Source organism: Dermacentor albipictus, chromosome 6 (genome assembly GCF_038994185.2).
Source record: "Dermacentor albipictus isolate Rhodes 1998 colony chromosome 6, USDA_Dalb.pri_finalv2, whole genome shotgun sequence".
NCBI classification, from domain to species: Eukaryota; Metazoa; Arthropoda; class Arachnida; order Ixodida; family Ixodidae; genus Dermacentor; species Dermacentor albipictus.
Window position 1 is genome coordinate 22,343,677 of NC_091826.1, and position 255,985 is coordinate 22,599,661.

The following is a 255,985-nucleotide window of genomic DNA, read 5'->3' on the forward strand; positions in this document are numbered from 1 at the left end:
CTGCGATTTTATTTGCGTCGCGGTGTGTTCGCTGCTTGACTGTTGTGTCCTTGCCTAAATTTTTTGGCTCTTTGTTTCCACAGGAAGCTTGTAACACGATGGCCGACAACGATACTGCTGTTGAGAAGAAGCGCGGACGTCCGAAGAAGGAAGCCGGCGAGAAGAGACCAAAAGAGGCACGCCGCTTGTATTTTATTTTTATTCTTACACGCTCGCTTTGCTCGTGTAACACGATCGCGTTTCTGCCGTGTTCCCGTTTTCTCGCGTAGTCTGGGGCGCGGTGATTTGCGCGCGCGAGCTGTCAGGGCGGCGCGACTTGCTTGTTTTGCGGCACTTACCGTTTTTATTGCCCTCTCGCCATGTTAGATTTTTTGGCGGCAAAACGAAATCAATACGCGCAACGCTCATTGGCTGCCCTACCGATTGCCGTTTTTGTGGCGTTTTTTGACCCCGTAGTGCGCGCCCCCTTTGTCTATTTAATTAGCCGTAAATCTTGTTAATCGAACCTCCGTTCTCTGTACGGCTACGTTAATCTTCAGTCGCGAGCCCGGGGAACTTCGTTGAGCGCATTAGATGTCTAGAATAATGCCAGCGGGCCCAGCGACTGGCGCCTTTTACTTCGCTTTCTTTTGTGAGCTAAGGCTCCCTCGCGCTTGGAATTGATAAATATATCGATCGCGATAAATGATGTAGGTGCACTACCTGCAATGATTTTGCGCGCTTTTTTGCGCCTTGCGTAACTTCACAGCCATGCAACGTTTCAGGCGCACCTCGCTTGCTAGGTGGCGTGTCAAACATGGCGGCGCTTTTTTGTGGCGCGAAGATCAATTGTGTGAGGCCTAACGGCGAGCTCGCCTCCTTGAGCCTGTTAGGTGCGTGTTTTGTACTTGCGTTCGTTGGCCGAGAACCGCGCCGCTACTGAATTGCTAAAGAGGCCTCTTACGTCACGAGGTGGTTGCGTTGTCTGAATATATTTTTGCGCTGTGACCGGCCTTGCGCGATCAACCATTGTCCCCGTTTTTTTTCTTCTGTTGCACAGGACGCGTCTGCCGATGCGCCGAAGGCAAAGCGTGGCAGGGGCCGCCCTAAGGGTAGCAGCAAAAAGGGCAAGAAGGTATGTATACTTTATATTGCCTCATTCTATTTATTATTTTGAGTTTCAGATCTAGTCACTCATTCGATTGACAGCGTGACCCTTCACGATCGTAATTAAGCCGCATCATTTTGCATCTATTTGACAAGCACACATTTACCGTTTTATTTTTTCATCCGTTATCGTATGTTTTGCAGTGAGCTAGATGTTGTGTAACACGAGGTCGTGCTGTTGAGCAGTGCTTGAAGTAAACACGGCTGTGAAGAAATTCCTAGAATGCGACTGTCGCCCCGATTCGAAACCTTTTCATAACTAAAACGTTATGGACTTATGCGTTATGCGTTTACCTACTTCCCGCCTAGTTTTATGCGAGTACTTTTTTCAGGACACATTTAATGTGTTGCCGGCTATAGTCACAAGTTGCCCCGAGGTACAACTCCAGTAGCACGTGGCGCTTCCCATCACAGTGGATGGAGCCCGATTTCACGATCGCCATGGACTCCCTTTCTCAGCGCGTTCATAAAGAGATGGTCGCGATCGCGAAATTCGATTAGACACCTATCGGGCTGGATGAAAAGTGCCCCGTTTTGACGACTGTTATCCGCCCACCAGACTGCCACCAAGGCGGCCGCTGGCGCCAAGAAGGGCACCGGACGCGGTCGGCCCCGGAAGGCGGCGGCAGCAGAGGCCGACAAGGACACTGGCAGCGATGATGCTGGCGAGGGGTCCGACTGAGCGTCGTCTGCATTCATCTGTCATGATTTCGTAGGTATGTGGCTTTGCTTAACTCGTATCCGTGCATCCGCTGGATAGCTACTTTTTGCCCCCCTACGCTTCCTTCGTCGCTCCCGCCAAAAAAAAAAAGTGCCCTATATATCGGTCGCGCCGTGTAATCTGATGGGGATGTAGTTTGAGAATACCAGACGCCATTTTTTTGGAAGCGCCGGAACGCTGGTGTCGTCTGTTCCTAGAGCTGTTCAAATACGGGGTTTAAAATAGCAAACGGAACTGTTGCTATATTTGCTATTGTTTCAGATGTGCAGAAGGTTCCTGTGCAGACTGCCTAGGGGACCTTCTTTTGTACATTGTAAATAAGGGAATTGTTGAGGCAGTTTACCAAGCAAATATACAGTGGGAACCGTAATGGGTGCACCATTATTTGCATACAGAGGTGCTCCTTTAATGTTTCGAAACGAGTCTTGCGAATATGCTGGCACTGTCGTGTACCGGCTCAACGTTGGCGTCTAGCCGTACTAGCCAAGTCGAGAATAATTGAGCCACAGAAAGTATTGATTGAACTGTATTGCTTCAAGCTAACTAAGTACTGCTATTGTCCAGCCACACGAAGGATTTGTTCAGTTGTGTGAAGAAGCATTTGTATACCCGTGAACATTTTTTCTGTGGCATCTGGTAGTTGCCAGAAACAGCAACTCCGGAAAGCAGTTTCATAAGTTTCGTAGACAAGAACCACTAGTCCAGGAACTGAATTGTTTGCGCTTAAACTAGTTGTTCTTCAAGCATCATGCTATCTGAAGAAAGTTTGCTTGCTTGATACGGATGCAGTTATCTATTGCCAATTATTTGCTGGTGATCGAGAGCTTGCCTGATGCCACGCAACTTTCTTCTTTTGCAGGTCACTCATTAAGGGCAGTGGGGTACTACGACAAGCAAGTTGCATCGTATGAAGACTCCATCTCGCATTTTCCAGGGTGTTTTCCCCCCCATTTCTTTTTAAAAACTTTGTGTAGATTTTTTTTATCCCCGCCATTTTGTGTGCCCAGTGCTGCACTGAAACACGCTCGCCCATTCATACCCAAGAAAACCACGTGCCCCCCTCCCCCAGTGTCATGTTCTCATCGTTTTTATGAATAAATTTCAGTTGAATAAAAGCACACATCTTTTCATGTACATTGCCTCTTGTTTTTGTTGTATGTTTGGCATCAAAAATTTGTTGTCCATGGAGTCTGAAAAATCAACTTTCGAAGTGGTTTGTGAGCAGCCAGTAAACTACTCTGATGTTCACTGGCAAGATGATCAGGTGGAAAAACTATGTTGCTTTTTTTTCTCGTATCTTGATGAATTATATTCCGGTTGCACACAGTGCCTCCTAATGTATTGGGTAATTCATTCACTCTGTTGGGGAAATCCCTCTTGGAGTACATACCAGCTATGCAGCCCTGAAACCCTTGATATCTTTGTCTTAGATCTTTCTAATATAGAAGTATGGGTGTTATTATTTATACATACTGTCAATCCCAGTAGGGTAATGAACGGAATTTCAGTACAATGCAAAGAAAAAAAAAACCAAGTGTTGCACAATTGATGGGTGTAAGCCATACATTGTAATTTACAAAAGTAAATTGCATACATTGGCTCTTTGCTTACAAGGACAAAGGCAGAAACACTAATACTGCACTTGGAATTCTCAATTGTGCCTTTCTCGGCCATCTATACTAGGTTTCTGGTATGCTCAAGTGTTAGCCCCATAGTGGCACTCCTTTAAAGTTCAATCCCTGGGATCAGGATGAATTTTTCTGAGAAGCCTGCATAGGTTTTTTTCATTTATGGCTTTGTGCTATCGTTGGGTAAAGTGAAAGTACATGCAATTAATGCAGGCACGTAGCCAGGGGGCTCCCCCACTGGCACTACCACTCGCACACATTCCTAAAGCGCTGCCAAATCATTGGGACTTGACAGCTATTCAGCAGTCAACATTTTGCTGCCTTTTTCACTCCTTTTGGATGGTGGTAGTTATTGGCATCTCCTGGGGTGTGAAGACCAGTTTTCTCATCGGTTTGGTGCCCATGCAATTAACTCTAGATGCATTCAGTTGCCACCATCTATTGAAATGGTCACGCGCATCTCTGTTGCTTCGTTAGTTCAACCTTCTTTGTTTAGACTGATCATGGGACAAGGAAAGTGATTCAGTTCGTAGCCAGCTGGCCTGTATGCTCATGATACGAGTTGCGGCAGGAGACAACGCCAGTTGCGCGTAACTTTTCCTTTTGCTTCATTATTTCCTTGAGTGACAGCTCGCCGCGACACTGGCAGATCCTCGGAACTGTATACCCATGATACGGGTTAGATAAATGTAAAATAAAATGACGCGAAACAGCGTCCATGATCAAACCCTGCAATAACCGTTAAATCCATAAGTAATATGAATTTCACCCGTTACCTCGTCTAATTGTACAGCACTTTTCATGCAAAATTTGCAACAGGAAACGAGAGCCGCAAGGAGATGAGAAATTAAGCGATCTACTAAGGGAGAGAGCTGAGGCAACAGCCAAACAGGAAGGAAAACCGAAAATGTAACAAATTTAACTGTTGCTTGTTCAACTATTTATGGATCAACATCTTTTTATTTGGAAAGGAAGTAGAGAAAACGCTGCCGGAAGTGGAGAAGGATTCTGTGTGTTTTGAATGACACCTTTAGCGTTGTCACTCTAACCACCGGACGTAGCCATTTCCCTGCTATGCTTATGTGGTTGTTTTTCTAACCTTCCACGGTGGGCACAGTACGTCTAGAACAGCAGCGTCCTGCGCTCTACATGGTTGTACGGGACTGGCAGCCATGCATTGTTATGCAACTTCGCAAATAACAATACGAGTAGATTTTGGCACTTGGTAGAGTAGTAAAGGAGGGATACAAAAGAACTGTGATTGTTCCACAAGTATGTATTTCTCTATTTCTTCCAGAGCTAATTCAAAGATATGCTACTAGAAATCGTTATTTTACACTTTCGCTTGTTTACTTGCTCTTGGCAGTGTTCTTCCTGCGCTTCGTTGCTGCTTCAGTCAATTTGATGTTGTTCCTTGTTTGTCAAGCAAATGATAGGTCTATCTCACGGACGTATATCAGAGATACACCTTATTTAATTTCTCTTTATTGAGTTTAAGCGTTTTTATGGCGAATGGTGCGCATTACTCGCATTCACACTAGTAAAGGTGCCCCCCCCCCCCCCCCCTCCCCTTGAAAGAAAGTCCTGGGTACGTGCCTGTTTATTATTGCACAATATTGTGAGTACTGCAAAAACAGGACTCACCGTTTTGCAACAATTTTAAATTTTGCCCAATTATCGCACAGCCACAAGCGAGGTGCTGCAATTGTGAGAACGACACACAAACATGCTGAACATTTTGCACACCAACAAGTTTCGTAAAATTTTTTCTGCTGGAATTCCATATGACCGATCCGTCACTGCTGGATACAGGGGTACGTCCGTCACCGGGCTTGCAAAACTTATGAATGTTACAAAAGAATGCAAACGGGTGTTCTGGGTGCACTATTTCTAAATCTCCCTCTGTGCCACTTGCATTACAGTAGATTAAAATGTCCCTGGTTCGTTCTCAGGTTTTGGCACCATACAATGTGGAGAAACAAGGGACGCGACAAATCTGCACTATGATCTCTCGGTGCAAGTGTACATTAAAACACGTGCACATGTGGGTGTTCAGTAGCACCACGTCGTTGGCTTCACTTTGCTCTTTCTGTTGGCATCCTAGCACGCTGGAGTTTCTTAATTGGCTGCCAACAAGTAAAGACGTGTAACACTGGCATTGTGCCCACCACAACACCAAATCATCAGTAGCATGGTGGAACATTGCACTAAGTAGCATTGTAGAGGGTGCAGATAGACGACACTCCTAAACAGCTTTTGGGATGCCACGTGCAACCTATTCATTGCTTGTCTGTCTCGCATGTGAAGTAACAAGTTTTGCCATCTTTTCTCATTCTTTCTCCTAATTGCCAAGGATGCCCTTCAAGTTCATTTTGTGTAGCTAACCGTGCAGCCCTTCGTGTGAACTAGCAACTCCATTCATAAAACTGAATTAACATTTACATAAGCAGTGTTCAAGGTTGGTCGTCACACACACATCACTGGGCACACTTGTCGTTTTAAATGCACCTGCATGCAGGCGACTTCCGTGGCTTCAAGCGTGACGCTACAAGCAGCCATAGGTCGGCATGCTCATTCACAAGTACAGGGACCCACACACTTCACAGGCACGAAATACAGCGTTAGTGACTGACGAAGGAGGCGAGTGGACATGAGTGAGTTCCGGTCAGTTTGAGTAGATACGAGTATGAATGAAAGGCAAGTGGTTTTGAGTGGAGATGGAGTACCAACATGCGACTGTCGACGTGTAGTGAATGGAATGGTACGGGTGCCAGTGAGCCGAAGCGGACATGCATGCGAGTGTTGGTCAGTATGAGTGGGTGCAAGTAGAAACATGAATGATTGTAGACGAGTGTGAGTGAGTATTATCTTGTCCTGCAGACCAGCTGTCATGTTACAGGGATATCCTGAGAAGCTAGCTCACGAGTGCTTAGCGCAGGAAAATTGCAAGCACAGAATCGCGCACCCTTTCGCAACGTGGCAGCAGACACAAAGTCACACACACCTATCTAGTTCATAACGTGCTTTTATTCACAGCTGCTTTGACTGGGTCGAATGACCGCCCCTCCCTCCCCGAAGTTACACAAGCACCAGGCTCATAATCTTGTTCACAACCTTCTACTACGTTAAACGAGTGTTCACAGTGAAGTTCGGTCAATAGTTAGTACACATGAGTATTTAGAGCTTGCATCAGATCTTTTGTTCTTAAGGAGCGTCGGTTACGGTAGCTATACAGTCGAACCTTACTGTAAGTAAGTTTCACCCGACACAAAACTGTTATAAGCACGTATTTGCTGCACACAAATATTTGTGAGAAACATTTCATATTTGGTTTGTTATATCCGGTAATTTGCTATATCGAGATTCGACTGTACATAGTACTATCACTTGATGGCAAAAAAAGTGCCTCTAGTAACGGACAAAAAGGAAACTATTGAGAGGTACAGAACCGGCACAAAAACAAATTAGACTAGATTGTAAACTATGCTTACAACAAGAGCTCAGCAATAAGCTTGGCTATTAATAAATAGTGGGAATGGATCATGAATGTACGACGACACTGGCGATAGGCACACATGGACGACGGGGTGTTAATGTACAAGCGGTAAGCATTGCCTTTTTTCTTTCCTTTTCCCTTCCTTATCAGGTTGCTACACAACTTCTTTTTGGGACCTTTGGGCAAAAAGAGCAAAATTTTTACAGGACCGACCGGAATGCCAGCTTTGGCGGTTCGTGGAACTCCGGATTCTGTGGGGGCAGAGAGAAAAGGGAGACGGCAAATTACATGACAATAATCACTCCATTAAACATAGAGGCAAAAGGACTTTGAGTCATGGGAACAACTGTAGCAAAATTTAAGCACAGAAGAGCTTGCACAGAATACAGCCTAAAATGACACAAATAAATGAAAGAACAAACTAACATGACTGTGCCCTACTCCGTTTAACGCATAGCAGGCAATGCTATGAAGGTTATACAAGTAGTGCGATCACAAAAATGTATGTTTCTTCGTGAACTGGCCTTTTATCTACAACATCTTCTACGCAATGTCTTTAACGTATGTATTAGAACCATAACATATGGAGTTAACTTTATGTCAAGTTGTGTATTTTTGTATGCCTTGAGCTTCCCGTATGCATTGCACCATGTTTCAGTTGCACACGCAAGCAGTGCGCTAAGGAAGCTATGCAGTCTTAGCAACATGTCACTCCGCTTGTTGTCCCGTGGTTAATAGCTTCAGAAAGGCGGTGTATTCTGTGACAATTGTTTCCTATACTGTGACTACGTGTGAAACGAACGTTCTGCCACATTCTCTAGCACAATGAGCGTTCTTAAGTCATGCAGAACACACTACTTTTGGTTACGGATGCAGAAAGTGCAAAAAGTTGCTCCAGCCTATTGCCTGCTACGTATGAGTAGGTGACCATGACATTCGTTATTAGCCTAGGTGTTGGTGATGTTTGTTATTGGAGGAGATGGGAGGAATTGAAATGTTGCACTGTCACGCTACCAGGAGGCAAGCTTCACTGCCGACATGAACACTCTCTCTCTCTCTTTGCCTTAACTAGCGTTCGCAAGCAACATGCCTTCCTTGCGGTCTCCCATAACACGGCCAAAGGATGCTGTCGCCTTTGCATCACGAGGCCGCCCCCCCCCCTTTTCTTTCTTTTTTCTATTTTGCTCTGCAGTATACTTCCAGTGGTGGTTCTGTACGTTCCGCATTGGATGGTTCGCCGAAGGCATGTACCATAATTGGTGATGTTACAGCCATTCAGTGTGATGCTTACTTGCCTTTTGTGTAACTCTCTCTGCGACACTCGCCTGAAGCACTGAAAGCGCTCAAGTGGCTTGTTACAAGAAAAAAAGAAGCTATACACGATGCCACTAGCATTGATTATTGCCGTCATCTAGTGTCGAAAACTGCAACTAAAAGCAAGCTGGTGGATGCAGACGCATTCGATATGAGCTACAACATGGTCTCTGTGCTCGAAGGGGCTCCAAGACTGCACAGTGGTACCTCCACATTGAAACGTGGAAGACTAAATGCCGTTCCAATTAACGGTACTTACTAGACCAATTTTTCGTATGTCGGCGCCACTGTGCTGGCTTGAAGCCTATTCGACCACAAGGACTGTGTTGCAGCTCATACTGAAAGCGAATGTGCTTATCATCAGTTCATCATCATCAGCCTATTTTATGTCCACTGCAGGACGAAAGCCTCTCCCTGTGATCTCCAATTACCCCTGTCCTGCGCCAACTAATTCCAGCTAGCGCCTGCGAATTTCTTAATTTCATCATCCCAACTAATCTTCTGCCGTCCTCAACTTTGCTTCTCTTCTCTTAGCATGGATTCTGTAACCCTAATGGTCCAGCGTTTGTCTAATCGGCGCATTACATGACCTGCCCAGCTCTATTTTTTCTCTTGATGTCAATTATAATATCGTCTGTACCCGTTTGCTCTCTGATCCAAACTGCTATTTTTCTGCCTCTTAACGTTATGCCTGGCATTCTTCGTTCCATTGCTATTTGCGCGGTCCTTAACTTGTTTTCAAGCTTCTTTGTCAGTCTCCCAAGTTTCTGCCCCACATGTTAGCACCGGTAAAATGCACTGATTGTACACCTTTCTTTTCAATGATAAGCTTCCAGTCAGGATCTGACAATGTCTGCCTATGTGCTCCAAACAATTTTTATCTTTCTGTAAATTTGCTTCTCATGATCAGGGTCCCCTGTGAGTAATTGACCTAGGTAAACGTACTCCTCCACAGACTATAGAGGCTGACTGGCGATCCTGCACTCTTCTTCCCTTGCCCGGCTATTGATCATTATCTTTGTCCTCTGCCTATTAATTTTCAACCCTGCACCTGTACTTTCTCTGTTAAGGTCCTCAATCATTTGTTCGAACTCGTCCCCATTGTTGCTGAACAGGACAATGTCATCTGCAAATCGAAGGTTGCCGAGTTATTCTCCGTTGATCTTTACTCATAAGCCTTCCCAGTTTAATAGCTTTTATTCACTTTTATTCTTTGTATTTTATTTATTAGGTCCTTTGTTACTTGGGAGAGCTTACCTACTGGTTGCCTTGCTGCATTACCTCCCACTTCAATTACTGCTTCTGAAGCCAGCCTAGTTATGGTTTCATTCACTGCCTCTATGTCATCATCTCTCTATTCTAAGGCTGCACATTTGTTTGCAAGTGCAAACCTGAATTGGTCTGCTTTTACCCTTACTACATCTAGGTTGGCCCGTTTCTTTTTGACCAACTTTACCCTTTCTCTCTTCAAATTGAGGTGAATCCTAGCCCTCATTAACCTATGATAACTGCACCTTTACCCTACCTAACACTTCTACATCCTGCACTATGCTGGGATCGGCAGAAAGTGTGAAATCAATTTCATTTCTTGTTTCATCATTAGGGCTTTTCCAGGTGCCCTTTTTGTTCCAACGCTTCCTGAAGAAGGTGTTCATTGTTCACACCTTATCCCTTTCCGCAAATTCTACCATCTCTGCTCGAGTGTTCCTAGAATCCACACTGTAGGTGCCAATTGCTTGTTCACCACCCTGCTTTTCCCCCACTTTTGCACTGAAGTCGCCCACGACTACATAATATTGATTTTGCACTTTTCGCAGCGCTAATTCAACATCTACAGGCCACTGTTCTGTTTCTTCACCATCGTGACTGGAGGGTGGAGCGCAGGTTTGTACTACCTTTATTCATACCTCCTATACAGCTTTATTATGTATTACATGTGTGTACATTATGTGTATACACATTACATTATGTGTATTACAATACATGAAGCTATACAGCTTCATGTATTGTATTACCCACTCCTGCTATAGCCCCAGCAGGGGCTGCAGTATGTATAAATAAATAAATAAATAAATAAATAAATAAATAAATAAATAAATAAATAAATAAATTATGACTACTGCTACCCTCTCATTAATGCTCTAGAGTTTGTCAATGTTGCTCGCTATATCATTTCTCATATCTATATCTATATATATATATCCATATAGATATATATATCTATATATATCATATCTATATCGTTTCTCATGCGACGCACCGAGTCTCCACACTGTGAGGTGTGCAATGTGGCTGAGACTATAGGTCATGTGCTTTGTGACTGCCCTAAGTTTGTGGAAGAGCGTGATAGGTTGGTCAAGGACCTTACGCGTCTCGACAGCGCACCGTTGTCGGAGGATGTTATTTTAGGCTCTTGGCCAGACGCTCAGTCGAGTTTTAAGGCCATCAAGGCATTACTGAACTTTTTAAAAATTACGGGCCTGGACTGCAGACTTTGAGCATGCCCAATTGCTTGCCATATTTTCTACATCTTCCTTCTATCGTCATCGTCACCCATCATGCACCTCTTTCTTCCCTCTTTCTTTCCCACTTCCCCTTCCCCCAATGCCGAGTAGCTGGCTAGAGGAATACACCTCAGGCCGACCTCTCGGCATTTCGTGTCATTAAACTTCTTTCTCTCTCTCTCGCTCTATCCTTATGGATTAGGAACCCTACCCCAAACTGCTTCTTATCTGGCAGTCCTCTGTAGCAGAGGACGTGGCCATTTGTCAGCACTGTATAAGACTCACCAATTTTTTCTAACCTCACTAAGGCCAATGATATCCCAAACAATGCCTGATAGTTCCTCAAAGAGTGCTGCTAGGCTAGCTCCACTTGAGAGGGTGCGTGTTCAATGTTGCAAGGGTCAGTTTCCACTGGTTCACATGGCGCTATATTTGTCCTTGTGACTACAGTAGTCATCGTCTGCGACTTTTATGCCATGCCGAATTCCTGTGATGAACATACTCGTTGGCAGAACAGAAAGGATTTGAACGATCAATGCTACTGGCGAGCACACACACCTTATTGGCAGGGTTGGGCCTATGCGTGAGGCCCTCTTCAAGTAGCTCCGCTTCCCAGTCTTCGCCCTCGTCCTGAGGGTCGAAGCTGTAGAATGGCATCAGATGGTGCCGCAATCTGTCAAGCCTAAGAGGAAGGGGGTGAGGAGAAAGCAGTGAACAGTGCATACCTGCCAACCTGTGAATATCAAATTTCATACAAATCGCATGGGCACGGCATCAAGGAGGGGGCAGGGAAGGGAGGGGTTATGCACTGTATTTAAAGTCACTCTTGAGCATGGGTGCCTTCCGTTGGACATGCATGCACTTTATTAACAGTAATTTTTAACTTTAGGCACGCACACAAGCTTGACACAGCTGCAGCTACTAACAAGCAACACATTTTTATATCACAGTGACCTTTTTCCGGGAACTTTGCTGCCACCAATTTCACCTGCTTCAGGAACTTGTCTGTACAAACTTGCTCGCAGCAAGCGTCCCCTCTTGCATCCTTTCGTCATCAGAAGACTTCCAAAGAAATGTTTGGAGGTCGACGAACGACACATTTTCGTGAACAGAATTTATTTTTCGTAAAATGTGAATTGGTAAAATCATAAAAGGCACCTAAACTGATCAACTCTACGGAAAATTTGCGACAGCTAGCAGGCATGGAACTTCCAGTCTAAAACTGCTTCACTTCTTGCGCTTAGACTTGAAATAGCATTTTCATTTCAACAGGTCTCTTAGGCCCAGTTCAGACTGCCAACATACTACATAAAAGAAAGCAAAATTTAATGCAACACCTGTGAGACGCACATCATAGTGACATGACAGTGGTGCCACAGCTGCGCAGGTAATGAAGGTGTGTACGTACCTGCTCTTTCTAACGAGAAATACCACCTGAAAAAAAGAAAAAATAGGCTTAACAGCTGTGCATGTCAGTCTTCTTTTCTCCCTCTCTCTCTCTCTCTCTCTCTCTCTCCCTCAACCTAAAAGCAACAAAAATAAATTCGCATGTCACGCACAGACAATGCATTTCAGGTGTCGTATTACGTTCTGAATGTATTAACCGTATGAAGCCAAGGAAAGCATGAGGAACCAAGAGCTTTCTGAAACCGATGAGTTTTGAAATAGAAATGCAAAAAGAATGATTATCCAGGGTTAGTTTCGCGATAAGGTTATAATAAGGCTGTGATTGTAGCAAGGTTACAGGACAAGCAAAGCCAAAGCATGGGAAGTAACAACAACACATTCAGGAATGCAATGCTTTTGCTATACGCTGCCAAGCCCTTTGAATTATGAATCAGTCAAGTTGGATCTGTTTACCTGCACTTGAAGTGAGTTGCGCTTAGAAACAATGTGAGAATGTGCATATTCTTCAGCACTGTTACTATATTACTTATTGCAGTACCTTTGCTATAATGTAAGCATCTGAATTTTTTTCTTTTTCCTGTCTTCATGCTGCTGTGAACCCATGTAATGGGAGACAGAAATAAAATGATTGCTGGCTTGACTGATAAGCTTCATATCTTTAAAGGAAAAGGAAAATCAAAGTGGTAGAAGAGACCAAGAAGAAGAAAGAAACTTTATTTCCCCGATGCTTTTCTTGGTTCCATTGTCTGTTAGCTTTAAATGATTAATAAATATCAAGCCTCCTCAGTTTCCCTGATACTTCCAGCTCATCGTGACCATATGTGTCAGAAAAAGTAACATGATGACCGATACAATGCGTGGATACAGCAGTACAAATGTTGTTACTGCGCGGCTTCTTGTAAACAACAAACACTGCGTTGCACGTGGAATGCCACATTCGACATGAGTTTCAGCTTGCTATGGCACATCGTGTTGGTGCGTCTTTGTTCCACCGAGGCAGCACTGGCCAGACTATAACGTCTCCGTCATCACTTTACGTGGCTGCGTGACAGCTGCAGACCACAGCAGGGGAGATGGGACAGCAGTGGTCGCTGTTTACACCACGAACGGCGACGCCCCTGTTTACGACCTCAAGGCTCTGAGAGTGCAGTCCATGGGACTGTAGTCTGCATTCTCTAAACATGACAAAACTCACTCACGAATTGAAAATACTGAAGTCATTCTCTACAGCTCTTTGCTTCTTAATGAGTCTGAAGGTGCAAGATTTGTCTGCAATTAAATTTTGAATGGACAGAAAATGTTGGCGTCTGAAAGGGTCACATGCGCCTGCACACTCACAAGCACTGCATGCTCTGGTGCGTGGCATTACATGTAAGTGAACCTCTTGCCATCAATTAAGTATAATTTAGAACTGTAAATTGGGAGAGTTGATGTTCATTCATTATTTCTAGAGCGCAAGGGGGCAAAGATTAAATGAGACAGGGAAGACGCAGACACAGTGTTTTATCCAGCTTTTGACCTTCGCGCCCTGCAAATAATGAAAATACTATTATTATAAAAGAACTTGTCTTTTCTATACGTCCTGTACATATCTGTACCTACTTTATGTGATGAAATCACACACTCTTCGTTTCATTTCACTCCTATAATCTTTATATAACATAGTCCCATAGTGAGCAAATGTGTATTAATGCGTTGCGCCAACTGTACCAGTACCAAAACCAACATGCTGTTCCGAGGCATAATAATCAACATTGATTAACTGGTTTATTATTCACTAACTTACGAGAGCTGTGGCAAGGCCTATGCAGATGACGAGGCTAAGTGGAACAAACACGTAGGCAAGGCTTGTTGAGTCCCAGCCTGACGATGCCTCTAGCACGGGAGCTTCCTCATTGGTGATGTTTGCGGGTGCCTCTGCAACTGGCAGCTCTGTGCCATTGCCTGCTGTGCTCGCTGAGAGCAGCATGGCTTGGCTTGCTTTAACTTCTAGAGATGCTGCCCTCCGATTTGCTCCATCTGAAAGCAGTGAAATTTACATTAGCTCACATCTCGCTGTCAGAGACATCTGCAGATGCACACTAAAGAGAAACATTAACGGGACCATAAATAAAAAAAAAAAACAATCAATTTAGACTTTCTAGGGTGTTCTTTCAAAACTCTATTTCTTTTTTTAATTTTGCACTAATAGGTTGATTAAGAGAAAAGAAAAATTAAGCTCAAATTTCATCTTCGAAGTGTGTGCTGAAGCAACAGCATCGGTATGTCAGTGTGATGTGGTGACCTACAAAGTATCTTCTCCTATTCGGGCTATCGAGGCTCAGATAAAGTTCCTGAAGATTGCTAAGTTCAATCTTTATGTTCTTTAGAATACAGCGTAGTCCTTCACGAATAAAAAGTTAACTAGGCCTGAGCAGACGCCATCAGAATCCAGGATATCTCAACGAGCTGGTATGGGAACTTCAAGGCACCATCAACAGTCGTCTTTTCTTTTTGCAGCTTTTCTGGCTTACCAAGCTTCTTCTCACAGTAAGAGTGGCTTGTCTAGCATTGTAAAGGGGTGATTTACTATTTAAACTGGAATTATTTATCTTTTAAGAGTTCCTTTCATGCTAACTCACATATAGACCAACAAGTAAGCCAAGAAAATGGAAAGGCACAATTGAAATCAACACAACGCGTTAAGATCTCTTTCCTTCAACTTAGTAACTCTCCAGTACTCTGCAGATTTTATATAACTGGTCAACCAAGTATAATTGCTTGTGCTTCCATAATAAATTAAAAAAAAATATGTATGTTCTCGCACAATAACAAAGAAAATGTACTGCCGAGGATGGAGAACTAGGCAAGCTGGGACTTGAGGCAGCGAGTGTGTGTTTGATACCTGCATACCCTGCAAGCACAGCCTTCCTCATTTGCCAGTGTGTTCATTCACTCGATTTGACCACAATTTCACAAGAATGATGGAGAGAGTGCAGGGTGTCCTGTGTGTTGCTTTTGTCGTTTAGCTGTGTTCAGTTGAAAGATCAAGGTCACTTAGCACTGCTTAGCCTTTCAGTCCCACCAATTTGCCCAAAATTCAGTCAGACTCATTGATTGACTGACTGAATGAGTGACATCCGAAAGCAACACATTTGATGTGAGAAATGCTGTACTGAAGAATTCTCTATTAGAATTTACTGCTACGAGCACCCAAGGCATGGCACCTAAGCATTCTTGCATTCCACCTCCATTGGAATGTGGTCGCCATGATTGGAAATCGAACCTGTAACTTTGTGCTTAGCTACAGAAGGCCACAGCCACAAAGCGGTGGCAATTCTACGACGTGAAATGCCAGCCACAATTCGTACTATCTTTTGTAAAGAAGCTGAGTCTTTGAGGCACGATTACATATTCACTTCCCAAATTGATCAGCATTCCAAAGCTGGCACTCACAAAAGTAAGCTTTTGTGGCAGCTTCTCTAACCTCACCACAAAGACAAAAAACACACAACACTCGTCGTTATCAGACATGGAGAATTCCATGTAAACAAATGCCAGAAGTGTTGCCTTGGCAATTTCCCACACTGACCTAAGCCCAATGTTTTAAGTTCTCTTTTAAAAGCACAGCGGGTTTTCAACTTATGCCTTCCATTTCTGCTACGCAACCTCACCAGACCCTTGTGGCTCTTCATGTGAACCCTCAACACCAATACACCTTTATTTTGCATGTTGCACAATACTTGCTGATGACGGCAGCAACTGCAGTTATAGCTTACCCGAAAACAAACATTTGTAGTGAATCTTGCTAAATCTAGCTTACGAGTTTGCGTACACATTACTCATGTCTTTATTTTAAAGCACAATGACCTGCTGTGTTTATATTTCATGACAGACAGACACTATTCCCATTTAACATTCTATCATAGAAAGACCTGCAGCGACCGGCTATACTGTGCGTGACCTGTACTGTGTGTTCTACTTCATTCTTTGACATTTGTCATCTTGCTCTTTCTTTCCTCTCCTCCTTGCTATCTTCCATTTATATGCTTCTGTCCCCTCCTTTCTGAAGACTAGCCAAGCGTAGTGCCCCTCCTGGTGGCCAGTTGCCAGGCTGCTCCTCATTTTCCCTCTCCTGTCAAATGTATACATGATCAAAACAAATGATAATAATAACAGGTTTGAGGTGCTTCAGTAATGCCCAGCTCGGCGAGGTGAAAGTGAGACATATGGAATTGTGGGTAACAATATCGTGGCTTCCAAAGTGGCTTGCAGAAGTACAGAGAGCTGGGCTAGTTGGACGGTTATTTTTTTTATTGAGAGAGAGAGGCCAGCATTTCATTCATCTTTGCTACGCTTGTGCAATCCAAACTGCCCTGCCTTCCTGACTGATTCTTGCAATGTAATGATTTCATTCGACATATTGTGTTTGGTGGCAGCACTACAAAGCTAGTGTTTGATTCCTCTAGAACCATAAATGATTCAGGGCATCTGATACATGGTCTGACGCGCACAGTTCGCGAGACAGCATATACTTATCTCACGAAATGGGACTCTTGCTTCAGGAGGAACGATAAAACCCACATGCGCAACATTAAAGTCTGAAGAAGCTATCACCGTCCCCTACACAAGAAAAAAATATGACACCCCATGACGGTCAACTACTTCGTGTTTTATTAAATGCTTTCTTTGCCCGCTTCGTCCAACTCGAATATGAATTAAAAGGCGTGTTCTACAATGAAGCTGCCGGAATATCGCAGTTACCCGTAGTACAGCAGTGACAATGGTGCGAATTAAACCATAACCAAGACAACTGCGTTCATGGCAATCCCAGGAGAACATCGCGATAAATGAGGAGCGAGCGCAGTGCTATTGCAATGGCATGACAAAAAACACACCGAGCAACAAGTGTACGTACGCGACCAGCAGAACCACGGAAGTACGTGGGCCAAAGCTTAAAACGGACACAGTGCGCGCACTCCCGATAATCCAAAGAAATAGTTTCAAGGGCATTTAAACGACGCAAAACCCTTATATGCACAATGGATGGTGACAACTGTCACGGCTTTTCACGATCCAAGCGGCGTTTGCTCACGTGCAAACTGCCCGCTTTGCCGCCTGACAACGGAAGCGTCGGGAGCATTCCTCGTCTGTTCGCATTCTCATATTGCAGACATTGGGTTCGAGTCGCGCAGAAGCCATGCGCGAGCCAGACGAACTTTCTCCGTGAGAAAGAAAAAAAAAATGCCGTCATAAGAGTGGTTTGACAAGTCACGAAGCAGCACCGCGCGGGCGACCAGTCGTACTTAAATGAAAGTAACTCCAGCACCAGCCAAGTGTTTTTAAAACACTTGGGCGACGGGGACGGAAAACGTCGGCGACCGGTAGCGAGCCTTCGAAACAAACGCCTACGGAGCGCTTACTTCTGCAAATGTGGCGGGGATGACTCATGCGCGCTTTGCTTTCTCTCGACGAGGAGCAACTGTCATGAGCGCGCGTGAGTGTTGAAAAAGATGAGAGTCGCGCGAAAAGATTACGCGAGAGAAGCCTTCGTACGGGTACGCGGCACTAACTAGGCGCTCTTACCGGGCCGAAGTTTGACCGGTGGCGGCCGATTTCCGCCGAAACGATGACTTGACAGCGGCTAAAAATAATATAGCAGACGACCGCCACAGGCCGCCGCCATTTTGCAAGAAAACAACAAAGGTCCGCATTTTCTCAAACCTGAGAAAATGTTATACAATTTGAAACCCATGAGTAATGTCAAGTTTGCTTTTTAAATATTACAATATGTGTTTTAAACAGCAATAAATTATAAATTACGAAGTTTACGCTTTTGTAATTGAGTGCGGTCCTCGACACGGCAAACATGGCTCTCCTGTTGAGGCGAAACCTGCTGCCCCGGCTGGCCAACATTCACAAAGTGAAGCGTTTAGCGAGCGCTTCCATATCAACTACACCGAAAAATAAGGAAGTTCCAACGGCTACGGTGCCGGACACAGTCGGCAAACCGCCCGTGACCGCGGCCGACTTTGCGGACACCAAACCGCGGGTACGTAAGGTCATCCGTGTCGCCTGTCCGATGTGCACCGGTCTCACGGTGTGCACATGGTTGCGCGGTAATTTTGCTGAGTTATGAATGTGTCGCAAGTCATTCTTCGTAACCTACAGTGTTACTGTTCGCCGCTGGCTTGGTTCCTCTATCTTGTACTGGATGCGATTCGGCATCTGTTAATAATGCGCGTGGTCGCCACCGAAGCCCAAGTCAAGTTGGGTTAAAGTTTGGACGTTGTGTTGTGGTGCGAATCGTCGTGCAAACAGCTGTATCCTGGGCGAAGAGCTCTCGGGGTCATCTTTATCTTGTTGGATTTTGTATATTCGTACAAATCCCCGGTAGACTTCTGCAACTGCGTGGCTCCTACTCCTCGTCAAAGCGTTTAGGCTAAAACAGTCATTTTATGCCGTTTCAACATTTTTGCGAGTCAAAGACAGCTCGTTAATACGTGACTGCGTTCTGGTCCGACATCAAGTGGTCGGTGTCGAAAGCTATGCTTGCGTGTAGAGATATTCGTTTTGTGTACACCGTCGGTATATGTACCCTTTCTGTCAAACTCTTGTCCTTCTACCGAATAAATCACGGATTGGCTCACTAACAAGTACCAGCGTCGCGGTATTTGAACACTCGCTTCGCGTATTACAGGCTTCGCGTTGTTGTATGCACGCTTTACGTGTGTGCGTGCGTGAGGTTTCCTCGAGTGTAAACGGGTGTGTATGGTGGCTGTCGTCTCAGGAGTTCTGTCGTTTGCGCACGCCAGGTAACTTTTTTTTTCCAGCGTGCGTTTATTATACTGTGTAACACTTCACAAGAGTGTGCTTTTTATTTTCTTCGTGTTTGTGTTCTTTCATTGATGATCCTGATGCATTGTACGTACTTTCAACATTTGGACTGTTCTGGTATTTACGAACTGCTGACGTTTTGTAACAGTAGTTATCTTCACATCTATGTTTGCCCCCTCCTTCTGTTCCATTGTGGTTTGCAGTATCAAATAAATACACAAATAAATTAAGTTTCGTACCACAATTAATGATGTTTCTTGTGGTTGTTTTCCAGTACTGGATCAGTTACGGCTACAGTACCGAAGACTACCATGAAGACAGCGATGCCCATCACACAATTATGTTCACGGGCCTCTCGTTGGTCGTGTGTGGCGCCGTGATTGCGTTCGCATACGCACCCGACTTCAAGTAAGTAGCAAATGACCGCGAAACTAAGTTTCTTGGGAACACGCATGCTAAAACATAAGTTTCACCTGCAACCGGTACATAGCACAAAAGAGCTTGTATGCTAATTATCATTCATCTTGTCCAGACACTAATTTGTGTGACATACCTAAAATAGCGTGCCTCATATTAAAGAAAGGCCCATAGATCAGCTGGATTCACGCGACCGACATGACCGACAAATCGATTGCATGACACTGCATGCATGCATGTGTTCACTTCCATTGAGCTAATGGCATGAGTTTTGAATTGTGTTCAATTCAGTGATCGACTCAGAGTGGAATGAAAATGATTAATGCCAGGCATTTCGCCATCAGTCTCTTGATAGTTCCTGCCGAAAGTACCAACGATGATTCGGCTTCCAGCCGTATTGTGAATCGCTTCATGGGGACAGAGTGAGCATCACGAAGACAGGTGACACATGATGCACTGATGCACAATTTGCAAGCTTGAATCACAATTTGCTCCGACATGTGAATACAGCTTTACCAGGCAACAGATTAAAACATGGGGTTACGTTTATGTGAGAATGATGTAGCATTCCCGTGACTGTTGTAAGAAAGTGCATCTTTATATGCATGATTTGCATGTTGTTTTTCTGGCACTTTCATATTTTGTGTAATGTGTGTTTTGTATCTTTGGCATTCCGAAATGTTAAGCCTGTTACTCTACTTTTTAATTATAGCTTTCCCTGCTTGGGTCTTCGGGCCTGCAGTATTCAATAAGTAAATCTCAGATTATCGCATATAACAAAGTAAATGTAAAAGTTTTTGTCACATATATTAGGATGTAGCAAATACAGGATACAACAGTTTTTAAATGGCTGATGCACCTTCGTTAATGAGGTTTCACATGCAAAGGTGTTGTTGCTGGTAAACAAAGTAACAGTTGCCACCTCTAGGAAGGCCACCTTTTGAAGCTAACAAACAAAAAAAAAAGGCTACGTGAATATCTGAAACTGGTTAAACCGTTCGTATACCAGTGGATCCTGCAGGTGCTAGCGCCAGAAATTTCTGGTGATCTTTGCATGGAACTGTTTTCTCCTATGCAGTGTCATGCTGTGAGACTCGGAGCTCTCCGATTACGCTTGTCACAAAACTTCATTTCAGCCAGATGTTTCAAAGTTCTGCATGCTGATTGGACCTAAATTACCAATTCGTACATCATCTCTGAATGCACAAACAGAGAGGCGTGCCGGTTCTCAGTGCAAGAGCTATATGTGGTTAGTCATTAGTGATGTTTTTTTTGTTGCCTAAATTGTTGTCCGGCTACAAGCAGGTTGAGAACACTCTCCCAAAACTATGAAGTCCTGCCTACGCATACTGCTAGTCATTTCTTGCTCAGAAATTATGTTCATTCATCTGATAGCTCTTGAGAAACTGCCTGATGGCCAAGTTCTTGGAGATCAAGTTCTTCAACCTATAGATCCATTACTGTCGACATACACGTCCCAAAAGAGTTCCAGTTTTACCCTCTGGAACAAGCTACTAAATTTAGTGAGTACAAAGAGAATACAAGTTGAAATAGCCTGCAGACATATGTAGGACCCTCCTGCTCATGCCAGTGTTGCTGCGGGGTTAAAACATTATATGTTGAAGAACTTTTACTGCCGAATAGACAAGAAGGTTACGTACACGAGCCCGACTTGTGAGGCGTGTTTCAAGCGTGTGAGGCCCGCACTGACCTCGATCACATTATCTGGCTATGCCCCAAAGCCTCACCCACCAACACCTACCGCACTAACACTGCACGCATCATCACTACAGCCAAGCAGTGGGAGATTTTGCTGCTCAGCTTGGACCCAGAGGAGCAGCTCTGGGCCGTCTGGATGGCCGAAGACGCCACCAGAAAGCAAGGACTGGCTGCCGTCTGAGGAAGGGGGGGACTGGGGGTAGGTCTCCCGACCCCCGCCACCCCTGAACCCCATCAAAAACATAATAAAGTTTTATCTCTCTGATATTTGAACACATCAAGAACATGCACCTATAGTCAACTACGGGACAGAATACTCAGTTTTTCCTTAGCAAACTTTGGTGACCAAAGCATGCCACTAAGTTTTCTGGGATCACAAACACCCAGCTGCGACAGCACAGATAGAATGGTCTATACTTAGTTTCAACAGTTCTGTGCAGTGTAGCAAAGGTTACGGCTTGTGCCAGCTATCCAATAATGAACCAGCTGCATGTTCCAGGCATAGATTGGCAAGAATAAGCACATACTTGCTCAAACTCATTCATCAATATTTTCTCAGGCTGTGTATTCACTGACTCTCATGCACATTTGCAATACTTGGCACTTACTCGCGTTCCTACTCACACTCGCCAGCTCTCACTTGCATTCATAGTTGCTTCCATTCATGCTTGCTGGCATCCACTCTAGCTCGTACTCGCATCCACTTCCACTTGCCAACGGCAGTCACTCATCATGCCTGCTCGTGTTCTCCTACACTCGCCGACAGTCGCTTGCGTTCGTACTCACCTCCACCTAGACTTGACTTCACCGTCTTTCGCTGACACATGTACTCACATTGACCAGCGCTCACTCTCCTTCGTTAACTCACCTCCACTCACACCCTTCTTCGCTCACCAACACTCCATCTCACGACTGTGGAATGAGTGTGGAGTGAGAATTAGTCAGTATACTCGTGAGCGAGTGTGCCAATCTATGTCTTCTGTAATGCTTCCATTCAGTCGGCATTGTGCAGAGGATTATCAGAGATGGACAGTGGGCAAGGCCCTTCTTGATCTCTTTCCTATTTGGATGATGCAGTCCATATTTTCACTGCATCGCATGCACTTGGTGAAATGAAGAAGTGCAGTATGGTTGAAGAAGCCTCGTAGGACTGGTGGATGACATCGTCCTACACCACATCTGTTAGGGAGACTTCCGCAACACTTTTCGTGCAGCGAAGGCTGCTGTGTGATGGCATAGTCATGTCAAATGTGAATACAATGCAACATGTTGGAGCCCCAAATTTATTTCGCCACATGATGATCAACGGTTGTAAAATAAAAGCTACCTTACGTATTATCTCATTTGAATGGAAAAGACGGGGAATGCGGCCGATGGAAATTCAAGACGATGAGCAAAACGTGAACAAGGTGAATGCAGGAGCCATTGTTTCGACAAGTGGACTTGTCTTCTTCAAGGCGACATATGTTTTCATCGCCACAGTATATATATATAGGTGGGATTCTTCAAAAGAGGAGAGGGTGTGAGGAGGGAGGATGCGGAAACGAGGGAAAATGTGTTAGCGTGTCGAATTGATAGTAAAGGAACCCTGTGTACAAGGTCAAAGCCAGGCCCCCCCCCCCCCCTCCACCTCGGTCTGTCAACGCACGCGCGATAGCCGGCGTGTCAAGGGCGTCTGACACGCCGGCTGGCAAAAAAGGGGGGGGGGGGGGGCACGCCGAGAAATCAAACTAAGTGTTGTTGCCTATAGCTTGAAGCCTAGCATAGCGAATAGATTCGAATTAGAATCTATTCACTATGCTAAACTTCAAGCTATAGGCAACAACACTGTTTGATTTCTTGGCGTCATCATCAGCCTGGTTACGCCCACTGCAGGGCAAAGGCCTCTCCCATATTTCTCCAACAACCCCAGTCATGTAATAATTGTGGCCATGCCGTGCCTGCAAACTTCTTAATCTCATCCGCCCACCTAACTTTCTGTCGCCCCCTGCTACGCTTCCCTTCCCTTGGGATCCAGTCCGTAACCCTTAATGACCATCGGTTATCGTCCCTCCTCATTACATGTCCTGCCCATGCCCATTTCTTTTTCTTGATTTCAGCTAAGATGTCATCAACTCGCGTTTGTTCCCTCACCCAATCTGCTCTTTTCTTATCCCTTAACGTTACACCTATCATTCTTCTTTCCATAGCTCATTGCGTTCTTGGCGTATCCCCCCCCTTTTTTTCTCCTTTCCTTTTTTTTTTTGTTAGCCGGCATGTCAGACGCCCTTGACACGCCGGCTAATGCGCGTGCGTTGATAGACCAGGGTAGGGGGGGGGTGTGCCCTGACTTTGACCTTGTACACAGGGTTCCTTTACTCTCAATTCGACATGCTAACACATTTTCCCTCGTTTCCGCATCCGCCTGCCTCACACCCACTCCCCTTTTTAGGAACCCCACCTATATATACTGTGGCGAGGAAAGCATACGTCGCCTTGAAGAGACAAGTCCACTTGTCGAAACGTTGGCTCCTGCATTCACCTTGTTCACGTTTTGCTCATCCTCATTTTAATAGACAGCTTATATGCACTTTATTTTTTAAACCAGCCGTAGATTTTGTCTTTCATATCATAGTATGCTGTCTCCACGTTGGAGGTCAGCTAGGAGTTTGTATGGCTGCGGCAGTGGAAGTTGATGCCATGTTGTGCTGCAGCTCATCCGGCGTGGGAGCCGTTGCTAAGAACAGCCAGCCACAACCGCATTGGAATGCAGCAGGAAGTGCTGCTGCATTCGAGCAAAGCTGTGAGTCAGCAAATGGACCCTTAGTGCTTTTGAAGGCTGTGAGAAGTTGTTTATACAGCTTCGCTGTCTTTGGTGTATCAGTTGTCGGATTGGCATACATCTGTGAAGGACTATTCTTTTTTTGGTCCAAAGTGTCGTTGGAGTGCTCATCTTTCTGCAACATTTTCCAGGAATGTGGACTGGATTGAGAGAGAAGCCTACCTTGAGTTGGAGAGACGCGAGAAGTTGGGGCTGCCGCTTGTGGACCCAAACCTCATTGACCCCAGCCGAATCGTTCTGCCGTCAGATGAGGAGCTCGGAGACTTTGAGATCGTACTCTAAGGTCTATTCTGTGTAGAGATCATTGAATTTGTTAGTGAATAAAGGAAAAGTAGCCTGTCTTTTGTTTGTGCCTTGCTCAGCTTCATGCTTTCTCGTGGCAGCAACTGCTACCCATCCTCTTCTGCACGACTGAAATGTCATATTTACTTGGCTCCAAGTGTTTTCGTTATATACTGCAACAGCATTTAAAAGCCTGAAACAGGGTTTACCGTGTCTGTATTTTCACATTTGCTTATTATGGTGAAGTAAATGACTGTCGTCATTACAATTGGACATTGGTATACAGAAGTTGCATTCAAAACGAAAATAGCTTTGTTATATCTGATATTCATTATAAACATACTGTTCATTACATGCTGACACCTACGAAAAAATTGTAAATTTGCTTCGTTTTTTTCCGATAATTTACACATATTTTTTTTTTTAAATATTGAGTTTAGGCAGTATTAGGCTAAGCCCTAAGGTTCACTCTTGCTGTAGAAAAAAAGAAAACTTTGACGGAATTCGAATTCGCATACTTGCGGCAAGGTACAGCTGGGAGCTTGACGAGCCAACCAATGCATAGTGCAGTACTCGTGCTTGGTAACTAGTGCGAGGTTCTGCACGTCATACACTCAGAGAGCAGAGGTGTACTTGTATGTAGTAATTTGGAGAGCACCAAAATAGGCAATACTGCAGCGGATGAAGACAATGCTGTGTGCATCTCAAAGAAGTTGTTCTTGAGACGGTTATGTCTGCTAGCTGTTAAAGCCTGCTGCTGCTGTCGCAGTAAATGTTCGGCACCGAAGTCAGCCAATTTCTTTCATAGAGAAGTTGGTAAGGGGAATGCCACGACAGTTTTCGTGTGGCAGCGGCATGGCCAGTACCAAATGTTGGCCAGGAAATGGCCAGTACCGCAGACCTGCGAGGCTGTGGAAATGTGCAGCCAGGAGCTGGCAACAGTAGAGCTGGTGCAGCGTATTATGCATTGGATATAATGTATATAATAAAAGTACTTAGGTAGGATACAGATAAGTGTTTTTAAAAGGGGGTCATGTACAATGGAGGATAATTGGCTGCGCCCATTTGATGACAACATTGTGAATTAGAGAGCGAACATCGGTAGGCTGTGATCTAGTTGACATTATGAGGGAAAAAACTGAGCTGGGCAGACCATGCAATGCACAGGACGAATAACCGGTGGTCTATCAGAATTGCAAAATGGGTGCCAAGGGAACGGAAATGCAGTCTGGGAAGGCAGAGAATTAGATGGTGTGATAAGATTAAGAAATTTGCGAGCACAATTTGAAATCAGCTGGCGCAAGAGGGGGGTAATTGAAGATTTCTGGGAGAGGACTTTGTTTGGCAGTTGACATAAATAGGCTGATGACGGTAGAGGCATTTGCAAAGTCTTGGGTAAATATTGGGCATTCGCAAGCCAGACCCTTATGACTTTGCGAAAACTTCCTTGTACAGCTTCGCTGTCTTTAATATTTACGTTGTTCAAACTGGCACACATGTGAAGGTTTCCTTTATAACCTCCTTATCAACCATCAATATGCTGTTCCATTTCTATGCTCCGTTCCTGTTCTTGACAGCCTTCTTTAGAGCAATAAAGCAAGTGACTGTCTTTGCTGCACTCGGTACTGATGCTGTCCCTTTTCCTAGCTGTCCAAGACAAGAGGGAGGTCCACAGGAAGATATGGAGGCTTGAAATGACTAACAGTGTTAGAAAAAGAAATGTCGCTGCAGCCAACATTCCGATGAAGGAACAATTCTCTTCCATCAGGGCAGCAGTTGCTTGCCAAAGAAGACAAGTCCCTTTGTCGAAACATTGGCATCAGTGACATTCCTTGTTCTACCAGTTTTATTATTTATTTATTTACAATACCTCAAACGCCCCAGTAAAAGGGTTTTACGTTAGGAGTGAGCTATATGCAGATGAGTTAAATGTTATGAAATTTTTGTACAGTTGTCTTGAAGTCGGTGCTACTTGAAAGTAGCACGTCAGCGGGAAGGCCATTCCAATCTTGTGATGCTTTGACAAAAAGTGAAGAAAGGTGCGAAGTGGTTCGAGCAGATGGCTGGTATACAGCTTTGACATGATGGGTATGATGTGAATGACGATGAGCTGGCTTGATAGCAAGAGCATGGCGTGGTGCATGATAAAACTTCAAGAATAGGCACAGACGTGCTATTCTGCGGTGTGATGAAAGACTTCCAAAGTTTGTATGAAATCTTAGTTTGGTGACACTAGAATGACGAGTGCATTCTGAAAAAAATTGATCTTGCTGCACGGTTCTGTACAGATTCTGGCATTTTATTAAGGTTACTTAGGTGAGGGTCTGAAACAGCACATGTGTATACAAGTTTCGGTCTGATTAATGTCCGATGGGCGAGAAGTTGAACAGAAGGAGGTGCTAGATAAAAGTTATGATGCAGACAACCAAGAGTATGGTTGGTTTCATCAGTAATTATGATGGTGGGGAGGGGGGGGGGTAGTCATTTCTAGCTGTCCGTATGTCACCTGTCCTGTCCTGGCTCATTGTGGTGCGTGAAGCACTCGTAAACCAGTAAAAAGTTGAAAGCAATTGAACTGTACTGGCAGCACAGTTGAACCTCTACGTAGTGAACAGCGACACATGTACTACGAATTATTGTTATGGCGAAGTATAAAATCTTTCATGTTAGCATGTAATGAAGATGTGGTTATACTGAATGTCAGATATACGGAAAGTATTTTCACGTCAGTTGCAACTTTGTCAAAACGAAGCTGTTTGTTTAGAAGTGATCAGCACTGTGAAAAAGGAAAACCTCAGCCTGGAGCCAACAATTCGACAAGAGGACCTGTCTTGTCGGTATAAGACAACTCCCCTTATGCATTGGAGTACCAATTGATTGACTCATGGACTTTAAAATGTTGACACAAGATTTTCGACTTCTCTTTTTCTGGCCTGTGTTTAATGAAGGTATAATAAGCAGTGTATACCCTAGAAAAGAATACTGGCAATTGTCAGGGCATCCCAATTTATTTACCATAACACTTGCAAACCAGTTTCTGTACCCAGGAGGTGGGTGGTTCATGACACCATGATACAATAACACGTCCTGTTCCTGTTAGTACTGCGGTTGCTACACACCAGCGCAGTCAAAAGAAATGTGCACAGCACCATTGTTTTTTTTATGGGCAGTCCCAAAGCAACACGAGCGGTACTGTGAGGAACACCACTGTCAAGGGCTTCGGAATTTTAATTACCCGTGGTTCCTTAACGTTCGCCTAAATGTAAGGACGTGAGCGTTTTTGCATTTCAGCCCCCCGTTAAAGTGCGACTATTGTGGCTCAGAATCACACTTGTGACCTTGTCCTTGGTAGAAGAATGCCATACCGCCTATGCATCACAGCAAATGAACGAATCCACAACTTGCAACAATTCAGAGCTTCCTTGAAATCTCCTTGGAGAGCAGGAAAGGCACCACAGTCGAACCTCATCATAACAAATAAGTCGTATCCGACATGAAAATACCTCTGTTATACCCGATATTCGTTATAAGCATACATGGTAATATTGGCAAAAAATAGCCAACTTTACGTTTAATTTGTTGTATCCGTGTTGTTGTATTCGTGTTCATTATATCGAGGTTATGCTGTACAAGATAGAAGGCAGTGAGAATGATCATTTAAGAATACTTTTATTGTGATCACAAGAGCATAAAACAAAACTCGCACCAAAACCTCCAAACACTGCAGTTCCTTACAAGCCATTCCAAAATGTGAAAATCAACAACTATTGCACACGAGATCTAGATAAAACACCGTGTGCCTGGGCAGTTCATGTACCTGCTAACTTTACACTACAATTCTTGCTGAAGTGCTTTGCATGTGCTGGCAGAAAATCTTAATTGCTGAAGTACTTTGCATGCACTGCCTGCATTTCCAGGCCAACGTGGGGGAAAATACTTTGGCAGCAATTGGTCTTGCAACATTGTTAGGTCACACAAAGTTTTAACCAACGGTAAGCATTCTGCACCCTACACATGGAAGGAGATTCTTCTCAAAATGTGTTCATCTCTGTCAAGTATTGCCAGGTTAGTATTTGTGATCCATTTCTTTTTTGGTCGCACCAAGCAAGGAACAAGAATGAAAAAAAAAAGGAATGAAAAAGCACATTCAGCATTTTCAGCCAACTTTATTCAATAAGTAATACGATCCTAAGCGGTGCGTAATTTACAGTCGAACCACGGTACAACGAACGTGGATATAGTGAATTATCAGATAGTATAGCCAAACCTTTTTATTATGAAGTAATGGATGCAACGAAGTGAAATTCCCCTTGAAATACCCATAGAGATTCACACTGCAATACACATATTTGATATAACAAAGTAATGGATACAACAAATTCTTGCTCCCCTTTCAACTTCGTTGTAACGAGGTTTTACTGTATAATGAGGTAAATCTAAATGTGTCTTATTGACATCAGCATGCAACAATCATACACTTATAACAAATACGAGATATAACAGATATTTAAGCATCAGATGCAACTTCACTATAAGGAGGTTCGACTATAACCCAAGCTCGACTAATGCGACAAACAAGAACACAAGCTGACACTTAAAGCTTTTGTGTATCGTGTTTGTTGTATTACCTTAAGTCTTAGTGATAGATCAAACACTGCTAACCATTCGAAACACACATTTTTTGCGATCTCATTCTTATCTCTTGCTTGGCACTGAATGAAAAACCAGGGAAGTATTTGTCTTGTAAATCTTATGTATGAAACAAACCTTTTTTTTAAGTGAAAACCAAGGCTTGCTTGGCTTCGTATTGTAGGCGCTAGCAATCAACCCTTTTGAGTTCCTTAGGTTAGTTGTTGGCTTCGTATGGCTGTATATGAAGCTACTCTTCTGAAAGTCTTGCTCCTGATCCCTTTGGCCAAGGAATAATCTAGTAACAATGAAAATGATTGATTTTATTTCAAGTAGCAGCAGAAGAGAAAAAGAAACTAAACAAAAAGAAATGTTGCTGTTTAGAATCTGCACCAGGTGCAACGAAATAATATATTGCAGTATCACATGAAGCTCCACAATCTATGATCAGAAAAGCGGTTCGTAAATGCACATGCTTGGCCAAGTCAGTGCTACCCAATACTCACTGTTTCTTTCTAGACTGGAATGACTGATCGATTAGTTCATTCATGCGATTCAACATGCCAACGCAATACTTGGGCTACGCCTGAAGCCAACTTCCGGATTTATTTTGACCATTTGGGATTCCTTAGCAATATAAGTACACACGTGTTCTCGCATTTCAGCCCCATCAAAATTCAACCGCCATGGCCAGTACTCGAAACCGTTACCTCGTGCTAAATGAGTAAAGGCATTAGATAAAGAGCAAGTGACGACTTCTGTTAACTTCTTTAAATAGCTGAGCCCAAAATTGGCACCCGGTAAGGTTTTCTTTTTCTTTCTCACAAATATGAACTCTTGCTGCATAAAAAAATCTCAGTTCTTTACAAACAGGAGGCCACAAATAAGCCCAGAAAAGCTGTACAAAAAAACAATGAACTGCAATCTTCGCGTGGTACTTGTATAGTGCCTGTCCACTGTGAAAGGAATTGCCCCCCTATGTGTGGATCTTAGTTCACTGGTGTTCATCCTGCAAGCGATGACTGACACTATGTCAATACACAGAACACAGGCGAGCAGAGAGGTGCCAGCGCCACCAGCCAGGATTCGTCTGCTGCAAAGCTGAGAAATTGCAGACTTGCCAGCAGCAAATTTTCACACATGTCCTACACTCATGTGTTCCCTTCAACGGTAGACCGCACTGTACGTAGATCTCTTTGCAAGTGAAGCAGTAGCCATCTTGGGAACATTCTTCACACAAGTAAAGAAGTAGAATGCAGAGGCACTGGTACAAGAACGTTTCAATGAAGCATTTTATGCTCAAACTGTGCATATGAGGATATACTGGGCGTTTCACTAAAGTGATTATGAAATGTAGAGCAATGATTAAGCAATGACGTTTTTTACAACAAACCATTCATAGCGGAAGACATTAGCATTTATTTGTTAAAATACTAATTGATTAACAAATAAACCAAATTTCATTCATTAACTTTAGAGTAACTGGATACAGGAATTGGATAAAGAACTGGATAACTTAGGATACATTGAAATGCAAAACTGACTGATATCCAACAATGCAAAAAAAAAAATATCAACTGAAATGCAAAACTGATATCCCAACATCCTCTGCCACAAATTAGGCACAGCAAAGAACATCACCTCTCAGTTTCCATTACCCTGCATTTGACCAGTCTTTGATGAACCACCTTGTAAGTTTTTGCAGTGATTATCATCACCATCATCAGCCTAATTATGTCCAGTGTAGGATGAAGACACTGGCAATGCACTGGCAATGCCATTGCTTCAATTTTGAGTGAAGGCATAAAGGTCACCTGAAGACGCTGCAATTTTGAACAACATTATGAACCAAGCAGTAGCTAAACTTGGATGACTGTTACGCAGTAAACAAGAAATCAGCAAAGAAGGTGCATACGCAATGGCAGAAGTGGACAGAATTAACCCAGGACTGGAAAAAGGCGTTGGACAAGCACATTTCTTTCACTGGTTTCCTGTTCATTTACAAGTATGTACCAATGCATCCAGCAACAAACTCCGCTGAACTGCTAAGCAATGCAATAGTGACATCATCACATGTTCAGGAAAATGTCAGTGCCAGTTTTACCAGAGTTGTTGCTGTAGTGCATGGTAAGCCCTTCTAATGCACACGGTGTTTCAGCAACGACTGTCTCCAAAGATATAAAAATGGGGTGTTAGAGACAAAGGTGATAGTTTTTGATGACCAAAATTCATAGCACAATAGACATCACGAAATGTGTGATAACAGCGCTTTAAGCAATGAAATCACATCCTACATGACGCTGCCTTCATTATATGTAATATTCCCAACTACTGATGTAGACGATAAACATTTTAGATTTTGTTTGTTATGTCCAATAATTTGTTAACTCTGTGTTCGTTATATAGAGGTTGTAAACTTTAGCATCCTGCTCGGTGCTCAAGGCACGTCCATTCAGTAGGAATCCTGAGACTAGCACACCAGTTCCAAGGTATCGGTCTCAAAAGTCACCAAATAAACACAGTGCTGTTTCATGTAGTTTTTGGCCTGCATTGCCTGAGGAAGGCTGCAGGAAAATTATATGAAAAACACCGAAGGATTCCTGCTAAGTGCACTCAAGTGCTTCGCACTAGCCACATCAAACTTTAAAATTACAACATGCGTGCTGAAACTGTTACTTAAAAGTGAATTAGTGAAAATTGGTAGGTGCGTCCAAGTAGTGAAACTGCCAGTCAATCGAACATGAATATTAGAGAAAAATGAACTTTTTAATATTTTCTTACTTCCAAACAAAGTGGAATGTAAGTATCGCATGCTGTTCATGTGATAACAGAAAGGCTTACTTAAATTTTTTAATATGGGAATGCCATTCACAACTTGGCATTTGGTCTAGTGTGATACCTGTAAATGAGAAACAACTGAATGATGGCCATATCTTGTGCACTATGACTATGACAGCAATGACACAAAAGAACAACTTGCCACCAGATAATGTAGGGTGTCTGTTTAAGGAACTAGATGTAATACCTCAGCACCACAGGATTGCTTTGAAGTAATGAAAACATGATGAGCCTGGCTAAGTGTTAAATTTCTTTGTCTAAATGCAGACGACAAATCTATAGGCTGCATAAAGGCAAGGCATTCTTAGTGAACAACTGGATCTTGCAGAGCAGATGGTGTCTATTCCTTTATTCCGTGCGTTTGTTCAGGAACTGGTGCCACTGCACAACCGTGGCCCACCTGCAGCGGAATCATTCGAAACAGACACCATTTGCACCTCGCTTTCTTCCTGAAGACTTCAGTAAGTTTCTTTATGCCTCGTATTCCAACAGAAACTAATATTGAACAAGTACAAAGCAAATATAGATCTTATACTAGCAGACAATCTGTTCCATGCATATTCAAAATTTTGAACATTCATAAACCCTCCAAAATTTTAAAACTAAATATTATATGGCCTATTATTACACCAAATAAAATACAAATATCATACTAGCAAACACCCTGCTCAATGCATATTCAAACTTTTGAATATTCATAAACCCCGAAAAATAAGTGAACTAAATCTTTTGCAGCATATTATTACACTATGTCTGATGTCTGCCACTGCTATGAATTATGACCAAATAAATATCAACTTGAAACTTCTATCTTTAACAAGTGAAGACGGTAATTGCCAAAAAATGTGGCATTTTTTCAGAATGTAGCAAGAATGGAACGCGAGACAAAGCTGCATAAAAAAAGCTGTTAGCATCACAAGGACTTTGTTTTGGTGATTTAGCAACATCACACATTATACCCGACATACTAGCACAATTGTACCATAACTGCAAAAAACAAACAGAAACAGTGAGTAACTTTCCGTACTGGTAGCAGTGTTATTCACTGCAAACTTGCACCAGACCCATAAAGTTTGCTGTGTGTGTGCCGCCATAATGGACTGCTAAAGGAAGGGACAGGCGAACATCAGTCTAGCTGGAGCCATAGATTATGCTCCTAAAAAAACTTTCTCAGCCTTTTCTGTGCACTAAGACAGAAAGTTGAGACTGGACACAGCGCATGTCTTCCTTCATTTAGATGACCTGTAAACAGAGAAACATGGATTTGCTACAGGGTCTGTCGTCTATGTAACGGAAATGCCTGTGCTCTATATACAATGTAAGATTTCATTCTCTTCTTTCTTTGGTGGGTCAGAGGGCTGGACATAGGGGGCACCACGCGCCTGCAAAATTGTACCGATGGAGCAGTATTGGGGGAGCAGGTACCTATAACTTAATGTGCAAAAAAATTGAATAAAAGTGGCCAGGCTGCACTCCTTTTTGCATTGAAGTGCTATGTAATCTGCTTTTATGTGGCAATCATTGAATAATCTTGGCCTGATATTGCTGGGATGATCAAAAAAGCCCGTGGGAGCTGGTTTCGCCTGTTCAAGTGTTTACTTAGTTTTTCGCTTACGAAAGCACTGCTCTCAAAGTGGCACAGTCGTAATTTTAGAAGCCTGACTTATCAATTTAACTAACAGAGAGACTACAGAGGAATACTGAGGTAAACTGGATTAGTAAATTACATTTCTAAAATACCAGAAGCATCAATCTTACGCTGGTGGAGTATTCGCAAGTTGCAGAACAGATTCAAAAGCAAAAGACAGGCGGTGATGCCACGTTGAGGTTCTTGCCACATTAGCTTCTAATGACATCATAACTTTTGACAGTGACTGCTCATGATTAGTTCACAGGTCGTAGACCAACGAGGATTGAACTGAATCCTGAACGAATCCAAAATTTTTTTTTCTCTGAACAAAAATAGCCCAAACTTGAGATAGTGCTTCAAAATTTGTGACGCAGCATTGACGTAGCGGCACTGTGATATGAGCATGAAATTCAGAAAGGGAAGCTGCCCTCCACATTCCCTGCTAATAAGGAGCCATTTTTCTACCAAATTAATGTAAATTGAGTCTGGGAAGAATACTTCACTAGGCTAAACAAATTCTCTGTTACTCGTTAGGGTCTTGTTAACCATTGCCCACAGCATTCCCTCCAAAAGCTTCATAACCACTCTGCCTGACTTGTAGCGTTTTGAACTCGAAAGCAGCGAAGTTGCATGGATACGTCCAGTGTCAGACAAATATCTAAGGTGATGTTCCATGGCATGCAAAGATGAGCAAGTGTTTACAACCCACATCTTATTTTTTTTTCTTGAGAATCGGCGAACATTGTTTCAAACCAAGATGGTCTGCAAGTAACAATAAGTTCTGTTTGACGAGTTGGTTCATCATGACCGCCGGTGAATAGCATAAATAGATGGCAAACAGAAATGACACGGCATCAGTTCTGCCTTGGTGTATCCTTCGGTGTCCCAACTACAGGGCATTTCATCCTGTAGCCGAAACAGGCAGTGACTTAGCACAGCACTTTGTGAAGGATGCAGCATACCTCATCGCCCCACTTCATCAGCACGTTTCACCAGCAGGTAACAGACAACACTAGATGCAACGTTTGATGCCAATTAAATTTTGTTTAGCATTTTTATTCATGCCTTTTTTTTATGGGTGACCACAGAACAATAATTTGATAACCAGAAACCTTTGTGTTAAACTTTTGTACTAGAATTAGCCCATTGCTAATGCCTCGAAAAGTGACATAAAAATTTTTCGGTGTGCTACACCTAAATTTGGTGCCGAAGTGAAGAGAGGCGTAATAATTTGCTCTTGCCAGGGACAGCAAAATACCTTGAAATGCGACTGCCCATCTATTTGTGCTCCTCATTGCCATTCGTATCTGCAAGCATCATGTCTGCCATGTCTTTTCCTACAGTGATTTGCATAAGCAGCATGCGGTGGCACATACTACACAATGCCATTCTTAAGTGGCCTGGCCAGAACCTACCAAGCCAGGAAAGTACTGAACCGGGCATACCACGTCGATGATGGGCTGGCAAAAAAATCAATACTCCGTCATATCGTAACTTGGCAGATGGGGGATTGCTATGAGGAGATTTTTCACCAAAGAGTAGGGAACATCATCCATGTTTTAATTAATTCCACAGATTCTTTTCCCTAAATTCCAGAATCTGCAAGTGAAGAATTTCTACCATATCAAGGACTCCTTAACTGAAAGCATTTCTCTAGCAAGAGAGCCCATAACCATTCTTTTCTTTGCCTTAAAGTGTTGAACCATTTATTCTACAATTTGATGATTACGAGGTGTAACTATGAGTGAGCTAAATACATTTCGTGTACTGGTTCAGTATTTCTTTCTACTCTTAAAACCTAAATCACCATTGTAAAGTACACCTGGAAGCTATTGACGAGAAATGGTGGTGCCCGGCTACATAAGATTTGATAATTGCTACTGCAATGCTCCGCAACAAACTAGCTGACAAGAATGTGGCCAACTTACACGAGAGGTCCCATGGTACACTTTCACTCATCACACCAGGCAGCAGCAGAAGGTGTCGTCTGCTCTTATCACATAACTGAGCAGAAGTAATCGTTAATTTACTTTTTTTTGGCTTGCTGAGCAGAAGGCATCACAGCAGTCAGTGCCTTCTGCTTCTGCTCGGTGTCACCTATAAAATGTGGCAGTGGGAAGAGTCTTGTGAGAGCTGGCCACAGCCTCATTGATTCACTTGCACTGATCCAAGGTGAACATTATGATAAAAAAATGTTGGACAAAGATGAAGCAACTAGTAGCTGTCAAGTGCAAGAGGATGCACAACAGGACAAAGATGCCAGTCAAGGCAACTGTCAGACAAAGGCAACTTGCAGTACATTCAGCTGGTCACTCTCAAATGTTCTCGTGGCGTGCTTTGCATTCGGCTGGCAGAATACACTTGCCTACAAGGATGCAGTGCGCCAGGTTAGAGCACTGAGAAGTGCTCTTACCTTTGTCTTGAGAGCGCGAATGAGATCTGGTGGAGTTCTGGCCAAGTAGCTACCACAACTTTTGTTAATGGTGCGACGTTTATTTTCTCTTTGTTCCTGCCCCCCCCCCCTTTTTTTTTCAGCAGAGGCAGGGCTGACTTGTTTCCACTTTTGATCTCAGACTCTTGTGGCAAGCAGCTGTACATTTAGCATTGAACTGGACTGAGGCCAATGCCATTGCAATCCATGAACCAGAAGAATGTACCATAACTGGCCACAATAAAAACAGAAAGCAGAGAATTTTCACAGACCTGTTACATCACCATGTCAACAACTTTTACATGCTGCCAAGCTGTGAAGAGACACACCACAAAGCAAAGACAGCATGTTATTTCACGTAAGCATTAGATTGATCTACTCCAATGTTTAAATACAACAGTCTTTACAACAAACAAGTTCTACTGTACAGCGCAATGCAAACGATGTTATATGATGCAATCGTATCAAATGACAAAAGCCACAACTGTGACGTGTCAGTCTAGAGGCTGGTAGTTTCACTGGGGGGGTATCGTCCTGCAAGGGTCGAGCTTTTCCACGACGGCTTTGCAGAAGAAACACTCCTTGCTGTTGGCAAGGTGAGTCAGGATGCAGACGCTGCAATGCAAGAAATGGAGCTTAACACAAAGAGCAATCATTAAAAAGCAAAACTCAAGTAAGCTTGAGTTTAACAAGCGGTTTTGGGGCTTTCCTATCAACAGCCGCCGCACACGTCTGTACCTGGTTGTGCCTGTCTACAAGTGTGCTAATGTTTCCCAGGTCGGTATGTTATGATCCTAAATGATTGTTTATTGCTTGCTATTATGAGCAATGAGCAAGAGGCTTTTTGAAACAATTGTGAAAGTAGTACATGTCAAACACGAGACTTCTGTTTAATGAAGCAAACAGAGAACTCAACAAACGTCTCTGAATTCTAAATAGCCGTTTATGCTCATCACTCAGAATAGAAGGTTTCTAAAATGACAAATCCATTTTCAGTCTTTTATCCTCAATGCTATCCCCAGAACATACAGTACTCTGCTAAGTATTTCAACATGCAGCAAGTGGTTGTTCATGCTATGTGTCCAGTTGAGTAGCTGTAAAGTACTTGTGCCCTCAATAGCAGGACCAATTTCCATCATCATAGTCATTATCCTGTATTAGGTGCACTGCAGAATGAAGATCTCCCCGAACAATTTCATATTATCTTTGACTAGCATGATCTGACTCCACTCTAAGCTTGCAAATTTCATTGCCCCACCTATTTCTCTGCTGTCTTTGGCTGCATTTCCTTACTCCAGTAAGTTATGTATAGTTACTCTGTTCAGTTATATATAGCTGTATATAGCTACACTAACCAGTTATATGCTCTCTCAACACATTAAGTAAATGTCCCAGCTCTATTTCTTCCTCTTAATGTCAATCACAATTTTGGTTACCCCCATTTGCTCTCTAATCCACACCTCTATCTTCTTGTCCCCTAATGTTACTCCTGTCATTTTTCATTGCATTGCTTCTAGGACAGTCCTTAGGTTCTCCTCAAGCTTCCTTGTTATTCTTAAAGTTCCTGCCTTATAGGTTAGTGCTGGCAGAATGCTTTGACAGCTTTTTTTTTTTCTTCTGAGATGGAGAGAAAAAAACACTTCCTCCTGCCGCTTTGAAACCTTGTACGGTTGAGTACGAATGAGTACGAGCACGTGACATCCCAGTAATTGTTTTGTCATACACCAGAGGGCGGTTCAGTCTCGCCCTTCGGTCTCACACTCACTGGCAGGACTGGTGCCCGCAAGGGACGAAGCGCACCGAGTTGCCCTGCGCGTAGCAGATGGTGCAGATGTGGTCCTCGTCGAAGGTGACGGGCGGCGGCTGCCGGCTCTGCACCAGCTGCACCAGCTGCCGCGCCTGCTCCACCTCTTCCTCCTTCACCTCAGAGTCTGCATGTACGCATGGTAGTGTACAGGACATATTTGGATTAGTTCAATGAGGTGTGCAGCCTCTGTGAACGTGTCATCTGTACTCATGTCATTGCTAATAGAATCATGGAATCACACTCAGAGAACAGCTGGTTTATCCCGAAATCTTGCGTGATTGTGTGCAGCAGAACACCACTCACGAGATTTGCAGAAAAGCTTAGAGTAAATGATGTCTCACTGATGTAGTCTACACACCTTTTTGCCCATGGCATTATGCACTGTAGAGACTTGCACTTGTATAGAGTTACTGATAGGCTTCCGTAGGGAACCTGTGTTGAGCGTCTGTGTTCCACGCCCCACCCTCGTGTGTCACCTGAAACTACAAAGTTCGGCGGAGAAGCCAACTCAACAGCTGCACGGCCCAAGCAGTGCTAGTTTCAGCATTGCTGAGACTCCTTGACGGCCTCAACACTTTAATTGCTGTTTGTCATACTCACTTAGGCTATAATGGTCTTGCATTGGAGTTCCCAGTAGTTAAGCAGTAATATTAACAACGAGGAATCATGACCAACAATAACACCGGCACAAAGGGTAGCCATGCCATCTGCTGCCAGGTGATGACATCAGTGCTGTAGAGACACTTATACGTGCAGCACATATCCACAATGGTCAAATACTGCCTTTAAAGAGGCACATTTCAGTCTCCATTTGTTATCTGAGCCTCATTAGAATAGTACCGATGGAGATAAAGTGCTGAAGGATCTTTTGCCACACGCTGGCTTGGCTCCTGCAAGCACGAGTGGTTTTCCCAGATAACAAAGTATCGCAAGACGATGCACTTTAGCATAACCCTGCTCCCTGCAAAGGAACATATAGGAACACTATGCTTGTACAACTTTGAGAGCCTCTAATGGATATATTTCCGCAGCTTAACGGTATTTTGTGGATGTAGATACGTGTTAGAGAAACTGGGCAATGTGTTTAATGAATGAGCAAGACAGCACAAAAATAATGTAGAAAAATGAGTATGGAAGCCATTCAGTCTCCAACGGAGTGATGGGGATAAAGACCTGCTCAATGGCTCATACTCAGCTCAAAGTGCCATGTCTCATCTCAGAACTGTACGCCATTCACATGACTATGCAACAATGTTGATATCAAAATTACAGTTGAGATTGTGTTCAGGTAAACTTGAGTTATCTCTCGGCTATGCTGACAGTAAGGAATCCCATGAACACTAATATCAATGTAGATGCATGGGAGGCATGAGGACATATGAAGACGATGTAGATTTGAACCTCAATATGCCAAATGCACAATCACCAAATGACAACAGTCGTAATACCAAAATGGCCCACAGTGATGTGTGACTGAATTGCTAATGACACTTTGCCTTGTAGAATGGTTCTCTGCACAGAGACAGTACTGACAAAATTCCTTAGCGGTTTCTTAGAGGTTTCTCAGATGTCCAATAGTTTATAGCACTTATCTAGTTCTTAATGAATAGCAGTTCCGAAAGATTGCATAGCATCTGTTTGCTTCTGCATTAGAAACAACCATAACAGGACATCTACAGTGATTTGATGGACACTTCAAATGCACTTTTAATCCAAATGGGACATCATTTGTGCCACTTTCCCTGCCCCACTGAGCTTAGGCTAATGGAAGTTGAGAGCATTACAAGGGTTCTCATTAACACTGCATACGAACGCTGCCATGTGAGCATATGGGCACAGGGCAACGACAGTCAGTCATTATCTGAAACATATGTAGCATGGGAGGAAAAAACAAAACAAAACAAAACAAAAAACAAAGCCCACTTTTGTGCTGCGTACATAGCGCATCGACCATGTCTGTAGACTGACTTACAGTTAGCAAGCGAGAAAACTGGTGAGTCATTGGCAGTGTCGGCTTCTTCCGAAGCACCCTCTTGCATCACCAGTGACGTGGGTCCACCACCCAGCAGGAACTCGAGGGACGACAGCTGGAAGCACGGTTCAGCTAGCAGACCCGACAAGGCCGTTTCACGGCTGGAAATGACAGATGTGAAAAAATAAGGCGCGAAGTGTGAAAGCAGCGAGGCTGGTGGTGTTGCAGTGCATCATGTGACTAGCTAAATTACCGATCTTTCTTTAAGTCCGAGATCTACAGCTGGGGCTATGAGGGATGCCATAATGGAGAAACCTTTAGCTTGGAGTCAACTTCGATTTCCCTATTCAAGTGTAGATGTAAAACATGGAAGTATTCTACTGCGACAACTCATGGACTGATTTGAATTAACTCTGTTGCATTTGAGAGAGGAAGTTAAATTCTAGTAACTGTAGGCAGAACATTGATTTAAGCACCCAGATTTTTTACAAGAACTGCCATTAATTGAAAAGCTTAAAAAAATAGATGCACACAGTTTAGAAATGCATAAATAGGCACCAAAAACAAGTATTGCAGTTCTGTAAACTGCATCTGTTAGAGCATCTAAAGCAGACAAATTTGATATATGAGTTAACAGCCTAAGTAAGCTTGTTACAATACTTACAACGGTTTTGCAAAAGTCCTATACTCACAAATTGGTGGTATACTTGAGAGTGATATATATTATAACATCTTGTCAGCTTTAGATTTCTCAATAAATGCAGATTACAAAATTCTGATATCCTCATTAATTGCCAAGTTAAAAGGTTGAAAATGCGTTACTTGAGTGTATTCAATTTTGTCTCCCTCCTACAGTCACTGGATTTTAGCTTCTTTTTTTTTAAAATTCAACAAACCTTATCAAGTTCAGTGCAGTGAGGGCTGAGCAAAACGATTTCATTACCAGGTATTTCGATAAAGCTCCCGAGGTGAAGCCTTTTAAGTGTCCTTTCTCTCTCACTACGTCTGTCAGGTAGTGCGCAAACATTGATACAAAACTATGCTTGCCTCTCCACGGATCCTTTGAGCAAAAGCGCGACTAGGATGCCCGTCACAGCAGCAACTATGGGAAAGTGGTCAATGGCCTCCAGACCCGCCACATCCATGCCGACCACCAAGTCGAAGCAGCCACACCGGGACGTCACCCGGTTCAGGATGTGGCTCAGTACCTGCACAGAACAACAATTGCAAGTGTTCCTTCTGTGTGATGGCTGACGACGGTTGGTCATCAGATCGATGTCTTAAACACGCAGCATGGAAATTACACAGAAACAAACAAACATTGCGATGAATTCTGACCTAGACAATGCCCAGATAATCCTGCATAGCAAAGATGTTTCCTGGCTTCGCATAATCTTCAGGCACACGAAATTTTCAATCTGGATCAAATACATGCAGCTGTCCGTGGATGCTGTCAGCATGAGCCCTTTATCCTAAGGTTATGCCTGGGTGATGTGATCAGCGAGTTTGTATAAGGTTAACAGTAAGGTATCTGCACTTCGATGGGAAACAGAAAAGGCTGATCTTGTCTCACTGTCAGTGAGTTCGCTGCCAACAACACTGCAGTGACAAAGCCATCACTGAAACATGATTTAACGGCCCCCATGCCACTCACTCCTTTCCTTCTCTCCACCAACATTCATCACCATACTTTCCCTGCTCTTCACTCTTCCCCAGTAGCAGGCTAGAGAGCACCAGCTGTAGCCAACTACCTGCCCCTTTCCCGTAAGTAAAGTCTCTATCTATCTATACGAGAACAAAAACAACCTAATTTGCAGTCAAGCATTGAAAACATATGGGGTTTGACACCTGAAAACAACACTGGGGCTACAAGAGACATCCTAGTAGGAAGCTCCGGAACTATTTACATCACCTATGATATTTCTTTAATGTGTACCTAAGCCTATAAGCACACAGAGGTCTTTGCATTCTGCCTCCATCAGAATCCAGCTGCCACATCTGGGATTCAAATCCACGACTTCGCAACACCAAAGCACCACAGCCACTGAAAACGGCAAGCAAAATGTAAAGAAATGAATTTATTGATTTGTTCCGTTATAACATGCTGATTTTTAAAAATCATCATTCTAAACCAAAGACCTATTCTAAAGCTTAGAATGAAATCCTATTACCAGATTCGACAATGTTGTGTACTGCTTTCATCACGCTTTACGTGGAGGATATGAGACATTGAGAGGATGCAAGGGCTAGTGCCAACGATGGATGTGTTTAACTCAAATGCGCAATCGCATGGGTCACACAGTCACCGATTCCACGGAGTGTTGGCTAGTGGGTCCCAGTTAGCATCACAGACTGGTATGCAGAACCTGGTGACAGCTAATACAATTAATCCTGTAATTGCAGCTACAGCTTTTGGACTCACTGTCGACAGATTCTGAGATGGTTCAGGGGGCTCTCTTCAACATGATGGCCAATGCTCTACGGTGCTGGCTGCTACGCAAACCGTGCATTCACACAGACATTTGAATTCACGGGGTGACAAGCGCTGTTGATTACTTAGCTGATTACATCGATTACTTGATCACATGCCAGTCGCACTTACTTGAAAAATGCGGGCCAGCAGAAGCTCAGAGTGAGGCCTTGTAGGATTGGTGACGAGGCTCGGTGCAACGTTCACGATCATCTCGAGGACACGGAGTAGGCCCAGCGACAGGTCAAAGCAGGTGGCACAGATCTTCAGCTGTTGCGAGTTGATGAACACCCGCTCGGGCCTGCTCTGAGCATTCTGGATCTGAAAGAGCATTCTGGATCTGACAAAAGTGCACACCAAAGTATTCCCTAGATGCACTTTCTGGCACAGCAAATATACAGACTTACTTTGCAAAACTTCTGCAATTCATTCATGCGGTTTAACATCCCGAAGCAACATAGTGGCTATGAGAGAGGTAATAGTAGAGAGTTGATTGACTGATCCGTCCGTCCGTTTGTCCGTTCGTCCATCCGTCCGTCCACCCACCCACCCACCCACTGATTCATCGGGTTTAACTTCCCAAAGCAACTCTCTGGGACTACGAGAGTTGTTGCAGTGGAGTGCCCTGAATAGATTTTGACGATCTGAGGTCCTTGAAGAAGCTGCTAAATGTATAAATACATGAGCATTTTTGCATTTCGCCTCAAATGAAATGTGTCCGGTGTGGCCGGGTATCATTAGCTGGTGAAATTTCCAAGCAGCTCTGTGCAATGTGTGCATGTATGTTTGAAAAGCAAGCAACGTACAGCACTGTGATCTGACTGCACAAATGAACGATTCAGTGGCTGTCCTTGGGTGCAGCCATCGTACCTACACAGCCCCGCATAGTGACACACCATGGTTTCAAACTTGCACCAACAGGTCACATGTGAACGTGGTTATAATACGGCCTGCTGCTCAGCTTACATTATGCACCACCTCTACCATCTGAGCGAGTCAGCACGCTTTTTCACCAAGGTATGCGTCACTGAACACCACCCTTTTGTGTCATCTTTCATCCACGTTTGGTAAGCTTCTCATTACGTATCTATGCACCTACATGCATCGCACATCTTGTTATGCTCTACCAAATACATAACCAAACTAATTGCATGCGTGTTTCATCATGCAGTAATGGAGCCAAATCAAAAAGCTCTGTTTAGCGAGGTTTAACGAATTTACATTTGGGCAAGTTGGTGCAATTTCTTCCTAAAGAACATAGCGCAAACAGAGACACGGACTACAAAGAAGTGACTGCACAGGTGCTGGGCTCCCAGGACACCAGTGCCTATCCCATTGCTTTCTTTCTAGCCAGTGTGTTTGTGCTGTGTTCCTTAAGATGAAATCTAGTTAGGTAAGACAAACGAGACATGTTTGCTTGTGTGCTTATTTAGGTGATTGATTGAATTATTGGTGCATTAGTAAGGTTTAACATCCCAAAGCAATATCAGCACCACTGGACAGGACTTAAACAAAAATAGGCACCAAGGACACTAGCCATTTCCTGTCCCACCCTCGGGGTTCCTTGTGCCCTGTCCTGGTCCAGTCACGCTTCTGAATATGCGTCACAGTCCTAGCAACCAACCTGGTTGTCTGTCAGCAACAGTTAAAATTCTCTCTAGCTAGCACGAATTCTGCAGAAGCTCACCTCCTGAAGCATGCTTATGAACTGGGAGAAGGACCAATTTAGCTGTGTCAGGACGCTGCCCAGGAAAGCCGATGCTGGTTCTGGGTGGTCCTCAAGCCAGCGGCCAATGTGGTTCTGGAAAAACACGCTCGGACAGGGCGCTGTATCCAGAAAGAATCAGAAAGTGAAAGACATCATCCTAGATTTTTGATAAGCTGTTGTCAGACAATGTTTCAACGAGGGGACAAGGGCACTAAATGTCGGCTCCAGCGACGTGCCTCGTTTCATCACTTGCAATCACTTCAAACCTCCATCTTCATGAGAACTATGCTAATGTGGATACATTTGCGATAGTGGTAAAACAGGACCACAGTCAGATACAATGCCAGTGTTAGTGCTTAATGACCTCAGTACCAGAAAGTTATGATGACAGGATGTAAAGAACAAGTGGGAACAGCCTAGGTGATGCTTTCACCTTGAATGTTTCTCGTGGAATTGTGTTTTAACGTTATGACAGGGTTAGAGTGTTCCCTTTAACAGAGGACTGCACTGTACAGAGAGTTAAAGGTGGGGATCCCAGTCAGCTATCAGGAGCTATAACTCACCTAGATGGAGTCCAAAGTGCCTCTGAACAAAGGCTCGCTAGTGTAAGAAAAATTCAACAAACCACTCTCATTTCATGGGATAAAGTATAATAATGATACCAGCGCCTTTACACATCTGTTAATTGATGCCTCACCAGGATGATTGGGTAAAGTTGATTCCACGGGTCTGGAAGCCATTCTCTCGACTAGATGTGGTGCCACTGTGTAACGAAAGGCATATCCACAGCCCTAGAAGCAGCAGAGGAGATGAACAAAACAAACAGGTTACACACACTTGCCTTATGCTATGTTTGGTTATGGATCTAACACAAGTTGACAGATTGTAGCCATTAATGTGATTTAAAAAAAAATAAACAATGCATGTAGACAGTCGTTTGATGAGCATGTAAGAAGATGCAGAAATGCACAGCAACTTTCATCTAATTTTCTGCTGTTTCTACAATTATTCGCAGGATTCCGCGCAAAGAAACAATGCCACAAAGGTAATGGCATACCTTCCACAGCCTCATGAGTATCCAGTTTGTCTGGGCCCACGGCCGGTTCTTGTAAGGCTGTAGCAAGGCTTGGATAAGTGCTAGAGAGCTGCAATGAGAAGGCAAGAACACACAATTCAGCAGCCACCCATTGTTCTAGTGGCACCAGCTCAAGCAGCCTTCATCAAAAGTTACTAAATGTAGACACGAAGGCGAATCGGGCTATACAGTCCAATCCACTTATATGGCAACTGGTTATAACAACATATCAAATATAATAATGAAAAGCCATGGCACCGTCAGCTTTAATATGTGTGTTTTATGGCAAAACAATCTGCTTAGTAGAATGTTCCCAAGCCATATTATCGTTTATAAGAATGGACACGGCCACTGCGAGCCAACTGCGAGAGTAAAAAGCGCCAATGACATGCACGACGACAAACTGACGATGAAGCCTGATGACGTACTGGCTGCAAGCCATACAGACAATTAAATCTCTAAGGAGCTTCGTTTTTGCAAGGACCTGTCACTAAATTATGTGGACACTTAGATGTTTTAAACAAAGCTGTCAGCAAGCTTTGTGTGAAGCAAGCAAAGCTAACAGGTGGTGGCTTTTCTCTAAAACAGTGAAAGCGACATGCTTTCTCTTGGAGTAAGAGGTCCAAATCTCTTCTTTGTCCATCTTCTAGCGTAGCCTGCTTATAAGAATGTAATGTCCTTTGCAGTAAAATATTCTTATAAGAGGGTTGAACTATAGTTTCATCACTCTTGAGACCTTTCAACAACCACATGGAGCCAACAGATGATGAAGCCAATGAAGCCCCGTCTAGATAAAGCCTACATACGAAACCATGAAAGTGGACGGTGCGGCAGCCGCGGCTACAGCTCAGTTGATGGAGCATCACACGTGTCATGCAGGAGCTGGGAGTTCAGCTCCCACAGAGTGCAAGTAGTTCCTTTTTCTTGTACATTCCAATTGGCAAATGGACAGTTAATTTCCCCTGTGCTTTCATTGGCTTCATTGTCAGTTGGATTCGTGTGGTTGTAAATAATAAAAAATTGAGTCCCCCCAGTTCCTATTATTCTTCTCACTGGTAGAAACCTTGTTGGCATTGGTCTGATAGAAAAGGACCACTTATCTAAAGAAGGCCATAATTTCTTTCCAGCATGTCTGCCAATCTGTTCATTCAATTTCTAGAAATGGTGCAAGGTTTCACAGTTTGTCATGCCTGGCTTGTTAAGGTCATTAACAATGGAACAGGGAGACGAGAAAGGTAGAACTGTTGAGCTGGAACAAGCTGCACACTGTACAGTATGGTACACTGGTGAAGAGAGTGTGCAATTAGTACTCTGCCGTCGATCACCGCTGTAATAGGGCACAACGGCCTATAGGCTGTACACAGATGTGCATATGTAGGGTTCAATTAACTTACTGAAGATCACTGATTGGAATTGATTATGTTGTTTTTAAAACTAAAGAAAGCGGAGCAAGGGCTTATGGTACAAAAGCATGGGGAGAGCTCTTGCACCCGACAACAATTTGCACTTGATTAAATCAGCCACTTATTTCTGATACAAATAAAGGTGTATTAGCACTGTCATATTGGCTATTTGGTGTATTATCGATTAGGTTAGGTTAGGTCACCAGCTGCGAAAGTGCTCGCACACCAAACCAAAAGATGTCCTTCCTAACATCCGACATCACTATCCTCAAATTGCTTGGAGCATCAAAATGGTAAAAGAAAAAAACAAAAAAAAATCTTGCCTTTTAGTCGGCATGCATTCCAGTGCCCTGACGGTGGACGGGGGACAGACATGTGCAGCCAAAGCTCGCAGCAGGGCATCCTTCACATCTGTGGAGGCCATAAAGTAGTTTCATCAGTTCAATTTGCATTTATTTCACTTTCAAAACAGGAATTTAGGGTGGCAAGAAAAAAAAACAGTATTGAAGGCAAACAGGCAACAAAATAACATCTTTCCTAATCAATCATAATATGCGTAATTATATAAACTAAAGGCCCCAAACAGCCTCCGACATTTCGTTACAAATTTTAAATAATCAGCTGCACTGCATACAGCATACCGTGATGATCACCTTTCGAGAACAAGGCAGCGCTACAAGCAGTGGTTGTCTACTTCGCACTTTGCGATGCCGGCAAGGCGCTGAGGATGACGTCACCAGGGTAAAAAGCTGTCAATTGGTCGGCCACCGAGGAACGACTTTGACAACATGAGGAGAGAATTCCTGTGTGTTTTGATAATGAAGGTGTGGTTTGCCTATCGTGTGCCAGTGAACTTTTTATGAAGCTTCCATTCAGTTGCCGTTCACTTCATGAAGTTGGCAAGAGTATGCGACGAGGAAAAGAGAGCGCCAGTGGGGAGGGTAGCAAAGGGCAAGCAAGAAATAGTGGCGGCCATGTAGTTGCTCATCAAGTGCCTGTAACGTTGCTACTGCAGCAGCATTTCAAAATATTCTTGTGGCTGTATGTCCATTGTAAGCTAATACACAGCTGCCATGATGTTAACAAATTTTGGGGCTCAGAGCTCAACTTGTCAACTTACCCGGGTTGACAACACGGCGATCAGCAAAGTGCTCTGCAAGGAACGTGCTATACCTCACTAAGACGTGGTAGTGGCCTGTTTGAGAGAGAGAGATAAAGGAAAAAAATAAAGAAAGAGCAACACAAGCAGAACTGAATGCAAACCAACATTTGTGACTAACACATACACTTCTGCTTCCTGAAACTAACTTTTGCTACAGATGCCAGGCAGGTAAGCTGTGAACCTGGGTGTCAAGGAAAGTACCTTTACACAGAGGGTTGCACCAAAGCTTTAAAGTAAGTCTTAGAAACAGTGCAGTCAACTTTAAAGGTTATTCTTATGGCAATGAACTATTCATGACAACATACTTCAGGAAATTCTGCAATAGACACAGATGAATTCACTCATTATCTAATACTAACTAAACAACTTTGGTTAACTGCTTTATAGAGCATGTCAAAATTGTAAAATTGAAGCTAGTGATCGAAACGCAAGTTTTTTGTCAAGTTAGCAGGTATCCCTATGCACACATTAAAGTTTGAAAGCCATACTCAAATATGTGCCAGAACGATTGGTCAGAATATAAAGAGATTTGAGATCGCTAGAAGCTCGAGAGCCACTGATCTTAAGAGCGAACATTACTGGGAAAATGATTCCAACGCTCAGTGAATAAACTGTACTTGAACCCGTTCACTGACTGATTGATTGATTGATTGATTGACTGATTGATTGACTGATTTATTTATTGATTGATTGATTGAATATTAGTGTCCCAAAGCAACACTGAGGTTATGAAAGATACTAGAGCGGGGGTTCTGGACGAATTTTGGTCACGTAGGGTTGTTCAATACGCATGTAAATATAAGTGCATGAGAGTTTTTGCATTTTGCCCCCATCGGAATGTGGGTGTGCTGATTGGGAATCAAACCTCCAACCTCGTTCTCAGCTGTAGAATGGCAGAGCCATAGAGCCACAATGGAAGGTACACTGACCTAAATGAACATGGCATTAGAAAGAAGATGGATAGTCAAATTAGTTCAACTTCTCTAACAAACATTTAGCAAATTCATAAACTGATCATGACTTCAACCTTACTCACAGAATGAGCAGTCCTTGACTTTATGACAAAGTGAATTTAATGAACAGCCAATTGCACGGATTCACAAATTTGCACAGCGCTAAAAACTAAAATGGTGCTTGTTTACCTGGGATATCGCTCAACTGGCATGTTGGCAGGAAGTGGACACTCAGAGTCGTTAACAACTTCATGCACGCTTCGACGTGATACTCTGGCACGAAGCAAAACTCCACGCCTGCGGAGGACGCTTCCTCAAGAGTTTTCAACACAATGTTCAGTAGCCAGTAAATGTCGTTCTGCTTCTCCTAAAACAAGAGACCAAAAGTGAAAGAACAAACATTGACATTGAAGATTTTATCTTATTCATGATGGTGAAAAAGCATATGCGCTACCAGGAATAATAAACAAAACGAATCTAAAGCTTTAGTGAGCAAACTTATACCTGTAAAGTAAGGCAACTTTAAGTGATGATAGTTGCGAGAAACAGTCAACGACTGTCGAATCCAAATTCATGGTTCAAGTCCATCTCTACAGGTGTCACTACAGATTCTAGAGAAGTCACCAGTTCTTACGAAGATTGTACAATGTTATTTAATCCTTTCCCTACTGCGAAAAAAGAAAATCTTACCTCATGTACTAGAAATATTTTTTGACTCATTTTCACTCAGGATAGATTTTTTTCCTGACTAAAACAGCACCATTATTTCAATTCAATGGGGTTCCTTTATTTCACAAACTGCATGGCCCTAGTGTCTTGCAAAAAAAGCATTTCGCAGGGCTCGATACACTATGAGAAAAGGGAATACAAAGAAAGAATAACCTAAATGGTGTAAAAACATGCGCATGAATAGTGGCTACTTTTCCACAGCTCCTAAAGCAGTTAGTGGGCTGTGTCCATATGGTAGACTCACGGGCAGCTGCAAGGTCCTCTGGTCCATCCACACAATCGACACCATGAGACTGAGAACACATCCCTTTCCGTTTCTGTGCAAAACTTTACAAAGCTGTTGTCTAATGAGGAGTCATCAAAATACTTTCTTTTACACATGCGTTCATTGCCTCATTTCGAGGAGGCAGCCAAGCTTTATGCGGGGGTGTCAGAGGCAGCAATATAATGAAAGGCAAGACACAAATGGCACAACATGGATAAGTGTGGTCATCTAGTGTCAGGAATCACAACTAGATGCAATAGGACAAGTATAGTCATCATAGGTTCACTGTGACAAATTTTTGTTTGTGACAACAATAGTCATCATTGGTACAAAATTTCACGACTACTATACTTGTCACTGGGAGGTAAAGGGTTAAAATGTATATGAAATACAATTAGTTGTGCCTCTCTCACTATCAAACTGTCAAAAATGTTCATAAAATTTCAGATGCAGTAAGCATGCCTTGCGCCGATTGATAACTTGATAACAGTGACAATCCGATGAAAGCGGTCACCAGCAAGAAAATGTAGCAATAAGTAAACCAATGTATGCAGGGTGATACAGCTAACCACTGTTGGCATTAACAATTATTGAAATCTTTAACCACCCAGTGGTTAAATTGTTAGTAACAGGCCATCTAGTCACCATGGTCAACTCAACTAACATTGCTGGCCCAAACAACCACAAAATCAATGGAGATCAACTAAATAAGCTTATCACATTGCACTGAAACATCACTTAAAGAGTGTTAAATTGTGGAGTTTACGTTCTAAAACCATGATCTGATTATGAGGCACGCCGTAGTTGGGGATTCCAGAATAATTTTGATGACCTGGGGTTCTTTACCATGCACATAAATTTAAGTACACGGGTTTTTCACATGTTGCCCCCATCGAAATTCGGCCGTCGTGGCCGGGATCCGATCCAACTACCTCGCGACACCATAGCCACTAAGCAACCATTGCAGGTCTCCACTTAAAGAGTGTGTGCTCTATTATTCTACAGTGCAGTCACAACAGAGCCGGAATTGTGAAGTGCTTAAAAAGTCTGGATGCAGCGAATTCAGTTCCTAGCTCACTTGTATTTAGAAAGAATGAACTATCAGTGCTATCAAGATGATCAATACAAATTAAGTATAGTAGTGCACTAAGTGTTGAAAGTGTTACAAAATTATTCCTTTCAACATTGTTCTCTTTTTAGGAAAATACTAAGGCAAGCTTAAACTGAGGAGAAATTATAACTCAAGAAAATATATATATGCATGCGCAGTGAGAATCAATGTAATGGAAAGCATTTTGCAAGTAGCTGGTTGTCCAGCCTTGTTTAGGTTTCTCTAAAGTGTTACCAGATGGTGCAATGTGTCCACGTAATGGCTAGCTGACCATTTCTCGCCGACCTGTTTCGAAGGGAATGCCAATAAAATATGCGAGCAATTGTGTGTGTAGCAACAGTTTCGTGGCGACAGCATAATGACGATGCCATGACAACGATGATGATACCACGACAACTGATTCATTATGCTTAAGCGATGAAACATTACAACTTGCCCCATTATGACATGGGCCGAACCTAAAGGCAGCGAATGGGATAATCGTGAAGCTGGCACAATGTCACATAAAATGCTATCTGTTGCAAGGAAAGGACATTAGAAATTGGCGTGCTCTTGCTTTCATAAGCACATTGGTGCTATGTGACATGACAGATGCAACATGACGAATGCAAGAATTGTCTCAAAGTGCCAACTGCGACAAGAAAATAGGAGTCGTAAGGTTGCCCTTCCCCCGTTCCATACTTTCACCTACTGTTGTTTCACCTACCTGTTCCACCTAACGGGCAGAACATCTGGCTATTACAATGGGTGACCCTGGTTCAAATCCTATCATTGGGTATGTTTCTATTATCACTGAAGAGTTTCCCAAACGAGGCGAGACAGGAACCTACTGCAAGGTTCCTGGTAACAGGCAAACAATAATTAACATTAAAATATGTTGTAGACACGATGTTTGCCCGCACCTTGGAGAATACCACCACTGACAGCCAGGCAACGTGACGGGCCTGTTCGCTGAGCGTTTCGCCAAAGACTTGCTCCACCTTGCTCAGAGCCTCGGCCACATCTCTCTCGCCCCAGGCGCTGTTCCTCCTGACCTCTTGCACAGCTCTGAGGTAGTCCCGCATGTTGTCCTTCACAGCACTCATCTGCGGGCACGAGAAGAGAGGCAGAGCATAAGCAGCTTGCGTTGTACGGCTAGCTCTACAATTTTTGCAAATGCATTTACTGTTTAGTTAATGCTACAATTATTGCTAAACCATTAAATGTGTAGTTGATGCTAGTATACCTACGCTACTGATATGTTATACAACAAAGGTAATCCCTGCTCGCAGATCAATCTAAATTTGTATACTGTGGAGTTCATTTGTAATAATAATGCAAGTTGTGAAGTCCCAACATTGTAACCGTACAGTGGTTATTCTACAATGTATTACCATGTTGTATTGGTAATAATGTGTTTGCTTATTTAATGTGTAATTAATGCTACATATTGCAGTTAATTCTGATGTGCCTACATCACTGACATGTTATGCAACAGATAATCACAGCCCATAGACTGACAAAATTTCACTGTGAAGTACATGTGTAATCAAAACGCCAAAGTTGCAAAATATGATCATTATAGCTATATATTAATTATGCACAAGCCTATTTTGTGCACCTACGTTTGTAGACAGTAACCAAAATAATCTCTGTTCCTAGTGAACTGCACTACACAGCTATTACCTTGATGCCACCATCACAGCATGTTGCACTGTAGACATGTGAAGAAACGTATCTTTAAAATGTTGCATAAGGTTTAAGGTTTCTTCCATAGCTCACATCACCTAAACAGTTGAACACCACTGTAAAGTATATAATGACATAACATGGATATAATGAATTATCAGATATAATGAAGTAAATCTAAATTTTGGTTGTTCATGCTTTATTTAAATGGAGTATTCTCCTGCTACAAGGAAGCTAGAAATTTGCAATCTGACCAGTGTCAATTATCACAAAGCAATTTCTTTTTTTTTTTGCACGTGACTCACAATGTATACTCTGGTAGCAAAAATGTCAGACAGTCACCGCCAATTTTTCACACTGGTGAGATTAATTGGACTCCCTGCAATGTCACCGCCTACAACTAGAATCAACGTAATGACAAGAGAAATTCCCTGTGCCACAGGGTGTGTCACAAAATGTTTTGGACGTGCTCCATTCATACAATATTGCAAACATGGCAGTTGTGAACATAGCTGATGCCACATTGACTCGGCAACAAATCGAAACACGATAGCAGACTATCGACAAAGTGGTGCTGGTTAGGCCTAGTGTCCTAGACACTACAGCTGTGACGAACATTTTCTAATGGTTGTTGGAGTGGCTGGGAACAGACCACTGTGTGAAACTCACTGTCACTGTTTGTGCCCTAAAACATCATCGGTGTATGAGCGTGAGGTCATATGCAAGGGCTGCATTTGCTGTAGCAATGTGCCAATTTTTGGCCTGTTAGCCGACATCAGAATGATTCCCAATATGCACAAGTAATAACTGCTATTACAATCCCAACACCATATTCCGTGTGAGCAGAACAAATGTGCTGCACTCCTTGTAAAGCCCTGTTCGCAAACAGTTAGCTGGGCAGTATAGGCCTTGGTGAACATCATAGCCAACGACATATTGAAGCGGCAAACATCCAATCCAACAGACACCGCAAATAGCACATTTCAACACTGATGAGTTTAGCTGAATTCACACTGACATGACACCTGACACCTCATATGGAAATGTAGCTCACTTAAGTGCCAAAACTTGCTCATATCTTGAACTTCAGTGGCCATGGCAATACTCCCGACATAACTGACACACCACAGCATACCAAGAAAAACCTAATTCTGTATGCTTAAGTTTTATATATTCAAAAATGTGTTCACTGATGCTTTCACCTGGACAATAAACATCAGACTGATTCCTGACAGTGTTCAAAGAGTCAAAAACAATTACTCTAACAGTAACAAACTACTCACTGACATGCACATCCATGAACATAATGAATGTGCGTGACCTGTTCTTACAAGCCACCTTAGAAACGATTCTTTCAATAGCACTTGCCTTGACAAACTGGGCATGGCCACAGAGGCAGTATAATCGCACGATTCCATCAAGAAGTTGCAGAATCTTGATGCTCTTGTCTTCCTCTTTGGCTTCGTAGGCTGTTGCTGACGTTTCATTTTCCACATGTACTGTGTTGCCACCTGAAAGTTGCAATAGTTGTCGTCGGTGTACTAATTTATGCCAGGCATACTGATGAACACTGGCCAATTCACAGAACATCCAAGTGGTGACGTCATACAGGTAACTAATGCACACCAGCGTGCCTTTACTTCAGTTAGGTTCACTTCATTCATCACCAGTGAATACACTGACTGGTCGCCTTGGCTAAAAGATACAAGAACTTGACAGGGCTCATGAAGGCCACTACAAAGCAACACGTAACAAATAATTCATTCAGAAATACTACAAGAATTGTGCACGGTAAAAATTAAAAAAAAAATATTCACATGAAAATAGCTATGGGCAATGCAACATTTACACAGAGTCAGCGTGTAGTTGACAGCAAGGTACGAAAATGTGATTTTTCATATATGCCCAGCAATGTACTGACACAAATTTACGAAGTTGTAAAAACTCTACCAACCACTCCTCTCTCATAAAAGTGCGAGCCTTGGCAAGCAAGAAGGTTGGGAAACACATTATAAGATATACTTTAATTTGATACTAAAGTTGTCTTGAAATGCTGCACCTGGCATCATCTGACGTTATCAGGACATCACGATAAAGAGTGAGATTTGCTGATGTCGTGTAGCAGTAAGGCTAGGCATGATGGTGTTACTGATTAAAAAATAAACAAGGCCGCTGCGTGCATTTTTTGTGATTACGCGTGGAAGTCTGAGTGGTCTGCGGAATGGAGCAAGCTAGTATGTCTACCTACTGGGTACTGAAACTGAAACTGTTTTGCAGAAACAAGTATTACAGTAAATTATTTATGGCATTCTGGCACTTAAAAGTATTTCTTCAATGGTTCAGAGGGTTTGGACCTTTGTTTAATGCAGAAGAACATGACAAGCCGAAAATTCCATGTCGGTACAACTTCAGGTATTCACACAGGTAGAACAGACAAGATAGAGATAAGACAACAGAGGAACTCGGCACAGAGCAATCATTAGGAAAGGAAGAAAATTTTGCTATCTGTTTTTTACAAAATATCTCCATTATTCATTTTACCTCAGATTAAAGAAACATAATTCCGGGGTTTTACGTGCCACAATCCCGAGCTGCTTATGAGGCATGCTACGGTGTGGTTTTATTAAGTTGCACTTAAATCTGGGCACACAAGCATTTCTGCACTTTGCCTTCGTTGAGATGTGGCTGCCTCAGCCGGAGTCAAACCCATGAGCACGAGATCTGCAGCACGACACCATAGCCACTTGGTTGCCAAGTTTTAACATTCGATCATTAAGGTGTTCATGTTTATCCAGAATAAATGAAAGAAAGGTTTGAAGTTTGTAACGTGTACAAACACGAGGCAGAAGCCTCCTTTCTTGGAAAGGGCAAAACAACTTCACAGAATATACGGGCACACGAAAAAATGAACAGCTGCAGGATGCCTACCAGCGCTCTGCTGCATCGGCCTCACTGTTCGGTTGGACGGTGGGATCGGTATTTCCGACGCCACTATCCTCTGATCAGGAGTGTCGCCGACGTGGGAAACTTCGGGGCCCGTTCCAATTGTAGTCATAAATAAGGCAGCCGGAATGTACAAATCTACAGAGGATAACCATTTCCATTAGGATCGCTTCAACAATGCAATACACTCAACAACAACAACAATACTCAACATACACATACTCAATACTCAACAAAAGCACATCATCTGCACAGCCTGATCCTGCCCTGCTAAAGCTGTAATATAATCAATCGAGTAAAGTCAACATCATAAGCCTTAGATTCTATGCTGAGTGTCATTAGTTGCCAAAAGCATCATGCCCTACAGGTTGCATTAATGTGAGCAGCGTTTTTTTTTATGCGAAGCATATTACGAGGGCTCAACCCAGCTCCTCAGGCGCGGCGGTGACCATGAAATCACGTGACACCGTGACGTCACGACAGAGGAGAAGTGGCTTTGGCTCAACTCTTGCAAGACGGGCTGGGTGGGAATCGAACCAGGGTCTCCGGAGTGTGGGACGGAGACGCTACCACTGAGCCACGAGTACAACGCTTCAAAGCGGTACAAAAGCGCCTCTAGTGAATGCGGTGTTGCCTTAGAAACGCGCTGTTTCTAAGGCGTGCGTCTCTTGCTCAGGCGCACATTTCGTTGCCGCGCCGAACGCTGCTTTGCTCGACGCTCACCGCGTCCAATGCGGGGCGCGTAGTCGCTGCCCTGTAGCCCATTGTCTTACACCCCTTGGCGGGTCGACGGGAACGCTGTCGCGTTCCACTCTTGAAGGCGAAGAAGTAATGCATGAGTTGTTTCTTCGTCTAGCCGAACCAAATATAGCCAAGCAACAGCAGTTCACCAGGCTAAACAGTGGTTCAACAACTAAAATAAAGGCTAGTATGCTTCGCATCCTGGGCTTAACCTTACCTAAGCCACAGCCATTTTTTTTTTTTCACCTGTCTTGCCCAGTCAAATGGGTTTCAACACAGAATATATAAAAAAAAAAAGTTTCGGGGGGGTTTTATGTGCGAAAACCACTTTCTGATTATGAGGCACGCTGTAGCGGAGGACTCTGGAAATTTCGACCACCTGGGGTTCTTTAACGTGCACCTAAATTTAAGTACATGGGTGTTTTCGCATTTCGCCCCCATCGCAATACGGCCACCGTGGCCAGGATTCAATCCCACGACCTCATGCTCAGAACACAGGATATGCTAGCCCAGTACCAAGGTTTATATGAGCATTAAATCACAATAATAGCGAAAGCAAAGTCTGCATATTATATTCAAGAACAATTTATAATGAAGATTCCAGCACGAATACGAAAAGAAAGAAAAAAGAAAGGAAAGAATGTAGGCTCTGTGACGTGGATGACACAATTCATTCCACAGGATTCTTCGACACTGAGCGAGTCAGCTTGTTCAACTAAATAGATATAATTGGAACTCCGGACGAATGCCGGATGACACAAGGGGTCCTACTGTGTTCTTGAAGCAGCTGACCGCTGCTAGTGTGGAAGACGGGAAGGCACCGACGGACCAGGGCCAGAAGTCGGTGGAAGAAAGCCAGGGCGACCGCGTTTGGACACAGGTCAAGGGTCAAGGTCTGGAAAGGAGGGTCGCACATGCGACAAGGACAGAATGAACAAAAGGTCAGTAAAAGTTGAAAATGACAAAATATGAAAAACGGGCACACTACACATTCCTGCGTGAAACTAATAAGTGGAACCCAACGATCTAAGTGGTTTCAAGTTAGCCCTGCTATTGGGTGCTTGCTGGAACCAACAGAAACCAACTGCTACCACTATCAAACTAGCCTAAATGGCAAATTATATGCAGCCAAGTTATTTATTACAGCTGACTTAATGTTTATTCCATGCCATCAGATATAAAGATTTGGTTTTCATTAAACAATGTTTCAGTTGTAAATAAAAGCGTTCAACATGCGTGGGTGCTTTCTGAAACTCGACTATAGCTGACTCAACCAGTTTTGAGTAAATAAAATGTGGCAGTGTAAGACAGAAACAACATATTGAGACCAAAGGACTATTTCAGCCAGTAATTATTTCGCAAATAAGGACTTGTTCCAGCGGAGGAAATAAAATTAAGCTAATGATGACAGTACTCGAAGAGAGGAATTCTCGCATGAATGCCCGACTATCATTCATGCACATTAGTTAATGTTAAGTCTTTTTGATGTCGACCACGAGAAAAATTTTTCTAGAAAGGCATGTTTGTAACAGCCTGTAGGAGGTTTAGCGGGAACGCAAGGATCTGCTACTGTTATGTATACCATGTTGATTACAGATGACTCTCAACATAACAAACACGAATGTAACAGATTATTGGATACAACAAAGTAAACCTAAAATCTCATTGGTTACGGCTAACTTCAATGTGCATTCCACAGCCTATAATGAAACCAAGATTACAAGATTGCAGACAACTTCAGTGACAGCAAAGAGAACATTCGTTCGCTCACAGCTCAAAATGTGTATTCTGGCAGCAAAAAATGTAGAATATACAGCAAGAACAACCTGAAACACCATTCTAAATGGAAATGGTGGCTACGGCCAGCAGCTTGACTTGGCTGGCTGCACAGCTGAAAAACCAACGTGCCAATCCCATTTGACCAGAACAAATGCATGGTTGCGTATTAATGACGGTGCAAAGAGCCTCTCTGCAATTTAGCATAGTTCAGGTAATGCTAAGGCATGCTGCCAACAGGTAATCGAATCGACCCTTTTCTGGTCTGCTGGAGGCATCATACTTGCGCTTTTCTCATGTAAGCAGGATCGTCTTTTTTTTCTGCTGATATCAGCATGTGTGCTTGGCAGTGTTTGACAGTTTGGCAGCGTTTGACAGTGCTTTCGGTTTCTTAAAAGGGATATGGAATAAGTGCAGCTTGAACATGCAATGCACTCGCATTTGAACAAACGTGGAAAGGGGAAAAAAAACAGAAAAACTTCAAATTTAGCATTCAGTGGTGGTATTTTGTCTTGCTTTGCTGTTGTAAATAAGATGTCAATGGGCTCTCTTCAACAGCTTGGACTAAAGTGAACGAGAATGTGGGAGTTATTACAGGCGCAGTCTTTACTTGTGTGTGCTTTGCCTCTGCAGCCTTCCTTTCGCTGCTACAGTCTATAAAAAACAGACTACAGTATACAGTCTACAAAAAAAAAACTGTCAGTAGAATGTTTTGCAGGCAACTGAAGAATGTGACAATAGTACCCACCCTGCTTCCTGGAGTATTTTCCTTGACAAAGGCCTCGAACTTTGCAAGAAACAGATCACGGCTGGTCTGACCCTAAGCAAGGAGAGAAAAAAGAAAATTGTGATTACCCATCGATGAGTGAGGCCCAATCAGAAGTGCTTTAAAATTCACCCGATGCGTTTAAAATATTACATTTCTTTCATCAGCGCTCCTGATTTTGAGGCATTTTCTATGCGTGTACAATTACACACACAGCACCTTGAAGGGGACATTGAGATCATGTAGATGGTCATGTCAGTCGTGGACCAACCCATTATATCTACACTCTCAAGAGAAGCGCTTTTATTGCGGTAAAACTGCTTTGTGCAATTGCACCCGGTCTTCGGTTTCACTGCGCTGTGTTGCACTTTTGCTGTTTCACAGACTAGTGACCGAGCCAACGGTAGATGGGTTTTCACGGAAAGCTCATTTGTCTGATGGCTGAGCTTGCCTTATGTACTGAATTCTGCCATTACAAGAGCGTGCTAAACAGCACGCAATCGAGCACACAATTTGCAGGTCAGATGGAAACAAACACAATAAATCACTTTCACTCCTACCGAGCCAGCAATACATTCAATACATTCAATTTTCTTCTAACTTTGTATTAGAAAAAATTTCAAATACTTCGTTCTTGAATAGAATACCAATATGAAGAATATAATAACGGACTGGTATTAAAAAATTTACGAATAATTGCACACCCTACAGTAATTAAAAAATTGGATCATACTTCACATTATTAGTTCCAATCTCTTCTGAGACATCGTTTCCTTTCCATACAAATATGAAAGAATTGCACGATTTAGAGAGAACTAGAAGTGTTAACTCTTTCCTTCGGGATTTCTCCTTGTTGAGAGGTTATATCTCTGGCACGATTACAACTACAGAGGTGCGCTTGTGAAGGCAATTTTATAGAGATAAATTCATGCCATATCAGCAAGGTTAATGCCAGTGAGAATATAGAAGCTTACATTTATTAATGCCGCGGTATCTAAGGTTGCTGCTGCAAATGCATTTTTTTTTTACATTGAACATTGCAATGATCATAACTGCCGCAATTGCAGTAAGTTTGTTTGCTAATCGTAATATCATCAAAAAAAAGTCAACAAGCAAAAGTTCCAAAAATGGCATGAAAGATATTAACAGGCATATTTTATGTACAGTTACTTCAGATTATTCCAAAATGTGTCTGTCATGTCATGACATGAATTCAATAGAACTCAAGTGGATTTTAGTGTAAACGGACACAGTTTCAGAGTAATTGAAACTCAACTGAGTTTTCATATAAAGCAACTACAGTCACAGAAACTTTTTTTTTTTAGAGCTGCTGACCAAGAAACAATGGAGGACTTAAAGCAAAAGCTTTGAGAACAGCAAAATGATCATACAGCAAAAGAATATGAGCGTGGCTACAAACTAAATACGAAATAACTGCTGACGCTGGGAGTGACATTGCATATTCGATGGCTGATTGAGTTGTGAAAATGCACAGCATTGCAATGACATTAAGCTTTAAGGCACTAAACAATGCCATTTTTGTCTTGTGCCCGTCTGGTACAGATATAAAATGCTAAATATCATACCTGCGGTGCATCAGTATCCACAGTGAGTTGCTCCAATATCCTCAGCTGGATGTTCTCAATGTCTGAATGTGACAAGAAAATTAGTTAGCAAACATTTCTGTGCGCACTGTAGAATAGCCAGACATAAAATTATAACTAAGTAAAACAAATATGTGCAAACAAAAATGCAGCAGAAGCCAGCTCAGAGCAAGTGAAAATTAATAGAATTCAAGTGGGTTTTGAGATAAACAGACAGTCCAGAGCAATCGAAACTCAATAGCATTCAACGTGTTTTGATATAAACAGACGGATCAGAGCAGTGAAAATTCAATAGAATTCAAGTGGATTTTAGTGTAAACAGACACAGTTTCAGAGTAATTGAAACTCAATTGAGTTTAACTGAGTTTTCATATAAAGCAACTAGAGTCACAGAAACTTTTTTTTTTTTTTGAACTGCTGACCAAGAAACAATGGAAGACTCAAAGCAAAAGCTTTGAGAACAGTAAAATGATTATACAGCAAAAGAATATGAGTGTAGCTACAAACTAAATAAGAAAAGCAGTCAGAATAGCACTTTTCACAGTCTCTTCTTCAATTCATGTGAACTTTTGTTTGAAATTCACTGGAAAGACAAATACTCGACACCCTGTTTGCGAGCTTTCCACTGCTAGCAAATCGTTGCTACAACAACGATGACAGTGAGAACAGTACAGCATCTTCGGATACAATTATTCACAGTGGTATTGCTGGATAAGCCATGACTACAAGCAAAAGGAAGTTTCGAACAACTCAATAGTATTTTGCCATGCTGTAGTGACTGTTAAAAAGTGGAAAAACACGTCCAAAAGTGTGTTTAAAGAATCTAAAACAATATTGCTCACACACATTCAAGAATGCACAACACCAATCCCATTGCACATGCAATCTGATTAAACAAGTATCTCTTGCTACAGAAGTGGCAACATAAAGATGTTTCGGATGCAGCAGACACACCTTCTGACCAGCAGCAACTGGACAACAGCAATAGTTCAGTGAAAGACAAATGCCGGCTAAAGATAAAAGGGCGCATGTCAATATACCGACCTCCCTGTGCGAGTCTTGAACAAAATAACCCTCTCAAACACAGAAAATATAGCAGAAGAGATCAACCTATTCTCAACTATGCTCACCTGCACTCATAACCTTCAGCCTTTGCTTGGCAGCTGCATACAAATTTTTTCTGTAGGTCTCCTCTGTAGGATGTACCTATAAGACAAATTACGAAGAAACAGATGTGGCAACTGCACCGAACATATGGCAAAGACAGGCCTATGAGACATAACACCACGAGCACAAGCAAAACTCTTAGAACCAAGTGAAATTTTCCTCTCCTAAGCGGCAAAACTTCCGAGGTCAAGTTTTTGGTTACTTTAGAATGCAATGCAGCCCGATCTTTGTTGATAACAGTTAACTCATTCTTTCTGAGTAGGCGTGTCAAAATCCAGGACATCGAGACAAGCTGGCGCGAAAACTTGAAGGCAGTGGTGCTACTTGTCTTTTGTTCTTGCGTCCAGCGAGCATCAGCGTAGCAGACGACCACGCGAGCAGAAGCGAGTGCCAAAACATCTCAATGTTCTGCATCCATGTGACCCACAGCTGTGTCACGATGTTGTGACACATACACCTCCTAGGGAACGAAACTAGAGTTGCTTGTGGAAGAAAAGTTGTTAAAGAAAATTATTTAGGGTGCTCTGAGGATTGCGGTACATTATCTAGGCTTTCAATTCCCACAACCTTCAAATTTAAAGCAAAGAGTGAAAAGTTGAAAATGTTGTGTCAGTACTGCTTTGAAAAGATGGTAAAAGAAGTATGAACTCACCTCCTCCATAAGCTCGAACCACACATCAGGTATAAGCGTAGCCAGGGTTTCGTTGTCCGGAGGTTTGACCTCCATGAACATGGCGAACTTGATCTTGTCGAATGTGCGAGCACGCAGTCAAGGATGCAGCAGTTGGAGGCCCAGGGAGGGAGGTCAATGACATGGCCGCATGCAAAAAAAGCTGCACCCTCATCATAAATTTTGTCTTATGTACCTCCACATTCTTCGATGTGCTGTGTCACACTAATGAGCTGGACATGCTGTTTCAGTCTCTTGTGCAATAACTGATCAAGCTGTTCAGCAACTATAACACGAGCACCCAGAACAGGGTGACCAGTTACGCTTACTACAAATAGCCTTGGAGTTGTTTTGTTTCGCTACGTTTCTTGTAAAACTCACTAAGTTGATTACAACATCCTTCCGTTGCTTGAGACAAGTTGTACTTATAACAGATTCTATGAATGAAGTATTCTACATGTTCTGGGCTATTTCTTTTTTCTAGATACCCTGTGCCACGTACATGTGCTTATTTTGAAAGAACTACCTGCTTGTTGACCTGGATTCATCCTATTATTTTTAAGCGATGGCGGTTTTGTTGTAATGCCATTTGTGCACTCTTGTTGCTCAGCATTATAGTACCTTCTATTACTGTATAATGGCATAATATGCATTACCATTACTTTATGCTACCATTCTTGTACTATTAGATGCTTCACTGAATTCTATAAATCGCTATTTCTGCAATTTTTATTTAATTGACTATTCCTGCGCTTCTTATGCACCCATGCACCCTGCTCTAGAGTTGCAAACCAGAATGATACGGTGTTGCAAACGGAAATATTAACGATGTTTATTTGTGAAATATTTATGTAATGGCAGCCGAAAGTTCAGCTGCCATTACACACTTGTGTTGTGGAGTGGGCGACTTGCACTTCGGGAAAGTCCAAATGATCTAACAGTTCCAATACATCAGGCTAAAAAAGTCCAGCTGGCGAATGTATTTTGCACTCTCTGGAAACCAGCTTTGCGCTAAACTGGATGCAAGTGAAGAATAGTCGAATTATTGGTGTGTCAATACAACAATCACAAACAATGTCTAAGTATCGGGCACTTTGAGAGAGAGAGAGAGATAAAGCAAGGACAGGAAAGGCAGGGAGGTCAACCAGAAGAGCACCCGGTTTGCTACCCTACACTGGGGGTGGGGGAAAGTGGAATAGAAAGAGGAAAGGGAGAGAGTAAGCACTGAATGCGTGTGGGAGGGACACTATACAGAGGGAAACTATAAACGGCCTCTTAAGCAGGTGCACTTCAAGTATTGCACTAGTGCACAAATCGCTTTTCGCGCCACTTTGAGATAAAACCATACAAGTTGGCAGGTGTGCAAAGGATATAAAATACTCTCTAGGAGGTAGCGACGCGATGAGTCGTGCTGCAAAACACTCAGCATGAGGCAAAGGTGCCGCTTCTGGTGAAGGAAGTCGGGAGTGCAAGGGGAGAAGCGGAATCCCGTCAGCAACGCCACGGCCACGTTCTCCAGGCACTTCTTAATCTCCGGAGGCTGCATCAACAGAAATGAAAGGAAATTTGCATTTATTTGCAACCATTTACATATTATTTGTCTGCATTTCGAAACTGGTTTGCAATTCAGATATCACATGCGATTCAAACTCTGCAGAGAATACAGTTATGCAAGTTATGTCATATACATGCAGATGCCAACTTAATGCATCTTATCAGTGATACATATTTTTTTCAGTAAAGTAGAAGTGGTTCAGATATACTGGCTTTATTGCCAACTAGGTGCTCACTCTCAGTGAACTGTACTGTACAGCTATATATCCATGTAATACACCCCATAACTAAATAATGGCTCCCCAATTCCACATAAAAGCATTTATGCTTGAGCGGGCTGACTAAACTGTAAAAGGAAGTGGAAAGAACTTGATGATGATAATGAAGATGATGATCATGATAATTTCAAAAGATATGAAAATGCTAAAACATTCGTGTAACTTAGTCACTAAGTGCATAGGCATATGAGCACACATACAAAGACCACAAAGTCAGCAAAGATGCCCGATGCTCAATAGGTATAATCGTTTTCTGCTTTAAAAAAAAACATTATTCAGAGCCATACAAACCTATTCATACCTGTTAAGACCAACTGTATTTTGTTACTCGAAACCAATTCAATAACCAGCAGCCAAAACTGCACTCGATTACTTTGCTGAAAAAGCTGTACAGTTGCTCGTCAGCTTCACAACCTTAGAAAGCGTCGTTTCCAAAACCTTTTGGCTAGCCCAAGGCTATTTTTGATAGGCTCTAGACAGAGAAAGCTAAATGTTACACACCGAATGTTGAAACACAGCCACATCATAGTATGAAAGAATTCATAGCTAGATGCTCCATTTTGACATAAAACTCTGAATGCCTGAAAAATTCATGAATGCATCTTGAATGGCTTAAGTAGGAAATAGATGTCTTTCGATATGTTCACTTCACATTACAAAGTTTTCCTTTTTTTTCTTCTTCTCTTTTTAAGCCTTACAAGATGTTTCAATCCAAGCACTGAGCAAACTGATTGAGATGAAGTGGACTAATTGAACATCTGAGTGTAAAAAAAGGGAAAAGCAGCCATAGTTCATGGCCTCCCCAACAAATGATATGGACAGGCATAGCATGACTGGGTAATGACATGCATTGTCATGACTGAAATATACAAAGACTGTAGAAGCAACAGCTTCTTTGTGTTTCTGGAGTTGCTTGTGCTTTGAGTTGGAACAACAGTGTGCTAGTTGACCTTGAAGCACTCAACCAAAAGCTTCAGTGGCAGAGACAAAAGGCCATATACAGGACTTTGCCAGCAATTGACTTGGCATTTTAGTTGTCAAAGCAATGTTGAGGTCAAACCACAAATGAAAACTGCCAACATCTTGAAGCGAACGGCCGTTTTGTGCCTGTAGTATTTGAGTTTATTTACAGAAAGGCACAACAGTTCGCATGAGCTCTGCTACTCTGCAAAGGGAACTAGGGAAAGGGGAACAGTCAAGAGATGGAGCATGATGATGACAAGAACATCAGTGCAGCGATGCTGACTGTAAACAAAACAGCATATTAAAACACTTGAGGTTTGTCCTGTGTGGTGGAAAAATTGTAGCGTGGTTCCTACTACCACTGCAGTTATATCTCAAGTGGGGCCAAGGACCCAAAATGAAGTCGTTTTGAGGCCTGGCGTCAATGTTTGCTGGAGAAGCGAGTAAGCCTGGATATGTTTCTCATCAGTACAGTTGGCCGCGTACCGTTCACCCAAGACGAGCAAGCTCACTCACTTCCAGCAGTGCCCAGAACAGCTCCAGTAGTGTCGAGATCCGTCGTCCGTCTGGGCTCTCTTCGAAGACTTGGAACAGGAACGGGAGGAATGAGACTTCTGTTACGTGACTAGATGCCTGCGCAGCAAAGAACAACGTCATTGGCCACCGAGTTCGTCGATGTTTGCCGACTACAGCCTCACCAGTAGCGGGCCAAGGCGCCGGAGCACAGGCGCAGCAATGAGAAGGGCCTGCGCTTTTGTGCCTTGCCGAAACACGTCCAGGCCATCAGTGAGGTAGGCTGGCTGGGATGCACCCTGCAAATGTTTGTCCCACAAAACAGTTGCAGGGATTTAGCTAAATGTTGTCAGACCGTTGGTTGATAGAACATGTCACAAACACAACTGAGCAGGACCTAAGGAGTAGAAGCAAACACCACAGATGCTGTGGGCGCTTCATTTGGATGAAATCGGTAACGTCGGCAACTACTGTGCCACTGGCTTCTCCACAAAAAATAAATTTTTCAGTTATCAGAGGACGGTAACGTGAGGTGACATGAAAAATGTTCTCGCTATACAGCACATTTCTAAAATGTGTGTAACAATCAGTGTAGAAAAAAAAAAAAACAGCAGCAAAATGGCACATCCTGCAGTTTCTGCGATTAAACACAGGTGAATAAATCAAGTCAGTTGAAAAATACAAAATCAGTTACGTGCACACATACCTGCATGTACATATAATATCACTTTCATTAAAGAAGGCTATAAACTCTTTCGTTACCACGTCTACAGAAATGAATCGATTTGATTGAGAGTCTTTTGACGTGTTGTTAAAAATTTCCATTGGAATTCTTCTAATGCACCTTCTGAAATGACAACTGAACTTTAACTTTTTGTCAGATTTTACAATTTTGGCAGATTGGGAAGTCTTAAAAGACAAAACTTTGACTGGAGGTATCGTCAAAATTAAGACTCCAGTGCTCCTAGAACTTATTTAATAAAATGATAAAAAAATGTCACTCATGTCTACTCCGCACATAACATTTACATGACAGCAGCAGTAAAGACACAGAAGCTTCTCTCTGACTGTCAAGTTTCCGATCCAACACATAGGCTGTTTTAACCATGTCTCAAACAAAGCTATATACTCATGAGCACATGTTATCTTGATAATTGAGTTCAACTAATATCAAGTGCTACTTCATCTGCTCCGCCATGGGTTGCTTTTATCAATCAGTGCTTTGGCAGCGTACATACAAATTATTACAAGTAATCCTTTCCGTCATGTGGGCTTTTCACTTTCACAAGAACACACAGTCGATTTCAGACCAACCTTAGACCGAAGCTTGACTAGCAGTTTAATGTCTTACATTTTTAATACGACCTTTGCAAGCGCCATTATTCATTACCGTACAATATTGTCCAACACTCTACATTACTGTGCAGCAGTGCACACGAACTGAACAAAGCGTGTGAAGGCTCCAGCACCAGTTGAACAAATGCTAGACCACCTTGATTATACAGAAAAGCTAACCAAGCACCATAATCAAGTGTTTCAAAATGTAGTCATACAGTCTCATTCTCTAGAGACAACAGAAATTTAATTTCGGAAGAAAGTACTACCACAGTTTATCCTGACGTTCTTGTCACTAATAAATGTCCTCAACGAACAAGCAGCCTTGACAAGTATCATCCCTTACTAGCAGAGGGAACGGACACAGCCCACAACAATGATGAAGAAATGAGAAAGCACTTAAGAGATGTTACATTCTGCTAACATTTACTGTCAAGGAAGAAAGTTTTTGACTGTTGACTGACTAACACAGCGAAGTGACAGCGTGCTACAGCTGTGAAAAGTGCACCAACTCCCCTTGTTACATGCCCTTCACAACATATATAACCAAAAAAAGAATTAAATATTGATGCTTGAAATGCTGCAATCCACTTGCATTGTTATCAGGATAAGTGCACTGTGCATAGTGAACACCTCGTACGCCCACTTCCGAACGCTTCACTAAAATGTGCACATAACGTTCTAGCTCAGGGTGATTTGCAAGACTCAATTGCTGGTAAGTGCCAAGAGAAAGATTTTCGTTCAGCGCATTGTATACTGAGACATCGAGTCAATCTGTTCTCCACTCTCTCTTACTTCCAGATTTTTATAGGTACTTGTAGGTGCCTCCTGAGGTTTGTAATGCTAGGTACTTCCAGGTTTTCATAGGTATGCTCGTCATGGCATAATACACTACAGGGCATAGTATGTCCTGAAATGCCCTTATGCGAATAAATTTCACACACTTTTTAAAAGTGCACAGTGCTCTCTTAACACATTACAAAAAGAACAGCACCACCCTACAAGAAAGTACAACAGGGAGCACATAGACATGTTTCTGTGTCTGTTCGTTCTTTCTTGTTTTGTCATGTCAGGTGGAACCGTCTTTTGGCAACTGCAAACCGACTAGCCCAACATTCAATCTTTACACTGCTGTGGTGTATGGTCGTCAAGCTGGCTACAAGACCATCCTCCTGACAGCCCAACAGAAGCAAGCAAACCTTGTGCACTTCTTCATACACTGGCAGTAGCCGCTTTGTCCAAAGCAGCAAGAGGCGGGCACGTTCAGCATCTCGAAGCGATGTCTTCTCGAGTGGCCTGTAACCCTCGACGGGATGGCGCAGTGGTGTGGCACCAAAGTTGGCCACCAGGTTCTCGCCAAACGCGAGGCTGACAGCGGGGAAGTAGGCCAGGCCCGGCCCCAATCGAACGTTGCTGAACGCTTCCCCCATGGACCGACCATTCCTGGAAGGGAAGAGTGGCTACAGAGAGGACATCATGTTTTGCCTAACATTTGCCCCACTGAAAGAAAATCTGGCGAAGTCCAGTCTTTATGCGTGGGATTCAGGTTGTAGTAAATTGCGCCATATTTGCTTTATTAAAAACACACACACACACACACACACACACACACACACACACACACAACTTTTTTACTTGAGGAGCCTGTCTTTAAGAAAGAAGATTCTTATTTTTGGAGCGATGGTACTACATTAGAGTAACAATTTTTATCGAAATACAGAGGGTGCTATGTTACATCAATGATCACTAAAAGAAAATCTCGCAATGTCAAATGGTTATGTGTGGGATTTACATGGCAGTCAGCTGTGCCATGTTGGACAGACTGCTTTACGCTTGCAAAAAAATTTCTCTTTTTACTGATGCTACACTAAAACTGCAGTTATTACAGAAATACCGAAGAAGCTGGCACACTACATTTCACACTTCATTTATACAGAAATCACAGCAGAAATTACAGTGATTAATTGAGCATTCGTAATGGTTACATTATCTAATATAATGGCTGCATTCATGTAGCAACTGCACCTCTCACACTGAAAGTTACGAAGGAATGTGCTTGAATATCATCCTTCTACTGAATGTTTTGCTGACTGTGAGAGGCATAGCACGTCTTTGTATTCGTTAGGTTGCGTTTATCTTACATGGAGGTTATACCAGACTGACATGCCTCCATTAGCTGACCATAATTCTATAATTCCATAGTTCTGACCAGAAAGCATCACTACCAGGTGCCTCCGAGTGAGGGAAGCAATCGTCAATGCACCCACCTGTAGAAGTGCACTGTGCCTTTGTCGAGATCAATACAACAGCCAATGACATCGCCAGCCACCCAGGCCTGGAAATAAAAGATGAAGTGCTTACTTGGCACATTTGTTACCATGCCAGTTGCAAGTTTACGAGAGTGCAGTCTTCATCAAAGTTGTCATAGCCACTCTATCAGTGACCAGATCTACAGGATTTTCGTTAATGAGCTCCCACAATACACCTAGCATTACAAAGGTTAGGAGAATTGTTAAGAATGCCGAGCTGCAATGCAAGATTGCCACCCAGTTACGACCGGGGAACAAGACACTCATCCCCCACTCTCCGTCGCTTCAGCTAGGATGCGTTCGATGAAGCGGGCTTTGTGCTGACACCGCCGCCATCCTCCAACCCCATCGCCGTTGTGACGGAACGAGTTCGGCGGGCGAACTATTGTGCCCGAGCTCCCCAGCGCGGACTTGATCTGCTACGCATGAGCGAGCTGCCGCGGGAAACCCGTTTTTTGCTGCTTCCCACGCGCCTTCCGGGACGCAGGACAACGAGCTACCCACCATAGCTCCGAGCTTCCCGGAACGGCGCCCCTCTGACGTCGGCGCCGTACATCGGAATGTGTGTGCCTATGTGTGCGTAAACTGTTCTGCGGGGCGGCGGCAAGTTGACAATGAGTAAACGAACGTTTGCGTCACCTTGTATTGCGGGAGGACCGAGTGTTTAAAAACTGCTGTGGTGCGAATGCTGGAGACACTTCTCTCGAGCAGTCATGTTGGACTGACACTCTTTTTCTCAAGCAGTCATGTTATACTGATTTAAATACTGTAAATAAACCCATATTCCTCGTTCTCTATGAGAAGCAGTTCTTCCCTTCATCAACGTCCTCAGCGTGGATAAGTTGGACGACGGCATGGGCCAGCTACCTTCGAATTCATGCCGGACTCCAAGCTTGACAAAGGATCACGAGCGATGGGATTGAGCCCCCAATCCGGACAGAATGAAGAATTTTCATCTTGGAGATTCTAGGACAATGAAAGCTTTGTAGATCCCACTCTAAACCTGACGTCGCCCAAAAACTTTTGACAATGACTGTATGCGTGTGTTAAGAAGCCAGAACTTAAAGCAGTTATAAGTTAAAGTTAAGTGTTGTCATGGACACAGCTCACGTACTTCACTTGCACTTGACAATGTTCCATTTGCACACTGAAACTGAAACTTCTAGACTTCCTTCTCTTACATGGCCCAAAAGATTTTGACAAAGACTGCCTTTATGTAATAAGTCAGTGCTCATAACAGTGATATGACAGCTCTAAGTGACGTCCCAAAAGTAGCTCGCATACCTCTCCATACGTGTATGTGGCAACATTCCATTTGCGCACCCTGTTCCCATCAAAGGCATAGGAGTCTATAGTGTCACCAACTCCTTTCTGTGAAAAGACATGGGACAAGTACAAATTAGAGTCAATGAAGTTTCCTATGAGACAAGACAAATAGTAAGTCATCTTGTTCGTAACAACAATTCGGGCATACATACCTCTTGAGAAAACTTGCAGTTGTTAGTGACCCAACCGACTTGCATAACCCCCTTGGAGCCAAGCATCAGCTCGTACTGCCACTTGCCTGGGTAACGTGATGAAAATTACAGGAAGGCTGATATTGTGAGCGCCAAGACAGCTAACAAGAAGTGTTGCAGGACACCGATATGATTCCCAAATCTTACGTAAAAAAAAAAGCATGTGCACTCCACAAATTTGTCTTTCCTGGCGTCACGAAGCAAAACTGTCTCAGCTACGTCAACTCCAGCGGACTGAAATTGCTGAGAGACACTAAAAAATTCAAAGTGAGAACAAGGTGAAAGCAGGAGCCAACGTTGCGACAAGTGGGCTTGTCTTGTTCAAGGCCCTGAGAAAGAGAAGTCCATGTGTCGAAATGTCAGCTCCTGCTTTCACCTTGTTCTCATTTTCCTCATCATCTTGAATTTCTATCTCCCGTCTTCCCCGTGTTCTCCCACAAATCCAAAAGCCTTTTGAAGGCACCGCTGTCCTATAGATGCTATGCTGCTACATATGGATAGGTGGTTCGCTACCAGTATGGGGTTGTGAATGACTGATCTGAAGACTGTAGTAAGCAAAATGTACAGGTGCTTCAGACTCGGCTACTATTTCTATAGAAAAATTTCACTAGCGCAAGACAATTTTCCAACTTGCCAGCGACTTACTAACACAGTTTCCAGCGCAGTGTCCTGAACCTAGTAGCTGTTTGGTATTGTTCCTTATTTGCTTCGCAGTGCAATACTTGGGCGTTGTGTGCATTTCAAAAAGCATGGCGAGCATTCTGGCTTTCACTCCTCGATGCAATAACACTCAGTTTGCTAATCACAAGAAAGTTATCTTGACAGAACATTGGCAGATCGTTGGCAGAACATTTGTGCAACACTGGTGGCAAACTATTGCAAAACAGGATTAGAACATGTTTAGCAGCCTGTTACTCCACAGCCCCACCGCTGCAAGTTCAAATCGTCCTTGCACAAGACGTGCTCTAGATTTTTATTTAGGGAAGTTACCACAAGCAAAACACGAGACTTGAAGAAAGCGAAAGTAAGTCTTGTGCTTTGCTTGCGGTAACTTCCCAAATTCCTGAATCACCAACTGGTCTACACCGACACTCTGCTAGGTGTTCTACTTTGTTTCTTCAGGGTCACATTTCATTCCTGCCTGCCTGCATGTTATTGATGTTACTTTGCATCTGATGATGCTTTTCCAGGGCATGTGCAGGAAGTGGAGCGTCAAAGGCCTCGCAACAAAAGCTCACCTTTAAAAACGCAGCAAGTGGCTCGTATCGTATTGAAGTTACTTTGACTTGACACCTGCACAGAAGTAAGAAAAATACCCCACATTATGCCACCACCATTTGTCTTTATTCCTGAGAAGAGACTGTTGATGTGTGCCTTTATTATTACCAATGACACCACTGAATTTCTCCGAAAGGATAAGTTAAGGAGCAGAGGGGTCAATCTTTGACCAAATATATTAAAAATCTGTACTCTTTCAGGTTCAGTGCTAAATACTTATAGATATGTGTAATTTTATGTGCTTACTTTGACTATGCAGTCCCTTACTGCTTATATCATTTAGTTCAAACTTAACGTGAACTTTTTTCTTACGATTCCAGAAAACTCTGCGAAAAATTGGTTCCCATGATTTCACTAAACAGGGCACCAATGGCTTTTGCATGATTGAAGAAATCCAACAAAACCAACCATATTGTTCTGTACCTTGGAACAAGAGTGGTGAGACTTCAAAGGCTTCCAGAAAAACATTCATCTGAGTGTCAACTTCATACTCCCAACAGCCCAAAGACTTTTAAAAAACACAGCCACTTTTCCTAACCACAAACTGAGGTTGCGTTTGACACTCCATGGGGGCCGACACTCGGGCAAGTCGGTACAGATGCGTGCTGGAAAACCGTACAACGTCACGTGGGCTTTCTTCACATTGCAACTTTCTTCATTTCTTGTACTGTTTTCTGCCATGTGTTCGACAGCACTATGATGCAAGTCAAGCTGGCAACATTTGTAAAAAATTTGTATGTGAATACCAATAAAACAAATACACAACGGGCCTCACCCCAAGCCTGTCCTGGTTGAAAATGAACGTCCCAACGTTTGAGCAGATGTCGAACATGACATGATTAGGACCAAGCCGGCCATAGTCACCTGAAAGGGGTCAAGCGGATATCAGTATGGCAGCTACACCATAAATTCCAAGGCTGACAGAGGCATTTGTGAAGCGCAGTAAAATACTTACTCTCGGCAACCTGTCCTTTAGACAAATTCTCAAGTTCAAAGTCAATGAAGTCATCCAGGTCCTCTAACTTTAGTGTGGCTCTGTAATGAGTGGGAAAGACATTGAACATCACAAGCATAAACATGCCATAAGGAGAGAAGGGGATACGTGATGATTGTTACAGCATGCCATTATGGCAGAAGTGAATCTGCTTTCACACATATCTCATGAACAACCAAGTATCATAGCTGTAATCTCCCACTGATTTACTAAGTGACACGGAACATGATGGCTCAAGCAGTTGTCATCTTTTTGCCAGAGGCTTCAGCACAAAGAGAAAAACACTAGAAAAAAATGTTTGCACAGCTCCCAGGAACATTGTGCAAGGAAGGCACCACAACAGCCATTATCTGCAGAGTTATGCACTAACATGCAATGTGCCGCACAGTAAGGCAAAGTTGAATGTCAGCAAGTTAAAGCATGTACACTGAGTACATGCTTCAACATGTGACCACACCAAACACACTCACAAAAAAGCTTTGTAGAGCAAGTCGCCATGTTGCTAAGTTTGCTTGCACTTTAAGCTCATATTAGTTTTCTGTGAGGCATCCATGCTCCAGCTGAAATGTCCTCTTTAGGTTTCAAGGAGTGCCGACTCTGAATTTACACTGGTACAATGATGGAGTCACACTTGTGTGATAATGAGACCACATTGTTGCAACACTGGTTGAAACACATGGTTACTCTGTACCAAATAGGCTACTTTTGGATGCTCTGCTTTTTGGCTGTGGGGACCAGGTGCTGGTGCGGTAACACACATATCTCAATATTGCATAATAGCACCCATATATAACAAACATAACTCAATTTTGCCTAATTTGCCATGCCCTTCACAATATGCGTAACATGTCTTTGACCCCACTATGCATTTTTGACTCTATTTTTTGCGTTAAAATTTACTTAGCCTGCTGCCGTCTTCCCCATCTACTCGTGCTTAGTGTGGGCATTTCATGGTGACAATCGTTCAATAGGATTTTGGCTAGTTCTTGACTATTTATAGAAATGTTGTGATTGCTTCTTGAGTTGGGTGCCTGGTGACTTCTGGTGCTGCTTGGCTACAGTGTCTTCACTACTAACTTATGCCTGCCTCATGCACTGCATCATGCAACTCAGGTGAATTGTAAGGCATCAGATACCCTTTGTTCATGGTAACCAATATTCTGACATACTGCAAAAGCCTTCTAATCAAGAGGTCCCGAGTTCAAAACCACCTGAGGTGGTCTCTTCTATTTAATAGTTTACTATACTAATGCACCCATTTATTTATAGTTGTGCTTAAATAACAATGGCATGAAATACAATGATGATTTCATGTTACACCGAAACCACTACAAAAGTCGTTAGGAGATCCCTGCAATGGCAGTGAGTGTAAAATGCACGAAGACCAGCGCTAACTTACGACTGACATCTTTAGCCTTGTACAAAAATACGCAAGGCAGAAGCAAATTCATGACAGGAAATGTGTACATCATGCAGGCATCTGGTATAACATCTCAAATACGACCTCCTACAATTGAGCCTTCGACACCTTTGTTCAAAAGATATAAATGCTACACATATGTGTCTATCTCTTTTCAATTCATTAAGACAAACCTGTGGAATGCCACTAGAGAGTTGCTGGTTGAAAATTGCCTAATTTCTCAACAATAAATTTGCATTCAATCAAGGCCTATGACTTCTGCAAATTTATGGCAAGAAGAGGCTAGAAGACCTTTTAATCTACCAGCACACATCCTGTAGTATTGTGAGAAAGGGCACTGTAATATAGGACCTTGCACTAGCACATGAAGATAGGCAGTTCAAAATATAGTTTGTGTGCTTCTGTGTTGCGACCCACTCCCCGCGTCTCGATTTCAAGTGTTTATGAAGGCGTAAACTATATTACAAGGGGCAAATGAAAAGCCACTTCAGAAAGAATAACAACAACAACAGCAACAAAAAGGTTACGACTGGTCTTTCACATACAGAGAGTCTCGTACAATGTTAATGTAGTGTCACCATGATGAAGACACTACTTAACCTTCCAGAACTTACAATTCGGCGTAAAATAGCCCGGCTCGCTCTTTTTAATAAAATTTACTATCACAACAATCATCTCCGCAATCAGTTCATTAAATCCCCTCCTTTCATTTTATCTAGAATTGACCACCTCCAAAAAGATGATGTTCCTCGTTGTAGAACTGTAACCTATTCACATGCATTTTTACCTAGAACCACCTCCGAATGGAATCAGCTGCTACGAGCAGCTACAGCTATCACGGATACAACGCGCTTTAAGAATTTCTTGAATAACATGCTTAATATTGGTTAATTATTTGTATTCAATTTGTCCTGTTTTTTGCGTATTGTTGTTTTAGTTTTAGATGTTCAAATTACTCTGCTTTATCTTGGATGCGACTGTTTCAGTTCATTTTTGTATTAAGCTGGTGATTGTTCATGCTTCTTATTGTGATTGTATCAACTGTTTTTCCAATTTTCGTCTGTAATATGCCCCTCCTCTCTGTAATGTGCAAACCCTGAGGGTAAAAATAAATAAATAAATAAAAATGTCAAGAATATGACAAACAAATGGAACGCAAATTTAGTCTCGTCTGCCCCTTGTGAATTATCATGTTACACTCAATTACAGGTGAGGAGTAATGCAGAAAGAACCATGCTACCTAGTCCGATAAATGAGAAGGAGACCTCATAGTTAAAAAAATACTGACAATATATGTACAAAAAATATACAGGCAGCACAGGAAAGTGTTTCAATAGATGGCAGGTGAACACATATGCCATCCGTCATAGTACCTTTGTTTCATCAGTGTAATGTACTAAACAAGCTTTTAAATGTGCATGTAAAAGAAACTCAAGTGTGTGAGATTCTACTGGCCTACTTTATCAACTTGTAAAACAGTTTCCTAAAGTATTAAAAAGTCCAGCAGTAAGTCAGTACCAGTCCTCCATATGCACATAAGTGGTCGTCTGTGCTAAAGCATTCCTTACATACTAGATTAACTGGTCTTCAAGGTCTTGTAAGTTTTTGGCACGATTTTACATTATATATACTAGGCCATAAGAACTAATTGATATCACATATCATTTTATATGTCCAGTAAAATCGTACGTACTTGTCTTGAGCATCTGATGACACGGGCCTCTTAAACACGTATTCCAGCATTGCCTCTGTTCAAACAAAGTAACCAACAGTTCAGAGTTGAGAACGGGCTATAAACCATAAAAACAGCCGCGCTTCTGTAAAATTCAGCTACACAGTGAAAATCGATTAACTACGCTTATCAATTAATTACTCCATCAGTTAGACTACAAACATTCGATATGTTAAACCAATACGCACAATCAATCCGCGATCAAAATGCACGTGATCAACGACAAATGTAACTCGTGCAATCCCCGTGCAAAGCAATCACATAAATGCACCTACCGAGCCAAGCGCTCCTACAACCTACTGCAGCAAAGTTCTGGGGCCACACATCCATCCTTCGGTGGCTTCAGCGAAAAGATGACCCCTGCACATCGAACCTGAAATCAGCGCAAAAACAACCGCTTCGTTACAGGAAGTACTGTCAAGGCGATGACGACTGGCACAAAGTACATTTTTCGCACTGCAAGGCAACTCCTAAGCACTTGACCGCACGGACTACGCCGGATTGTGTGCAAATCATCCGATATCGCGCCGAAAGCCACACAAACGCGGACACAATCTGCGTCGTACCCGTACTGCACGGACGTCGCTTGCGAAGTGAAAGCTGCAGCAGCTCAGTGACCGCTGAACTGCGTTCCCAGCTGAGATTTCACCAAGCGCGTCGTCCAAACGTGTTTCCGTCATGCAGATCAGTTCTTCGATCGCCACTTGCATACCTGCAAGGTTTCATTCATGTGTCGTCGCCGCTAGCCATCATGACTGCTCGCTGCTGTGCTTTCGCGTTGTTCTTTTGCCCCGATCGCAAAGGGCGAAGCGAAATCTCTGTAGCAGCGCAAACGGAAACAAGTCAGGCGCCACCGAGCCGACGCAAACGCTCGCCCCGCTCTCTCGGTTCGCCTATTTTGTCGTTTCTTCATGGGTGCTTCTACTCGCTATGAAAAACGCGGTACATTTGAAAACCTCTTCGGTGAGTAATGGAAGGAGGCCGAGGAAAATAACAGTTCGTGTGCAATACTGTCTCGACAGAGCACGTTGGAAAAGGATCTGCCAGAATAGATGCCCGAAGTGAACTATTACGTCTCTTAAAGCACTATTATTTTTGTAATCGCGCGAAAAAAAGAAGAAGAAGAAGAAAGGCGTACTAATTTACCGCGAGCGGGAGGCGAAACCGAAACCACAGGCGACAAAGAATGTTAATAAATGTCAATAGATATTTTCCGCGACTCAGTGCTTTTCTGTTACGGTGGATCACATTTTATTTACGGTACCGAACAACCGTGCGATTTTTATTAGTTGCGGTGTCGGCGTTTCACTAGAATTACATAAGACTGCACGCGCACCGAACCTATGGGCGACTTAGGCTTATCTAGCTGTTAAGATTTTTTTTTAATTCTTTCGCAGTGCTATGCGATATCAAAATTTCTGCGTAAGCAGGCTCTGAGAATTCAACATTGATTGGTATTTACTATATCGAAGCAATCCAGGCTCATCTATGGCGGCGTTTTTCCCCAGTGACCATATGCCCACCGCCGAGGTTCTTACCACCATCATGGGAGTCACTGTTACCGTAATGAATCTTTACAAGCTCGCCGTGTCCATCACTGGATTTGAAGGTAAGTGGCCCAGTTGACTGCATTCGTTTGGGCATCCCTCGTAGCCATGTGTGACATTTTATTTTCCTTTTTTTTTCTCCACTCTGTGCCCGCAGAAGTTGAAGATTGGCCTCTGTGGCACCACATATCTGGGCTTACGGAAGCGTTCAATTACATCGCCCTAGCCATTTGCATGGTGAGCGCTGATGGCCTCGTCACCTTTTTTTGCTCTATCGACTGCGTAATTTCAGCAGATGTGCACCACTAACGTTGCCTTGAACACAGTACGTAGACAGAATCCTTTTTAGTTTTTCTTCAGGGGGTGGGGAAACGCACTCATCCGGGTCCGGGGTTGGGTGGCTGGGCAGGCGGGTGTTGTCACACGCCGCATCATGCTACGTATCCTAGTACACAGAAATATCGGAGGGGGGAAGGGGAGGGCCACGTGTCCCGTTATTACATATGTTGGAGCTCCGTAAAGCCGCATTATGTCAAAAATAAAGTCTCATTCTAGTATTCGTGCTCAAATACGTCTCTCAATAGGGACACGATAAAGAGAAAAAAAATATGTTATCTGGATTAGTAAATTACACTTCTACAATACCAATAAGAAAGCAACCACTCTTGCCATGAGCAGAGGAATTGATAAGTCAGAAAAAAAAAATAAAGACGGGTGGCGACGCCGCCTTGAGATTCCCGCACTAAGCTCGCCATTACGTCATCGACTTAGATGGCGTCTGCTAGGGCCCAGTTACTTTTTTTTATCGGCAAAAAACGACCATATTGTGTTCTAAAAAGAAAGACACAGACTGAACTTGAACTAGCTTCAAGAACACTGATTCGCAACGGCCCAAATACGAAAAAAAAAAAGTGAATTCCAGAACAGTGTTTGCCTGAGCCCGTCGGTATAGCACAATTGGTTTCCAGCAGAAGGTTCTGACACAGGCAGGAGGAGACGTCTACGCACGCTGGACTAGCAACTGAATGTTTATTGCTGATTTGCAACATTTCTTTTTATAGCACAAAATAGCCAATGTCCTTTTTTTTTTGTCATGTCGATTATCCGACTCCTAAGGTTGAAATATCTTACTTATCTTACATTGAAATCCGTGACGTCACACTGGCGTACCAACGCCGTGGTTTCGGCAGGAAATAGAAAAAAAATTGAAATATGACCTTCATTTTCACTCCTAATCAGCCTATAACTGCTATAACTGCGAAATTCGCGCAAATATAGTTCTTTAGGAATGCGTTATCAGTCTAGTTTCTCTTTAGTGCCCCTTTATTTCCTGAATACACACCGCGAACTAATTTGCACCCCTAAACGTCCTTGATTGTGCAAATCAGTGTCCAACTCAAACCATTATGCCCGTTGAGGGTGTATGGGTGCGAGTTATCGACAGAAAGCACCCTTAAGGGTGCAGGTCGGCTTAAAATTTACACTATAAAACAAAAAATTACTCCCTTTGGGTTGTATCTTGCCACACAACAATAAACGTCATCTCTCTTGTCCTCACTTCCTTCCTTTAACGCTGTAAGCCCGGTACTCCCCAGTAACGAACGGCATGCGCGTTATCAGCATGACAGCATTCCCGACAGGAAAGTAGCAGACGCGGCGTTTTCAAGAAAGGAAACGCAAGCAAGGCGGATGACGATTATCGTTGTGTGGCAGATATACACCCCAAAGGGTGTACCTTTGTCTAAGAGTGTATATAGTCGCATCCACGTGTGACACTGTGTCGTCGCTGTAGAGCGCTTCTGTAATTTCTTTGTGTGAAATGGATGCAGCTACATGTAATGTTGATAAAATGAATGTGAAGTCGTGCAGAATGTTTAAGTGTCAACAAAGTTCGCGAATCAGGTGTTCACACACAAAAGAGGGAGAGGGTAAAGGTAGGGTAAAGAGAGGGTAAAACGGTAAGCTCGATGCGAAAAATTATCGACAACGTATTCGCCGAAAAAAAGAAGTGCATTTCCGGGTCAGAATAGGAGCCGAAAAGGTACGTCCGAATTTTTTGAAAAATGAAAATCGAGATCTCAGATCGTGAACTATAAAACGGCCTGTGCGTATACCCGCTGTCACTTGCAGGGGATGATGATCAACGAAGTCAACGACCACTCGGAGATCATCCTGGCCAACCTCGAGCAAGCGGTCTAGAGGCGAGGGTCCTAACCCGGACCGGAGCCTCAGGTTAGACCGTCATGGCGTTATTGGGACCCGTATCGTTGCAGTTCATCCTCATCAGTGTGAGCGGCATTGTGGACACTGCGCGCCTCTTCGCGGCCGAGTACGGCACTCCGGTCAGGTTGCCGTGCGATGAAAAGTGAGTAAATATCATCATCGTCGTCGTCGTCATCATCATCATCAACCTGGCTACGCCCACTGCAGGGCAAAAGCCCCTTCCATACTTCTCCAACTACCCCAGTCATGTGCTAATTGAGGCCATGTTGATCCTGCGAACTTCTTAATCTCATCCGCCCACCTAACTTTCTCTCTCTCTCTCTCTTATCTAGAGTAAATATACAGGGTTAATAAAGGAGAAAGTGAGACATCCACCCAAACAGAGCTAAGTGCCACAAAGGAAACCCATACGGGTTCCTCGAACGAAAAGCTTCGCAGTTGAAAGATTCGTCCTGGTCCGGCACTCGAACCCGGGACCACCGCCTTTCCGGGGCAGGCGCTGCACCGCGGTTGCCGCGGAAAGGCGGTGGTCTCGACCTCACATCGACCTCACACGACCTCTAATCGTGATTTTGGCGCTGAGCACTTGAGCGCAACATGAACGGAACAACTTGAGCTGTTCCAACAATGACAGTGATCACATGACCTCCTAGAACTGTTCCCGCGCCGCCAGATCGCGGAGGCCATGGGAACGCCATCAACATGCTGACCAAACTTGCCAACCGTGCCGGGAGAGCGCGAAAATTCGCGAGGAGGGCAACCATATATAGGAGTTCTGTGGGGTAACTCTGATTTTGCTTCTATTTTGAACTTTTGCTCTGACCGATAACTTGGGTTTGTGTGGGTCAATTTTCCTTTCGCTCTGTCTTCTGTGACATGCTGAGAATAGATGTAGAACAAGAAATGGTGACCCGAAAACAGCGTTGCAGGTCCCCTTGAAAGATCCCGTTCGGCATATTGCATAAGGTATCACAGGTGATTAAGGTAAAATTCACGTGCCAACACCCACCGCCGTAGCTATGGTGTTCCGCTTCTGAGCACGAGATGGCGGGTTGGAGCCCCGTCCCCTAAAACCCCTTAAACTTCGTAAAGTAGCGCCACTCTCCTCCTCCGCCTTCCCTCCTCCTCGTCTCTGCTCTCTTTCACGACCCCACCTCGACCGTGGCGCCGCCTACACTGCTCGAGCGTAGCAACGGCGCCAACATGCGCTCCTCGCCACTCCGCAGACGCTTCTCGAGCGAAAATGGCGCTGATGCACGGCGCGATGGCCCACGTGATGCTATGAGGCCAATCGCGACGCGGCGTCGGCCTCGACCAGAGCGCGCGAGGAGGAGGCGGCATTCTTCAAAGCGTGGGACTACTTTACGAAGTTTGAGGGGTTTCACCAGCCCCATCGGCCGCATTTCGGTGGGGGCGAAACGTGTAAACGCGCGTGTATACTTAGAGTTAGCCGCACGTTAAGGAACTCCAGGTGGTCAAAGTCAATTAGGAGTACCCTCACCACGGCGTGCCTCATAATAATATCGTGATTTTGGCACGTAAAACCCCAGAATCTAATTTCACTGTAATCGTGACGCATAGGATGAGAGGGTGAGCGACTTGGAACCGATGGCCTGCGTACTGCAGGGGATATGTATGGAGGAGGTGTGTTGTGAGGCAGTGATCGAGGGTGCTTGAAAAGCAGCAAAGCGGCGGCGAACGTCAACTGCTGTCAAACTGGATACTGATGATGGATACGATTAAATATGATGATGTCGTAAGAGTAATGTGTTAATGTAGTCGCACGATACTGATTGATGCGTGTTCCAGGTATAGACGTATTCTCATTATGTTGATGTCGGATATATATATATATATACTTTGCACCGTTGCTGCACTGAGTGACGTAATGCTCTTTCCTAGTTTACTTCCTACCTTCATGGTCGCCACTGATATATGTACTTCTGCTGTACACTCTTACAAAAAGTTAACACCCTTTGGGGCGTATCTTGTCCCGCAACAATGATCGCCACCTGTCTTGCCCGCATTTCTTTTGTCGAATGGTGCGAGCCCGGTACTTCCAAGTCACGAAAGGCATGCGCGTTATCAGCGTGGCACAGCATTCTCGACAGGAATGTAGCGAGCGCAGCATTTTCAAGAAAGGAAGCGCAGGCAAGGCAGGTTACTATTATTGTTGTGGGACAAATAAACACCCCAAAGGAGGGTGCAAGTGTTTTAAGAGTGTAAATGTAAATCGGTGGGGTGCCGCTCCAACGCACCTTGAAATCGGCTTTGTCTGCGACGTACAGCGTCGAGGCTCCCGACGAGGTCAGCGCTCTGTCGGCGTTTGACGCCGTCTGGACGGATCCCAGGGGCGTCACGCTTAATGGCGGCGGCGGCGGTGACGACGACCTGGGCTCCAGCGCCGCCGAGCTCCGTGGCGATCCGTGGGTGGACGCCTTCAGCGGAGACCTGTCGCTGGCCGCCGTGGACTTCGATGACGCCGGCGATTACTCGTGCAGCGGGCGCTACGCCGACGGCGATGCGCTCACGGAGCCGCGGGAGTCCAAGCACATCCTACAGGGTGTGTGCGCATGCGCAAATCCAGCCGCGATAGAAATATAGACAGAGACAGACGATACTTTAGAGCGAATTGTTAGTGATTACGGAGTCCACTCTTGACCGAAGTCATCTATGGACCGGGGAAGCTGGGTTTGTAGTGGTAATTAAGGGCCAACTCAGATAAGGGACGCATTCTCGGACGGTCACTTTTTAGAAGACCACTTTCAGTGCGCGCTTATTGGCTGATTGAGCACAGCCGCTCGAATCGTCCAACGCGTCGTGCATTATATGCACGTCACGCGAAAGTGATCGTCCGAGAATACGTCTCCAGATGGCGTCCTGGAGCCTTGCCTGGTCGCTATAAAGGCTGCAGGACGGTGTCCAGGACAACTTAATTGGCCTCGTTAAGAAAGAATGTTCAACTACACGCATTCATGAGAGCTTCACGTTTAAGTTTTTGCACCGCCAAACTGCAATGAAGCCCCCCGCCCCCTCCCGTTTTCTTTTTCTTTTTATCGGCAAATAGGCCCTAGCAGACGCTTGTCGAAATCTATAACGTCATCGGTACCTGGCGCGGGAACTTCAAGATTGGACTCGTCGAACCTCTTTTTTTTTTGTGCTTGCGTGTTTTTCTCCCTTCCCAAGCATTTGTTTTAGGTAATATTGACCCTACGCGCCGTGGTTGCTAAGTGGCTATGGTGTTGGGCTGCTGAGAACGAGGTCGCGGGATCGAATCCCGACCAATGCGGCCGCATTTCAATGGGGGCGAAATGCGAAAACACCCGTGCACTTAGATTTAGGTGCACGTTAAAGAACCCCAGGTGTTCAAAATTTCCGGAGTCCTCGGCGTGCCTCGTAATCAGAAAGTGGTTTTGGCACGTAAAACCCCGTAATTTAAATATCAACCCTGTAATCAGCACTTGAGCATTGTAACGTACCAATAGATATACGCTTTCTTATTGTCGAGGGCTCCTCTCTAGGCCTGCGTCACGCAAACGGCGGGCATGGCATGCAAGGGGCGTTCACCTTGGGTTGACTGTAGCGGATAAGGCATTTTGCGGTGTTTACAAACGGACAGCCTTGAAAGCTTCCGGTTCCTTGCCACCAGAAATAGCGCGCTCGTGGGAAAGACAATCGCGTGCTGGTGTAGTACGCCTGCAAAAGAGAAAATCTGCAGGAGATTCTCAACAGTTTTCCTTTCCTCGTGAAACATAGTTCCAGCGCACAACTGAACAAGGACGAGGAGAGAAAGACAACACGAACGCCGGTAATAGGCGTTCCAAAGTTGCCTGTCAGATTCACTGTTAACTACTTGAAGAGCAAAGATCTTAACCTATTAGTTGGGGACAAAGAGGGCGGCTTTGTTGTGATGCCAAAAGGCCTGTTTCTACAGAAGGCAAATGAGGCTATCGCAAAAAACTTTGTCCCAGTGAATGTGTCGTTAGCTAAAGTGAAGAAAAAGGCTATTGCTTTATGTGGAGAGCTCAACCTAGCAAAATTAAGAAAGAGCATCAACGCTGCTGACATTTTGTCTTTGAGTGTTTTCTTCACTGTAAAGACCCACAAGGAATCTGTTCCAACCGGCGTTCGTGTTGTCTTTCTCTCCTCGTCCTTGTTCAATTGTGCGCTGGAACTATGTTTCACAATGCTAATCATAACCAACTAGCCCAGCTGTCCATACTTAGCGATATTCCTTTCCTCGGCAGCTCACCACATACATATCATATTGACCGCCAATAAAGACAGGGACAGCAGAAGAGAACACGAAAACAACACGGGCGGTGTCCCCTTCCGCTGTCCCCGTCTTTATTTGCGGTCAATGTGATACGCAGTAAACACCGACTAGGCCAAACTGAAGTTCTTCTGAAGCTCACCACAATCTTACGAATCGCCTTTCTTGTAAGTCACAAAGCAAAAAAAAAGTACATAGTTGAATTTGAGGCATTTGCCACGTTACCTTTATTTGAAATGTAAAAAAAAAAAGCCTCCCGTTCGTAATGTGTCATTTCACTTACGTCGCGGCTATGCACAACTGGCAAAGATCGGAGCGGGATAAGCTCAACGCATTAATCAGGAAGGCAATCAAAAGAGCTCTCGGCCTCCCCATATACACTCACACGGAACGCTTACTTCAACTTGGCATGCATAACACGCTAGAGGAAATAGCGGAAGCACAGGAGAGGGCCCAGTTCGTCAGGTTATCTACCACACAAGCTGGAAGACTCATCTTACAGGAGCTGGGCGTTCCCCCCACAGTAATCAAAACAAAGTTCTGTAGCATCCCTCGAGAGCAGCGGGACCGCATCATTGTCGCCCCGATCCCACGAAACGTCCATCCAGAGCACAACGTGGGAAGACGTCGGGCGCGCGCGAAGGCTCTCCTGGAAAAGGCTCGTGAACGGGCTTCGGAGAACAGTTTCGTAGACGCAGCCCGCTACGCCGACGGACAGGCCTTCGCTGTAGTTAGCGTAGATCATGAAAGGCAAATAACAAACGCAATCTCGATTCGGACGACGTCCTCTGAGATCGCAGAGCAGGCTGCAATAGCGATGGCCTTATTGGACGACAAGAGGACAACAATCTACAGTGACTCCATATCAGCTGTTAGGGCATTTGCCAAAGGTACCATATCCGAGCTGGCCCTAAGGATACTAGGAAGCAAGGAGATCAAGCCACACACATTGATCTGGTTTCCAGCCCACATGGGACAGATCGAGGGTGCCCCGCCCAACCTCAACGAGTCGGCACACGGAGCTGCGCGAGGGATCATCAACCGCGTAGCTACCGGGCAGCCTGACGCTGGGGGTACTGACAATCGGGACTCTCCTTCATCCTACACCGAAATTACTAAGCACTTTTATTTGGCTCGGAGGATCTACCCCCTCCCACATTGCAAACTCAATAGACCTCAAGCTTTGACACTCAGGCTTCTACAGACGGGGGTTTACCCAAACCCCCTACTTCTTCACAAGGTGTACCCCGAAATTCAAACAACAAATGCATGTGCACTTTGCAATGATTTAGCGAGTTTACCTCACATGCTCTGGCGATGTCCCGCGTTACACAGCGATAAAAACAACACTTCTTCACGTTGGGATGCGGTCCTACACAGCCCCAACCTCGAAGAACAGTTATGGGCTGTCCAACGGGCCCGCGACGCGGCGGAGAGACTCGGCCTCTCTGTCCCGACGTGGGAGCGGCCCGCTGCGCGCTAGTGCGCGCCCTAAAGGACCCTAATAAAGTTTTTCATCCATCCATCCATCCCGTAGGTAACTGAACTAACTTGAAAACGCGTTTTCTGTTTTTATCTTTTTTTCCTGGCATAGACCGATGGGACGCATGTCCGAGAGTTTCTTGTGGCGCATGACTCAGTGCGGTTATATGTCGTTCGCAAAGCCGCTTGTATACAGGAGGTACACAGGAAGACGTTAGCTGATATCCTGTGGATCACTTAAGTTGCTATCTTTGAGCACGGTGGGCCATCGGAACGGAAAAACATGGCGTGTTTCCAGCGCACGGTCAAAACAGCAGCTAATATATAGACGAGGCCCAGACGGCGGTGCTGTACTAAAGTTTATTCCGAAGCTCGTGGCCTGTGCCAATTCCGTCCCGTTTACCTGCCCGTGGACCGCGAACTAAGCAGCAATGCTTACTAACTTGCCTAACAAGACGTGTTGATTGCTGGGCGAGTTAGTGAATGGTAAGCATGTGGCGTAGGCAGGAACATTTTTGCTCTTTGTGTGCGTGCTTGGAGGGGGGGAGGCATGTTCCCGGCGTGACCCTCCCCCCCCCCTCCTGTTCTCGCCCCTGACGGTAAAGAATAAATTAAAGAGGCCCAAAAAAAGAAAAAAAAACTAAAGGCATTGAGAAAACAGGGATATTGCACGAGTACTGCTGTTCCCTGTCCGTGTCTTTTACTGCTCTCCTTTAATAAATTCCTAACATACACTAACTATGCATGTCGTGTGAATTGACGGTCGCTCGTATAGCGTTAGTGTACATGCACCGTACCTTGCATCACATAGCGTTGACGAAGGAAGCTCCGAGCTGAGTAGACGTCCCCGAAGGATAACGCGAAACACGCTGCATAAGTGACACAGGCCACATAATTTCCTATACAACTGGAATAATGGATTATATTGGTATACACTGCATAGCTGCTGAAACTACGGTTAGCATACACGGATTGGTTTAATCGTTAGACTCTTTGGTGGCTTCAGAAGTTCTTCAGAAGAACAGCTCTTCAAGACGGGAAACAAAGGAGGAACCACACACACACCGCAGTGTGTTGTTGAAAATGTTAACTTTGCCAAATTACAAAGCCGTTCGAAACCAAGAGAAGGAAGTTTATGTAAAAACAAGCAGCGGCGTAGCCGGAATTCCTCCTCTTATTCTTTTTTTTTTCCTGGGGCGGTGGGAGGGGATGGATAAACGAACTTTGCCAGTGCGTTTATCTCGGTTGCTGCAGTGTACCAGTTTTTGATTATCTATACCGGTCGGCCTTCGATAGGGGCGAGAATCGAACCCGTAACAGTGGCCGGGACATTCGTGACTTGTTTCTTTTCCCTAGATAATCTCAACCCGATGTCTTTTCTCCCTAGTGTACGAAACGCCCGTGGCTGGACTGTGCGAGTGCGGCTGCGAGCTCATCGGGAACGTGTGCCGTGAGTTGCTGCAGCGGGGCATATGCATGGGGTAGTGGGGCGCTTAATAACAACTGAAGCTTACTGTGACGCACGCACACACACACACACACACACACACACACACACACACACACAAACACACACACACACACACACACACACACACACACACACACACACACACACACACACACACACACACACACACACGCACACACACAGTGTTGTCCTGGAGAAGGCACCTTTACTTAGGTTCGATCTGGTTTTATCTACTTGCTTATATTTCTTCTTTTTATTTGTTACAGCATGCCGACCTTATTGTTGAAGTACGATTGACGTTTGTTATATTTTTAAATTTTTCTGCAAATTGCAACGCTTCATCTTATTTTAAAGGTCATATTTTGTTTACTTAACAATAACTATCCTTTGCCTGCGTTGCAGTGCCCAGTAGCCACAAGAAATTCTTCTCCATTGAAACCCTTCTATGCATTAATATAATCTGAAGCATATATATATATATATATATATATATATATATATATATATATATATATATATATATATATAACGAGAAGAAAGGGGGTTAACCGAGGGACCCGATATTTATTAGTCATATAATGAGAAGCCAACAAACACTGACACCAAGTGCAACATAGGGGAAATTGCATGTGCTTAATAAATGAAATAAAGTAATGATAAATTAATGGAAATTAAAGTGGATGAAAAAACAACTTGCCGCAGGTGGGAACCGAACCCACAACCTTCGCATGTCGCGTGCGATGCTCTACTGGTGTCGCGTGCGATGCTCTACCAGTAGAGCATCGCACGCGACATGCGAAGGTTGTGGGTTCGGTTCCCACCTGCGGCAAGTTGTTTTTTCATCCACTTTAATTTCCATTAATTTATCATTACTTTATTTCATTTATTAAGCACATGCAATTTCCCCTATGTTGCACTTGGTGTCAGTGTTTGTTGGCTTCTCATTATATAGTCGCTTTATAAGAAGCCACATGGGAATGCCATCCGGCGTATGGCTTTGAATTTATGGCCAGAGGGGGCACACTTTTCTAAAACCTGCGGGCCTTCTTTCAGTGGGCACCCAAGGGGCTTTAGGCACACGTCGGCTGACCTGCCCCCTGGTGCCTGTTTCTGAACGCAGTGGCGTGCAGCCCGGGTCAGTACGGGAAGAGCGGCGTCTGCCACCTCTGCGCCGTGGGCAGTTTCAACGAGCGCCACGGCGCCGTCTGCTGCCAGCGCTGTCCCTTCCTCTACGTCACATGGGGCCGTGGCGCCACGTCACGGCAAGAGTGTTCCGGTGCGGCCGTCACAGCTTCTTTCATCTAAGCACATCAGCGAGGTGGCGCGTCAGTAGATGTGTAGGTTAGCAACCTCGATCCGAGGTGTTAAGGCGGGAAAAGAGGTGCGCAAAAGTTGCCTGCACTGCCGCCCCTACCTGCCCAACTCCTATAGTCTACAGAGTGTACAGTTTTTCTGTATACAGTTTGCCTATACACTAACTAGTAAAAAAAATGACCAACCCTTCCCCTACCGGTAAATGTGGGTAAACGAAGCTTGTCCTGCGTGCACCTGACTTTCGTCACGGGTCAGTAACCCACATGTAACGGTGCCGGATTGCTTCGGCTACCCGTGCCCTCAGATCAGTATCTTCTCGTTGCTATCGGATTGACTGGGCTTGGGTGGCTCTAACAGCTGGATCGGCGCGCCGACGGCGAGCCCTTTTACTGGCTTCTCGCCGCCACTCGTCAACAGCTGCCTATTCCTCGAGGGAACGCACAACGTCCCATACGTTTTCCGACACTAAATTGAACGAAACCGGCGGGCACTACGCGCGATACTCTTTTCTGCCCTTTCCTTCCCCGGCAGAAGCAAAACGGCTCTGATTGGTTGCACGCGTGGCGATGAGCGCGCGCCTATGCAGCTGGAATCCTTGTTAAGGACTCAGGCTCCGGCACTGGCGCAGCTGTCAACTTATCAAACCGCCCTTTCCCGCAACTGCTCTGCTCTGGGAGCAACTGGGTTTTTTGCGTGACCACGACAACGCCACCGAAACTTGTGAGCCAATACAAGCTCCGCTTGAAAAGTATACAAAAAATTATATAGTAAGCAGTGTGTTCAGTTGGGGCTGGTTGGTTCATCTTTAGAATAAAAATAGGAACAGCGCTCTGTCCTGTTTACTCGCTCGTCCTGTGCTGCGCTGTTCCTATTTTCATTATTGAGTAAGCGTTGTCATCTTACAGCGCCGGCGCTTTTCATTTTTTACTGCGATAACTGTTAAGGGCTGTCATCTACTTTTTTCACCCTGAACTCGCTATGTGTTGGTGGTGTTCCAATAATGTGTGCTGGTCGCAGCGCGCAGTTTCCCCGACCACAAAGCTCCCTTGAATGCGGTGTGATAACGCGTTCGACAGTCGAGTATTTTTATTGCAATGCCTGTCTAACAAATTTGTTCCAGGTGTCCTTCACGACTTCCTGATCGGCTTGGCGGTCCTGGCTTGCCTCTCCATAAATCTGTAATTACATACACATTTGGTTTTAAAGCGAACAGCTTTCTTTGGCTACTCGGGCAGTTTTCTGGATTAGTGGACGCCGGGTATCTTGCATGAAAGCAGAATCCTTCCATTTGATTATAGTGAGGAGAGAGAAGCACCAGAGCACGGGGAGGAGGGGGAGCGTTCCCTGATTGGTCTCCACCAGCGTCCGCGTCATGCATGACGTCATTTCCTGAAGAGCGGCCGCCGACGGGGCTGACTTTGTTACGGATTTGACGCCCGAAAAGCGTAGTGTCCTTTGAGTCTTTCTGGTTCTGCGGTGGGACTTGGGTCATTCACGTATAAGGGCAATTCAGCGGGATAAGAAATCTATTCGCGTACTTAGATGATCGTATTTGAGGGTTTCTGCATAAAAACTTTTTATTCTATGCACAGAAAAAATAATATGTATATAACATTTTGCCATTGCGGCTGCTTGCTGTTTCAGGTACGCGCTTTTCAAGTTTTCCGGACCCATTGTCCTCGACTCCCTGTGCGAGTACGTCTTCAAAGAAGCTAACGCCTCGAAGTTAGGGCCGGGCGCCGATGTCTCCGACGATGCGTCGGACGGCGGCATGCCAGAAGACGTCTTCGACGGCATCTCGAGGTTCATCACCCGCCTCAAGAAACGCAAGTTGCCGGAAGCCTTGGGTGAAGATATTCCTCTTCTGCCCGCTTCAGAGTCGGCCGGCGATCCAGAACGCTCGGACGATGACGACGAGCTCGTCGTCTGCTACAATCATGACGCGTCGCCCGAAGCAGCAGACGATGTTCCGGGGATCGTGCCAGAGCGTCCCCTTCGGCATCCGGAATTTCCTAGCGTGATTGGATCCGGAGCGGCATCCGGTGAGGACGTTTTCACCGGCCCCGAACGCTCCATCAGCGAACAGGACAGTACTTCGCCAGAAAGAGGGGCCTCCGGGAGCCTCTCAGATGTCGCGCTCGTCGGAAGTCCCGAGCAAGATTGGATCTCGTCTGGCAGACGACGGTGGATCGGCCGCTATGACGTCACAGTTGCGAGGACGCCGATTTGTGAGGGACGTCTCCATATGGCCACCGCGTTAGCGGACGGTCTTTCCGAGCGAAGCAGTGGGACCTCGTCGCTACCGGAACAGCGTGCGACGTACGACATCTTCGTCGGGCGTTGGTCGAGCACCGAGACAGCGGACGCCGCCAGCAACGTGTCGTTCTTGTCAGACGACTCTCGAAGTTGCCCTACGGGCGCGAATGCTTACGGTACCTCCCAACGCGAAAGTGGCAGCAGTAAACGGCTCGAAGACCCTCAATTTCACTGGGGACCGCCGCGCCCGCCACTCACTGCAACAACTTTAGCGGAAGCGAATTCTTCGTCGGATGGTGCCAGTAGCTCAGCGGCACCTTGGGAATTTCGTTCCGGGCATTGTGAAACGAAAAGCGCACAACAGTCAGCGAGCTACGTCGACGTTAAACCCACGTCTGAAAAAATTCCTAACCCGAGCTCGCGTGGAGACAAAAAATTGGCTTCTGGGAAAACACGTCACGAGGAAACAGGTGAACGTGGAAGAGCGGTTCCATCGAAGTTAACTCTCAGCCCCGATAGTTCAGCGCCCGTTGTGTGGATTGATGACGTATGTGAACGTGGAAGAGCGGTTCCATCGAAGTTAACTCTCAGCCCCGATAGTTCCGCGCCCGTTGTGTGGATTGATGACGTATCTTCAGAAAACGACCAATCCGAGGGGACGAGCGCACGGACACGTGACAGGGCTGTTTCGTCGACGGCGAACCGCGCGCGTGCGGTCCAAGGGTTACGTCACAGCGACGGAGAACAGACGTGCATCACAGAAACCGGCGAGAGCGGCTACTTGTTGTCCTCAGTGGCCGGCTCGTCTTCCGAGACGACTGGAATTACGGTTCGTGATGAGGTTGAATTCAGGGAACCGGGCAGCAGAAAGGCCAGAGCGACAAAAGAAGCGAACGCACTTTCGAGGCAGAAGTTGTTCCGGAACGATCCAGACGCTTGACTAACTTCGCCAAAGCTTTTGAAGGGCTCGTCTTACACTGTGCCGCATTCTCAAGCGTCTGTCTCCGTTTTTTGTCAAAGAGCTGTCGTCGAACCTGCCGAACCTAGCGCGATACTTGAATACTATAGTTGAATAAACGATGACTAAAATGCGAAAGCATATCCAGTTGACTCGCGTTAATTTGATCTCGGTTAATTCGACTTTTCGCTTAATTCGAACGCACTGAACTGTCGCGGCGACTAATAGCACGTTGCTATGGGAGAAAACATCGTTTAATTCGAACTCAAAAGCATGCCACTTTGGTTAATTCGACATGCAGTGGTTACGATAAGGTTGAAAATACAAGAAACTCAGCATATGATACTACTGTTTCTTTTATGCTTTAGTGACTGACGCTCCTTCCGCCCATGTGTAGCAATTCGTTGCCGCTTGTTTTGTGTCGTGTCACACTGAGGCAGCATTTAAACATGACGGTGCTCTTCGCCTTATAACGCCTTATGCTTGTTGAATCGCGCTTCAAAACAAGATGCAAAAAGACGTTACAGGCTACTTCAAGCAGTAAAAGAAATATTTGGATTCGTCCAGTTTGCTGCCGCTTAATTGGACTTTTCGCCTAACTCGACCAACCTTGTGGTCCCGCAAGGGTCTCATTAATGGGAGTCGATTGATCTGTGTAGTTAAAAGCACGCGATTCACGAATCAACGGCACGAAAACGTGCGGGCTTTTCGACAGTCACATTAAATATGGGGAAACTCCACATCCTAGTTTATTTTAATTTAACGAAAGACGATACTGAAATGTTGCATAGCGACGAAATTTCATTCCTAGAGGCGCCTAGCTTCAGCTTGCCGGTCTAACTCCAATTTACCTATTACGGAAGGAAGGAAGGAAATCAACTTTATTCGAGGTCCTGCAGGCCACGAGAGCTTTTGGCTCTCATGGAGTGGGCGTCTCCCACGACGGAACCGGGAGGTTGAGTTTCCTGGCGGCGTCGTGGACCTGCCGGACGGCCTAGAGTTGGGGAGCGAGTTCTTCGTTCCAGATTGCTTCTTCAAACTTGCGCTTGTCCTGTTCGCAGTTTATGTGAGCTTGCGAGCACGGCCAGAGTAAATGATAGACGTTAAAAACGAAAAACGCAGAACTGCTTTCGTCAGACAACTGCTGAACTAATGTGAATAACCGATAAGTGCTGGACCGATATGAGTGGAATATTGTTGCATTAAATCGAGAAGTCTTAATTGTAGCGCAGTAGGAAGGAAAATTTTTATACGGCTTCAAATTTCTTTTTTATTTTTGCAAAATAGCCGGAAATCGTAATATTTGTAGAACACGAATGGGCCCAAATATTAAATCTACTCCTTAAAATAGGTAGATGCTTTTTATATATCTGCTTTTAAATGTAACAAACCTAATCAGAACCGTTGCAGCGGATTTCGAGAAAAACTATTTCCCACGTATTTAGGTAGCAGAACCCGCGGTAAATCTTCTTATAAGCACGCGATACGTTTGCTTCTTGCGTTTCTCGAAGACGGCGGGTTATACCTCTCCAGTTGACTGCGAGACGTTTCTGTGGAGGCTAGTTTCTAAATGCTGAAAGTTAGTGCAGTGCGGGTGCTACCGCGACTAGGGCACGGTAAATGCAGGAAAACATTGCAACCCTACAAGGCGAACAGCCCATGAAAACGCCATATATGGAACACCAGGCAAGCATGACTCGCGCACCTCCTGTGTGGATGCACTACGTTCCCGGATGCACTACGTTCTCGGAGGCACTACGTTGTCGGAGGCACAAGGAACTACATTCTCGGAGGCCATGCATATCGCACGCCGCGTGCTGTGCACGCAGCTCCATCTCGAGGCCACGTGGTACAGAGTTTCGCAGTCGGTACGTGCCAGAGGTAATGTCCGCGGATCTCTTCTTACACTTCTTTACGGGGCTATAGACCAAATACCCGCAGCAGAACTCTTGAGCTGCTACCGAATGCGCGGGTTGCTGCATGGCAGACAGTGTTGAATCGTTCCTCTGACAACAGGGTTCCTCTCGCGCGCGGGAGGCAGCTCGTAAAGCTCTATGGCGTAGAGCTTTATAAGCTGCCTCCCGCGCGACTGCTGAAGTATGCTTCATTCAATCGTTGTTTGTAAGTTCTATCGTCTACTGTTCTTTATACAAGTCATTCACTCCTAAACCCTCTGTTGATAACAGTTAGGTATCAGCAACCAAAGTGAGACAATTACGGTGCGGCCAGCAGCAATTTTCATCTCTTCCTCTTTCTATTTTAAATCAAATAAACAACTAACTACTACTACTAGCAGTGGGCACGCCCTCTTTGTATGGATTCAGAATTTCAGATTCCGAACAGGTAGCCTTCTGAGTTACCGGAAAGAAAGATCAGCTTTGGCTACAAACGCTGAAATTGTACTCCTCTATCCCGCGGAAAGAGAAACACACTGGCACCAGGACTGTTTTTCGACTAGGTATTTTCCTGCCTTCGCCACGTACAAGGGCAGCATCAGCACATCGATCTCCTCCTGCATCAACTTCTCCTCTATGCTCTTTATTGTGACACCGTGCTGTGCACACCCTTGTGGAGGATAAGAGAAAGTGCGGACCAGAACTTTCTTCGGTGAAACAGTTAAGAAAAAAGCTTTTAAACGAACGATAAAAAGGTGTGTACGCGTGAAGAACTATCTGATGAGGATTGTAGTGTGGGCTTCTCCGCAATAACACAGTTGTGGTGGAAAAGCCGCACTCCTCGTCGGATCACGTTTAAGGTGTTGCCGTAGGAAATGCTGCGTTATGATAGAACTGCACATGCTGTTCGCATACTAGTTCTGTCAGGTTTTATACCGACAACTGTCCTTAAATGTTTTCGTTGCAATGTCGTTTATTTTGCAACAATAAATGTCTACGCAACGACGCGAAGGGACGGGACACAACTGACAGTGGCGCCACGCTACGCGAGCTTGCCAAACCTTCCAAAAGAGCACCCGCACACTCTAGCGGTCGCTTCTCGCAACACTCTCCCGACAGAAGCAGTCGATTTCATTCAACTAGCCTTGCGAGACGTGTGAACGGCTGTCAGGTGGTGGTGTAGGGCGGTGCAATCGCTTTCCCTAATTAACGTGATCCATTAACCCCGGGCGACACACATTCTAACCTGGCTACTGCGACCGCGGGACGCGATCGCAGCACGCACCGTCCAAGCTGGCGCGCGAGACGAAGTACGACATGAATGGCTTCCACAATGAAGAAGAAGCAGAGCGCCAAAGTATCGTAGCCGACGTTTCGTCGAAGCCTCCCAAAGTGCCCGTCACCCGCCTGCTGATATGCACCACGGTTCTCTCAGCCGTCGGGGGTTTCCTCTTCGGCTACGACACGGGCGTCGTGTCCGGTGCCATGATACAGCTTCGAAGCCACTTCCAGCTCAACTACCTGTGGCAGGAGCTCGTGGTTTCGGTCACCATCGCGGGCGCCTGGGCCTTCGCGATCGTCGCTGGCGTGGCGACGGACGCGTTCGGACGCAAGCCCGTCATAATCGTAGCCAGCTTCGTGTTCACCGTGGGAGCGGTTCTCATGGGAGTAGCCTTCAACAAGGGAATGCTCCTTGGCGGACGCCTCATCGTCGGCGCTGGCATAGGTGAGTTCTCGACAATCGGTTGCTTCGGCGCCGCGCGCGAGATCTCACGCCTTTTTGCGCGTGCCTCGCCAGCTGTGTCATCGGAAGTGCATGCGTTCCGTGCCTTCTGGCGCGGCGCAGTCCGGCGTATTAAGTGACTGTGACTCATAATCGCGTCCTGTGCGTGCTGTGCCAGATGTTTTGCACACTCGTGGTCGTTTGATTACGCACCGCCAAGACTCTCGGCTTGTCGAGCGATCGCGTGTGCGCGTACATGGCTAATCTAATTGAATAAGTTGTAGCTGCACACGAGAGCGCGCAGCTCTTCCCCGATTTCAAACTGTTTTAACCCACTTTTACCCACTTGGGTTTTCGAAACGTTGCACGCCGCAAGGCAACTTTTTAAGCGAATGTATCAACGTCGGCGTGAAACCCGCCCACCGTTGGGCGATCGCGGAAAACTACGCAGATCGCTTTCGGTGGCAGTGGAAAAACAGGTTACGGCGCGCGGAAAACAGTTGCACTGTAGCTGCGTGTTCGTCGAACGAGATATATCTCGGCATGTGTTGCTTGTCCGGGGTGCTTGTTTCCTGCGTGACAACTCTCGCGGCGCGCATTGCCACAGCTGCTGTTTGCTAGCGCGCATGGAATAACTTTACGACCGTGCACCGAACTCGCGCGCCCCGTGCCTGCAGCTGTGAGTTTCTGCATCTGGGTCGCTGACGATATGTGCCGCCTACCGATAACGCCGTTCTCGTCACGTCACTGATAACTCCTAGCTGCCGCGTGCGGCGATTACGATCTACCGGCGATAACTCCGCGGTCCCCATCGAGGCCTTCAAATGATAGCGACATGGTGTTTGAGCCCGTACCCATTGTTTCAACACTTCTTAGAATTCTTGGGGAAGACTGATGCTAGTGGAGATTGCGTTGAATGATTCTGCAATGGGAGAACTACAATAGTGCGCAGAAGCACCAATACCTGACTGAATGTGCAGGGCAGGTAGCATCCCCCCTGCTGGGTAATTTTCCGTCATTCATTGGAATGCCTCGCTCTTATAGGCATCCTACAAATTTGCTGTCTTGATATACCTAGTCAAGGCACTTCATTGTTTGACCAGTCTCGCTATATGCTTGCATCTTTTTGAAACAATGTGCGGTGCTTGTAGTATCGCACATATCACATGTCGCCAAGGAACACAACACCCACCTGGTGATGTGTAGTTTTGTTTTTTGGCCTAAAATCACCGAAATTTACACACACACGCACACCCACACACACACACACCTCAAGCCTCCCCCTCAAGCAAAGGGAGACTTTAAGCACTGGTTACTGTCATTGTTATGCTGAACCAAATAGCTGAAAGCAGTTGTTTATCATATAGAAGCTCGTCAGTTGATGGGACATTGAGTTCTGGGAGGCATTGCATGCAAGTATAATGTAATGTATACAAGCCTTTCTTTACCAAGCGTACTCTACACAGAGCTTACATATTTCACGTTCTTGAGAAAATGTACAGTATTCAATTTGATAGTCAAAAGTTCTTTGTTCAAATATTCATTTCTGTGAAGAACTTTCATTATTCAAGCACTCTTAAGAATAATGCTTTGAAACACTACTTGCATGCTTTTGTTATTTAATATACCGAGTCAATTCTGAGCCCATATTTACAAAGTTCTCAGACTAGAACCATTTGTGACAGAAGTTATTGGTCAATTCTGATGTTGGACAAGTTGGTGAAGGTAACTGGCCAATGGCAAACGGTGCTTACAAACGAGCATCTCTGTAATTTGGCCCCGAAATCAGAGCTTGCTATCTTAACGGACACTAAAGTGTAAGGTGGCATGATTTCAGACTGGATAACTATTCTTTCAAGAGTATATATGCTAAGCCCAAGGGCACAGGATCAAATCCTGGCTGCGGCAGCCGTACTTTGACGGGGTTGAAATGCAAGAAATGCCTGCGTACTTTGCATTGGGGGCTTGTTAATAACCTCAGGTGGTTGGAATTAATCTGGAGTCTCCCACTACCGTGTTTTAAATCACCGGAATTTAATTAAACATTTTGGGAGTGTATGTGCATTTATTTTACAGAAAAAGGGTGGGGGAAATGAAGGGTATTCTTTACCTTGTTGAATTTGATACCTAAAGTTTAATGTCACAGATTTAAGTCTTTTTGCTTATTTCGGCTGTTATAGCACAAAGTGAAATTTATGAACACTTGTCAGTTCGAATTTATGGTTTCTTTAGAGCACAATGTAGCCATTGCTTATAGGTAAAGCAATAAAAGAATCCTGCAGAGACATTTCAATGTGTCATTGATGCTCAACTTTTAGTTTCGCTCCTTTTTTTCCTTTACCACATCTCTGCTCATGGAAAGACAAAACCTTTTTGGTATTACAGAAGTGTAATGTACCTATATAGTCTTATTATTCTTTGCTTGGTGTCCCTATAGGCAGACATACTGCGATTACTGGAGAGAGATATCAAATTCATTTACTAATGGCTCTTTGTTAGAGCCATTGGCACTTGCCACATTGTCATGTGGGGATTGCACGAACCATATGGACCAATGCAGGAGGTGGCACTTGTACAGCCTGTTGTAAAAATATATGGGGCGCTCCGCTCCTTTGCCATATATGTAGTTCGGTTGTGTCGCGCTCCTGATGATTCATACAACTGGATGGGGAGTGCGAAAATTATTTTGATTTCCGAGAGCATTGTAACAACATTTGGCATACCAAAAGATACCCTCTTAAGTAAGCTACAATAACGTGACCTGTATACTTTTGACGAATACTGTACCTTTCGACTGCCTACTCTGCAGAGTGAAGATAACACTTTCTTTCGCTGCTGTAAGTAAGTGTAGAAAGCACGCAGCGCCATTCCTAACACTTTTGGGAATGTGCTCACACATTTGAAACAGTCCAGCAGGAAATTTTGGGAGCTCTTGCTGAAATCATTTAATACTTTCTATTTGATTACAGAGGCAGCAGCTGAACAAGTGGCCATGATTTTATAGCAATACCTTCCACTCGATTCTATGGCACTCCTATCACCCACCTTTAATGGCCAGCTAATCCCATTGATAATGCAATTGGAGCACTGCTTTGACTACTGGTGAAGCACGAAAAAGAATAGCATCTGAAAAGGCATCACTACAAAACCACAACCAAGCGTGAAGGACAGCTTCCTTTAATTTTATGGGTTGTACAATATTTGCATACTGTGATGTAAGAAGCCAAAACATGCGACTCGCCATCTGTCGTCTTTTTGTAAACCACATGCTGTCTCCTATGAAGTTTATTATGTAACTACTAGCCTGCTTACAGCAGTGTCTCTCGTTGCAGATGTGAAGCAACGCTGACCAGACTCTTTGAAAAGGCCTTTTCACACTTCCTGCACTCTGGTTTTTTTCGTTTCTATGTTTTCTTCAGGATGGATTGCACTCTTAAAGTCGCAGGCTCTGATTTAAATTGTCACACGATCACTGGAATGACTGACCAAGCAAATAGATTATTTACTAGATCAGTAACTGTGTTCACAACTCATACGTACTTCCAAAGCTTCTGAAGCACAGTAGTGCAAGTCAACTATACTTGCAAGGAGCAAGGTAAAACTGCAGAAATGGAAGAAAAAGAAATAATGGAAATAGTCGGAACACCTTAACTAATTTACTATAGCAGCTTTCCTACAACTAGTCTTTGTTTTGTTTCAGTGAAGGTGCGTATGTCGGTACATCGTGACTCGGAATGCGGTCAAGTCGGAGCAGACCGTTTTGACGTTCTGGCACTTGCTCTGGCCCGCATAGGTCATTTGCTATTCTGCTACATCAGGCCCTGCAATGTGTAGCAGCTTACTGGAAAATTGAGCAAGCTGTAGCAAGTACCTAAACATTGCAATGCAGATGGTTGCTAAACACTCAAAGAAGTTTCATTTAAACAGTTTCAACAGTCCGTGGATTATGCATAATTTTATTAATCTTGACTGGTTTAAATGAATATGTGTACCTGGCAGTTGGTTATGTACTGCTGATAACCAGCGTGCGTGGTCATCCCACAGGCCTGGCGTCCATGACTGTGCCAGTCTACATAGCTGAGGTGTCCCCAGCCGAACTTCGAGGATTGCTGGTCACGATCAACCAGGTTTTTATCACCGGGGGACAGTTCATAGCCAGCGTGACTGACGGCCTGTTCAGCGGTGACACTGAAAATGGCTGGCGGTGAGACACATTTCCTTGTTCTTTGCCAAGTGAGGCATCACATCCTGCACACCACACCTTTCGTTAACAATTCCTAATTGTAACATAGCGCATAATTGCATGCAACTAGAGAAGTGGAAGTCCTTTCAGAATCATTCTTTTCGCAGATACCTATGCAGAAACTGCGTCTTATTGTTAGGCATTGGTATGACTGCGTGCTGGTGAAGGGAGGCATTATCTAGTGGAAGTCAAGGAGAGGTCATCGCTGGCATCACATAGCAGATTGCATGGAACGCATGTGTATGACCAAGAAGGTTCCAAAATGAAATTTCAGGAGTGGGGATTACGTCCCAAAGGGTGGGCCGGACTGCTGCCATCTTACCATAGACATGAGAAAATCTAAGTGCAATGTGGATAATATAGGAAGTGCTCTTTTCTCGCTGCATGCAGGTTTAAGATTGCTAATTTTGCCTCTTGGATCCTGCTCAAGGTGCACCTTTGTGGTCTCTGGTTTTAGGTTGAGTCTTGAATGTGCTGGCAAATTTTATGGCAGATCATGATATCAATGCTTAATGAAAGATGATATTTTAGCGAGAAGCAGGCAGATATTATTTTCGGTTATCCTAGAGCTATCCTGCTCAAAATTCTGTGCACTTGAATTGTGGGCAGACTCCAGGTGACGCAGCTCTTTTTCAGCTGGCTTTGCCTCTGCTGGTGAGAAGTTGTGGGGCTGTCATGCCAGAAGTGTCTTTTTTCTTTTTAACCTCCTTGGTATTGTTACGCCGCAGTCGAGAGTGGCGTAGTTAGAAGACAATTTGGCGTGTAGAGCTGGAATTGCTCTTGACAGCCATCTTGTTTATGCATCGTTGTCACTCATGCAAATATTGTCAATACATCTTTGTATGTGACTTCTGCAGTGTAACAGTATCATACCAGAAGTGTCTTTTTTGTTTCTTTTTAACCTGCTTGAGTGTGACAAAGTTGTCTCCATCAAATTTGGAATTGAAACCAATTACAACCCGATTTATTAAGGCTTGTGTTGGGAATAGTTAGAATTGTGTTGACATTAAGCAGTGCGGCGTAACTATTTCTTGACAGTATGAGAGGGCAAAACAAGTGTACAGAGTACTTAGTTGTATTTTTTTTTTTTTTTACATCTTCTCCTCCTGTAATGATTGTGTAGCTGTAGCTGTACCCAAGCAAGGCCAGGCCAATGTTGGGGCTACAGTGTCCCATGTGGCCCAGTTTTGGGCCCACATTGGCCCTCTTTTCCATGCAGTTAAGTTTGATGTCGACCAAGATTGGAATTTTAGACCTCGGCTTAGACATTTCAGGCAAGAAATCTCCTCCTTACTTTTTCTTTGGAAGCCAGACTGCATTGGCTTTACGTAACTACCAGGAACATGAACGTAACTACCAGATGTAAGTATACTAGGAACATGAACAAGTCACAATTAAATAGAATGTGCATTCGCATTATTCACCTGTATGTATAATGGCACTATTAGGCCCTTAGTAGCAGCACATAGCAAAACGAGGACACAGAAAAGAAATAAACGGGACAAGCACTGCCCTGTTTATTTTTTTATTTCTTTCCCGTGTCCTTGTTTTGCCGCATGCTGCTACTGTGGATAAGTTCCAACTTGCCCGATTTGCCATCCTTGGGTTCTATTATGCTCTGTCATGTGCTCTTGGGACATAAGCATGTAAGGAATTCATGCGTAAGACATTTCCTGATACTTTTTTCCCGTATGTGCACTGTTTTAATTTCTACTCATGGCACATTATCTTCTCAAAAGGCTTAGACGAGTGCTGTTTCTGTATTGATCTTTTGCGTTGACCTGATTCCACTTACTGTGAAGGCAGCCTATTCTTTTCTTTGCTTATTGGAAACCAGAAACATGCATTACAACAAGGGCTAAAGATAAAATGAAAACAGCGAGGTAGATCGGAGGACACCTCCAGTTGGCTCCCCTGTTCTGGGGAAGTGTAAAGAGGGTGTGAAATATCTATCAGTTAATGGATGAATCAATCACTCAATCTTTCTTTCATATTTAAGAATGGAGGAGAGCGAGGAAAAAGCTGCAATGAGGCAGCTTGAGGTGAGGAACCCGCAAAACCCATGAATATACACATCAGCAAGGCAGGTCAGAAAACACACACTCAGAGAGAGAGAGAGGGGGGGGGGGGGAAACGAAGGAACAATATTCTACCTGTGTGTCATCTCAGGTCACAGGTTTGATTCCCAGCTGTGGTGGTCACGTTTGTATGGGGCAATATGAAACTACGCTCGACTACTTAGATATAGGTGCACGTTAAAGAACCTCGGGTGGTCAGAATTAACCTGAAGCCCTTTCCTACATTGTCTCTCTCACAAGCCCATTGTCGTTTTCGTATACTAAGCCCCGTGAATCAATTAATCATAACATAAAGTCTATGCTGGGTACTGATGGCCCTCTCATCTTGTTGTCGAAGGGACACCTGAAAAGCTGTGCTGATGGAATAAATAGAGAGCATGACGGGACCTTGTCGGGTTGGTACATGGTAAATGGAAGAGGACAAGCGCCTAATGAAATGGGCAACAGCCGATTTGTCGAAGAGAACTTGAAGTGAAGTGGGCCCTCAGTGCCCTTTGCAATGTTGTTATGCATGCTTCTAATTTAGGGTAAGGAAAAAAGAGAGAGTTTCTTTTATCAGTCGCATTGATGATACCATGCCACCTTCCCTTTCTGCACTGCTTGCAGCTACATGCTGGGCCTGGCAGGCGTGCCTTCGCTGATCCAGTTTGTGGGCTTCCTCAGCATGCCCGAGTCGCCCCGGTGGCTTGCTAGTAAGGGCGCTTACCAGGAAGCTATCGAGGTGCTGCGACGCTTCCGCGGCCCCACCGTCAACATCGAGCCTGAGTTCGAGGCCCTCAAGGCCAACTGCATTGACGCTGATCACGATGAGGAACACTGTGAGTTTTCGTCAGAACTCTGTTGTCTTCTGCGTCAAAGGTTCCTGCACCGTAGTCTGTGAGTTCATGTCCATACAACATGCACTGCTGCTGTGCCTATTTATTTTTTCTGACCAGTTGAATGCTACTAATCAGCCAGCCATCTTGCCTATAGGATTTCGATGAAATACTGGTAGTAAGCTTTCCACACTATTAAATTGCCCAAGACTAGATGGCCGACACTGCTCACACATGGCACCATTGAGTCTAGAGTAGGCTTGCAAACAGCAGGGATGTAGCTAAGAAGAGGTGGCGGCAAGGATAGCCGCTTTATTTGCACTTTTAGGGCGATGTCTGCACTCTTGTGTACATCAAACTAGATGTGCAGGGAAGCACACATTCAGAATTTTGCACATCTTCTGTGCAGTAGCATTTGTGGTGTTGAAATTTTGAATTGCCTAACTTGATTGATTGAGTGATAGGTTTAGGGATGCGTATGGGTCAGCTGATACCTCATTCATTCATTCATTGTAACTCCTGTGGAACTATTGGAGCTGTTGATTGATTGCAAAACTGCAAATGTGTACTTCAAATGTCCACATTTCTTGTGGCAGGAGCATCAGGTTTCCTTGGCACATTTTGAATGATGATGGTGTTCCCTAAGGCCAAAATATTTGGAAAATCGTATCCGCCATGTTGCAGGAAGTTAGATGGCGTGCTCTGTTCGAGACATCATGTCGACACAGTTTAGCACTATCTTAGTTTTGATGTTGGCTAGGAAGTGATTTAATTGTGTATTATGGCATCTGAAAAATAGAGAGGAAGAAATGATGCTTAATTGTGAGTAATGTAATTTTGTTCTATTTCTCCATGAAACTGTCACAGTATTGTTTGATTCTGGATGAGAACAACAGTCTGCTTTCTTTATCTCGATGAGGGCAGAAACATTGTGTAGCTTTTCTGCGTGCTTCTTTAACCCTTTCAGTGTCAAGCTTTTTTTCGTATGTGGCGTACTCCCAGTGCCGTTTTTTTTTTCTTGGATATTAAAGAGTGAACGCAATGGTTTATTGTTGGTTGTGCAGAAATTGAAGATTGATACAGATGATTGCAAATATTCTCTTGGTGTGGTCTTCACAATCCTATCTGACAAAAGGAATGTCAAAAAGAAATTCAGTGGGACGGAAACACAAAAACATACTGGTGCGTCAGTAGCACTGAAAGGGTTAACCTTTTATTGACGACACATATAAACATCAAGAAAAAATGCAAATTTTCTATCCAAATTTTCTATTTAAATGTAGAGAACACAGAAATTAAGCATTATCAACAAAAAGAAAACATGTAACTTTTTCAGTAATAAGGGCCATACACCAGGCACAAAACTTGAATTAAGCTTCTCCTCAAGCTACCCGTGGCTTCACTTGGAATTTGTACAGACAGCGGCTTGTCATATATGAACCATAGGTGTACATTTAATTTGCTTTATATGATGTGTGGGATACTACTGCAGCCGGAGATCTTGCATCAGTCTGTCTCCTCTCACCGTGCTTTCGAAACAAAGCAAGTTGCTCACGAAACTTTCTTCCTCGTCCTGTGTTCCTGCTCTAAACCAGCAAATGATGCTTGCTGCCTGTGATTCAGTGTTGGCTGAAGACATTAAGCCAGAAACCTTGTGCTCAATACCAGGCTCAGCAAGAAATTTTTATTTTTTTTTCTGGTGTACTGCCTCTAGGCAACACTCTTCAATAAAGGGTTAAGCATGGTCTTGTTAGGCGAGCGTTTAAAATCTTCAAGTAGATTTCATATTAGTATTCTACAAAGAAAGTTTTTTTTTTTACAGTTCTCTGCTTAGCATGTGTGTGTTTCATTTTGAACTATGTAACTTCTTATCAATCCATTGATCGATCAATCATTAAATTGCTGTGCTTTGTTGGTAGTGACGTTGCCGTGCCTTGTTCTGTTGTGCAGCCGGGCCCGTGCTGCTTCAGGTGTTGCGCAATGGCCCGCTGCGCCTGGCGCTAATCGTGGGATGTGCTCTGATGATGTTTCAGCAGATTGCAGGCATTAATACTGTCATGTAAGTGGCACCATTTTTCTACGCCCTGCCGTGTTGTTTGCCTGACACTTGACGGTGCACTGCGCAGCTTTGAAATTGCTTCGCACTTTGTTTTTTTCACCAGCAGTTTCAGGATGTATATTTATTCACTTTGATGATGAGCTTCTGCATGTAAAGTGGCATGCATTTTGGGACCACTGCCGTTTGTGGAAGATCTTGATCGAACTGACAGACAAAGGCATTTCCTTGCTTTTTTGGATGTGTTCTTAAGATGTTATTGCAGTGTCTTGTGTACTTAAGTCATTTTCCAGTCTTCATGCTGATTTTTGTCATGATAAGTCACCTGCTAGCCCTCATGTGCATTTTTTTTTTTTTCTGAAGTTCATGTCCCATATTCTCCCATATTTCCTATGTAAGCCTTGTGTTTGAAATACTAATTAATATATATTTCATTAGTATTTGGTACTCACTGATATGACATAGTGTTTCTTTGTGAATTCATTAGGTTTGCTTTCTATATATATTCAGTAAGCCCATCTTGTATCTGTTCGGTTTTGTTTTGTTTTCTATGTTTTTAATACAAAGTGTTAATTAGTTGCCAAGTGAAATTACTAAACAGTGATTGTGTAAACAGTTCATGTAAATAGAAAAATAAATTACGTTGCCTAGTTACCAGCTTAAGGCCACAGGTGGGGCAGTTAGTGTGGAACTGCGTTAAGCCTTCTTTTGGCCTGCAGGTATTATGGCGCTACAATCATACAAATGTCAGGAGTGCACGACGCGTCCAAGGCGATCTGGCTGGCTGCGGCAGCGTCCTTTGTCAACTTTGCCTGCTCCTTCATTGGCATGGCCCTGGTCGAGAGGATTGGCCGTCGGCTCCTCACCCTTCTCAGCCTTGCAGGTGAGAGGCCTCGTGGGCTTTCTGTCCAGGTGACTTATACCTGTCTCTGATGGCATGTAACCATTTCGAGAGCTGGTGACAAGCAAGGGTGACAAGTGGCAGGTTTTGCCATTGCGTAGCGTGATCTGTTGCTGTCCCTTGTTACGTCGCCGGTTTTTGGCCAGCCAAAAAATTTCGCTTGCCACTCGGAAGTCCACGTGGGGACCTCTGGGGACAGTGTGATTGTGCAACAACATGGAAGCAACCAGTCCGCCTGCTTCGATCTGAATTTGCTCTTGCAGCATACTCTCTTCCATGACCGAAAAAAAAAAAGACAAAATCAGACATTGCTTCGTCTCATTTCACACTGAGGACAATGTATTGGCAATGTCTTGTTGTTATTGAGATCGGTTGTTTGTTTGGACACTGTTAGGCCTGAGATGCCACAGAGCTGCAAAAGTGTTTTAAGTTCTGCTCACTGGATGGTGCCATGGCATTTCACTTTGGTGGCTTGGAATGGATTTCCACTGGCGACGACAGCTTGTTAAAACTAGATCTAATACACCAGGGTTAAACCATTGACCTCGTGGTACAGTTGAAATTTATTTAGAGACAACAATGTAAATTTGTCACTGCTCTTTTTCATGGTGTCGTGTCCACGTGGTTCTTCCACGCTGTGACGCGACAAAGCATGTCTATCACGTCGCTTTAAAGATGTGATAAACGAAAGCACTTCTAGCGTAACAAGGGCAGGCGAAACTCTGCTGGCACAGACTGCAGTAACACTGTATGACAAAACAAGCGTCACTGTGTTGGTATGTTTCCACATCGTAACACAAAAAAGTAATTGAGAATTTAAAAAGAACGAATGATTGATGTTTGCTGCAAGCTTGAACGCGAACTTCATCGTGTCAATGTTTGCAATTTGTGGCAAGGAAATGACTGTTTAGGGGACGAGTAATTGAAGATTTCATGTCGCTGTCCTAAAATTCATGTGTTAGTGCTTTGGTGCATTTCCAAGTTATAACCTGTAGCCTGGGATTGACGACAGCGCAGTGGCTGTTTAGAAGATGAACTATTGAAATGTTGAGTACTGTACTGAGAAAGCCATGAACAAATCTTTACGGTTTCATAATTACAAAAAAGAAATTTAGAAAGATTTAGCAAAGAAAACATTTACTGCAACCTTGCAGACACTGTCATTGATTAGAAGTTGAATCAAGGACGATTAAAATGGGAGGATGTCAGATTGTGTTGTAAACCAGTTGTGGATTGGATGCTAATCCTGATCACTTATAACTAGGATAATCTCAATAAGAATGTTATAGATAAACTTATCATTTCCACACCCGCCGTGGTTGCTCAGTGGCTATGGTGTTGGGCTGCTGAGCACGAGGTCGCGGGATCGAATCCCGGCCATGGCGGCCGCATTTTGATGGGGGCGAAATGCGAAAACACCCATGTGCTTAGATTTAGGTGCACGTTAAAGAACCCCAGGTGGTCGAAATTTCCGGAGTCCTCCACTACGGCGTGCCTCATAATCAGAAAGTGGTTTTGGCACGTAAAACCCCATAATTTTTTTTTTAATCATTTCCACGTGTTTTCTTTTATTCGCGAAGTGCTGCTTTGGAAGCTGTGTGCTTTGATTAAGCTACACACTTTGATTTAAATGTTTCCATTACTGCTCAGGTAGTGTCGATGGTGGTCTTAAGCTCTTTAAGGCTACCTTATTTTTTTGGAACCTTCACCTTCTTGTTTCGGTGAAAAAAACGAAATTTTGATTGATTGATTGATTGATTGATTGATTGATTGAGTGAGTGAGTGAGTGAGTGAGTGAGTGAGTGAGTGAGTGAGTGAGTGAGTGAGTGAGTGAGTGAGTGAGTGAGTGAGTGGGTGGGTGGGTGGGTGGATGTTGTGAGCTTTATAAATACATTTTCTTACACATGTAATCACATTTCAGATTAGATAACTTCCACTTTTTTTCCTTGTTTCATTTCGCAGGTGTGATTGCAAGCCTTGCAGTGCTTGCAGCAGGCTTTCAGCTTGCTGACATGGAGTCACCTTCTGTGGGACCCAGCCTAGTCCCATCATCCGGGATTTGTGGCAATTTCAGGTAACCAGCATTGTCATTCAGCCATATGGCGTTCTTTGCTGACAGTTGCACTAATTTGTCGGCAATTGTTTATCTTGACAGGGTCCGCATTCTCCCCTGGATCACTTTCATCATTACCACTTTCAGTGCACGTTGGGGGAGAGTGGCTAAAAGTAATTGAGAGAATACGCATCACTTCAGCGAGGGGTCATAATAGAATATCACTTTCTGAGGTATGTTTGCAAATGCAAACACATCCCAAAAGGTCAGAGTAAATGGGTGAACTGAGAATGCAGACCTTGGTTATCAGATTAATTTTAATTTCTTCCTTCCTTTAATGGGGTCGTGGCACTATAGTCTGGTACTGAAACTCGAGTGTCTAGTTACCATGCCCGTATAATTGAGCTTATAAAAAATATTGGTCAACGACACAGACTGGAAAGCCGGTGAACATATTTATCCATTTACTGTTTTCAAAAATATCTTTGAGCTTTTGCTCAGCAAGCGATGTGAAATATTGGCAACCATGCAATGACCGGTACGTCACTTCCCATTTATTGTGCGATATTCTGCTATCTTGACTGAAGCTCGCCAAGAATTAAATATTACCTGAGGGCACTGTGCGAACGGCATTCACTGTACCTTGATGGGTGTTATTCTTGGTGGCCGCAGTGAATATTTCTCGTTCATTTCTCGTTGCGCGCGAATACATTTAATAGCTATATTTATAAGTTTACCTAATCGACGAGATGTCAGTGAAAACATTGTGGATAACGTTGACAAATAACCGATAGTAGAATTTATAACAACTAGGATTCATGAAGACTTTTTTGACTAGAAAGAAAGCCCGTGAAATAAATAAATAAATAATAATAATAACAACAATAATAATAAAAAATGCTGTGCCTGTTACAACTCTTCTGCACACCAAAGATTGCATCAATCTTTATGCAAACCTCGTCAAATAGGCGCACTTGAAAAGGGTGGCCGTGATGTTTTTTCTTTCTCGCCACCTCAGCAGTTTCTGGCACGCACCTTAGTTCCCTGTCAAATGTGAAGTGGCACCTGCCGTGGTTGCTTAGTTCCTATGGTGTTGGGCTGCTAAACACGAGGTCGTGGGTTGGAATCCTGGCCACGGGAGCCGCATTTCAATGGGGGCAAATTGCGAAAATACCTGTGTTTTTAGATTTAAGTGCACGTCAAAGAACCCCAAGTGGTCCAAATTATTCCGGAGCCACCTCTACGGCATGCCTTATAATCAAAATTGTGGTTCTGGCACATAAAACCTTATATTATAATGTGAAGCAGCGAGATCTTCTAACAGTTTGCAAAGCGTACCGTTACTAGACTGTGGCCCAGATTTCCGCATTCGTAATGTACGCATTGTACGCATTGTACTGATTACAGTGTTTACATTTGAGATTACTTATTTTACTAGTGCGGAGACATGTTGTCACATGGACTTCAAAAGAAAAAGAAAAAATTGCAGCCACTCTCTCTCTCTCTCTCTCTCTTTGAAGAAAGGACTACACAAGACTTGGGTTGCTATGTGCACTTTTATGAGTCATTTCTCGGTGTATTCCACAACCTTTGCATTGGCACGTTATTGATTGAGTAAAGTAATAAATGTTAGCTCAGTAAAATTAAATATTAGTTGCTTGTTCGCAATGAAAAAAAAAAAAGCTTGACCAGCATTAAAACAAGCCTGTCTGCATAGAGTGGCTGCTGTTCACGGAAAGCCCTTGGTTATTTTTTCTTGGCCACATTTAGTTGGCACTTCCGGTACATAATTTAATGTTCGCTTCTGAGAAACCTGCATGGGCTTCCTCTGTAGCTTCACACTACAGTCATGGAGACGACAGTTTTTCCCTGTCATAAGTTTTGCTTGCCTTACAGGCACACAAAACTGATCTGCAGTAACCTAATAGTATTCTGCAAAGTCAAATGAGGAACACGTTTTGTTCATATGCCTGCATTTCTCTCATATTGACGTCTACCAAGCTGCTCCAAAATGCATATTTACTGCTCCAAAATATGCAATTGATGCTCCAAACCTGCTCCAAAGTGTCATATCTGCTGCTCCCAGAGCTGCTCCAAAACATCATTGGCTGCTTCGCGAAGTGCAATGCAAGTGCTAGATGCTCTCAATTCAGTACTTGCAACTCTTGAGTAAGCATCATGGCTCACCCGCATCATCATATTCGCACTGAAGTCAGAACGGGTGGGGTTTACCTTAAAAATATACTGCCACGCACTGCAACATACTGCTGACGCCTACCGGATCCTTGGTCTTCACTGGTACCTTCAACGTGCATCACCAGCTATGAACGTATCGACGGAGCACTTGCTTTGACTTGACTGATTTCCAAGCACTTTGCTGCTGCACAGACAGTGTTCCCTCTATCCCATTTTCCTCTTTCTGTTCCCTTTTTTCCTTCCCCCAGTGTAGGGTAGCAAACCGGACGCTCGTCTGGTTGACCTCCCTGCCTTTCCTCTCTTTGCTATCTCTCTCTCTCTCTCTCTATCCATCCCTGCAGTATGCAGTGGCGAGCTATAGCATGCCAGAAAGTGCATTGTTATTGGCTGACACTGCTTTACCGTTAAATTTGTGCTCAGCACCTGCTCATCATGCACGGGGTCCTCGGACTGCGGCTACTGTTACATTCCCGGCGCTCCGACAAGCAACTCCACCTGCCTGCCGGTGAACGCCAACAACATGGATGTCTCGCTGGTCGGCAGCTGTCAACAGGCGACGGGGACCCCCTTCGTTTGGGCCTACAACTGGTGCCCAAGCCGTTACGCCTGGATGACCATCATGGGATTGCTTCTCTACTTGTTCTTCTTCGCTCCGGGTAATCACCCACGAATTCAACCGTTGATGTTGTGGGGCCAGCTTTATCAGCCTTTCGCTGCAAACAGCAGTTATCAGCTAGGGAATAGGCTGAACCTGTCTGTTCACATGAGTGTCAGAACGTTTCTTGTACAACATAAAAAAAAAATTGCAGTGGTGTGGGGAAATGAACCACTGCTCATGTGTCTTCAAACCGAGTGCTCTGACCACCATACTAAGCTTGCCTTGTAGTGCGATCAACTGTTATAAGCTGGGAAATAAGCTGAATCTGTCTGTCCCCAGCTGAGCAAATTCTGCGGGCTGCACAGAACTGCAGAAAAAAAAGAAGGTTGCAAGAAAACACTTCATAACTGGCGTTTGCAGTGATCTAATTAAGAATTGGAGAGTCACTGGAGCGTGCCAGTTTTTTTTCCCACAAGCACTCCAGAATCAGTGATCGGTGCAATGTTAATGTTGGTAGCTAGGAGGATACCACGTGGCCTGACTTGAACCTGCTGCTTATTGCCTCATGTGTGCTCACTGCAGGTCTGGGAGCCATGCCATGGACCATCAACTCTGAGATATACCCACTTTGGGCGCGGTCGACCTGTTTCTCGGTGGCTACTTCCTTCAACTGGGCCTTCAATCTCCTGGTTTCGATGACATTCCTCACCCTGACAGAGGCAATCACAAAATACGGTTGGTGGCACTTATCACAATCAGTTTCGCTGACAAACGAAAAAAATGGAGTAGGGGATAAAGTGAGTTCTACTGAATTAGTCAAATGTGAGTGCTGAAGACTGGACAGTAGGTATGATGAACTCTGTTTTTCTACCACTACTCAATCAGGTGAGGCTGCAAATGACAAATGAATTGTGTTCATTAAGGCGACACCTGTGACCATTTCTGGAATAAGAATTGGTGTCGTGTTTCCTTCAGAACCTGGTTTTGCGATTCCAGTAAGTCATGGTTTAGGCAGTGATTGACTGGACAGCCATTTGGGACCTCATTTTCTAGAGCTGTTGTGTTTGCTTTTCAAACATGTTACAAATGTTCGTTTGCGTAAAGCTTGCCAAACATGCCTCTTTTTCTTGCAGGCGTCATCTGAGTCTATTTTATGTTAGCCTGAACATTGTGAAAATAATTCTTACTTATACTGAGAAGCGTGAAGGTATCTGAGGGGCTCGCTTCGATTTTTTGTTATTGTGCAATAAAGGCCTTGTAGTACTTTTGACATACTGAATCTTGCGAGAGTAAGAAATCCATGCGTTTATGACTCCTCACACTAATGTTCTGGCTTGTTTATTTTTCGCAAATGTGTCGTTGTGCAGCGGACGCAGTTTAACACTGCATTTAAGTGCGTTTCTCGCCCATATCATCCAAGAATAAATTCGATGTAGACTTTGTCCGGGGCAGTGCCACACGGGAAAGAAAAGTAATTTTCACTGCAGCAGACCGGTAGTGCCACCTGTCACAGCAACGCACAATGTGCGCCGTGTTTCATCGTTACCGTGACAGATGGAGCCACCATTCCTTTCATCGAGATTGATACGTTTTCGTTTCCGCATCGTCGCAGTCAGTGTGAAATTCTTATTTTGTTCTGGATGTAACAGGCATGTAGCTCATCTAAGCGTGCTAATAAACTGCATCTTACGAGAATTGCCTGCAGAGAAAATTGTTGATTGTGTGCTTTTCTTTTGTTCCTGTTGCCAGGCGCCTTTTGGCTGTACGGTGGCCTCTCACTGCTCGGTTGGTTCTTCTTCTTCCTCTTTTTGCCGGAGACAAAGGGCAAGTCCCTGGAAGAAGTCAGCGACCTCTTTGCACACCCCTGGTGGAGCGACTCGACCACACGCGACAACAAGAAGACAGTCCAGTATGTCCACATCCGTGGCATCAACAAGGCTTACACCACTGACGATGGAGACTCCGGAGAGGAAGACCGCTAAGGCTCTTGCCAACTGCTGTGTGCCATTGCTACCACAGTGTAGCTCTGGTGTGACGCAGCACATTCGCGCCAGTCGCATTCATGTCAGAGGCCAGCCCACTGCTGAGTTAGCCTATGTTGTCCACAGTCTGTAGACTGCGGGCCATAGGTTCACTTCTCAAACTGTGGTCTGCAGACCAGAGTCTGTAGGTTCACTTTACAGACTGTGGTCTAGACCTCAGTCTATGTTCGCAGGCTATAGGCTCACTTCACACACCACTTCACAGACTGTGGTCTGTAGACCACAGTGAGTACACTGTGGTACATAGTGTCTAGACTTTGGTCTATAGACCACAGCCTGCAGACTACTATAGTGCACAGACTGGCACTCTGTAGTCTGTGGTGTGTAGACCATAATTTGTTGACTATAGTTGGCAGGCTATAGGTTCATTTGGCTGACCATGCCGTTAAGTATAGGCTACATGAGCCATTCCACTGCTTGCTAGTTTACGGATTGGCGTGTCTCAGGCCCTGTGTACACAATTGTCTGCAGGCCATTTTTTTTTTACAAACATACTGTGACGTGATCGAAGACACCATTGTATCAAAGACTGTATTCATAGACTGGAGAACAACTCGTAAGCTTTTACCCTGAACAGGGTTGTTGTCAAAGGTATTGACTGCTGCGTGAACAATCATGCCTTTTCTGTGGTGATGTAGATGTAAGGGACCACGCCAGTCCGTAAGCAAGCTGTCAATTCCGTGGGAGCATGGCCTGTGTCCTGTGGTATGACATGCTACACAAATTGCCGATTCAATAGCCAGCAGCTTCTTGGTTGTGGCAGCATTTCAAAAACTGTGGCTGTCAAACTTTGGCTAATTGCAAGGAAACAGTGGCAAGCGGCCGGCTTGTCTGCTGAAAGTTTGTCCTAAATTTTTTGTTCAGGCTGGCTTCAGGCCTGCAGGTGTGCATTCATGCTTGGTGCTGGGTCAGAATTATTCTACCTTTCAGATGGCTTCCAACTCTTAAATGGAAGAGATCAAGAGCTCAAAATTGGGTCATTCTGCTTTTCATAGCGCCTATTCCGCAGGACACTGGCTTGACGTTTCCAGCATTCATTTAAACTGCGGTTGAAAACACCGAAATCTTGGTCGTGGTGTGGGACCAGTTGATGCACGAGGTGAAATATCTTTTTGTTATTATTGATAATGTTATTAATCTATACGGGTGCATTGCATGTGGATTGCACGCTTTGACGTGGCAGAGCTGGTTTGCACAGACAGTTCTGTGGACTTATCGGACATCTTTCTTGTTTATATTGTGCTGTCAGCCCAGCTCCAGGCTGTCATGTATATTGTCTCGTTAAGTTTTCGGTCCATTTGGAAACAGCTAACTTCAAAACCAGCACTTTGCAGGCAAAAAGCTGGTGGCTTGGAGGCGGTCATCTTCATTACGCTGAGAATCTTGTTTATGCGGAGTTGTTTTTGCAGCCACGGAGACTCTTTTTGTCCTTCGTGAATGCGTGTAAGGTAGACTACAAGTGTGATACTAGTCAACTCAGATATGGAGGGTGTGCTATCGACGATTGCCTATGGGCGCTGTCGTCGCGGGCTGTTGATTCAAATGTCTTGTCACTGTTTTGGCATGGTTAGAACAGCTGTCCAATGCAGAAGGCACCAGCATGGCTGTTGTGATGCGATCGAATGGGCCATAGTGCCTTGCATTTGGCTGTGCCACATAGCCATGAGACATCTGTATCAGCAGCTCGTGATAGCAATGCTCCGGCGTCATTAGAAAAATTGTTTACAGAGCCTACACTCCTTCAAATGTTATGCCCTTCGTGGTGCTCTGCAGCAATAATTGCTGTAATTCTAGTGCACAGTCCTGTAACTTGTGTACCGCATACTCGGTCAGGAACGTTATGGACACGCGTAACATTTGTGACGGATACCTAGCATGCGGCATTGGAGGAAGGAAGTGTTTCAGGAATGATGACTGTTATCGCTCTGGGAACAAAATTGTGCCGCAGAAGGTACGACATTATGAAAAGATCACCGTCTTGGTGGGTGTATTGCGCTCTCTTGCATGTCATCTGAAAAATTCTAGCTGGTGATTTTATTGCTATGTTGTGAAGATTTTTGAAGTTTATGCCTGTTTAGTTAGGTAACATGTTAAGCGAGGTACTAAATTGCTTGTTGTGTTGACGGATTGAGAGGCTGCTCGATTCTATTGCAGTGATAGAATGGCTTGCCCATTAGGGCATGTCATTTCATTTCTGTCGACGTTATTTTCGCAGGCCAGACAGCCTGTGCGTCTAGCTTTGTCCAGCAAGGTACGTTTCCTGTGAGAAGCTGCTGGATTTATGTAACCATCGACGACAGTAATCCAGAAGTAACAAAAGCTTTCATTGTAACTTGTTTTTTGTTGGGATGTGAATGACAAGAATCCGTGTGATATGTTTGGTAGGCTGGAGCCTTCACATTGACGAAACCATCCAGACTATTTACCATCATACAATCTTGATTTTCAGTGCATGGCTCATTAAAGACTTGCTTTATCGGCTTGTGTCCTAAAAGCTGGATTGCACACATTTTTCAGAACAAAGTTCTTTTGTGATACAAGCCAAAATAGCAAGCATCATCTTGATAGATTTTTTTATATCTCCAAAGGTGTGCCGATTTTGCACACTGATGAAGGCTTAGAGCTCGCACTTGACTGTGTTAATGATAATAATGAACTTCACAGTTCTTGTGGAGCTCATGACTTGTTGATGAGAAAAGGCGATCTTGTTTTTAAGCATTCAGATATTTTTATTCACCAAGTGGGTTGTTGTTACCTTCTCTTTTCCAAGCTTGTCATTAGTTTGTATGCTGGCTAAGGCCAAGCTGACGCTAGTCATGTTAAGATTAGCAGTGGAGCCAGACATCCATTTCAACGTGCATAATAGCCTAGTTGTCTCGCGTACCGAGCAAAGTTTGAAAGGAAAACAAAATAAAACTGACCAGTTTCCTTCAGCTTGTTCACAACAGCTTGCCATTGGTCCTTGCCATTTGTCCATGTTCAGCTTGCCATTTGTCCATGGCAAGGCAATGGCCATTGAACATGTGGGCATATTCAAAAGTTACGGCCAAATGAATAACTGGCCTGTACTACAAGACGATTTCACTGCTCCATGGTTGGGTTGGATGCTGCCATTGGCTGTAGCCTTTAGTGGTGCGAATGTCAAGTACACTTGAAAGTTATGACATTGGCGGGTGATCACGATTTCTCTCATTGTCCTCACTCTATCGCTTATGCGTACATAACAAAATCAGCCTCCCCAGAAGTGCCATAATATAGGCCCCAAGAACAGCAGAAAAAAAAAAAATTGATGAAACCGACAATGCGGCGACCTTCCTTGCTCAACTCGAGATTTTTCTTGGAACTTGAGCTCAAAGGCAAATCGGAGACTGTAGTGGCACCATGGAAGACCACGTTCATGGGGCTGAGAAGCATGGTGAAATTGCCCTGTCATAAGCATGGGCGGAACAAAATTGAACTTTTTTTTTTTTTAGCAGTGGCTGCGTTGGTGGGGATGACTTATTGCCTCTTTAGCCCTGCTTCGATGGCCCCTCTTGTACCTAGCTATCATCGTGCTCATTTACATAAGCTGAGAGGTCAGGGTAATGAGTAGTATCAACCGAGACTGTGGCATTAGATAAACCATGTTGCGTGCGGGTGGTGTGCAAGCTTTCAGCTTCTTGCACAGGCATGTCTGATGGTCATGAGCACCACTTTACAACAACTGTGGCGCCTAATGCTGTGTGCCGCCTGTCTGCGATGCCTATGTGGGCTGTGTGCCCACGTTAACACGAGCGTGATTATCGCCACATATCAGCTATGACCCACATCTGTGTGGGGTCAATGTACTTGACAGCGGCTATGGTAATGGCTAAGCAAGGAACATGGACTTGGAAATAAGTGCAGATTGAATGGATGTCATGAAAATTTGTCGACGTCTTCGAATATGCAGAATTCAGAGATCATTCCTCTTTGATCCTTACGTGCGATCCATAGAGTGTGAGGCGTTGTCGTGTCCACATTAACGAGGGCATGCAGCAAGTTTAATATCACCTACATAATCATACAGCTGTCATATGGCCACACTTCTGTCAAATGAACACGTTCAGCAAGGAGAATGCCACAGCCCAATAACCTCAGTCTTGTAGTGACTTTACACTAGCTCTGCCTAGGCGTTTTTGTTGTCTTCTGTTTCTCGCAGCTTTTTGAGAGTAGATCGAGAAAAACCAACCACAGCTAGAAAAATGTATCAAAAGCTGCCGCTTCAGCTGAAGACCCTGAATTCCCTACTAAGAATGCGAGTTCTTGGTCATGATCTCGGGCGTTTGCCTACCTGCTCTGTTCATGACAAGCTACACACAAGGTTGGCTGTCTACACCGAGAAATTGCTGAAGGCAACTGACTGCTCTCCAAGCGACGCTGTTCATGTGACGGAAGTTTGGAAGTGTAACAAATGAAGCACATCATGTACATCTTGATTTGCTTAAGTATAAGGCATGCACTTTGTGTATGTTTTAGCTCAGACAAAGTAGCGAGCACTTTCCAGAGCATTTGAAGGGCTGCTTTCGGGGCCCAACGTTTTTACATCAGTATGCCTTCTTTCATTTAATGTTCTGCTCTTCTTTAATGGCCTTCCTTTTAACTCCTTAATTTTTGTGATAGATTTCAAAGCGGTCCAATATTTTTTGTTGTTTCATTGTTGTCTACTGTATTTTTTGTGCTTCAGGATTTTTGTGCATTGTGTTTGCTTGTATAGTATTGATTTGTTTGTTTCGCACGTGCTCTGCAGTATTATTCTTAAATATTTTTGTAAATAGTGAGGTGCTGTCTCTGCGACACTTGGCCATTGCATAAAATTGTTTTTTTTCTAGTGTGGCCAAGGCCGCTGTATGACCTTCAAGTGCACGTCCCCATAATGAGCTATACCGACCAGCAGCAATAATGTTAACCGCCTGTCTGTAGCAGCTTTGATTGGGTGGGTGACAGCTCCCTCCCCAGGCTACTCTGTTAAACAATTATCTCCTTTTTGCTCTTGCCTGCAGTAGCCTTCATAGCTTAAAGTAAAAAACATAAGTATGCACTATATTTACAAAGCCCGCAGTTGCAGACATGCAAGACAGATCACACTCCCCAGCAAAGTCCTCGCATGCCTGTTTTAATCGCTGCCCCTTGTTTATTGGGACAGCACCAGGAAGGCTCGCCATGTTAGTGCAATCCCTAACATCACTTCGCGCTTGCTTGTCCAGAGAGACTACATGGAAACACCAATTTGTAATTTATTTTTGGAATGCTAGTAATAGGTAGGGTTTGCCTCCTGCATGGCCAAGAATGTGCTGTTTCATGGTTGTTGTGCTTAATGAGAGAAATTTGTTATAACAGGGGTTGCTCTCTCAGTGCTTACTTTTCTTTTTTTGAGTGTTTGCCGAAGCCACTGTGACCCCGACAGCAGAACAAGTGGGGCTAATATATGCCCGTGCTGGACCACGTGCGCCAATGCAGGCCCACCGATGGCATTGTGTTGGCCAGTACTGGCCCTATATTGGGACTACATTGGCCATGCTTCTACTGTTACGTGGGTTGTGACATAGTCAGGATTGACCACTCAAACTGAGTATTAGTAGACGGTACCAAGACTTGTCTTTCGATATGTGGATACTTCCATGACACTGTGCAACTGGAGTGGCTTTCAGTTAAAGCGCTTCTAGCAGAAGACAAATACGAGGACGTGTTAGTGGCATATTTTGTAACAAAGCTTGAGATGTAGTGCTCCCACCAGAAGAAATGTATACAAAGTACGGCCTTCTACTTTTTCTCTTGCCTTGTTTGTCGTTTGCAAGAATCGTGTTGAGGTTGGCACTGCGTCGTTTGTTATACCGACTACTGCCTTCCTCCTCCTTGGAGGGAGCGCATGAACATGACCAACATTCAGCCATTGTGGTGTATTATTTCAAGCATGCCGAGACCATGGCTGTTTGCCCACAGCAACAGGCTCGCACGCATCTCTCGTCAAGGTGCTCGCACATTGGAGTTGTTACCCTTTGTTTGTGAGCTGTACTGGTGCTTTCAGCATTTGACAAAGAATGCATTCCTCTTCCACGTGATCCCATGGCCTCAAAGCGCAATGCACATTGTTTGGGATAGCCCTCTTTTCTTTTTTTTCTAATGTTCTTTCCTCTGACTGCACATCATATACTCTTAGACACCTTTTGCCTCCTGTGGTGGTGTTGTTGAAATGACGTGCTGTTATCCTCATAGTACTACTACGATTGCACCGTGCAGAGAGAATCTACAGCACTCTTTGCATAACAATAACATGTTGTCTAGAAGTCTTGTTGTGACGTGATTGCAGAGTCTATTTGCCCGTTTTTTCGAAGGCTCGTGTTTGTATGCCTTCCCGTTTTGCACACAGTTCCAGGTGTTATGCACAGCGCCGATGTTGGTACCAAATGTTTAGAGGCTGTTGAGAGTGTGAAAATGGGCGGACGAAGACACAGGGAAGAAATTCTATGGCTGTATGTGCGTGCAGACTTGTTATGTGAATGATGTCACATTTTTGAGACCCGCTTGAAAATAACAGCCAGATTTGCACTAGACCTTCATTGTGCTCGTTTATAGGAATGCTGAAGATGAATGTTAGCGGAACGAAGGAAGATCATTGAAGGATGTTATACAACTATTGAAAGAGTGGTCGTCTAGTTCTTAAACATTTAGAAAAGGCGATTGATGTATGCTGAAAAAGTGCATCGATAAAACAAAGCCAAAATAAATGCACATTTGCCAAATGTGAGGTCTCAAAAAAGGATTATTGCAGCTATCACCTTTTCTTTTTGTGAGCATCTCCTTTTTTGTCCGTCTTTCTTTTTTTTTGCCTGCAATGGCCTCTCTGGTTTTGTAGAAACCCTTCTTAAATGTTTCAAATCTGGATAGCAACTCTTGACAAACAATAGTTTGTTACCTAATGACCCTCTCTCCTTCCTTCTGCTAACGCCCCATTATAGTGCAGTGCAGTTGAATGGTTAAGTACACGCCAAATCTAACCGCACTCGCTTATTGCATTATTGGCAGCTGGATTGCAGTCTTTGTACGCTACTGGAAAGCAGGTCAGTAAGCTGTTTGTGTATGTGTGGCGACACTGCATGAGCACGTTGGCGGACAAAGGCTCGAGGGAAGCTGAAAGCACATTTATTTCAGCGAGTTGGGACAGCAAGCTGCTTTTAAGGGATGCCGTGTCACCCACCGCACTCATGTCTTCTCCGTAGGCACAGTCCCGACTACCGGATGCATTGACCCGAAGTATTTGTGTCTTGACGCAGCAGCAATAGTTTCCCGTGCACTTGTTTTGTCTTGTCAGTACATGACAGCTTTGTACACTCTTTTGTGTATACCTGTATATTGCGTGGCATTAAAAGCACGCTGCACATGTGCGTTTTCGTCCTCGTTATCATGTTTTCACAGAAGCACAACATGGTTTGATCAGGTTCTGTGAGAGAAATGTCATTCACTTTCAAAATGAACTTGTAAGATGCATTTGCATCTGCAATCAAGGATGCAAGCTGCTTGTTGTTAGGGAGCTCAATACACCAAAGTTATGGGATTGAATGTTTGTGCACACTAATAATAGGCTAGATTTTCCGAACACACTGTTTCCTGCAGCTTGCCTCTGCTTGGAAACTTCATAAGACTTGTTGGTGGCACTGGAGATTAATGTAGACACGAGGCACTTATTGGAATGAAGCTGTACAGTATATGCACATGTAGCTGCTGGACTCTACAGATAAACAATTTTGCTTCATGCTTTCGTGTGCAGGGTTACCTCATAATTTATTGCCACCAGGCATTATTTGTATATATCCGTGGTCGCCACCCTGCAGTTGATCGGGCACGATTTTGTCATCACACCAAGTGCCCACTGTGGCAACCTCTGGTTGAATCTGGCAAGCTTTGTCGACCTTGGGCATGCCGCAGCTGCAGTAGTTTGTGTGCAGTGTGCGTGGCACATCTTCAGTCTTGAAGCCCGTTGTACACGTCTGTTGAAGAATGCCCCCACTCTCTGTGTCTATAAGGTTGGCCTTTGGGCTAGTCATGGTACTCTGCTCCTTTTTGACTGCAAGGAATTTCTGACTATCACTTTTCGAGACTGGGCAGTCGGAGTTCCTTTGTGTGTCCGATTCTTGACTGAAAGCTGGTCGTCCGAGCTGTGCGTTGTCTGATCCCCGAGGGGAACACGGTTGCAAATTGGGCCCCGTCTCTGCCGCTACAGTGAGAATTTTTCCTCCGGATGCAGCGTGACCACAGTGTTCAGCTGTACCGTGACCCTGATGTATGCTGGAGTCTAAGTGCAGATATCCTTGCATTTCTGCTGCAGGTCTTCTCTTAGCGCTGCTGTGTTCCAATGAAACAGTCCCTTGGTCTTGCTCCTGACTTTGTCCCTGTGCTGCTGACACCACCCTGGTGTCCTTTCTCACATCCTGGCTCACAGTTGAGTTGCCGGACGAGAAGAAAATTTGCAGTTCCTCGTCGAGAGTCTTGTATGGCAACGATGAGCTACGAGTCTTGTGTCCAGTGAAGTGGTCGTTGACGTCTTCAAAAGCAGACATGATTGAAAAGTGGTCAGGGGGCTTGTACATGACCTGCGCCTTGATTTCCTCCATGAACCGCAAGTGATGAGCATGCTGGAGTTGGAGAACCCAGGCACTCTTGTAGAAGCTGTTCATGTCTCGCACTTCTGTCACACCTGTACGATGAAAGCACTGAATTTTTAACTCTGTGGGAGTCATGGTATGACACACTAGTTTTTCGTACGAGGGTGGCTTGCTGAGAGAGACAAATAAATTGCAGGGCAGCTATCTGATTATAACTGATGCACCTGCCGTCAATATATCTCTACTTTCATGTGTGGGTTTTGTTTTACGCTGTAGACACACAACATGAGACATGTTAATTCATGTTTATCTTTAAAAATTTATGCTAATCAAGTCTCTTGCAATTGGTTTAATGTGCCATCCCTTTCAAATACGGTGTAGTAATGCTTTAATCCCTAATATAGCTTGCTGCACAGTTTTGAAGAAACAGTAAAGGCAAATGTCTTGCTGAAAAGCCAGATTATAATCTTCAAAATCTCTTTGTGCTCGTTCTCGGCCAAAAGATGCCTCTGTTGCTGAAAGGATTGCAATGGAAGATGGGATTCTCGAGAGAATTGGGGGTTGATCTGCAAGATGGTGCAGCGACGGAAGCTTGCATTATCTGAAGGATCTTCTAAATTTTACTCTGACATTGCATCACCGACATTGGTGAATTAGAGGAGCGTAGTAAGAGGGCACCACACTCTTATAAGCAGCACCCCATCAAAACTGCTTGAACAGTGCTCGAGATGCGATCAAGAGCGGGAAACGCCTTTTCACAGTGATCATGTCCTAGTCTCGTCCCTTGTTATGGTCATTTTCTTGTTTATGAAAGCTCTGTTCAGGCGAAAGCTTTGGATGTCTCGCAACGTGTTCTGTATCTATCCTTCTTGCTTAACTTTTCACCTTTGGTGTTAGTGATCAAGTCTACATTTTCACATTATTTAATGATTGTCCTAACCATGAGTGATAGTATTTAGCTGGATCATTAAAAAAAATTGTGTGGGGTTTAATGTCCCAGAGCAACACAGGCTACAAGGGACGCCATAGTGAGGGGCTATAGACTAATTTGACCATCTGGGCTTCTGTAACGTGCACCTGAATTGAAGTACACAATCACTTTTGTGCTCTGCCCCCATTGGAATGTGTCCGTGGCAGCCAGGAGCTGAACCCGCGACCTTTCGCTCAGTAGCAGAACGCCACGGTCTCCGAGTCAGCACAGCGGGGAGTGCAATCGTTGCTGCAGAGCTAGGTTGCGAATGATGCTGCATTTCATTGTGATTTGATAGTCCCATTTGAGATGGAATGACATACTTACTTGGATGCTCTACTGTCATCTCTGTTGACTTCGGAGTTACCTGAAATGCAACTCTCAGTTGTCACATGTTCATGTTGTATGTCACATGTTTAGTAGCACGCCTTTGCCAAAGGAAAAAAAAATATGCTGAATGAAAAAGCTTTACCTCCAAACAGCTGGCATCAAAGCTGTCGTCACAAGATTCTGCTTGAGTACGGCCTTCGTCTTGAATGCTGGGCTGTGCGTGGGGAGTTTTGAGAATGGTGGGAATGGCTTTTGTTTGTATGTTGGTGGCTGGCGTGCGGACTGCAGAGACCGGTTTCCTTTGTTGAAGGCTGGATATTGGTGTTCTGGTGCCTTGCTCAGCAACACGTTGGACATGAGTGCGTTCCACCTTGTTCTCCACCAAGTCCAGTCGATCCCCAGTCGCTGCTGATGCAGTTTGGGCACTTGGGGTGGTTCGAATGTCTCTTTGGCGCTGAAAGCTATGGTGGGAACCTCTCGAGTCTTGTGCAATTTTTTGTGGGATCCTTGGTTGCTCTCCCTCCCTTTTCGCTACATCCTCGTGGCAGTTGCGGCCCGGCAGCGACGATGTGCTGTAAGGTGTGTTGGGAATGTTCCTAGCTCTCTGATGGCTGGACTGCATACTTATGGTGTCTGGTGCAATGGATTGCTGGAGGTTGGGTGCTTCTCTCCTACTGACCGTTGTGCCCAAGTGGCAGGCATTGTCCACCAAGGAGGACGAGGCACTGTTTGGAGAGCTTGGAACTTTTCTCTTTTGCCGGACAGTTCTTGCATCGTGTTGCACTTGGTTGTGCTGGACACTAGCCATTCTGTTTGCTGGGGTTTCTTGGGGAAATCTTTCACCACTAAGTGGTGGAGCATTGCCCAATGGCGTGCCTTGAATGCTTGTTCTTGGGTGACGGCCGAGCCGCACTGCACTGCGGCCTTCTGTGGCAATTTGTTGCAGGCCAAGCATGTCTCTTTTGTTGGTTGCTGCGTCTTGGAGGTAGTTTTGCACCATCACTGACAAACCGCTGTCGCTAGGTGAACCTGTGAAGTATGCAGGTGAGTGCTGTTAGTTGCAACATTGGTGTGTAGCCTCTTCTGCAGCATGTGTGATAAGAGCTTATCAATTGTGTTACTCACAGATTGCACTTGATCTTACGTTACATTGATCTTACATTGATCACAGATTGCACTTGATCTTACGATGTTGATTTTCAAACCGCTTTTCACTGTGAAGTCCAGGCTTAGCATTTTCGGGCTGAGAAATAGAAAATTCATTGTAGATGAAATGCAGAATGGAGATGAGGTGCTTCGGACGAGCTTGCCAAAAATTTGACAGGGTGGTCTAATTCGGATAAAGAACGTGGGGTTTCCCTAGCATTTCATTTCTTCTTGAACCTTCCGAGCTGGTGTTTTGAAAACCTGAGGGATCAGCGCGTAACATTATTTTAGATCTCTAGACATGAATTTTCAGTTTTATGATGAGTTACAGTGACAGGTTGTGTATCCTGTTTTAATTTAGCTTCTGCGGAATGCAAAAATGCCTGTGTGTCGTGCATCAGGTGCAAGTTAATGAACCCCAGGCGGTGAAAATTAATCTGGAGACCCCCACCGTGGCATGTCTCACAATTATAGTATGGTTTTAGCACGTCAACCCCCAGGGTTTAATTTTTAATTTCCTTTCTTTGCTGCTGTGTCTACCATGGAATTCACATACCTCTGTATGATACTGTAGTGGCCGGTGTGAGTGATGAACAAGAAGCAATGTCGTTGCTTCGTAAGCTCCAGGATCGCTTGGCTTGTAGTTGTTGCCTTAACGCCCATCTCACTGATGGTGTCCTGGGTTCCTGGGAAGCAAGACTGGCAAGTATAAAGGGGGCTTCGGTAAGATGTTGCCGTGCAAATATCTAAATGCCATTAATGTGACTTCAAATCGGGCTTGTCGGTATTGTCAGGAAGCTTCTACTTCCACACCAGCCTAATTATCAGTGAGATCAACTTATTTGTTTTCTTCAATGAACCTCGCAAATGGAGGGTGAAGTAAATGTAACATGCATGTGCAAGAGGCATGTACAATGCAGAGAAAATTACAGTGACTATACATACAGGTCGTGTGATAGACACCAGAAACATTCGATAAAGAATTCCTCTGGTTTGTCATTGCTGAAAAGTGAACAGCTGGCTGTTCAGACAGGGCATAATGTCTTGGTAATGAAAATGGTGTGTGGGACCAACAAACAATGCATTCTTTAGGAGCAAAGATATCAATCCTGTACATTCAGCTCCCTATGCATTTATTTGTGAGCACTTTTAACATTTGTTTTATTATTTGGGCAGCCTTAGTTTTCCCAAATGGCTTTCGTTAAAGCAGAAGCTTGCTCTACCTGTTCTTGACATTAAGAAGTGTGCTGTATACTTGCACAGTGTATGTCATGCTTACATCCGCTGGAGAGTTGGGCAATGGTTCTTCATTGGGGTCAACATCTGCCGGCCAAGGGAACATGGGATCCATAGCCATGGGCTGGCCATTACTGAAAGGAAGTGAAATGCTAGGCCTCACAAACAATTTAATGGAAGCATTATCCTAAAGACTGCCCAATATGATTTCATCCACGCTTCTAAGTTGCATCCAAAATGGATATTTGAGTCAGCTTGCATTCGTAGAGGACAACATACCGTGTACTTTACAAATTTTATTTTTAACTGTGCAGTGTCCTTGCCTAATTATCTGTTCTTTGAGATACTCCAACCTGTTGTTTTCAAATGGTTACATTGAAAAACTACTTCTTTCATACCCTTTCATATTTAGTATTGTGCTAACAAAATTATTTAATCTTTCACAGCGATATACGGATGGGTTCTTCTGGTTGAATGAAACAAATGGGACGTGCTGCAATTATGCCTTAATTACCACGTCCCTCAGTGTACGTAATTGCTGCATAACATATTCAGCAACAAGACTTCATAATCGTTTGTACCACAAAGCATTTGCATAGTTGAGCTGATGGGTCAGAGGGGTCGCTGGGGGGTTGTCCTCGGGAAAGTCGACACCAGCGATCAGCCCGTCATCTTCATTGCTGTAATGTGGAATGGCGACAGAGCCCTGGCTCTCTTCACAGCTAACTTGAAGCCACTCTGGGCTGAAAAGAAAAGAGAGAAAAAAAAACAAAATATATACCCATAAACATATTACAATGTCACATATCAGTGCTATGTGTAATGTACAGTAAAAGTTGCATATTGGAAAGTTTTGTTTATAGTAAAGAGGAATTATTCGGATTTTATACTTGTAGTAGCTATCTTGGCTCTGGGGTTCTTGATTAACCTCTTCCATGGTAGGGCAGGGGTCCTCGTTGTTCCTGTCCCATTGGAGAAAAAGAAATGGTGTGTTGTTGTTATCCTTTCATCACATAGATTACACCCACTATGGGAAATTGAACATGATGATAGAAATTATATTTCCTTATGTATTACCGTTTCTGAAAGCAAACATTGCAAAAAAGGCTAAATTTTTGTGTTACGCGTAAGACAAGAAAATGAATCGGGGAGCATGAATTGAAAAGTATGAAAAACGTCATTTTTCAACGCCATTCCCCCTTTTTCTCTTTATTGAAAAAAAAAAGATAGAAAGGAGAATGTTAACCACTGAATTCGTAACAAGAGGTTTGTTTATTAGCGCAGAACGTACCCGTTTTGAGAATACTCTGAGCACGCCAAGGTAGAAGCTTCCTTATCCAGCGCTGCGGATATAAATGAATAAATGTGCCATGTGTGAAAGTATTGATCTGTTCAAGGAACGCCGTAATGAACCCGCTGTAATGAACAGTCAATGACTAACCAGTCGACGCAGTTGCGATGTGCTTGGAAAACATGTCCAATTTTTGTAGGTCTTTCCCTCCATGGACATCGGGCCACTGTGTGTTGCGCGCCTCCAGTGTGCTCTGCAATCGCTGCTTCTTGAAGAACTCCTGCATGACAAGCTACGGTTCATATAACGTGCAAAGCCAGGGGTCTAAATTGAACTTTAGCGATGGTCTCACCCGCTGTGCCATCTGCTTTAGTTTTCTTTGTACCCGTGACCTCGCGCCACCGGTCCAATTCATAGCGAAAACATGCGTCGTCTGCTACGCGCAAGGGCGCCGCCGCCGCCGAATGACGTATTCGAGCGCGCTATGACACATTGCGGTTAGCGGTGAAATTCATTGCACGTATAAACTTGCCTTTTCTGAGTGTCACAATGCTTCTTTAGCAATTATAAATCTTAGTATTTTTGCGCCTATTAAATATAAATGCATACTTACGCGTGTGTCAAGGTTAATGAAGCGACATGGAACTAATTTTTTTATCGTAGGAAGATTGTTTACTGGTGGATGTGCTGGCGCTGCGGTCGGTGAGTGAAGCGGCGCTGGTGGCGTTCCCGCAAAGTTGTCAGGTTGGTTAGGTGAGGGATCTATCGTGTGCTTCATTGCTCTGCATTCCAGTCGGTCCGTGTAGTTGCTGTGGGCCGCCGTGAGAGGTGAGTGCGTTTGCGTGACCGTGAAAGGAAGGAGCCGCGCCGCGTACTGCGGAACGGCAGAGGCAACCTGACCCGGAGTGATCGCAAGACGACGCTCTTGGAGGAAATGGCGTTTCCCGTCTCCGCTTCCAAAGAGGGCACGCCGCGTCGCTCGTGAAGGCGCAGCACCCGAGCAAGAGCGCAGCAGCGGTGCGTAGCCGCAGCGACCACTATGACCAACACCTTGTCAAAGCTGATCGAGAAGTTCTCCGAGACGCATGGCGTGCCCAGGGAGCGCATCACTCGGGGCATCGCGGCGGGCATCTTCGCCGCGTATGTCATCCGCGTCGGCTACCCGCTCGTCTCGAACGTCGCCGAGTCGCTCAAGAAGAGAGCCCGCGCCGCGCAGGACCGAATCTCGACCACGAGCCCGGAGAAGACGACGCGGCTGGACGTCGTCGGCCTGGACAGCGTGACGGACCTCGCGCTGGCCGCCGTCACGCCCGCCGATGCGGTGCGAGCGGACGTCAACAACGTCAGGACAGCGAGCACGCTGGCCGCGCTGCGCGCGTTCCCGGTGTTCAACAAGACGTTCCTTCTGCAGCTCTTCAAGCTCATCCGCATCATGATCCCCGGTGTGCGGACCATCGAAGGCGCGCTGCTGCTGCTTCACACGCTTTCGCTCGTGTCTCGCACGTTTCTCTCCATCTACGTCGCCCGACTCGAGGGTCAGGTGGTCAAGTTCATCGTGCGCAAGGACATGACCCGGTTCGCGCTGCAGCTCTCCAAGTGGCTCCTGGTCGCGATCCCGGCCACTTTCGTTAACAGCTTGATCCGGTTCCTCGAGAGCCAGCTCGCGCTCGCTTTCCGCACCCGGCTGGTCCGCTACGCGTACGGACTGTACTTCAAGAACCAGACGTACTACCGCGTCAGCAACCTCGACGGTCGCCTGGAGAACGCCGACCACTGCCTCACCGAGGACATCACCACGTTCAGCCAGTCGGTGGCGCACCTCTACTCGCACATCACCAAGCCGCTGCTCGACGTCGTGGTCATCACGTTCACGCTCTTCCGCATGGCCCACGAGATGGGCGCGTACGGGGTGCCGGCCCCGGCCGTCGCCTTCTGCGCGGTCGGCGTGACGGCCCTCATCCTGCGCAAGATGACGCCCCGCTTCGGCAAGATGGTCGCCGAAGAGGCCCGTCGCAAGGGATACCTGCGCTTCGTCCACTCCAGGCTCATCGCCAACGCCGAAGAGATCGCCTTCTACGGCGGTCACAAGGTGAGGCCCGCTAGCTGCTGCGATCTGTGCGTGTGCTTCGCTGTGAAGAACGCATCTTACGGGGAAATGGTACGGCAGGGAACCCGCCATTACAGGGTGTAGCATCGTGGTTACGCGGTTGTAATGACAGACGTGCTACATTCATACGTGCTGTTTGTTTACATTGCCCTGCCCGCTTTTGTCGTCTGGCTGGTGGCATTCGGGTTTCGCGTGCGGTTGTATTGTTGCTTGGGTCAAAATGCGCTCTGTCACATGGCATGCACTATGTGTTATCAACCGTATCTGGAGTTGGTGAAAAAGCATGATTCGTGGCAACGCTGTTAACTTTTGAGCTGAAGCAACCGCCCGTTATCGCAACGCTTGTTGTAAACGGTGAGAGGCGATTTTAGGTGAGAGACCATGACACCGTCAGACGTGCTCGAGCAGCAGCTGGTGTCGATTCAGAATCGCCTCAATGCGCATCAAGCGCTGCTGCTACCTTCGCTCACACTTCTAGCATCCATCGCGCATGAGGAGTTCTATGCAGTTTTAATTGGGAGTCGAAAGTGCCTTTGTGGGCAGGGGGCTGCCTGCCCACCTCATTACTTGGCAGGGGTTTGGCAAAGGTATTATTATTATTATTGTGGTTGTAGTATTTATTCGGTCTTTCATTCAAGAAGCCAAACTGTCTCCTTAATTTCAGTCACTTGACACAGTTATCATCATCACCATCATCGTCATCAGCCTGTTTTATGTCCACTGCAGGACGAAGACATCACCCCGCGATCTCCTATTACCCCTGTCCTGCGCCAACCGATTCCACCTAGCGCCCGCGGATTTCCTAATTTCCTCGCTCCACCTAGTCTTCTGCCGTCCTCGACTGCGTTTCCCTTCTCTTGGTACCCATTCTGTAACCATAATGATCCAGCGGTTAACTAACCGGCGCATTACGTGATCTGCCCAGCACCATTTTTTTTTCTCTTGATGTCAATTAGAACATCGTCTATACCCGTTCGCTCTCTTACCCAAACCGCTCTCCTTCTGTCTCTTAACGCTATGTCTAGCAATCTTCGTTCTATCGACCTTTGCACGGTCCTTAAAGGGACCCTGAAACGATTTTGGCGATTTTCTACAAACGTACTGAGTCGTTAGAGTAGGTTCTTCTGATCATTAATTGATGCATCTAAGTGCTCTGCGTAAAGCGCGTAATCTATTATAAGGTTTTAAAAATACCCATCGCTGCCGATCGCAGCGCACTGCTCGGCGGAATTTTAAGCCGCCCCTACCCATATGATGCAAATAACCCATATTACGTCACATGGGCGAGCTATCTGATTGGCTGAACAGGGCGCGTGGTCGATAATTTTTCCAACTTTATGATGAACAAATGATGCTCGTAATAGTTGGAATGTTAGTTACTTTGTTTTTGTAAAAAGAAAATAACTTAAAGAGAATACACAAGAATAGTTTTTAGTACACTTCAGCACTTCCGGCACACAGCAAGTGTCGTCTGCTTGTGTTACAACGTACTCCATTTTGACGAGAGCTCCGCGGTCAGAGTCGGTCTCAGTCTTTTCGCGAGCACTATGATTCGACTTTGTTGCCTTGTGGACTGCAAACCTAGCGACCTGCAAACCGCGAGTCCAGTATTAGGGCAAACGCAAGCGCAAGGGGACAGGGTCTGGCCGCTTGACTGTGCCGGGATGAGCCACGAGATGGGCAGCAGAAGGGCAAATGTGAACGGTCTGCACGGTGCAGCCACCTGGTGGCACAGAGCTCAACCATACACAGTAGCAGCAACGAAGTGTATTCTTTGCTGCTGGTGTGTATTTTTCGCAGGAGTGTAATCATCAACACGTTGATTTATAAATGTTTAAAATGCTTTACACTTGGTTAGAGCAATATTAGCGCTTTGTTTGACTGGTTAAGCGCTGCGCCAGCAAGTGTCTGGACCGTGCAGACCGATCAGGCTGCTCACGTACGTCTACGCTAAAGTTCCTTCATCAGCTTGAGTTTATGCCTCCAGTCATTTGCCGAAATGACCAGCTTGCCTGTTTTTAGCGGAGTACCGGACACGTTCGGCGCTACGACAGAATGCTCGCAACGCACGCTGCTTCGATAGCTCTCGGTCGACGGCCAAGCGGCTAGCGGAGAGGTCTCGCGCGGGAGGGGGCGTGCTCCTAAACAACCGGAAGTGAGCGATGTGACGTCGCATCGTGACGCTGAACCAGTGAAGGCGGAGCTTAGCGCCGCTCGCTCGGCGAGCGAGTTGAGGAGGAAAAGCATAGCTAGGGAGGAGGGTAACTTCTAATCGCTTGCATCTCCATTAATACGTAACGCTTCACTTAAATTGTGGTGCGAATGTTCTACTTAAGCTGTACCCTACGCGCCTACAAAATTTGTCCGAACCGTTTCAGGGGCCCTTTAACTTGTTCTCAAGCTTCTTTACAGCTTTCAAGCTTCACAGTTATACAGGAAACCAATTCTTTCATAGTGTTAGTTCTAAACTAACCGTAGAGTTATAGTTATGCTAACTTAGTGAATTCCCCGTCACTAAGCTGGTCTCTGGATATCGAAAGCGAGGTTTGAATTGTAAAGTGCTCATCGATCGATTGCCGATTGATGGTTCCGCGCGAATGCGTTGTGGATTATTGAACTGCACTTTTTAGCGTCCGGTTCTTTCACTTGCGCCTGTTGGAAGCTCAGAGCGCGAAGGCAGCGGCACAAGTGGCTCTCGTAGCATTTCTTGACATTTCCATTCCGAAAGGGTGCATGTACACGACAGTGTGACGTCAATGCAGGAAAGGTTAGTACCGAAGTTGCAAAGAGCAGCAAACTGAGTAGTCGTTATTTAATTTTTCTTTTATATTGTGTGATACTGTTGAAGGGGTGACGGGGGGCTGTCTTCAAGAAAGGCCAAGGGCACACCCTACAGAACTATTGTGCACCCTTGTTGTGTGAACAGAACAGAATACTATTGGATGCCAGACCGTTTCAGGGTGGGTTTGCTACACTATCGCATGCGAAAACTCAAAAAGAAAAATCCCCCGAAACTATACAATATGCAATATCGAAAGTTCAAAGCGGACCGCGGGTTTAGAGGTACACATCACGCCGAATTTGGTATAGTGCACGAGACTTACAGAAGAAATACACACACGAAAAAAAAAAAAAGATATGATAGAAAGGCCCAGCCAAAATTGGATTCCGTTTAAGCGAAAAAAGAAATGGAAGCGTGGACACGGTTGGTTTTTAATTTCTTCTCGGAAAAATTCGCGGAGAAATTCCGTCCTTACGCTTCAGTGCACGATAGTAGGCGATGCATTTACCAAACGCGCAGGATTTAAATAATAATAATAATAACAATAATAATAATGAATAAGAAAAGAGCCTCCACAGTGGGCAGCTGGTTAAAAAAGAAAAAAAAATGCCGCAGCCGGGTTATTCTTTACAATGTGGGAAGACGTGTGCCTTGGCCTTGTTAAGAGCAACCTCCTAGCTACCCGGGCAGAAGTTGCACCTCAGCGGACAACTGCTCGACTGATTCGAATGAAATTTGTCGCGATTGATGGAGAAATGCGTATAGCGACCGCAGGAATCGCAATGTTTTATTTAGATCCTCGCAGGGTTGTGCACAAGAATTGCCTAAAATTAGGAAGTTATGAAAAAAGAAGTTTACGTATCCGTAGCTATTATATGCGCCCAAAGTTGTAAATAAAGCTGTTTGTTTTCACTTCCCCCAGTTTTCACGCTAACGCGGATGAAAAGGTGGGACCCTTTTTTTTCTGTAGCGCTCTCTCATTTAAGCGCGCTTTGACCCCTCCCCCCCCCCCCCCTGCTGTTCCTCGCGTCGCTGCCATATAAAGTTGTCCGCGAGTTCAGCAAGCATTTTTGTGTAGTCCTTGAAAGGAAAAAAACAAAACAAAATGTGCTATCGTCGGGAGGGTGGCGAAGAACGTGAAAGGAGCGGTGAAGCGGGAAGTGATTTGGCCCGGGTGAAGATAACTGGACTGCAAACTTTCCCGTATTTTCAGTAAAGTTTACGAATTCGGGCTCGTTCTACTATTTCACGAATGTTTCGTCTAACGTTGCCCGAAAAACAAATTCTGCTCGCAAAAGAAGCTTTCGCTCTTCGGTCTCCATACCGTTGGAAAGCCACAATTACGATTTGAGAAAGGGCACCAGAGGGGTTATACATGCTTCGGGGGAGTTTGTAATTCCGATAAAATACTGAGGCAAGCGATATCGGTAACGTAAATGTGGCCGGAGAAGAAGTCGCTATGATCGAAAAAAAAAAAAAAAGAGTTGTGTACCCGGTCACTTTGTGCCGTTGAAAGTTTCCTGAGTATCAAGTTAAATAATCGTTAATAAACTAGGCGTGTATCGCACACAAGCTTCGACCTCAGGGCGTGCTATATATCCTTTGCTATAGGTGCTATATATCCTTTGTTATAGGGTCGTCGTTTTTTTTTTGTCCTTATGTCGTTACCGTTGCTGCCTGCCGCATACAGCGTATATGTGCGCTTTTTGTTGCGCACGCGAATTCTTGGAAGGGGGGGGGGGGTAGTTTGCTGTTGGGCTTTAAAGGAAACAAAAAGAAGGCGCGAAGAAAACGTGACCAGCGAGACAAGCACAAATCAGTAAAGGTATAGAGCGGCAACGCAACTAGAATAACCGTTATCTTCGTTGCTTTCTGCTACTTACGCTGTACACTATTAAAAAGAAAAACTTTGGGTCTTATCTCGTTCCACAAAGATAATCGTCATCTACCTTGCTTGCGTTTCCTTTCCTGAAAACTCGGCGCCCGCTACTTTCCTGTCGAGAATGCTGCGTCACACTGATAACGGGCAATCAGGTCGTGACTGGGAAGTACCGGGCTCGCAGCGTTAAAGAGAGGTAACGCGGGCAAGACAGATGTCGATTATTGTTGTGGGACAAGATAAGCCCCAAAGGGTGGAAATTTTTCTAAGAGTGTACTCTCTTAGAAAAATTTACACCCTTTGGGGCTTATCTTGTCCCACAACAATATACACTATAAACAGTTTGCACCCCTTGGGGTGTATATTTGTCCCACAACGATAAACGTCATCTGCCTTGCTTGCGTTTCCTTTCTTGAAAACTCGGCGCTCGCTACTTTCCTGTCGAGAATGCTGCGTCACACTGATAACGCGCATGCCGTTCGTGACCGGGAAGTACCGGGCTTGCAGCGTTAAAGAAAGGAAACGCGGGCAAGACAGATGACGATTATCGTTGTGGGACAAATATACACCCCAAAGGGTGCAACTGTTTTTAGAGTGTATGTCATACGTCTTGTCCGCGTTTCCTTTCTTTAACTCTGCGAGCCCGGTACTTTCCAGTAACGAACGGCACGCGCGTTATCAGCATGACATAGCATTCCCGACAGGAAAGTAGCGGGCACGTATACCGTATATGTCATGCCTGGGTTGTTAACTGCCATACATAGTTGTACGTCCCGCGTAGTTGCTAGCACCAGAGTTGTCTCTGTAGCAAATGGGAAACTCGGGATGTATGCGGAGGCGCATCGTACGTATGTACGCGACGCTTTCGTCGTCCTCGTGACTATCGATGCCGCTTCGGTCGCGTGGCCGCTGTGTGACGTGTGCGCGAGATGGGTCGTGCTCGGCTGCGTACGTCCTATCGATAACGTGACGAGGAACGACACGCTAGCGGTTTCATATCACGTGCGCAGCCACCGGGTGCAATGTCCACTCGGCTTCCTGCTTCGGTTTCCGTTTCGTTTTTTGATCATTTATATTTCTGCGCGCTCGCCCCCCTAACTCCCCTTCCCCGCCGTCTTGCTGCAACCACTACTCTCTATCTCTCTCTCTCCCTCTGCCGGCACACCGGCTGTAGCGGTTCTCTTGGCATGATTCACCGCAAAGATTGCCGGAGGGGGCAGCTATAGCTGCCTTTGCAAGGCTGGCTACGACTATAGCGCGCCTACGGCATTCGAAATCGGCCCTTCTCGCCAGACACGACTGGGTTAAGCCGTTCTAGTTGTCGTCTGCTGCTGCTGCTGCCGGCCTTTCTTTTTTGCCGTCTGTTCGGTGTGCCCTTGGTACGTTCGCTTGCACTCAGCGATGGCGTTCGCCGAGAGTGTTTGCACTTTGCACACACCGGAGACAGCTGCTGCTGCTGCTGCTGCTGTCACCACGAAGCTGTCTCTTGCGAACGGAGTCATTTCTCATTCTGAAAAACAAAAAAAAAAGAAAGGAAAGACAGGCAGACTTCGTTTGTTTTCCTCGAAAAGATCAAACAGGGTTAGTCATTTACCGTCGCTATTCCGTAACGTGCAGGTCTGGATCGAGTATGCTTCGCCACACTCTGACGTAGGCACGATTTTTTTTTTTTGCAGCCCAGATGGGGGGTTTTGACACGTAAAACCCCATAATTTAAATTCCGCCATGTTGTCGAATTCTGCGATGGTGGCATTTTGAGCAACTCAGAGAGGCAGTATATAGCATCCGTAAGTATGCGTAAGCATTGCGCCACTTGCTCATCTCCGCGCAGCCCGGTGTCGTTATCGATGTCGGCAAACTTGATCCGGCCAGTAGAAACGACAAGCGCTGCTGCGACGCAAACTGCTGCAGACGGCGGCGCAAAAAGAATTGATGACGCAGGCTAACTACTGCAGGTGGCGGCGGCAGGCGCGCCGATAACGTTCCGATCATTATAAGGCCGTTATCGCTCTTTAGCCCCTTATCGATCCGCGTCGAATCATTATGAACCGCGATAAACCATACTCTGGTGGTGGCTGCGTATGACGCGGCCGCGCGGGCCCAATCTCGAACGCGATCTGCGATGGGGACAGAGTATGCAGACCGCTGATGGCTTCGTCCGCTGTGTGTTCTCGCCGCGTAGTTCGCGTTGAAGCGAGATGCTACACAGAGGCGAATTCGGTCGCTGCTGTGGGCCCTATCTTGAAAGCGATCGTCTCAAGGGACGGACGGAGGGACGGTTTTCCTCGTTGTGTAAGCATAGAAATCCTTACGCATTTACTAGTACCCTTCAACTGATGACCGTTATTGTTTGGGGCAAGATACGCCTGTAAGGGTGTAAACCCTTTTTTTACACTCTTAGAAAAATTTACAACAATAATCGTCATCTGTCTTGCCCGCGTTTCCCATCTTTAACGCTGCGAGCCCGGTACTTCCCAGTCACGAACGGCATGCGCGTTATCAGTGTGACGCAGCATTCTCGACAGGAAAGTAGCGAGCGCCGAGTTTTCAGGAAAGGAAACGCAAGCAAGGCAGATGACGATTATTGTTCTGGGACAAATATACACCCCAAAGGGTGCAACCGTTTTAAGAGTGTAGAGCGCATGTATGGCTGAGCGGACAGCGTTCTGACACGGAGGTGCAAGAATATTTTACTCACGCACGCCCAATCCATTCTTAGAGCTGTAGAGCGCCTAGAGCACCTGATATCGATTCCCGTCAACAGCTGCCTACGCGCGGCCCGCAGCTGCTCAGCGGTGGCGGATAAGAATGAGATAACGCGATAAGAGCGGGCCGAGCGTTATCGCCGTTGTTCTTTTTGTGCAGTTCCCGCCGACCCCGGCAATAGACGCGCTGCAAATAACGCTGTACCATTAGCGGGATCGTGCTCCTGAAATGGTTCCACGCAAAGCAGTCCCAACGCTGTAGCTTCCACTCTAGTCGCATCTGCACAGCTTTTCGCCGATGCCGTGCATGTCCCACCACGAGGCGGTGCATGGTGATCGTGCCTGTAGGTGGCTTGCGCCAAGGATGACGTCAGCGTACTGTATTCGGTGCCGCGCGTAACCTACTTACACGAAGGAAGGAAAGTTTCGTGGAGAGGCCCGTATGTATACCCTATACCGGCTGTGTTGCGGCAACGTCACCTAGATATCACTGTAGGCCGGCGCACTCCGCTTTATGACGTCATGCTGCTCGGTGGCCGAAATTTCCGCCGCCAAGGCCGCCGTGACGTCTAAGTTACCGCGGCGTACGCGGAAGCGTTCCCATTAGATTCCGTGGCAGAAAACGGTGTCGGGCTAGTAAAATTAGATAAACGAAAAGGAAGGTTTCCGCTAGCCCTCCCCGCTGAAGATTCTGTGGCAGTCGGTCCTATTAGCGTGACGTCATAAGGCGGAGTGTTCGGGGCCTTGCGCTATCCGCAGGCGGGTCTTGGTCGGGGCCTCGCGAGACGCCAAACGGGCGTAGCCGCTTGCACCGCGCTGGTTTACAAGCGAGGCGCACAGGTTGATATTGCTTTCGCCCGGTGTGACGGACCCTGTAGCTCGCCACCGTATACCACCCGCCGTGGTTGCTCAGTGGCTATGGTGTTGGGCTGCTGAGCACGCGGAAAGTTCTCTTTAGTGCTCGTAATCCGCTCCTCCGCGCCCCCTATACATATCTTCAAGAAGTCTGTTACTAGCCTCTGCCTCCCCTGGCGCACAGGTTGAGGCGCACAGGTTGATATTGCTTTCGCCCGGTGTGACGGACCCTGTATCTCGCCACCGTATACCACCCGCCGTGGTTGCTCAGTGGCTATGGTGTTGGGCTGCTGAGCTCGCGAGGTCGCGGGATCGAATCCCGGCCGCGGCGGCCGCATTTCGATGGGGGCGAAATGCGAAAAACACCCGTGTGCTTAGATTTAGGTGCACGTTATAAAGAACCCCAGGTGGTCGAAATTTCCGGAGTCCTCCACTACGGCGTGCCTCATAATCGGAAAGTGGTTTTGGTCCACGTAAAACCCCATAATTTTTTTTTTCGCCACCGTAGCGGTACACACCACCAGCGTGGCGTGGCTGCGATGACGTCAGTGCAAAGCCAGACGACCGCCAGTGAAAGCCGTCTTGGAAATAACTGAAAAATCGGTCGCCGGATGAATGTTGTGGCGCCACTGATACGGGTCAGGCTTATAGCTCTCTTTCGTGGGGATGACATCGCTGCCACCAGCAGCAGCACCACCACCACGCCTCGAGGGTGAACGGGGAAACTAGTGACCTCCGGGGGGGGGGGGGGGAGGCGTTATACGGTGTTTGTGGGTCGCCCGGCCGCGCGGCTCGTTTAATCGCGCGCCTATCCTTGGGCTGTCCCGCTTCTGTTACGTACCCCCCTCCCCCCCAATAAGGATTTCGCCACGCGTGAAAACGGAGCACTCTCTCGCAGCTCGGTGGCATCGGTGTGTCTTAAACAGCATGCGTACTGGGTTTAATTGGAGGAAGGGAGGGGGGGGGGCAGCTAATAGACGGAACATACAAGTGAAATCAGAAGCAGAGAGCGAAAAAAAAAACGGCTGTGGCTTAGCTAAGGTTAAGCCCAGGATGCGAAGCATACTAGCCTTTATTTTAACGCGACAGCGTTAAGGAGCTCGTGTCGCAGAAAAGCCGGTGTCGTCGGTGTCTGCGGCGTTGCACTTCATGAATAAATCGTTGTTGCGCCGAACGCTGCGTTGCTCGACGCTCACCGCGTCCGATGCGGGGAGCGACGGCGCGAGTTGGAGCCCCGTTTCTCCTCTGTCGTGACGTCACGGTGTCACGTGGTATTGAAGGCGACACCGCCGCGCCTGAGGAGCTGGGTTGAGCTCTAGTAATATGCTTCGCATGAAAAGGAAAGTTTCGAAATAGCTCCAAGGGCAAGGGTGTCTCACCACGCGAAGCCCTTAAGCACGAGTGGTTATGCGAGAAGGATCTGCAGATGAAGGGGATTCGTGCATAACGCGTGGAAATGGGACGGAATGCATTGAACGCGCCCTCTTGGAATGTCAGAGTATTCGTGTAGCGATAAATGCGGATGGTAGCAATGACAGGCTCGACCGATATGCGTTAGGTTTCGAGGACGGTATGTAGGGGACAAAGAAAGGAAACTATAGGGGAGGCAGAGGCTAGTGACAGACTTCTTGAAGATATGTATAGGTGGCGCGAAGGAACGGATTACGCGCACTAAAGCGAGCTTTCCACAGCGGATAGTGTATAGCTCAGAATATTAAGATATTCAACGATTTAAATGCACCAGAAAGTTTTAGAAAGCGAGCTAGGTGGCATGTGACATCGCCCTGTTTCTGAGGGTGTGCTCATATCGTCATCATCATCGCCATTATCATTATGTGCGGCCAAAATAAAGTAGGGTGTGAGACCGGGCTAGTTGGTATTCCATGCTTAAGTGACTGGCGCAAGAGTGGACACCGCGGGACACTGAAAAGGCGACAAGGACAAGCGCAAAGTAACAATTGGCGTTTATTACGAAAATGTAAACCCGCCGTGGTTGCTCAGTGGCTATGGTGTTGGGCTGCTGAGCACGAGGTCGCGGGATCGAATCCCGGCCACGGCGGCCGCATTTCGATGGGGGCGAAATGCGAAAACACCCGTGTGCTTAGATTTAGGTGCACGTTAAAGAACCCCAAGGGGTCTAAATTTCCGGAGTCCTCCACTACGGCGTGCCTCATAATCAGAAAGTGGTTTTGGCACGTAAAACCCCAAATATTATTATTATTACGAAAATGTATGTGTATACTATATGTATGTGTACAAACGCCAGTTGGAAGTTTGCGCTTGTCCTTGTCGCCTTTCCAGTGTCCCTTGTCCACTCTTGCGCGAGTCACTTAGGCAAAACAAAGTGCCGGCGTTGCGATCGCCGAGTCCCGTGTAAAAAAGAAACGCCCCCGATCTGCGCGTTCAACAGGTCCCGATAGGAAGAAGCAGACGTCCTTGTTCGATAGCGTAACAGCGTATGCTGGCGAAAGATTCGCTCCCCAGTCTTTTTTTTTTTTTATCTCGAGAGCTTCCACAATTTCTCTGTAATCGAGTCCATCAGCTGATCTGCATAGAACGCTAGTATCTTCCAACAGAAAAAGAAAACTTTGATCACGTGACGCGCGATTGGAGATGCAGTTTCACGTGTCCGGGCGCGTCCCGTCTGGGCCGTCTGGAAAGGCGCCACCGCGTGACAGCATGTCGTGGCGCTCGCTCGCGACAATCCCATCCAGCGTAGTGAGCGCACTCTTAAACAAATGTACATCCTTTGGGGTGTATAGTTGCCACACACTCTTAAAACGGTTGCACCCTTTGGGGTGTATATGTGTCCCACAACAACAATCGTCATCTGCCTTGCTTGCGTTTCCTTTCCTGAAAACTCGGCGCTCGCTACTTTCCTGTCAAGAACGCTGCGTCATACTGATAACGCGCATGCCGTTCGTGACTGGGAAGTACCGGGCTCGCAGCGTTAAAGAAAGGAAACGTGGGCAAGACAGATGACGATTATTGTTGTGGGACGAGATACGCCCCAAAGGGTGTAAATTTTTCTAAGAGTGCACTCTAAAAACCGTTTGCACCCTTTGGGGTGTATATTTGTCCCACAACCATAATCGTCATCTGCCTTGCTTGCGTTTCCTTTCTTGAAAACTCGGCGCTCGGTACGTTCCTGTCGAGAATGCTGCGTCACACTGATAACGCGCATGCCGTTCGTGACTGGAAGTACCGGGCTCGCAGCGTTAAAGAAAGGAAACGCGGGCAACACAGATGACGATTATCGTTGTGGGACAAGATACGCCCCAAAGAGTGTAAATTTTTCTAAGAGTGTAACAATAATCGTCATCTGCCTTCACTCTTAAAAAAATTACACCCTTTGGCGCTTATCTTGTCCGACAACAATAATCGTCATCTGTCTTGCCTGCATTTCCTTTCTTTAACGCTGCGAGCCCGGTACTTCCCAGTCACGAACGGCATGCGCGTTATCAGTGTGACACGGCATTCTCGACAGGAAAGTGGCGAGCGCAGCGTTTTAAAGAAAGGAAAGCGCGAGCAGGACAGACGACGATTATCGTTGTGAGACGAGACAAGCCCCAAAGGGTGCAAACATTTTTAAAGAGTGTAAGGCCATGAGTTAGAGACAGAGAACAACCTCAAGGTGGGAGCTGTGGACCGATTTGCACCCTTAATGATCGTTAAGGCTGTAAATCGGTTTTCAGTGTACGCTTTTGCGGAATACCGGATAGCAACGTTGGTAGCGACGTCATGCACGCACGTGATGTTTTAATAATAATAATATTTGGGGTTTTACGTGCCAAAACCACTTTCTGATTATGAGGCACGCCGTAGTGGAGGACTCCGGAAATTTTGACCACCTGGGGTTCTTTAACGTGCACCTAAATCTAAGTACACGGGTGTTTTCGCATTTCGCCCCCATCGAAATGCGGCCGCCGTGGCCGGGATTCGATCCCGCGACCTCGTGCTCAGCAGCCCAACACCATAGCCACTGAGCAACCACGGCGGGTCACGTGACGTTTTCTCCAAACTCAACATGTTTGACAAATCTTCTTTTTTGTTTCTTTTTGTTTACGCGGTTCGTTTTGTTGAAATAGTAAGAAAGAAAGGCTGCGGGTTTGCAGTTATGTCGCTGCGAGCACTTTACACCAGCACACCGGCACTTTACACCAGCACACCGGCGCTTTACACCAGTCACCTACGTGCGTGGTTATATAGAGGTAGAAATGGTTTGTCAACACTAACAATAGCTAAAACATCCTCTCTGGTTATAAACTCTGTCCCGCACGATGGCGTTGCCAGCGTTGCGACTGCCGTGTATTGCCGCATAGCAGGATTCTTAACCCCGCACCGATTTTATACATATATAGCAATACTATTTAGTACCATTACGGCCTATATACGTGCGGATCGGATCGCTTTCCGGGGCTGCCTATATAGTGTTGTTCCTCGTCAGATTTGAGCATTTGCAAAGAGGCAAGCGCAGCGTGTATGTAGATCACTCAGCGCACGATCGTGTCTTCGAAGTGTTTCACCGACGTATGCATATGCTCACGCCGCGGAAACGGCTCAAAACTCAAAGGAAAAGCCCTAGGCGGCGCCCTTCTTTTAGAATGAGCCGCTCTCCACGCCGGTAGCAGAGATGACGTCACAGTCAGTTTTTCTCGCGTCTGCAGACAGTTTCTCACCTGTTCTGCTGCAGCGCTTAGTCAATCGGGTTTACACGAACCAGCCACCGCTTTCAAAGCGTCGTCCACGATGGATCTGATTGTTTTGGCGCACTTCTGTTTTTAGCGCTTCCTTCTGCTGCAAATACTGCCTCTCTGTACCTCTGCCTGATGTCGGGGATTACGGGTTTCGTCAAGCTGTTTATCGATTCCACTTCTTTACCCATAATTCATTCCACGATGTTCTTTTTTTCTTTTTCTGGAACGTAAACCCGACTGAATTGAAATATGGCGTGCCATTCACTTCACGCGAGGGACGTGTATATAGCAGAGGCAGAAACACGTATAGTCAGAACGCGTGCGGGAATGCTAACGCCATCCATTATGCGTGTTTTCTTCCCGCCGATTGGTCTTGCGATGCTTCGGTGGGGGGGGGGGGGGGATAGTCCTACCTTTACCGTGCGTGGTTACCGCGGCAGTCGATTATCGCCAAAGTGGGAAATTTTGTGCGTGAAGGATTCGAGGCGACGCGTTTATGCGTCGGCGAGCTCTCTGTCGCTTATTACCATTATTTCTAGTTTTTTTTGCCCCCTGCAATTTCAAGTCGTTTGTATTATTTGCGGGGAAGAGTTGACGTGAGTTGACGTAATAATAATAATTATTATTATTATAACTAGCCGTGTGACTTGCGTATAAAGCAGTGCTCAGACGCTCCCGGTGTAACAATCGCTTTCCTCTAATTGGCCAAAGCAGACCTTACGTAACGAAGTTCCCAGGCGTTCGGGGTAATAATAGGTTTCCCTTTAATTGGCGACGGAATATCTCAAAGCTAGGCGTCGCATTTCCTTGTAGATAACGTATGGCCTGTTAATATATTGGCGAGGTTGTAGTTGAACAGCTAAAGATCTTCGCGGCCATGGAGTGATTGTGCCAGCTCCCAACGAAGGCTTGTCTCTTCGAAAACCTTGTTGAATATTAAATAGGATGTGCAAGAATATAGTCAGTACGTGTGGACATAAGAGCAGAACGTATGTTACGGGAGATATATAGGTACAGGTCACGAAAGAGTGTCAAGCAGCACAGAAAAAAAGGCGAAAAATAAAGGTGTGAGCACTTTTATTTTATTACACAGCACGAGCTGTCTACAGAAACTCTGTTAGTGAAAAGTTTAATTGGTAAGAAAACGTGAAAGTAATTCTGTCAATGCATGCGACGCATGCTGCTGTCTTTCTAGTAAATGTGCAAGTAATTGCTGGAGGCTTGCAGTGCCTTCTCCCTCCTCTCCAGTTCACTCTCAGGCCATTCTCCATTTGGAAACTTGCAACTCGAAATAACTAGCTAGTAAATTTACTTAAAAACTGATTGTACCGTAAAGATCCAACGAAATTTCCAACAAGAATCTATCAGGCTTCCGACCATGTTCCATGAGGTTTCGAGTTGGTCGCAGCCAATCGACGCTTCGAATGGTTTTGACTTAAATATGGTTTGCCACTATGGCCGATTTTTTATCGACACGGTCGTTTTTTTTTCCCCTCACGTTGTGGGCTAAGGGTTCGGCCTCCCGAACCGCCATGCCATTTTCCGTTTTTGCCAGTTCTCCTTAAATCGGCACATGACTTGCATTGCGAACGCCTCGTCGGGCGTTCACGGGTATACACCGAAGCACTGAATTGTCGCAAGCGGATTCATCTTCAATTCGTTAAACTGTTCACTGTCGTGTTACCTTAAGTTTAAAGGCAGCAGTGGTCCACCCTTTCACTTTCAAGGTCGCGTTGTGAGGTACATAAAATATCACGTGTCCCAAGGAAGACCAGAAGCGAACCAAAGCATGTCCAGCTGTGTATGAGAGATGATTAACGATTAACAAAGTTAATTAATGATTGATTAGTGATTGTATTATTGTGGATTAATCTGTATTAAGGGCGATTAAGGCCGATGAAGGTGTATTAAGGAGGAATAAGGTGGATTAGGATGCATTCACGCGGATTACGGCAGACTAAGGTGGTTGTAGGAAGATTCCTAAGGTGGACAGGATTGATTAAAGTCGATTGAAATGGGTGACGCAGGATTAAGGTGGATTAATGGGGATTAGGGTTAATTACAGTAGGCTTTACAAGGCTTTCGCCGTCGCGTCTCTTAGGCGATAGCTAAGGACACCTAAGATTTTTTATCTTCGCATATTTCTCCTACGAGTCCAAGCGCACTTTCTGCATCTGTGTGATCGGTCGCCACGGCGCTTTTCGCGCCAGCTGACGCCACCAGTTTGGGTCACGTGAGCGAAATGGAGGCACAGTGTTCGTTCGTACGCCCCGCACACAATTCTGGGCTACGGAGACGACGCTCATCGGGTTATTTGCTTCAGTTGACAAATGTGCCATATTTTGTGTAGAGCCTATGTCAATGCACTTTAATCGTGCAAAGTTTCCACTCGGTGTATCGCTACCGTATTTTGTTCTCAATTTGTATGTTATCGTACGGTACTTGCTGCAGAAAAAGCACTCCAAGCACGCGTTGTTTAATTTTTTTTTTGTCCTGTGGAACTCTTTTTTAACCTTGACACTGCTGCACCAACTGGCCTTCACTTCGACAGTTTTGAAGTTTCCATAACCCTTACATGTGAACAAATCCTGTTATGTTTGTCTCTGTTTTACTTTTCTCTTGCCTTCAATCGAGTTTCTTTTGAGATGCAATTGAATATCGCGAAGTTTGCGGGGTTAAGTTGAAGCAGGCGGGCTGTAGCCATCGCTGTGACACTTCATGCGACTTATCGTGTGATTTTGATGTACACTGCGGTACACCGTTAAAGGGAACACGTCAGTGTGAGAACACGTCAGTGTGAGGCCCCTCGCTTCGCGGTGATCTACAGCCTCTAGCGCAGGCTAAAGAAATGTCAGGGCACCGCACGCGAGTACAAAAATGTGTCGGTGCCGTTTAACCAGAGTCTGTCCGCTACAGAGCCGGGCCACTTCCAAACTTGCGCTAGAGGAGAGAAGAAAAAAGATGCAGATCTAACGCATACGCGTTGCGATCTACGTGAATCGCTTAATTAAGTGCTGTACAACTAACGACGATGGGTACAGCCGTGTTTTATCTTTATCCTATTCAACGCGTAATCCCACGCAGTGTTTATGCACGGCTAAGGCCACGTGCCTAATCCCGTGCAATTCTTTTTTCTATTTATGCACCACAGCCACTACACCATAAGCGCGAGCTATGCCGAAATGCAAAACTTCCAAGCTCAGGCGGATTCACACTGCTGGAGATGTCCACTCAGCGATGTGACGATAGTACTAAGGTGATGCAGTAGCACGCTCGTCGAGCGGAGTAATACGACAAATATCTATAGCTATACGTTTACGGATGCTGTACCTCCTGGGGCACAGTGGCACGCACATACCTGTTCTGGATGGTTGGCAATTAGGCGCGCATGCGCAAATACGGCCAAATCAAAGGAAATCAAGTAAAGAAAAAAATAATCCGTGTAATATCATGCGCTGTAACAAGAGTTCTGCGTGCTGTAGAGATACGTACCAGTCGGCACTGTATGTGCAAGTTTTGTGTGGCGATTCGTTGCTTGGTTGCGCAGAACAGAGAGGTGCGCTAGCTGGCTCTGCTTTCTCGGTCATAATACAGGGCATGACGCACCGCCTTTTGTAACCTCTGGTTTCTACGAGTGTTTTCCTATTTTTAGCTCCTTTCCCGGCGATGCATTTCGACTATGCATAGCTACATATGTTTGTGTTGTACTCTTATATGTGCCTCATTGCTTTTCCCATGTCACGCCACCCGAAGAGTGCGCGAAGGGTTGCGTGAAGGCCTTCGGCAACTGTGTCAGAGGCCTTGGGGGGAGGGGGAGGGGAGGGGGGGAGCTGTGCACCCCCGAGCCCCCCCTACCTCTTTCTTCCCCCTACAGTCGTCGTCGCGCCTGTCTCGGTCGTCGCTCTATTTTCACTGATGCGCAGAAGCAGACGTGGCTGTTCACCGTAGGGTGCATCGAAGCAGCCTGCGTCTTGAGACCAGACGGCGGAGTACGGGAAAGGAAGGTCTGGTGTGACGGTAGTCACAGCGATTGTGGGAGCAGGAAGGGTTGGAGGGGGGAGGGGGGCACGGATCGTCGACGTCACCCGTACTATGTAGAAGGAGTGGAGCGTGTTCATAGTGCGTGAGACTTTGGGGTGTGGAGGAAAGGTGGGGGTGGGGAAGGGAGGAGGGTGGCAAGAGAGTGGTAGCATTGCACGCTCCCTCTTTTCATTCGTGTCTTCTTTTCCTTTCCTTTTTTTTTATCTACCAGGCTTCGTTATTGTTTTTGCTTGTTTGTTCCAGCCTGATCGCAGCTTGTTTGCGCACTCCCTTTACGTTTGCATTGGAAATGGTGCTTTTCCGTCTTCACTCTCTCTCTCTCTCTCTCTCTCTCTCATTTCTGTCAGTAGTTGTTCGTACCTGCCTTATTTCTTGTGTACTTGCAATTTCATCGCGCATGTTGCTTTTTTGTGTTCCTTCTCTTTCGCCTTTATTGCTGTTCCATTTCTAGTCTCCTTCTCATCCCCTTCTCTTTCCTCGATCTCCGGTTTCTTGAGCGCCGAGCGGGTATGCTGCGCATGAGAGCGGCTTGTTGGTCTAGTAGGTGCATGTGTATATCAAGAGAATGCCAGGAAGCTTGGAAAAGGAAAAAAAAAAATCGAGAGGCAGACTGAGACACCTTCCTGTCGCTTTGTCTACTATGTCTGCCTCTCGAATGTTTCCTTTATCAATTTTTCTAGCATTCTCTTAGTGTAAACAAGTATGATGTGCGTGTGTGAAATAGTGAGTCAGCGAGAGAAAGAGCTAGGCGGGGGAAACGAGGGAACGATTTATGTCTTCTGCTTCCATTCGGTCTGCCTTCTGCTTCTCTCCTGTTCGCATCTCTCTTGTCGCTCGTCTGCCTGCAGCGTGTGCGCAGCGGCGCACTTCTGTTCCTCCATGTTCGTTTGCGTACGTATTTTTGTCTCGCTGTCTTGTTTTGTCGTCTGTTAACATTGTTCCCCGCTCGTCTGGCGTCCGGGCACCCTTGACCGAGGAGCTCCGCCGGCTCGCTCTGCTTGGAGCGGTGCTCTTCTGTGCGGAACGTGGGAGCGGTTGGCGCAGTCGGCGAGCGCCTTCCAACGAGGAAACGCGCGGAACTGGGGCCAAACCATGGCCTCCGCGAGATCGTGGTGGCGCGCGCTGTCAAAGTGCGGACTGAGGAGGGCGAGGCGGCCAGGTCCCGTGCGCTCGCCCGTAAGGACAGCCTCTCTATGATAAAAAAAAAAAAAAAACTCTGTAGATAGCAGAAGGCCTGTATATTCCGCTTTACGACGTCATGCTACGATAAAAATTTCTTTAGATAGCAGAAGGCCTCTACACTGCTTTACGACTTCATGCTACGATAAAAACCTCTGTAGATAGCAGAAGGCCTCTACACTCTGCTTTACGACGTCATGCTACGATAAAAACTTCTTTAGATAGCAGAAGGCCTCTGCACTCTGCTTTACAACGTCACGCTACGATAAAAACTTCTTTAGATAGCAGAAGGCCTCTACACTCTGCTTTACAACGTCGCGCTACTATAAGGCCGTCTGCCGTAATGGGAATGCTGCCGAGTAAAAAGCAGCGGCGATTTTGACGTCACCGCTTTCGTCACGCCGGAGCTTGGCAGTTTCGGTCCTCGTAGCGTGACGTCATGAAGCGGAATGCACAGGCCTTGTGATATTCAGGTGGCGCTGGTATGATGCTCTCACTCGCCCTCATACGCGCTAAGCCAAAGAGACCGCAAGCCGCCTCGGTGATGTCTCTGGCGTGCGCGCGAGAAGCGAAAGGCGGACAGGTGGCATCGGCGTGTCCTTGCCTCAAACGCTGTAAAACGTCCTTGGGCAAATAAATAAACCGCAGTAGGGGTGTTCCATCTGGTTTAAATAGCGCAAAACGAGGCGAAGGACGGCCGAAAAAAAAAAAAAATGGGACGAATGCGGTCTGTTGGCAATGACTTTTGTCATCCGCCGAATCGCACCGTGTGTATTCATTCATTGCCTGAAGACTGGCGAGTGCGAAAACATGGAGGACAGCTTGTTGGACGTGTTGGTACGCCTTTCTTTCTTTCTTTCTTTCTTTTTTTTTTAATAGCAGGGGCCGCGAAACGCAAATGGGAGGCAAGGAAAACTCGGCACAAGGACAGTGTGTAAGAACAGCGTAGGGAGGCCGATTGAATGTAGTAGGAAAAAAAGAAAGGCCTCGCTCGAGCAAGAAGTGTCGCTGCGCGCGCTCGTTCAGTATTGCGCGAGTCAGGACAATGAGGAACCGGGAGTTTAAGTTGGGGAGGGAGCGGGGTTCGGCGTGCGAGGAGGCTTCTGGTGCCCGCTGTTTGCCTTCTGCTTCTCTTTTTTTTTTTCGTGTCGTCTGTTCGAGGTCGCGTGCTCTTTCCGCGCTGACCTTGACATTGCGCCTCGCATCGCGTGACTGCGTGGGAGAGGGAGAGAGATAGAGAGAGAGAGAGGACGGCGGCGCGGGGGAGGGGGGGGGGGCACAGTGAAATCGTGTCGGCCAACCTCCTCTTGGATGGCCCCCGCCTCCTCCAGTCACGCTGTGGGTCCCACGCGCGCTGAACCGCGAAGTTTTTTCTTTGCGGACGAATTTCGGCGTTCGGAATGCGACGACAAAGCGTTGTATTGACTGCATTCCAGAGTACGAAATGAGTAGACATTGGTAACTATACATTGGAATACGCAATGGAAAAATCGCCAGGCTTAGCTTGGTTAAGCCAAGAAGGCGTTGCATATTGCGCGAGTTGGGGCCCAGCTTTTCCTCCGGCTGTCGTGACGTCACGTCACGTGGTTGCGCTAAAGGTCAATGGTGGCTGCCCGGCCGCGCCCAAGGGCTGAACTGAGTGATTGCAATATGCAACGCATTAAAGAAAATCGAGACGGCGGGGACGCGCTAAAATACGGTGAAGTCAATGACGTCACGCTGACTTCACGAACGCCCCTGTGGACGCGGTAACCCTGGACGCGGCGTGCGAAGTTGGACACTGCGTCCTGGCTTCCACCTCTTGCGGTCGGGTGCACATCTTTATGCAGCTGTAAAATTTACCAGTTGCAAATTTGTTGGTGGATTTTAGTGTTTCTGTAAGCGTTCTCGGGAGTTGACGTACTACTGAAAAGTTTTGGGTAACGTTATGAACTCATGAGGGCGCGTTAGGGAGTACCTTCTGTTGCTCAGGGCAACGGCATATGGTCTACCCTCTTAAGCGGTACTCCCGAGCGTACCGTCGATGGGTCTTGGCCAATGATTCCTGTAGGGAATATAATGCTTTACAAAAACCCGACACTGAAAAGAAGAAATCATGAAACTACTAAGCGCCAGCCAACTCTGATTGCATAATTCATCTAGACCTGTTGCTGCAGATCATTAAGGTTCTCTCAAATTTAGAAATAAAGTCACTACGCTGGCGCATGCTGAGATTTAGGCGTCTGAGCTGCATAATTGTAGCACAAGCCGTGTAAACTGCCTTTGGCGCGGCGTGAAGGGAGCAGGAGGGAATAACGTTTATTCTAACAACTAACATAACTAACAACTGATTTAGGTTTTGCTGATTACGTTATGTGCCTTGTTTGCAACTTACTAGAGTTTTATATCACTAGTTATCGTTTCTTACCTGATTTCTATCACATGTACTTGTTGTGTTCTGTTTTCAATTACCGTTTAACTTATGTACCTGCTTTGTGATGACCGTTAGTAATATGCTTATACTTTTTTTTTCTTAATCTACGGACCCTTCACACAACCACGAGATGAGTACGGGGGTCCTGCCTATATATAATTGTCTTTGTAATTAATTATGATTCATAAAGATTTCGTTTATCTATTGATCAATCCAGAGAGTGCGCGTATGTCTTCAACCTGTGCGAAGAAAGGCCCCCAGTCCAGTGCCCCTATGGCCTTTGCTGTACATAGGCGCTGTGGCTCTTGGAGGAATGCTTGTACGACACGAAAACGAATTCTTCGAGTAATTAGTATGGCCATTTCTCGCAAACGTGTCGTAGAGGCTTAGAAGTTTGAAGACCTCGCAAGGCTGCCCTGCCCGCAGCTTACTGAATTTGTGAGAGACGGCTCACGTCGCGTATCGTGAGAGAAGGCAGCTTTGCGGACATTTGAGCGTTCATCTTTTTCTTTTCTCTCTCGTTCGCGCAGATGTGCTATACTTGAAAAACGAAATTCCGTCCGCAAGTATAGTAAGGGGTTGTATACGTTCGCTCCGATTGGTCCCGCAAGAGCGAGTTGGCAATGGTATTTAGTGCCCGTAGTTTTTTTTTGTTTTTGTTTTTTCGAGTGCGTCACAATTATAAGTCGATATCGGGCGCATGCGTATATCGGCCGAGAGTGGGTTGTCGGGACAGCGCGTATCTCCTCACCACCCGCATCGGCGTTTTTATTATTACTTTTCTTTTTAACAACGAGCACTACTCGTAACGCTGACCCACCGGCACTTTTGCACAGCATCGCGCAGTCGTTGACCCGAAGCTTCTACGCGTCCGCGTACAGCCGACATAAAATAAAGTGCTTTTCGGTTCCCGTTTAGGACAGCTGGTGGCACAGCGGCTCCTTTAGTTTTAGCAGAGCGTTTACGGTCCGCTCCGCTCAGACCGGCCCATCACAACAGAGAGTTTTAGCCCAGCGGGTTTACGGCCAGCGGAGCGGAGCGGTCTCCACCGTTGCGCCAGCGGAGCGGCTCGCGAAAAAAGAGTTTTAGCCCAGCGGATCACCCGCTCGAGCGGGGTAAAGAGCGGGGCGCTCTGCTGCCCCACCTAGTGGTTCGAATAGGAGTTACTGAAAAATGAAATTGAATTACGCTTGCTTTTATTATGCAAGAAATGTTGAATAAAGATATATTACATGTTCTCAGTGCATTATTTCTTAATAATGTACTGAGTACTAATGTACGGGTCAGCGCGGCAGTCGCCGTCGTCGATGCAGAACTGCCGGCGTTCATGTTCGCGGCTGCCGTCTTGCATTTCCCATACACGCCCGCGCGCCCTTACGCACGCTCGCGCGCTGCGTATACCCTCCGCTGGGGAGTGCTTTCCAGCGGGCGTAAACGCTGCTCCGTAATGGTACGTCCACACTAGCGACAAGAGTTTAGCCCAGCGGGTTTACGGCCAGCGGAGCGGAGCGGTCTCCACCGTTGCGCCAGCGGAGCGGCTCACGAAAAAAGAATTTTAGCCCAGCGGATCACCCGCTCGAGCGGGGTAAAGAGCGGGGCGCTCTGCTGCCCCACCTAGTGGTTCGAATAGGAGTTATTGAGAAATGAAATTGAATTACGCTTGCTTTTATTATGCAAGAAATGTTGAATAAAAATATATTACATGTTCTCAGTGCATTATTTGTTAATAATGTACTGAGTACTAATGTACGGGTCAGCGCGGCAGTCGCCGTCTTCGATGCAGAACTGCCGGCGTTCATGTTCGCGGCTGCCGTCTTGCATTTCCCATACACGCCCGCGCGCCCTTACACTCTACCCTTACGCACGCTCGCGCGCTGCGTATACCCTCCGCTGGGGAGTGCTTTCCAGCGGGCGTAAACGCTGCTCCGTAAAACCGCTGGCCGCCTCAGCGTGGTGCGCATGCGCAGTCGCGTCTCCGCTCGCCCGCTCCGCTCCGCTGGCCGTAAACCCGCTGGGCTAAAACTCTCTAAAAACGCGCGCGACACAACGCGCGCGGCGGGCGGTGCTGTCGCGCGCGGCAAGATTCACGAAAAGCGGCAGCAACGCGCGGCAAACGCGCGAATGGGTGCGAGACCCATTTTTCGCGGCAGACGCGAAACGTCCACCAATCAGAAGCGAGCCGCTTTACGAGCCGCGCTGTTGTGGCGCCACCTGTCGCATAAGCAAAGAATCATAATCTATGGGCTCTGAGACTGAACAGTGACACGCGCGCCGTAAAATCTCAGAGGCCATTTCCAGTCAAGGGGGCTGTTTTTGTTAAGCCTTACCACACCGCCACTGAGGCGTCGACGAATTCGCCTCGCAATGGAGGCGTTTTTGGAAACCGTTCGCGGATATGCGTACCTCTATGATAAATCGAGCGTCGGACAAGGAGCTGCGCGCCAACCGCTGGCACATTATGGACAGCAGTTTGGCATGACAAGTGAGTAATTGGTGAAGGTGGGGAAGCAGAGTGCGCGCCTGGCCCTCAGTGTCCCTGTACCGCACTCAAAACTTTCTCGTCCGCTGTCTGGCACGTCGGCGTCGCACAAGTAAAGAACAAACAAGTATTATAGTGTTCACAGTCACCAGTAGCTCCTCGTCCGTATCCGACATGCCTGAGCGTGGCCGGCAGTGGCGCAAAAAAACACAGACACTTCCGATGGAAGACGAAATGGGCAGAACGGAGAGCGCGTTGTCGCGAGAAGTATCGAATGGAACGAGACAACGCGGGACTCCACGGGACGCTGCCGCGTGCCGCAAAACGCGACTGTGGACTTGCCCGCACGCGTCTGCCGCGCGGTCGCTTGCCGCGTGCGGCGTGTCGCGCGCGTTTTTGTCGCTAGTGTGGGCGTACCATAAAACCGCTGGCCGCCTCAGCGTGGTGCGCATGCGCAGTCGCGTCTCCGCTCGCCCGCTCCGCTCCGCTCCGCTCCGCTGGCCGTAAACCCGCTGGGCTAAAACTCTAACAATTGGCACGCAGCCGCTCATCAAAACGCTACCGGGAACACTGACGCGCGTGCGCACAGCACACTTAGCGGCAGCGGAACGTGGGCCGCTGACCACGCTCCGCTGGGAACCTGATCTAGCGGTGCGTCAGGGCGCGTGTAGTTGCTTTCGTAATCGTTTTACCGCCAAGCTGAGAGCGCGTCAGTGGCGTCTCTGGGAGACGCGCTTGTTAGATAAGCGAAATCAATGCATTCTATGCAGCCACCGGCGCGCGTGAAACGTGTGCGGAGCGGAGCGCAAGCAAACGCTCTGCTAAAACTGTCTAATTGTCGCTCCGCCAGCCGCCCTTACCACGGCGCGACCTTTGTGATGCGCGTCTGCTGGGTCGTGCCGGCATTGACAGATGTTCGACATGTGACAGATGTCTAATCGAACGCGCACCGTCGGGGTCGTTGTGCCGTCGCGATGTCCGCGCGTACGCCCACTGCACTGCGATGTTATTCGTGCGTGGGGAGTTTTGTGAATTGTTCGCTCTCGTCGATATAGATGGTGTGCTGCAAGGGGTGAACGGCTGGACTAGTATGACCCGCCGTGGTTGCTCAGTGGCTATGGTGTTGGGCTGCTGAGCACAAGGTCGCGGGATCGAATCCCGGCCACGGCAGCCGCATTTCGATGAAGGCGAAATGCGAAAACACCCGTGTATACTTCGATTTAGGTGCACGTTAAAGAACCCCAGGTGGTCGAAATTTCCGGAGTCCTCCACTACGGCGTGCCTCATAATCAGAAAGTGGTTTTGGCACGTAAAACCCCAAATATTATTATTATTATTATTGGACTAGTATGTTGTTGAAAAGAGGTAACACTTTGGCTCGGGGCCAACCGCGATTTTCCCCGATCGTGTACGGTAGAAGCTCGTTCAACGGAAACTCGAGGGACACGGGATGTATGTGCCGAGAAACTTCAATTCCGTTCACCGAAATAAAGATGTGTGAAGGGGGGTGCAAGCACTACACGTCATACGCCATCTTGATAGTGTTGCCAGAAATGCTGAGCATTAAGAAGCTAATGTAGAAGCTAGCTTTAAAAGAGTAATAACGGGAAACGAGACAAGGTGCTTAGCGCCTCGAACTTTATTTCGGAGCCGACACAGTATCCGGCTGGTAATTCGGACTCGGCAGGGACCGCTCACGAGTCCGAATAAGCGGAAGACCCAAATAACTGATTCGCCATAAATTAGCCGACTTCAGTATTCTCCAAGTAAAAATAAAACTTTAACATGACAAAAAAAAGATAGATAGATAGATAGATAGATAGATAGATAGATAGATAGATAGATAGATAGATAGATAGATAGATAGATAGATAGATAGATAGATAGATAGAGAGAGAGAGAGGGGGGGGAGAGGGAGGGAGGGGAGGGGGGCTGCAAAACGCATTGCTGCATGTGGCCTGGTCAGTCTGTACAACGACCATCGTCGTGCTGCCACTGCCGTCACTATAGATATAGATAAAAGTACGATTAATGTATGTGCCAAACCTGCACCATCTGTCATCTTCAACGGACGTCAACTTCAACAGAGGAGTGCTTCCCTCGTTTCATTGTCGCCTTCGTTGACGCAAACATCGAAAGAGGAATCGACGCTGTTTGAATCTGCTTTATCCTGAGCGTCGAAAATTCGTAGCAGCAGCCGAAGAAGTCACCACCGACTGCGGGGCTATTTAACACGTAAACCAAGACGCTCGGCGCATGACTTCTGTCTGCAGAAAATAAACGTCTTTCGTCATTCAGAAGACAGGTGTTGCAATAAAATATATAAATAAACTAAATATGATTCTGGATTTCTCTGCAATAGAAAAAAGAAGTATCGTTTAGCGGTTGATTGTGTAGTTCAGTTTATAGGGAGTTGCGAACATCTTGGTTCCGATTAATGAAAGTCCTTTTTTTTTTCTTTTTGCATTGTTCAAGTACAACACCAACCAACATGTCGTTCCGTTTAACCGGTAATTCCGTTTGGGCGATCTCCATCTACCGAGATTCTGCTGCGTATGTAAAACGCAAAGGCGCTGTCGTTGTAGACAACCCGCTTAACCAATTCAGTGAAGTCTGTTGCATTGCAAGAGACAAACTTGGATTAATCACACCGACTTTAGGATGTAGACACTTGATTTACGGTCTCGTAGCTCTTTTACTGGGAAACCCTCAGAGATCGCGAGCAATCTAGCAGGTCACTGTGTTTTGTGTCCTCGCGTTTCCCACCCCATTCTCTCTGTCACTGTCCCACGCTTTCCAACTGAGAGGGCGTTTCTATTTAGGACAGCAGCCACCCTCGACAGCTGGACAGTAATGGAGAAACGGCGTGGCTGTTGTGATCGATGTGGTCTAGTGTGCCACGGGTTCAACAATAGGATCCCCACCAGCTCTACGCCGTATAGTCGCCCGTATACCTGTCGGACCGGTACAGGTTGCTCTAATAAATCACTGGCTCGGTTTTTGTTTTCCGTATATCTTCTCTTTAGTCGTCACCTTCAGTTATTGTCGTCTGTCGCCGTCAAAGGGTGGGGCGAGGTTAGGGGGTTTATATCTGGGCGTGGCCCCTGACATCCCTTCCTTCGGTTCGGTCTCCTCGTCTTGTTTTGACGTAAAGCCTTTTTTGGTGAGGCCTCCGTGATCCCCGGTGGACGGAGACGCCCCTACCTAGCGGTGTGTGCGTGATTATATATATATATATATATATATATATATATATATATATATATATATATATATATATATATATATATATATAGAGAGAGAGAGAGAGAGAGAGAGAGAGAGAGGGAGAGGAGAAAGAGAGGGGGGTCTCGCTTTTGCCATTTTCTGTGAGAGTATGTATTGCACTTGTTGCGAACCGTAGGGGGTGAGAGGGGGGGGGGGGGCGGTTGCAAAAGTAACCGTTGAGCACCTGTCGCCCTTAGCGTGGCCTTCGATCTCCGTCCCGTCAAACAAGATCTGAAATAAAGGTAAATGTAAATCGTTTGAGACGATATGTGAGCATTGTCTATATAGATTTCCGGTTGAGTGCTCTGTGCATACTTATAGACGTGTAGTTCTGGCTGTGGGAAGTAATACGACGTGCCTAAGTAAAATACGTTAACAGTCTCTGTTTTGTCTGATCTGTTTGATGTTATACAGGCATCCGAGCGGTTTGCTTTTAGAGAATCTGTAAGCATTAGTCGACAGAAATTGTGAGGCCGTAAGTCCACAGGGCGCCACATCTGTAGACGGGCAAAACGGCTATAGACTTCCTATAGACTGTTTCTTGGCATTTTTTTAAACAAAGTCGCTATGTCGCAGGCCAAAACACTCTATTTTTTAGCAGAAAGTTGCTCAGTTATGATGATGACTTGTTAGAAATTGTCTTTTTGTGTGTTTTTTTTTTCATTGTTCTTAGCCATCGTTTTTACTATATTTTAACTAAGCGTTAGTTCACACATTGCGGTGGCAAGTCAGTGATCGGAATGTGAAAAGAAACAAAAACCCACCCCCGAAATTTTAAAACGGTATATACCAAATCTCAATATTGTGCATTGCCTAAAAAACTTTGATGCACTCAGATAGCTGACATTTGGGTATGCGTTTAGAATATGGAGGTTGATGCATTGAGCTCAGCCAAAATCCTTTGAGAAATTTTACCAAAGCAATTTGTAGGGCATATTTACGCAACTAAAAAAAAAAAAAGATTAGAAGAGTCGTGATGACTAAGCGAAAAAAAAGAAGAGGCAACGTTGTCCTAAAAGTAACAATACGCTCGTAGTAAAAGCAACGCAGTAGGAACGGCGGCAACACAAGACAGAGGGGTACACAGGACCAGGCGCTGAAGTATGCTAAGTCACTAAATTTAGCGTCGTTTTCTTTGGGATACCAACAGTGACAGAGGATCGAGGCTGCAGAAGAAAAAAGTACAGTGTTTTGATTCAATCTCCCGCCTATTCGTCGCGTTCGCAATGATTGTGCTTATGTAAGCGCATAGCGGGAAGAGAGCTAACAAGGCTGTTATTTGGCCGCTCCTCCTTATTGCTCGACTCTGCCATTATACGCGCTTTTGTTGACGCGGCAGGCAGCATTTACGTCCCTACGCGTCCGTGACTGTCTAGATCATTGTTTCGGCGGCGAAGCTATAGTATAGTGATCACTGCTGGAAGCTACCAATCACAGTGGCGCGATAGGTAGTTTATTTATCCTTTAGCGTTCCCGACGAAATTGCCGTCCTAGCTGTTATAATACTGCGGATTAGTACACCTCAATGGACCCCTTAGAAGAGCATATATACGTAACTGGCCTTGCCCCATTGCACGATTGCCCAAAATAAGGCAGCCGGCGCGTTCCTATAATAGGATAGAAATTAAAAAAAAAAATCCCGCCGCGGTTGCTCAGTGGCTATGGTGTTAGGCTGCTGAGCACGAGGTCGCGGGATCGAATCCCGGCCACGGCGGCCGCATTTCGATGGGGGCGAAATGCGAAAACACCCGTGTACTTAGATTGAGGTGCACGTTAAAGGACCCCAGGTAGTCGAAATTTCCGGAGTCCTCCACTACGGCGTGCCTCATAATCAGAAAGTGGTTTTGGCACGTAAAACCCCATAATTTTTTTACAATGAAGCTAACTTATTATCCACAGCCCCAAACGTATCTTCATGATGGAACTAAAGATTTGGTTTGATATTTTGGGCAATACGCATTGCGGGAAAGCCAACCTGGAATCCTTCTAAAGTGTCCGATCATTCCACCGGAATGGCGGCGCTTTCGCAATTAACGCTATTTCGCGGTGTGTCCGCTGTACCGTCGGTAGTCGATCCCGGGACCTTGGGTTCGCTCTGGGCATGGAAGTCTATGGCGGCAACTGTGTTCCTTTTTTCCAGGGTCAATTGTTTATAGTGCACTTCCACCGAAGGCTTGCACCGCGTCTTTTTGCTCCCGTCTCCGCGTGTGCCACTTCCGAGTCGCAGTCACGTGACCCGTGCACGTTGCAGCTTCGGCTCTTGCGTAAGAGCCAGCCCTGCGCGCGATTAGCGAACGAATCGTGACGGACACACGAGAAGACGCCCTAACAACAGCGCAGGAAGCAATGCTAACGTTGGTCCAATCATCATCCTCTTCGTATACACTCTTAGGCAAAGTTACACCATTTGGGGTGTATCTCTTCCACCCAATAGTACACTCTTTGAAAAAATTTACGCCCTTTGGGGCTTATCTTGTCCCACAACGATAATCGCTCTGTCTTGTCCGCGTTTCCTTTCTCTAACGCTGCGAGCCCGGTACTTCCCAGTCACGAACGGCATGCGCGTTATCAGTGTGACGCAGCATTCTCGACAGGAAAGTAGCGAGCGCCGAGTTTTCAATAAAGGAAACGCAAGCAAGGCAGTTGACGATTATTGTTGTGGGACAAATATACACCCTAAAGGGTGCAACCGTTCTAAGAGTGGAATCGCCATCTGCCTTGCTTGTGTTTCCTCTCTTGAAAACGCCGCGCGCGCTACTTTCCCGTCGGGAATGCTGCGTCCTGTTGTGTGGCAAAGGGGTGTAATTTTGCTTAAGAGCGTTGTACGCTCTTAAGCAAAATTACACCCTTTTGCCACACAACGATAATCGCCGTCTGTCTTGTCCGCATTTCCTTTCTTTAACGCGGCGAGCCCGGTACTTTCCAGTAACGAACGGCATGCGCGTTATCAGCATGACGTAGCATTCCCGACAGGAAAGTAGCGCGCGCGGCGTTTTCAAGAAAGGAAACGCAAGCAAGGCAGACGACGATTGTCGTTGTGTGGCAGATGTGACACACTCCAAAGGGTGAACCTCTGCCTAAGAGTGAACGCCGGGCCCACGCTGGCAGCGATTTCAGCGCTGTGTACTTGACGGGTGTTCAGCCGAAAATTTTGCGGCAACCGTGCGGGCCGTGTGTAGTGCAATCACGTCGCACGTATCTGTCTCTGCGTGTCGGCAGTGTTATGCCGTTTTGTTTTTCGTCTTCCTCCTAGCGTAGGCTTGCGATATGGTTCTGCCAAGCATGAGCGCGCTTTTTTTTTTTTGACTGCGCATGTCGTCTGCTCGCGCAAGCGCATGCTACACTTTACCACCGCCACCTCGGCAAATTGTCGTCTGCACCACATACCCAAGGACTTTTCCTTAAAGGCGAAGCCCCGCCATTCTCTCTATTTCGCAATTTTGACGCGAAAAAAAAATTACTTTCTATTGTGCCTCGCACCATCATTTTTTTTTTCTTCCCTGATGTGTCCGGGTTTTATGGACACCCACTCGTGGTACGTTTCTGTTGTTTGTTTACAAGTGAGAAGACCTTGCATTATTTCTCGTGTCGCCATAAGTTTCCTTCCTTGTCGCTCCTGTCGCCTGCTTTCGGGGTGTTTCGGATTAGGTCACGCTTAATGTCTCGTGCTCCACAAATCACGTGACGTATATGTGTGTGCTTCCCCCACTCCGCATAAGTTTCGTACTGAGATTAACTAGAGGGAACTCAGTCGCTGTTATTTTTCAGCTACAAAGGGAATGATCGTTAGTGCGTGGATTTGTCTAATGTTCGCACTAGACTGACTTTAGACGTTCTTGTGGCTTTATTTAACTACGCCGTCTATGCCTTAATTGTCCCAAGTTTCTAGGCAATCCTATTTTTTTTTTTCCAAACGCAGAAAGCAGTGACACTCGGCGCACAAACCTAATCATTCCAAGCAGGCCATTTGGGAGTGACAAAATGTGATCTCGGAGGCCATGCTTTTCTGTGCTGTGTAGGTATAGTGTCTCAAACATGGCGGTCATGACGTGTTTCTTTTCGGCGCATTTAGCTCCCAAAAGCATAGCCTTCGAGATTACTTTCCGTATTTCGGAGGCAACCGTCGCTATAGGGGCGCGCGGATTTGGATACCACCTATCGCAGGAGCCGGTAACACGTCACGACCGCCATGTTTTGGACACTACCTGCGTACGTTGTTGGAAATGATCAATCCGCGAAGTCGCAAAGCTGTCTTCGAAGACAGAAGGACAAAGTTTAGGCCAATACATGTACGATACTCAACATTACCGTGCTGTCGGAACATCGATGCTTGCAGCGCTTCCATAGGATGGATGGATGTTCTGAGCGTTCCCTTTTGGGGCGGGGCGGTGGGTGGCGCCACCGAGCTCTTGCTATTACACTGCCTAATGTCCTACATAGGTTTAAAAAAAAACTATGAACTCCCACAACCAAATTTTCTGATCCCCTAATGCGAGCTGTGCTTTTGTACGTCTCCGTTTCTTGTAGTTTCCCTACATTTATTCCACCAATCCTCCAGTCGCCTCTTACTAATCCCTATTGCGGACATGCTTACTTTTCCACTGCTCTCGCTGAACCCAGTGGCTTCAAGGAGGACAGTGGTGCCCAAATCGACCGCTGTGCAGACGTCTTCCCATTCTAATAAAACATGCTCCATAGTTTCCCTAGCTTTACCGCAGCAAGCACATGCTTCTTCTTCCGTCTTATATCTCGCTTTATAGGTGCGTGTTCTAAGGCATCCCGATCTCGCTTCGAAAAGTAATGAGCTTCTATTTGAGTTATCATAAATTGTTTCTTTCCTGATCTCGTTCTTTCCTCTTAAGTAGTACGTCATGGCAGGTTTTCTTTTCCACTGCCGCCACCCACGAGATTAGTTCGGCCTCTCTGACTTTCCGCTTGACGTTCTTTGTTGCTGTGTTGCCCACCCTACAGGCCGCATACTTGCTGGTAAGCTTCCTAGACACTAGCGCCAGGTCTCCCTCTAGTGACCTTTGTAGGAATCTCGCGGCCTCTTGTCCTTACGCTTTGCGCCGAGCTTTATGCCCCGGATGGCCCTGGTGCATTATGGTGTCAGTGGCGAGCTGGACATTTTCGAGTCTCACGAGCGTCTTTCCAGGTGTGTTTAAAATGGGTGCGCGCCTCTCGGCTACGACGTAGCCTTGGTATATATATATATACGTATTGTCCTCTCCATTCAGTACGTGAAATGTTCCCCGCACTGCCTGAAACTGTCCGGTAGGAATTTTTTGAAAAGTATATTATAGGCCCGAGGACGTCTCCTCGGTGTGTCCGGGTGCGTTGGTGTTCTCGTTCAGTGCATAGATTTCCGCATTGTCCGAAACACTCCAGAAAGAGATGTTTTAAAGATTTAGGTCATAGGAAGTGTACACCTTTCTTTTTGTCAAAAATGTTTACGGGTTACGCGGCCTGTGACCGCCAGGCGAACTATTCGGACCGTTTAAAGGAGTTCCTGCGGCGTGATAAACGTTTCAACGTTCTGGAGAATGAAAATAACTCTCGAGCTCGCCGTCCTGGATAATCAGGAGTGCCTCGGCAACCGCACCACACAGCCGAATGACGCGCATAGTGAGGGCACGAAGCGGCCTGTTTACCTTTGACAAAGGCTGTACACTTGGTATGTACTTGGAGAAGGGGGTACGCGGAGATCACGAACCGGCTTGTTTACTTTTGACAAAGGCTGTACTTGGTATGTATTTGGAGAAGAAGACACGCGGGGCGCGTCATTCCCCATCAGTCAAATTTCTTTAATTCACTCTTAAACAGCCTCTGAAAGATTGGCAGGTTGATTGATTGATTGATTGATTGATTGATTGATTGATTGATTGATTGATTGATTGATTGATTGATTGATATGGTTTCGCATCTCAATTGCGCATGCGTGGTACCGAGTAGGCTTTCTTACAGATGGAAGCGCCGGATCGATTTTGACAGCCGGAGTTTTTCTTGCTTTCTTAATGCAGTCCTAGAATGTAAGTGCGCGTTCGTATCGGCCCCTGGTCGCAGTCTGGGCCGTGGGTAGTTGGGCTTCCAGCACGCGCCACCTCTTTCTCTTCAGCAGGGTGGTGATGGTAAAAAGCTTTATTGCTCCCAGAAGAGCACATGGAGGTACGCATATGGGCCGGTCCTTAAGGGCCCGGCCCTTAAAATACTAGGTGGAATCCCTAGTACGGGACCCCAGTGGCGTCGGCCGCTGCCCGGGCGCGCTCGACCAAGGCCCTTTGGGCCTGCAGGTCATAGCAGCCGAGCAGGGTCGCCTCCCACTCCTCCCGAGGGTGGTCGGGGTGAGGGGCAATAGCTGGGTTAGATGGGCAGGCCCACACCATATGGTAGATGTCCGAAGACTTCTCCGCACAGTGCGGACAACAGCCCGCGAAGGAAGGATCAAAATGTTTTGAGTGCTGCCGGGCACAGCAGAGTGTTTGCATAGAGACGGAGTAGAAGCCGCTCCTCCGTCTTAGTCCTTTACCCGGGCGAGGGTGAAGGCTATGGCCAGGGTGCCGTATAGCCTCTGAAATACAGCGGTAGGGAGGAGACCTTGACGGTTGTCTCACGTCCTGACGGCTAAGGTGGGAAGGCTTCGGAGAAGTGCGGTGCTTGCACGTACGTGCACGTACGTGCCTGTCTATCGCTGTATGTGTGCATACGTGTGTGCATATGTGTGTCTGTATGTCTCGCCGTCTCTGTGTGTATAACGCGTGGGGCCAAAATAAGCAATGCGCCATCATAAGTGATCCTCGGGAAAAAGAGCCCCATATGCCTTCCTGTCTGTGAAAACCGAAGGGCCGCAGCTCTTCAACCGTTTTTAAATTTGCACTAATGGAACTCTGCTGCCCGTATATCAGGAAGTGGGAATGAGAAACGCTAACAGGCCGCGGTCTCATCCCGGTGGCGTCTCACTTGATGGCGCGCGCTTAAGCACTGGGTCCCGTTGAGTGCTCTCAAAAGCGGTGGTTTATTTTAACGGCGGATGGGGTGGTGCGGAAGAGTGTGCGTTGCGTTGACGTCACACGCGACGCCTGAGAAGAGTGTTCCAGTGCGGTGTTCTGACGTGTCCTCTTCCTTCACAAAAATGGTGAAGCTCGTGCTTCGAACGACATCAAAAGCGCTTGTACTTTGACCTTGACGGACCCCACTCTTTGCGCGGAGCGTATGCGCGAAAAAACAATGAGGAGAATGAGGGGAGTATACGAAGAAAAAGAAAGCTGGTTCCCGTGCCTGTCTCAGTAGAAGGCAGGCGGGTCCTCTGATAATGATGATGGTAATGATGATGATGGTGGTGGTGGTGCTGGTGATACGGGCATGCCCTCTGAAACAATGTGGCGGCATAGAGGTACGTTACATTGAGCAAGTTGTTTACGGATTAATTTCCCCATCACAGCGCGAACAAACAACGGCGAAGAGATATAATAAGAACTTACAAGCTCGCTCGTTATTGTCTTTCTCGCGCTGTGTCTTATCACAGGTGGCCAACAAACAGACCCCAAGGACAACATAGGCGAAAAATTAACTGTACTTACTAACTGAATTCAAGAAATGGTAATTAAATTAACGGAAACGAAAGTGGATGACAAAGAAATCAACTGTCCGGCCACGTCTTCGCATTACGCGCAATGCGTAATGTTAAGGTTAAGCGTACTTTATGTTTATCAGTTCTTTTTTTTGGGGGGCACGACGCTTGACCGATGGATTAATTGCGTTCGCAGAAATCACGCTTCGATGACTGTCGCGTGAGAACTTCATTTCCTCCAGCCGCGAACACGCGCATATTTCGTGCGCGTCTCGTGCTATCAAAGCACGAAGTCCGCGGACGGCAGCGCGTGCGAAACCGAGTCCAACGGACGCGGCTATGAGAGACTTTCGAGTTCGGTTCTCCCGTTGCGAAGTCACGCAACGTCTCAATTCGCGCTCCGCCCGAAGGTCACGTTCTTGCGTGGGTGTAGTAACGCGAATCTTTCTTTATACACGCGCTCATCGGAGAGGCCCGAGTGCTGTCTATGTCGCATCGCGCAGCAAAAACATTCCCAGTCGCAGCGCCCGGAGACAAACGGTTGTAGCGCGACAACTATTTAAAAAAGACCTTCTCGCTTCGGTCGCGGTGTCTCTGCTGTGCCTCGATGTAGCGTGTAGTGTATAGTGACGCGAAGCTTTCTTTATGTACGCTTTAATCGGAGAGGCCCGAGGGCTGTATATGTCGCATCGCGATAACTCTTTTAAAAAGGACCTATTTTCATTCATTTAATCATCCTCATTCACCCCCATTCCATACCCTTGTATGCCCTGAGGCATTTATCCTCGCATTAAAAAAAGAAAAAAAAAAGAGGACCTTCCCGCTTCCATCGCGGTGTCTCTATGTAGGGTGCCTCTATGTAGCGCGCACACAGCGGTACACAACGCCCCGGCATGCTGGTTTTTGCCGCTGAACACAGTTCAATCGCCCAGCACCTGGCGCACAACACAGCAGCTTCGCAAACTCGCCCAACAATGCTGCTTTACCGACGCTGGAAGGAACGAGCGCAGCAAGCGACTCGCCCCAATATGGCTACCGTGGAGCAAAACGGCGGCGCGGCGCAGGCCAAAAGATGTCTCCACCCTGCTAGTCGGCGCGCTTCGTCGATATAAAGCCCCTTAAACTTCGTAAAGTAGTGACACCCTCTTCCTCCGCCTTCCCTCCTCCTCGTTTCTCCTCTCTTCCACGCTCCCTCCTCGAACGTGGCGCCGCCTACACTGCTCGAGCGTAGCAACGGCGCCAACATGCGCTCCTCGCCACTCCGTAGACGCTTCTCGAGCAAAAGTGGCGCTGATGCACGGCGCGAGGGCCCACGTGATGCTACTAGGCCAATAGCGACGCGGCGTCGGCCAGAGGGCGCGAGGAGGAGGCGGCATTCTTCAAAGCGTGGCGCTACTTTACGAAGTTTAAGGGGCTTTACCCCGATAGTGATAATCGTGCCGTCCTGTCAGCCGCTGGGAGCAAAAGCGTGCCGAGCGCGACTGTTTGTTCGACTGTGTGTGTGCCTTATCGCACGCAGAATCGTACCGCAGTGCTGTTGAGGTGTCCTCCTGTGAGAGGCAGTCGCGGAACTGCCACTTATCTCTTCCATTCTCTTTAAAGTCACTTCACACACACACGCGAGCGGCAGCGTGACGCTCTTGTAAGACAGGGGCGCGCTTCTGTACCATTTACCGTGGTGTACCACGTGGATTGGCACGGTACCACGTGCCGTTAACTTCACTGTATCGGCGGTATACGTGTTGCCGAGCCACGAGCAAGCAGCACCACCGTTGAAGCTCTGTTAAGGACGCGCGTGTGTATACTTGTACCGTGGTCAGTGCGTACCGTGTACCACGGTGAACGCACGTGTGTGTACCAGCGGAATGGTACCAGCTGTGCTTCTAGCTTTGCCGTGTATGCTACCGGAATACCGGTTGCGGAGCCACAAGCAGCCACGGGACGACGCTCAATCGGTCTCAAGACGTATTACGTCCCTTAGGACATCGCAGCATCCAACCTAATGACTATAGCCATACGCGCCTATTCGTTTCTACCTGGACGCGTGTGCAGATTTATTCGTTTTTACCAATATCTTTGAATGTTTGTTTTAGTATTACGTACGGTACTATGCACCGTGCTGTGTACCGTGCATCTATACCACGGTATGTATGCGCGTATATCTGCAAGCGGAATCGCATATATACAGGGTGCTTCAGCTAACTTTAGCCAGAGTTGAAAAATATGCCGATGCACTCTGAGACGACGCCACCGAATGCATGTTGCTCACTTTTGTATGTAGTGTGTCACGCTATATTTTTGTATTTTGCTTAATTAGATAATTAGTCGAGATTAATTAGCCAACACCTGAAGCAAGGAAGTTAGGCAGAAAGTTTCAATTAGATAGTTGTAGAGCTCTTTACAAAACGTGCGATTCGACAGTTTCCAACTTTCTATCTATTAAGTGTTAGCCGGTCGGTGAGCACTGCATGTATGTGAAGTCGCCTAGCTTCCTCCTTCCACGGCTTCAAACGGCTTCAGGACTTCGCAGGCTCGCCTGCTTCCAGCCAAATATGGCGTTTTACGTGCGTGCAACAGTGCGTCATGATTATACACCTCTTCTCAGAGACGACCTAATTGCCTTACGTGTGTTTTTAGACAATTGTATACATGTTCGAAAGCTTTAGAAAGACAAGGTTCGGCCGTGATAAGAAATTCCGGCCGAACCCATCCCGCTAAGACTGTCGACGTTATTGTGACCAGCATTCAATCAATGCGGCGACACATGCAGCGTGTTGTCAAACACGCTTTTATTTACAGTCTTAGTTTGTACCTGCATTTATTTACAACCTGTATATACCTTTGCTTGCTAGCTTAAACATTTTTAGTTAGAAGAGCGAGTGATCTCGCTTTTATAAGTCGGACATAAAATTTCCTCTTTTCTTTTTCGCGAGCGAGAGCGAGGCATTTCGGAGGCTATATAAAGCAGCCTGCAGCAGCAGCTCGTAAAGTGGGCGACGCAGGCTAAGAATGCGCTGATCGCGTTTTGATAACGTCGCAAGAACGTTAGAAGCCCCCAGTGCAGAGGTTATAGAGAAGGCCGTACGTGTAACGAAACGCATCATTCTCGTGTTGTCTGTGTGCGATCGCAGCGCCAGGGTTCCTTCTACGTAACTTTTTTGTTTAGGAATCTGTATTTAAATTAAGTTAACATTTTCATGTAAGAAAATAAAAACAATTCTGTATAGGAAGAGTACCTTCCAAGCTCCCGGCTTTCGCCGCCAGGAACAGTTATCTCTATGGTAATTTCTGGGGGGATAAAAAAATTCTGGGTCAAAAGCGTGCGTGGTAGCGTCCACGCGACGCCCAACGTGAATGGACTGACCGGCGCGTTCGGTCGCTTACTTCGTCGTGGCAAAGCGCGCCCCCCCTTCCCCCCCCCCCTCTCTCTCTCTCTCTCTACTGCCGTTTAGGAGAAACAATGGACTTCTGCTGCCCGTGAGAAAAAGAAAAAACTGCTACTGCACCATCGCCCTTATCGTGGTCATGATCATCAAACACTCTCCCCCCCCCCTCCTCCCACCCCCAGCTTTGAAGGTCACCGCCGCGGTGCGATGCGCGACGGTGGGCGAGCACTTCCTGGTCCGTCACGGTGGCGGGGAGGGAGGGAGGGAGGGAGGGAGGGAGGGACCGTGACCGGCGGCACGGCTTGTGGAGGCGCAACCGGCGCCTGTGGTCACGTGGTTTCCTCCTGGTCTTTCGCCGCTTCCTGCTCGTCTCCGCATCAACCACGCTGCTGCATGTTACTTCCTCTCTAACATAGAATAAACTGGCGAACACTAAAATATTTCGCACCCTTAAATACAGACAAAGGTCTAAATCGGTCTACAAACCCCACCCTTACACCCTTCCTGGGTATAAGCGTACGAAGGGTGTAAATCGGTCTTTAACTCGCACCATTAGACCCAGGAAGGTTGCAGAGGTGTGATCTGTCGACAGATTTACACCCTTTATAACTAAGGGAGTAATGATGGGAGTCATAGACCAATTTACACCCTTATTACTTACACTCTTAGGCTATGTACACCTTTTGGGGTGTATATTTGCCTTGCAACAAGAATCATCTGCCTTGCTTGCGTTTCCTTTCTCGAAAACGCTGCGCTCGCAATCTTCCTGCCGAGAATACTCCGTCATGCTGATAACGTACATGCCCTTCGTGACTTGGATGTACCGGGCTCGCAGCGTTAAAGAAAGGAAATGCGGACAAGACAGATGACGATTATCGTTGTGTGGCAAGATACGAACCCAAATGGGTGTAATTTTATTTAAGAGTGTAAGGGCGTAAGAGTGGGAGTTATAGACCGATTTATACTCACCTTTAAGGGTGTAACTTATTTTGCCCTGTACCTGTCAACCCTCACGATTTTTTTTTGTGAAGTTTACGAATACCGGCTCGGTAAACCACTTTACGCGATTGTTTCTTCAAGTTTTTCGAAAAATTAGTTCTCTTCGCGCTGTGGATTCGCTCCTCGCTCAGCGACCATACCATCGGAAGTCTCCCCGGTTGTGAAAGGATACCAGAGGTGTACCTGCGTGGAAGCAACTTTGTTCTGTCGATCTCGCTGAGCAGGCGGAATCGGCCGCAACGCCAATGTCGCTGTGATCTGAAAACGCGGCGTGTTAACTTTCAGCCACTGTGATCCAGAAACAACGTGTCAATTACTTGTCTGTTTGTGCTTTTCTTAGTTTTCTGCTGCTTGTGTGTGTGGCGTCTAAGGTAAACCATCGTTAATGAAGTGCGTGCGTGTCCCACAAAAGACGCGTCCTGAGAGCAGACACACAAGAAGAAAATCTTGATGTTCACCCCTGCCCCTTTCCTGCGTTGCATCCGCGTTGTTTCTCTCTTTTTTTTAAAAAGAATTTTAAAGTTGACCAACCGATAGTTGCATTCAGCAGGTTTCCTACAGGTCCCAACGGATTGCAACAGTCAAAGCAGTCTTCTTTCGACCGGGCGCGTTGCGTGCGATGTACCCGACGCCGCGTCGTATGTACCACCTGTCTCGTGCTTATAACGGACACCTCGATTCCTGCATTCTCCGTAGCGCGGTCAAGTCAGAAGACGCGCGGTACGCTATACACGATCCCACGCACTACCCGTCGCATTCCGCAAGCTGCACTCAACAAGTTTGCAACAAGTTTCAACAAGTTTGCAACAAGTTTCAACAAGTTTCAACAAGTTTGCAACAAGTTTCAACAAGTTTCAACAAGTTTCAACAAGTTTCAACAAGTTTCCAACGAGTTTCCAACGAGTTTCAACAGGGTCTTATACCGCCGCATTCATAAATGCATCTTAACGTGAAGCCCCACCCACGCTTTACGCGATGTGCGTAAACGACGTTTGCTGCGTGAATACGCCCAAAACGCGCCCTCGTTGGGTTTCCTCCGGCGCGTTCACGGTAGGTGTGTCATTTAGTTCAAGTCAAGCACGCGCTTCAAGTTAAGATGCATTTCTGAATGCGGCACTTTTATAGTCGGAGCAGCCGTCTTTCAGGCGCTTCGCACCTCCGACTGTGCATATATAGACGGAATCTGACGGAACCAACCTGGTTAGCAAAGTTGTCGGTTTATACGACGCATGTCCTATAATACGTCGGGTGTCACGCGGACGTTGACGAGGTAAAAGCGTGCGCGTCAAAGTCGGACAACGCATCGTTTAGATGTTGGATGCTTTGACTGCTAGGACCTACCGGGGGAACTGTTGGAGATCGGATGGAAGCTTTGGTTTGAAATTTATTATAAGGGGCCCGTCGATTTTTTTTTTGCGCTCACGTGCTTCGCGGTTCGTGTGTACGACGTCTTTGTACAATCCGATGAACAGCATATAGCGTATAACAGAGGGAGCCGAAACGAATGCCAGAAATGTCAGCGTTCTCTGTTGTGACGCCATGGCGCATACACCTTCATGGGTACGAAACCGAAAACCGAAACTGCTTCTTAAAAAGAACAGAGAGAGAGGGAGAGAGAGCTGTTATGGTAAATTATTTGGGTCGCTTCTCGAGGGTTGCCGTAGTGTTTTCTAGGATCGGAGGAATCGCAACGCCAGAGTTCTTTCTAGGAATTTTTCGTGTGAAACTCCGTTGTCGTCTGCTCGTTTTGCCTACATATACTACGTCTGTTTGTTTGCAAACGCGCAACTTATCTCTGCGCATGCGCACTGCTGTACTTTCGCGCTGCGGCCAACTGCGTCCGATTGGCGGGAGGCGAAGACGAGCCGTTATTGATTCCACCACCGTCAGGATGAACGGCGCCGGGCTCGCACGGGTGTGTACGTGCGCGGGGGTGAAAGGGTTCAGAGGCGAGGGGGGGGGGGGGTATAGGAGTGTCCGGAAATAACCACTTGAGAGATTAAGGCACGGGAACGTCTGCAAGGAACTGGTTCGTTATTAAGGAAGCGTTCGACTTCCCGGCTCGGGAAAGGAGAAGGCGGGTGATCGCCTAGCTCATTAGTCAGTCTAGCTAGGCTTGCGTGCGTGCGTGCGTGCGTCTGTGTACAAGCACGGTGAGCTGTCGCCGAACTTGGGGGAAATCGATCTTGCAGTAGAAAACAAGCGTGTTTCCTCCCCGTCTTATAATAGGGGTGCAGTGCTGTTGTGGTTTCCCAGCAGCGCTCGCGTGTGTGGCCTGTTTGCCTGCCTCTTGTGGTCGACCCGTTTCTGGTGGCATATTCATTCTTCCGAGGAACGTCATTCTTAGTTTTCTTTTTCTTTTGTCGCTTATTAAAGGACTGCTGGAATTTTTGGTAACAATTGGGATGGGTAGAGATGGACAAGAAGCGAAAAAAAAAAAAGCCTGCGTGACAACCTTATAGAATTCAGTATAACAAGCTCCGCCCGCAAAACCGCACCGCACCTCCGCGCTTTGTGTATTTCCGCCGCTCGAGTGAACTTCGAAAACGTGGTTCCTGAGAAACGTTGATGTTGATAAAGTAGCTCGGCTGTGCTGTGAGCTCACGGTAATGAGCGATTGCAATTGGCTGGCACTTGCGTACGCATTCTCGTTAAGTTTGGACTGCGGTCTATATATCTGCCACGGCATTCTTTCAGTCTGTCACTGATTTTTGCAATTGGAGAGAGAGAGAGAGAGAGAGAGAGAGAGCCGTGTAGCCCTCCAGAGCTCACGGCCTAATTTTTGACGAAGGGTTAGCCTGTTGTGAGTTACTTCTGCGTTGGTGTGTGTTTATGCTCAAATCGAAGTAAATTAAGCATGACAGGATGCACAGATAGTTAAAAGGGCCCCTTCATTGAAATGGCAAAGAAAAAAGAAACAGCCGGCAGAGACTTAAAGACTGCTTGCGTGTAGGAATGCGAAAGCATTATATTGTCCCTTTGGTGAAATTTTTTTTTTCGTGTGTTCCGTGTCCGTGCAAGCTCTCGCCCTGCGTGCTAACTGCACCTCCGTGAGACCAAATCAAAACGCGCCAAGCGTCTCAACACGACGTCACGTGTGCAATGACGCACACACTAGGCACACCTTTAGTCAGCCAGAACCCTGGAGCCGCAGTGACGTAGTGCAGTTCCGCATGGCAATAAAGAGAAGAAAAAGAAAAGCCACCGTGGCTTCGGCGAAGCGTGCTCATCTCGCACCCTGGAGACATGTGTTCGACCCCCATCCAGACCGAAATTTGCCAAATTTATTTTCCGAAGGCATTAATTTGTTCACAGGAAGCTCCCTGAGAAATGTGACGTCAATCCAAGCACTTTGTGACGTGTTTTTACTCTTCGCGCCGTCGGCCATTTTCGGTGCCATCGTTCGGTCACGCCGATAGATCTATGCGTAATGGGGCATATAATGCTTTCGCATAATAATAATAAAAAAAATAAAACAGATCGCCGGAATCGCCGTCAGGACCAGGTAACGCAAGGTCGAGGGAAATGCTCACGGCATCGGGCCGCGTGTCAAAAATGAACGATACCGTATGACCCGCGTGTGAATAATAAATGGACGCGTCTGTCTCGCTCAACGTCGATAAAGCAACCACGAGCGGACGAGACTGCCCATTAGTTTCGTCGCGGCCTCATATATTCATGTATACGGCGGGACATGCCTATAGAAAATAGGCGGAGCGATACCCGTTACGGGGCAGCCTTCGTGGTAGCTGTAGTGTCCAGTGTGCTTGTGTGAGCTGGAACAACGAGTATTGCTGTGTACATGTATGAAACCGTAACGGTCCGTTGCATGCAGACGATCCGTCTTTCCGAAATGGCCGCCGTCTGCTTGCGCTGTTGCGGTCGTCTGCTGTTGTCGGGGGCAAGAAAGAACATTTGCAGCGCAGTTTATTCTCATTGCATGAAGGGCAGACGAAGGGAGAAATGATAGCAGATGAAAAGAAAGGAATATCAAACAGTGAGGAAGGTTTGCGCTTGTTGCGCGTAGACGAGCATTCTTAATCACGTTGCTTCCAAGAGTTGTGTACCGCGGTTTCGGCGTCTTCTGGATTGCGTCTGCACGCGCCGACGCACAGGACGTAATCTCGGCGACATCGCGCATGCGCCGTAAGCAGGTCATTGTCTCGAGCGATCGAGGAGGGGGGTGGGGGTGGTTGCTCTTGTTAGTCGTCGCATGACACGTCCCACGTCATTACTGAGATCTGTGCTCCGTTACGTTCTCCGTCTCGCTGTATATTGTCCCCGAGATGTCGCAATCTCCGTTGATATATTTGTGCACAGTGCTGCCGGAGCCCTCCATTCGGAGAGCTCAAGCCAGAGCGAAAGTCAATTTCTTTTCCCGTGTTTTTTCATTGACGATAGTGGAGAAAAGGGGTTTACGGTATAGTTGCGGCGTACGAGCTATCGCATCATCATGGAAACCTCGTGGGTACCGTAAAAACCCGCGTATTATATGAACCCCTACCCCTCTTTCTTTTTTCTCCATATTACAGCACGTCATATTTTCTTCGAGCTTTATTACATTAAGGAACTCACGTAGTTACTGATTTAAACATGGGCCTTTCGGGCTTGCGTATAACCGCACGCAGGCGCGTTTTTGAATGCGTAAGCATTTCTATGCTTAACCAACGAGAAAACCCGTCCGTATGTCCGTCGCAGCAGCGAACGAATTGACCGTCGTTCTGTCTCTCCCTTCGACGCCCACTAAGCGACGAGAACACAACGCACACGAAGCTATCAGCACTGGGCGTACTCCGCCTCCATCGCAGATCGCTTTTGAGATAGGGCCCGCGCGACCGCACCATGCGAAGCCGCCGCCTGAGTGCAGAAGGGTTGAAATCTGGGCCAGTTGGTACATACTTGAAGGGAAAAAAAACAGTCAAAAACACAAACGTCAGTTGGTCAGTAAAGCTCAGTTGATAGTCCAGTCGTTGTGGTGTGAACCTCTCCTCTTGTCCTTTGTGTTTTTGACTGGTTTTTTTCCTTCAAGCCTGAGTACAGTTGATCACAGTTGATGATGGTTCGCGTCGAGAGCAGACACCGTCATCGACCACGTCTACGTACGGGGTCTACCAAACATGACACTGCTGAATTGCATCACGTATTACTGCGCGCATCGGCCAGTGCTCATCTTCCACGAAGCAGCGGCATCATCCAAACGCACCATCATATAACATAAGTGAACGTTGCTACTACTCGCCTCAATTCTTTGTCGCGTCATGCTGGTCTCAATGTCCATTTCGATGTTGCAACCGCGCTTGACCGTTTCACGATTCATCGTGGTAGTTTCTATCGGTTATACCAAAAACAGCAGCATACGAAGACGAAACAGCAGGTGATTCGCAGCAAATGCTTTATACGCATCATTTGGATAATTTGGATTTGTGTCCCTTCACTCGTCCTGTCGTTTAGCGCTGTTTTTATTGCTCGTAATCATGAACCAACCAGCCCAAATGCGTACTATTCTGCACCCACAGGAGATTGTGCGCGTAATTAATGCTTGGTGTCGTCAGCGTCACGGGAGTTGACTTCACGCCCCCCCCCCCCCCCCTCTTGTAACGCGTGTTTCAGGTCGAGCTGGGCCTCCTGCAGAAGAGCTACCGGGCGCTGGCCCGCCAGATGAACCTGATCTTCAACCAGCGGCTGTGGTACATCATGCTGGAGCAGTTCCTCATGAAGTACATGTGGAGCGCCACGGGCATGGTCATGATCTCGCTGCCCATCATGACTGGCATCACGCCCAGGGTCGAGGACGACGACGGTGAGCGCGTGGTGCACCTTCCGTCCATCTCTATAACGGTCAATCATGCCCTCGTTCGCATTCGGAGTGTGTGTATATATAGCGTGCGAGTGTGTATACCGTGTGTCCCTGCTACCGTTAGCCAAGCTTTTAAACGAAAAAATAAACGATTTAAAGAACACCGTGCAAGATACAATTATAAGACATACGGTGTCCGGCTGTCACAGGTCTGACGAGCGAACATCATGGTTCTTATGATTGTATCTTGCACGTTTTTTTTTTTCGTTGAACAGCTTGTGCAGGGTTAGCTGGGAGGCCTTATATGCCGAAGACTGGGTGCCGCACAGCGGCATAGAGTTGTGCACTTCAGGGGAGGGGGGCGGAGGGTATTCTGCAAGTGTCCACCTAGTGGACATGTCCACTTTGTCTGCTGCTGTCGAAGTGCTTATTGGCTGGGGGCGGCCTGTTTCCTTCTTACCACAGCCCAGCCGATCAGCACTTAAGCAGCAGACGGAATGGACGTGTCTACTAGGTGGACACTTACAGAGTGCCCGCTCACCCCCCCTCCTGGTGTGTCTGGCTGATCGTTCTTATATAGTGCTCTGGAGAGCCAGATAGCGAGAAAGCAATAATGCAGACATCCCACGCGTATGCGGCAACCGGTCGGTATAAGCGAAGCATTCGCGTGGACTGCCACACATTGCGCTGTGCGAGCACCGGCTCATCACACCCAATGAGGTTAAACATTTTTTTTTTACCCGAAGCTGTATTCACTCATACATCAATCATCGAATGTTCCAGAATAATCACCGGGACCCGCGTGTCCTCCACAAAGTTCCACAACATTCGCGTCACCCGCCGTGGTTGCTCAGTGGCTGTGGTGTTGGGCTGCTGAGCACGAGGTCGCGGCATCGAATCCCGGCTACGGCGGCCGCATTTCGATGGGGGCGAAATGCGAAAACACCCGTGTACTTAGATTCAGGTGCACGTTAAAGAACCCCAGGTGGTCGAAATTTCCGGAGTCCTCCACTACGGCGTGCCTCATAATTAGAAAGTGGTTTTGGCACGTTAAACCCCATAATTTCAACATTCGCGTCGGGCATACGTGCAGTCAGATTACGGAGCGCTCGATGACAGACAGCGGATGGAGCCATCGACAACATTCCAGAAACTTCCGATGCGTGCAGCTGCGTCCTGCGCTGTGCGATAACATTTGTCAGGCGGGGAAACGTGTCGCCCGGTAAAGATAAACAAGTGCACGTGTCAATATTTTACTCAAATTACATTTTATTGCTTTGTTTTTATACGAATATACTCTTCGCAGCCAGGTAAAAAAAAATGACTGTGGCTTAGCTAAGGTTAAGCCCAGGATGCGAAGCATACTAGCCTTTATTTTAACGCGACAGCGTTAAGGAGCTCGTGTCGCAGAAAAGCCGGTGGAGTTGGTCGCAGAAAAGACGGCGCGAGTTGGAGCCCCGTTTCTCCTCTGTCGTGACGTCACGGTGTCACGTGGTCAGCCTTGAAGGCGACGCCGCGAGCGACGGCGCGAGTTGGAGCCCCGTTTCTCCTCTGTCGTGACGTCACGGTGTCACGTGGTCAGCCTTGAAGGCGACGCCGCGAGCGACGGCGCGAGTTGGAGCCCCGTTTCTCCTCCGTCGTGACGTCACGGTGTCACGTGGTATTGAAGGCGACACCGCCGCACCTGAGGAGCTGGGTTGAGCCCTAGTAATATGCTTCGCATAAAAAATATGGGAACGAAAGTTGCAGTTTTTCCTGGACCCGAAGTGGCGTCTGCGCTTTGTCGGGTTAAGAGCACGTTTCAGGGGCTGTCTCGCTTCCGTTTCGAGCGCCGTTGCTGCTTCGAGGCCAAGGCCGTGGTTGGGGCGGGAGGGCGCATGGCAACTGTGCTGTGTTTGCACTGTGTACGAGTGAGCACAGCTGGCGCGACTGCCTCGGTCGGCTCGTCTCGTTGGTCGATCGTTTAGCCAGTGCTCATCATCTTCGGCCAACCATCTCACATTTTCTTCATTTCCCTTTCTTTCTTTCTTTCTTTCTTTCTTTCTTCATTTCCCTTTCTTTCTTTCTTTCTTTCTTTCTTTCTTTCTTTCTTTCTTTCTTTCTTTATTTCTTTCTTTCTTCCTTTCTTTCTTTCTTTCTTTCTTTCTTTGTCCCACGCCGATGATAATCGGTGCAATCGGTCGCTTTCCCGTCGTTACGCAGCGGTTGCCAAGTTCGCCTTGCGCGCTTGCATATAATGACGTGAACGCGTATTGACTGCGCGGTTCGGCTAACTGTCCGACTTGAATCGCTTTGAAGGCCGGCACATTCAATATCCGAGCCGTCTTTTCGTCCTCTGGTAGTCGCTCACCACCCTATACGGTCCGGAACGAAACGAAGACTGGTTGCATTGTTCTTTTCCCTCGGCCCTTTGTATAGCGTTACGGTTTGCATATCGTAGCTAAGCACCATTTAACTTCTTTTTTACCCCTCTTCTTTTTGTCCAGCTGCGGTTAGCCTTCGATGTCTTTGGAGACGATTCCAGTAGGGGGGCCAAAGCTTCGAACTGTTCATTTTTGCAAAGCTGGACCTGAATCTCAATACATGTGCACCTAACTCTCAGTACGCGAGCGTTGTTCTTACTTTTTTTTTTTCATTCCTGCTCCCATCAGAATGCGGCAGCCGTGGCCGCGGGATCGAACACTTGAAGTCGTGCCCAGCTACAAGCGCAACGCCAAAGGCATTGAGCTATGCCCTGCAACGTAATTTACACCCTTAAATTTAAAAACAAAAAAGGGGGCCATAAAGGTGTCTAACACACACCCTTACATACGAGAACGGTGTAAGAGTGCGATTTATAGACAGGTTTACACCTTTTTATTTTTCTCGCATTTAAGGCTGTACATTATTTTGCAGTGTGTGTGTGTGCCGCCGTGGGACACGGTGAGGGAAAAGAGGCGCTCGCGTCGCTTTTTTACGGCGTGTGTTGCAATACTCGCCGTTGACGGCTAAATGAACAGCAAAGCTGACAGCGGCCATCTTGAGCTTTGTTCCAAGTCTGACGAAAGCTGCGAAAGAGAGAGCTTGGGGCGGTGACAGCCTCGAAGTACAAACAAACAAACAAACAAACAATGCAGGTGGTATTGTCCAAACAGGATGGCGGCTAAGCATACAGTCTAAAAAAAGTTTACACCCTCTGGGGCTCATGTTGTCCCCAAACAATAATCGTCATCTGCCTTGCTAGCGTTTCCTCTCTTGAAAACTAGTGCTCGCTACTTTCCTGTCGAAAATTCTCTGTCATGCGGATGACGCCCAAGCAGTTCGTGATATATGTAGAAAGTACCGGGCTCGCAGCGGTAAAGAAAGGAAATGCGGGCAAGGCAAATGAGGATAATTGTTTGGGGACAAACTACAACCCAAAGGGTGTAATCTTTTTGTAGAGTGTAATGCTAGGAAAGTTGAAGAAAAGGTCGTCTGCGCGCGATAAAAACGTGATGGAGTTTTTTTTCTATGCTTTTCATCCAAGCTGTGTTTTTCGTGGCTGGACACACGCAAAGCGTTCAAGTACAGCGATAGCATGTGATTTTCGTTACTCCTTCTTTTTTTATTTTACATGCGATTTGGTATATTTTGGATCGAAGCTGCCTTCCTAGCAGTAGACGTCTATATATATAGTGTCTTCAATGCTTGCCGCAATTGGAACGAAGCCTGCGTGGCCGACTTGCTGCAACGCTTTTTTTTCCCCGGCGCGTGGCGGTGCGTGGGAAACTGGCGCGCGCCGATACGCGGCTTAATTAATGTGTGTGCGGCCGGCGAGTCGGGACACGTGCCACGTGGTCACGTGGCTGCGCGCGCGCGGCGTTACGTCATACTTTTACTTTTCTCACGCGGCTGCTGCCAACTGCAGTTATCTCTCATCCGCGAGAGCCACGCACGCGAGCTCGGTCGTACGCCGGATTACGGACGAGCCCCACGTTCTGTTCATCATCATCATCATCATTATCATCATTATCATGATCATCATCGTCATCGTCGTCATCAGCATCAGCCTGGTTACGCCCGCTGCAGCACAAAGGCCTCTCCCATACTTCTCCAACTGCCCCGGTCATGTGCTAATTGTGGCCATGTTGTCCCTGCAAACTTCTCAATCTCATCCGCCCAGCTAACTTTCTGCCGCCCCCTGCTACGCTTCAATTCAGTTCAATGCAATTCAGTCTTTGTTTTGTCTTAGTCAAAGAAGGCGACAGGACTAAAAGATCGGAACAGTCAGTGCGCGTTTTATTATTTTCTTTTTTATTTTCGCGTACACGCAGTCTATAGCCACTTCCGGCGCCGAGCAATTGTTTCTTTTGGAAGTCCATACAGCTTCGCTGCAATTACTGTTCCGCTTTTTTAGGGTCGTAAATAGCGTATACGCGTTTGCCGAGCGAATCGAGAATTTTTTTTTTAATTTCTTCCGCGAGTTTTGTCAAGTTCACAGGATGTGGACTCCGCGCGTGCGATGTACGTCAGATACGTGGATAACTGTTTCACCACATCTGGCAGCACGCTTGCATGGAAAGCATGCACACGTATATCCGGCCGATTGGAACGTACAAAGGCCTCTCCCATACCGTTTCAACCCCGGCCATAACAACCCCGGTCATATACTAGTTGCGGCCATGTTGTCCCTGCAAACTTCTTAATCTCATCCGCCCACCTAACTTTCTGCCGCCCCCTGCTGCGCTTCCCTTCCCTTGGGATCCAGTCCGTAACCCTTAATGACCATCGGTTATTTTGCCTCCTCATTACATGTCCTGCCCATGCCCATTTCTTTTTCTTGATTTCAACTAAGATGTCATGAACTCGCGTTTGTTCCCTCACCCAATCTACTCTTTTCTTATCCCTTAACCTTACGCCCATCATTCTTCTTTCCATAGCTCGTTGCGTCGTCCTCAATTTAAGTAGAACCCTTTTCGTAAGCATATATATATATATATATATATATATATATATATATATATATATATATATATATATATATATATATATATATATATGCTATTTCGGGTCTTTTGAGCTTAGACTTCTTAGAAAGTAGGCACGTGCGCTTGACCGCCAGCCTCAGAAAAAAAGATAAACCTCTCAGACACTCGCTGCCACGCGCGCTGTTCGCTCCGCGTAGCCCGCCCATCATGCACACAACTTGCGTGTGTTGCATCACAAGGAAGCTGTGGGCATCAACCAATGTAGGTATGAAAATACGTGCACTGTAGTGAGAGTTCAGTGCTAACTGGAGTGGTCAGCCGAGTAAAAAAAAAAAGTTTGGCCTGTTCGTGCAGGTTTAAACGAGATCACTAGAGAGAGAGAGAGAGAGAGAGAGAGAGAGAGAGAGAGGTTCTTTCTGTAGTAGTAAATTACCCTTCCTCGCAGTACCTGAAACCACTCTTAGCCCGATAATATTCTTGATAAGCCATAAAAATAAATAAGAAGAAATACGGGTGGCGACGCCTCGTTGAAGTTCTCGCACCGGTTCGCCGTGACGTCACTGATTTTTACGCCGTCTGCTAGGGCATAGTTAATTCTTAAGCGATCAATAAGACCGCCTACAATGTATCTTAAAGGAGGAAAAGTGTGAATGTGGCTAGTTTCGGGAACCTTTATTGAGGTAACGCGGCCCAAATACGAAAAAAAATACATTTTTTAGTCCATGATGTCACGCGCCGTACCTACGTGACGTCACGTGACGATGCACCGGCGCAGGGGTTTGGGCGCGAATTTCCAGAATTGAAACTGACGTTCGTTTTCTCTTCTAATAATCAACCCGTTATTTCGAAATTAACGAGAACTGGGACTTCGAAGGATGCTTTGTCGGTCTAAAGTGGTTAAGTCTATCTATCTATCTATCTATCTATCTATCTATCTATCTATCTATCTATCTATCTATCTATCTATCTATCTATCTATCTATCTATCTATCTATCTATCTATCTATCTATCTATCTATCTATCTATCTATCTATCTATCTATCTATCTATCTATCTATCTATCTATCTATCTATCTATCTATCTATCTATCTATCTATCTATCTATCTATCTATCTATCTATCTATCTATCTATCTATCTATCTATCTATCTATCTATCTATCTATCTATCTATCTATCTATCTATCTATCTATCTATCTATCTATCTATCTATCTATCTATCTATCTATCTATCTATCTATCTATCTATCTATCTATCTATCTATCTATCTATCTATCTATCTATCTATCTATCTATCTATCTATCTATCTATCTATCTATCTATCTATCTATCTATCTATCTATCTATCTATCTATCTATCTATCTATCTATCTATCTATCTATCTATCTATCTATCTATCTATCTATCTATCTATCTATCTATCTATCTATCTATCTATCTATCTATCTATCTATCTATCTATCTATCTATCTATCTATCTATCTATCTATCTATCTATCTATCTATCTATCTATCTATCTATCTAATCTATCTCGCTGTCTACAGGCACATCTGCCGAGTTTTTCAGTTGTAACAAATCGTATGTGTACAGATAAGCACTCTATTTAGGTCGTATGGTTGGAGACCACTAACAAGGCACTATACGGGGCACATCCGTGTATCCACTCTACATGTGTATGTAGCCATGCTCTGAGCGGTATTTCGCGCCCTCATTGCGGCTCTATCTTTTTTTTTTTTTTCAGAAACCAAAGACCAATTGGCTCCCGCGTACGATATTGATGTGGCTATAATGTCGTGAGTGGCGAAGCAGCACACAAATGTTAATCGAGGACAGGAAAGAGACGAACAAGTCTCATTTGGCTCTCGACATGTTTGCACAGCGCAAAAGACGAGGACTGAAGCAAGAACGCAACACAGGCGCTGACTTCAACTGATCTTTATTTGCGAAATCGCCAGAGCTACATACATGAGCAAAAGTAATGAAAGAAACAAATTTTGCATTGTCACACATGAACCCATATTGCATCACAGCCAGATACTCGATTTCGTTTTTGTTTGTTGTTTGTGTGTGTGTGTGTGTGTGTGTGTGTGTGTGTGTGTGTGTGTGTGTGTGTGTGTGTGTGTGTGTGTGTGTGTGAGAGAGAGAGAGGGGGGGGGCGACAGACGGCATGCTGATGCAAAGGTCGCCCAGCCGCTGTATCTTGTCGGCCTCCATGATTTCGCGTGCAAGCTGTTCTCGGCTTTCGGTAATTTTCGAATTCAGGGTTACAACGGCAATCTCTGCAGAGAATGCCAACATGACCTTGCAAGGCCTTGATGACCTCGCATGTATAAACATTGTAAAAATGCTCTTTCGGTCGCTCATTTAAACATCTGCCTGTTTGGCCAACGTATTTCCGCCTGTGTTGTGTTCTTCCTTCGGTCCTCGTCTTTCGCGCTGTGCAAACATGTCGATATTGAATCACCAACTCGCCTCAAGCTTCCACCTTGTCATTTCGCTCACAGTATTGATGGCGGAATCTTTCACTTTTTCGTATGGGGACCAATTCTACGAAAACCAAGAAAAACTGTCTTTGAGCATGAACAGAATCTTTCTTTTTTTATTTTAATCAAGAAATCTGCTTCTTTCATTGAAAGAGATTTTTTGAAGAAGGGTAAAAAGAAGGACACCACGCGGCCAGCCACGTGGCCTTGCGGAGAGAGCAAGGTTTACGCGTGTACGCGTGTGGCGATTGCACACCACGTGACCCATAATAGGTCGGTTGAGTCATAACGTTGATCGTGCACTTGTACCGCTGCCGCAGTGGCGCCAGTGGCCGTGCTCATAGTAATGGGCCCCGGTGTCCAATAAGTGCACCAGCCTTCGCGGTCAGCCACGTGGCCTTGCGGAGCGAGCAAGGTTTACGCGTATGGCGATTGCTCACCACGTGACCCATCATTGGTCGGTTGGGTCATAACGTTGATCGTGCACTTGTACCGGTGCCGCAGTGGCGCCAGCGGCCGTGCTTATAGTAATGGGCCCCGGTGTCCAATAAGTGCACCATTGCCCGCTAAATGCGCACCCATCGCCTTGCCGCCACGTGGCGAAACGCCCCCCCCCCCCAAAAAAAAAAGAAAGAAAATGGCTGGCCGGGTCACGTGATCGGCGGCAGTTTCTCGCTCGTTCTCGAACCGGTGCCAACTCGCGCCCGCGGATTGCGTCACGTTTCGCGGGTGAGCACGCGACGAGAGGAATGCCGGCCGCGCTATGCGCTGTCTGCGCTAGTTCCGTGCAGCGACGGGAAGGCCAGATCGGAACCGCCCTCGGTGTAAACTCAGGCTGTTGTGTATGTATAGATATATAGAGCGTACATCATCATCATCATCATCATCATCATCATCATCAGTCTAGTTACGCCCACTGCAGGGCAAAGGCCTCTCCCATACTTCTCCAACTACCCCAGTCATGTACTAATTGTGGCCATGTTGTCCCTGCAAATATATAGACTCTTAAGTGCTGCACATTCTAACTCCCAGTGAGTCGCGAGGTATGGATGAACGTTCTGTATATTTAGATATATAGATGTAGAGCGTATATATAGACTCCTAAGTATACGGCACATTGTAACTCCCATTGAGTCGCGAGGTATGGATGAACGTTCTGTATATTTAGATATATATAGATGTAGAGCGTATATATAGACTCCTAAGTATACGGCACATTGTAACTCCCATTGAGTCGCGAGGTATGGATGAACGTTCTGTATATTTAGATATATATAGATGTAGAGCGTATATATAGACTCCTAAGTATACGGCACATTGTAACTCCCATTGAGTCGCGAGGTATGGATGAACGTTCTCAAAGCCTCCGGATTTATATGTATTTCTCTGAACACGGTGCAAACGAACACTGGTGAAAAAGAAAAGAAAGTTTCGGCCTGTGATAAGTAACATGAATATGTAGGTCACATGAGGCTTCTTGTCGTAATCACGAAAAATTTACCGTTTTTGAGTGCTGGCGTCTTATACATGACGCGTTGTGTGATGAAAAGAACCGAAATATTTGCTACGAGTAGATGCGCTTGTTAGTGTTGAGGTTCTTCTGGTGCAAAGGAGAACGCCAATTAACAGCCGTGATACAGAGCAACATACGTCGAACTTCGCGTCATCACATATGTTCGAGCTTTTATTGCGGACGTCAGCCAGAATATTCAGAAGGGAGTTGCGTCTTTATACGGCTACGCAGGGACTGAAAGAGAAGTTCGCACCTTTTGGGGATCGCTCCTTGCCTCCAAACAATAACCGTGGTTGATATTGCCGGCCTTTTCTTTATTTAACGCTGCGCGCCACGGTACTTCGTTCCAAATCACGAAAGACATGTACGTTATCAGCGGTACACTGTGTACTTGACAGTATTGAAGAATAATAATAATAATATTTGGGGTTTTACGTGCCAAAACCACTTTCTGATTATGAGGCACGCCGTAGTGGAGGACTCCGGAAATTTTGACCACCTGGGGTTCTTTAACGTGCGCCTAAATCTAAGCACACGGGTGTTTTCGCATTTCGCCCCCATCGAAATGCGGCCGCCGTGGCCGGGATTCGATCCCGCGACCTCGTGCTCAGCAGCCCAACACCATAGCCACTGAGCAACCACGGCGGGTGAGTATTGAAGAAAGAGACGCATGTAGGACATACGACGGTGGTTGTTGTTTGGGGTCACTATAAGCCTGAGAGGTTTTTAAAAAAAAATGCACAATTTCTGTCACACACACACACACGCACGCACGCGCAAACACACACACACACACACACACACACACGCACGCACGCACACACACAAACACACGCGCGCGTGTTTGTGTGTGTGTTACGTCAGTTCTCCTTTAACATGACGTCAGACATGACGTTATGTTAACATGACGTAATGTTACGTCAGTTCTCCTTTAACATAATGTGACATGTTACACGCACATACTTCGAACGACGGTGATGTAGGTTTGCTTCGGCAGGAATTGATTTCGCTCGCTCGCCCGCTCACTCGCTAGCACTCCCTCACTCACTCACTCACTCACTCACTCACTCACTCACTCACTCACTCACTCACTCTCACTCGCTCACTTACTCATTCACTTACTCACCAACTCTCACTCACTAACTCTCATTCACTCGCGTGCTCGCTCACTCACTAACTCTCACTCGCTTACTTACTCACTAACTCTCACTCTCACTCACTTGCCCACTCACTCGCCCACTAACTCGCTCGCTCGCCTTAACGTCCCCTCGTGTTTGAGAAATGGCTTGATGGAGGGCTGCCTATTAATTTTTAAATTCTGCTCCCACCAAACAGCTGCAACCGCTCCCGGGATTCGAACCCGAGGTCTCCGTGCTAAGCATCACGCAACTGTATACAGCCGCCGAGCCATAACGCGGCAGGCCTGGTGTCCTGGGTGTCACACGAAAGAAAGTTTTGTACGAAATCGCGTGAAGTAGTTCTTCGTATACATGTAGTTCCGCGCTTCCCACGACCAGCCAAAATCGAAACTGACCTGCAGGTCGAGCGCTTTTCGAACTTCCAATTTCTCTTGGCTTGAGCAAAAAACGAGCGCACGCAGCGTATTGTCACGTTATATCTTGCAAAGGGGAGCGCAGATGTGCTGCGGGAAAAGAGGAAGGCCAACACAGAAATGGCACTCTTTCCTGAAGAGCGGCTTTCCTGTCTTGGTCACCTTTTTCTTTTCTTTTACCGCAACACTTCTGCGCTGCCTTTTGCAAGATGTAATATCAAACCGACTAGATCAAACAGCTTCCAATTCTTAAGTATTGTAGCAAACAGCCTGTACACGCGAGCTTTGCCGCGCCATCGAATGTGTCTGCACGTGCGTAGCCCGAGGGAAGAGTTAACGCTGGCTTCCCCGCAATAAGAGGCTTTGTGCAGAGAAACACGTTATTGTGATTTTTTTTTTTTTTTTTGTCTAAAGGACTCCTCATCAGGTTTGGGCGTGGCGAACAGAGAGACAAGCGCGGCGCGTTGATCGGGAAGTGGCGATCGTTTCTGCAGAGTGTATGATACGGCCGCGCGACGCGAGGGCGGTTGTAATTTCAAACAGTGGCCCTCGCCCCCTTCCTGTTGAGGGAGCCGCGCTTCCAGCGAGAGAGTCGGGGTCAGGCGCACGGAATGCAAGATGCACTGCTTGCAACGTCACCGACAGTGGCACGTGACCTAGGTCCATCGTACCATGCGGGACGTGCTATGCCAACACTTAAGATGCGCCGCGCAGTATAAATAAAAAAAAATGGCTGTGGCTTAGCTAAGGTTAAGCCCAGGATGCGAAGCATACTAGCCTTTATTTTAACGCGACAGCGTTAAGGAGCTCGCGTCGCAGAAAAGCCGGTGTCGTCGGCGTCGGCTCAGGCGTGCGTCGCTTACTCAGGCGCGCATTTCGTTGTCGCGCCGAACGCTGCGTTGCTCGACGCTCACCGCGTCCGATGCGGGGGGCGACGCCGCGAGCGACGGCGCGAGTTACCCCCGTATGCAGAGATGCAACTTAAGTCGAAGCACATGCTTGACTTGATTTAGATGACGCCTGGCGTTAACGTGCCCAAAGACGCTCACTGCGTTTCCTAAGGCGCGTTCCCGATAGGCGTCACTCGAATCAAGTCAAGCATGTGCTTCGACTTAAGTTGCATCTCTGCATACGGGGGTTAGAGCCCCGTTTCTCCTCTGTCGTGACGTCACGCTGTCACGTGGTATTGAAGGCGACACCGCCGCGCCTGAGGAGCTGGGTTGAGCTCTCGTAATATGCTTCGCATAAAAGAACAAAAACCGAAGATAAGAAAAGAAAAGATAGAGGCAGGACTCGTCACGTGAATGTGGTGCCGATGGAACGCCGCCTGGGGACGATATAGTCGATAGGCAAAAGGGGGAGGCTGTCCTTGTTGATAAAACCTCTGTTGACAGTGACGCTTGCCTCCTGGCGGCATGGTAGCAGAACCGTCCAATTTCATCAATCTCACTTAATAATGAAGCGATTTAAGGAAGTCTTACAGTGAAACGCTCCCTAGACGGTGCCTTACAAATTCCAGTGCTTAACCAAAATTTGCAGTGGTCGTGCCTCGGTGAGGAGAGGGCCCTTTATAGCGGGACGACAACCGGCGCCAGTAAATTGGAAGCACTTGGGTCCTTCGCGTAACCCAGTACGTTATCGTGGCACTGGCGGGCACTGTTTCAAAAAAGAAAAAGAAAATAAAAAGGAAAAAAATGTATAGCATCGGCTGGAATCGAACCTGAGATCTCTCCATTTCGAAACTGGATCCCGACCGCAACGTCGGTTGTCACATATAGATACGTTGACGACCTATCGCGCACTGAGCGCGTGGCATGCTGATAACCATTTCTGTGTCGCGGTGATTCTCGCTCGCTCACTCACTCACTCACTCACTCACTCACTCACTCACTCACTCACTCACTCACTCACTCACTCACTCACTCACTCACTCACTCACTCACTCACTCACTCACTCACTCACTCACATTCACTCACTCACATTCACTCACTTACTCACTCACTCACTCACATTCACTCACTCACTCACTCACTCGCCTCCAACCCTTCCTATACTTCACTCTTCGCGCCTCGAAAGTACCGCGCCAGGATGTGCGCGTACTTCGAGGCATCCTTGGGCCCGCCGCGATGCGTCCCTCGTTCGGGCAGGCCCGGACGCTCACCGTCCCCATCAGTGATGCCACCCGGCACCCGATCTGCCCCTGAGCGTGCTGATCAACCATTGCAGGTCGCCTCCCACAACGCTTCTTGGGAAAGTCAGACCGGGGCGCCGCGGGACAAACACGGCCAACGCTCCGCCCTCGCCTATACTTTCTTGCATCGTTTCACATTCGAGGGGTAGTTGCCCACAACTACTAAAACACCATGTTTTAGTAGTTGTCGTGGCAACTGAAGTGCGTGCCAACTTCGCAACAAGGGGAATTGAGACGCAATCTAGGAGGACGTCACAAACGCGGTAATTTCGCGCAGCGTTGTGCTATGCGCGCCGGCACCGAAAAGGCGTTCAATGTATAGTCAAACGCGCCTCGAAAGTCTTGGCTCGAACAGACCCCGCGGCATACATGCATCGACAGACGCGGAGCGGCTGCTATACGAAAGGGAAACGTCAATTTGGCGACCGCATGCATGCCCATAGACGCTTGTGCAATCGACGTTTCTTTTTTAACGCGACATCGTTAAGGAGCTCGTGTCGCAGAAAAGCCGGTGTCGTCGGCGGCGGTGTCGGTGTCGGCGGCGTTGGCCGTGAGCGATAAATCCCAGCACGCCCTTCATGAATAAAAAGCAACTTGCAAGATGGGCTGGGTGGGAATCGAACCAGGGTCTCCGGAGTGTGACGGAGGCGCTACCACTGAGCCACGGGCTCCATGCTTCAAAGCGGTACAAACGCGCCTCTAGTGAATGCGGTGTTGCCTTAGAGGCGTGCGTCGCTTACTCAGGCGCACATTTCGTTGCCGCATCGAACGCTGCGTTGCTCGACGCTCACCGCGTCCCATGCGCGGCGCGTAGTCGCTGCGCCGAAGCCCACTGTCTTACATCCCTTGGCGGGTCGACGGGAACGCTGTCGCGTTCCACTCTTGAAGGCGAAGCTTAAGCGTCCTCCAATTTTTTTTTTTTTTTTGCGCTCGGCACTGTTCTTCGGCACTGTTCCAGCTCTCCTCTGCAGGCCATGCCTGCCCGCCTGGGAGAAAGTGGTGCGTTGGCCGAGGTACAGTGTAATAGTAGCCGAGGCGAGCGTTTGCGCTGACAAACCACCGCTCTCTTGTCAGGCGGTGTTTATCGCCAGGCGCCGCCGAGCATGCAAATAACTGCAGCCGGAGAAACAGCAGCAGCAGCAGCAACCAAAGCGGTTCCGCTCGGTGCCCGTTTCCCTCAACCAGCTGCATATTTTTTTCCCCTTTCCCTGCGACGAGTGTTATAAAACCGCTCGTATAGCTAAAGGCGTAGCGTTGTTGCCGGGAGACCTTGAATGCGCGTGACTTACGCGTGACTTGTCATTTTACAGCTGCTTCATTTGACGCGCGGGAGCCGCAGATGCTGTTCTCGCCCAATTCCTTCGTATTCTGCCTGTGGTTGTTCTTCGCTAATGGCGAAGACTGCATGCAAATGACCATTTACTTTGCATGCAAACGGTGCTGTTCGAGAATGGGGGCGCGTGTCGTCAGTGCTCTGGCTCCGTAGATACTGCGGTTACGACGTTCCACTGCTAATTTTTTTCCCGGCTGCCACTTGTCTAACTTCCTCCTACTTACTGTACACACTATCATCTCTGCTATTCTTTCTCCCTGCCCGTTGGACGCATTAATTTCAGCCTTTTCTGCCGATGTTCAAGCATCAGAGGCAAGAGCTGTACATTTACAGCGTGACCAGACCAGTGCACGCGATAGGTAATTTTGTTTTTCGCCCTCTTTCCTTTATGAAATGGGAATAAAGCCGTGCGCATTATCTTTGAATGTTGGAATAATGTTGGTCAATGTTGTCACAGTGTACTGGAAAACTTAACGCGCGTATTTGAGTAAGGTACCAAGACCTCTTGAACGTTGACCTCTGTAGTATAGTTGAAAAGCCGTTGTATACTGATCTTTTTAATATTGTTAAGTCACCATTGACGGTGCTTTGAAATTAAATCGCTTTTTTTTCAATGGCAATCACATGGGCTATTTGGCCACTGAAAATTCCATTGGGGTACTATTGTGTTAAGCAGTTGTCATTTTATCATCGACAGCACTATTTTACTACTAATACTACTACTGTGCTATCACCTTTACTACTACTACTATACTGCTACCAGACTACTACTGCTACTACTACGACTATACTACTACTACTGCTACTACTACGACTATACTACTACTACTGCTCCTACTACTATTACTGCTACTACTACTACTACTACTACTACAATACTACTACTACACTACAACTACTTACTGCTTGTATACAACTGCTGCTGCTCCTAACTACGTTTACCAAAATGCGAAATCGCATGCGCGTTTAAATGTCAGCGGCGCACTCTTGATCGCAAGACACGCCAAACAGCTGTGTTTTCTCTTTTACGACGTGTTTCCCTTCCCCCCGTCAGTTCCCCCCTCACCTTCACGTCTTGTCTCGTGCCGCTAGCTTTAGCTGACGTCTCGGTTTCGGTTTCCTCGCTCTGCCTTTGTATGGATGACCGCGGTCTCGCTCGGGTAGGAATACATATAGGGCCGAATGCAAACATGCGTGTCGTGCTGCGACAGTGGGTCGTGTGTGTGTGTGTGTGTGTGTGTGCGACCTTAATGTCATTTTAGATGCGCGTATATGTGTACTCCTTCTCGGGCCGGTGACCCACCCTGCGTTGCCTTAAGAGGAAGTTTTCTATCTCGGGGCAGACTGTTGAGTTCTCTGCTCCGAATACATGTTGTCAGGATTGGGGGCTCAATCCCATCGTCCGTGGTCCTTTGCCAAGATTGGAGTACGGCATGAATTCGGAGGTAGCTGGCCCATGCCGTCGTCCAACTTGTTTACGCTGAGATCGTTGATGAAGTGAAGAACTGCTTTTCATCGAGAGCGAGGAAAAGGGTTTATTTACAGAAATTAAATCAGTCTAACATGACTGCTTGAGAAAAAGAGTATTAGTCCAACAGGACTGCATGAGAGAAGTGACTCAGTCTAACATGACTGCTCAAGAGAAGTGTCCTCAGCATTCGCACACCCACAGTTTTTATACACTCGATCCGCCGGTCCTACGACGCGGCGACTGTTCGTTTACTCATCACCAACTCGCCGCTGCACTGCAGATCAGTTTACGTACACAAAGGCAACCGCGCTCTGTACACAGAGGCAACCGCGCGGGGTGCCGTTCCGGGAACTATCGGAGCCGATCGAGGGTCGCTCGTTGTTCTGCGCCACTCCGAAGCGTGAGAAGCACAAAAATACGTTGTCCCCACGGCAGCTTGTCCATGCGTGTCAAATCAGCTCCGCGTTGGGGAACTCCGGAATCATTGTTCACACACGCCGAACTAGTTCCGTCACAATGTCGATGGGGCGGGTGGAAGGCGGCGGATTCCAGCGCAAAGGCCGCTTCTTTGAACGCCTCCCAGCTGCAGCGACGGAGAGGGAGAGGTGCGCGTCGTGTCGCCCTGTCGTAACTGTGTGGCAATCTTGTTTCGCAGCCCGCCGTTCTTGACAGCGCCTCCCTGGCCCGAAAAATCTCGACTGTCTAGCGCTGACAACCGCTAGGCAGGAAGAGAACGGCTGCTGGTCAGGGGGGGATTGATGTCTTGGCTCGCAGCGACCACTTGTGCATTGATGTCACCGCCCCAAAACATCCAACAAGGACAGGCAACTGCAAAATGAACCCCACAACACGGCTCTGCGCCGAGATGACGCGCATTGGCTCTCACTTTAGACTCGCTAGGCTTCAAAAAAAAAAAAACAACAACAACATAAGTGCAGAAACAAAAAAAAATGCTACATTTCACTATGCCAATTTCTGAAGCAAATTCCTGCTGACAAATTCAGCAATTAATGGAGGGAATTCTGCTGAATGAGAGGGGATTTTCTTCGCCTAAAGAAAAGCTAACACTAGTAACCCTAAAATTTAGGCGGGGCCCTCAAACGCAGAATTCAAATTAGCCTGCTCAAACCATCCGCATTGCTATGCAACTTTCCCTTCTTATATCTAACGGAGAAGTTGTACTCTTGGAGAGTGAGGCTCCATCGGAGCAAGCGGCCGTTTTTGTGTGACATTTGATTGAGCCACGTCAGAGGACAGTGGTCGGTCTCGAAGATGAACTTCGCTCCGTACACGTAACACGACAACTTCTGGGCGGCCCAAACCAAACAAGCGCATTCCTTCTCTGAAGCGCTGTAGGCTTCCTCTCTTACATTTAGTTTACGGCTGGCGTAGAGGATAGGATACTCCTCGTTATCGTCGCCGACCTGACTAAGTACCACGCCCATACCTCTGTCGCTTGCGTCGCATTGAACTATGAATTCCTTTGTGTAGTCTGGCGCGCGAAGCACAGGGCGAGAAACCAATAGCGTTTTCAAACTTTGGAAAGCGTTCTCTTTGTCCTTATCCCAGTGTACGTTACTCGGTGCTCCCTTTCGGAGGGCGTCTGTTAATGGACTTGCCAATTGCGAGTAATTCGGAATGTACCGTTGATAGTACTCCACAAGTCCCAAAAATGAACGAAGGTCCGTTTTCGTGCGCGGCTGAGAAAAATCTCCAATCGTCGCTATTTTCAGCTCAGCCGGCCGTCTCATGCCCTGACCGACAACATGGCCCAGATAAGTAACCTGCGAACAACCAAACCTGCACTTTTCCGCTTTCATCGTTAAGCCGGCTTCCCTCAACCGTGAGAACACCTGTTTGAGGTGCGATACGTGTTGTTCCCAGCTGTCCGAAAAAATGGCCACATCATCAAGATAAGGTAAGGCGAACTCCTGCAAGTCTTTTAGGACAATATCCATTAACTTAGAGAAGCTAAACGGCGCGTTTTTCAGCCCGAAGCTGAGTGCGAGAGGGCGAAAAGTGCCTACAGGCGAGATGAATGCGGCATAGCGGCTGGCACTTTCTGAAAGGGGAACTTGCCAGTACCCCCGCACGAGATCTATAGTTGAAATGTATTTAGCAGCGCTAACTCTTTCAATTCGTTCCTCAATGTTGGGTATCGGGTACAGCTGATCCCTAGTGATCGCATTTAACTTCCTGTAGTCAACACACGGACGAGGGTCCTTGTTAGGGGTTTCTACGAGTATTAGCGGTGACGTGTAGTCACTCTCAGCGGGCTCAATAACTCCCAACTCTAGCATGCGCTGTATCTCTGCCTCCATAATCTCTCTCTGTCTTGGAGACACCCTGTAAGGTTTTGATCTTACTGGTTCGGTAGAGGTCAGCTCAATTTCATGCGTTATCAGTTCGGTTCTACCCGGCCGATCGCTGAATCTGTCGAGATATTCCCCTAACACCCCTTTTAGCTCATCTAGCTGCTCGGGTCTTAGAGCATGCGAGCTTACCGAGTGTTCTACTACTTCTTCTAGGCCGATTTCAGAGTTGGAGGTTGCCCTATCCTCCTTAAACTTGGTACCAATGCCATCCGGCTCTTTGACAGTATAGTTAACGACTCCGCTCCGCTCTACATACGGCTTCATCAAATTACAGTGATATATCCTCACTTCCTTCCTGCGACCGGGCATTCTCAAAGCATAGTTAGTTTCTGAAAGTTTGTGCAACACTTTAACGGGCCCGTCCCAGTGAACTTCAAGCTTGTTCTTTCTTGAAGGTTTGAGGATCATTACCTGGTCTCCGGCGTTAAACGTACGAAGCCTCGCATTCCTGTCGTAATAGAATTTGGCGTTCTTTTGAGCTAGTGCCATGTTCTTTCCGACTAGTTCTTGGGTTGCGCTTAGCCGTTCCAGTAAATTTAGCACTTATTCAACCACGGTTGGACTCTCCCCTCTTTCCTCCCACATCTCTCTTAACATTCTCAGTGGAGAACGGAGTGTCCTCCCATACACTAGTTCTGCTGGTGAGAACCCTGTCGCTTCATGTGGAACCGTTCGCAAAGCAAACAAAGTTGCCGGCAGACAGTTCTCCCAGTCCTCCTTGTGCTCGTAACAGAGCGCACGCAAAACTCGCTTAAGCACCGAATGCCACCTCTCTACACTGTTTGACTGAGGGTGATAGACAGAACTGTGTATTAACTTTACCCCGCACTTTTGCAAGAATGTGGAAGTCAGTGCGCTCGTGAATACCGACCCTTGATCTGCCTGAATTTCGGCTGGAAACCCAACTCGTGCAAACACTGTCAAAAGCGCGTCTACTACTTCGGTGGAGCTGAGCTCTTTCAAAGGGATTGCTTCTGGAAACTTGGTGGCCGGACACAGCATGGTAAACAAGTACCTGTAGCCTGATTTTGTTTTTGGAAGAGGCCCTACCGTGTCTATTACAAGTCGTCTGAAAGGCTCTGTTATTAAGGGCACTACCTTCAGTGGAGCTTTCCAAGTCTCTCCTGGTTTACCAGAACGCTGGCAGGCGTCGCATGATCTTACAAAGTTTTCTACATCTTTGAAACAGCCAGGCCAGTAGTATTCCATAAGCAATCTTTCCTTTGATTTGTTTATGCCTAGGTGGCCGGACCACCCATTTCCATGACAAAGACTCAAAAGGTCCTCCCTATACTTAGTTGGTATGACTAACTGATCTAAAATCCTACCCTTTCGATCTCTGTAATGCCGATACAACAATCCTCCTCTCTCATGTATCGTTACGTTGCGCCTAGCAATGCCTTCTTTAGCTGTGTCACGTAATTTAGCTAAGCTCTCATCATTCTTTTGCTCAGCTGCCAGTGACTCTCTATCCACGCGTAAGAGTTGATCGAAGTTCTTTGAGGCCGGTGATAATAACGACCCTCTCTCGCTTGTGAGCGCGTCTGCTTGCTCTTCCTGCAGGCTAGAACTCTGACACTCTAGTGCTACGCTCTCATTGAGCTGGTCAGCTGGCAGGCTCTCCTCAACTGTTCTTTTGTCCCTCGGGCCTAGCTCGGATTCGGGTATTGAAGCTATCCCCTTTTCTGCTTCCGCTGGAGGAGCTTGAGCATTTTCAGCCGAAAGCGCCGCGATCTTACGAGCTTGGCCTCGGGTCAATGCCTGTGCTATGCCCTCTCCCAGTTTGAGCCCTCTGTCACGCAGTAACTGATTCGAACGATTCGAAAAGATGTAGGGATACTGCAGTGACAAAAATTTGGAAACTGCAGCCTCAGTCTCTAGTTCCCCGAATGGTCCACTGATTTTGACTTTGGCCATGGGCAGACACACGCTGTGTTCTTCTACAACCTGTTTTATCCACGCTACTTCTCCGGTGAAGTCATCTACCATCACGTAAGATGGATGGACAATGTCCAGCGTGGCGGCACTGTCTCTTAGCACTCGGCATGGTTTTCCATTAACTTGCAGGTCGTGGAGATATGGACTTAAAAGTTCCATATTCTCATTCTTTTCCTCCACGTAGGAAAAAACTACGCTAGACTTCTCGCAGTTTACAGCTATATGTCCCAGTTTGTGGCATTTGTAACAGCGAATTGGTCTAAAAGATCCGAACTTTCTTTTCTGTTCTTGTGCGGTTTCTCCGTTAAGTTTCTCCTCGCTCTTTTCTGCGAGCTTTTCCGCCATGTCTACAGGCTTCGATCGTCTAGTTTGCGCACCCTTTTTGAACGGAAATGGTTTCCGCGGTCCATTTCGACCGTCCCAGTTTCCCTCCTCGGCGTTCAATTTTCTACGGGTTGCGTACTCTTCGGCTAATTCAGCCGCCCTTTCCACAGTGTTTACATTACCTCTGTCTTGCACCCACAGTTTCACAGCTTGGGGGATGGTTTTGTAAAACTGCTCTCGACACATGCATTCAATGATCATGTCTCTGCTGTCGTACGCTTCCGCGCTTTTAAGCCACTCGACTAGGTTGGCCTTTAAGCTATACGCAAACTCCGGATAGCCCTCGCTATCTTTCTTGCCTGTGCTCCTAAACCTTTGCCGAAAAGCTTCGGCTGAAAGGCGGTATTTCTTCAGGAGACTAGCCTTAACTTTCGCATAATCATATGCATCCTGCACACTCAATCTGGCGATTACTTCCGCTGCCTCACACGGCAACATAGACAGCAACCGCTGTGGCCACGTACTCGGGCCGAAGTTCATCTTTTCGCAAGTCCTTTCAAAATTGCTTAGGAACAAGCCTATGTCGGTCCCGACCTCCAATGGCTTTATAGCCTGTCCATGCGGTACGATTCTGCCTCACTTGATCGTCCCAGAGCGCCTTCACTTCCTTGAGACAACTCCAAACGTCTGTTTTCAAGTTCAAGTTGCATTTTTCTTAACTCGCGATCTTTATCGCGTTCCTCTCTCTCTCTATCCCGTTCCTCTCTCTCTCGTTTTTCTCTGTCCCGTTCTTCTCTTTCTCTTTCCCGTTTCTCTCTCTTTTTGAGAAGTTCCAATCCCATTTCAATATCTTGCTCACTGGCCTGATTGGAAATTAGCTCCAATAATTCCGATTTGAGCATTTCCTTGCGTACATCTAGGCCCAGTTTCTCACCAACAATCAACAACTCGTCTCTCAGCAGTGTCCTTAACTCCATGACTGCTGCTTTACTGCCTTGATTCTGCTCTCTAAATCTAGCTAGGAAAACACAACCTAGCTAACACACAACAATCTAGCTTCCCTACTGTTCTAAATAGAACAACCACAAAATGAAGCCTAGAGAGTCAAAGCAAAAACCAAGCACTCACCGCAGATACAGCACCATGTCGCAAAGTCCATCTCACCGCTGTCAGCCAGTTGTCAGGATTGGGGGCTCAATCCCATCGTCCGTGGTCCTTTGCCAAGATTGGAGTACGGCATGAATTCGGAGGTAGCTGGGCCATGCCGTCGTCCAACTTGTTTACGCTGAGATCGTTGATGAAGTGAAGAACTGCTTTTCATCGAGAACGAGGAAAAGGGTTTATTTACAGAAATTAAATCAGTCTAACATGACTGCTTGAGAAAAAGAGTATTAGTCCAACAGGACTGCATGAGAGAAGTGACTCAGTCTAACATGACTGCTCAAGAGAAGTGTCCTCAGCATTCGCACAACCACAGTTTTTATACACTCGATCCGCCGGTCCTACGACGCGGCGACTGTTCGTTTACTCATCACCAACTCGCCGCTGCACTGCAGATCAGTTTACGTACACAAAGGCAACCGCGCTCTGTACACAGAGGCAACCGCGCGGGGTGCCGTTCCGGGAACTATCGGAGCCGATCGAGGGTCGCTCGTTGTTCTGCGCCACTCCGAAGCGTGAGAAGCACAAAAATACGTTGTCCCCACGGCAGCTTGTCCATGCGTGTCAAATCAGCTCCGCGTTGGGGAACTCCGGAATCATTGTTCACACACGCCGAACTAGTTCCGTCACAATGTCGATGGGGCGGGTGGAAGGCGGCGGATTCCAGCGCAAAGGCCGCTTCTTTGAACGCCTCCCAGCTGCAGCGACGGAGAGGGAGAGGTGCGCGTCGTGTCGCCCTGTCGTAACTGTGTGGCAATCTTGTTTCGCAGCCCGCCGTTCTTGACAATGTATACATTAAAGGCGGAAATGCTCTCACGAGACGACCGCTCGACCGATTTGAACGAAACTTGTCGTATTTGGGAGAGAGAGTAAGTTACATTCTACACCCGCGGACAAGTTTATGCGGCGATGAAGGGAAATAAATCTGCGGGCGAGGAGCTCCTGCGCCCGTGTTACCGCGCCTAGTAGTCTGGCGTAGCTTGACAGAGCGTTCGGTGGTTTCTTTGAACAGATTACTGAAACAGCTTAGCGTCCACGTGCAATGGTTTTATCATTAGCACAAGCGTGGAAGAGAAAAAAAAAGAAGTTGGAAAATAAGTCAGATTTAACACGTAATTGGTGCGTTTTGTCATATTGCTACGGGGTATGCTCCCACTGACGAAGAGCTGAGTAGGAAGAAGACGAAGACGACGATTTAGAAGCTAGCGCGGGCTGTTGCCTCTTGGCCAAGCGCAGCGTATTTTCCTTGTAAATATATTTGTACATAGCTTGTCGTCTGCGTCTTTCTACGTAACATATTTGGTGGAGGTGGACGTTCCCTGTACCTCGTCACGGAGCTTCGCAGTGGCCGGTACGTCGAGCCTACCTTCATGGCTCCCGGCGCCGCCAACCCGACTCCACCGGCTCCGACACCTGCTGCCACTTCGACGACCTACATCACCCTCTCCGCTCCCCGTGATCCTGGCGTATTCTCGGCAAAAGATGGGGAAGACGTCGAGGACTGGCTCAGCCTTTACGAACACGTCAGCCGCAATAACCGGTGGGACCCCACTATCATGCTCGCCAACGTAGTCTTTTACCTCGGTGGCACACCTCGAGTTTGGTTTCGGACGCACGAAGAGGAGCTCACCAGTTGGGATTCGTTCAAGCAAAAGCTCCGAGACTTGTTCGGCAACCCCTACGGTCACAAACTTGCCGCGCAGAAGGCGCTTTCCGGCCGTGTGCAGACGTCAACAGAGCCCTATGTCACGTACATTCAGGACGTCCTGGCTCTGTGCCGCAAAGTTGATGCACACATGCCTGAGTCGGACAAGGTATCCCACATCCTCAAAGGCATTGCCGATGACGCCTTCAACTTGCTCGTATTCAACAACGTCGCGACGGTGGATGCTATTCTCAAAGAGTGCCGCCGCCTGGAACTCGCTAAAAGCAGACGTATCGATCAGCAGTTTGCCCGTCTGCCCAACACCCCAGCGACTTCTTCCTGTGCCGACGCTCCTCGTCCCAACACCACCGGCGATATTACCAAGATCGTTCGGCGTGAGATTGAGGCCGCCTATCCGGCTGCCTTCGACTCCAGCCCCACCAACGCACCGGCAGTCACGGTTTCCCTGATCCAGGCAGTTGTCCGCCAGGAGTTCGAAAACATGGGCCTTCACACCATCTGCTCGGCCCATCACCCTGATACCCATCCGGCTTCTTCGATTCCGCCCCGTCCCGCATCGTCTTACCCACCACGTTTCCGCAACCCAGCTGAATGGCGCACTGCTGACGAGAAGCCCATTTGTTTTCACTGCCGTCGCATCGGGCACATTTCTCGGCACTGTCGAAGTCGCTGGACTTCCCCGACCCGGTCTGCTTATACTGCCTATTCCCGCCCCTCGGGTGGCCCTTCTCGTCCTTATGCCGCACGCTCCGATAATGCCGCCACTGACTCTCCTGCGCCGAACCGCCCCTATTCTCGTTCACCTTCGCCCCAAGGACGACAATCTCGCTCTCCCCAGCCCCGTCGCTCCTTTTCGCCGACTCCCTTCGGACGCCGCTCCCAGCCGGAAAACTGAATGATGCAGCGCCTCGAGGTGACGCTGCATTGCTCCCTACGCCGCCAAATCCTCCACTGACGTTGCCCACTCATCTGAACCTTCTTGACGTGCAAGTCGACGGTGTTCCTGTATCTGCTCTTATAGACACTGGGGCGCATTTGTCGGTAATGAGCGCGGACTTTCGTACCCGCCTGAAAAAAATAATCACGCCCGCCACGACGCTTGTTGTCCGTGTCGCCGATGGCGGAACAGCCCCCGCAATTGGTATGTGTGCCGCCCGCGTGTCCTTCGCCGATCGCTCAACAGTCGTGCTATTCACAGTCATCGCCCACTGTCCCCACGACATCATCCTCGGCTTAGACTTCCTCTCCGCACATTCTGCTCTCATTGATTGTTCCGCCAGTACTCTCCGCCTTGACGTGCCTGTTCTGGATCCCGCTGAACCACACCCCAGTCGCCTCAGTTCCGTCGACTTTGTTCGCTTGCCACCTACGGCACTGACTTACGTTGACCTAGTGTCATCCCCACCAGTGCCCGACGGTCACTATATCGCGGCTCCTCTACAAGACGTCCTCCTTACACACGGGATCACGGTACCTCATACCGTTTTATCTATTACGGCTAATTGCGTCTGCCTGCCAGTGGTCAATTTTGGCTTGGCGACACAAGTGCTGCCACGCGGGATGTCTCTGGCCCAACTTTGCTCATTCGAAGATCACTCAATAGCATCTATTGAGGTAGACAGCAATTCAGCCGATCCTCCTCTACCATCTCAGTCGACAACTTGCACCATCGCCGACTTACAGAAAATGATTGCGCCCGACATGCCGTCCGAGCACGCTCGTGAGCTCTACCGCGTTCTGCTTTCCTACAACGATATTTTTGACTTTAACGATCGTCCTTTGGCCCAAACTACAACTGTTAAACATCGCATTAATACCGGCGATGCCCCTCCTATTCATCGCCGCCCGTATCGAGTGTCACCGGTTGAGCGTCAAGTTATTCACGCTGAAGTTCGCAAAATGCTTGCCAATAACATCATAGAACCGTCTTGTAGTCCATGGGCGTCACCGGTTGTACTGGTAAAAAAGAAGGATGGTTCATGGCGCTTTTGCGTGGATTATCGGCACCTTAACAGGGTTACCAAAAAGGACGTGTATCCCCTACCTCGGATCGATGACGCCCTTGACTGCCTCCATGGTGCTCGCTACTTCTCTTGTATTGACCTCCGCTCCGGCTACTGGCAGATTGCTGTGGACGATCTCGACCGCGAGAAGACTGCTTTTGTAACTCCGGACGGTCTTTATCAATTCAAAGTAATGCCGTTTGGTCTATGTAACGCTCCTGCCACTTTTGAACGCATGATGGACTCCCTTCTTCACGGTTTCAAATGGTCCACATGCCTGTGCTACTTGGACGACGTCATAGTATTCTCCCCAACGTTCGCTACGCACCTCGAGCGCCTCTCGGCAGTCCTGGACGTTTTTCGTCGCGCCGGTCTGCAACTGAACGCATCGAAGTGCCAATTCGGCCGTCGCCAGATTACCGTCCTTGGGCATCTCGTTGACGCGAACGGAGTGCAACCGGACCCAGGCAAGATCCATGCTGTTACGCACTTTCCTGTTCCGAAGTGTGTCAAGGATGTGCGCAGCTTCATCGGCCTTTGTTCCTACTTCCGCCGTTTCGTGAAAAATTTCGCGGCCATAGCACGACCACTAACCGAGCTTTTGAAAAAAGACGCCCCTTTCCAGTGGGGCGTTAACGAGGCCTCTGCATTCTCGCATCTAATCGACGTTCTCACAACGCCTCCCGTTCTGGCCCATTTCGATCCGTCTGCGCCTACCGAAGTTCGTACTGATGCCAGCGGTCACGGAATTGGCGCAGTACTGGCACAACGCCAGCGCGCCAACGACCGTGTTATCGCTTACGCCAGCAGGCTCCTCTCACCCGCGGAGCGCAACTATTCCATCACTGAGCGTGAGTGTCTGGCCCTAGTTTGGGCGGTTGCGAAGTTCCGCCCATACTTATATGGCCGACCCTTTTCCGTTATCACAGACCATCACGCGCTTTGTTGGTTATGCTCATTGAAAGACCCTTCAGGAAGACTTGGTCGCTGGGCCCTACGCCTCCAAGAATATTCGTTCTCTGTCACCTACAAATCTGGCCGACTACACAAGGACGCTGACTGCCTGTCTCGCTACCCGGTAGACGAGCCTGACGACGCCGACAGTAGTACTGCCGACGGCATTTTCTCTGTGTCTGCCTTCGTTAACATCGCCGATGAGCAGTACCGAGACCTATCGCTGCGAGTACTCATCGAGCGTCTGCGCTCTACACCTACCGACGCATCCGTTCGCCGATATGTCCTCCAGGGCGGCATTCTGTACCGAAGGAACTTCCTCCCTGACGGATCTGATCTTCTTCTTGTCGTGCCAAAACATCTACGACAGACTGTGCTCTTTGAGATGCATGACGCACCTACTGCAGGACATCTTGGCGTAACCCGCACGTACGACCGCGTCCGCCGCCGCTTCTATTGGCCTGGTCTCGCTCGCTCTGTCCGACACTATGTTGCTGCCTGTGATACCTGCCAGCGTCGGAAAACACCTCAGGTGCTACCTGCCGGTCATCTCCAGCCGATCACTGTCCCTGTGGAACCGTTCTTTCGTGTTGGATTAGACCTCCTCGGTCCCTTTCCCACGTCATCCTCTGGGAACAAATGGGTAGCCGTCGCAACTGACTACGCCACCCGATACGCTATCACGCGGGCTCTCCCTACCAGTTGCGCCACTGACGTCGCGGACTTTCTCTTGCGGGACATTATCTTACTTCATGGCGCCCCGCGACAGCTGCTCACTGACCGTGGTCGTAACTTCCTCTCGAAAGTTATCGCCGACATTGTACGTTCCTGCTCCACTCAACACAAGCTGACTACCTCATACCATCCTCAAACCAATGGCCTGACAGAGCGGTTAAACCGTACTCTTACCGATATGCTGTCAAAGTATGTTTCCAAGGGCCACCGCGACTGGGACATTGCGCTTCCTTACGTCACATTCGCTTATAATTCTTCCCGGCACGACACCGCCGGATTTTCTCCCTTTTATCTGCTCTACGGTCGCGAACCGACCTTGCCCCTTGACACGGCACTTCCTCCTGCTTCGATCTCAACAAGCGAGTATGCGCGCGACGCCATCGCTCTCGCCGACCATGCACGCCAGCTTGCCCGTGCTCGACTGACGGACTCGCAAACCACTCAGCAGCGTCAGTACAACGCCCGCCACCGTGACGTGCAGTTTTCGCCTGTTGCGCTCGTGCGCTTGTGGTCGCCCTCTCGTCACGTCGGACTTTCACAAAAGCTCCTTTCGCGATACACAGGACCCTACCGCGTGCTGCGCCAGGTGACGCCTGTGACTTATGAAATTGCTCCTGTGAGCTCAACCTCGTCATCTACTCTGGCGTCTAGTGATGTCGTGCACGTCAGTAGGCTCAAGAGCTACTACACTGCTTCAGAGTCCAGCCTTTAGTCGCTCCGGGACGGCGCTTTTGCCGCCGGGGGTAGTGCTACGGGGTATGCTCCCACTGACGAAGAGCTGAGCAGGAAGAAGACGAAGACGACGATTTAGAAGCTAGCGCGGGCTGTTGCCTCTTGGCCAAGCGCAGCGTATTTTCCTTGTAAATATATTTGTACATAGCTTGTCGTCTGCGTCTTTCTACGTAACAATATTTTGGTGCCGTTAAAAAAAAAAAAGTTTCTTCTTTTTCTCTCCCCCGGCTCAAACTAACGCGGATGAGTATGTGGGACTATTTTCAGGGGCGCTCTCGTGCGTGATTGGCCTCCGTAGCGTTCCTTTCCTCGCCGCACAAAGGTGTCCGCGAGCTTAATTTTGATTTGGGACCTCGTGTGCGTTTTGCGCGGATTGCCTAAAATGGGCAAGTTTGCGAGAAATGTCAAGCACGGTCGTTTACCAATCCGCAACTCTGCATCGCGAGACCAGATGTCGCGGTTCTGTAACCTGCGTATATCGTCTAGAGCGTCTGAAGCGGACATATGGGGCGTATATCCGTTCGCAGTTCACGTGGGATTGTTGCAATGTTTATGAGTGTCGCGATACATACCGCCGCGATGCTTTCGAGAGAAGATAAGATGAACAAACGAACCAGTTGCAGTAGGGCGGAAAACTGGGCTATACAAACATATTAATTCTAGTTAACTAGAATGCCAGGCTCCAAACAACAAGCAATAACAAACAAATTACGCTAGGGAAAATCTGGGCTACAGACAGACGGACGGACAGACGGACGGACAGAAGGACGGACAGACAGACGGACGGACAGACGGACGGACAGACAGACGGACAGACAGACGGACAGACGGACGGACAGACAGACGGACGGACGGACAGACGGATGGACCAATTGCAGTTGAGTGGCAAAACTGACGCTAAAAAAAAATACACGCTAGGCAAGCAAACGAGCAAACGCAAACAGGGCAAGCGACCGGCGATCTGTTAAGCGTTGTTAAGACGTGCTTGAGGGTGAGCTAACGAGAACGGCCCAGTTGCTGCTCGTATTACGCGGCCAGCGATAAGGGCGCAGGCACTTTTCCCTCGCCTCGCACTGGCCTAGGGAGCCAGAGATCGTGCGGCGGATGTATGTCGCGGCGGTTTGTCGACGCCTCTTTGCATCGCGCTTGGCATGCAGGAGAAACGAGTGAAAGCGCTCGTTTCTCTTTCTTTTCCGAGCCCCGCGGCATAATACTGTTGGAACGGCGCGATCTGGCCGTCGTGCCAGAGCGGGTGGTTCAGGGATATCAGCCGGGTTACGTAACGAGGCCTCTCTAAACTGACGCTGGCGGCGCGCCATGTATGTGTGCATACTTTCACTGTATATCGGGAAAAAAAAATGCCTGCAGTGCTTTAGCAGACTTGAAGGTGGCCGGATATATATATATATATATATATATATATATATATATATATATATATATATATATATATATATATATATATATATATATATATTTCGAAACCTCTTTGTACGTAGCCGTCGCCGCGGAGGTATATCGTCGTTTATCACGCCGATCGCTATCGTGAGCGGCTGTTGTTTACTGTGATCTGTTACTACGATCTGTTTACTATGATCTCGTGCTTTGTGCAACGACGGCGTTTTCATGCGTTATAGCAGAAAATGTAGACGCACGTGACCTAAGAGGGAGTAGGGGGGGTATTCTGTAAGTTTTGACCTAGTGGACAAGTGCGTTTCGTCTGCGGCTGAAATTGCGATTGGCCGGGCTGCGATATGCGTCGGGAAGGAGACGGGCGAAATGGATCGACATGCCCACTAGTTGGACACTCGCAGAATACATCCCCCTGGGGAACGTTTATGTCGGCACGAAAGTTCACCTAAGCCCGAGCCGCTCACCGGTGTTTCTGCGTCGTGGTCCCGATGTCCAAAAAAAAAAAAAAACTACGTGTACACCTCTAATAGCTTCAGGGCTCTCGGCTGCTTCAGCCACCTACGCTTATAGATCGCGCGGCGAATTCGTGTAATGGCTACGCTTAATAATTGGCTGTCAGCTGGCTTTGTACCATCAAGTGATAAAGTGTAAGATGCAGCCGTGGCCATGACTTGTTTTCTTTTGTCGTTATCGACCCCGAGGCGATGTTTTCTCCATTCTTACTTCGGAGTCCGTATCGGCGTGCAGCAAGCGAGGGGTTGCTTAGATGCAGTGTGTTGGGCAATTATCTGTGAGCTTTACGGGCACCGTGCCAAGGCGTATGGGGAAGGGGGGGGGGGGGGCGTGTTGAGCGACGTTGCGTGTGCGCACAGTCACAAGGAAAAGTTTCAAGACCATGTGTGACACCGGGAAAACAAGAATTCCACAGCCTGGGCAGTGCCCGGCTGTATCGTCGAGGAGAGAGGAGGGGAGACAAAGGAGGGGAAAGACAGGGAGGTTAGCCAGTGTAAGTACCAGCTGGCTACCCTGTGCTGGGGAAAGGGGTAAAGGGAATAAAAGGAGAAAGAAGAAGAGGAAAAAAAGGAAAAAGAAAGAAAATTCACACAGTAACGCGAAACTACGCTCTACAACGTTCAAAGGCGGTCACACAATTCGCATGTCCTTAAAAACTTCAACAAAGCCCTTAAGGGCTATCGTCGAGTGTTAACAGGCAAAACATGCGCCTGTCGCGACTAATTGATGTGTGTTGAAGCAGTGCTGCGTTGCCAAGCTGTGCAGGAATTTTTTTTTTTCGAATATATATTTCCTGATGCTGTGGTCTCCAAGCTTGCTTGCTTGTTTGTTTACGTGTTTTGCTCGAAGAGCGAGTACGGTGTTTATCGGTTAAATTGTGGCAGAGCATTGGTTTTGCGAACTTGGATACGTGCTTAGCATCGACGAGGGCGTCATACGATGCGAGAAGAAAGAATAATAAAGGAAATTAAAAAAAGATATCGATATTCGAGAATGAAGAAAACTAACGAATCTTGTGGCGAAGGGGTAAACAAACATGTCACCGCGGAGGACTCACTATGCCTGTCATTTTCTTTTCATCTACCCGCCGTGGTTGCTCAGTGGCTATGGTGTTGGGCTGCTGAGCACGAGGTCGCGGGATCGAATCCCGGCCACGGCGGCCGCATTTCGATGGGGGCGAAATGCGAAAACACCCGTGTGCTTAGATTTAGGTGCACGTTAAAGAACCCCAGGTGGTCAAAATTTCCGGAGTCCTCCACTGCGGCGTGCCTCATAATCAGAAAGTGGTTTTGCCACGTAAAACCCCAAATATTATTATTATTCTTTTCATCGTTCTTTCTTTTTTTTTTCACTCTGATAATATATGCTGCTGTGCTTGGAAGTTCTTCCGCCGAGGTGAGAAACAGTGGCTAAGGCTTTCTGCTGCCGAGTACAAGGTCCTGGGTTCGATTCCTGGCCGTGGCGCGGCCGAATTGCGATGGGGATGCGGAATCCCCCCTCCCCCCAAAGAAAAGAAAGAGAAAAAAAAAACGCTATGCCCACTTTGATGAAATCCAAGTGGTCGAAATTAATCTCTGTGCCTCAGATACGAGAGAATACTTTCAAAACCGTGAAGAAAGCATAAGGGAGATTAACTGTTCTTATTGGCCGGCACATATATGGGCTAAATTTTGAGATAAAGTTCATATTCCCCGTGAACGAGATAGGTTCGCAATGGTAAATTGATAATAATTCGTAATAAAGCATAAAAAAGAAAGTTTCTTAATTTTATTTGCATATATTTAGAGCATATTATCTGCTGAGAGTGACTATAATCATGTACAGTCATCAATATGAAAAGAGCAGCGAATATTTTTTTAAACGGCAATAACTAGTGGTTCATGGGTTCAAATGTAGGAACATGGTACATAACAATAAGTTTTCCTGACGAACATTTAGTATCGTTGAACACTTTTATGGAGGGCGCGTGTATTTAGACCCTAAGGGCGCTTGAAAAAACAAATTGGTGTACCCAGACCAATATTCGGCCAAATTTAAATTTTGTCATGAAAGGCCGGACCTGGACCACGTTATCTGGGCGTGCCCTCGGGCGCACCGACAGGGTCAAAAAAATCAAGGATGGTAAGCAGTGGGAGACCGTGTTGCTCAGCTCGGCCCCCGAACACCAACTTTTGGCCGTCCAGCAGGCCGAGGATGCCGCTAGAACTCAAGGGCTTCTGGCCGCCATCTAGGCGGGGTTGGCCCCGCCACCAATCTGCCGGCTATATAAATAAATGTTATTTCTCTCTCTCGGTGTTTGCTTTCTTATTGATGGCGACTGTACCATCTCTGCTATGTTTCCTTTTATTTATCCTAATATTCGTCTTAATCACCCATCATTCATGAAATCCATCTGATTCTTGACCAGTCTATTCGAGTAACAACTCCGTGCATCCGCTTCTCAGAGCTTTATTTTTTTTTTTCTGATTGATGATGCTAATAGCTTTTGAATGAGCTTTCCCATGTACACCCGGCCACAAAAGTTTACGGACCACGGGATCTCGGAAAACGTTAAATTCCCGAGCAGCATGTAGCAGTAGCCACTAAAACTGTATACGACAATGTTGTTAGCATATTCTAGTCAATGCCCGAAATGCCAATACCACGCTGCGTTGTGAGGTTGCGGAGACGTTCATCTTTTTTCTCAGATTTCATGGTCCGTAATATTTTGTGGCCGGGTGTACGCCGGTGTTGCGCCGCGGGAAATCTTGTTGGTCCGTGAGCTATATTCTATCGCCCCTTTCCCTGTGCTTTTGTCTTTATCCTCCTCTTCCCCATTTAGGAACGCTCTTAGCAGTCTTCGGGAACTTACCCCAGTTTGCGGTGTGTCTCTTTTTGTCGCCACGTTCACGCCTAACCTCCTTCCCGCCAAATCGTATCGCGGGGTAGAACCGCGGCCAGATGGGTCGAGAGCATCGGGCTACTTACTGTGCTGGGAGAACCAGATCCGAAACCAACTGTTGGACCAACTGGCCCCACTGAGAGAGAGAGAGAGAGAGAGCAAGGGCAGGAATGACAGAGGTCAACCAGACGAGCACCCGATTTGCTACCCTACACTGGGGGTGGGGGAAACTGGAATAGAAAGTGGAAAAGAGGGAGCGGGTAAGCACTGAGTGCGTGTGGGAGGGTGCACAGGGACACTATAAACGGTACCTTAAGCCGGTGTGGTTCAAGTAGTGTACTAGTGCACGAATCGCTCACTGAGTTGCGCAACTCTGGATATGTGGCCCTCTGACGTCAGCTTGGCTCGCTGTGCATGTGCCACCGGGTATGTTCCTGCTCTCCGGTGAACCAGACTGTGATGACAGCATGGGTCGTCTCATGGGTGCGTGTAAATCTGGGTATGTGTGCCGCTCCTCAGTAAACAACACCCTTTATGCTAACTTGGGTCACTGCTGGGTTATGTGTCAGTCGGTATGTGCCGTCTTTCAGAATAATCGTTACATGAGATATAGCGTCAACAGTTACCCACGAACCATAAGATAGACTGCTAATAGCATTAAAGTCGTCAACAATCTCTAAAGGATAGATGTACTGGCTTTTTTCTTTTCGCTTCTATATGCGGTTATGGATTTTGTTCTTAGCAGTACATAACACTTTTAGAGATTTTTTTTTACTTCTCATTACACTGTCCATTTTAAAAGAACTGTATAAGCGCAGGTTCCACCTACGGAAAAGATTGTGTAACTTGAACACCGGCGCTTGTAATATTATTATTGTGAAAGACCGCGGGCCCCGGCTTGAAACGTCAATTAAATTACCTTTTTTTTTTTCAACGTTCCCTTCTTCACCTAATAATCGCGGTTTCGGCGATACTTCCTTTTTATATAACAGAAATGTGATTATCAGGTGAAGAAAAAGAATGAACACACCATTAACGAACGTGGGTGGTCTTATTACAGCCGCTTCTGGGTGTGTATAATTATTTATTTTTCAGTGAGTGGAAGTAGAAAGGCTGCGGGAATCATAGCGTGGGGCCGGCTTTCACTAAGTCACATTCACGTGCTTCTGCATGTCTGCATAACTTACGCTGTGTTTTAGAAAGTGTACGATATAAAAAAAAGACGTGCTAGCTACGTTCCTAATTATCTCTAGAAACGTGCGAGACTGCCTAGGAGGCGAGCAAAAACGGCGCTGTTATTTAGTATTCGACAGGACTCCCCCGCAATAGTTGAGCCATTGCGTTTGATTGCTGTGGTTTTAACAGGTATGTACGCGGATTGAGAAATGAAACGGGAATTATTTTTTACGCAGTGTTTTTCCGTTGGCGGTAGCAGTAAATTTATTACGCGAAGCAAGGCCCCGCTATTTCTGTTTATACGGACGTGGTGGAATTGCAATGTTTTGCGGTTCTTTTTGGGTTTCGGCTTTGACGTCATTCGCTTACGTCACGCTCTGTTGCGAGAGGTACTCGGCCTGATGCATACACGCGCTGAGGCACTGCCTCTCGTATTCGTGCGCTACGTGACTGGATACGACCGCTTAAACGTTTTTTTTTTTGCGTTCTATAAAAGCATTCGTTATCTGCTGTTTTTTTTTTCCAGAATACTCAAGTACTATCGCGCTCAGGCACGAAGAGGATGTAATCGATTTTTCAAGTCGGTTCTTAGCACCGAATGCAGACCTGTCAACCTTAATATGTAAGGAATACGCCGTCGAAGGCAAACAATATGCTAAACGTTGGTGAAGGAATAGTAAAAAAATGGCTGTGGCTTAGGTAAGGTTAAGCCCAGGATGCGAAGCATACTAGCATTTATTTTAGTTTTTGAACCACTGTTTAGCCTGGTGAACTGCTGTTGCTTGGCTATATTTGGTTCGGCTAGACGAAGAAACAACTCATGCATTACTTCTTCGCCTTCAAGAGTGGAACGCGACAGCGTTCCCGTCGACCCGCCAAGGGGTGTAAGACAATGGGCTACAGGGCAGCGACTACGCGCCCCGCATTGGACGCGGTGAGCGTCGAGCAAAGCAGCGTTCGGCGCGGCAACGAAATGTGCGCCTGAGCAAGAGACGCACGCCTTAGAAACAGCGCGTTTCTAAGGCAACACCGCATTCACTAGAGGCGCTTTTGTACCGCTTTGAAGCATCGTACTCGTGGCTCAGTGGTAGCGTCTCCGTCCCACACTCCGGAGACCCTGGTTCGATTCCCACCCAGCCCGTCTTGCAAGAGTTGAGCCAAAGCCACTTCTCCTCTGTCGTGACGTCACGGTGTCACGTGATTTCATGGCGACACCGCCGCGCCTGAGGAGCTGGGTTGAGCTCTCGTAATATGCTTCGCATAAAAAAAGTTGAAAAGGCGACAGCGCTAAAAGGAAAGACGCGGTCGGAGAGAGGACGACAAGGACGAGCGCTCGACTTCGAACAACATGATTGTGAATGGTTCACGAAAATAAATGCTCTCGGAGTTAGGGGTTACCATCCGCGCATGCGTAAATGTGCCAGCTCTTTGTCTGCAAGGGCGATGGAGGCAATGCCGATACATCCCTCCCCTCCCCAAGTCTAGAGAGATCCGTTCAGATTTGTGCGATTTCCCTTGTCACACGCGTTTTTTCTCCTCTTAATGGCAGAAGTGTTTTCAAGGTTGGGCGAGCAGTCCTTGCAAGTCAGACAGTGACTTGCCAGCAAATTAACCTTCAAAATATTTTCCTTCTTGCGCATTTTTTTTAGGTTGTTTGCGTGCTCCCTTAACCTATCTCGTTAACGCATCTCCCAGTTTGGCCAACGTCCACTTTTGCGCACCTTAATGGAACTTCAAGACAAAGAGCTGGCATATTTGCGCATGCGCAAATGATAACCCCTGGCTCGAACAGCGCCTGTATTTTCCCGAACCATTCGCAATCGTGTTGTTGGAAGTTCAGCGCATGTCTTTCTTTTTTGCGCTGCCGCCTTTTCAGATATGTACTAACACCCGCAATTTGCCACTTTAATGGTAAAAATTGTTTTGCTACTCAATTATGTGCGCTGTTTATTAAAAACATAAATGCTGACTTTGCTCTGTAGGGACGCCGGGAAAACGCACGCTGCTGTAGATCCGCAGCAAAATTATCCGCATCACACCAAAAATGAAAGATGTTCAAGATAATAATTCGTGAAATGTTCGTGTGTAGCTGCAGCCGAAATTTCACGTGCCCTCTTACTGGTGGCGCTGCTGCTAGTAGGTCCGAATAATCGAGCGGGTCCGGAAAGTCAGGGTCCGAAAAGTTGTTCGACAAATGTATTTGCATTCTGTCGAGATCAGTATTTTTCCACAGGACGCGAATGAAAAATAATGAAAAAATATATATATATATTGCCGTCAATCCGACAATCGTAAGCGACCTCTAGAAATCGTGCATTTGGCGATAAAATCCTGAAAGCTGGCAGTTGTGCGAGTGTTGTGCGTTACGAACGTTCGGGAATTTGTATCTCGAAACTGGTGTCGTACTGAGAATTCGCTCCAAGTGGATCCGCCTTGCGAAGTGCGCTGCTAGAATTTGTAAATGGCAATATGGGCCATAAGATAATTAGCTAAAAGTTAATTCGTGACTCCTTGTTAATTAGTCGATCTTGCATTTCAGTATATTGTGCAAGTAGTGTCCGCCGCTTCGAGTGGACCGGCTCGTCAACTAGAATTGAGCTATCTGCAACACGCAACCTTTAAAAATTTTTTAAATGTTCCACTGAAACACCCTGTATATTATGTGCAGACTCTGCGGTCTATAGAAGCGACTGGACTGTATACGCATCCATGATTTCTATCGTGCACAATGGGTCGCTGTTCCAATTAGCTCACTCGCTTGTCTGCAGCTGACGTAACAATGCACAGAGGTCTGAATTCCCAAGCGGCGTAGTTTGTTTAACACGACTCGTATATGCACGGCCAGTTGTTGCAAGAGTTGCGCAGTTTGTTTGTTCTCTATCTCAATTGGCGTCGCTTGACAAAAGAAGATCCTTAACTAAGAGGAAGCGTCGGCACGCCAACTAGGGGCGTAGCGGGCTCTGTAGCCGACGTTATTCCTGCTGCTCACTGCGACTTGTGACTCAGCATACGCCTTGCACTTTTAATTTGTGAGCGGTGCGTACCTAATTAGTTCAAGTGTCTGTCCACTGGTGGGGCGACACTTCGCGTGCTCCAAGTTTAGCGTCCTAATTAGCGTGGTGTGCTTCTTCTTTATCTCCCTTGTCGTTGTCTTCAAACGATTGTCGAGTCACGTAACTCGTGTGGATTAGCGAGAGCGGAAAGGAAATGGGACCACGCGGAATTATAGGCGCAGCGGTGCATATGCTTGATACTGCGGTCTTGGCATATTTCAAACGTGAAGCGCATCTCCCATCTCTGGCGTAGTCGGCTTTAGTATTTCTTTGTTAAAGTGACGCTTCAATTATAGTCCAAGTGTCTGCTCAGAATTCATTCATTCATTCATGCGCGATGCTTGTATACGTCAGAGTTAATGCATCTATACGCCACGTTTCTTAGAGCACGTTCTTGTTTCGGCTGGGTGCCCGCGTCGATCATCCTCGCGACCGTTCTTGTCTAGCTCTGCGCTCATCTTTTAGTCAACCGGTCGCAGTAAGCGAGGCGATGGACGTAGGCGTGTACACCCTTGAGCAAAAGTGTACGGGCCACATCTAGGCCCGCCGTTTTGGTATAGTTCGGACGCGCAAACTGAAATCGACGAGTGCACTGCAAAAAGTCCGCATAGCCAAGTTTGATCTGCAGTTCTCAATTTCAAGTGACATTCGTAAGGCGGAGGAGAGAATCGGCTTTGTCACGGAATTGCCTCGCTTGCTTAGGGGAGTGCACTGCGGCGCACTGTTAACAGGAGCGCTCCGCGATGCGGCTCTCTTTTAGCTGACGATTTTTTGAAAGCTACACTGTCAAAAAAGTCTGCGCCCTTTGGAGCTTAAGCTATCCCCCAAGCAATAATAGCCGTCTATCGATCTTGCCCGCATTTCCTTCCTTTAAACAGGAATGCGGGCAAGACACCGTTCTACACCTCTCTTTGAAGGCGTAGAAAGGGTGCGACAAAGTACGAGTCATCTGCTGCAGAGTCGGGCGATTGCACACACTTCACTCCTAAAAAAATTTACACCCTATGGGGGGGCTTATCTTGTCCCTTAAACAATAATGGCCATATATAACTTGCGCGCATTTCCTTTCTTCAAAGCTGCGAGCCCGGTATACTTCCAAGTCACGAACGGCTTGCGCGTTATCAACTTGACAGTGCATTCTCGAGATGACATTATCGAACGCAAAGTTTTCAAGAAAGGTAACGCAAGCAAGGCAGATGATGATCGTCGTTGTGGGACAAGATAAGCCCCCAAAGGGCGCAAACTTTTTTATTAAGGAGTGTTGCCAGAGGAAAAAAAAAGAAAAAGAAATCGCGCACTTTCTAGACACGTGTGTTCTTCTTAACAATGTACCGCGCTGTACAACGTAGGTCGAGGCAGCAGTCTCCAAGGGCGTGGGCCCCTCTGCAGATTGCTCTGACGAGACGCGTTGCTTCTATTTCGGACCGTCGCGCCGCGATATATACTTAGTACGCACGTGACGTCACACCCGCTGCTGTCGTCTGCTTCCGCTACCTTCCGCCATCTTGGGCAACCTTATCAAGAGGCGCGCGCACGGGCCTATAGGTTCCCCAACATGGCGCCGCCGTAAACCGGAAGTCGCGGAATATCCTTGAATGACGTAGGTGCTTACTATATATAGACGCCGCGTCTATTCGTGGTAAGTGCAGTTCAGATACTGCAAGCGTCGCCGTGTCGCAGGCGGACAGTTTGGAACGGTGGTCGTTGCGTGATTGACGGCGACAATCACACTTTGTACCCGGCCTGCGGCGTCTGTCGAGTTCTGTGCACCGTCTTCAGCGGTGTGAGTTCGCGTCGCGAAACTCCCACGTCCCGTGTCGGAACGCCTCCTCCTCCTTCTCTATTTTGCGCCGTCCCATGTGGGTGTACTCTGTGGTGCATCGCATTCGCACGTTCATTTGCAGCCGTCACCTTGATGTCTCGTTTATCTTACTCCTAGCACCTTCGTTGATTGGTGGATCGGCTTTAGCGTCCCAGCTCCGTGCATGCCAGTTTCGGCGTGGAGCAGCCGCTGTGGTTGAGCTTTCGAAGTGTGCAGGTCCGCGACCCCGTTTTGAGAAACGACGACCCCGGGCTAGACGTGACCTTAAATTACAGTAATTGTAATTACAACACGTTGATAACATCGTCTCCGATGTTAAAAAAATAGTGTAGTGCAAATTTCTCGAAAAGTTGAGCTCAGAAAAACCACTGAAACAAATCAAAATTAAGAAAGCACTGGCGTCGTATACTGTACACTAATGCATTGCACGTCAATGGGAATGGAGGAACTCTTGAGTCGTGGTCAAATAGTGGTTCCTGCAGATGTGTTATTCGAAAATCACTTTCTGGTTATAGGCAGACCTCTGTTTAAACCATCCTTTTATTTGGCGGAGGGGGGGGGGGGGAGGGGGGTAGGGAGGCGCGGCGTCGGGGATTCCTTATTTAACGAAGTGATTTCTGCTTCTACACCTCGTTATCATAGAGCCTATAATGCATATGCTTTGGAAACCTCGAAGCAACGAAGTGAACCGAACATCTAGCTCTATTTAACGAAGCTTTGAGGAAATATGAGTATGCCTGGTTTCAGTTCAGGTGTTGGACTACATTGACCTGTGCGATGTTCAGCCGCTGCCGCGACACAATACACGCTGAACGAGCTCGCTGCATCTGCGATATGCGTGATAGCTTCGCATGCGGGAAAGGGTTACGTCACTTTCTTTTTCTTTTTATCGCTCCCGAATGAAAATGATGTCATTCGCGTGAGTGTTTTTAAGTGTTTTCGATGTAACCAAGTTTTCGATTTATCAAATACTTCCCATCGATGGAGAATCTGTCTAGGGCGGCACTTATTATCTGATTTCAGTGAAATAAGCAGGATAATTACGAACGCTCAACTCAAGCGTTGTGTTCATTCACATTGTCGCATCCTGTATACGGGCTGTATTGGTTCCGTTGGTCACCGCGTATCGTTTACGTAATTTTCGATTGATCATCGATTGAGAGCACCGCTCCAGCACCGCTATACGAAGTTGCGAAAAGCAGCGATCATGCTGCATTTTCAGGATAAGCGAGCTGTATCTAGAGGTGATAAGAAGTGTTGTAGTACTGATTTCAATTTGCCCTTATTTTGGCACGATTAATTTTGAAGACTACCGACAAAAAGCCGTCAATGAATAGACGTGGTCCGTTGCCCGGTTTTGTAGGTAATTCCAAACAACGTATACGCTACGCATCGTCTGTTGTATACACATACGGGACTTACGGTGAGAATGTGAAGAAAAATATTATAAAAATATAAAAAACAAAAAGAAAAAGAAAAACACGAGATGCGTGATGCGGAGGTCCTGGCGTCTGTTGTACGGGACTTACGGTAAGAATATGAAGAAAAATATGATAATAAGATAAAGAACAAGAAGAAAAACACGTTATACGTGATGCGTAGATCCTGATAAGACTTAAGGCATTAAGGAAAAAAATACAAAACGCACGCACACGCATAAAAAAAAACGAGATACGTGATATGTGTACAACCTGAAGTTACAACTATCCGAATGTGTGTGGGATATTTTGCAGAACTTAAATAAATTTTTAAAACTCGTTCACAGCGACTCGTAGATATACGAAGGAGATAAGTACACTGCAACGTACTCTCCTGTCCAAGTACTAGAAGCAGAATGCTCCCCAATCATGCGAGCAGTACAGATAGTGTAACACTGCGAATTGCAGCGCTACATATTAGGGAACCGGATTCCTCTAGTCGTGAAATATTACAGCTGCTTTATTACACTGCCTTTGTAGCCCTGCCGCAGGGGGCTCTTTCTGAAAGAAATTGAAGGTGCCAGTATACATTTTACAACTGGTTGACCGGGACCGTGTATTAAATTCTTACGTTTCATTGCACAATCCTTTCAATCGAGTGATGCCATGAACCTTCGGCCATTGTCTGCTGCTCGATCGGTCTTAAGATATTCGTGGTGCATCGCCTATTTATTCTGCCAAGACATTCTCGCAGCTTTGTGCTTGCTTTTTTTTTTCTTTGTCTAAGACTGCTTACATCCGCCGCCCACCCTGTAAAATAATTTACACAGTTAAAAGTGAATGAGGATGTACATTTTGCCTTCGATGCGTTTCGGTTGCCGTACGTGCGAGTTTATGCGGCGGGAATTGGGCGTGCGACAGATGGCGTTCACGTGTACAGTAGCGTAGCGTTTGAAAAGAGCTTCAACGTGGTTGGTACCCGTGATCGAAGGGGCTCTGTATATACGACAACGTCGACAATATATATATATATATATATATATATATATATATATATATATATATATATATATATATATATATATATATATATATATATAAAATGCCGTTTCAATTACTGGTATTTATGAAACCAACAGTTCTTTTTTTTGTATATTTCGATGGCCGCCGTGAAGTTGAACACGACTGCGCATCTCATTCGGTTGTGGTAATCCTTCTCCTCCCGCCCACAGGCATCCGCAAGTCTATATAAGTGGGTTTTTTTTTTTTTTTTGAGCGCATAGATGCGTGGGGTAGACATGCAATGCGGTTTTGTGAGCCGTTAAACAGACGTAGCAGACGGTAACAAATTTCGTCGAAATCGGTTAAAAAGCGGGGCAGCACGGGCTATAATTTCTGCGTTTCAAGTGCTTAGCCGAGACTGTTTTCACTCGGGAAGGCGCGCAACTGGGTTTATTATGTGTAGTTAGGTCACGTTATAGTTAAGCTATTACGAGATAGAGGTCTGTTATGCAATGCGGTTTTGTGAGCCGTTAAACAGACGTAACAGACGGTTACAAATTTCGTCGGAATCGGTTAAAAAGCGGGGCAGCACGGGCTATAATTTCTGCGTTTCAAGTGCGTAGCCGAGTCTGTTTTCACTCGGGAAGGCGCGCAACCGGGTTTATTATGTGTAGTTAGGTCACGTTATAGTTAAGCTGTTACGAGATAGAGGCCTGTTCCAAGGTGTCTTTCTCCGACTCGTTGCGTTCGCCTCGCGTTCCGCGCACAAACACATCGATGGATTGATCGCGGACGTGGAAAGAAAAATAAAGAATGAAAACAATAAAGACCTCCATGTGGTTTTGCCAAATGCCTAATCACGGGCACGCAACATTTCTTGGCGCGATATATGTTTACGCAAGTTCCCTCTGCGCGGAGCCACATAATTTCTTATGCTTACCGAAGAGGTAAGAAATGCGCCGTGCTGTTACATTTGTGGAAATGCGGGGGTGTGGTCGCTTCAAGTGGACAACATGCTCGGAGAGCCAAGACACCGTGGGTGCTTATTACAAGGACATTCCGAAATCTGAAGTTGGCCCAGGTGGCCGCTACGACCTCTCTGATTGGCCCAAAACGCCACCGTTGCACGATTTTACAATAAGGCGAAGCTTTAGAAAAAGATGTCCGAAATACCAGCCTGTGAAGAAGCATGTGTGTGGCTATCAGCGTTCCGCCTGTTTCAATGGTTAATTGTTTACTACATATCAGCGTGTAAAATGCTCATTGTTTAATATTGCGTAAAATATTTTTTTTCATTCATTCATGACAGGCAGTACAATTATTGTCGAACGTGAACAGTACCGGCGGCGCCGCTTAAGTATCAAGAAAAAAAAGTTAGAGGTCCATCATCGCTATTTGTGCGTCGTTTAAATTACCTGGTAGTTTCCTTCGCTTAGGTGTTGCCATTAAATACGAGTAAACAATAACTAAAGACGCAACGCGTGGCAAGCAACGACATTTTATTCTGAGAAGTCATTATCTAGCTGTGCAGCAATGGCTGTATTTTAAGCCGAGCCACTTCCGAGACAAGCCTGGCACACCCGCATCCCGACGTCCGATATGCATGGTGGTACAGCGCCCGTTATATGTAGAAAACTCTCCTACAGGGCGGCGCCATATTTCTCTCTACATGATATTGTAAGAAACGCTGTGCGCTCAGAGCGTTACGAGTTGCAGCTGCATTCGCGTGAAATACTGTCGATGTGGCAACGTTATTGCATGCTCTACCTACCTCAGTTGATTCTCTCTCTCTCTCTCTCTCTCTCTCTCTCTCAACGTCTGCCTTTCATTCTCCCTCATGCGGAGTAAAAGAAAAAAAAGAGTAGCTGCGCGTTGTTGTTGTTATGGCTAGAACGTATGCGTATTCCGTGTCAATAGAAGCTCAGCCGCTCGACGTCCTTGTAATGAACACCGCTTGTTTGCGCCAGCTGCGCTTGCGCTTTAGGCGACGGGACCTGTTCAAAAAAAAAAAGTAGTAGTTGGAGGTTGATTCTGGAAGCGCCGCAGTAACTGCAGCTCGTGGCGCAATGGTTGTGGTATAGCCATGCATGCATTGCCCAGTGGACGCATCGGCAAGCCAGTCTTAATGGTGGTGGCGTGTTCAGACTGAGAGAGAGGCATCGAGATCAATCAACGGGCGCAATGTTTCAGTGACCCTGGAGCTGAGCTTCCAAGAAAAGAGAAATGACGTTGAAAAAAAGAAGAGTAGGATCGTTGATGGTCGTTAGACGGCCATCTGTAGCTGTGCGTTGACTTCACGCGCCAGACGGTCGATATGTATTCGTGATTGTCCGTGTTCGTCTGCTTTTCGACTTGGCTATATTATTTGTCTTTTGGTACAGCGTTACAGGCGACAGTTGTGCGTTACCTTCACGCAGCAGACGGTCGAGTATTTGTGGTTATCCGTGATCGTCTGCTGCTAGTGCTGATGTTTCTTTTGGTACTGCCATGCATTGACAGCTGTGCATCGCTTTCGAGCACCAGACGATCGAAATGTTCGCTGTTTCTGCTGATCGACGTCGGTACTGTTCGCCTTTTGTTACAGCAACGCTTCTACAACTGTGCGTTACTTTAACGCACCCAAGCGGCTAATATATATCGTGCTTGTCCATTGTCGTCTGCCGTAGGCGTTGTTACCACTCCGCCATTGGTACAGCAGCACTGCGTTGCCTTTACGCAACGCATGGTCAATATATTCGTGCTCGTCTCGTGTTTGACTTTACTGTACTTTTTGTGCTGTTCGGCGTCTTGTGTATACCGTTTGTATTTCGGTGCAGCAGCATTGTGTCGACGGCTGTGCTCGTTGCCTTCGCGCAAGATACGTTCAACATTATTCTGTGGTCGTCCCTTGTCGTCTGCTTTTCGAAGTTGCTTCTATCTTTATATAAAGCTACACTCTTTTCATACGGTCACTCTAGAAAGGTGTACTGTAGCGCGTATCATCAAAAACAGTGCTTTCGGCGGAACCGCCTTGCTAACCATCCAGTATAGTCAGCTTTCCTTGTTTTAAAGAAAGGTTACTGGCGTCGGTCTTTGCTGGCAGAGGAGCCCGTGTAGGCGCGTCAGTAGTCTTTTATTGTATACCCTAGACCTTTATTTTGCGTTGGTGCATGGACTTTCCAGACGCTTTGTCAAGCGTTGGAAATGTGTTGAGGGGAAGGTCCGTTCAGTGGCCCGAAAGGCTCTCCGCGGGCAGGTTGGAGACGGTCGGCTTGTAGCGTGCGTTAGCGTAACGCTGCAGTGCTCCTTTACAACGGTACGTTTATCCGTAGCTAATTACTCGCAGGGGATCCTGACCACGAGAAGGAAATGTGCAGAATAAAAATGGGCTGAAGCGCATAACGGCAGCTAGGCGTTACCGAGTCACATGACCGGCAGGTTACAGCTGTGCTTGAAAATAAAACTGCACAGTCGTTGCATTCAACCGGTGCTATCACACGGGGCACAAACTCGGAGGCTCAAAAGGAAAGTTCAGAAGTTAAAGACCACGTAACGAGTGATGGAAAGAAATATGTCAAGCATAACGTAAAGAGACAGGAAGACAGCGGTGTGGATTAGATAACCAGCGGAGGGTGTCGAGTTGGTGAGGACATGAAGTGCGTAACGACAGATAACCGGGGTTCCATTACCAACAATAAGGGTATAATGACTATAGGTTCTGCATGAGAAGCGAAGCGCAGCGGAATGCGACGTTGAATTAGATGGCTTGCGATGAGATTAGGAAATTTTTAGGCATTCGCAAGAAACTCTTAAGTGCACGCAGTTCAACAGGCATGAATATGTTGGAAACTTCTTGTCGAATGCGATTAAATGGTACGGATCTAGCCGTACGTCGGATAGCTCGCGGAATCGAACCACGTGACTTCTCTTTACTGGCTATATAGGACTATAGCACAGTTTGAACGACACTTGAGTGGTCGAGCGGCCGGCTGCGGACTTCACTGCAGCGTCGGGGGTGATCTCAGAGGCCACGTGTTGGCTATCGAGCGCCGGGTGGGTACGTGCGTGCGCGGTTTGGCCATTCGCGGCCTCATCGCGGTGTCGGCCTGTGCTACATTTTTTCTCTCGATCGAACGGCGGCGATCACATCTACACTTTCGCTCTCCGCGCTGTCTGCAAAAGCAGTTCGCGCTGCGTATACGGGCTCGTGTCACAGATCGGAAATAGCGCGCCCGTATACATCTGGCAGTTGGCCGGGACGGTATACCGGTGTATAGGACGGTATACCGATGTATGAGACGGTATACCGGTGTATGGGACGGTATACCGGTGTATAGGACGGTATACCGGTGTATGAGACGGTCTACCGGTGTATACCGGTATACGTTCAATCGAATTGCCCGTGTAACGAAGTCGGTAAGACTTGGTCGCACATGCTCTATAAGCAAGTCATCGGTACGTGCGAACAGTGACGGGTAAGAGAGGTTGCGGCCGCGAAACGGTCATCGTTATTCTACCGGAGCGAGGAGGCGGTGCGATTAACGCGGCGACCTTGCGCGCCGAGCCTGGCAACACTGAAGCGACGGACGTGCTTCGCTGCTGGCGATTTCACGAGTGGCGGCGTCATTAAAATAGGGTTGCGGGCGTGTATATATTTAGCCTTGACACGCGAGTGGTCTTGACGAATAGACAGGTGCGCGCTTGCTCCGCGGGGCCTGCATGCATGCATGTATGCAGGCGTTTGTGAGGTGCCCGTTTATTATTATTTTTTGTGTGTGTGTGTGTAGTGTCTGTCGCTGGCTTCGGCCGGGACTTGTTGCTTGCGCGCTCGATTTGCTCTTCGCTCGACGATCACGTGTTCCGCTTTGCTTGCGCCAAGGTTTCCAGACGAAGGCGGGCCAACAACCTTCGATGTCCGCCCCGCGAAACAACGCCCGAGTTTACTGGAACACGAAAGAGCGACACTTAATTCGTTTTTTTTTTTTTTGAAGTCTGGTGGCACATTCTTTCAAAGCTTCGTTGTTGTTGACTCGGCAGTCAAAAGGCTGGCTGTCAGCAGGCAATAAAACACCGGCCGATCCTCGCCCCCCTCCATTTTCGTTTTTCTGGCTGGGCTCCAAGGTTGTCACTTGACGGTTCCGTCCCTCCTGTCTTGTATTTTACTCCGTGAAGCATTTTCTTTTTCAAACTAGAAAAGAGCGCCAACGTTATGTAATGACGTGGTGTATGCACGTGTCACCCAAAGAGGCAGCTGTTAGGAACACGTGCCTCTTTGGGATCCAGGATACCAGGATCGAGATTTGGAATGCCAGGATCGAGAAGAACGAAACACCCATTTGTGGTGATGCTCTGTCCACATCGCCAGAGGATGGAGGACAGACAGACAGACAATGAACTTTTATTGAGGTCCTGAGGAACTAGCCGGCGGAGACCCGTTGGGGCTCCCGGCTCGCCGCTGGCTGCTCCCATGTCGGAATCGGGAGGCCAAGCCTCTCCGCTCTTTCACGGGCCCTCTGGGCGGCCATGGACTGGAGCTTGAGTTGCGTACTAGATATGGCCTCGTCCCAGTCCCGTTCGCTGGATGGAGGGGGAAATGTTTTTTGATTTATTGATTGAGCGATTGATTGATTGATTGGTTGATTGATTGATTGATTGATTGATTGATTGATTGATTGATTGAGAGAGGGGGGAGAGGGGGTGGGGCGGTCGTGTGGATTTCGGAAGCGAAGGCGAACGCGAAACCGCTCGCTTGCCTATAGAGCGTATTAACGTTCCTATAGTCGAAGGGACACTGAAGAGGGACACTTAAGCCAGTCTGGTCTAATAATGCAGTCTTTCACATCTCGATTTTCTTGTTGTTGATTTAGCGCTGTAATAGGGTAATTATTAGAAAATGAAGTGAAGAACGGTGTTACGCATTTCGAATTTCTCGCCGCAATCCATCCGCCGACTCGTCACTGTGAAGTCACGTATTAAAAGAAAGAAGGAAAAAAAAACTAGTTTCTCGTATTTGGGCCGTTGTGCTTCGGTGAAAGTCCCGGAAACTCGCCAAGTTCAATATTCAGCTCCTTTAGACCACAACGTAGTCCATCTTGACAACTCAACGATTATAAACAGGCCTAAGCAAACGCCGAACAGAAAAAATGGATGACGTCACGGTAGGACGGTGCGGGAACTTCCAAGACAGCGTCGGGCCACCCGTCTTCCGTAATTTTGCGTCTTTTTCTGGCTTATACAAAGCCTTGTCTCACGGTCAGAGTAGTGGCCTTACTGGTATTGTAGAAGGCTAATTCGCGAATGCAGCTAATTTCTCGCTTCAGAGCCCCTTGCGAGGTCAGAGTCGTTTAGTGTCCGTGTTTTAAGGAGCGAGCAAGCAAGCAAGCAAGCAAATCACGTTGCCCACATGTGCTGCTGTCGCAGCCAACGAGTCCAGAAACGGAGCGATCGCTGAAGTCCCCTCCCCTACCCTCCTATCTATCTATCTATCTATCTATCTATCTATCTATCTATCTATCTATCTATCTATCTATCTATCTATCTATCTATCTATCTATCTATCTATCTATCTATCTATCTATCTATCTATCTATCTATCTATCTATCTATCTATCTATCTATCTATCTATCTATCTATCTATCTATCTATCTATCTATCTATCTATCTATCTATCTATCTATCTATCTATCTATCTATCTATCTATCTATCTATCTATCTATCTATCTATCTATCTATCTATCTATCTATCTATCTATCTATCTATCTATCTATCTATCTATCTATCTATCTCTCTCTCTCTCTCTCTCTCTCTCTCTCTCTCTCTGCACTTAGAATGAAACTTTAAGGGCGGCATTCCAGCGTCTCTTTCGCGGTTGGCTTGGCGTAAAACGTTGAAGCTGCGTGCCGTCTCGCTCTGTTTGCCACGCCTCTGGCGAGGTGTGTATATCGCTCGCGGAAGATCGTCGGGGATGCGTTGACGAGGCTCGATCACGCACTTTGCATGCCCGCATTCGCCGGTGGTCTCCCGCATAAACGACGCCTCCCGATGGAGGAGGTTCGAAGAAAAAAAAGTAAAAGAAAGAACGTTTCTGTGACAGCAGCCTTACCAGCAGAGGGGAAGCTAGCGTTTTCCCTCCATATGCGCTAGCTTGAAAAGATGAGCCGCGTGCCAAATGTATATATATAGTCTGCTCGCAGTTCAAGCGTTCTTCCTCTTTTGAGTGTAAATGCTATACGATGATTGAAACATAAGCAGTGGCGTAGCAACAGAGGGGGCCGCGGGGTGGGGGGGGGGGTTGTCAGATACGTCTGAAGACACCCCTCTTTCCGTCGGATACACCCGGGAGGGGGGGGGGGAGCGGTGACAGAAGACCTATGAGCCCCGGGTGCCAGACGACCTAGCTACGCCACTGAACATAAGAGCTTGTTATTTCTGGCTGAAGTGTTATAACCCTTGGCTGAGCATCTACGTGTCATGATATGCCGTAAAATTCGCCGGGACAGTCCTGTTTGAACCCGAAACCAGCGAGGCAATGGTACACACGCACCAGCCACGGTGGCGCTGTGGCTATGGGCGCTCTGCTGCCGAACTCGGGGTACACAGCGGGCTCGATTTCCCGCGAGGTCTTGCCTCATTTCGATGGAGGCGAAATGCATAAACGCTCGTGTTACTTTACTTAGATTTAGGTGCGCGTTAAACCAGGCCCTCACCCCCACCAGGCCCCATAGCAATTTTTTGTTGTACGCTGGAAGTTGTTACGTGTCCTCTAGGGAGCGTTCTGACTCAAAAATTTTTTTTCAAATCGGCTCATTAGTAGCCGAGATAGAAATATTTCAGTGCTGCGAACCCATCATTTCAGCAGGCGGGCTTCACTGCCAAGCAAGCCCCCCACCCGGCTCAACTTTATTTCTTTTTTCCCCCAATGTATATTATCCATTCCAGTTTCGTCCTCTGGAACATCCCACTAAATTTGGCGAGCAACAACGAAAATACTTGTTTCTTTCTTTCTTTTTTAATATCAAGTTAATATACCATACAGAACCATTCTTCTTTTTCGCCACTTATGTTTAGCATGTTTCCCATTTACGTGTGCACTTTTCTTTTAATTTATTGCTACTCAGTTTGAGATATTTTCATTGTTCTGTTTATACCTGATGTTTTCTACACTTTATTATTTATTTTTCTGTTGCCTTTGTTTGCATTTTTTTTCTTTTGAGCTCATGTATGGCACTTTCACATCGATGTTTTCCCCCCTTATGTAATGTCCCCGAAGGGACCCTTAAGGGAATAATAAATGATGATGATGATGATGATAACCCTCCGGCTCGTACCAATTTTGTTACAGTTATAAGCGTTGTTTGATACATGAATTTCGCTCCAAAGTGCGCGAGAAAGGTGCGTATAGTTCACGAGCTTGTTGACGCTATAGAGGCGGGCCCATGACGCCATGTCCCGACCTTGGCAAATAGATTTATTGACCGCTCTGTACCGTTTCCTATGTTAGACTTCCCGTAAAAAAACAAATCGGTTTGTGTACTCGTGAACTTACATTTCTTACGCCTGAATGACAAACGAGAAACCTCCGGCCGCAGGACAATGATTTCCGCGACCGGAAGCTTTTCCTGCGGTCACGTGAGCGCGCTGCTATAACGCTGCGCGGATAATGAAAGGCTCCATAGTCTTCTGGCAGCGGATTTCCCACGCAGGAGGGGAAAGGAGGCGGTGGGGGAGGGAGGGAGCGAGAATCGAGCGTGGTTTCTTTTAAACCTGTTGGCCGAGGCTTCTGCCTCCAACTGGCCGACTCTTGCGGTCGCCCGTGTGAGCGCGTGTTCGTGTGCACGCGTTTGGCCTCGCCGAGCAGAACACGTGACCTCCCCCACCCCCCGGCAGGGCTCTTGTTACCTACCGCCGCTGCATACGACGCCGTTACAATACCGCCTATGTGGCGATCGTTCGCAGTGTCGAAGCCCGCTGTCTCCGTCCGTCCTAAACGTCCTTCGTGTTTGATTTTACTGCGAAAACGTTGTATATTCCCTTCAGTCATGAATTACGATAAATTCTGTCGATAAATTCGTAAATTTGCGTAAATTTATGCCAAGGCGCTGGAGACACCATAGACAGCAAGTGAAGGTGGGATGAGAATGACTACTAGAGACCCATCATAATTACATGGCACTTAAATATTCATTTATTATGCACTCAGCCGTGCTACGCTTATTCATTAAAAATATTGAATCATCCGCTCGAATTACAGGGACAGGGTAATTATTGGGTGCAAGTATTACAACAAGGGGAAAAAGAAAATTTCGCAATTACTACCGAAACGCTCAACTTCAAACGTCCCGTCAAACAGGTAGTGCCTTCACCAAAGCGGTCGTCTGAACCTTTACATTTCACTGAGAAGTGAAATGGCGATACATTAGCAAAGTAGAATGTTCACTTTACTGAAACCTTAATGCTAATTGTCTATTCCTTGCAATCACTGCACAGTAATGGGAAAACTGAGTCAAACGTGTACGCCGTGACTGAAGGGGATGTGCCCCGTGAGGCGGAGATTCCGGTACAATGGCTGTAATTCCGGCGTCCGAATCGTTATCGTCCGATGGCGCCAAAACTCACGTGACCAAGTGATGACGTCACGTTCCCGGCGCCGGACCTGCTGCGGCTCGCGGTGCGAAATCCCGCGTTAACTGCCATGGCGTCGCACCGTGGCCCACTCCCGAAATTGGATTAAAGTGGATTAAGGTGAATTAAGGTTGGTACAAAGTAAAGCAAGGTGGATTAAAGTGGATCGAGGTGGAGTTTTAATTTGAGGTGATAACTTAGACAAGTCCGAATGCTTTCGCATTCGAATCACGTAACGATACTTGAGTGACTGTCAATTATCGATTAAAGCGATAGCGTTTTAAGCGTACCCTTGCTGCTGCTAAGTGCATAGGTCTGCTGTCTATCCATCCACTGTCTATCCGCACTCATAAAAAAAAAATTATGCGGATTGCGCGAACTGTGGGAACCAGTGTAAGTGAAGCTTTCTGTGCTGTTTGCTCTGATTGACGATAATTATCGGAGATGTTGTCGGCGAATGTTTGATTTCTCCAATGTTTAGTCCAACACGAGAGTGGTGAGTTGACGTAACACGTTACTTTGCGTGCGCCACGGGCTGAAATAAGGTTTGCAGAACACATCGCGGGAGCTGTTTGCTTTGAGGCGTTGTTGTGCGCACGCATACTTCATAACCTCTGAGAGGGTCGAGCATAATCCTTGCAGGTCGCATCGTGGCAGCAGTATTAAACTTTTAGTGAACTACGGGGCTGTTCGTGCCAAAACCACAATCGAATTATGAGGCGCGCCGTAGTGGCGGACTGCGGATTTATTTTGACACCGTGGTGTCCTTTAACGTGTCCCTTAATCTAAGTGAACGCGCGTTCCCCCCCCCCCCCTTTTTTTTTTGCCCTCGCCGAACCGCAGCTGTCGCAGTGAGGACAAAACTCGCTACCTCGAACTATGCCATAGTCGCAAAGCTGCTGCCGCGGTGGGCACAGAAGTTTTGATCTGACGTGTGACCGCTTCCGTAGTGTCTCTTAGACCCTACGGTGCGCTTTAATGCGGCTCTACTTCTGCACTCCCTGCGCAAGTTGTCCGCTTGCCACATGTGCATGATGTTTCTTTTCCAGAAACAGCAGAAACGTATACCGTACCGTATACCTAAAATGTCCCGTACACTTTGTCCCGTACACTTTGTCCCGTACACTTTGTGGGACAGCACAACAACCCTTGGGTCTTCTAAGCCATTCGAACTATATCATCGTCGGCCGTCACAAGTAAGGAGTTGTAGGAGGCTCCTCTCGCCTTTGCTGCAGGTGCGGTGTCCGCGTTGCTGCCAACGCACGTTCTCTCTACGCGCATATGCTACTAATACGTGCGCATGCAGATTACCATCGAGCGTTATCGCTTTCGCGCTCGTGTATACAAAGTAATCTTCATCGCTTTCGCTTTCATATTCGTTCAACTAGCTGCATGCGGGCGAGATTGAACGCGCGAATCGCTGCCCCGATAATCGCGTGTGTGATCAATGCGGTCGAGCCGTGCGGTTACCTCTCCCCTGGCCTCTGAACCTTTCCGGCAGCCCACCCTTCCATTGTCAAGAAAGTGCTTCCTGCCCTACTTGACTTTTGTTCTGACACGCAGCTGAGAGCGCGGCTGTAAGCCCCGCATTGCTTCTTCAACCTTCTTATTTTCTTCCGCCCTCCTTTCCTTCTCTCCCTTATCTTTTTTCTCCCCACTCCCCTTTCCCTGTGCAGTGCTGTTGAAGTGTCCTCCTCTGAGAAACAGTTACGGCACTGCACTTCTCTCTCTCTCTCTCCTTCAAAAATCACTACACACACACCTCTGAACCCCTCCCCCGGCGTCTGTCCGAACCGTGCGTCGTTCACGGCTTCCGCCGCCCGTTTGGCTCCTTGAAAACGCGTTACTGCGCTGCAGTAGCGACGATATCGGCCAGTTTAGTCCTGGCTTCGAGTCAAGCGACAATGTAGGACGCACTACGAACGTGGTCGCGTGCGAATGCAGCTTTTTGTTGGTCGTTGCCCCGGAGATCGCGGTAGGCGATACACTGCACGCCGCCGGCGCAATATTACGTAAGCAGGCTTTCTCAAACACCACTAACTTGCCCTAACCAAGGTGGCCACGTTCCCGCTACGGTAGTACCGATAAAAGCTGATCGAGGCGCGCATTTCTCAAGCGTTTTTTGGACGGGGCGGGAAACGGAGGGCGTCGGGAATGATGTCACCGGTCGTTGTCGCTTTAACCGCGATTCCAGGCCGAAGTCCGCCATCTTGTTCAAGTCGTACGAGAGGTGTGTGTGTGTGTGTGTGTGTGTGTGTGTGTGTGTGTGTGTGTGTGTGTGTGTGTGTGTGTGTGTGTGTGTGTGTGTGTGTGTGTGTGTGTGTGTGTGTGTGTGTGTGTGTGTGTGTGTGTGTGTGTGTGTGTGTGTGTGTGTGTGTGTGTGTGTGTGTGTGTGTGTGTGTGTGTGTGTGTGTGTGTGTGTGTGTGTGTGTGTGTGTGTGTGTGTGTGTGTGTGTGTGTGTGTGTGTGTGTGTGTGTGTGTGTGTGTGTGTGTGTGTGTGTGTGTGTGTGTGTGTGTGTGTGTGTGTGTGTGTGTGTGTGTGTGTGTGTGTGTGTGTGTGTGTGTGTGTGTGTGTGTGTGTGTGTGTGTGTGTGTGTGTGTGTGTGTGTGTGTGTGTGTGTGTGTGTGTGTGTGTGTGTGTGTGTGTGTGTGTGTGTGTGTGTGTGTGTGTGTGTGTGTGTGGAACCGCACTGCAGGTGTTGAGGTTGGAATATTTGACGTGACTCTTTTTGCATGGCCCAGAAGGTAGCGCAGAAGTAAACGTGCGCAAACTGCTTCCCCCCCCCCCCCCACTCAGTGATGTAACGGTGGCCCGACTTTTCCTTCCAACGTTTTCACGACGGGCACGTTGCGATAGAAGGCTGACGCAATGCCACGTGCCCACCCGTCACGGGCAACTCATGCGAACCGCTGTGACGACACAACGGCTTGAGCAACGGAGGGAGCTTTATGCTCTCGCAGATAGGAGCTGATCAAATAGGGAAAGTTTGCCAAAGGCTGCAGCGCGTAGGAAGGAATGCAACACCATGCAGCTGGGCGCTCGCTTTCCTTGACAGTCAAGTGCCCGTCTTTCGGTGCATACATTTCAAAGCGAAGCTTTCTTTGGCGAACCCTCCCAGGGTTTGCCGACCGCGGCTGCCTGCAGCCGCTGTCGTACGTACCGAGTCGCTCGAGCACAACGTAAAAGCAAATACGTGTCCAATGGTGGGAGCTATAACTTAGGTCTCGCGACACGACAGCCCGATGCTCTAGCCGTTAGGCCACAGTTGCACGCGTGCTTTTCTTTTTTTTTCTCGTGACCACGCCACCTTAAGACGATTGGCGCGTGCGTCACTTCTCGTAGCACGTTCGCGTGAGAGAGCACGTGCGCGTCCGTTTCCGCGAGACGAAAGCACGTGCTCTCGCCAGTGGCGTAGCAACAGGGGGGGCCGTGGGCCCCGGGTGCACGGGGCCAGAAGGGGGGGGGGGGTGTCATATACGTCCGAAGTCACCCAAAAATTGTCCTCGCCTTCCTCGACCACAACCGGGGGGGGGGGGGGGGGCGGCGGTTGACAGAAGAGCTAAGGGCCCCGGGTGCCAGACAACCTAGCTACGCCACTGGCTCTCGCCGAAGAGTTTTGTGGCGTCTGGCCGCGGTGGGGGCGCTGCGTTGCGTTCGTTTGACACCTTGGCCGGCGATTGCGGGGCACGCTCGTTTGCCGAAGTCTATACTGCGCGTCTCTTATCGATCGAGATGCGTAGTTTCGTTTTCCCGGTTTACCGAAGCTTCGCTTACAGCGATTTCCCACAGTGCGTGAGATATCCGCACGATTTTTTTTTTTCCCGGGAAACTTCAGTTTTCCACGAATATCACTGGGACGCTAAATAGGAGTATGAAGTTCAGCTGTGTTCGCAAAGCACACTTGTGCTATAGGAAAATGGGCCATCCTAAAGCTGGTACAGCGCAACATAGAAACGGAGAAACAAACCAAACCGGCCAAGTGAAGGAACAGAGCGCTGGCTTGAAGAGCACTGAAGTCAGCGCTGTGTTCCTTCATCTGGCTGGCTCAGCTTGTTTCTTGCTATGTTGCGCTGTACCAGCTTCAGAATGCAATACCAACTCGCCCAATCCTCAACCCTAAAGTGGTCCATACCTTGAGAAGAGCTGGGCGTCCGTTTTCTTCACTTATATCGCACCCTTTTCTTTTGAGTAGATGCAGACATGGTTTGAAAAGAATGCCATGCCATGCCAATGTGCGCCTGTTTTTGTGCATTTTTGTGTATTTTGCGTTACTGGGGCTTCAACGAGGAATGTAAAATCCTTCCACAATGCCTCCTTTGTGTCGTCGCTGGACAAAGCTTTTTCCATTCCTTCCGTGAACACCCGTAGTAAAAAAAAAACATTTCTTGAACACTTTGGTGGAGCCATGTTTAGCCCAATCTCCCTTCTCCTTACCTATTTCTGCAAATAAGCCTCTAGCAACAATATAAATATTTACTCTCTCTCTCTTTTGCAAGTAAATCTGATCTAGTCTACCTTCTGAAATTAGCCATAGCACTGCAACTGAGCTTCGCTGTGGCTTTCTTATCTTTTGCAGAGGAGACATTCCAGAATGATGACGGTGTGAGCACGAGGACTCAGTTCATCACGACGGCCAAGAATATTTTGATTGCCGGAGGAGATGCCACTGAAAGGCTTATGTCTTCGTACAAGGAGGTGAGAAAACCTGAAGTGTTGGTTACTGGCAATGCGGCCTATCCATGCACGGGGTCGAGTACCACCGGCAAGATCACGTGATGTGGGGAGGTGGGGAGCTAGCATGGTCTGTGGTAAAACAATCATTTTTCTAGACAAGTGGCACCATACTTTGGTCAGTAGGGGGCCAACTACATTCTAAAGAGGGTAGCGCCCGCCTGTGTGGATCGAGTAGTCTCTAGTTCAAGTGGTGTTGGTAGTGTCCCTCTCTACCAACGTTATTAAAGGTATTGAAAAGAATCAAAACTAGAAAAAAAAATGAAATACTGAACTACAGCCTCCTCTATGTACTGGACATCCATACATGTAGATAGATAAATTGAGCAAGTTTTTGGTTGTTCTAAGATATCCTTTTCATTGCTCGTGTGACCTTGTTTAGCATGCCCCACTTTTCCTACCATGAATCGACAATGTCAACCTGCTGATATATTAAGTGCATTAATTACCGTGTTTTCAAGCATATAAGTTGCTTCTGAACACGCAAAATACTGTGAGCAGACTTTCCTGCATGTTTTGTTAGCCTTACTCAAGGTGCCTGACCTCACGCTGACCTCATTGAAGCATACAATCGCATGCGAAGAGGGAGGTTGAGGTGAGGCAGAGAGGGTGGCAAGGATGGTGGCCATAGTCAGTGCACTGCCGCTTTATTTCAGCTTCCAGGTTGTCATTGGCCATGTGTGGGTCAAATGAGTACTGTGGATAAGGGCACTTGAAGAATTTTGCGAGAAAACAAGAAAAGTCTGCAGGTAATGCCTGAGTGAATAACTGCTCTCAACAGCATCTGAATCTTTGTAAAAACTTTTTGGCATCACTGTTGGCACGCAAAGCAGAGCGCTATAAACAATGTTGTGTTGCATGCTGAGTTTCAACGAGTCCCTCCCTTTGCTTTCTGCTGAAGTGCAGAGTGGCTTCATGGCAGTGTGAAGTGCAGTGCTGTGAAACATCACAGCAAAACGAAATTTGTGTGTGATCATGCTCGGTGACAACCTTGAAGTTGAGCCTGCGTACCACCCACTGAATCGCAAGTGCACCTACCCTTTTAATAACGATAGTTAATCATATCCATGTTCACTAATGTCAATGATTGACTGTAATGCATAGTGAGATGGAAGTATATAGGATTTTGTGACATTTTAGTGCAAGTTGATGGGCTAGTTGTTTTGATATACTAAGGCTGCAGTGCAGGGAAGACGAGGACACAAGAAAATGAAAAACGAACACCACGAGTGCTGTCCATCAGTGCTCAAGGCATTCATATTTTGTTTTCTTGTCTCTTTGTCTTCTGTGTGCTGCTATCTTTGTGGACATTCTAGTGTTTTTCATTGTTATGCTGTTACTGCTGTACCCTTTGCTGTCAGTTGCAAAGATGTAATTCCGTAAATATCTGTATTCTTTCTCTTATTCTGAGGATTTGACCACGCTGTTCTTCATACGGTTTCTCTACAGATCACTGAGTTGGCAGGCTACACAGGACGAGTTTCCAAGATGCTCTCCGTCTTTGAGGACGTCAGCGAGTGCCGCTACAAGCGTACTCTGGCCATCAACAGTGATGGCTGCTCCAAAAAGACCTTTGGCCTTAAGGCTCTCACCTTCAAAGATGGCATGCCTGAGATTAAGGGTCAGTACAATGATGAACATGTTTTCCATTTCAAGTAGCTTGCCTTTTCTGATTCCACACAGGTTTTTTTGTTGCATTCATCAGACTTCCTGTAAAATGTCAGCTGTGTATGAAAGTGCATTTTTGTAGGGTCTTAGCATTCTGATGTCTAAAAAAGGGTGCCTCATCAGTGTGTTGCACGTAAAACTGTCACGGACCTCCTGCTGGACAACAGTACTGTCACGAACAGCATTGTTGTTTGCTTATGTACTACTTAGTACAGGATGGAAATCCAAATACCAAGTGACATGCCCAAGCTGCAAAAATACCTAGCTCCTCTAATTGCATGGTCTGTAAACGTTTGATGCCGACTATACATGAGGTGCATGTGTACTGTGGCTTATGCCTATTTGTATCAACTTTCCTAAGCAGTTTTTTTTGCATCCATCTGTATTTTCGTTCATTCTGTCAATATAATCTGAACAGTGCTAGTGCTAGTCCTGTCGGTGTGTGCAGTTATATTTGTTTGTGTACTACTTCAGCGATAATGATAACACCACTGATGTAACCTGCCAAAGTTCATGTTAATTTACGGAGATAGGTTTAAACAGTGTCCACTAATGTGTGCATACTAGCATAACATCTACAGTCAGGAGCAAAAGTATTAGAAACCATAGCATCAGCAAAAAATTTTGACTTGTTCTAGCATAGTTGTGCAGCATGAAATTGACTCAATGAATTACATTGATCAAACAGGCACACCTACGTTGTACCCCCTTGCTTTCAACCTGCAGGCCTAGGCTGCATTATAAAAAAATTCATGGCACCTGCGGTTTGCAGAGATTTGTTCCCAAATGTGCATGCGAGCAAAAGCTGGTGTTAACTGTTGTTACTGCTTAATTATCACTTCTTAGTTACTTCTCAGTTTTTGCCGTATGCACACATAAATGCTGATGTAAAAGTTATGCCTGTTGTCACTGCAGAAAACAGTGCACACTGTCTCTTGGATTCATTACTAACTGCATTGTTGCTTATGTATACAAATTTTTAAAGTGTGCCACAGAAACAAATGTGTTAAGGAAATGTTTAGTGCTGATCATTCTTCATTAGTTACAACATTGGAAGATTCTGCTACTGTGATTACAATACCTTTGGCTCTTAATTTACTCAGCTATCATTGCTAACTTTCAGACCATCTGCACGGAGTCTAAAAAAGCTCTGACTCTATATCACAATCGTCCTGATTCATCATGTTAGAAGACGTTCTCCTACTCGCAAATATTTTTGAAACACTGCCTAACACTCTTGTGCCAAATTTCCTGATACATCTTGTCCCCAGAGCATTACCGATAAGTGGCTTGCTGATAACTTTTTGGGGAAAGAAAATGTTAAGCCATAAAGCAACGACCTTAAATACTGTTCACCCACTAGATTATGTATCGTGCGTGTTTGCTTCAAATGTGCAGGAACTGTGATCGAGAGGAATGGCATCATCGTCCTCGAGAATGTGCCCATAGTCACACCCAACTGTGACGTTGTCGTTCCAAGTCTCACTTTCACGGTAAGCCTAGCTGCTATTCTACTGCTCTGTGCATCCTTGCATGAAGTCTTGTTCACAGTCTTGTTTTTACAAGCCTATTCCCGCTTTGTCACCTTGTAATTAAGCACTTTCTATTTTATGCCTTCATCCAGCCAAAAGAACTGTTGGTCTGACTGGTTTGAATTTGAGGATCTGATTACACTTTGCTGGTTAGAAATGGTACCAGTTGTTTCTTGGCGGACGACCAAGTTTGATTGCTCCTGGTAATACATCAGTAGCTACTGTTGTGCACTTTCAGTACTCATGCTCTTTCAGTACTATTTCACACTTCTAGTACTTCTGGGATCTTGAAGCATGATGCACACTTGTCATTATCAGTCGCATTTAAAAAAATCGAGTAAGCATGTTGAATGAAGTAAGTGGCTTGTACACGAATGTGGCCCCTGCTTGATTCTATTTACATTATATTCAGGGAATGCTACATTCAGCATGTCATGTTAATGGTAGCTGGTTTGGAGTGATTTGTTCACGCTTGTCTGCAGATGACGCAAGAAATGCATCTCCTCATTACGGGTCCCAATGGCTGCGGCAAGAGCTCACTCTTCCGCATCCTCAGCGGTCTCTGGCCGCTCTACAACGGGCAGCTGCAGAGGCCGCCAAACAAGCAGATGTTCTACATTCCCCAGAGGTGTGCCTGCTGTCACAGATTGTTGCTTGTCCATTTGGGAAGTGTCTTTTAATTATCACTCAGAGCAACGGATTATTTGGACAGTGCCCCAAAAAATGAGTGGTTATAGTGTGCATAAAGCTTGAAGAAATTGCAACACAGAATGCATTTATAGTTGAACAATGTTTTAATGACGTTGCATCTCACACCGAAATAACCTCATGATATTCGATATTTTTTATAGGCATAGGCTTTCATATTGCTGAAAAAACAAAACCACACATTCGTGATTGAACCTATTCGAAAGAAATGCAAGACTGATGCCTCCAACAGGCCTGCAAAGGGTCTCCTGTCAATTTGGTGGCTTATCAGCAGCTTGTTTTGGCACATGAACTGCAATTAATTACAAACGTGTACTGTGCACCACTGTTAATATGTAACCAAGGGGTTTCATGTGAACACACAGGATTGGCATGTTGGTTTGCTGGCTGCGGGTCAGCTGGGCCAAGCCGCTGGCCCAGACGTGCATGTCCATTCGGATTGTGGCATTCCAAGTTGCTCTTGCTTCCAGAATACGTCATTTGGGCCACATGCGCACAAAAATTTGCTTCACTATGACCGATACTGCGTAGGATACCACATTTGTAGTTTTGTTGTAGCTGTATAGGATACTCTCTGAAATAATGCACGGCCAACTAATTCCTAGGTTTTCTTTTTAATAACTGATTGTTCATCACATAAAGGTTTGGCTGTATATGTTGTCGACTCAGACACGCAGTGAATTAGTCATTTTATTTAACCAGTTTGGCCTGCCCACTTTGTTGTGACAGCTGTTAGGCGGACCTCTTTCTGCCTTTGTAGAAAGCATCTGGGGCTAAAATATTAGGATTGCATCATGCTGCCATGAAGGCTTATCAGTATCATTATCAGTATCATCAGCTGCAAGCAATGAAATTTTGGCAAAATATGGCAACAAGGATGAATGTAAAATACATTTACAGAATATGTCTACAACAAGTTCAGTGGTAGACAAGACGGTACGGTGGGTAGACTGTTGACTGTGTGATGTCATTGTGGTCCACTTCAGCTCCGAAACGTTCCACAACCATGCTGGACTCTCCTCACTCCACAGGTTGTCAGCTGCACTCCTCAGCTTCACAGAAAGGGTGTCGCCATTGCATTGTGCCCTCGGTTCTTTTGCTCCCTTGTGACTATTGTGTATATTGACTGAACTGTATTGCATTGAGCTCACAGTTCCACATCAATGAAAATTTAAACAACTTCATAACTTTTATTTCTGGCCATGAATCAGTTTGCAAACGAAAACTGTGAAATATTATTTGATTAAAACCTAATCATAGTCCAGTAATTAATTAGTAATAGCTCTGCTGAACTACCCACAACCAAGAACCTGTTCTAGTATATCGAAAACTCCGCTTTAGGCTATGCCAACTTCTATGCTAACTTTCCCGTGCTTAAACCATAATTTTGAGGCATCAAGCTAAGTGTAGTGTGTGTGTATATATATACATGATGGGTTAGGCGTTATAGCACTGTAATAGCTCAGTGGTTATGATGTTTACGGGTTCAGTCCTCAATGGAGGCAGAATGCAAGAATATTTGTGTATTTAGATTGAGGTGTGCATTAAAGAATCCCATGTCGACATTATTCCGAATGCCACCGCTATGGCGTCCCTGTGGTGTGTGGCTTTGAGGTGCCCAACCTCATAATCTGGGGGGGGGGGGGGAGTGATTCTTTATTAGCCAATTTTGGGGATCGTTATCTCTCAGCCTGTGCTAGTATCGAGATCTGTGCTAAGTGGATGACTTCATCACTGCTCGCCATGCTTCTGCGACTTGCCGCAGGCCGTACATGGCTCTGGGCACCCTGCGGGACCAGGTGATCTACCCAGACACCCTGGAGGACATGAGGAACCGTGGTTTCAATGATGGCGACCTTGAGGGCATCCTCAAGATTGTTCACCTGCAGCACATCATTGTCAGAGAAGAAGGTACGATTATTTCACAGAAATCATAATTGTTATAATGCGGTACTTAAATGAACCATGACGGGGTCATCCAGCTGTTCTCACTTTATCATCGTAGCTGAGAGTAGAGGCGCCAGTGCGGTTACGCTCCAAAACATTCCAAAACCGTGCCAGACTCTCCTCACTCCGCAGGCTCTGGCACTCAGTGCCACGGAAAGTGTGTCACCATTGATTGCGCTGTGCTCGCAGTTCTTTTTCTCATGCGACAAAAACGGCACAAGCCTGAGAACACCTGCAGAAAGTGATCTCCGTTGCCGCCAAGATGGACGCGCGTGCAAAAATGAAACCACGCGTATGAAACCATTGACCGGGCTGAATGAACTTCGTTACATTTGAGAAGTGAGGTTGAACTGTGCAGCCAGACTTCTGTATGCTTCAACTGTAACATAAAAGTAATTTAGATACAAATTTTCCACTGCTCCAAATGCATTCAAGTTTTGCCACATTGCTGTGGGACGTGTACGGTTTAACATGCGATACATAATTCAAGCTCATAGATCTGGTGCCGTGGCTGCTTTAATTTTTTTCATTTTGTTATCACCCATCCTGCCCGGCAGCCAAACCCAGCATTACAACGGCTGCGTTTGAGCCAATGATGAAAGGCAAGAAGAAGAAAAAAATTAAATGAATCAGTGTGATATTACCCCTGGGAGGGGTTGTGAAATTGAGTATGACTGTAACAGTCAGGACTGCGATGATAGCTGCGGTGTGTTAATATTGTGTTTGCAGTAATATAACCCCTTACTGCCCCCTAAGGACCCACTTTACCATTTATAACCAACTAATTGCAGGACTGAGATAGCATCTGGCATTGTGTTCAAGATGGGGATCCTATATAAATACATACATGGAAAAGGAGAAATCGTTTTTCTCGGCAACCACTGCACCAAATCTGATTACCTTTGTTTCATTTAAAAGAAAAAGTTAAGATTGAAGTAAAATTTTCGTCTAGGCCGGCAATCATTTAATAAAAATGGTTAGATATTGCAGATTTTCAGAAAACGGAACCATCAAGTTTACAACTCTAACTCAGTAATGAAAAATGATATCACAATCCTGTGAATTGAATCTAATAGTACATCTAAAGCAGACAAAATTGATGTATTACACATGGTTGCTAAATACACCACTAATATGCTAGTAGGACTTTTGCAAAACCCTTGTAGGCATTGTAATGAATTCATGCGAGATGTAAATAAATATGTCAATGTTGTTTGCTTTCAATGTTCTAATGGATGCAGTTTATGGAACTGCAATATCTCTTCTTAATGCCGAGTTACAGGCTTGTAAATTTCGTGCTTATATTTTTTTCAGACTTCCCATTTTTGGCAATCTTCGTAAAAAAGCTCAAGCTCTAAATCAAAACTTTGCTTCGAGCAATTACTAGAATCTTACTTTCTCTCTTAATTGCACCAAATTTTATTAATATCAGCCCAGTGGTTATCTCAGAAAAGCATTTCTGCTTTTACATTAACTTAAATAGGTAGGTCAGAGTTGGGCCCATGCTAAAGCTTCCTCTTAAGTGCCAAATGTTGTGTTTTACAGGGACACTTTGGTTTCATTGCGAGTGCTGGTTGACTGTTTCAGTAAAGAACACTAAGATTTAGCCCAACAGCTGTGAATAAGTTCAGCCTGTACAGATAAATGTAAATGCTTTATTGCTGTGTGGCTGCCAAAGTACCATTATTAACAACTTGTTTGGCGTTTGCTGTGGAGTCATTTGAAAGTTGCTAAAATTGAACATTTGGCGAGTTGGTACGGCATACTTGCTGATGGAAATCGTGAAGATTCGCACAACACAAAAGAATAGGAATACACACACAGAGAGCACTATTTGCAAGTGAAATGGTTACAAAGAAAATAATTAAGCGGAGATTACCCGTCGCTATCAAGCCTTGCCATGTCGCAGGACCCTTCATCTGCACGAGACACAGCAGAAAAAGAAGGAAACAGAACAGCAGCAGAGCAAAACTTATTTTCCTTTGAAGTCAGCGCATAAGGAAATTGACTTCTTTATGATTCAGGGAAACCAAAGTCTTTGATGCGAAGTTACATTGTGGAACTACCAGCATTTACCACAGCAAGGCTACACTAATGTCGCCAAGCCACTAGCACACTCTTATACCTTAGACAAGGTTGTAGTAACGCAGCGTTGTAAGGATTCAATTTGGCTTCCACGCAGTCTTGCGTGTGAAAATATATTTACGAGCTTCGCAATTCATTGCCTTTCCCTTCTTGCCGTTTGCAGGCTGGGATGCAATTGGGGACTGGAAAGACATTCTCTCGGGTGGCGAGAAGCAGCGGATGGGCATGGCTCGCCTGTTCTACCATAGGTACGTTACCATTTTAGAGTGATGATAAGCCCTCTTGAGTAGTCTCGGCTGTCGATGTAGGCTCTGTCATGGTTACCAGCTCTCCATTTTATGAAAGTTCCTCGACTTTGATGTTATTACACTGCAGTCATTTCATTAATCGGTGCTCCCATGCTTCAATGTTGACTTTATGTGCTCTAGTTCTACCCCTTACTAGTTTCTTTCCTACAGACTTGCCAACCTTAATGTAAAATGAAACGTACTAGTTGAAGCCAGAAAATACAGCAATATGGTAAAGAATAGAAGAATTTGTACATTACTTATTGTTAAGACTGTTTATATAAAGATTCACAAACTTTGTTCTGTAGGAACACTGCAAACAAGCACTCTGCTTTGTAGGCGCAGCTGTAAGGGTTTGGGCCACTGGCAAATGAAAGTGCCCAATTTCATTTTCGGGGTATTGACATAACGGTCACCAAAGTTTGAGTTGTTCGCATTGGTTCAGAGAGGGTAGCGGCTGCTGTGGGTAGCTCCGCCTAATGAGCAGGTCTGAAACAAAATTGGTTGGCAACTGTATCTTTGTCATAAACTGGGATGCATATGAAAAATACTAGTAAAATTAATAATGTCAACACCACAATCCCAAACAAGCTCTAAAAATTGGACAATGACATTACATGACATTTACAATGACATTATAAAGGTTGGTAGGTGTGTTAGAAGAGTTGGTAGAGCAACTACCGTGGAAAGGCAACCGTGTCACCTTTGATTGCTTGGCCCAGACATATATTTCTTTGACAGATGGTGCTCGTCTGTTCCTTATTGCGCTTTAGGGAGAACAATGCATAGTAGGTTATTTCTGAAGCTTTCTTTTAAAGGAACCTGTACGGATGGCCTTGTAGCTACGCGCTGCTTACATGTCAATAATAAGTTACCTTTGATTAATTTTGGCCTTTAGCATGATGTCATGCGCTTTTGTTCCCTGCAGGCCCCAGTTTGCGCTGCTCGATGAATGCACCAGTGCAGTGTCGATAGACGTCGAGAGCCAGATATACCAGGCGGCCAAGGACTACGGCATTTCCCTGCTTACCATCACACACAGGCCGTCGTTATGGTGAGTTCCTCATTTTTGAAAGTGAATAGCTTTCTTTGGCTCTTTTGCCCGTTTTCTTGGTCGGTGATCGGAGGAGGTTGGACTTTCACCACCGGCAAAAAAGGCGCTGATGCGTGTACTCGTGAAACCGACTTGCAGGGTGTGTTCGTTGCCAAATGCCAACTGTTGTAGCTTATCGAGGCACACGTGCTGCCCACCTATACTACCGCCACAGATGTACTGGTTAACGGTTTCGTTCTCTACAGCATTGTGTGATGAAACAGTTAACACTACTTAAAATATCTTCACTTACAACAAAGATGCACCGTAGAGTGCATCATTCCTTTAATAAACCGAATAGCTTTATGAAAGCGTTTGGCTATTCTCTTGCTTTGGCAATCATTGTCAATGGTTCCTGCACAAATTTTTTCCACTTTATTGCTTTGCCCAAGTTGCTGCATGGCATAATAAAGAAAAGAAATTGAATAAACATAGGTAGGCCCATCTTATGGCAGATTCCGTGTGAGAGATTTGTAAAATATGTCGTCCATGATGCGCTGCTTGTAGTTGCCAGGTTGGTCAATTTATAACATGACAGCCATAAGTGCTTTTTCACTGTAGCTTTTCTTCCAGGGAATGTTCAAGGGAGGTAATGTGCATCCACTGCACATATGGAGTCCTTCGAGTAGCCCCTTGAGGTGCCGCGTGTACATTTGTGCACAAAAAAAGCAAAGCCTCAAAATCTGAATCGAACTAGAAAATGCCTTTGTTATGCAATCGACTCTCATTAATTCGACCTTGACGAGACCGATGAATTTGATTTCATTAACTGGCTGTTTGACTTAAGCAAGAGGCAGAAAAAAATGCCAAAGCACACTGCTGATTCATTTGTCAGTGTAGTATTTGCCCGATTCTAGCCCATCCCGAAATTGAATGCGCACACATTTTTGATAGGTTTATGGTGCCTGCCTCCTAAGAGACATGCAAGCATATGGCCACCTTAGTCGGAAAACTTGGTCTGCAGTTCCCGTCCTTACTGATGAACAAGTAATGCGGGGATGGACCTCAGTACTGACGCTTGCCTGATTTTTCTCACGTGACCCCACCCGATTCATCACAATAAAACAAAATTAATGATGACTAAAGCATTCATTGATTAATCGGAAGACTAATCCATCAGGCTGTTACTCATGGTTTTTTGGCGCCATGCTACCATGCAGGAAGTTCCACACGCACCTTCTCCAGTTTGACGGTGAGGGTGGCTGGCGGCTCGAGCTGTTGGACACGTCGACGCGCCTTTCACTACGCGAGGAGAAGGAGAACCTGGAGGCACAGCTGGCGGGCGTACCGCAGATGGAGAGCCGTCTCCGGGAGCTGTGTTCCGTGCTCGGCGAGGAGTCGATCATCCTCGAAAACACATCAGTAGCCAAGCGGCCGCCGTCAGAATTTGCCACCGAGAACCTCTCGGACTAGCACAGTGACGATTTTCATGACACGAGTGCTTGTCCCCTGGGAAAACCTCTAAGCCCATCGGTGATGAGTGCTAAGAAGAGATCACCGGTGAACGAAAAAAAAGACTGTTGAAATGGAAACACTGACTTCCAAGGTAGTCGTCGATTCAGCTTGGCACAGCTGAAGCATGTTTTACTAATGAGACTTCCCACCGCATCCGAATGCCTTGGACTCTATGTTATAAGCTCTGATAGAAGATTTTCGTACTGAGATTAGATTTCGTACCGAAAACTCCAACCAATAATATCAAGGTTGCCAGTAAAAAAAGAACCCCCCAGTTGCTTACGAGACTCGTATGCTGTGGCAGCTAAGTGAAGTGGAACAAGTCAACTGCAATAGCCAGCTGCCTCAGACAATACAGACAGTTGTGAGAACTCACTTAGAGCCATAAACATGCCCGTTTTAAGTGGACAGTTTGACGAAAGCCTACCAAAACCTCGTGTGTCAGTGTGTGTATGTGTGTGTGTGTGTGTGTATGAGCACCTCTGAGAAGGCATCTACAGCCTGGGCATACGGACGTGTACACCCTTGTAAAGTGTCAGCATGTCGAAAATGAACACATTGCTTTTTGTCGTTGAACACTCTTGGAATTGATATGTCAATGCCGTTCGCGCACTTATGAGAAGATTGTAGCTGCCATTGAAGGCTTCAGGTTGTGTCCAGGATTCTGTATTTGGTCAAGCAGATAAGTGGCCTGTGCCCGTCTTTGGTAGAGCGACCCACTAAGCAGTGTGCACGTTGCTGGCATGTTGTCAGCTTTCCGGTGAGACAATTCGAGGACTAATCCAGAGAAGTTTGGGCTTAGCAATGTTGCTGTCCGACATGACTGAGCTTGGATAACTGAAAGCATCGTATTTATCAGCAGACGACAGGACACACGTCTACATTGGTTGAACTTAACTCTGTCTGACTTGCCATGCAAATAGGATAGCTTTTACAAACCTTAGCAAAAATTACTGTGTTATGCCAAGCTTTGGTGCCCACGGCTTAGTTTGTCTATTGATGTTCAGGTGGACAAGTGTGGTGTTTGCTTACACTGACACCGGTCTTTGCGGGACTGTGTGCAGGTCACATTGTGTAGTGTCCTCTTTGTGCACATGTATGCGGTGTTTTCAAACTGAAAGAGGTTGGTGCTGTGCTGCATCAGTAGGGTTGCAGTTTCGCTGGCACAACAAACTTCCCTAGATGTGCCGAACTGTCGTCGAACCAAAGCAAACTGTGCAGAAATGTGTTGAGTCTTGACGTTGGGCACATACAAGGGTGACATGCTTGTAACCTCTGTTCTCCGTAGTCATGATTGCATGTACAGCGACTTCCGTGAACAAAGGGAGCTTTAGACATCACCCATTGCTGCTGTGGCAAAAATCAAAGTGCAGCTTACAGGCCCATTCACACTTTGTTAATGAATTTCAGTCCTGCTGCTAAAATAGTTCCTGCTAACTGTGCTGACTTTTTGCCACCTGGTGACTTGGTTATTTCCCTGATGTTGTTTTGGGTGGAAAACACCCGCTTCACCGGCATGGCCAGCACGACGATAGCGAGTTGCCGTAATAGTGCTGTGTGGAGCGTTTGGTTCATCATTTTTACTGATGACGTAGTACTTAATTTGCTAATATATTCTCGTGTTTGCTGTATTTATGGCTCTGAAGCTTCTTTAGCACTCACAAATATGTTTTCTCGTGATTGTGAAATTTGTGTTTGTAGCTTTTTCTGTGCATCTAGCAAAGGCTGAAGTTGCCTGTCCAGCCTAGGGCAGCTACTTCCTGTGTTTTGTCCTTCATTGCAGGAGTATTAGCTTCACATTAGCAGAAGCTCCCTTTGGTTTGTGATGCTCTGAAAAGGCATTTTGGCAAGGAATCGGTGGGCTGATAGCTCTAGGGCATATTACACCTCTAAACGTTGTCGGCACTGTTCTTTTTGTTCCCTTTCCAGCATGCCAAAATATTTAATAAGACCGAAACCTGAAGACTGCCATTAAAAGTGGTACAACCCAAAATATCCTTCCTTGGAAGCAACGTATTCAGCCCAAATGCAGCTTGTTTACTCAGGAAAGTCCATCAAAAATTTGGTGGTAAATAAACAGTTAACAGATGAATGGCGCTTGGACCTTATTGTGGGTTTGTTAATAAATGCTTAAGTGCATTCTGCCAGGGATACATTTCGGCCATGTCGAAAAGTCTATGCTGCTTCCCAAGTAAACGGAGCAGCTGTTGAACTTACAGCAGCGTGTGTGATGCATTCCCAGTGCATTTGCATTTCCAAAAGCTCGCCTTCCAGTAAAGCATGTACATGAGATTTCTGTAATCGTTGGTAACCTTGAGAATAAGAACAGAGTTGCCGTGCAGATCTGTGGCTAACAAAAATCGTGCCCTTCGGTGCCTCTTCTCGTCAATCGCCTAGCGAGAGTCCCGACTCTGGCGGGTTTGCTGCCTTCAGGTAGCATACGAGGGCTTATGGGTCAGCTACTTGCTCCTCGTAGTTTTTTTTTTATTTATTGATACTGCAATCCCCACCGGGATTTTAGCAGGGTGGGTTACAATACATGAGAAAATACAACATAATGGCAAACGAAATATATGTACATGCTTAGGTCACAATCAAGAAAGAATAAAAGAAACATTAAGCAAAACATTTATCAAATGTGCAAATGAAATAGACGAACACTCAACGTATAAATCATATAGACAGTCACTATAATATAACCAATTATGTTTCAGCCATCAAGAAGGGATGCGAAAGTTGACAAAGAGTCTGCTTGAACGATACACCTGCTGAGATTATTCCAGTCTCTGACTGTTCGTGGAAAAAATGAATACTTGAAAGAATCATTATGAGAACGAAAAGGTGTTATTGTTAGTTCATGTCTTTGGCGTGTCGAATAACCGGAAGAAAATGTAATCCATTCGCTAACGTCGACTTTATAGTGCCGCTTAACTAATTGATATAAAAATTTTAGTCGCGATGAGCGGTTTCTATCGGATAACGGGATTAGGTTAGATTAGGATATAGGTCACGTACTATATGATGCCATGGGTCAAAAAGAATGTTCCGCATCTGCTCTTGTGGCCTTGGGTGGCACTGGCTAACACTCCCAGGGTTATGTGTTGTACACATATAATATATACCCATGCATGTGGACATGGGAACAGCCGCTGCCGCTGTAGCACAATTGGTTGTCCAATGCATGGATAATGCAGAGGTTGTGGGTTCAGCTCCCACTGGCGGCAAGCTGCTTCTCTTTGGCGTTTCATTTCCCTTTAGGTTATTTCTACACTCCAATTACGAACTTCAAATAATTTCCCCAATGCTTTACAACATTAAATTCCGGAGTTTTACCGGTCAAAACAATGATATCATCCTGAGGCACGCTAAAGTGGGCACCTCGGATTAATTTCAACTACCTGGAGTTCTTGTGTCGCCTGGAGGAAGCTATAGCTCGGGTGCTCCCATCTAAATATATGTAAAGGGAGAATTCGTTTTTCTCGGCAACCACTGCACCAAATTTGACGAGGTTTGTTGCATTTAAAAGAAAAACTTATAATCTATCACTGTTCGTTTTCAATTTTTGAGTTAGGTTGTCAATTTTATTATTAAAAATAGGCAAAAATTGAACATTTTCAAGAACCGAAACTGTCAAGTTTACAACTAACTCAACAACAAAAAATCATAATACAGTTCTGCGAGTTGCATCTAATAGCACATCTAAAGCGGACGAAATTGGTATGTTACACATGAATATCGAAAAATTTAGTAATATGGAAATACAGCTTTTGCGGAAGCCTTGTAAACCACGTAACAAATTCACGCAAGATGTAAAATGACATCGAATTTGTCCGCTTTGAATGATCTAATAGATGGCTTTTACAAAACCGTGACACCTGTTCTTGACGCAGAGCTATGAATTTGTCAACACCGTGCTTCTATTTTTTTCAAACTCGGATATTTGAAAATCTTCTGAACAAAATTCAAACCCTAAATCGAAATCGTCGAGATGGCACGCTGCCCTGCGTAGCCCCAACCTTGACGACCAACTCTGGGCGACCCAGCAGGCCTGCGAGGCGGCAAAGAGGCAACACCTCACGGAGGAAGGAAACTAAGGAGAGGCCCTGACGTCACTCTTTGTGAAGCAAAAGTGAAGCCGGAAGTTGGCGTTGCTCATCGCGATGCTCCGCCTTTTGTGCCACCCTCCTCTCTTGTTTACATCTTTTGCGAAACCACGCTGCGCTGCGCGTGGTTTCGCGCACGCTCGCGCAACATCCGGCAGAGCACGGTGCAGGTAACACAGCGCAACAAGACACGGTGACTAACGCAAAACCGCCCACACAGCGCCTTTGCCACGGCACGAAACCTACCAGAGCAACACGTGTGAGCGCTCAAAATCAGAACAACGCCGCCATTGTGGCCCAAAAGGCGTGGCCATACAACAAAAAAAATAAAAAAGCAGCAAAAAAATGAGAACCTACTACGTCATGTCCGCCACACTTTTCTCCTAGCGCGCGGAGCGGGTAGGGCCTCTCCTTAGTTTCCTTCCTCCGTGCAACACCTCGACGTCCCCACTTGGGAGGCCTAGGCCCAGCCACCATCTCTTGCTGGTTTCAATAAAGTTTATTCAGTCAGTCAGTCAACTGCAACAAATTTCATTAGAATCGGTTCAGAGGTTATCTCAGAAAAAACGTACTTGCGTTTTACATGTATTTGAATAGCAGGGTGCCTACCAACCGGGAATTCTCGGGGAAAACTTGGGGAATTTCTGCTTGTATCAGGGAAAATTGGTTGTCATTTTTTTGAAAGAGAACGAAAGTCGCGGTTTGCTGGCTCGAGTAACAGAGAGGAATCGTGAAGAATAGACGCCATGTCGTAGGCTGGAGGAGTTGCCCGTGTACAGTCAACGACCAGCTTTCCGGACGCCCGATAATTCGGACAGCTTCGAGACACCATCACCCACCCCATAAAGTCTGTGTATACAAGAACATCTGAAATTCCGGACGCAAGACACCTTCGCCGTCCGATTTTCCGGGCTTTTTACCGAGACCACAGGTCCGAAATCGCATTAAACAAAGCCACCATCTCCGCCATTTTGATTAACTCGCCGCCTCGAAGTGGCGCGCTCGCACACAGATCGGCTAGCAGCAGTAGCCACCACCGCGGCAACGCTAGGCCTAGCTACTTCGACGTTCGCTACCAAACGTCTTACTGTTCGACTCCGCCTTTGTCATCCTCGTAATTCTCTTGGAAGTTCATAAAGTACGACGCGTTGCGTAATGCCAGTTCCTGAAAGTCAGCTTCGTCTTAATACAGCAGTGTTATGCGGTGAAGCATAAGAGTGCAAAGGGGCTATTGTCACGGTACACAATACGTATTCCATAAGTATACACGCGTACACCCGCCATCTCTTGTCACAGTACTAGCACCAATATGGCTAATAAATATACGAGCAGGCATTCAGAGCTTTTTCAGATATGCCTGTGGCGATTTAACGCGATAAATGAACGATTAGGCGAAGAATAACATGAAAATATCATTTTTCCGACGAAAAATAAAGTGTGTCTAATTCGCTCGGTCGCCGCATATATCAGTCCCAGGGCATGCGCAGAGGCCGTTTAACGCGATAAATGAACGATTAGGCAAAGAATAATTTTTCCCCGAAAATTGAAAAAATGGTAAGCCTATAGCCCATGAAAATATCATTTTTCCGACGAAAAATAAAGTGTCTCTATTTCGAACGTTCGCCGCATATATCAGTTCCAGGGCATGCGCAGAGGCCGTTTAACGCGATAAATGAACGATTAGGCAAAGAATAATTTTTCCCCGAAAATTGAAAAAATGGTAAGCCTATATAATAATATAGGCTTACCATGAATAGCCCATGAAAATATCATTTTTCCGACGAAAAATAAAGTGTCTCTATTTCGAACGTTCGGCGCATATATCAGTCCCAGGGCATGCGCAGAGGCCGTTTAACGCTATAACTGAACGATTAGGCAAAGAATAATTTTTCCCCGGAAATTGAAAAAAATGGTAAGCCTATAGCCCATGAAAATATCATTTTTCCGACGAATAATAAAGTGTCTCTATTTCGCTCGTTCGCCGCATATATCAGTCCCAGGGCATGCGCAGAGGCCGTTTAAAGCGATAAATGAACGATCCGGCAAAGAATAATTTTTCCCCGAAAATTGAAAAAATGCTAAGCCTATAGCCCATGAAAATATCATTTTTCCGACGAAAAATAGTGTCTCTATTTCGCTCGTTCGCCGCATAGATCAGTCCCAGGGGATGCGCAGAGGCCGTTTAACGCGATAACTGAACGATTAGGCAAAGAATAATTTTTCCCCGAAAATTGAAAAAATGGTAAGCCTATAGCCCATGAAAATATCATTTTTCCGACGAAAAATAAAGTGTCTCTATTTCGCTCGTTCGCCGCATAGATCAGTCCCAGGGGATGCGCAGAGGCCGTTTAAAGCGATAAATGAACGATCCGGCAAAGAATAATTTTTCCCCGAAAATTGAAAAAATGGTAAGCCTATAGCCCATGAAAATATCATTTTTCCGACGAAAAATAAAGTGTCTCTATTTCGAACGTTCGCCGCATATATCAGTTCCAGGGCATGCGCAGAGGCCGTTTAACGCGATAAATGAACGATTAGGCAAAGAATAATTTTTCCCCGAAAATTGAAAAAATGGTAAGCCTATAGCCCATGAAAATATCATTTTTCCGACGAAAAATAAAGTGTCTCTATTTCGAACGTTCGCCGCATATATCAGTCCCAGGGCATGCGCAGAGGCCGTTTAAAGTGATAAATGAACGATCCGGCAAAGAATAATTTTTCCCCGAAAATTGAAAAAATGGTAAGCCTATAGCCCATGAAAATATCATTTTTCCGGCGAAAAATAAAGTGTCTCTATTTTGCTCGTTCGCCGCATATATCAGTCCCAGGGGATGCGCAGAGGCCGTTTAACGCGATAACTGAACGATTAGGCAAAGAATAATTTTTCCCCGGAAATTGAAAAAATGGTAAGCCTATAGCCCATGAAAATATCATTTTTCCGACGAAAAATAAAGTGTCTCTATTTCGAACGTTCGCCGCATATATCAGTCCCAGGGCATGCGCAGAGGCCGTTTAAAGCGATAAATGAACGATCCGGCAAAGAATAATTTTTCCCCGAAAATTGAAAAAAATGGTAAGCTTATAGCCCATGAAAATATCATTTTTCCGGCGAAAAATAAAGTGTCTCTATTTCGCTCGTTCGCCGCATATATCAGTCCCAGGGGATGCGCAGAGGCCGTTTAACGCGATAACTGAACGATTAGGCAAAGAATAATTTTTACCCGAAAATTGAAAAAATGGTAAGCCTTATAGCCCATGAAAATATCATTTTTCCGACGAAAAATAGTGTCTCTATTTCGAACGTTCGCCGCATATATCAGTCCCAGGGCATGCGCAGAGTGCGTTTAATGCGATAACTGAACGATCCGGCAAAGAATAATTTTTCCCCGAAAATTGAAAAAATGGTAAGCCTATAGCCCATGAAAATATCATTTTTCCGACGAAAAATAAAGTGTCTCTATTTCGCTCGTTCGCCGCATATATAAGTCCCAAAGGATGCGCAGAGGCCGTTTAACGCGATAAATGAACGATCCGGAAAAGAATAATTTTTCCCCGAAAATTGAAAAAATGGTAAGCCTATAGCCCATGAAAATATCATTTTTCCGGCGAAAAATAAAGTGTCTCTATTTCGCTCGTTAGCCGCATATATCAGTCCCAGGGGATGGGCAGAGGCCGTTTAACGCGATAACTGAACGATTAGACAAAGAATAATTTTTCCCCGAAAATTGAAAAAATGGTAAGCCTATAGCCCATGAAAATATCATTTTTCCGACGAAAAATAAAGTGTCTCTATTTCGAACGTTCGCCGCATATATCAGTCCCAGGGCATGCGCAGAGGCCGTTTAACGCGATAAATGAACGATCCGGCAAAGAATAATTTTTCCCCGAAAATTGAAAAAATGGTAAGCCTATAGCCCATGAAAATATAATTTTTCCGACGAAAAATAAAGTGTCTCTATTTCGCTCGTTCGCCGCATATATCAGTCCCAGGGGATGCGCAGAGGCCGTTTAACGCGATAACTGAACGATTAGGCAAAGAATAATTTTCCCCCGAAAATTGAAAAAATGGTAAGCCTATAGCCCATGAAAATATCATTTTTCCGACGAAAAATAAAGTGTCTCTATTTCGCTCGTTCGCCGCATAGATCAGTCCCAGGGGATGCGCAGAGGCCGTTTAACGCGATAACTGAACGATTAGGCAAAGAATAATTTTTCCCCGAAAATTGAAAAAATGGTAAGCCTATAGCCCATGAAAATATCATTTTTCCGACGAAAAATAAAGTGTCTCTATTTCGCTCGAACGCCGCATATATCAGTCCCAGGGGATGCGCAGAGGCCGTTTAAAGCGATAAATGAACGATCCGGCAAAGAATAATTTTTCCCCGAAAATTGAAAAAATGGTAAGCCTATATTCCATGAAAATATCATTTTTCCGACGAAAAATAAAGTGTCTCTATTTCGCTCGTTCGCCGCATAGATCAGTCCCAGGGGATGCGCAGAGGCCGTTTAACGCGATAACTGAACGATTAGGCAAATAATTTTTCCCCGAAAATTGAAAAAATGGTAAGCCTATAGCCCATGAAAATATCATTTTTCCGACGAAAAATAAAGTGTCTCTATTTCGCTCGTTCACCGCATAGATCAGTCCCAGGGGATGCGCAGAGGCCGTTTAAAGCGATAAATGAACGATCCGGCAAAGAATAATTTTTCCCCGAAAATTGAAAAAATGGTAAGCCTATAGCCCATGAAAATATCATTTTTCCGACGAAAAATAAAGTGTCTCTATTTCGCTCGTTCGCCGCATAGATCAGTCCCAGGGGATGCGCAGAGGCCGTTTAACGCGATAAATGAACGATCCGGCAAAGAATAATTTTTCCCCGAAAATTGAAAAAATGGTAAGCCTATAGCCCATGAAAATATCATTTTTCCGACGAAAAATAAAGTGTCTCTATTTCGCTCGTTCGCCGCATATATCAGTCCCAGGGCATGCACAGAGGCCGTTTAACGCGATAAATGAACGATCCGGCAAAGAATAATTTTTCCCCGAAAATTGAAATAATGGTAAGCCTATAGCCCATGAAAATATTTTTCCGACGAAAAATAAAGTGTGTCTATTTCGCTCGTTCGCCGCATATATCAGTCCCAGGGCATGCGCAGAGGCCGTTTAACGCGATAAATGAACGATCCGGCAAAGAATAATTTTTCCCCGAAAATTGAATAAATGGTAAGCCTATAGCCCATGAAAATATCATTTTTCCGACGAAAAATAAAGTGTCTCTATTTCGCTCGTTCGCCGCATAGATCAGTCCCAGGGGATGCGCAGAGGCCGTTTAAAGCGATAAATGAACGATCCGGCAAAGAATAATTTTTCCCCGAAAATTGAAAAAATGGTAAGCCTATAGCCAATGAAAATATCATTTTTCCGACGAAAAATAAAGTGTCTCTATTTCGCTCGTTCGCCGCATAGATCAGTCCCAGGGGATGCGCAGAGGCCGTTTAAAGCGATAAATGAACAATCCGGCAAAGAATAATTTTTCCCCGAAAATTGAAAAAATGGTAAGCCTATAGCCCATGAAAATATCATTTTTCCGACGAAAAATAAAGTGTCTCTATTTCGGACGTTCGCCGCATATATCAGTCCCAGGGCATGCGCAGAGGCCGTTTAACGCGATAAATGAACGATCCGGCAAAGAATAATTTTTCCCCGAAAATTGAAAAAATGGTAAGCCTATAGCCCATGAAAATATAATTTTTCCGACGAAAAATAAAGTGTCTCGATTTCGAACGTTCGCCGCATATATCAGTCCCAGGGCATGCGCAGAGGCCGTTTAACGCGATAACTGAACGATTAGGCAAAGAATAATTTTTCCCCGAGAATTGAAAAAATGGTAAGCCTATAGCCCATGAAAATATCATTTTTCCGACGAAAAATAAAGTGTCTCTATTTCGAACGTTCGCCGCATATATCAGTCCCAGGGCATGCGCAGAGGCCGTTTAACGCGATAAATGAACGATCCGGCAAAGAATAATTTTTCCCCGAAAATTGAAAAAATTGTAAGTCTACAGCCCATGAAAATATCATTTTTCCGACGAAAAATAAAGTGTCTCTATTTCGCTCGTTCGCCGCATATATCAGTCCCAGGGCATGCGCAGAGGCCGTTTAACGCGATAAATGAACGATCCGGCAAAGAATAATTTTTCCCCGAAAATTGAAAAAATGGTAAGCCTATATGAAAATATCATTTTTCCGACGAAAAATAAAGTGTCTCTATTTCGCTCGTTCGCCGCATAGATCAGTCCCAGGGGATGCGCAGAGGCCGTTTAAAGCGATAAATGAACGATCCGGCAAAGAATAATTTTTCCCCGAAAATTGAAAAAATGGTAAGCCTATAGCCCATGAAAATATCATTTTTCCGACGAAAAATAAAGTGTCTCTATTTCGCTCGTTCGCCGCATATATCAGTCCCAGGGCATGCGCAGAGGCCGTTTAACGCGATAAATGAACGATCCGGCAAAGAATAATTTTTCCCCGAAAATTGAAAAAATGGTAAGCCTATAGCCCATGAAAATATCATTTTTCCGACGAAAAATAAAGTGTCTCTATTTCGAACGTTCGCCGCATATATCAGTCCCAGGGCATGCGCAGAGGCCGTTTAACGTGATAAATGAACGAACCGGCAAAGAATAATTTTTCCCCGAAAATTGAAAAAATGGTAAGCCTATAGCCCATGAAAATATCATTTTTCCGACGAAAAATAAAGTGTCTCTATTTCGAACGTTCGCCGCATATATCAGTCCCAGGGGATGCGCAGAGGCCGTTTAACGCGATAACTGAACGATTAGGCAAAGAATAATTTTTCCCCGAAAATTGAAAAAATGGTAAGCCTATAGCCCATGAAAATATCATTTTTCCGACGAAAAATAAAGTGTCTCTATTTCGCTCGTTCGCCGCATAGATCAGTCCCAGGGGATGCGCAGAGGCCGTTTAAAGCGATAAATGAACAATCCGGCAAAGAAAAATTTTTCCCCGAAAATTGAAAAAATGGTAAGCCTATAGCCCATGAAAATATCATTTTTCCGACGAAAAATAAAGTGTCTCTATTTCGGACGTTCGCCGCATATATCAGTCCCAGGGCATGCGCAGAGGCCGTTTAACGCGATAAATGAACGATTAGGCAAAGAATAATTTTTCCCCGAAAATTGAAAAAATGGTAAGCCTATATAATAATATAGGCTTACCATGAATAGCCCATGAAAATATCATTTTTCCGACGAAAAATAAAGTGTCTCTATTTCGAACGTTCGGCGCATATATCAGTCCCAGGGCATGCGCAGAGGCCGTTTAACGCTATAACTGAACGATTAGGCAAAGAATAATTTTTCCCCGGAAATTGAAAAAAATGGTAAGCCTATAGCCCATGAAAATATCATTTTTCCGACGAATAATAAAGTGTCTCTATTTCGCTCGTTCGCCGCATATATCAGTCCCAGGGCATGCGCAGAGGCCGTTTAAAGCGATAAATGAACGATCCGGCAAAGAATAATTTTTCCCCGAAAATTGAAAAAATGGTAAGCCTATAGCCCATGAAAATATCATTTTTCCGACGAAAAATAGTGTCTCTATTTCGCTCGTTCGCCGCATAGATCAGTCCCAGGGGATGCGCAGAGGCCGTTTAACGCGATAACTGAACGATTAGGCAAAGAATAATTTTTCCCCGAAAATTGAAAAAATGGTAAGCCTATAGCCCATGAAAATATCATTTTTCCGACGAAAAATAAAGTGTCTCTATTTCGCTCGTTCGCCGCATAGATCAGTCCCAGGGGATGCGCAGAGGCCGTTTAAAGCGATAAATGAACGATCCGGCAAAGAATAATTTTTCCCCGAAAATTGAAAAAATGGTAAGCCTATAGCCCATGAAAATATCATTTTTCCGACGAAAAATAAAGTGTCTCTATTTCGAACGTTCGCCGCATATATCAGTTCCAGGGCATGCGCAGAGGCCGTTTAACGCGATAAATGAACGATTAGGCAAAGAATAATTTTTCCCCGAAAATTGAAAAAATGGTAAGCCTATAGCCCATGAAAATATCATTTTTCCGACGAAAAATAAAGTGTCTCTATTTCGAACGTTCGCCGCATATATCAGTCCCAGGGCATGCGCAGAGGCCGTTTAAAGCGATAAATGAACGATCCGGCAAAGAATAATTTTTCCCCGAAAATTGAAAAAATGGTAAGCCTATAGCCCATGAAAATATCATTTTTCCGGCGAAAAATAAAGTGTCTCTATTTTGCTCGTTCGCCGCATATATCAGTCCCAGGGGATGCGCAGAGGCCGTTTAACGCGATAACTGAACGATTAGGCAAAGAATAATTTTTCCCCGGAAATTGAAAAAATGGTAAGCCTATAGCCCATGAAAATATCATTTTTCCGACGAAAAATAAAGTGTCTCTATTTCGAACGTTCGCCGCATATATCAGTCCCAGGGCATGCGCAGAGGCCGTTTAAAGCGATAAATGAACGATCCGGCAAAGAATAATTTTTCCCCGAAAATTGAAAAAAATGGTAAGCTTATAGCCCATGAAAATATCATTTTTCCGGCGAAAAATAAAGTGTCTCTATTTCGCTCGTTCGCCGCATATATCAGTCCCAGGGGATGCGCAGAGGCCGTTTAACGCGATAACTGAACGATTAGGCAAAGAATAATTTTTCCCCGAAAATTGAAAAAATGGTAAGCCTATAGCCCATGAAAATATCATTTTTCCGACGAAAAATAGTGTCTCTATTTCGAACGTTCGCCGCATATATCAGTCCCAGGGCATGCGCAGAGTGCGTTTAACGCGATAACTGAACGATCCGGCAAAGAATAATTTTTCCCCGGAAATTGAAAAAATGGTAAGCCTATAGCCCATGAAAATATCATTTTTCCGACAAAAAATAAAGTGTCTCTATTTCGCTCGTTCGCCGCATATATAAGTCCCAAAGGATGCGCAGAGGCCGTTTAACGCGATAAATGAACGATCCGGAAAAGAATAATTTTTCCCCGAAAATTGAAAAAATGGTAAGCCTATAGCCCATGAAAATATCATTTTTCCGGCGAAAAATAAAGTGTCTCTATTTCGCTCGTTAGCCGCATATATCAGTCCCAGGGGATGGGCAGAGGCCGTTTAACGCGATAACTGAACGATTAGACAAAGAATAATTTTTCCCCGAAAATTGAAAAAATGGTAAGCCTATAGCCCATGAAAATATCATTTTTCCGACGAAAAATAAAGTGTCTCTATTTCGAACGTTCGCCGCATATATCAGTCCCAGGGCATGCGCAGAGGCCGTTTAACGCGATAAATGAACGATCCGGCAAAGAATAATTTTTCCCCGAAAATTGAAAAAATGGTAAGCCTATAGCCCATGAAAATATCATTTTTCCGACGAAAAATAAAGTGTCTCTATTTCGCTCGTTCGCCGCATAGATCAGTCCCAGGGGATGCGCAGAGGCCGTTTAACGCGATAACTGAACGATTACTCAAAGAATAATTTTTCCCCGAAAATTGAAAAAATGGTAAGCCTATAGCCCATGAAAATATCATTTTTCCGACGAAAAATAAAGTGTCTCTATTTCGCTCGAACGCCGCATATATCAGTCCCAGGGGATGCGCAGAGGCCGTTTAAAGCGATAAATGAACGATCCGGCAAAGAATAATTTTTCCCCGAAAATTGAAAAAATGGTAAGCCTATATTCCATGAAAATATCATTTTTCCGACGAAAAATAAAGTGTCTCTATTTCGCTCGTTCGCCGCATAGATCAGTCCCAGGGGATGCGCAGAGGCCGTTTAACGCGATAACTGAACGATTAGGCAAATAATTTTTCCCCGAAAATTGAAAAAATGGTAAGCCTTATAGCCCATGAAAATATCATTTTTCCGACGAAAAATAAAGTGTCTCTATTTCGCTCGTTCGCCGCATAGATCAGTCCCAGGGGATGCGCAGAGGCCGTTTAACGCGATAAATGAACGATCCGGCAAAGAATAATTTTTCCCCGAAAATTGAAAAAATGGTAAGCCTATAGCCCATGAAAATATCATTTTTCCGACGAAAAATAAAGTGTCTCTATTTCGCTCGTTCGCCGCATATATCAGTCCCAGGGGATGCGCAGAGGCCGTTTAAAGCGATAAATGAACGATCCGGCAAAGAATAATTTTTCCCCGAAAATTGAAAAAATGGTAAGCCTATAGCCCATGAAAATATCATTTTTCCGACGAAAAATAAAGTGTCTCTATTTCGGACGTTCGCCGCATATATCAGTCCCAGGGCATGCGCAGAGGCCGTTTAACGCGATAAATGAACGATCCGGCAAAGAATAATTTTTCCCCGAAAATTGAAAAAATGGTAAGCCTATAGCCCATGAAAATATAATTTTTCCGACGAAAAATAAAGTGTCTCTATTTCGCTCGTTCGCCGCATAGATCAGTCCCAGGGGATGCGCAGAGGCCGTTTAACGCGATAAATGAACGATCCGGCAAAGAATAATTTTTCCCCGAAAATTGAAAAAATGGTAAGCCTATAGCCCATGAAAATATCATTTTTCCGACGAAAAATGAAGTGTCTCTATTTCGCTCGTTCGCCGCATATATCAGTCCCAGGGGATGCGCAGAGGCCGTTTAAAGCGATAAATGAACGATCCGGCAAAGAATAATTTTTCCCCGAAAATTGAAAAAATGGTAAGCCTATAGCCCATGAAAATATCATTTTTCCGACGAAAAATAAAGTGTCTCTATTTCGCTCGTTCGCCGCATAGATCAGTCCCAGGGGATGCGCAGAGGCCGTTTAAAGCTATAAATGAACAATCCGGCAAAGAATAATTTTTCCCCGAAAATTGAAAAAATGGTAAGCCTATAGCCCATGAAAATATCATTTTTCCGACGAAAAATAAAGTGTCTCTATTTCGGACGTTCGCCGCATATATCAGTCCCAGGGCATGCGCAGAGGCCGTTTAACGCGATAAATGAACGATCCGGCAAAGAATAATTTTTCCCCGAAAATTGAAAAAATGGTAAGCCTATAGCCCATGAAAATATAATTTTTCCGACGAAAAATAAAGTGTCTCTATTTCGAACGTTCGGCGCATATATCAGTCCCAGGGCATGCGCAGAGGCCGTTTAACGCTATAACTGAACGATTAGGCAAAGAATAATTTTTCCCCGGAAATTGAAAAAAATGGTAAGCCTATAGCCCATGAAAATATCATTTTTCCGACGAATAATAAAGTGTCTCTATTTCGCTCGTTCGCCGCATAGATCAGTCCCAGGGGATGCGCAGAGGCCGTTTAAAGCGATAAATGAACGATCCGGCAAAGAATAATTTTTCCCCGAAAATTGAAAAAATGGTAAGCCTATAGCCCATGAAAATATCATTTTTCCGACGAAAAATAAAGTGTCTCTATTTCGCTCGTTCGCCGCATAGATCAGTCCCAGGGGATGCGCAGAGGCCGTTTAAAGCGATAAATGAACAATCCGGCAAAGAATAATTTTTCCCCGAAAATTGAAAAAATGGTAAGCCTATAGCCCATGAAAATATCATTTTTCCGACGAAAAATAAAGTGTCTCTATTTCGGACGTTCGCCGCATATATCAGTCCCAGGGCATGCGCAGAGGCCGTTTAACGCGATAAATGAACGATCCGGCAAAGAATAACTTTTCCCCGAAAATTGAAAAAATGGTAAGCCTATAGCCCATGAAAATATAATTTTTCCGACGAAAAATAAAGTGTCTCGATTTCGAACGTTCGCCGCATATATCAGTCCCAGGGCATGCGCAGAGGCCGTTTAACGCGATAACTGAACGATTAGGCAAAGAATAATTTTTCCCCGAGAATTGAAAAAATGGTAAGCCTATAGCCCATGAAAATATCATTTTTCCGACGAAAAATAAAGTGTCTCTATTTCGAACGTTCGCCGCATATATCAGTCCCAGGGCATGCGCAGAGGCCGTTTAACGCGATAAATGAACGATCCGGCAAAGAATAATTTTTCCCCGAAAATTGAAAAAATTGTAAGTCTACAGCCCATGAAAATATCATTTTTCCGACGAAAAATAAAGTGTCTCTATTTCGCTCGTTCGCCGCATATATCAGTCCCAGGGCATGCGCAGAGGCCGTTTAACGCGATAAATGAACGATCCGGCAAAGAATAATTTTTCCCCGAAAATTGAAAAAATGGTAAGCCTATATGAAAATATCATTTTTCCGACGAAAAATAAAGTGTCTCTATTTCGCTCGTTCGCCGCATAGATCAGTCCCAGGGGATGCGCAGAGGCCGTTTAAAGCGATAAATGAACGATCCGGCAAAGAATAATTTTTTCCCGAAAATTGAAAAAATGGTAAGCCTATAGCCCATGAAAATATCATTTTTCCGACGAAAAATAAAGTGTCTCTATTTCGCTCGTTCGCCGCATATATCAGTCCCAGGGCATGCGCAGAGGCCGTTTAACGCGATAAATGAACGATCCGGCAAAGAATAATTTTTCCCCGAAAATTGAAAAAATGGTAAGCCTATAGCCCATGAAAATATCATTTTTCCGACGAAAAATAAAGTGTCTCTATTTCGAACGTTCGCCGCATATATCAGTCCCAGGGCATGCGCAGAGGCCGTTTAACGTGATAAATGAACGAACCGGCAAAGAATAATTTTTCCCCGAAAATTGAAAAAATGGTAAGCCTATAGCCCATGAAAATATCATTTTTCCGACGAAAAATAAAGTGTCTCTATTTCGAACGTTCGCCGCATATATCAGTCCCAGGGGATGCGCAGAGGCCGTTTAACGCGATAACTGAACGATTAGGCAAAGAATAATTTTTCCCCGAAAATTGAAAAAATGGTAAGCCTATAGCCCATGAAAATATCATTTTTCCGACGAAAAATAAAGTGTCTCTATTTCGCTCGTTCGCCGCATAGATCAGTCCCAGGGGATGCGCAGAGGCCGTTTAAAGCGATAAATGAACAATCCGGCAAAGAAAAATTTTTCCCCGAAAATTGAAAAAATGGTAAGCCTATAGCCCATGAAAATATCATTTTTCCGACGAAAAATAAAGTGTCTCTATTTCGGACGTTCGCCGCATATATCAGTCCCAGGGCATGCGCAGAGGCCGTTTAACGCGATAAATGAACGATTAGGCAAAGAATAATTTTTCCCCGAAAATTGAAAAAATGGTAAGCCTATATAATAATATAGGCTTACCATGAATAGCCCATGAAAATATCATTTTTCCGACGAAAAATAAAGTGTCTCTATTTCGAACGTTCGGCGCATATATCAGTCCCAGGGCATGCGCAGAGGCCGTTTAACGCTATAACTGAACGATTAGGCAAAGAATAATTTTTCCCCGGAAATTGAAAAAAATGGTAAGCCTATAGCCCATGAAAATATCATTTTTCCGACGAATAATAAAGTGTCTCTATTTCGCTCGTTCGCCGCATATATCAGTCCCAGGGCATGCGCAGAGGCCGTTTAAAGCGATAAATGAACGATCCGGCAAAGAATAATTTTTCCCCGAAAATTGAAAAAATGGTAAGCCTATAGCCCATGAAAATATCATTTTTCCGACGAAAAATAGTGTCTCTATTTCGCTCGTTCGCCGCATAGATCAGTCCCAGGGGATGCGCAGAGGCCGTTTAACGCGATAACTGAACGATTAGGCAAAGAATAATTTTTCCCCGAAAATTGAAAAAATGGTAAGCCTATAGCCCATGAAAATATCATTTTTCCGACGAAAAATAAAGTGTCTCTATTTCGCTCGTTCGCCGCATAGATCAGTCCCAGGGGATGCGCAGAGGCCGTTTAAAGCGATAAATGAACGATCCGGCAAAGAATAATTTTTCCCCGAAAATTGAAAAAATGGTAAGCCTATAGCCCATGAAAATATCATTTTTCCGACGAAAAATAAAGTGTCTCTATTTCGAACGTTCGCCGCATATATCAGTTCCAGGGTATGCGCAGAGGCCGTTTAACGCGATAAATGAACGATTAGGCAAAGAATAATTTTTCCCCGAAAATTGAAAAAATGGTAAGCCTATAGCCCATGAAAATATTTTTCCGACGAAAAATAAAGTGTCTCTATTTCGAACGTTCGCCGCATATATCAGTCCCAGGGCATGCGCAGAGGCCGTTTAAAGCGATAAATGAACGATCCGGCAAAGAATAATTTTTCCCCGAAAATTGAAAAAATGGTAAGCCTATAGCCCATGAAAATATCATTTTTCCGGCGAAAAATAAAGTGTCTCTATTTTGCTCGTTCGCCGCATATATCAGTCCCAGGGGATGCGCAGAGGCCGTTTAACGCGATAACTGAACGATTAGGCAAAGAATAATTTTTCCCCGGAAATTGAAAAAATGGTAAGCCTATAGCCCATGAAAATATCATTTTTCCGACGAAAAATAAAGTGTCTCTATTTCGAACGTTCGCCGCATATATCAGTCCCAGGGCATGCGCAGAGGCCGTTTAAAGCGATAAATGAACGATCCGGCAAAGAATAATTTTTCCCCGAAAATTGAAAAAAATGGT

General features: G+C 46.1%; 8 protein-coding genes across 12 annotated transcripts in view; 5 read left to right on the forward strand and 3 right to left on the reverse strand.

Annotated features, from left to right (window-relative positions):
* The window catches only part of LOC139060855 (high mobility group protein HMGI-C-like), a 3,664-nt gene extending 663 nt beyond the window's left edge, over positions 1-3,001 (forward strand). For both annotated transcript variants that reach the window (XM_070540099.1, XM_070540100.1), the window contains exons 2-5: positions 84-176; positions 1,040-1,114; positions 1,706-1,862; positions 2,727-3,001. In XM_070540099.1, the coding sequence (XP_070396200.1) occupies positions 99-176; positions 1,040-1,114; positions 1,706-1,828 (276 nt within the window). In that variant the 5' untranslated portion in view covers positions 84-98 and the 3' untranslated portion in view covers positions 1,829-1,862; positions 2,727-3,001. The remainder of the gene's footprint in view (positions 1-83; positions 177-1,039; positions 1,115-1,705; positions 1,863-2,726) is intronic.
* Positions 3,002-6,504: 3,503 nt separating this feature from the next.
* LOC139060857 (small integral membrane protein 29-like) lies at positions 6,505-17,916 on the reverse strand. Its single transcript, XM_070540102.1, has 5 exons — positions 17,782-17,916; positions 14,003-14,235; positions 12,218-12,243; positions 11,368-11,491; positions 6,505-7,242 (listed from the first exon to the last, which is right to left on the reverse strand). The coding sequence occupies exons 2-5, from the start codon at positions 14,183-14,185 to the stop codon at positions 7,192-7,194; spliced, it is 384 nt and encodes a 127-aa protein (XP_070396203.1). The 5' UTR covers positions 14,186-14,235; positions 17,782-17,916; the 3' UTR covers positions 6,505-7,191.
* Positions 17,917-18,036: 120 nt separating this feature from the next.
* NP15.6 (NADH dehydrogenase [ubiquinone] 1 beta subcomplex subunit NP15.6) lies at positions 18,037-24,330 on the forward strand. Its single transcript, XM_070540101.1, has 3 exons — positions 18,037-18,247; positions 19,307-19,440; positions 24,121-24,330. Exons 1-3 carry the CDS (start codon positions 18,065-18,067, stop codon positions 24,269-24,271), a joined length of 468 nt encoding a protein of 155 aa, XP_070396202.1. The 5' UTR covers positions 18,037-18,064; the 3' UTR covers positions 24,272-24,330.
* A 7,317-nt stretch (positions 24,331-31,647) lies between these two features.
* LOC139060858 (E3 ubiquitin-protein ligase RNF123-like) lies at positions 31,648-76,862 on the reverse strand. The gene is made up of 32 exons (XM_070540103.1): positions 76,129-76,862; positions 75,958-76,055; positions 75,644-75,698; positions 72,492-72,571; positions 72,312-72,400; positions 71,497-71,551; positions 70,220-70,305; positions 70,026-70,112; positions 68,700-68,767; positions 67,632-67,875; positions 65,283-65,396; positions 65,101-65,217; positions 63,161-63,329; positions 61,772-61,872; positions 61,083-61,158; positions 59,935-59,996; positions 58,331-58,402; positions 56,578-56,701; positions 55,051-55,203; positions 53,491-53,633; positions 51,357-51,539; positions 48,539-48,716; positions 47,355-47,429; positions 46,558-46,645; positions 44,814-44,901; positions 44,454-44,547; positions 43,736-43,875; positions 42,181-42,369; positions 40,626-40,786; positions 39,579-39,739; positions 37,565-37,730; positions 31,648-36,414 (listed from the first exon to the last, which is right to left on the reverse strand). Exons 2-32 carry the CDS (start codon positions 76,010-76,012, stop codon positions 36,315-36,317), a joined length of 3,573 nt encoding a protein of 1,190 aa, XP_070396204.1. The 5' UTR covers positions 76,013-76,055; positions 76,129-76,862; the 3' UTR covers positions 31,648-36,314.
* Positions 76,863-76,992: 130 nt separating this feature from the next.
* On the forward strand, positions 76,993-91,349 carry LOC139060861 (uncharacterized). Of its 2 annotated transcripts, XM_070540108.1 has the most exons (8): positions 76,993-77,291; positions 77,387-77,466; positions 79,360-79,594; positions 81,741-82,015; positions 86,595-86,657; positions 87,799-87,954; positions 89,113-89,170; positions 89,637-91,349. In XM_070540108.1, exons 3-8 carry the CDS (start codon positions 79,473-79,475, stop codon positions 91,186-91,188), a joined length of 2,226 nt encoding a protein of 741 aa, XP_070396209.1. In that variant the 5' UTR covers positions 76,993-77,291; positions 77,387-77,466; positions 79,360-79,472; the 3' UTR covers positions 91,189-91,349. The 2 variants fall into 2 exon arrangements, with proteins under 2 accessions (XP_070396209.1, XP_070396210.1); XM_070540109.1 differs by lacking the exon at positions 86,595-86,657.
* A 2,778-nt stretch (positions 91,350-94,127) lies between these two features.
* LOC139060862 (proton myo-inositol cotransporter-like) lies at positions 94,128-119,209 on the forward strand. The gene is made up of 9 exons (XM_070540110.1): positions 94,128-94,827; positions 98,869-99,028; positions 101,752-101,963; positions 103,911-104,019; positions 104,736-104,899; positions 106,880-106,991; positions 109,587-109,822; positions 110,347-110,499; positions 111,514-119,209. The coding sequence occupies exons 1-9, from the start codon at positions 94,419-94,421 to the stop codon at positions 111,744-111,746; spliced, it is 1,788 nt and encodes a 595-aa protein (XP_070396211.1). The 5' UTR covers positions 94,128-94,418; the 3' UTR covers positions 111,747-119,209.
* Positions 118,946-126,205, reverse strand: LOC139060859 (uncharacterized). Of its 3 annotated transcripts, none has more exons than XM_070540105.1 (10): positions 126,077-126,205; positions 125,551-125,680; positions 125,401-125,452; positions 125,000-125,071; positions 124,691-124,852; positions 124,153-124,243; positions 123,430-123,559; positions 121,870-122,756; positions 121,725-121,764; positions 118,946-120,519 (listed from the first exon to the last, which is right to left on the reverse strand). In XM_070540105.1, exons 1-10 carry the CDS (start codon positions 126,176-126,178, stop codon positions 119,600-119,602), a joined length of 2,586 nt encoding a protein of 861 aa, XP_070396206.1. In that variant the 5' UTR covers positions 126,179-126,205; the 3' UTR covers positions 118,946-119,599. The 3 variants fall into 3 exon arrangements, with proteins under 3 accessions (XP_070396206.1, XP_070396205.1, XP_070396207.1); XM_070540104.1 differs by lacking the exon at positions 126,077-126,205 and adding an exon at positions 125,753-125,823; XM_070540106.1 differs by lacking the exons at positions 125,000-125,071; positions 125,401-125,452; positions 125,551-125,680; positions 126,077-126,205 and having other exon boundaries at positions 123,430-123,572; positions 124,691-124,846.
* Positions 126,193-239,418, forward strand: Abcd1 (ATP binding cassette subfamily D). The gene is made up of 10 exons (XM_070540107.1): positions 126,193-127,489; positions 171,367-171,556; positions 226,397-226,515; positions 228,001-228,172; positions 229,618-229,712; positions 230,234-230,379; positions 232,225-232,370; positions 234,655-234,739; positions 235,707-235,832; positions 237,032-239,418. The coding sequence occupies exons 1-10, from the start codon at positions 126,440-126,442 to the stop codon at positions 237,282-237,284; spliced, it is 2,382 nt and encodes a 793-aa protein (XP_070396208.1). The 5' UTR covers positions 126,193-126,439; the 3' UTR covers positions 237,285-239,418.
* Positions 239,419-255,985: the final 16,567 nt, after the last annotated feature.

Bases quoted from the DNA above. Each gene is read 5' to 3' on its own strand.
- LOC139060859 (XM_070540105.1), bottom strand. From the start codon at position 126,178: ATGAAGCACACGATAGATCCCTCACCTAACCAACCTGACAACTTTGCG. The intron at 125,453-125,550 runs GTTAGTCATTGA...TTATATCCGCAG, and splicing joins CATCGCAACTGCGTCGACTG to CGCTGGATAAGGAAGCTTCT. The intron at 125,072-125,400 runs GTACGTTCTGCG...CCAATGGGACAG, and splicing joins TCAGAGTATTCTCAAAACGG to GAACAACGAGGACCCCTGCC.
- Abcd1 (XM_070540107.1), top strand. From the start codon at position 126,440: ATGACCAACACCTTGTCAAAGCTGATCGAGAAGTTCTCCGAGACGCAT. The intron at 229,713-230,233 runs GTAAGCCTAGCT...GCTTGTCTGCAG, and splicing joins TTCCAAGTCTCACTTTCACG to ATGACGCAAGAAATGCATCT. The intron at 230,380-232,224 runs GTGTGCCTGCTG...GACTTGCCGCAG, and splicing joins ATGTTCTACATTCCCCAGAG to GCCGTACATGGCTCTGGGCA.
- LOC139060858 (XM_070540103.1), bottom strand. From the start codon at position 76,012: ATGGATGTGTGGCCCCAGAACTTTGCTGCAGTAGGTTGTAGGAGCGCT. The intron at 61,873-63,160 runs ATCCTTTGCACA...GTGCTCGCACAT, and splicing joins CCTCCTAGAGAGTATTTTAT to TCGACAAGATCAAGTTCGCC. The intron at 53,634-55,050 runs GTAGGCATCCTG...TGCAACTTTCAG, and splicing joins GCCGATGCAGCAGAGCGCTG to GTGGCAACACAGTACATGTG.
- NP15.6 (XM_070540101.1), top strand. From the start codon at position 18,065: ATGGCTCTCCTGTTGAGGCGAAACCTGCTGCCCCGGCTGGCCAACATT. The intron at 18,248-19,306 runs GTACGTAAGGTC...GTTGTTTTCCAG, and splicing joins TTGCGGACACCAAACCGCGG to TACTGGATCAGTTACGGCTA. The intron at 19,441-24,120 runs GTAAGTAGCAAA...AACATTTTCCAG, and splicing joins GCATACGCACCCGACTTCAA to GAATGTGGACTGGATTGAGA.
- LOC139060861 (XM_070540108.1), top strand. From the start codon at position 79,473: ATGGCGTTATTGGGACCCGTATCGTTGCAGTTCATCCTCATCAGTGTG. The intron at 82,016-86,594 runs GTGTGTGCGCAT...TTTTCTCCCTAG, and splicing joins GTCCAAGCACATCCTACAGG to TGTACGAAACGCCCGTGGCT. The intron at 87,955-89,112 runs GTGCGGCCGTCA...AATTTGTTCCAG, and splicing joins GTCACGGCAAGAGTGTTCCG to GTGTCCTTCACGACTTCCTG.
- LOC139060857 (XM_070540102.1), bottom strand. From the start codon at position 14,185: ATGCTGCTCTCAGCGAGCACAGCAGGCAATGGCACAGAGCTGCCAGTT. The intron at 12,244-14,002 runs GTAAGTTAGTGA...TCTTTTTTTCAG, and splicing joins TAGGCCTTGCCACAGCTCTC to GTGGTATTTCTCGTTAGAAA. The intron at 7,243-11,367 runs GTGTGTGTGCTC...CTGCCCCCACAG, and splicing joins GGCCCAACCCTGCCAATAAG to AATCCGGAGTTCCACGAACC.
- LOC139060862 (XM_070540110.1), top strand. From the start codon at position 94,419: ATGAATGGCTTCCACAATGAAGAAGAAGCAGAGCGCCAAAGTATCGTA. The intron at 94,828-98,868 runs GTGAGTTCTCGA...GTCATCCCACAG, and splicing joins CATCGTCGGCGCTGGCATAG to GCCTGGCGTCCATGACTGTG. The intron at 99,029-101,751 runs GTGAGACACATT...CACTGCTTGCAG, and splicing joins GACACTGAAAATGGCTGGCG to CTACATGCTGGGCCTGGCAG.